The 269,347-nt window shown below is 44.5% G+C and overlaps 1 protein-coding gene across 1 annotated transcript; it reads right to left on the minus strand.

The window, feature by feature from the left end:
• Positions 1 to 111,734: 111,734 nt before the first annotated feature.
• Positions 111,735 to 239,026, minus strand: LOC120980869 (solute carrier family 22 member 6-B-like). The gene is made up of 10 exons (XM_040410221.1): positions 238,584 to 239,026; positions 188,586 to 188,689; positions 179,403 to 179,557; positions 178,466 to 178,634; positions 175,349 to 175,472; positions 141,745 to 141,863; positions 141,239 to 141,453; positions 127,664 to 127,772; positions 127,382 to 127,582; positions 111,735 to 112,032 (listed from the first exon to the last, which is right to left on the minus strand). Exons 1-10 carry the CDS (start codon positions 238,956 to 238,958, stop codon positions 111,969 to 111,971), a joined length of 1,635 nt encoding a protein of 544 aa, XP_040266155.1. The 5' UTR covers positions 238,959 to 239,026; the 3' UTR covers positions 111,735 to 111,968.
• Positions 239,027 to 269,347: the final 30,321 nt, after the last annotated feature.

The following is a 269,347-nucleotide window of genomic DNA, read 5'->3' on the forward strand; positions in this document are numbered from 1 at the left end:
GGCAATTCTCTCTGCAAAAGTCACTCCAACCATTTATTTGCCTTGCTTGCCAATCAATGGTGGGGTTATGTTTAGTGAGCCAGGGTAGCCCCAACACTAGAGGAGTAGGTAATCCGCTTAGGATGAAACATGACATATACTCAACATGAGCATCACCACAGTCAAACGGATATTGTGAACTATGCCCTTTAACGATCTTTGAGAAAGTGGAGCGGAATTCATAGCTGCTGGCGGAGACCCCGATGGACGTAGGGCCTGCAATCCTGGGTGTGGGTAACATCTGTGCCATCCCAGGGAACGGCTCACTCCCGGCCTCCACAACATTCACCCAGTGTGCGGTCAGGGAAATGTAACGTCCCTGGCCACCAGCACTTGTCCATGTGTCCGTGGTTAAGTGGACCTTCCCAGTAACTGCGTTGGTCAGGGCACAGGTGATGTTCTAGGACACATGCTGGTGTAAGGCGGGCACGGCACACCGTGAAAAATAGTGGCGGCTGGGGACTGCGTACCGAGGGACGGCCTGTGGAAGGCCTCAGTGTCCACAGGCCTAAATGGCAACATTTTAAGGGCCAGTAATTTTGAAATTTGCGGATTTAGTGCTGTGGCCTGTGGGTGGCTGGGTATTTGCGCTTGCATTCAAATGAGTATGTAATGTACATTTGGACGCTGCGCTGGGACAGCGAAGTGGATGTTGTTGCTGATGGTTCATGCAAAGGTCCAGATGCAGGGCGAGGGCATCCGGGCCTGCGCATTCGACAGGGGATTGGCCAGCAGTGCGTAACACAGGGGAAGAGGAGGCAGACTCTTGGCTACAGATACTGGACTTTAATAAATAATTATGATACTGCGCTCTGGGACTATGGACGTATTTATATTAAATGCGGGAATATTGTGTGTTAATTACATCCAGCACATGAGAATACACCAATCTACAAGTATCTTTCTGGCTCAAACAGTGTACCTGTAATGTAGACTCCTGCTTGTGCTCTGGAGCATCTACATTACAGGTACACTGTTTGAGCCAGAAAGATACTTGTAGATTGGTGTATACTCATGTGCTGGATGTAATTAACACACAATATTCCCGCATTTAATATAAATACGTCCATAGTCCCAAATCGCAGTATCATAATTATTTATTACAGTGCCTCCCTTTATGCGGCAGACTTTGCGGTTCTGCTGCGATACCGCTGCCACAATATAGCGCACTCACGGAGCACCTTTGAAGCAACTTTAAAACAAGATACTGGACTTGGTGGAAGAGAGGGTGGTGCTTAACCGACTGGAAGCATTATCTTCAGCAATCCAACCGACCAACTGTTCGCACTGGTCCGACTTGGACAGTGTTGTACCCAGCTAAGTTGGACTCGAAGCTGGGTACGGTGGATGTTATTTTTTTTTCTGGTGCACTGGCAGCAGGCACAGTTTTATTGCGCCCAGGGCCACGGCCTCTGCGTGCACCATCAGCATCACGCCCACTTCCCGTCCCTTAGTGCTCGCCTTCTTCATATTAATGATTTTGTCACTAGATGTGGTGCAGATTGTTTTCCAGTCCGCTAAAGACGCAGTTTTCGGTTGCAGGACAGTATATGTCACAGAAACATACAGAATATGGACACTAGATTAGGCCCAAATTATTGGAATTTGCCCTAAATAAACAATTTTTGGATGGAGTACTGTATATCTCACAGAAAACAACACCCTATGGACACTAGATTAGGCCCAGATTTTTGCAATTTGCAATACAAACTCAGTTTTCAGATGCAGGACAGTATATGTCACAGAAACACACAGAATATGGACACTATATTAGGCCCAGATTAGTTAAATTTGCCCTAAAGAAACAGTTTAAGGCAAATTTAACTAATCTCCAGCTTGTTCCACTGAAGGAAAAAGCACCCAAGCCCCTTCCACTGTGGTGCGTAGAAAACATCTCAGGTGGGATAATAATGTGAACAAAAATATCACATGATGAAAATTGTGTAAGAGAAACAAAGGGAAAAAAGGGAAAAAAATTAACCCCTTCCTGATGCGACAATTTTCCGTTCCAGAGCAATAACTTTTTTATTTTTCTGTTTACATAGCCGTATAAGAGTTTGTTTTTGCGGGGCAACTTGCACTTTCTAATGTCACCATTTTATATTTCATAGGATATAGTGGGAAGCAGGAATTTTTTTTTAAATGGGGTGGAATTGGAAAAAACACAATTTCACCACAGTTATACGTTTATTTTTTTTTTAGAGGTTTCCTATGCAGTAAAACAGACTTGTGCTCTTCATTCTCCAGGTCAGTACAAATCCGGCAATACCACATATGTACAGTTTTTCTTGCATTTTAATTTCATCACCATATTCTGACCCCCACATAATTTATCAATATAGAAACTTCAGCAGTCCAGTGAATATGGTGATATAGAGATTAGAGATGAGCGAATTTCTCAAAAATTAGATTCGGCCGGTTTGCCACATTTTTTTAAGAAAAAAATTCGGTTCGATACGGATTTATTTGCGCCGAATCGCATTAAAAAACGGCTATTTCCTGGCTGCAGAGAGCCTTTATAGTGGTGTAGAACACTGTGTCTTGCAGTAACACGCATAGGGAGTCTGCTGTGGTAGTGAAACTATACTGTGAGTCAGTATGACATACAGATGACAGGCGTCGCTCTTAGAGTTACTGCACACTTCACTTATTTGGGCAGTTAAGGGGCCAAAACTGACCAAATAACTCAAGTGTGAACTCAACCTTACAGGTCAATGTTAGCGTCAAGAAGAAGCTCACTCCTTTTACACCGTTGACAGCTGATTCCACATAGATGTCTACAGAACCTGTTCTATTAAACGCGTATACAAGTAGAGCCCCCCTACAGAGTGGAGAGGTTGTCAGCAGTAAGTTTGTGATGATGTCACTGATTATTTTGCCCTTCCTCTGATCTGTCAGAACAATAACCCCCAAAAAACTTATCCTGTCTGTGGATCATCCGCCTTCACTCGGTCAGCATTTGGTCAGTAACCCATCAGTATTGCTAAATCCCAAAAAAACAGGAGTGGACCCAAAACAGAGATGACACGTGAATAGAATATTTGCATGTCTTCTGTGTTTTGTACCCACTCCTGCTTTTGGCTACCAAATCATAAGCCAATTCTGATGCAAAATATCATGCAGGCCTTACAGCTGTTACATAGAAAGGATCCGTTGTGCGTCTCATTTTTTCCTTCCTTCTGACAGATCAGAAAAAGGGTCAAATAAATGATGATGTCAGCCAGGCCCAAAGGCAAAATATTGGCCCTGTCATGAAGTGGGGAGGGTGGGAACAGCATGAGAAGTCCACAGAGTGGCCCTATGACATAGTGGTGAGGTGGAAGCAGCATTAGGAGGCCACAGAGTGGCACAATGACAGAGCGTGGAGGTGGTGGCAGCAGCAGCCTCAGGAGGAGGCCACAGGGTGGCACAATGACAATGTGGAGGTGGCGGCAGCATCAGGAGGCCACAGAGTGGCACAATGACAGAGTGTGGAGGTGGCGGCAGCAGCATCAGGAGGAGGCCACAGGGTGGCACAATGACAGTGTGGAGGTGGCAGCAGCAGCATGAAGAGACCACAGAGTGGCACAATGACAGAGCGTGAAGGTGGCGGCAGCAGCAGCATCAGGAGGAGGTCACAGGGTGGCACAATGACAATGTGGAGGTGGCGGCAGCATCAGGAGGCCACAGAGTGGCACAATGACACAGTGTGGAGGTGGCGGCAGCAGAAGCATCAGGAGGAGGCCACAGGGTGGCACAATGACAGTGTGGAGGTGGCAGCAGCAGCATGAAGAGACCACAGAGTGGCACAATGACAGAGTGTGGAGGTGGCAGAACATAAGGAGACCACAAAGTGGCAAGGTGACATAGTAGTAGTACTGTACATGTCACAGAAAGCCACACACTATGGACACTAGATTAGGCCCAGATTATTGGAATATGCAATACAAACTCAGTTTTCGGATGCAGGTCAGTATATGTCACAGAAACACACAGAATAAGGACACTATATTAGGCCTAGATTAGTTAAATTTGCCCTAAAGAAACAGAAACTCAAAAAATGTACTTTGAACTGTGTGGAGATAAAACAACACGGATTTCTTCCTACTATGTCACGTTATCACTCACAGATGTTACCCTCCACTACCCTGCATATTGTAAGACACATATATGTGGGTTTTAAAAACAAACAATAATAAATAAATTAATTAACTACTGTATATGGAAATGCCCTGACATGGTGTTCGGACTAGTATTTCAGGTGTTTTTGCTGTGATTTCAGATGCTACATCGATCCTCTGGATGGTGACGTTTGACTGTCCCTAAGACTGTTTTTCTGTCAGACACTGCAAGACCCATCCACCCTCCTTCAAAGCCCAACACAGAATAACATTCTGCCCATTCTGTTAGGGTACCTCCCAGCCTTCTGCAGCACTGATTGGCTCAACCAGGCTGTCTGTTGCTTTCTCCACTTTCGCTCAGGGTCATGTGAGCATTCTTCTTCTTCCTTCCTAGTGCTTTTTACCACCAACATGTGCAGTAAAATAGCCCTGCGCATCATTTTACTGGATTCATCTGAAACTAACCTTAATTAGTTCTAACAAACCCAGTTTGCTTATCCTTTATATACAGTCCTGATCAAAAGTTTAAGACCACTTGAAAAATGGCAAAAAAATCATATTTAGCATGGCTGGATCTTAACAAGGTTCCAAGTAGAGCTTCAACATGCAACAAGAAGAAATGGGAGTGAGACAAAACATTTTTTGAGCATTCAATTTAATAAAAATAACGATTAAACTGAAACAGGCTGTTATTCAGCTTATCCAAATTTTAGGACCACATGCCTTCAAAAGGCCAAATCTGTGCAAAGATGTGGATTCATTGTCATTTTCTGTCACGTTGTGATGGCAAAGGCAAAAAAAACTCCCTTTTTGAACATGGTCGGGTTGTTGAGCTGCATAAGCAGGGTCTCTCACAGCGCGCCATCGCTGCTGAGGTGGGACGCAGTAAGACATTTGGAATTTCTTAAATGATCCTGAGGGTTATGGAACAAAAAAGTCAAGTGGAAGACCCAAAAAAATTTCATCAGCACTGAGCCGGAGGATCCAATTGGCTGTCCATCAAGACACTGGACGATCCTCGACCCAAATTATGCCATTACTGGTGCTGACTGCAGCCTCATAACCATCAGACGGCATCTGAGACTGAAGGGCTTTAAAAATGAAAAACGTCTTCAAAGACCTTGTCTCCTTGAACGCCACAGAACTGCTCGTTTGGACTTTGCAAGAGAGCACCAAACATGGGACATTCAAAGGTGGAAGAAAGTTTTATTCTGTGATGAGAAAAAATTTAACCTTGATGGTCCTGATGGTTTCCAAAGTTACTGGCATGACAAGCAGATCCCACCTGAGATGTTTTCTACGCGCCACAGTGGAGGGGGCGCCATAATGGTCTGGGGTGCTTTTTCCTTCAGTGGAACAATGGAGCTTCATGAAGTGCAGGGGCGTCAAACGGCCGCTGGCTATGTCCAGATGTTGCAGAGAGCATTCCTCATGACTGAAGGCCCTCGTCTGTGTGGTAACCACTGGGTTTTTCAACAGGATAATGCTACAGTACACAATGCCCGCAGGACAAGGGACTTCTTCCAGGATAATAACATCACTCTTTTGGCCCATCCTGCGTGTTCCCCTGATCTAAATCCAATTGAGAACCTTTGGGGATGGAAGGCAAGGGAAGTTTACAAAAATGGACAACAGTTCCAGACAGTAGATGGCCTTCGTGCGGCCGTCTTCACCACTTGGAGAAATGTTCCCACTCACCTCATGGAAACGCTTGCATCAAGCATGCCGAAACAAATTTTGGAAGTGATAAACAATAACGGAGGAGCTACTCATTACTGACTTCATGTTTGGAAGTTGGATTTCTGTTTTGGGGGGGTTTCGTTTTTTTTTGGAGGTGTGGTCCTAAACTTTTGATTAGCTGAAAAACAGCCTGTTTCAGTTTATTCGTTGTTTTCATTAAATTGAATGCTCAAAAAATGTTTAGTCTCACTCCCATTTCTTCTTGTTGCATGTTGAAGCTCTACTTGGAACCTTGTTAAGATCCAGCCATGCTAAATATGATTTTTTGCCATTTTTCAAAAAAAATTTAAACTTTTGATCAGGACTGTATATTGCTCTCATCCGTCAGGGGGTGACATCACCATGAGACCATCAATTTATACCCCTTAATATCCTCTCCCATTATTCAATAATCACCTCCATATGTCACCTGAATGATAAGCAGCCGCTGTGCTTAGTCGTACCATTAGGCAGTGTGGCCCATGTGATGCATCACATGCACATCCCGTGACCTAATCTGCTTGTAACAAGGCCCATATTACTGACTGCTATGTATGTCACATAGAGCAGCCTATGTGATGTGTCATATGTTCACATCACATAACCAGTCATATGACCACATGTGTACACCTGTTCATGAAGTTGCATGTACCAAAATACAGAGGAATACTGCCATCTAGTGACCATTATATAAAATAACATTTAAAAAGACAAAATTATAAATAAATTTATTTACTAGTAGTTTTATTCCAGCTGCCTCTCGCAGGAACTCCGGCCCACCTTCATTATAGACAATGGGGCCGGAGAGGACCTCCGGAAGCACGCATGCACTAGCGGCAGCACGGATCCGGCAGGCTGTTCACCGCCGGAACAGCCTTCCGGAGAAGGCTGCAGCTAGTGTGAAAGTAGCCTTACATTCATTGTGCACAATGAACTCATGATACTAAATATAATTACCATCGTCATTTAGTGAATCAATACAGTACATACTTTTACAACCAATTCATAATATGCACCCATAAGAATGATAATAATGTGAACAAAAATATCACATGATGAAAATTGACGATTTTCAGTTTTTGTGTCTTCGTTTTTCGCTCCCCGCCTTTCCAGAGCAATAACTTTTTTATTTTTCTGTTTACATAGCCGTATAAGGGTTTGTTTTTGCGGGGCAACTTGCACTTTCTAATGCCACCATTTTATATTTCATAGGATATAGTGGGAAGCAGGAATTTTTTTTAAAATGGGGTGGAATTGGAAAAAACACAATTTCACCACAGTTCTAATTTTTTTTTTTTTGCGGGTTTCCTATGCAGTAAAACAGACTTGTGCTCTTCATTCTCCAGGTCAGTACAAATCTGGCAATACCACATATGTACAGTTTTTTTTGCATTTTAATTTCATCACCATATTCTGACCCCCACATAATTTATCAATATAGAAACTTCAGCAGTCCAGTGAATATGGTGATATAGAGATTAGAGATGAGCGAATTTCTCAAAAATTTGATTCGGCCGGTTTGCCCCATTTTTAAAAGAAAAAAATTCGGTTCGATATGGATTTATTTGCGCCGAATCACGCTAAAAAACGGCTATTTAATTTCTGCAGGGAGCCTTTATAGTGGTGTAGAACACTGTGTCTTGCAGTAACACGCATAGGGAGTCTGCTGTGGTAGTGAAACTATACTGTGAGTCAGTATGACACACAGATGACAGGCGTCGCTCTTAGAGTTACTGCACACTTCACTTATTTGGGCAGTTAAGGGGCTAAAACTGACCAAATAACTCAAGTGTGAACTCAGCCTTACAGGTCAATGTTAGCGTTAAGAAGAAGCTCACTCCTTTTACACCGTTGACAGCTGATTCCACATAGATGTCTACAGAACCTGTTCTATTAAACGCGTATACAAGTAGAGCCCCCCTACAGAGTGGAGAGGGTGTCAGCAGTAAGTTTGTGATGATGTCACTGATTATTTTGCCCTTCCTCTGATCTGTCAGAACAATAACCCCCAAAAAACGTATCCTGTCTGTGGATCATCTGCCTTCACTCGGTCAGCATTTGGTCAGTAACCCATCAGTATTGCAAAATCCCCAAAAAACAGGAGTGGATCCAAAACAGAGATGACACGTGAATAGAATATTTGCATGTCTTCTGTGTTTTGTACCCACTCCTGCTTTTGGCTACCAAATCATAAGCCAATTCTGATGCAAAATATCATGCAGGCCTTACAGCTGTTACATAGAAAGGATCCGTTGTGCTTCTCATTTTTCCTTTCTTCTGACAGATCAGAAAAAGGGTCAAATAAATGATGATGTTAGCCAGGCCCAAAGGCAAAATATTGGCCCTATCATGAAGTGGGGAGGGTGGGAACAGCATGAGTGGCCCTATGACATAGTGGTGAGGTGGAAGCAGCATTAGGAGGCCACAGAGTGGCACAATGACAAAGCGTGGAGGTGGCGGCAGCAGCAGCATTAGGAGGAGACCACAGGGTGGCACAATGACAGTGCGGAGGTGGCGGCGGCAGCATCAGGAGGAGGCCACAGGGTGGCACAATGACAGTGTGAAGGTGGCAGTAGCAGCATGAAGAGAGCACAGAGTGGCACAATGACAGGGTGTGGAGGTGGCAGAACATAAGGAGACCACAAAGTGGCAAGGTGACATAGTGTGGAGGTGGCAGCAGCAACAGGAGATCACAGAGTGGCAAGTTGACATAGTGAGGAGGTGGCAGAAACATCAAGAGACCACAGAGTGGCAAGGAGATATAGTGTGGAGGTGGCCGCTGCATCAGGAGACTACAGAGTGGCAAGGTGACATAGTGTGGAGGTGGCAGCAGCATCAGGAGACTACAGAGTGGCAAGGTGACATAGTGTGGAGGTGGAAGCAGCATCAAGAGACCACAGAGTGACCTGGTGACAGAGTGGGGAGGTGGGTGGCAATACCAGTACCAGCTGAAGATGCTGGGTGAAAGAAGGAGCACTTGGCATCAGATGTGTGGCATCAGGGGGCCCCGCATCAGAATAGTAGCTGAGTCAGGTAGTCAGAAGAAACCGGTCTCTTTTGTCAAAGTGTTGGTGTAACACCATGGATGATCTAATCTGATGCATCAGGCATTGGTGGGTGGAAATCCTGGCTGATCCACGCCTGATTCATCTTGACAAAGGTCAGTCTCTCCACATCTCTCCCCCGCCGCTCTAAACACCAGCTTTGATGCCAGAGGTTGATCCGGATGTGCCTTATCTGCAAAAGCACACCTGAACATAAGCTGGTGGAAGCAGTGTATGTCCCATATGGAGGTGCCTGTACCATACCTCTGCAACAGGAGAAGATGATACGGATGTCTGTCGGAAGCTGGCAGAAACTGAATGGGATAGGGATGCTGATAGAGCCTCTAGGCATGTTGGAAGCCGGACGGAGCCCAGTGGTCGCCACGACCATTGTGACAGTAATGGACGGCCATGTGTTAGTCCGGTGTGTCAACATACACGACCATGAAGTTACCTTCCATGCTGGGGAAAAAGTGGCTGAGTAAGGCTACTTTCACACCTGTGTTAGGTGCGGATCCGTCTGGTATCTGCACAGACGGATCCGCACCTATAATGCAAACGCTTAGATCCGTTCAGAACGGATCCGTCTGCATTATAACTTTGAAAATTTTCTAAGTCAGAAAGTAGCCTGAGCAGATCCGTTCAGACTTTACATTGAAAGTCAATGGGGGACGGATCCGTTTGAAAATTGAGCCATATTGTGTCAACTTCAAACGGATCCGTCCCCATTGACTTACATTGTAAGTCTGGACGGATCCGTTTGCCTCCGCACGGCCAGGCGGACACCCGAACGCTGCAAGCTGCGTTCAGGGGTCCGCCTGCTGAGCGGAGGACAAACGGTGCCAAACTGATGCATTCTGAGCGGATCCGCATCCACTCAGAATGCATTAGGGCTGGACGGATGCGTTCGGGGCCGCTTGTGAGAGCCTTCAAACGGAACTCACAAGCGGAGCCCCGAACGCTAGTGTGAAAGTAGCCTTATATGTGCTGCAAGGAGAACCAATTGCAAGTAGCCAATTTGCCCTACGGACTGTTGAAAATGACGCCTGGACCCTGGCAGTGGACCAGAACTCAGTGGAGGGACTTACCCCGGAGTGGAATGGCCAGCGGATTACTAGGAACACTAGAGTTTTGGCTTTCTGTTTGAGAACCGTTCAGGGATCTCACAAGCGGTCCAAAACGGATCAGTTTTGCCCTAATGCATTCTGAATGGATAAGGATCCGCTCAGAATGCCTCAGTTTGCCTCCGTTCAGTCACCATTCCGCTCTGGAGGCGGAAACCAAAACACTGCCTGCAGCATTTTGCTGTCCGCTTGATGAAATTGAGCCAAACGGATATGTCCTGGCACACAATGTAAGTCAATGGGGATGGATTTCTGACACAATCTGTCACAATAGAAAACAGATCCATCTTCCATTGACTTTCAATAGAGTTCATGACGGATCCGTCTTGGCTATGTTACAGATAACACCACGCAACAAAAACAAAACTTTTCATCTGCTACTGGGCAAAAACCATTTGTCCTATACTAAATCGAGTGTGCGGATTACAAATCCGAAGTTAGAATTGTTGTAACACGTCACAAAATTTTGCTATGCATAAGTATGCCTAAATGAATTAAGCACTTGGAAAGCATTGGATAATTTTTAACAGAACGAGTTTTAATCCAACAATTACCTGATCTACATCAAAGTTTGCGTAGTAAATAGTGTATGAAAATGTAATGGAATAACAACATTTCAAAAAGTCTTGTTTTACAGTTTAAAAGTCATACTTGAGCAAGGCCCAGTACTGTAAGGCCCCTTTCACACGGGCGAGTATTCCGTGCGGATGCAATGCGTGAGTTGAATGCATTGAACCCGCACTGAATCCTGACCCATTTATTTCTATGGGGCTGTGCACACGAGCGGTGATTTTCACACATTACTTGTGCGTTGCGTGAAAATCACAGCATGCTCCTCTTTTTCACGTAACGCAGGCCCCATAGAAATGAATGGGGTTGCGTGAAAATCGCAAGCATCCGCAAGCAAGTGCGGATGCGGTGTGATTTTCACGCACGGTTGCTAGGTGACGATCGGGATGGAGACCCGATCATTATTATTTCCCCTTATAACATGGTTATAAGGGAAAATAATAGCATTCTGAATACAGAATGCATAGTACAATAGGGCTGGAGGGGTTAAAAGAAATAAAAAAATAATTTAACTCACCTTAATCCGCGCAGCCGGCATCTCTTCTGTCTTTATCTGTGAGCAATAGGACCTTTGATGATGTCACTACGCTCATCACATGATCCATCACCATGGTGATGGATCATGTGATGGACCATGTGATGAACGCAGTGACGTCATCAAAGGTCCTATTGCTCACAGATGAAGACAGAAGAGATGCCGGCTGCGCGAACAAGTGGATTAAGGTGAGTTAAATTTTAATTTTTATTTTTTTAACTCCTCCAGCCCTATTGTACTATGCATTCTGTATTCAGAATGCTATTATTTTCCCTTATAACCATGTTATAAGGGGAAATAATACAATCTACACTACAACTAACCCAAACCTGAACTTCTGTAAAGAAGTTCGGGTCTGGGTACCACAGTTGGTTTTTTATCACGTGCGTGCAAAACACATTGCACCCGCGCGATAAAAACTGAAAATCGGAACGCAATCGCAGTCAAAACTGACTGCAATTGCGTTCCTACTCGCACGGGTTTGCCGCAATGCATCGGGACGCTTCCGGACCTAATCAGGACACGCCCGTGTGAAAGAGGCCTTAAAAGTGCTTCAGGCATCTGCTTTTGTGTTTTGTGAACGGTCATATTTTCTCGTTGCAAAAACCAGCAGTAGTCCCCCATCATGTTGGGATTCCAGCGGCCTTGATACCTGTTCTCCATTGTAGACATATCTTTATGGAACCGCTCTCCATGTTCGTCACTTACTTGTCCAAAATTGGGTGGGAAAAAGGTCAAGAAAAAGGGAATGTAAGAAATGCACTTTTAATGACATTCGGCAGGCAAGTTGTTCATATGCTGTAAGCATGTTGTCTACTAATTCAGCATAGTTTGCAGCTCGTCTGTTCCCAAGGAAAGTTCTGCATTACTAGCACAAATGCATCCCAAACTGCAAGACACACTTGCTTTGTCAGATTTTTGTGCTGATCATAAGTAGCGTATTTGCCACATATGTAGCAGAAATTGTCTGGATTGTTAACACATTTGCGTTTATCCATCTTAAGTTTCAAAACTGATAGCACTACAACAGATCACTTTATCAAAATCTGTCCAGTTTGCCTTATATACTTATTGCTGAGTGAGTCCGAACAGGTCTGGACATGCCCAGTGGAATATCTCCAATATAATGCATTAATATTATAACTGAATAGGCTTTGCATGTACTTAACCCTTTAAGGTCCCCAAACATGGCGCCCGCTCACACGTGCAGCGGGCGCCATAGCCGTCGGGTTTCTGCTATTTTAAATAGCAGAGACCTGCGTGGGCACATGTATGCGATCAGCCAAAAGTCTGATCGCATACTTTTTTCATTTCAGATGCCGTGGTCAAATGTAATGTGCGGATCGGATGTGGACCACAATTGCGAACATGTGAATAGAGCCTAATAGGCTGAAGCCACAAGAAGGATTAGATGAATATACCAATACAGGCCACTAGGTGGCAGCATTGTATTGGTATAGTGCAAATGAAGTGTTCAATGGTGTCTATATACACTCACCTAAAGAATTATTAGGAACACCATACTAATACGGTGTTGGACCCCCTTTTGCCTTCAGAACTGCCTTAATTCTACGTGGCATTGATTCAACAAGGTGCTGATAGCATTCTTTAGAAATGTTGGCCCATATTGATAGGATAGCATCTTGCAGTTGATGGAGATTTGAGGGATGCACATCCAGGGCACGAAGCTCCCGTTCCACCACATCCCAAAGATGCTCTATTGGGTTGAGATCGGGTGACTGTGGGGGCCATTTTAGTACAGTGAACTCATTGTCATGTTCAAGAAACCAATTTGAAATGATTCGAGCTTTGTGACATGGTGCATTATCCTGCTGGAAGTAGCCATCAGAGGATGGATACATGTTTTCATTCTGTTTACGCCAAATTCGGACTCTACCATTTGAATGTCTCAACATAAATCGAGACTCATCAGACCAGGCAACATTTTTCCAGTTTTCAACAGTCCAATTTTGGTGAGCTCGTGCAAATTGTAGCCTCTTTTTCCTATTTGTAGTGGAGATGAGTGGTACCCGGTGGGGTCTTCTGCTGTTGTAGCCCATCCGCCTCAAGGTTGTGCGTGTTGTGGCTTCACAAATGCTTTGCTGCATACCTCGGTTGTAATGAGTGGTTATTTCAGTCAATGTTGCTCTTCTATCAGCTTGAATCAGTCGGCCCATTCTTCTCTGACCTCTAGCATCCACAAGGCATTTTTGCCCACAGGACTGCCGCATACTGGATGTTTTTCCCTTTTCACACTATTCTTTGTAAACCCTAGAAATGATTGTGCGTGAAAATCCCAGTAACTGAGCAGATTGTGAAATACTCAGACCGGCCCGTCTGGCACCAACAACCATGCCACAATCAAAATTGCTTAAATCACCTTTCTTTTCCATTCTGACATTCAGTTTGGAGTTCAGGAGATTGTCTTGACCAGGACCACCCCCTAAATGCATTGAAGCAACTGCCATGTGATTGGTTGACTAGATAATTGCATTAATGAGAAATAGAACAGGTGTTCCTAATAATTCTTTAGGTGAGTGTAGACATTAGTGAACACAATAGGCAGTCTAATGATTGCCAGTTATTGTCACCCAAGGTGACTTAAAAAGAGTAAAAAAAAAAAACTTAAACAATAAAAAAATAAACATCATGGGCATCGCCGTGTGCAAAAATGCCAATACTAATAAAATATAACAATATTAATGGCATACGGAAAATAGCGTAACGGGGAAAAAAATAAAAACAGCCAATTTGACATTTTTTGTCACTTCAACTACCCAATCATTTTTTTATAAAAAGTGATCAAAAAGTCAAACACACTTCAAATTGGTATCACTGAAAAGAACAGATCGTCCCGCAAAAAATGAGCCCTCACACAGCCTCGTATACATAACTACAATAAAGTTATAGGGGTCAGAGTATGGTTATAAAAAAAAATATTTTTTTCCTCAAAGGTTTAAAAAAAAAAATCAGTATTAAAACGCAAGAAAAATCATGCAAGTTTGGTATTGTTGGAACCGTACTGACCTGGAGAATGAAGATAACAGGTCAATTTTACCGCATAGTGTACAGTGTAAAATAAATAAATAAATAAAAACCTTTATCAGAATAGCATTTTTTCCCAATTTTACCCCATTTGGAATTTTTTTCCAGCTTCCTACTACATGGTATGCAACTGTAAATGGTGCCATTAGAAAGTGAAACTTGTCCCGCAAAAAATAAGCCCTCATAAGGCTATGTGAATGGAAAAATTAGGATTATGTGAAGGCGGGGAGTGAAAAACAAAAACGCAAAAATGGAAAATCCCAGGGTCCTTAAAGGGTTAAAATCCGTGTCAGGCAAATGCCGAGTTCATATTTGGAATCAGCGTGCTCATTTTAGTATAAATCAAATTTTCTTCTCTCAGTAGCAAAATCATTGTTACAAACGTTCATGACGGATGCATGCGGTTGTATTATTGTAACGGATCCATTTTTGCAGATCCATGACAGATCCGCCCAAAACGCGAGTGTGAAAGTAGCCTAAGGAAGGAGATGGAATAGACTGAGAGATCTACACAGACAGAAGTGTGCCCTGCTTCTATGCTAGGGTTGCCACCTTTCCCAACAAAAAAAACTGGCCAAGTTAAGCAACACTCAAAGGGGGAGTGGTTGTGGGGCGTGGTTTAACACGGAGCATTAAGTTGCTATACTGTGGCTCCCAATAATATTAATGCCCCCATTAGTGCCGCCCAGAATTAATAATGCCTCCATTAGTGCCCCCAGTAATAGTAATGTCCTATTAGTGCCCCCAGTAATAGTAATGCCCCCATTAGTGCCCAGAGTAAGAATAATGCCCCCATTAGTGCACCCCAGAATTAATGCCACCATTAGTGCCCAGAGTAAGAATAATGCCCCCATTAGTGCACCCCAGAATTAATGCCACCATTAGTGCCGCCAGTTAGAATAATGACCCCATTAGTGACCCCAGTTAGAATAATGACCCCCTTAGTGACCCCAGTTAGAATTATGCCCCCCATTAGTGCCCCCCGTTAGAATAATGCCCCCATTAGTGCCCCCAGTTAGAATAATGCCCCCATTAGTGCGCCTTTCTATGCTTCTGCAAAAAATAAGCACTCACCTCCTCCATTTGCTTGTGCCGCTGTGAACACTCACTGCTGATTGGAAGCTCAGGACAGGACCTGTGCTCCAGCATGATGACGTCTCACAGGTCCTGCTGCTTCCAGTGAGCAGCATGAGAAAATAGAGGAGGTGTGTGTTTTTTTTTTTATTAACTTGGGAGGGGATAGGTAGGGGGAGGCAAAGGCTGCATTAATGAGCACTGCACAGTGAAAGCGCTCATTAGTAGCAGTCCTTGTAGAAAAAAATTACCGGCATCGGCAGGGCCACTACAATACCAGCCTGTGAGATGCAGGCTGGGTGGCAACCCTATTCTTTCTATGCAGACATTACAGCACAGTCCTGACAGGTCCTGTGTTTCCAGTGTGAGAAGAGAACGCTCAGCTGCTGCACTAACCCTACAGCACAGCCCAGACAGCTCCTGTATCTCCAGTGTAAGAAGGGAAAGCTCAGCTACTGCATTAACACTACAGCCAAGCCTGCATCCCAGTAGGATCTTGCCCTCGACTCCATTGCTATACAAGCTTTTGAATGCTGCAGCTGGTTCCTGGGCAGGACAGTCGTAAGAGCACCAATATTAGAGAACCAACATTTTCTGCACCCGGGCCCCAATGTTTGGAGTGGGTTAATTGCTGGAGAGTAGGGGATAGTAAGCTAAGTGCTAGGAGTAGTTAGCTGGGAAGTACATACTGTCTTTATCTTTCAAAGGAGAGTGTGTGTGACCACCATCGCTGTTTACCGTTATAGATAGCCACCTCTTCACCAGGAGTTCTCCTTAGACAGAATTGCAATCTGCAATCTGTGCTTTGTTCCTTTTTTTTGCATTATATTTATGTTCTCCATCATTGTTCACCCTTTCCCAAATAAATCTGTTGATCAGTTAACTCCTTCCTGGGGTGAGTGTGTACTGAGCTGGGCAGGGATTTCCCAAGTTGGCCCCTGGCAGAAGACCCGCTTAAGTAGGTGACATTGTAGATCCATTGGGGTCCATGTTCCTTTATGCTTGAACACGTCTCTGTATCTTTACCGGTCACTTATGCGCACACTGAGACAACACTAGTGCACCCATAGGTTTTACATCGGCCATATATTGTGCCGTACATGTCTACCTTTCATTTATGTACAACCCAAAGAAACTTTTATATATTATTTTAATTTTTTACTCTAAATATTTTTATTATTATTATTTCTCATATATTTTATACATTATATCATGCTTCTATCTAATACTGCACTACATGTAATTACAAACATATAGACATCTATGGACGCTAGCGTGTGTATATATACAGTACAGACCAAAAGTTTGGACACACCTTCTCATTCAAAGAGTTTTCTTTATTTTCATGACTATGAAGGCATCAAAACTATGAATTAACACATGTGGAATTATATACATAACAAACAAGTGTGAAACAACTGAAAATATGTCATATTCTAGGTTCTTCAAAGTAGCCACCTTTTGCTTTGATTACTGCTTTGCACACTGTTGGCATTCTCTTGATGAGCTTCAAGAGGTAGTCCCCTGAAATGGTCTTCCAACAGTCTTGAAGGAGTTCCCAGAGATGCTTAGCACTTGTTGGCCCTTTTGCCTTCACTCTGCGGTCCAGCTCACCCCAAACCATCTCGATTGGGTTCAGGTCCGGTGACTGTGGAGGCTAGGTCATCTGGCGCAGCACCCCATCACTCTCCTTCATGGTCAAATAGCCCTTACTTTCAAAGTTTTCCCAATTTTTCGGCTGACTGACTGACCTTTATTTCTTAAAGTAATGATGGCCACTCGTTTTTCTTTACTTAGCTGCTTTTTTCTTGCCATAATACAAATTCTAACAGTCTATTCAGTAGGACTATCAGCTGTGTATCCACCTGACTTCTCCTCAACGCAACTGATGGTCCCAACCCCATTTATAAGGCAAGAAATCCAACTTATTAAACCTGACAGGGCACACCTGTGAAGTGAAAACCATTTCAGGGGACTACCTCTTGAAGCTCATCAAGAGAATGCCAAGAGTGTGCAAAGCAGTAATCAAAGCAAAAGGTGGTTACTTTGAAGAACCTAGAATATGACATATTTTTAGTTGTTTCACACTTGTTTGTTATGTATATAATTCCACATGTGTTAATTCATAGTTTTGATGCCTTCAGTGTGAATCTGCAATTTTCATAGTCATGAAAATAAAGAAAACTCTTTGAATGAGAAGGTGTGTCCAAACTTTTGGTCTGTACTGTATGTGCATAGACGTCCACATATTTATTGAATTGTTGTAAATTGCCTATACCTGTCTTTTATAAATTTTAGATATACTGTCTTACCACATATTATGATATATTATCTTACTATTATTATCTTACTGTTATGAGAACTATAATCTTTGCATACTATATATTAAGGGCATAGAGGTATGCATATATACTTGTATATGTTTCTTTTTGCCTTATTTGTCCCCAGATACTGTATCTTTCCATTTAAGTATATTTTAGCTGCCATACAAACCATCTAGTCCATATATGGCCAATCCATGACACACTCCCCGTAATACCCCTCCCAACTATCAATCGGATTCTCCTTCGTCCACTCCCCCTAATATGTTGTCCTCTGCCCTGGTTGCGTTTCAGCCTAGAGCGCATATCCTGTTCTATGTGCATCATCATGGAGGACATTTCCGGCGGCGATCGGTGCACCTTGTTGTGTTCCAGGGTGACACGCATCCCAAGTCCGGTCTGTCAATTCTGGTTCTGGCGCCCACGGGCGCGCTATGAATCCAATTACAGTCGGCATCTCCCTATATAAGTGGTATGTTGCTCTATATACTTCTGTATGCATATTTTTAATTAGCACCTTCTCCTGAAGAAGGGGAGGATTGTTCCCTGAAACACGTTGAGCCTTGATACCTATGGAATAAAATTATTGATCAGAAGCTTGCCTGTCTATGATGCCATCAATCTCTGTCTACTCTACATGCGATCCTGGCCGGGGGGTTTAAAGTCACAGGTGTCATGAGTTTATCCTGGTGACTACCCCCCAGCGAAGTGAGTGCTCACTATTTTATGTTGATTATCTGCATGCTTTTAATACTTCTCATATGCATTTTATCATATGCTGTCTCCTTGGCACTAATACCTTATATTGCGCTGGGGGTATGTGATCCGTTCACATGCACCCGCCCCCTTGATCTACCCATTGTACAATTATTTTTATATCTATTTTTTTTTCTCCACCACCTAGTATCTCTTTTTTTGCCTGTGGTTTTAGGGAGTGGTGCTTAGTACTTTGCACCATTTTATGGATTTTAGCCGCCATTGTGGATGAGACCTTTCACCACATGGTGACCAATACCATATGTCTTTCTAGAAGACTCTCCTGCCATCCTATAGAGCTCCAAGCAAGATTTGGGTGGAGGCACTGCTTTATAGTGAGTTGAGAACCACCATACACCCTGCCTATTGAGGGCTACCCAAAGGGTTGTTACAATTAGAACAGGGTACTTTCCCCAATCTCTGACAGGGAAAAGCATGCCTGACCCGGAAGGGCATGCATCTGGGTTTTAGCCTTCTCAGACGCCGTTGTCTCATTTGACCACGGCATCTGAGGGGTTAAATGTTCGCAGTGGGCATTACCTCCGATCACGGACATTATCCGTAGTATGAAACAGCAGGCACTCGGCGGCTATGGTGCTCGCTCCACTATGGAGCAGGTGCCATCTTTAAAGCCCCGACATCTGCTGTACATGTATGGCAGATATTGGGAAGGGGTTAATACGTGAAAGTAAAAAATAATGCAAGGTAAGGTCTCAAAATGTAGGCTTTTATTTGGCAAGGGCATCACAGAGCTTTTCAGCTTTAGAGTCGGGACTTTAGCACTGATGAATCACTATTTCAGGTACATGGACATGGTCTTTAGTGACTCCTAAACCAATGGATTTTCTGCATAATCAATTTTACAAGCCTATATTTCTGTAATCCCCAAAAAACAAAAGGAGGTATGGGATAGAGTGCATTGTCTATGCAACGACAGTCATACCGTATATACAACCTGTGTTGTTACATAAGGACTCAGTAAGGGGGGCTGCTGACACCCTAAAATCATCTTCCTACTGTTTATTACATTGCATGTAAGAAACTGAATTAATAAGTTTTAGCCCTCAAAGTCACTAGTGAATTTTTAGATATAGAGACATAATAAACTATGGGAGAGCAAAGGATTTTTGCACAAGGAGCCAATACTTTCCTGTCCATTCCTAATTCTAGCCAAGCCTTATCATTCTGAAGCTTACGGCAGATACAATAAACATACGATGACATTACAATATATAATAAAGAAGGATACCCTATCTGGGATATTGCGCCAGCACCAAACAAGGAATGGGTCATCCAAAAGTTACACAGTTACTAGTTCTAATAGTGCATAGCCTGTCATGGCCAACCCATCAAAGAGAGAATGATCTAGCGAATCAAGTGTGGTGGTGTTTGGTAGTGGCTTTCTTCTCTTTTGGCTTAAAGGGATTATCCCATAATTAATGTAAAAAATGAGAATATGGTATCATATAGTACACAACAAACTTAGAACCCTGTACTTCACATGGTTTCAGAGATCTCTCCATTGATTGCTCCAAATGCACTGCAAGATTTATTTGAAGCTGGCAGTTTAGGTGACATGTACTTGCTCAGGGGATGTGTCCTTTCTGCTGCAGCTGGCAGCAGTTGAAGGATGGAACAACCATGTGCTTCCATCTCAGAGATTAGAAAAAGAGAAAATAGCAGGTAGAGCTATACACATAGATTTTTCAGTGAATAACTTAACTTAGTGGCTATACTAAATTTTTAGTTAAACGCAATTGCAAAAAGGTCAGTCAGTCAGCCGAAAAATTGGGAAAACTTTGAAAGTAAGGGCTATTTGACCATGAAGGAGAGTGATGGGGTGCTGTGCCAGATGACCTGGCCTTCACAGTCACCGGACCTGAACCCAATCGAGATGGTTTGGGGTGAGCTGGACCGCAGAGTGAAGGCAAAAGAGCCAACAAGTGCTAAGCATCTCTGAAAAATCCTTCAAGACTGTTGGAAGACCATTTCAGGGGACTACCTCTTGAAGCTCATCAAGAGAATGCCAAGAGTGTGCAAAGCAGTAATCAAAGCAAAAGGTGGCTACTTTGAAGAACCTAGAATATGACATATTTTCAGTTGTTTCACACTTGTTTGTTATGTACAGTCAGGTCCATAAATATTGGGACATCAACACAATTCTAACATTTTTGGCTCTATACAGCACCACAATGGATTTGAAATTAAACGAACAAGATGAGCTTTACCTGCAGACTGTCAGCTTTAATTTCAGGGGATTTACATCCAAATCAGGTGAACGGTGCAGGAATTACAACAGTTTGCATATGTGCCTCCCACTTGTTAAGAAACCAAAAGTAATGGGACAGAATAATAATCATAAATCAAACTTTCACTTTTTAATACTTGGTTGCAAATCCTTTGCAGTCAATTGCAGCCTGAAGTCTAGAACACATAGACATCACCAGACGCTGGGTCTCATCCCTGGTCATGCTCTGCCAGGCCTCTACTGCAACTGTCTTCAGTTCCTGCTTGTTCTTGGGGCATTTTCCTTTCAGTTTTGTCTTCAGCAAGTGAAATGCATGCTCATTCGGATTCAGGTCTGGTGATTGACTTGGCCGTTGCATAACATTCCACTTCTTTCCCTTAAAAAACTCTTTGGTTGATTTTGCAGTATGCTTTGGGTCATTGTCCATCTGCACTGTGAAGCGCCGTCGAATGAGTTCTGAAGCATTTGGCTGAATATGAGCAGATAATATTGCCCGAAACACTTCTGAATTCATCCTGCTGCTTTTGTCAGCAGTCACATCATCAATAAATACAAGAGAACCAGTTCCATTGGCAGCCATACATGCCCACGCCATGACACTACCACCACCATGCTTCACTGATGAGGTGGTATGCTTAGGATCATGAGCAGTTCCTTTCCTCCTCCATACTCTTCTCTTCCCATCACTCTGGTACAAGTTGATCTTGGTCTCATCTGTCCATAGGATGTTGTTCCACAACTGTGAAGGCTTTTTTAGATCTCATTTGGCAAACTCTAATCTGGCCTTCCTGTTTTTGAGGCTCACCAATGGTTTACATCTTGTGGTGAACCCTCTCTATTCACTCTGGTGAAGTCTTCTCTTGATTGTTGACTTTGACACACATACACCTACCTCCTGGAGAGTGTTCTTGATCTGGCCAACTGTTGTGAAGGGTGTTTTCTTCACCAGGGAAAGAATTCTTCGGTCATCCACCACAGTTGTTTTCCGTGGTCTTCCAGGTCTTTTGGTGTTGATGAGCTCACCGGTGCGTTCCTTCTTTTTAAGAATGTTCCAAACAGTTGTTTTGGCCACGCCTAATGTTTTTGCTATCTTTCTGATGGGTTTATTTTGTTTTTTTAGCCTAATAATGGCTTGCTTCACTGATAGTGACAGTTCTTTGGATCTCATCTTGAGAGTTGACAGCAACAGATTCCAAATGCAAATAGCACACTTGAAATTAACTCTGGACCTATTATCTGCTCATTGTAATTGGGATAATGAGGGAATAACACACACCTGGCCATGGAACGGCTGAGAGGCCAATTGTCCCATTACTTTTGGTCCCTTAACCCCTTAAGGACTCAGCCCTATTTCACCTTAAGGACTTGGCCATTTTTTGCAAATCTGACCAGTGTCACTTTAAGTGCTCATAACTTTAAAACGCTTTGACTTATCCAGGCCGTTCTGAGATTATTTTTTCGTCACATATTGTACTTCATGACACTGCTAAAATTGGGTCAAAAAAGTTAATTTTTTTGCATAAAAAAATACCATATTTACCAAAAAATTTGAAAAATTTGCAAATTTCAAAGTTTCAGTTTCTCTACTTCTGTAATACATAGTAATACCCCCAAAAATTTTGATGACTTTACATTCCCCATATGTCTACTTCATGTTTGTAGCATTTTGGGAATGATATTTTATTTTTTGGGGATGTTATAAGGCTTAGAAGTTTAGAAGCAAATCTTGAAATTTTTCAGAAATTTACAAAAACCAAATTTTTAGGGGCCGCTACAGGTCTGAAGTCACTTTGCGAGGCTTACATAATAGAAACCGCCCAAAAATGACCCCATTCTATAAACTACACTCCTCAAGGTATTCAAAACTGATTTTACAAGCTTTGTTAACCCTTTAGGTATTGCACAAGAGTTATTGGCAAATGGGGATGAAATTTGAGAATTTCATTTTTTTGCCTAATTTTCCATTTTAACCCATTTTTTCCACTAACAAAGCAAGGGTTAACAGCTAAACAAGACTGTATCTTTATTGCCCTGACTCTTCCGTTTACAGAAACACCCCATATGTGGCCGTAAACTACTGTACGGGCACACAGTAGGGCGTAGAGGGAAAGGTGCGCCGTTTGGTTTCTGGAAGGCTGATTTTGCTGGACTGTTTTTTTGACACCATGTCCCATTTGAAGCCCCCTGATGCACCCCTAGAGTAGAAACTCCATAAAAGTGACCCCATCTAAGAAACTACACCCCTCAAGGTATTCAAAACTGATTTTACAAACTTTGTTAACCCTTTAGGTGTTGCACAAGAGTTATTGGCAAATGGGGATGAAATTTGAGAATTTCATTTTTTTGCCTAATTTTCCATTTTAACCCATTTTTTCCACTAACAAAGCAAGGGTTAACAGCTAAACAAGACTGTATCTTTATTGCCCTGACTCTTCCGTTTACAGAAACACCCCATATGTGGCCGTAAACTACTGTACGGGCACACAGTAGGGCGTAGAGGGAAAGGTGCGCCGTTTGGTTTCTGGAAGGCTGATTTTGCTGGACTGTTTTTTTGACACCATGTCCCATTTGAAGCCCCCTGATGCACCCCTAGAGTAGAAACTCCATAAAAGTGACCCCATCTAAGAAACTACACCCCTCAAGGTATTCAAAACTGATTTTACAAACTTTGTTAACCCTTTAGGTGTTGCACAAGAGTTATTGGCAAATGGGGATGAAATTTGAGAATTTCATTTTTTTGCCTAATTTTCCATTTTAACCCATTTTTTCCACTAACAAAGCAAGGGTTAACAGCCAAACAAGACTGTATCTTTATTGCCCTGACTCTGCCGTTTACAGAAACACCCCATATGTGGCCGTAAACTACTGTACGGGCACACAGTAGGGCGTAGAGGAAAGGTGTGCCGTTTGGTTTCTGGAAGGCTGATTTTGCTGGACTGTTTTTTTGACACTATGTCCCATTTGAAGCCCCCTGATGCACCCCTAGAGTAGAAACTCCATAAAAGTGACCCCATCTAAGAAACTACACCCCTCAAGGTATTCAAAACTGATTTTACAAACTTTGTTAACCCTTTAGGTGTTGCACAAGAGTTATTGGCAAATGGGGATGAAATTTGAGAATTTCATTTTTTTGCCTAATTTTCCATTTTAACCCATTTTTTCCACTAACAAAGCAAGGGTTAACAGCCAAACAAGACTGTATCTTTATTGCCCTGACTCTGCCGTTTACAGAAACACCCCATATGTGGCCGTAAACTACTGTATGGCCACACAGCGGGGCGTAGAGTGAAAGGTGCGCCGTATGGTTTTTGGAAGCCAGATTTTGCTGGACAGTTTTTTTGACACCATGTCCCATTTGAAGCCCCCCTGATGCACCCCTAGAGTAGAAACTCCATAAAAGTGACCCCATCTAAGAAACTACACCCCTCAAGGTATTCAAAACTGATTTTACAAACTTTGTTAACCCTTTAGGTGTTGCACAAGATTTAATGGAAAATAGAGATACAATTTCAAAATTTCACTTTTTTGGCAGATTTTCCATTTTAATATTTTTTTTCCAGTAACAAAGCAAGGGTTAACAGCCAAACAAAACTCATTATTTATGGCCCTGATTCTGTAGTTTACAGAAACACCTAATATGTGTTCGTAAACCGCTGTACGGGCACGCGGCAGGGCGCAGAAGGAAAGGAATGCCATACGGTTTTTGGAAGGCAGGTTTTGCTGGACTGGTTTTTTTGACACCATGTCCCATTTGAAGCCCCCCTGATGCACCCCTAGAGTAGAAACTCCAAAAAAGTGACCCCATTTTAGAAAGTACGGAATAAGGTGGCAGCTTTGTTGGTACTAGTTTAGGGTACATATGATTTTTGGTTGCTCTATATTGCACTTTTTGTGCGGCAAGGTAACAAGAAATAGCTTTTTTGGCACGTTTTATTTTTTTTTGTTATTTACAACATTCATCTGACAGGTTAGATCATGTGGTAATTTTATAGAGCAGGTTGTCACGGACGCGGCGATACCTAATATGTATACCTTTTTTTTATTTATGTAAGTTTTATACAATAACTTCATTTTTAAAACCCAAAAAAGTTTTAGTGTCTCCATAGTCTAAGAGCCATAGTTTTTTCAGTTTTTGGGAGATTATCTTGAGTAGGGTCTCATTTTTTGCGGGATGAGATGACGGTTTAATTGGCACTATTTTGGGGTGCATATGACTTTTTGATCGCTTGTTATTACACTTTTCGTGACGTAAGATGACAAAAAATGGCTTTTTTTACACAGTTTTTATTTTTTATTTTTTACGGTGGTCACCTGAGGGGTTAGATCATGTGATATTCTTATAGAGCCGGTCGATACGGACGCGGCGATATCTAATATGTATACTTTATTTTTATTTATGTAAGTTTTACACAATGATTTCATTTTTGAAACAAAAAAAAATCATGTTTTAGTGTTTCTTTAGTCTGAGAGCCATAGTTTTTTCAGTTTTTGGGCGATTATCTTGGGTAAGGTATGATTTTTGCGGGATGAGATGACGGTTTTATTGGTACTATTTTGGCGTACATGTGACTTTTTTGATCACTTTTATTACCTTTTTTGGGAAGTAAGGTGGGCAAAATTTCAATTTTCTCATAGTTTTTATTTTTTTATTTTTATGGTGTTCACCGTGCGGGGAAAGTAACATGACCGTTTTATAGATCAGGTCGTTACGGACGCGGCGATACCTAATATGTGTAGTGTATTTTATTTTTTTTATTTTTATTTAGTGATGAATGTTTTTTTTTTATCTTAACTTTTTTCACTTTTTTTAACTTTTTTTTTGACCCAGACCCACTTGGTTCTGGAAGATCCAGTGGGTCTGATGTCTGCATAATACAGTACAATATATATTGCACTGTACTGTATTTTACTTACACTGAACAGATCTATGCTTTCAGCATAGATCTGTTCAGCACCATGGACAGCAGGACGCCTGAGCAGGCGTCCTGTTGCCATGGGAACCCTCCCCGTCTGCTCAGAACTTCGCAGACGGGGAAGGGTAAGCACAGGGCTGAGGGGGGCTCTCTGGGGGCTCTCTCCCTCTCCATCGGGGGGCTGCAAAGGCACAGCAGCCCCCCGATGGAGAGGGAGGGAGCTCCCTGACCGACGACAGTTAACTTTTTCCATACAGCGGTCCGTGCGGACCGCGGTATGGAAAGGGTTAAACGGCTGACATCTGCACAGATGTCAGCCGTTTATACCAGGGTGCCAGCAATGTGCTGGCACCCTGGTATACCCACTAGAAGCCAACGATCGTTCATGGGGAGGCGGGCGGGGGATCGCGATCCCGCCTGCCGCACCGCCCGCCTCCCGCACCGCCCCCACCGCCTGCGACACCCCCCCCCGCACCACCCGCCGGCATAAAATCGTGCAGGGGTGCAGGGGGGGGGGGTGAAAAATATTGATTATAGGCACTCAAAAGTTTCTGATCCCCGCGGTCAGGGACCGCAGGCATCAGAAACTGCAAAAAGCGCAGCAAACCGCAGGTCTGAATTGACCTGCGGTTTGCTGCGATCGCCGACACGGGGGGGTCACATGACCCCCCCTGGCGTTGTCACAGGATGCCGGCTGAAGGATTTCAGCCGAAATCCCGTTCCGTTTAACCCCTCGGGCGCCGGAATACTGATTTCAAGTTAGGACGTACCGGTACGCCCTGAGTCCTTAAGGACTCGGGAAATAGGGCGTACCGATACGCCCTGCGTCCTTAAGGGGTTAACGAGTGGGAGGCACATATGCAAACTGTTGTAATTCCTGCACCGTTCACCTGATTTGGATGTAAATACCCTCAAATTAAAGCTGACAGTCTGCAGGTAAAGCACATCTTGTTTGTTTCATTTCAAATCCATTGTGGTGGTGTATAGAGCCAAAAATGTTAGAATTGTGTTGATGTCCCAATAATTATGGACCTGACTGTATATAATTCCACATGTGTTAATTCATAGTTTTGATGCCTTCATAGTCATGAAAATAAAGAAAACTCTTTGAATGAGGTGTGTCCAAACTTTTGGTCTGTACTGTATATATTTTTCTTTTTGTAATGAAATACGCCTCTAAACGCTTTCACTACAAATAACTGCAACAGTGAAATGCGTATATATTTTTTGTACAGAAATAGGCCACTAAACGCTTTCATTACAAATAACTGCAACAGGGAAATGCGTATATTTTTTTCTTTTTGTGCTGAAATAGGCCACTAAATGCTTTCACCACAAACAAATGCAACAGTGAAATGTGTATATATATTTTTTTGTACTGAAATAGGCCACTAAACACTTTCACCACAAATAACTGCAACAGTGAAATGCGAATATATTTTTCTTTTTGTATTGAAATAGGCCACTAAACGCTTTTACCACATATAACTGCAGAAGTGAACTGAGAATTTATTTTTCTTTTTGTACTGAAATAGGCCACTAAACGCTTTTAAAGCAAATAACTGCAACAGTGAACTGCGTATATATTTTTATTTTAGTACTGAAATACGTCACTAAATGCTTTTACCGCAAATAACTACAATAGTGAACTGCCTATATATTTTTCTTTTTGTACTGAAATAAGTCACTAAACGCTTTCTCCACAAATAACTGCAGAAGTAAACTATGCATATATTTTTCTTTTTGTAATGAAATACGCCTCTAAACGCTTTCACTACAAATAACTGCAACAGTGAAATGTGTATATATTTTTTGTTTTTGCACAGAAATAGGCCACTAAACGCTTTCATTACAAATAACTGCAACAGGGAAATGCGTATATATTTTTCTTTTTGTACTGAAATAGGCCACTAAATGCTTTCACCACAAACAAATGCAACAGTGAAATGCGTATATATATATTTTTGTACTGAAATAGGCCACTAAACGCTTTCACTGTCACTAGTGGAGTACCTCAGGGGTCAGTATTGGGCCCTATTCTCTTTAATATATTTATTAATGATCTTGTAGAAGGCTTGCATAGTAAAGTATCAATTTTCGCAGATGACACCAAACTGTGTAAAGTAATTTACACTGAAGAGGACAGTATACTACTACAGAGGGATCTGGATAGATTGGAGGCTTGGGCAGATAAGTGGCAGATGAGGTTTAACACTGATAAATGTAAAGTTATGCACATGGGAAGGAAAAATGCAAGTCACCCGTACATACTAAATGGTAAAACACTCGGTAACACTGACATGGAAAAGGATCTAGGAATTTTAATAAACAGCAAACTAAGCAGCAAAAACCAGTGTCAGGCAGCTGCTGCCAAGGCCAACAAGATAATGGGTTGCATCAGAAGGGGCATAGATTCCCGTGATATGAACATAGTCCTACCACTTTACAAATCATTAGTCAGACCACACATGGAGTACTGTGTACAGTTCTGGGCTCCTGTAAACAAGGCAGACATAGCAGAGCTGGAGAAGGTCCAGAGGAGGGCAACTAAAGTAATAACTGGAATGGGGCAACTACAGTACCCTGAAAGATTATCAAAATTAGGGTTATTCACTTTAGAAAAAAGACGAGATCTAATTAATATGTATAAATATATCAGGGGTCAGTACAGAGATCTATCCCATCAGCTATTTATCCCCAGGACTGTAACTGTGACGAGGGGACATCCTCTGCGTCTGGAGGAAAGAAGGTTTGTACACAAACATAGAAAAGGATTCTTTACGGTAAGAGCAGTGAGACTATGGAACTCTCTGCCTGAGGAGGTGGTGATGGTGAGTACAATAAAGGAATTCAAGAGGGGCCTGGATATATTTCTGGAGCGTAATAATATTACAGGCTATAGCTACTAGAGAGGGGTCGTTGATCCAGGGAGTTATTCTGACTGCATGATTGGAGTCGGGAAGGAATTTTTTATTCCCCTAAAGTTGAGAAAATTGGCTTCTACCTCACAGGGTTTTTGCCTTCCCATGGATCAACTAGCTGGATAACAGGCTGAACTGGATGGACAAATGTCTTTTTTCGGCCTTATGTACTATGTTACTATGTTACTATGTTACTAAATAACTGCAACAGTGAAATGAGTATATATTTTTCTTTTTGTACTGAAATAAGCCACTAAACGCTTTCACCACATATAGCTGCAGAAGTGAACTGAGAATATATTTTTCATTTTTTTGTGAAATACACCACTAAACTCTTTCAACACATATAGCTACAGAAGTAAACTGCGTATATATTTTTCTTTTTGTACTGAAATAGGCCACTAAACGTTTTCACCACAAACAAATGCAACAGTGAAATGCGTATATATTTTTCTTTTTGTACTGAAATAGGCCACTAAACGCTTTTACCACAAATAACTGCAAAAGTGAAGTGCTTATATATTTTTTTCTGTACTGAAATAGGCCATTAAACGCTTTCACCACAAATAACTGCAAGTGAAGTGCTTATATATATATTTTTTTCTGTACTGAAATAGGACACTAAACGGTTATACCACAAATAACTGCAGAAGTGAACTGGGTATATATTTTTATTTTTGTAATGAAATACACCACTAAACGCTTTCACAACATATATCTGCAGAAGTGAACTGCGTATACAGTATATTTTTCTTTTTCTACTAAAATACGCCACTAAAAGCTTTCAGCACATATACAGTGCTGCCCATAATTATTCATACCCCTGGCAAATTTTGACTTAGTTACTTTTATTAAACCAGCAAGTAATTTTATGACGGGAAATTACATAGGTGTCTCCCAAAAGATAATAAGACGATGTACAAGAGGCATTATTGTGGAAAAAAACATTTCTCAGCTTTTATTTACATTTGAGCAAAAAATACAAGATGTTCCGCACTGTGGAAAATCTCAGAGGACGTGGTCGGAAGCCAAAAGTGACACCTGTGCTGGCCAGGAGGATAGTTAGAGAGGTGAAAAAAAATCCAAGGATCACCACCAAGGCCATCCTGGTGAATCTGGGCTCTGCTGGTGGCAATGTCTCAAGGCAGACATTCCAACGGACACTGCACACTGCTGGGTTCCACTTCTCCAGATAAGGCATACAAAAGCTCGCTTGACAATTATGTTTCCTTCATTTGGCGTAAAAAAGGAGAAGCCTTCAACCCAAAGAACACCATCCCCACTGTCAAACATGGTGGTGGAAACCTAATGCTTTGGGGGGGTTTCAGCCAATGGACCAGGGAACCTAATCACAGTAAACGGCACCATGAAAAAAGAGCAATACATGAGGATTCTCAACGACAACATCAGGCAGTCTGCAGAGAAACTTGGCATTGGGCACCAGTGGACATTTCAGCATGACAATGACCCAAAACACACTGCAAAAGTGGTGAAGAAATGGTTAGCAGACAGCAACATTAACGTTTTGGAGGGGCCCAGCCAGAGTCCAGACTTGAATCCAATTGAGAATCTGTGGAGGGAGCTAAAGATCAGGGTGATGGCAAGAAGACCCTCCAACCTGAAAGATTTGGAGCTCATTGCTAAAGATGAATGGGCAAATATACCTGTGGAGACATGCAAAAAGCTGGTCTGCAATTATGGGAAGCAATAAAGGCTTTTCTATTGATTATTGAGAAGGGTATGCATAATTTTGGACTGGACACTTTTTGCTCAAATGTAAATAAAAGCTGAGAATTCCCCCCCCCCCCCCCCCCACAATAATGCCTCTTGTACATCGTCTTATTATCTTTTGGGAGATACCTATGTCATTTCTCGTCATAAAATTACTTGCTGGTTGAATAAAAGTAACTTTAAGTCAAAATTTGCCAGGGGTATGAATAATTATGGCAAGCACTGTAGCTGCAGAAGTGACCTGAGAATGTATTTTTCTTTTTGTAATGAAATACACCACTAAATGCTTTCACCACATATAACTGCAGAAGTAAACTGCGTATATATATATATTTTTTTTCCCCGAGGCGTAGCTAGAAATGCATGGGCCCCATAGCAAAAAAAATTATGGGCGCCCCCCCATGCCATCCACAGATCCCCCTCCCCTAAACAGTGCCATCCACAGATCTCCCCCCTAAACAGTGCCATCCACAGATCCCCCTAAACAGTGCCATCCACAGATCCCCCCTAAACAGTGCCATCCACAGATCCCCCCTAAACAGTGCCATCCACAGATCCCCCCTAAACAGTGCCATCCACAGATCCCCCCTAAACAGTGCCATCCACAGATCCCCCTCTAAACAGTGCCATCCACAGATCCCCCTAAACAGTGCCATCCACAGATTCCCCCTAAACAGTGCCATCCACAGATCCCCCCTAAACAGTGCCATCCACAGATCCCCCCTAAACAGTGCCACCCACAGATCCCCCTCCCCTAAACAGTGCCATGATGGCACTGTTTAGGGGAGGGGGGATCTGTGGATGGCACTGTTTAGGGGGGATCTGTGGATGGCACTGTTTAGGGGGGATCTGTGGATGGCACTGTTTAGGGGGGGAGATCTGTGGATGGCACTGTTTAGGGCAGGGGGGATCTGTGGATGGCACTGTTTAGGGGGGATCTGTGGATGGCACTGTTTAGGGGGGATCTGTGGATGGCACTGTTTAGGGGGGGAGATCTGTGGATGGCACTGTTTAGGGGAGGGGGGATCTGTGGATGGCACTGTAGGGGGATCTGTGGATGGCACTGCCATCCACAGATCCCCTTACAGTGCCATCCACAGATCCCCCTCCCCGACGCTCACAGCAGTATATTTATAAACTAATCAATAACTACTTTAACTTTAATCATTGCTCATTGCTGAGCTCTTTACTTGGATTATTTGGATATCTTACTTTGTCTTAGCTCCGGTAATAGCAGGCAGTGCGGGGGGCGGCGCTCACTCACTGACGTCACGCGCCTGCTCCTCCCACTAGGCGGCGCAGGCGCGTGACGTCAGTGAGTGAGCGCCGCCCCCCGCACTGCCTGCTATTACCGGAGCTAAGACAAAGTAAGATATCCAAATAATCCAAGTAAAGAGCTCAGCAATGAGCAATGATTAAAGTTAAAGTAGTTACTGATTAGTTTATAAATATACTGCTGTGAGCGGCGTGGCCCTGTATATTCTAACCCCCAGGCAAGCGTCCCTGTCACCATGGGAACGCCTGGGGGTTAGAATATACCATCGGATTTGAGTTTTTATGATCTCACTGAGTTCGTAAAATTCAGATCCGATGGTATATTCTAACCCCCAGGCAAGCGTCCCCGTCACCATGGGAACGCCTGGGGGTTAGAATATAACATCGGATCTTCTGAGTTACTCAGTGGCCTGGCTGGAAGTTGGCCCCGGGCCAGCTCGGGGCCCCAAGCAATTGCTTGTTTTGCCTGTCTGTTAGCGACGGGCCTGCCTGCACCTACATACACTGCTCTGCCTCCGCCCCTCTGAACTTAGCCGCCGGCGCCGCATGCAGCGCACAAGTATTGTAAACTACCCGGGCCAGGGCTTCACTCATTATCTCCTGGGGGGCCCCGTGGGCCCCCCTGACTTAGGGGCCCGGTCGCAATTGCGACCGCTGCGACCCCTATAGCTACGCCACTGATTTTTCCACAGATATTAGCCACTAAAGGCTTTTCAACATGGCACTTGCACCCCGAGAACAAATTTCTGAAATGACAGAGCTGTATAATGGCCATTTGGATCCCCAAATAATCTTTCCCTGTACTTGTAGATCGCTTTTCTAGCACTGCCCCTAGCGCCTTCTGACGTCTCTCCCTGCACTAAGATGCTGTGAAATGATTCCTCCCTATCATTTCCTTGCACTTATAAATCTTTTTTTCAGGTTTTTCCTTTTGTTGTCTTTAGCGCCTTCTCACATCTGTCACTGTACTCCGTACGCTGGAAAATGTCTGAATCCAAGATGGCCGCCGTATTTATTGGGCTGTGACAACACAGGGATGGCAGGCTCTTGATTGGCTGCATGCATGGCATTATGGGTCATCCCTCCTTACCAGAGTTCCTTGCCCCATGTCCTCACACGTGTATCTGCCATTTTGGCCACCATTTTAGGAAAAATTGCGATTCGTTACCGCGAAGCGCGAGGCAATTCCACTTCGTCAGCTTCGATTCGCTTATTTATAACTATAAATACAGTCCTGGTAAGATTAATTTCACCACAGATTACATCATGTACGGATGTAGCAGGGTTTACACACATGCTTTATGAGACATGTTATCTAAACTAAATGCAACTAAATGCGTTAAGCAATTGCTTTTCAATGGCTTTTGTTTCAAGATAACGTGATGAGTTAAGAAATTTGAGTTAAGAGTGTGTGTGTTACCCCTGCTACATCTTGTACCTTTTAAGGCCTCATGCAGACGACCGTTGTTGTGTACCGTTCCGCAAAATGGGGTTCCGTTGATCCGTGATCCATTTCCGTTTTTGTTTCCGTGTGTCTTCCTTTATTTTTGGAGGACCACGAGACATAAAGGAATGCAAAAAAAAAGTCTAAGACAGGTTTGCCATGCAAATGATAGGAAAAAAACGGACGTGGACGCGCGGATGACAATCTTGTGTGCCTCCGCATTTTTTAGCGGTCCCATTGACTTGAATGGGTCCGCGAACCATTTTCCGCGAAAATAATAGGACAGGTTATATTTTTTTGACGGACTGGAACCATGGATCACGGACGCGGATGGCAAATGGTGGATTAGCCGAGTTTTCAACAGACCCATTGAAAGTCAATGGGTCCGCAGAAAATCACAAAAAACGGCACAACGGACACGGAATAAAACAACGGTCGTGTGCATGAGGCCTAAGAATGTCAGAGAAACATTTTTGTAGTAGTCCTTCTTTAAAAAAATGTTTTGCTTGGTCCAAACTTTGATAAATGTATTCAATTGCAAGGATAGGCGCAAATGTTATGCATTCACAATGTTTTTCCTTGTCAAGGCACATAGATCACAGATGTCCTGTCACCATTGTTTTTGGCACTGACAATCGTGCAATTGACAGCTGCTGTAAGCAGGGTTGGCCTGGCCCACCAGTGTACTAGAGGATCCTCTGGTGGGCCCAACATCTGACCCAAAAATGGGCCTTTTATAAAATCGGGCTTCTTATAAAAACAGGACCCCTAAGGTCTACCAGGGAACCATTTGGAGTTGACCTTGGAACCAATAACCACCAAGATATCATATTCAACCATATTAATGATAAGTCCTAAATGTGCAATAATACAATGTATCTAAATGTAAACATGTATATGTCCCGTATACACAGAGGGTGGCCTCTCTGAATAATGTCCTCTGGTGAGCCCAAGAAAATTCTGTCTGATGCTGTAAATCAGGAAGCAAATATCAGTATTAGCTAAGGTAATAGAGAAGAAAAAGTTTAGTTATACAAGGATGATCTTCTAATTCACCAGGATAATTTTGTTAAGGCCAAAGGTCTCTTCTTATTCCATTGAACAATAATCTGGAAAATCTGGGATACACCAATATCCCCTGGAAGCTCATTTAAAGGGGTTTTCCAGCTCTTTGAACTTTTTAAAATTTGAAGCTTAGCCACCTTTAGGCCCCTTTCACACGAGCGAGTATTATGCGCGGGTGCAATGTGTGATGTGAACGCATTGCGCCCGCATGGAATCCGGACCCATTCATTTAAATGGGGCTGTGTACATGAGCAATATTTTTCACGCATCACTTTTGTGTTGTGTGAAAATCGCAGCATATTCTATATTCTGCAATTTTCACGCAACGCTAGCCCCATAGAAGTGAATGGGGCTGCGTGAAAATCGCATCGTATCCACAAACAAGTGTTTTCATGGATGGTTGCTAAGAGATGTTGTTTGTAAACATTCCGTTTTTATCACGCGCGTAAAATGCATTAAATCGCATTGCACCCGCGAGAAAAAAACTGAACAACTGAAAACGATCGCAAACAAAACTGAATGAACTTGTTTGCGAAATAGCGCAGTTTTCACTGAACGCATCCGCAACGCATCCGGACCTAATCCGGACACGTTCGTCTGCAAGGGGCCTTACTGTTGGAGAAAAAAACATACTCAACCCAGTCTGTGCTTCTCAATTCCAGCTCACACCAGGAATAATTATTTCCTAAAATTATGGACTCCATATGGACATTTTTGAGATCTGCCTGGAATGGTAATGATTTAAATGAGTGTTGAACCCATTTATGATTTTTTTTTAATCGTTTCTATTACTTTAGTCTCCTAAGTTAAATATGTGAATTATTCATTCTTTTTTTCTTTATATCTCTAAGGCAGGGGTACTCAACTAGTTTTATTAAAGGTCCACATACCTGGGTCTGCAGTCAGGTGAAGGTCCGAGCTGAACGCCAACAGTAGAGATGCCATGCGATCATGTGATACATGCGCGTGGGGCGCTCTGACGGTATAGTGGAGTGCCCCGGGTAAGTCCCAGAATTAGTAATGGCCACATTAGTGCCCCAGTAAGAATAATTCCCCCAGTAAGAATAATGTCCCCATTAGTGCCCCCAGTAATAGTAATGCCCCCATTAGTGCCCCCCTTCTCTGCTTTTGCAAAAAAATAAAAAATAATTAGCATTCACCTGGCTGCGGTGAACATTCGCTGCTGACTGCAAGCTCAGGACCGGTGCTCCAACGTGATGATGTCTTGTAGGTCCTGTCCTGAGCTTCTAGTCAGCAGGGAGTGTTCTCCACAGCGTGAGCAAATGGAGGTGGAGGTACCGTAATTTTTTATTTTTTTTTACTAGCACAAGTAGCGGTGGAGGTAAAGGCTGTACTAATGGGCGTTCCATGATGGAAGCGCTCATTAGTAAGGGTACTTTCACACTTGCAGCAGGACGGATCCGACAGGCTGCTCACCCCGTCAGATCCATCTTGCCACTACTTCGCCGTGCCGCTGCTCTGTGCCCATCGACTATAATAGGGATGGGGGCAGAGCTACGGCGCAGCACGATGAGAGGCCGCCAGACTAAAAGTACTACATGTCCGACTTTTTCGTCTGGCGGCCTCACACCGTGCACTGCCATGCTGCGCCGTAGCTCCACTCCCGCTATAGTCAATAGGGAGTGGCAGTCCTGCGAAATAGTGGCAGGACGGATCTGACAGGGTGAACAGCCTGTCGGATCCGTCCTGCCGCAAGTGTGAAAGTACCCTAACAGTCCTTACAGGAAAATTCTGGCACCGACAAGGGAACTAAAATACCAGCCTTCCTGGTGAACTACTGGCCGGGTGGCAACCCAAGCCACGGAACAGACATATGATAGTTTTGTTCGCATCCAATTCCCATTATTGGGGATTGGATGCGGCCCCTTAATTACAATGGGGCCACAAGAGATGCAGACAGCACACTGTGTGCTGTCTGCATCTTTTTCCGCTCCATTGAAACTAAGGGGTCCGCATCCAATGCCCCAGGTTACCTTTAATTTTAAAGAAGATGGCCCAGGAGAAATGGGAACACGACACTGACTGGAGTCCTTTCCTGCAGTCAGTGACGTGTTCCCGCCTCTCTGTAGTCCTCTCCACGCCCCCCTTCCTTCCCAAATGTGACATTTATTTCATTGGTGGCAGTGGTGATGTCCCTCCCCTCTCCAGCAGCACGTAACTGTCCTTTGGAGCTTGAAGCTCCCTTACGTGCTGCCGCTGCTGCAGGGGAGGAGGGACCTGTGAGCGCACTGAGGGAGAAAGCTCCCTCCACGTGCAGGTGCCGGATGAAAGCGCTGGTGTCACGACTGTGACTGATCAAGACAGGTCTGGGAGGAGAAGGTCGCAGCGACTTGCTACTCGCGATAGCTTGTGAGTTTGCTCCGTGGTTCAGGGTATGTCATCTGGGTTTTGCCTTGTGAACCTTTTTGTCCTGACTGGGAGTTTGTAGGCATCCTCCTCAGGTGAGTCCTGTCTGCCACTCCCAGCTACTATATTAGTTTCACTTTCACTTGCAGTCATTGCCAGATATAGTCCTTACTTCCAGTGCTACTCTGACCTTGGAAGGAGATCGTTTGATGGTGTTGCTGTGGAGCTCTTGTCCGGCGTGGACTGTCGTGTTTGGGATCGCCTTCTCTGCTCGTGACTGGATAAGTCTATCTTTGCTATAGTTTGTTTGTTGCTGTCTTCCCCTGTTGTTTTCCTAGACGTGAGTGATGGTGACTAGCGCTCCCATCGGCCTTTCCCCAGTCCAGTCTTGTTAGGGCGACTGAGGGTTTAGGCATCCTGCTCAACGTATGGGTTCACACCCCGTCTAGGGTATCAGGGCAGCCAGGTGCCAGCTTAGGGTTAGTCATGGGTGGCCATTCTATTTCCCATCCGTAGATAAGGGTCCCCCTTCCCCTCCGTCTGGTGCGACACGACTGCTGCTGGGATAGCGGTCGTGACAGCTGGTGCCTGCATGTGGAGGGAGCCGTCTCTCACTGCGCCCCTGGGGCTGGAGGAAGTGCGCCGGTAAGTTCCTCCTCCTGCACATACCAGAGTGTGCAGGAGAGGAGGAGCGCTCTGAAGGATGGCCGGGGTCCGGACAACTGGCGGCCGCGGTCCGTATTTGGACCGCGGTCCACCAGTTGAGTACCCCTGGTCTAAGGCCTCTTGCACACTTTTCCGTTTACGTTCCGTTTTTTGAGTTCCATATACGGAATCATTTATTTCAATAGATCCGCAAAAAAAAAAAACTGAAGGTACTCCGTATGCCTTCCTTTTCCGTATTTCTGTTTTTCCGTTCAGTTCAAAGATAGAACATGTCCTATTATTGTCCGCGAAACGGACAAGGATAGTACTGTTCTATCAGGGGCCAGCTGCGTTCCGTATATGGAACCATTCATTTCAATAGATCCGCAAAAAAAAAACAGAAGGTACTCCGTATGCCTTCCTTTTCCGTATTTCTGTTTTTCCGTTCCGTTCAAATATAGAACATGTCCTATTATTGTCCGCGAAACAGACAAGGATAGTAGTGTTCTAACAGGGGCCAGCTGTTCCGTTCCGCAAAAAACGGAATGCACATGGACGTCATCCGTATTTTTTGCGGATCCGTTTTTTGCGTACCACAGAATACTGAAAAAGTCATACAGTCATGTGCAAGAGGCCTAAAACTGAGTACAAAATAGTGGAAAAGCTATGTAATGCTCTGCATGAAAAGAGGAAATTCTACATAGTCAGGGACGAGAAGGAGCTGCTGTATGTAATGCTCTGCATGACTGTGATGAGAGGTTACCAGGCGCTGTTTTGGTTTCACACGCAGCCCTTCCTTTTCCTACTTCTGTTAACACCTTAACAATTAACCAGCCTCTAAGGACTCACCGTGAATCAGCACTGAAGGGTCAAAAGTCTCTGCACCTCTCACGTTCTGCTTCTTGATTTTTCACTTTAATTTAACTTTTCTGATGATTCAGCTGTTTACAAGGTTTTTAAGCACTCAAACATGGTTAATTTCAAATTTCCAAGGCAGGTCTGGCAACGTTCAAAGTGTACAACTCATATCACTGGACAAAACAATAAAACAGAACATCAGGGAAATTATATCTCACTTATTAAGCTCTACCAACGTCATATGATTTCAACTTTTGCCTACCTTTAGCTGCGTCTGTTATGTACAAGAATCCAATGCAACAGAGATTCAATAAAATGTTTAAAATGTTAAAAACTAGGTTTTGGCCCTATTTAACCCCTTAAGGACCAGCGTCGTACATGTACGGCGGGCTGATCGGGTGGGTGCAGCAGCTGCGCTCGCCCGATCAGCGGCAGGGGTCCGGCAGTCACTGATAGCCGAACCCCTGTTGTATGCGCCGGAATTGGTGAAAACACCGATGCCAGCGCATTAACCCTTGCACTGCCACGGTCAGCGCTGATCTCACAGGCAGAAAGCTGTAAGTGTATTACAGTGTTTAATACACTTACAGCCAATGCATGACAATACAGAAGTATTATAATGCATTGCAAAGGGAAGCAGACCCCCAAAAGTTGAAGTCCCAGAGTGGGAAAAAAATTGTGAAAAAAGAAGTTAAAAAAATAAAGTTTTACAATTTGTTTTAAAGTTTCAAGTAAAAAAAAGGTTACTTTTCCCAAAATAAAGTAAATTTTTTTTTTTAAAGTAGGGAAAAAAGAAAAGTAGACATATTAGGTATCGCCGAATCCGTATCGACCGGCGCTATAAAAATATCACATGATCTAACCTTTAGGTGAACAGAGTCAAAAAAATAAATGTGCTAAAAAAACATTTTTTGCCACTTTACATCACTAAAAGTGCAACACCAAGCGATCAAAAAGGTGTATGCCCCCCAAAATAGTACCAATATAACCATCACCTCAGCCTGCAAAGAATTTGCCCCTAGCTAAGACCCCATACCCAAACTGTCATCTCATACCGAAAAAAATTAGCCCCTACATAAGACAGTCGCCCCAAAAAAAACTATGGCTTTCAGAATTTGGAGACATAAAAAAATTATTCTTTTTCAAAATGATTTATTATATAAAACTGAAACAAACAGCCCAAAAAAGTAGTCATATTTGATATTGTGTCCATAACAGCCTGCTCTATAAAAATACCACATTATCTAACCTGTCAGATGAACATTGTAAATACCCAAAATTTTAAACTTTGCCAAAACAGCTATTTTTGGTTAACTTGCCTCACAAAAAGTGTAATATAGAGCTACCAAAAATCATATATACCCTAAAAATGTAACAAAAAAACTGTTTCTAAAACGGGGTGATTTTTTTTTGGAGTTTCTACTCTAGGGGTGCATCAGGGGGTCTTCAAATATGACATGGCAACTTAAAATTATCCCAGTGAAATCTGGCCTCCAAAAACAAAAAACCATAAGGGCTAACAAAGTTTGTAAAATTAGTTTTGAATACCTTGAGGGGTGTAGTTTCTAAAATGGGGGCATTTTTAGGTGGTTTCTATTATGTAAGCCTCACAAAGTTACTTCAGACCTGAACTGGTCCTTGAAAAGTGGGCTTTGGAAATTTTCAGAACAATTTCAAGATTTGCTTCTAAACTTCTAAGCCTTCTAACGTCCCAAAAAAAGAAAATGTCATTTACAAAATGATCCAGACATGAAGTAGACATATGGGAAATGTAAAGTAATAACTATTTTAGGAGGTATCACTATCTGTTTTAAAAGCAGAGAAATTTTAATTTTGAAAATTGCTCATTTTTCAAAATTTTGGGTACATTTAGTATTTTTTTATAAATAAAAATGAAATATTTTGACTCAAATTTACCACTGCCATGAAGTACAATATGTTTAACGAGAAAACAATCTCAGATTGGCTTGGATAAGTAAAGTGTTTAAAGTTATCACCACAAAAAGTGACACATATCAGATTTGCAAAAAATGGCCTGTCCTTAAGGTGAAAAATGGCAGGGTCCTGAAGGGGTTAAGCCAAGACATGTTGTCATGTGTTTCCATTGTATGCTATTTGCCAGATAATGGTGGATATGTACCTAGGGACTGTGTAGCAGTGCATATTTATTTATTTTACGCACTCATATAGCGCTGCTATACTCCACAGCTCTTTACAAACATTAGACATCAAGCTATCCCCAATGGGGCTCACAATCTAAAGTTCCTACCAATATTTGAAGTGCGGGAGTAAACCCACACAAACACAGGGAGAACATATAAACTCCATGCAGATGTTGTCCTTAGTCGGATTCGAACCTAGGACCCCAGCAGTGCAAGGCACTAGTGCTAACCACTGAGCCATCGTGCTGCCCGTATTTGCCTCCGTGTTGTGCGTACTGGCGGTGGATTCTTTGTGGTGTGAACATGACCATTGTTATGTCTCTCGTCTCTGTTATCTTCAGCAAGGCAGGGGTTAATTGCCTTTGCTGGCTGTCTGTTCTGTGTTTCATGTATAGTTTAGTATGACCGCATAGTTGCACACAGTCTCAAATTTGTAGGGACTATTTTTAATTTGCAGAAACAGCTCATAAATGGGTGGTCCTGTTTGGGGCGTTCCCGAGCCGAGGCCTTTTTGTCCCTAATTTACCAACTGGAAAATTGGTAAGTATGGAACACATTCTGATTCGGTATCTTTCATTTTGCTAATGGTTCATCATATGCCATTAACGCCTTAATTACCAGGTCTGAAAAGGCCTAAATGACTGGAAAACTTTTTTTTTTTGCTCTTGTCTTGGTGCATTCCAGCAGCCATAAGTTTTTATTTTTACATTGACATGGCTGTGTGAGGCCTTGTTTTATGCTAGAGAAATTATATTTTTTTGCATTGTTTGGGAGTACAGATGTAGTAGAGTTAACACTCATGATTTATGAGACGTGTTATCTAAACTAAATGCGTTAGGCCTAGTTCACACTTCAGTGTTTGGTCAGTGATTTCCATCAGTGATTTTTAAACTAAAACCAGGAATGGAGCCTACATTGATAAGGTAGAATGGAAAGATCTGCACTCGCTCTGTGTTTCTGAGCTGCACCTTGTTTTGGCTAAAATTCACTGATGGAATTCACTGACCAAACACTGAAGTGTGAACTAGGCCTTAAGCAAACACCTTCAATTGCTTTTCAATGGCTTTTGTGCATCTACAGTAAATTACAGTGTAACTTATATAACTTTTCTTTCAATTACATTTTTTTTAATAATGTTCGTGTTTCACACTAAATAATCTGATAAATTAATTCTTCAGGTTATTATGGTCATTTGCATACTAATTTGTGTATTTTTTTTTAACTCAATGTGTGCACAATAAAATCCTTTAAATTAATTTGTGCATAATAAAATCCTTTATTTAATGTGTGCACAATAAAAACAGCATTGTTCTGACCCTGTGTAGCCCTGCCAGTCAGCTGTTTTGAGGTAGCTCCAGCCACAGAGGTTGGCGCTGGAACTACATGACTTCATCTATTATGTAATGGATAGAGCTGGTTACTACAGCGTTGTCACTATCGAAGTGAAGGATCCCCTGCTGATCAGATATTGATAGCCTATCCTAAGGATAGGACATCAATAGCAAAATCCTGGAAATCTTTTTAAAGTTTGAGGTTACTTTTTTCCACCCAAGTTGGACCTGCTGTTAAAGGGGGTGGCCACCTTTACTTAACTATTTCAAATGTTCTGTAAACAGCATAAGAGGCCAGTAACTGATATATATTATATGCAGTGTGGGGTTTCGCTGTGGTAGATAGGGTAAGCGGGTGCAGTACAGAGGCAAAATATAAGTTCTTAACTCAAAATGTCAGTGTTTATTCACACTTGAGGCAATTGCACAAAACATAACATAACTTTGCAGTCTTGGTGTTAATTCACACACAATAGAAAGTTCATATAACACAAGTCACCTTGCATGCAGTTCTGCCTCCAGTAGTCCACAGCAGGCTTTAGGGGGCATGTTTGACCAGCATACAGCTCTCAGCCCTCCAGCACGGCACAAAGCCTCAGATCCCAAAAATCTCTGCTGAGCCCAGCTGCCTATTTAAGGACAGCCAGGTGCTGCCAAAACCCGGGCCGACACTAAAACTCCTGTCCAGTATTTGACTTCACCTGGCTGGAAACCAGCCCAGCCACACATGCTGGGAGGAAAATACCTGCCTTGCCAGACAACCCCTCACTGTGTCACAGCAGAAAAATATGGAAACACAGATTTTAACCCCTTCCTGACATGTACATGTACGGCAGATGTCAGGTCTTTAAAGATGGCACCAGCTCCAGAGTGGAGTGCACGCCATAGCTGCTGGGTATATGTTTCAGCAGACACTCGTGGTTAATGTGTGTGATCGGCAGTAATACCAACCGCAGACAATTAACCCCTCAGATGCTGTGGTTAAGTGTGACTACTGCGTCAGAGAGGGCTAAAACCCAGAAGCATGCACTTGTAAGGCAGGAACGTTTTATCCTGACAGAGATTGGATAATGCTTTCTATGCTTGTAATGAGCTTGAGTCTGTACTAGGCTTCCAGGCATATTACTTGTATACTACAGTTCAGGCCAGCAGGTGGCAACACTGAACTGTAATATACCTATTTCTATATATAGGGTGGGCCATTTATATGGATACACCTTAATAAAATGGGAATGGTTGGTGATATTAACTTCCTGTTTGTGGCACATTAGTATATGTGAGGGGGGAAACTTTTCAAGATGAGTGGTGACCATGGCGGCCATTTTGAAGTTAGCCATTTTGAATCCAACTTTTGTTTTTTCAATAGGAAGAGGGTCATGTGACACATCAAACTTATTGCTTGGTTTTAATGTAACTTTATTCTTTCATGAGTTATTTACAAGTTTCTGACCACTAAAATGTGTTCAATGTGCTGCCCATTGTGTTGGATTGTCAATGCAACCCTCTCCTGACACTCTTCACACACTGATAGCAACACCACAGGAGAAATGCTAGCACAGGCTTCCAGTATCTGTAGTTTCAGGTGCTGCACATCTCGTATCTTCACAGCATAGACAATTGCCTTCAGATGAACCCAAAGATAAAAGTCTAAAGGGGTCACTGGATATGCGAAATTGCTACATGATGATTTTTTTCCCTCTTTATGCACTGAAGCTGGCACGTTCCCTGAGTTTTTCCAGCAAGATGGTGCACCCACCACCACATTATGGGTGTCAGGTCCGAGCATTCCTAGATGAACAGTTTGCTGGAAAGTGGATTGGTCGTCGTGGGCCAGTTGAATGGCCCCCAAGGTCTCCCGATCTGACCCCCTTAGACTTTTATCTTTGGGGTCATCTGAAGGCAATTGTCTATGCTGTGAAGATACGAGATGTGCAGCACCTGAAACTACGGATACTGGAAGCCTGTGCTAGCATTTCTCCTGCGGTGTTGCTATCAGTGTGTGAAGAGTGGGAGAAGAGGGTTGCATTGACAATCCAACACAATGGGCAGCACATTGAACACATTTTATAAGTGCACAAGAAAGGTTTGAGAGACGCACAGGACCAAGGAAAAATAGGGAGGAGGTGCTGCCAGTAAAGAGGATCCGCACTTCCTCAAAGGTGAATAAATAATGGAAAAAAGTATACTGGGCACACTCGCTTATGCAGAATCATACAGTTTATTAATAGACATATAAAATATAATAAAATACAATCAATTATTCTAAAAGCGCATATACAAATGTAATCACACAATATATATACTAATACAATAAAACCCTTGTGGAATAAATAGCTATTAAGTTACTGGTAATAAATACAATGGATTAAATAATTGTAGCCAGCCTTGGTGAGGCTGAGGATGGAAATATGATCAGTCCGTATAATGAAAAAACAGAAATATCCCAACTGATGGTTTGCGTTAGTTGGATGACTAGCCTCACAAAGTCATATATCGTTCACAGTCCTGACTCGTTGGAGGAGAGTAGTCTTACTGTAATTAAAGCAATTCACTTAGGTGAGTATACTCGCGGCGTCCCGCTTATACTCACTGTGCAGTGCGGTTCTTTGTGCGGGTAAACTTGGAGATCAATACCGTTCTCGGCTACTCCTGCAGCAGCTGGGTCATGCTGTACCTTTTTGCGTGTCTTTGCGGTCCTCTGACTACCGCTCCGTAATGGCAAGGAGCCGGTCAGCACTGGGACTTACAATTGCTCTTTCCCCACGTCGGCTAATATACGACACACTCCTGTATAACCTCGTGTGTTTGCGCTTGTAGCCGCCGGCGTGTCAGGGTCTGGTAAGACACGGAAATTCTCAAGGAGTTTGAATTACCGCACGACTTTGAATAGTTCCAGCACGTATTTCTTAGGGTTGCTCCGGGGGTCTCTTCACCAAACGCGTTTCGGGGTCCTTGCCCCTTCCTATATTTTATATGTCTATTAATAAACTGTATGATTCTGCATAAGCGAGTGTGCCCAGTATACTTTTTTCCACATTTTATAAGAGGTCAGAAACTTGTAAATAACTCATGAAAGAATAAAGTTACGTTAAAACCAAGCATACCATTGTTTTTCTTGTGAAATACCCAATAATTTTGATGTGTCACATGACCCTCTTTCTATTGAAAAAACAAAAGTTGGATTCAAAATGTCCGACTTCAAAATGGCCACCATGGTCACCAACCATCTTGAAAAGTTTCCCCCCTCACATATACTAATGTGCACAAACAGGAAGTTATTATCACCAACCATTCCCATTTTATTAAGGTGTATCCATATAAATGGCCCACCCTGTAGAATAATGGAGCAAATTCCAGTATTTTATACAAATTGCAATCTACTTGGGACAAAAAAAAAAAGTTTTGAAAAATATAATAAAAAAATATAAAAATTCAAATCATCTCCCTTTCCCCAAAATCAAAATAAATAAACAATTAAAAAAAGAATAACCTCATGGGCATCGCCGTGTATGAAAACACTTGTACTATTAAAATATAAAAAAATGGCTTCACAAAAAATGGCCGATTCACCATTTTTTCATCACTTTACTTCCCAAAAAATGTAATAAAAAGTGATCAAAAAGTAATACCATACATACCCCAAAATGGTATTAGCAGATTTAACGCATAGTGAAGACCGTAAAAGCGAAACCCATAAAACGTTGCGTTTCTTTCCAATTCCTTGCTATTGGGAATTTTTTTTTCCAGTTTCCCTCTACATTGTATGCCATATTAAATGGTGGCATTAGAAAGTACAAACAAGCAAAAATCAAGCCCTCATACAGCTATGTGAATGGAAAAATAAAAAAGTTATAGCGTCGGGAAGGCAGGAAGCGAAAAGCGAAAACACAAAAATGGAAAATCACTGTGTTGGGAAGGGGTTAATCATTTAATTCAGGTGTTTCCTTCAGTCGCATTGCCACAGATATATAAAATCAGGCACGTTGCCATGCTTACTGCCATTACAAACAGCTCAATAATTCTCACATGGTACTATAATAGAATGACAGTACTGCAACAAGTCATTTTGTGAAACTTCTACCCTCCTAGATGTTCCTACAATAACTATGAATAGTATTATTGCAAACTGGAAGCTTTGAGGAACCAGAGAAGCTCAGCCACAAACTGTCAAACCATGTAAAATCACAGAGCAGGGTTGTCGAATGCTGAGATGCATAGTGCATAAAAGTCACCAACGCTCTGCTGACTCCATAACTGGAGTCCACCTCCTCTGGCATTAACATCAGTCCAAAAACTGGGCACCAAGAGTTTCATAGCATAGGCTTTCATGGCCAAGAAGCTGCGTGCAAACCTTACTCGCACACTGACAGTGTCAGATGGAATGGTGTTCAGCGCACCACCACTGGACTCCGGAGCAAAGGTGCAAATAACTATTTGTTTTCTGAGCCAACCTACATGAATTTGATATTATTTTTCACAGGACACCTTAGACCTTTCTTTTATGCAATTAAAAGACAGATACAATTTTGTTTTATTTTTTAAGGAAAACTAGAAATTATGAAAAAAAATTATATTTTTTTAGAAATATTTTTGCAATAATTTTTAACTGTTGCAAAATATTTCAAGAAAAAAACATGTCTAAAACCATTACCGTATGTGTGTACTATGAAAATTGATGCTATTTGTGAAGTTTGCTTAATGGCTGGGCTCACCACAAGACCTGAAATGAATGCATGATAGATTTTAGAGGCCTATTTTTCTATTGCTGGGTGGTTTTATGGCACCTTACCATAAGTGAGAACTTTTTATTATGTTGACCCCCCTACGGAATTCATCTTGGGGAAATGTGGACATTTTGCGCTTTAGTCTTTTTTTAGGAAAATTTAATGAATTTATGTGGACAAAATGAAAAATTGTTTTCACCATACTGCCACAACAGATTTTATCAACTGCCGAAACATAAAAATCACCTTCTATATGATAACCCCCCATTCACCCACTCTTCTTTGTGAAAGAGTGAGATTTTTATTTTGTTTGTGTTTAGGCACAGTAAGAAATATACGTTCTGGGGGCGTGGCTTGGCCGTCCGGCAACATGGAGGTGTAAGAGAAGAGCTCTGCCACCCTAACATACAAAAGGAGCCTCATTAGCCCGATGTCCGTGTCCCATGGGGAAATTGCTGCCCTCTAAAAGATCTAGAGGCAGCCCGGCACCCAATTTGAGGATCCAAACTATCGTGGCTTACCTGGAACGCCGCATTGAAGATCCGACTGCTTCCTGGGGCCTGAGGCGCGGGACTCTCACAGGCGCCATTACGAGAGGAGAGAAGAGCGATCCTCCCCTGCTGCAGCACCCTGGTCATAGTGCTATACAACAGGTAACCAGCTCTCCTCTCTCACCGCTGGCCAAGGAGTTTATTTACAGCCCCGCTGCTCAATCAGGGACATTCCACTGGGCAGCCTCTGGTGCCAGATTTTGAAGCAGGCATGCCGCCAAAGATGGCGCCCAAACACACTAAGCCTCCGGCCACACCATGCCAACGTAGAAGGGACTGGGCTAGATCACCCACAAGCCAAGGGGAGACAGAATGGGGATGATACCCCATGGGACTTGCAGTCTGATATGAATGATGATAATGATGATGGCACTATACAATTATCATAGTCTTCAGCTTCTCTACAAAAATCTTTACAGCACCTTCCCACTAATAAGGAAGACTTCAGGAATCTCATAAAAGAAGTGAGAAATACTTGTAAAACCGAAATCTCGTCTCTACGCCAGGACTTTAAACCGACTACGGCCCGTGTGGATTCTCGGAAACAGAGCATGACGTAACCCGCAAATATATTGCTCACCTCCAATCTACTATATCAAGATGCTCCCAATCCGTCAGGGACAATACTAGACATCTGGAAGACCTTGACAATTGTCACGGCTGAGGATGGGGAAAACCCTCAGCCGTGCGATGATCGAAGATAGTGGTCGCTGCTCGACCAGGAGGACAGATTTAGGGAGCAGGTCACCTCCTAATCGCATCCCTAATCTGTCCCTGACTCCTAGCTGCATGAGCCGACCTTGATGGTAGGAGGGCTCATGGGTTTGCGTTAGTTGGATGACTACCCTCACAAAGTCATATATCGTTCACAGTCCTGACTCGTTGGAGGAGAGTAGTCTTACTGTAATTAAAGCAATTCACTTAGGTGAGTATACTCGCGGCGTCCCGCTTATACTCACTGTGCAGTGCGGTTCTTTGTGCGGGTAAACTTGGAGATCAATACCGTTCTCGGCTACTCCTGCAGCAGCTGGGTCATGCTGTACCTTTTTGCGTGTCTTTGCGGTCCTCTGACTACCGCTCCGTAATGGCAAGGAGCCGGTCAGCACTGGGACTTACAATTGCTCTTTCCCCACGTCGGCTAATATACGACACACTCCTGTATAACCTCGTGTGTTTGCGCTTGTAGCCGGCGGCGTGTCAGAGTCTGGTAAGACACGGAAATTCTCAAGGAGTTTGAATTACCGCACGACTTTGAATAGTTCCAGCACGTATTTCTTAGGGTTGCTCCGGGGGTCTCTTCACCAAACGCGTTTCGGGGTCCTTGCCCCTTCCTATATTTTATATGTCTATTAATAAACTGTATGATTCTGCATAAGCGAGTGTGCCCAGTATACTTTTTTCCACATTTTATAAGTGGTCAGAAACTTGTAAATAACTCATGAAAGAATAAAGTTACGTTAAAACCAAGCACACCATTGTTTTTCTTGTGAAATACCCAATAATTTTGATGTGTCACATGACCCTCTTTCTATTGAAAAAACAAAAGTTGGATTCAAAATGTCCGACTTCAAAATGGCCACCATGGTCACCAACCATCTTGAAAAGTTTCGCCCCTCACATATACTAATGTGCACAAACAGGAAGTTATTATCACCAACCATTCCCATTTTATTAAGGTGTATCCATATAAATGGCCCACCCTGTAGAATAATGGAGCAAAATCCAGTATTTTATACAAATTGCAATCTACTTGGGACAAAAAAAAAAAGTTTTGAAAAATATAATAAAAAAATATAAAAATTCAAATCATCCCCCTTTCCCCAAAATCAAAATAAATAAACAATTAAAAAAAGAATAACCTCATGGGCATCGCCGTTTATGAAAACACTTGTACTATTAAAATATAAAAAAATGGCTTCACAAAAAATGGCCGATTCACCATTTTTTCATCACTTTACTTCCCAAAAAATGTAATAAAAAGTGATCAAAAAGTAATACCATACATACCCCAAAATGGTATTAGCAGATTTAACGCATAGTGAAGACCGTAAAAGCGAAACCCATAAAACGTTGCGTTTCTTTCCAATTCCTTGCTATTGGGAATTTTTTTTTCCAGTTTCCCTCTACATTGTATGCCATATTAAATGGTGGCATTAGAAAGTACAAACAAGCAAAAATCAAGCCCTCATACAGCTATGTGAATGGAAAAATAAAAAAGTTATAGCGTCGGGAAGGCAGGAAGCGAAAAGCGAAAACACAAAAATGGAAAATCACTGTGTTGGGAAGGGGTTAATCATTTAATTCAGGTGTTTCCTTCAGTCGCATTGCCACAGATATATAAAATCAGGCACGTTGCCATGCTTACTGCCATTACAAACAGCTCAATAATTCTCACATGGTACTATAATAGGATGACAGTACTGCAACAAGTCATTTTGTGAAACTTCTACCCTCCTAGATGTTCCTACAATAACTATGAATAGTATTATTGCAAACTGGAAGCTTTGAGGAACCAGAGTAGCTCAGCCACAAACTGTCAAACCATGTAAAATCACAGAGCAGGGTTGTCGAATGCTGAGATGCATAGTGCATAAAAGTCACCAACGCTCTGCTGACTCCATAACTGGAGTCCACCTCCTCTGGCATTAACATCAGTCCAAAAACTGGGCACCAAGAGTTTCATAGCATAGGCTTTCATGGCCAAGAAGCTGCGTGCAAACCTTACTCGCACACTGACAGTGTCAGATGGAATGGTGTTCAGCGCACCACCACTGGACTCCGGAGCAAAGGTGCAAATAACTATTTGTTTTCTGAGCCAACCTACATGAATTTGATATTATTTTTCACAGGACACCTTAGACCTTTCTTTTATGCAATTAAAAGACAGATACAATTTTGTTTTATTTTTTAAGGAAAACTAGAAATTATGAAAAAAAATTATATTTTTTTAGAAATATTTTAGCAATAATTTTTAACTGTTGCAAAATATTTCAAGAAAAAAACATGTCTAAAACCATTACCGTATGTGTGTACTATGAAAATTGATGCTATTTGTGAAGTTTGCTTAATGGCTGGGCTCACCACAAGACCTGAAATGAATGCATTATAGATTTTAGAGGCCTATTTTTCTATTGCTGGGTGGTTTTATGGCACCTTACCATAAGTGACAACTTTTTAATATGTTGACCCCCCTACGGAATTCATCTTGGGGAAATGTGGACATTTTGCGCTTTAGTCTTTTTTTAGGAAAATTTAATGAATTTATGTGGACAAAATGAAAAATTGTTTTCACCATACTGCCACAACAGATTTTATCAACTGCCGAAACATAAAAATTACCTTCTATATGATGACCCCCCATCCACCCACTCTTCTTTGTGAAAGAGTGAGATTTTTATTTTGTTTGTGTTTAGGCACAGTAAGAAATATACGTTCTGGGGGGCGTGGCTTGGCCGTCCGGCAACATGGAGGTGTAAGAGAAGAGCTCTGCCGCCCTAACATACAAAAGGAGCCTCATTAGCCCGATGTCCGTGTCCCATGGGGAAATTGCTGCCCTCTAAAAGATCTAGAGGCAGCCCGGCACCCAATTTGAGGATCCAAACTATCGCGGCTTACCTGGAACGCCGCATTGAAGATCCGACTGCTTCCTGGGGCCTGAGGCGCGGGACTCTCACAGGCGCCATTACGAGAGGAGAGAAGAGCGATCCTCCCCTGCTGCAGCACCCTGGTCATAGTGCGATACAACAGGTAACCAGCTCTCCTCTCTCACCGCTGGCCAAGGAGTTTATTTACAGCCCCGCTGCTCAATCAGGGACATTCCACTGGGCAGCCTCTGGTGCCAGATTTTGAAGCAGGCATGCCGCCAAAGATGGCGCCCAAACACACTAACCCTCCGGCCACACCATGCCAACGTAGAAGGGACTGGGCTAGATCACCCACAAGCCAAGGGGAGACAGAATGGGGATGATACCCCATGGGACTTGCAGTCTGATATGAATGATGATAATGATGATGGCACCATACAATTATCATAGTCTTCTGCTTCTCTACAAAAATCTTTACAGCACCTTCCCACTAATAAGGAAGACTTCAGGAATCTCATAAAAGAAGTGAGAAATACTTGTAAAACCGAAATCTCGTCCCTACGCCAGGACTTTAAACCGATTACGGCCCGTGTGGATTCTCGGAAACAGAGCATGACGTAACCCGCAAATATATTGCTCACCTCCAATCTACTATATCCAGATGCTCCCAATCCGTCAGGGACAATACTAGACATCTGGAAGACCTTGACAATTGTCACGGCTGAGGATGGGGAAAACCCTCAGCCGTGCGATGATCGAAGATAGTGGTCGCTGCTCGACCAGGAGGACAGATTTAGGGAGCAGGTCACCTCCTAATCGCATCCCTAATCTGTCCCTGACTCCTAGCTGCATGAGCCGACCTTGATGGTAGGATGGCTCATGCCTCGGAACCTTGTAGTCCCTGCTAGCCCTCAGGACGGCTCTAAACTAGGAGCAGGGTAAGACGACCTGTTCCTTCTGAACACGGAGGAACAGGAGTCTCACTGGCCAAGCTGCAGGGAAAAGGGGAACACAAACAGTCCTATGGATATTATAAAGAGTATGGTGGCTCTCTATCGCCTTTCACTATGGATGGGTGCTACTAAGCCTGATGACTCACCCAGTCAAATAAATTAGCAATGTATATAGAAAGGCTGAGCACTCTCCCAATGGACCACACACAGACTATTCAAAAATTATTATATTTATTACACAGATATATAGATTCAAAGGTTAAAACAAAATAAGCATATAACAAATTACACAATAAAAATACACCTTAAAAAATATAATATGGGAATTAATTGGATAAAAAGCGTTCAAATAAAAAACATTAATATTTCATTTGCGGTGGTGTACAAAAGGTTAATATATGCAACTTGAGTGAAAAAGGGTATGCTGATTGGAAGAAAAAGAATCGATATCAGTTCAATATATTCGACACTGTAAATTTTCGACCATAAAAAGATAAATGTTCGAATAAATATAAGAACAAATTTTTCAAATAAATGTCCAGACTGAAATTCGATATAGACTTGCAGTAATTATATCGATTAAATATTATTCAGTCAATGTTCCCTGTATGGCAATGCGAAAAGAAGGAACACTCACTCTTGCAAAATGCCGTCTGACTATAGCACACGGTGGCGTCCCACGTGGCTGATGGAGTCAGATTCGGCAGTACCTGTTAGTAGCAATTCAGCAGGAGCAGTGTGAACGGTGTAGCCCTCCGTGTAGAGATTCTTTAGTAGAGAAGTTTTGAATACAGCTCTATCACTTCAAGGGTTTGAATATTCGCTATATGCCACAAAAGTCCATCAGGGTAAGAGGAAGTCGATTCCAGTTATTAAAGTCAGAACGTCCATTCCATATCAAAATAAAAATAATTATGTTTTAAGATTAATTCAACGCTCTCTGCTATGAAATCAATTTGTTCCTCATGAAAGCTCCTACTGTTTTTAAGTTGATTAATCATTGCTGATATTCCCTGTGCATGATCGATGGATGTATATAATGTCTGAACATCTAGGGTGCCCAAGGTCCATTCAGAATCATACCTTAACCTTTCTATAATGTCCACTATTTGAGTCGTGTCCTTAATATAGGACCTAGTATTTTTAACGACTGGTTGTAGCAGATTATCTATATATTGGGAAAGGTTCGCTGTAAGGGAGCCTATCCCTGAAATAATAGGGCGGCCTGGAGGTTTCAATGGATTTTTTATGGACCTTAGGCAAACAGTAAAAGGCTGGGAGTCTGCATTAAGTGTTTTAAATAAATTTCGCTTCAGATTCTAAGCGGTGTGGTCCATTGGGAGAGTGCTCAGCCTTTCTATATACATTGCTAATTTATTTGACTGGGTGAGTCATCAGGCTTAGTAGCACCCATCCATAGTGAAAGGCGATAGAGAGCCACCATACTCTTTATATTATCTTTACCTTTTTCACCCTTATTGGTGAGCTCCATTGCCTTCACACTATGGACATTTGGAACCACATGGAGACTAAACGTCAAAAAGTAGAGATGTTTAAATTTGATCACAGAGAAGTAAATATCAATATTGACCAAACTATGACTGAAGCATTTAGAGAACTCGAAATCTCCCTACATAAACAACTTAAACAAAGATGGGAGATTAGATCACTCTTGCAATATATTGAGAATGGCTATATCCCTAAAGGTCTATTATTATCTAAAACCCCAGCACAGGATCTTGTTAATACCGATTTCATCAAGGAATGGGAGAAACTTCTATTTGATCAGTCAATATCACTGATCCAATTAATTATCAAAAGAAGGACCCAAATCTTAGATGAAACTACGGTTAAAATTTCTAAGATGAAAGAAATTATAGAAAAATTTCCAAAAGATGAGGAATTTAATTCCTGGCAGGAAAAACTCTGTAGGAGTATAGATAAATTGGAGAATGACATCATTGAAAGGAAATATAAAAAATTCAATCATTATGAAAAAAGGCATCAAAATATTCCATACATTCAAAGTGTGGATCATTTACAATTAGAAGACACACATAGTAAAGAACTCACAAAGTTTAATGACACTATTTTTCCACAAGACACAATACAGATTAGGTCCACTATCCCAACCTCCAATAGATATGAAGCACTCACGAATGATCATTTTTTAGATCAGACACCGCCACACCACAGAGCACGCACAAGACAACACCACAATCACACGAAACACTCACCGAACAGCCCACGTTATTCACCTTCACCCATCTCACACCCATACAATTTGAGGAACAGGGATTGGGACTACAGAGCCCCCCGAGAAACATCACCTCAGAGACACCACCAATATCAGGAACACGAATGGCCACAAGAGAAAATACAGAAAAATTACAAAAAACACACTCACCAAACAGGAAGAGAAAAACACGGAGGAGTAAACGAAAGGCACCACAACCATCACAGGAAATAAATTCACACCAAGATGCCATTATCAATTTAAGTGATGTTAATTTAACTGAATCCCAAATTAAACTCCTCAATAAAGGACTAAAATTTGCTCCAACTGTTAAAGCAAATAAATTTGATATATATATAGGGATTGAAAAGTACATTCGCAAACTTTGTCTTAAAAAATATTTTCTCAAAAATCCAGTCATTTCTTGTCAGGAGAGGAATTTAAAATATATACATACTGAATTGAAATCTAAATCAGTAAAATTCCCCAGACAAGAAATTAGTTCGGAAATGAATACATTCCGTAAAAATGTGGAACAAGATTTAAGATCTTTAAATATTAAATTTACAAAAAATAACCTCTCCAATCTAGAAATCCAAGCTATAAAATCTTTACAATCAAAGGAAAATATTACAATACGCCCCACCGACAAAGGCGGCGCTATTGTAATCATGAATACTTTGGATTATAATGAAGAATGTAAAAGACAATTAGCGGATAAAAACACTTACACCAAATCAAATGTAGATCCAATAGAAAGTTTTAAAATGGTTTTAAATAATTATTGTATCAAAGGCACACAAAATAATATTTTATTAGAATCTGAAGCGAAATTTATTTTAAACAATGCAGACTCCCAGCCTTTTACTGTTTGCCTAAGGTCCATAAAAATCCATTGAAACCTCCAGGCCGCCCTATTATTTCAGGGATAGGCTCCCTTACAGCGAACCTTTCCCAATATATAGATAATCTGCTACAACCAGTCGTTAAAAATACTAGGTCCTATATTAAGGACACGACTCAAATAGTGGACATTATAGAAAGGTTAAGGTATGATTCTGAATGGACCTTGGGCACCCTAGATGTTCAGACATTTTATACATCCATCGATCATGCACTGGGAATATCAGCAATGATTAATCAACTTAAAAACAGTAGGCGCTTTCATGAGGAACAAATTGATTTCATAGCAGAGGGCGTTGAATTAATCTTAAAACATAATTATTTTTATTTTGATATGGAATGGTTTCAAAAGACCCGCACATCAGCTGATGGACGTTCTGACTTTAATAACTGGAATCGACTTCTTCTTACCCTGATGGACTTTTGTGGCATATAGAGAATATTCAAACCCTTGAAGTGATAGAGCTGTATTCAAAACTTCTCTACTAAAGAATCTCTACACGGAGGGCTACACCGTTCACACTGCTCCTGCTGAATTGCTACTAACAGGTACCGCCGAATCTGACTCCATCAGCCACGTGGGACGCCACCGTGTGCTATAGTCAGACGGCATTTTGCAAGAGTGAGTGTTCCTTCTTTTCGCATTGCCATACAGGGAACATTGACTGAATAATATTTAATCAATATAATTACTGCAAGTCTATATCAAATTTCAGTCTGGACATTTATTCGAAAAATTTGTTCTTATATTTATTCGAACATTTATCTTTTTATGGTCGAAAATTTATTTTCACAGTGTCGAATATATTGAACTGATATCGATTCTTTTTCTTCCAATCAGCATACCCTTTTTCACTCAAGTTGCATATATTAACCTTTTGTACACCACCGCAAATGAAATATTAATGTTTTTTATTTGAACGCTTTTTATCCAATTAATTCCCATATTATATTTTTTAAGGTGTATTTTTATTGTGTAATTTGTTATATGCTTATTTTGTTTTAACCTTTGAATCTATATATCGGTGTAATAAATATAATAATTTTTGAATAGTCTGTGTGTGGTCCATTGGGAGAGTGTTCAGCCTTTCTATATACAGTCCTATGGATATGACAGGTGAACTGAACTAGTTCCACCTACCTGCCACAGCCTTGCTGACTGGATCCCTGTGCTGGCAAGCTGATGTCCACACAACATTAAATGAACCCAGCAAACACACATCCACACACAGGAACCCAGAACCATAGCTGCACCAAATAACAAAAGGAAAATATCAACTGAACATCACATAGACATAAACTTATGACCACAAGGGTGGCCCTCACTGGCAGGTGGTATAAGGGACCAGGAGGGTGCCTCCAGCTTACAAACAAGGCTGGAGTACCCCTCAGACATGAGGTCTCAACTGAGGCTAAATAGCCCATGTAGCCACACCCACACAGACACACCAAGTGCTCACATACTAGGAAGGGAATTAACCCTTCTCACACCAGGGAAGGGAAGACAGCCACTTAAAGGGGACGTGCACATATAAATAACCTCGTGCACAACAAGCAGACAAAGTGCATACACAAAACTACACGTTGCCAAAGACAACCACATGCATGGACAGCGAGCCGCCCAGCAACCAGCTCAGGCTGCTCCACTGCCCACAACCACAAGTTGCCAGTGGCAACCACACGCGAGACAAGATACTAGCCCTCACCTGTGGTTGACAACAATACCAGACCGCGGGCAAATGCATGCGGCTCCCAAGGAGTCACGACCATGACCATGGTCGTGACAACAATAGAGGCCGCAGACATAACATCAGAGTGAGGGGCTTGCCTGAACCGGAATCTTAAGAGAGCCTGTATGAAGTCCTAAATGATCTATTTAATACTATACTGGGATCCCCACCTTCACATATTATGAAATTGGACTGTGCTCATAGGGCTCTACGCCCCAAAAATACATCTGCGCAACCCCGAGATGTCATATGCTGTGTTACGGACTTCCAGCTTAAAGAATCTATAATGACCAAAGCCCGTTCACTGCGAGTCATTGATTTCCACGGTGTCCATGTACAACTATACCAAGATTCATCCTGGCTAACACTGCAAAAACGACGAATATTACAACCTCTCTTAACTTCCATGAGACACCAGAAAATTCCCTATCGTTGGGGGTACCCGTTTGCACTTGTTGCTAATAAAAATGGAAAGGCCGTATCTTTCAAGACTCACGCGGACTTGTCTTCTTTTTGCGCTGCACTGGGGGTTCCAGTCCCTCCTATTGACGACTGGGAGGTCCCCGATCCACTGATGGCACCCCCCCCCCAGTTTGGAGCCAGGTGCGAAACAAGAACCGTCGATCTCCACCAAGAGAAGAATCAATGGGATCCGCATCGAGAGACAAACTAACCTGATCTGCTAATCTCTGAGTAGTATCTTAATGCTTGTCTCCTAAAATTTATGCCGTTTTGATTGGCGGATGATGTTCTTCCTATGTTTTATTTACCTTACTGTTTTAGTGAAACAACTTGTTGGGCTTTTGCGAGGCTCAGTGTCTATGCATACCTCCGAAACTTTGTTTTGTTCTTGTTGCCGGGTATGTTCAACCATACCTCCATATGGGGGACTGACCTCTTTGCCCTCTTCCTCTCCTTTGTTCCCACGGGAATCAAGGAAATGAGACAGGGCCATGTCACATATTTGGATGTTTTTTGAATGCCCCCACCTGGACGTTGAAGTCCAATATACGGATTATTCCTGTCAGTTTCTTTTTTATGATGTTGTCTTGTATCCCCCTTCACCCTCCTGTGTCATACATCCTGCTATCTGTTCGGTGCACTTACTGATATTGATCGTGTTCTCTTTCAGATTTTTAACTGGAATGTCTGGAGTGAGCTTTCCTGGAGGACTACATTCTGCTCTTGTAATAGCAAGTATATGGATCCACCATTCTTCCCCCCATGATTAAATGTATGTCATTGAACGTTAAAAGCCTGAGCTCCAATGTTAAGCGGAGACTGGCCTTAACGGAGTGTTGTTCTCAAAAAGTCGATGTAGTCTTCCTCCAGGAAACACACTTTGACGCCATGGAACATTTAAATTTGCAGCTGGACTGTTCCCGAGAACATACTCGGCATTTAACGATAAGGCTGGAGTAGCTATTCTTCTATCTACCAATTGTTCACTCCAGGTAACATCACAGACTTCTGACCCTCAGGGTCGTTATATTATCCTACAGGCAACCCTACATGGCACCCCCCTTGTCCTCTGTAATTTATATGCCCCAAACTCCAATCCAATCTCCTTCCTCACTAAGGTGTTCACAAAGGTATCTCATCTACTTCCAGCAGCACTTATTGTAGGAGGCGATTTTAATGCTTTTTTCTCTGAAACATTAGACAGACAGACGATAGCAGGAAAACCCCCTTCCAATGAACAGATTAGACTTTCACGCCTTTTTAGACGTTTGGTAAGAAGGTTTGCGTTATACGACTTGTGGCGAGTGAATTATCCTTACGTTCTATTCACATCCTCACAGTACTCACACCCGCATTGATTACTTCTTAGGAAACACCCCCACCCTGCTCTTAATGATAGACGCTGATATAGCGTCTATCACGTGGTCAGACCACGCACCGATTTTTTGACCCTAAATACTAAACATCCGCTCACCAAGGTTTGCCATTGGCGCCTAAATGAAAGTCTTCTCTCCAACCCCATACCTAGGCAGGCCTTACAGGAGAGCTTATCAGAATATTTTCGTATTAATCAACAGTCAGTTTCTTCTGTGTCTACACTATGGGAGGCACACAAAGCTGTTTTTAGGGGCAATTGTATAGCCATTGGTTCTAAAATGAAAAAGGATAGAAATCTGCAATATAGTACTACCAAGAGCGATCTGGGGCGCTTAGAGAGCCAGTTAGGATCCCGCAGCTGTCGTCACCTTTTAAGACGCGTAATTTTGTTAAGAGCTAAGCTGAGAGATCTGGCATTGGTGAAAAACGATAAATTACTCTTATATTCTCGGCAACGCTACTATGCCTGGGGAAATAAATCACATACGCTCTTGGCGAAACAGTTGCGGGATTCTAATCTGACGAGTACCCCAACTGCCTTGAGACAGGCCGATGGCACTATTACCTACGACCCCAAAAGAATTATGACCATTTTCCAGAAGTACTACGAAAATCTTTACTCCCTCCCTCAGCAAATTCCTAAAGATCCTTTGAAGCAACAAGAGCAGTTTTCCTCTTTCCTTAAACAGTGTCAGCTACCTAAATTAACCCCGTGACCTATCAGCCACTCTTAATACTCAGATCACAGCTGAAGAAATATTAGAAGTGATAAAGAACCTCCCTAATCGCAAGTCACCTGGTCCTGATGGTCTGCCATACCTTTACTACAAGACATACGTAGACATCCTCCTCCCGTACATGGTCAAGATATTTAATACTTTCCTGGAGGGCTCTCTTATACCAGAGACAATGCTTCAATCCTTCATCACCCTTATTCCAAAACCTGAGAAGGATCATATGGATTGCTCCAACTATCGTCCTATAGCCCTCCTCAATTCAGACTTAAAGGTATTTACAAAACTTCTGGCGAACAGACTTGCCAGCCTGCTTCCGAGCTTGATCCATAAAGATCAAGTCGGCTTTGTATTAAATTGCCAAGGGGGCGATAACACGAGAAGAACTATAGATTTGATAGACATCATTAACAGACGGAAGCAGCAGGCATTAATATTGGGCCTGGATGCAGAAAAGGCCTTTGACCGCCTAAGCTGGCCTTTTATGTTTTCTACATTGCAGTGTTTTGGTATAGGGGGGCCCTTTATGAATGCCATTCAAGCTCTTTATACCCGCCCAACAGCCTTTGTAAGAATGACACATGCCCAATCCAACATGATAACTATTCGTAACAGAACCCGCCAGGGTTGCCCGCTACCCCCCCTACTCTTCGTACTCTGCATAGAGCCCTTAGCAGCATTAATAAGGGCCCACCCTAATATTCAGGGAGTAGAGGTCAATAAGGTGACTTTCAAATTATCACTCTTCGCTTACGATATACTTCTTACGTTGACAAATCTACATACTTCGTTACCAAACCTATTCCAGATGTTAAGGGACTATGGCAGACTATCTGGCTATAAGATTAATACATCTAAAACAGAGGATTTATCTATTAATATCCCACCAGATATATTGAGTACTCTGCAAAGTAATTTTCATTTCAAGTGGAATGACACCACCCTTAAATATCTGGGAGTGAAATTAACAAAAACATATACTACCCTCTATGCCCATAATTTTTGACCCCTTTTTCGGCAACTTATCTTGCTCATGACTAAGTGGATGCCCCTGCCGATTTCTCTGCTAGGACGCATTGCAGCGGTCAAAATGACCATATTACCCAAATTATTATATGTGATGGAAACTATTCCAGTCCCCATACCTAAAAAAGATTTGAGATCCATGCAGTCTTCCATCCTCAAGTTTGTCTGGAATGGCAAGAGACACAGAATTTCTTGCAGCACTCTTACCGCTCTTAAGTCGCAAGGGGTCTTGGGCTCCCTGATGTAACTACATACTATTGGGCGACACATATACATTGCATCCCTGCATGGTCTTCCCTCCCAGCATTCTCTAGATAGATGGAAATTGAGAAGCTATGGTTGGCCCCTACTCACCCTAATGCCCTCTTGTGGTCACCGTTACCGGCCAATTGTATTGCCCACTTGCTGGGTCCTATGTCCCTAACATATAATATCTGGAAAAGTTGCAAACAGAAATTTCCTTTAGTATCCGATAAATCTTCCATGACCTCGTTTATATTCAATCCCTTATTCCCATTAGGGTTACAGCACACCATTTTTAAGCCATGGTTTTCCAACAAATTATTTTGATTTGCTGATATAGTGGAGTAAAGGACCCTTGAGATTATACCATTTGAATCGCTTAGGGAAAAATACAATCTACCTGAATCCTCTAGATGGCAGCATCTACAAATTCAACACCTGCTTAAAACCTTATTTAATGACACAAAGGTATCTACTCCGACAATGTTTGAGCGATTATGCAAACTCTCGACCTCCACTAAGGGTCTTATATCAGACATACATTTTCTGGGACTGCCATGTTATATTCCCACTATGGAGGGAAACACAACACCTTATTCTACAACTAACTAATATAAAATTCTCACTAGACCCGTATATGTTTTTATTGAACATGCCTCCAACAGTACTAAAGAAACATGTACTCTACTTAGTGCTTCATATATTGACGGCAACTAGACGCCTTATAGCTAAATACTGTAAAAGGCAGGACATACCGACTCGATCTGACCTAATTTCCAGTGTTATGGATGTCAGACGAATGGAACACCTAACTGCGCTTATCAATAACACTATTGATAAATTTCATAAAGTATGGCAGCCTTGGGACACATTCACAGAGATCACAGTGTAGCATTCCTTTTCCCCTCCTCCTACCCTCTTGTGTCTTGTCGCGTCTTTTGACCTTAGTAACCCACCTATTATATATTGCATATGTCTACATGAGGACTGTTCTTGTCCAGTTATATTATTATTGGATTCAGCCTATTTGTTTGTAGACTAGCTTGCTCAATTCTACCTCTCTATTGATTGTGGTGTATACTGTACCAATATGTGTTGACAGAAATGGAATTGCTTGGTATGCATTTATAATAATTATTTGCAATGTCCAAACTTTTGTGCATGCTGGTCGCTTGGATGTTAACAGATTTCACAAAGAAATGTTTGTTTCTTGTATACCTATACTTTATTCAATAAAAAGACAATTATTTAAAAAAAAAGAAATACCGGTATACGTTCCATCACAACCTATTTATGACAGAACAGAATGTTTTTGGCCAAATCCACAGAATTATTTATTTAGCGTTTTATGGCAATATATGGTATGAAAATTTGAGGCGAATATGATACGTTTTGGCTACTAATATAATGACGTGTGATATTCCTTGAAGCAATTTTTTAAACAGAGGCCAGGGTTTGATGGACACTGGGGACAATAATATCTGGCATCTCTTTAAATTCCATTCTTTGTAGAAACTCTGCAGCTCTTCTGTGGTTTATAGTTTTACTTCCGGTATGAGGAATGGTGTCAGGGAAATGCCTTTCACTCAGTCTGCTGACAGACTTGGACCCAGAGCTTAAAGGCATAGCATCCTTTGGGTATGGTAATGATTAGAGATGAGCGAATCGAAGCTGACGAAGTGGAATTCGTTTAGAATTTTAAGAAAAAATTTCAACAAATGCGGATTTCCTCACGCTTCGTGGTTACGAATAACACTTTTCCTAAAATGGCAGCTACACGTGTGAGGACTGAGGACATGGGCCAAGGCGGGATCACCCAGATTGACATGCCTGCATGCAGCCAATCAGCAGCCAGCCAGCCCTGTGATGTCACAGCTCTATAAATACATCGGCCATCTTACAGTCAGACATTTTCCAGCGTTCAGAGTTCAGGGACAGACGTGTGAAGGTGCTAGTGATAGCAATTGGAAAAACGATTGTGGAAAAAAAGACAGAAAAAACGATTTATAAGTGCAGGGAAATGATAGGGAGGAATCATTTCACAGCATCTTAGTGCAGGGAGAGACGTCAGAAGGTGCTAGGGACATTGATAGGAAAGTGATTTACAAGTGCAGGGAATGATTTGGGGATCCAAATAGTCATTAGACAGCTCTGTCATTCCAGCTTTTTGTTATTGGGCTGCAAGTGTTATGTTGAAAAGCCTTTAGTGGCTTATATCTTAGTATCTTATTCAGTACCACAAGAAAAATGTAAGCGCATTTCAATTCTGCAGTTATTTCTGTTGAAAGCGTATAGGGGGGTATTTCAGTAAAAAAAAAAATATATAAATATATACGCACTGCACTGTTGCAGTTATTTCTGATGAAACTTAAATTTTATATTGGTTATTTTCTAAAATAAGTCCCACAAAATTATTGTAGATGACTGCATTTGATTTATCTGGCATACAAGCGAGTGTTTAAAGGTACAAGACACCACATTCAACATACAATAATGCTTTTTTTTTTTTAAAACACAGAATTTTTATCACCACTCACGGTTTTATGTATATTTCATTCAGGCTGATGTGGAGGCTTTAAGTCCTAGGCAGGTGGGCATATTCGATGAGAGAAATCCTTTTGGATCCCTGGACCTTGTTTGCTACTTCGTCCGCTGTAAATAAGGTCCAAGAAGGTTTGTTAATATTCCTGCCCCTCTTTGTAAAAACGAAATAGGGTATTGGGAAATATATCCCTAATAATCTATTAGGCCCTGCCTAAAAGCAGAGAGGTCTCCCGCCTATATGCGGAAGAATCACCCCCTAAGGAGCAACCCCACTTATCGATGGCTGACCCTGGTAATCTCACCCTATATTGGTACCTCCCAATGCCTGTATAGCCAGATATTCTGTTTATTCCCGACACGTTTCCTCTGTCAAGATATGCTGTCAGATTCATCAGGGGATGAAAAGGATATAGATACAGCTCAATAGCCGTTAGCCAAATCGCTATATTTTGATGCTCCAACTGATTAGATGCAGTCCAGAACAATGTCTGAAACTTGCTCCCTAATATACCCAATAAAATTAAGCAAATTTGGTACACATGTGTCACTTACATTTTCCATGGCGTGCGTTCCATCTTGCCAAAGCGGAACCGGAAGCTTATCGCTCGGCGCATGCGCCGGTATCCACTGTGAAACGCATTGACGTCACTAAGGTGCGTCCGAAAGAGCGACCAGCGGAAATACGTATGCGGAATTATCCACGGTGGAACGCATACTAGTGAGCAGGCGACTAAGGATATATTCGGCGATTGCGTACACAATATAAATAAGGATATATTCAGCGATTGCATACACAATATAAATAAGGTCATATATAACTCCCCCGCGCTTGTGCTCAGGGAGTATTTGTTCTGCCAATAGTTATGATTTAATGCAAGTTAGAATAAGAGTATTAGGCAGGATATTCAATGTCTCCTTACATATTTATATTACTACTATATAGGGTATAATCTATAGATTTTTCCAAAAGTAATCTACTATATAATATAATCTATAGTTTCCCCACAATGTAATTAATATAAATAAGTATATATCTGAGAGACTTCCAACTAAAAATAATGCCAGGGTCAATTATACAAAATTTGGCTATATTAGATTAGGGCTATTTTATTTTTTTACACAAAATTCATGATATGCCCTATCAAGATAAATTTTTTCACCTACTTCTTAATACTTAATTGTTCGACCTTACTCGGTCTGATACATTTGTTTTCTGACATGTCCATATATTTCCTGTATACTATCAATTGGTCAAAAGTAAATGGATACAGCAAGATTTATATAAAAAATCCAAAGGACAGTACCTCATTAAGGCCTAATAGGCTCACCGTTTTTAGTCTGTGAGTCCACTCTGCCTCTTTTTGTAATATTTTTCTATTTAGATCACCTCCTTTTGGTGAGGGACGTACAACTTCAATTACACAAAACCTTAATGATTTTTCATTTCCTTCATGGAAGTTTTGTACAGTCGTGGCCAAAAGTTTTGAGAATGACAGAAATATTAGTTTTCACAAAGTTTGCTGCTAAACTGCTTTTAGATCTTTGTTTCAGTTGTTTCTGTGATGTAGTGAAATATAATTACACACACTTCATACGTTTCAAAGGCTTTTATCGACAATTACATGACATTTATGCAAAGAGTCAGTATTTGCAGTGTTGGCCCTTCTTTTTCAGGACCTCTGCAATTCGACTGGGCATGCTCTCAATCAACTTCTGGGCCAATTCCTGACTGATAGCAACCCATTCTTTCATAATCACTTTTTGGAGTTTATCAGAATTAGTGGGTTTTTGTTTGTCCACCCGCCTCTTGAGGATTGACCACAAGTTCTCAATGGGATTAAGATCTGTGGAGTTTCCAGGCCATGGACCCAAAATGTCAACGTTATGGTCCCCGAACCACTTAGTTATCACTTTTGCCTTATGGCACGGTGCTCCATCGTGCTGGAAAATGCATTGTTCTTCACCAAACTGTTGTTGGATTGTTGGAAGAAGTTGCTGTTGGAGGGTGTTTTGGTACCATTCTTTATTCATGGCTGTGTTTTTGGGCAAAATTGTGAGTGAGCCCACTCCCTTGGATGAGAAGCAACCCCACACATGAATGGTCTCAGGATTCTTTACTGTTGGCATGACACAGGACTGATGGTAGCGCTCACCTTTTCTTTTCTGGACAAGCCTTTTTCCAGATGCCCCAAACAATCGGAAAGAGGTTTCATCAGAGAATATGACTTTGCCCCAGTCCTCAGCAGTTCATTCACCATACTTTCTGCAGAAGATCAATCTGTCCCTGATGTTTTTTTTGGAGAGAAGTGGCTTCTTTGCTGCCCTTATTGACACGAGGCCATCTTCCAAAAGTCTTCGCCTCACTGTGCGTACCTCTGCCTGCTGCCATTCCTGAGCAAGCTCTGCACTGGTGGCACTCCGATCCCGCAGCTGAATCCTCTTTAGGAGACGATCCTGGCGCTTGCTGGACTTTCTTGGACGCCCTGAAGCCTTCTTAACAAGAATTGAACCTCTTTCCTTGAAGTTCTTGATGATCCTATAAATTGTTGATTGAGGTGCAATCTTAGTAGCCACAATATCCTTGCTTGTGAAGCCATTTTTATGCAACGCAATGATGGCTGCACGCGTTTCGTTGCAGATCACCATGGTTAACAATGGAAGAACAATGATTTCAAGCATCACCCTCCTTTTAACATGTCAAGTCTGCCATTTTAACCCAATCAGCCTGACATAATGATCTCCAGCCGTGTGCTCGTCAATATTCTCACCTGAGTTAACAAGACGAATACTGAAATGATCTCAGCAGGTCCTTTAATGACAGCAATGAAATGCAGTGGAAAGGATTTTTTGGGATTAAGTTAATTTTCATGGCAAAGAAGGACTATGCAATTCATCTGATCACTCTTCATAACATTCTGGAGTATATGCAAATTGCTATTATAAAACTTAAGCAGCAACTTTTCCAATTTCCAATATTTATGTAATTCTCAAAACTTTTGGCCACGACTGTATATGTCTAGAAATAGTTGTATCTCTTTTGTGTCTAATATCTCCTAAGTGGTCCCCAATCCTTCTCCTAAATTCCCTTTTCGTCTTGCCCACATACTGGAGTTTGCACACACATGTACACAGATACATGACTCCTGCTGTTTTGCAATTTGTAAAATCTCTGATGGTGTATGTTTTATTTGTCGTGTTGCTGGTAAAAGTTTTGGTTTGACATATATGCGGGCAAGCTATACAAGATCCACATCTGAAGATGCCAAGGGTACTGTCCCTTCAGAATACCGCATTTAAGATTAAAAGGGTGATGACTTTCCCATCTTAGTAGATTATTGGTGCTGTAGGTTTTCTATAGGTCTTGGTGTTAATAATGCCATTAGTCGAGGTGATATAAAAATCCAAAAAGGCCAGACCTTGGTCACTTATCTCAGATGTAAAATGCATACCTATCTGATTGTTATTTAGGTCACTCAAAAAGTCAGAGATTAGTTTTCTGGAGCCGCCCCAAAATATCAGTATATCATTGATATAGCGGCCCCAGAAAACTATTCTCGACGCCCAGACACTCTCCTCAGTGAATACCACTGTGTTCTCCCACCAGCCCAGGAACAAATTAGCATAAGTGGGGGCGCAGGCGCTCCCCATTGCTGTGCCCCTGAGCTGGTGGAAGAATTTAGAGTCAAATAGGAAGTAATTGTGTCTCAAGACCAAATCCATGAGTTTGAGGACAAATAATGATCTAGAGGAGAGTATTAAACTAGGCATTCCTTTGGATGAACTTCCCTTAGTTAAAATAATGGCAGATCTCCTCTTAGAAAGGGGAAAGGAAAATTGCGGAGGATCCCGTTAGTAATTTAAAACCCAAAAGTATCAAATCTCCGCCTCAAATGGAAACAAACACTATAGATCTCTTTTTAAACATAGTCACTAAGGAATTGGAAAGATTGGAACAAAGACAAATAAAGGGTAGAAAGAAATCTAATCTGGAAAAAAGTGAAATAGAAGCCATGATTAGGATGGAGGCGGATCATGATATTATAATAAAACCTTCAGACAAAGGAGGAAATTTAGTGGTCATGGATCACCATGACTACAAACAAATGTGTAATGCTATCCTTAATGATAAAAAAATTTATAATATACTTAGGATGGACCCCACACCTAATTTCTATAGTGATCTAGAGGCCCTACTCCTGGAAGCCTTTTAAAAACAAATTAGTGTCCAGTAACGAAATTAGATTTATGTTAAGAAGACCTCATCCAGAGATCGCAACATTCTACACTATACCTAAAATCCACAAGGGGTTTACCCCACTAAAGGGCCGCCCAATAGTGGCAGGGATTAATTCCATAACACAGAATGTAGGTGTATACATTGACAGTATTTTGAGAACTTTTGTTATGGCACTTCCATCATATATTAGAGATACCTCTGATCTACTAACTAAAATTGATAGATTACATCTTGAAGAGGGTATCCTACTGGCTTCTATACTGTAGACGTAGAGGCGCTCTATAGTAATATTCCCCTTGACTTGGGTTTATGTGCGGTGAACCATTTTCTGAAAAGTAGGGGAATTCAATTTACAGCCCACAATCGATTTGTCCTCAAACTCATGGATTTCGTCTTGAGACACAATTACTTCCTATTTGACTCTAAATTCTTCCACTAGCTCGAGGGCACAGCAATGGGGAGCGCCTGTGCCCCCACTTATGCTAATTTGTTCCTGGGCTGGTTGGAGGACACATAGTGTCTGGACGTCGAGAATAGTTTTCTGGGGCCACTATATCGATGATATACTGATATTTTGGGGCGGCTCTAGAAAACTATTCTCTGACTTTTTGAGTGACCTAAATAACAATCAGATAGGTATGCATTTCACATCTGAGATAAGTGATCAAGGTCTGGCCTTTTTGGATTTGTATATCACCTTGACTAATGGCATTATTAAGACCTATAGAAAACCTACAGCAACCAATAATCTACTAAAATGGGAAAGTCATCACCCTTTTTATCTTAAATGCGGTATTCCGAAGGGACAGTACCTTCGAATCCGCAGAAACTGTACCACCAAAAATGATTTTTATGATCAAGCCAGAGACTTGAAGATCAGATTTAATCAAAGAGGGTATCCGGACCGCCCGCTGCAAACAGCTTTTAGATCAGCCCTTAATGCGGAAAGGACAGATTTATTGTCCTCCAAAAAAGTGAGGAAACAGGAAATGGATCCAATCTTTCGAATAGTGGGAACTTTTGATAACTGTAACAGAGAAGTCAGAGACATTTTACAAAAATATTGGGAAATGTTGCTCATAGATCCTGAGGTTAAGGATATTCTCCCCTCATATCCGGCTATAACGTACATAGGAGGTAGGTCTTTAGGGGACAGGTTCGTCCATAGCCATTATACACCTAATAAAAAATCAGGAACTTGGCTGGATAGAAAACCTCTTGGCACCTTCAAATGTGGATCTTGTATAGCTTGCCCGCATATATGTCAAACCAAAACTTTTACCAGCAACACGACTAATAAAACATACACCATCAGAGATTTTGCAAATTGCAAAACAGCAGGAGTCGTGTATCTGTGTACATGTGTGTGCAAACTCCAATATGTGGGCAAGACGAAAAGGGAATTTAGGAGAAGGATTGGGGGCCACTTAGGAGATATTACACACAAAAGAGATTATTTCTAGACATATTTCAAAACCTCCATGAAGGAAATGAAAAATCATTAAGGTTTTGTGTAATTGAAGTTGTACGTCCCTCACCAAGAGGAGGTGATCTAAATAGAAAAATATTACAAAAAGAGGCAGAGTGGACTCAAAACGGTGAGCCCATTAGGCCTTAATGAGGTACTGTCCTTTGGATTTTTTATATAAATCTTGCTGTATCCATTTACTTTTGACCAATTGATAATATACAGAAAATATATGGAAACAAATGTATCAGACCGAGTAAGGTTGAACAATGAAATATTAAGAAGTAGGTGAAAAAATTTATCTTGATGGGGCATATCATGAATTTTGTGTAAAATAATAGAATAGACTTATTTTTCTTCTTTTTTCACCTGGTCCCCATTAATCAAACCACTGAAGCCCTAATCTAATATACCCAAATTTTGTATAATTGACCCTGGCATTATTTTTAGTTGTAAGTCTCTCACATATATACATATTTATATTAATTACATTGTGGGGAAACTATAGATTATATTATATAGTAGATTACTTTTGGAAAAATCTATAGATTATACCCTATATAGTAGTAATATATGTAAGGAGACATTGAATATCCTGCCTAATACATTTATCTAACTTGCATTAAATCATAACTATTGGCAGAACAAATACTCCCTGAGCACAAGTGCGGGGGAGTTATATATGACCTTATTTATATTGTGTACGCAATCGCCGAATATATCCTTAGGCGCCTGCGCACTAGTATGCGTTCCACCGTGGATAATTCTGCATAAGTATTTCCGCTGGTCGCTCTTTCGGACGCACCTTAGTGACGTCAATGCGTTCCACAGTGGATACCGGCGCATGCGCCGAACGATAAGCTTCCGGTTCCACTTTGCAAGATGGAAAGCACGCCATGGAAAATGTAAGCGACACATGTGTACCAAATTTGTTTAATTTTATTGGGTATATTAGGGAGCAAGTTTCAGACATTGCTCTGGACTGCATCTAATCAGTTGGAGCATCAAAATATAGCGATTTGGCTAACGGCTATTGAGCTGTATCTATATCTTTTTCATCCCCTGATGAATCTGACAGCATATCTTGACAGAGGAAACGCGTCGGGAATAAACGGAATATCTGGCTATACAGGCATTGGGAGGTACCAATATAGGGTGAGATTACCAGGGTCAGCCATCGATAAGTGGGGTCGCTCCTTAGGGGGTGATTCTTCCGCATATAGGCGGGAGACCTCTCTGCTTTTAGGCAGGGCCTAATAGATTATTAGGGATATATCTCCCAATACCCTATTTCGTTATTACAAAGAGGGGCAAGAATATTAACAAACCTTCGTGGACCCTATTTACAGCGGACGAAGTAGCAAACATGGTCCAGGGATCCAAAAGGATTTCTCTCATCGAATATGCCCACCTGCCTAGGACTTAAAGCCTCCACATCAGCCTGAATGAAATATACATAAAACCGTGAGTGGTGATAAAAATTCTGTGTTTTTTTTTTTTTAAAAACATCATTGTATGTTGAATGTGGTGTCTTGAACCTTTGAATACTTGCTTGTATGCCAGATAAATCAAATGCAGTCATCTACAATAATTTTGTGGGACTTATTTTAGAAAATAACCAATATAAAAGTTACGTTTTAAGTAGGTTAATTATTCAGTGATATACAGTTAATATATACCTACAATACACGTATTCAATTACCCCTGTGAATTATTTCTGGTGAAAGCGTATAGGGGCGTAGTTCAGTGCAACAAGAAAAATATATTCTCAGTTCACTTTTGCAGTTATTTCTGTTGAAAGCGTATAGGAGTGTATTTCAGTAAAAAATGAAAAATATATACGCACTGCACTGTTGCAGTTATTTCGGGTGAAAGCATATAGGGGTGTACTTCAGTACTACAAGAAAAATATATACGCACTTTACTCTTTAATTGTTTTCTGGTGAAAGTGTGAAGTGGCCTATTTCAGTCCCACAGGAAAAATATATTCTCAGGTCACTTCTGCAGTTATTTCTGTTGAAAGCCTATAAGAGTGTATTTCAGTACTACAAGAAAAATATATTCTCAATTCACTTCTGCAGTTATTTCTGTTGAAAGCGTATAGGGGGGTATTTCAGTAATAAAAGAAAAATATATAGGCACTGCACTGTTGCAGTTATTTATGTTGAAAGCGCATAGGGGTGTACTTCAGTACTACAAGAAAAATATATACAAACTTTACTCTTTAATTGTTTTCTGGTGAAAGTGTATAGTGGCCTATTTCAGTCCCACAGGAAAAATATTTTCTCAAGTCACTTCTGCAGTTATTTTGGGTAAAAGCTTGTAGGGGCGTATTTCAGTACTACAAGAAAAATATATTCTCAGTTAATTTCTGCAGTTATTTCTGTTGAAAGCGTATAGGGGCGTATTTCAGTAACAAAAGATAAATATATACGCACTTCACTCTTTAATTTTGTTTGGGTAAAAGCGTATAGTGGCCTATTTCAGTCCAACAAGAAATATATATTCTCAGTTCACTGCGGCAGTTATTTCTAGTGAAAGCGTATAGAGTCGTATTTCAGGACTACTCAAAAAATACAATGCCTGTCCAAAAAAAAAGTCGCCACCAAAAAATAAAGTTCAGACACTCTAATATTTTGTTGGACCGCCTTTAGCTTTGATTACGACACGCATTCGCTGTGGCATTTTTCGATAAGCTTCTGCAATGTCGCAAGATTTATTTCCATTCAGTGTTGCATTAATTATTCACCAAGATCTTGCATTGATAATGGTAGAGTCTGACTGCTGCGCAAAGCCTTCTCCAGCACATCCCAAAGATTCTCAATGGGGTTAAGGTCTCGACTCTGTGGTGGCCAATCCATGTGTGAAAATAATGTCTCAAGCTCCCTGAACCACTCTTTCACAATTTAAGCCCGATGAATCCTGGCATTGTCATCTTGGAATATGCCTGTGCCATCAGGGAAGAAAAAATCCATTGATGGAATAACCTGGTCATTCAGTATGTTCAGGTAGTCAGCTGACCTCATTCTTGGAGCACATACTGTTGCTGAACCTAGACCTGACCAACTGCAGCAACCCCAGATCATAGCACTGTCCTCACAGGCTTGTATAGTAGGCACTAGGCATAATGGGTGCATCATTTCATCTGCCTCTCTTCTTACCCCGATGCGCCCATCACTCTGGAACAGGGTAAATCTGGACTCATCAGACCACATGACCTTCTTCCATTGCTCCAGAGTCCAATCTTTATGCTCCCTAGCAAATTGAAGCCTTTTTTTCTGGTTTAGCTCACTGATTGGTGGTTTTCTTATGGCTACATAACTGTTCAGTCCCAATCCCTTGAGTTCCCTTCGCATTGCTCTTACTTTTACTATTGAAAATAGCTCTGAGTTCTACTGTTGTTTTTCTTCGATTTGATTTCAAACGTTTAAGTGATTGCCGATCACAATCATTCAGGCTTTTTTTCCCGCCACATTTCTTCCTCGAATACGATGGGTCCCCACTATCCTTCCAGTTTTTAATAATGCGTTGGACAGTTCTTAACCCAATTTTAGTAGTTTCTGCAATCTCCTTAGATGTTTTCTCTGCTTGATGCATGCCAAACAACCATGTCGAAAGACACGTCTCGTGGTCGTGGAAAAGATGTCAGTATGTTTGAGAAGATACAAAAATCTTTTCCACGACCACGAGACGTGTTTTTCGACATGGTTGTTTAAGAAATGAGAAGCAACTCATTGTGCCAGATGAAAGATAATTGCCCATGCAATAATTATCCAATAGGAGGCTCATAACTATTTGCTTAGTTAAATCCAGGTGGCGACTTTTTTTGGGGACAGGCAGTGTACGTGTGTATATGTGTGTTTTTTTTATAAAAAAGAACACCTATCTGTATATATCACACACCAAACATACCGCTATTCTTATTATTAGTAAAAGTAATAAAACCTTTGCTCTTTTTTTTTTTCTTTCTAAAGAAGAAATATATGCAGATAAATTATGCTCTGAAAAGAACATTGCGTATACTTTTTTTTATGAAAAAAGAAATGAAAAGACGTGTGCATAAACAATAAACGTATAGACAGTTTTAGAATTTTAGTAGGTCCGATATACAGTAACGATACCAAGAAAATACCTTTCACTCACAAAAAAAGTATACTATACGTTTATACTAACTGCGCTAAAACTAATACCTATAACTATGCGCCATGACAAAAATATGTCCACGATTTTTATATTATTTATATTTTTATGAAAGAAAAAAGGGGATGTGTTTTTTTAAGTGACAAAATTGTGTGTACATTTGAATATTTTACACGCACACACAAAGACCGCCTACACGCACTATAGCTAAAAAAATACTAACTTTTAAAAATATTTATATTTATATATATATATATATATATATATCTTTTTTATTATTATTTTTTTTTCTGGGAAAAAAAAGAGGAATGTGGGTTTTTTACAGTCAGTGCAGGAAGGGGTTAAATGGCTGTTACAGCAGGAACCCTGTATCAGCTGTCTCCTGAGGTAACTTTGTAAGTCAGCAGGCTGTCTCTCTCCAAGCACCAAAACGAAACCCAGCAGAGACTCTGCTGACTTTTATAAACTTTTTTTATTTATACTTTTTAAAAATTTTGATCTCGCTGACAGGTTCTCAGAGAGATGAAAAGCCCGGGAACCACTTTCATTAGTCCCTAGGATCTTCACTGAGGCCGCTGCTGTATGTTAACAACGCGGCCACAACGATCTGCACCACTAGGTGGCGCCACCACTTGATTCTCGTCAGGTTACAGATATGAGCCTGCTGCCTTGACCTGTAAAGTAGTGCAGCGATAGGCAAGTGGTTAAAATGGCCAACCCTTTTTAAGCTAATAGGAGATCCTTAAAGGGGTTTTGCCATTAAGACAACTTATCCTCTATTCACGAGAATGGAGGTCTGCACTCCCCCAATTGAATGGAGCTGCGCAATAGTGGCCCTATGACAGAGTGGGGACGGTAGCAGCAGTGGCAGTAACAGTGACAATAGTGGCCCCATGACAGAGTGGAGAGGGTTGCAAAAGCAGTGGCAGGAACAGTGACAATAATGACCCCATAACAGAGTGTGGAGGGTGGCAGCAGCAGCAATGGCAATAACAGTGACAATAGTGGCGCCATTACAGTGTGGGGAGGGTGGCAGCAGCAGTGGCAGTAGCAATGACAATAGTGGCCCCATGATAGAGTGGGGAGGGGGGCCGTAGCAGTGACAGTAGTGGCCCCATGACAGAGTGGGGAGGGTGGCCGCAGCAGTGGCAGTAACAGTGACAATATTGGCCCCATGACAGAGTGGGGAGGGGGGCAGTAGCAGCGACAGTAGTGGCCACATGACAGAGTGAGGAAGGTGACAGCAGAAGTGGCAGTAACAGTGACAATAGTCCCTCCATGACAGGGGGGGGAGTAGAAGTGGCATACAGCACAAGACACTCCTCTTCCTCCTCCCTCCCTCTCCTTCTCTCTGCTAGTGAGTAGAGGAAGTGACATCCGAGAGGGAGGGAGCGTGGGAGAGGAGAAATTATTCTCCGGCAACCTGCTGCTCCACTCCAGGCCAGCAGTACTTTCTTCTTGTTTTTGTCTGGGAGGGAGTCAGTAAAAAAGGTATTTAAAACATTTGAAGACAGTGTTTAATAAAAAAATATTAATTGGAAAGGGGGGGAGCCGGCACGGCACTTGTTAGTATTGCACATAAAACATGCCCCCCATAAAAAAATGCCACAGGTAACCAGTGACATGTTTTGTGGGGGCATCTTTTATGTGCAATAATACATATCATCCAAATACAGACATCCAAATTTCATGTTAGTGCAAAATCCATTTTATTGATAGTTGTCGTCCAATCGACAAGTGCTTTTGGGGCCGTGCAGGGTCCCCTTCATCAGGCCCAGAAATGCGCTTGTCGCTTCAATGACAACTATCAATAAAATGGATTTGCACTATAGATGTACCGCCGAACTACCGATGCCGATACTAATATCGCTGCCAATACAGAGTATTTGGGTGAGTACCTGTACTCACCCAAATGCTCCGATACCTTCCCCAATATTGTAACTTCCGGTCGGAGGGAGATGTCTCTCTGACTGGCAGCGCCAAGGGAGCATACAGCCGACTTCCTTTCCAATCAGGAAGCTGGGAGGTGGGTTATCATCCGCCTCCTGGCTTCCTGATTGGCTAGGAAGCCTGCTTTACTTGTTGCTAGGCAGCCTGGCTTCCTAACCAATCAGCAAGCTGGGCAGTATGTCATGACCCGCATCCCGGCCTCCTGATTGGTCAGGAAGGTACGCTGCCTGCAAAAAAGTGAATTTACCCAAAAATTGCCGTGAGGTGCTAAAGTGTTCAGGTTTGGCTTGAAGAAAAGGTGGCAACCCTATGGCAGCAGCACATGTCCAGACGTAACAGCACATTTTGCAGAATATTCCAATGTGCCAGCACACTACACTATGATCATTAGTGGCAGAATCATCTATTCTGTTGTATAAGGCACCGGTGTCTGGGAATCCTGTTTGATCCAGGCCTGATTTATCTTTATGAAGGTTAGTCTCTCAACATTTTGGGAGGAAAGGCGAGTTCTTTTGGGGGTAACTATGCCCCCCGCCGCACTGAACACCTGCTCTGATGCCAGATTTCTGGCCGGGCAGGAAAGCACACCCAGTAGACCAGGGTATCTTGGATCATGGGTGACAGGATGCAGTCCAAGTATGCCACCATCTGTTGGTTGAGGTTCCAGCTGCATGTCCCACTGCTGCTGCTGGGCAGGTCCGGCATTAGGGGGGGGGGGTGCAAAAGAGGCCCCCTACTTGTTTGATACTTAAGTGGGCTGATGGTGGGAGCCTTTTTTTTACATTCAATTGCTTTATTTTCCTCCTCCACATGATCCCCAACTGCATTTCTAACATGCTGCAGCGGTCCCTTTAAACACAATCACCTATGCTGTCCACCCATAATGTCTCCCAGTCTCACCAGACCTCAGTGACACACAGTATTATCTACAATCATGATGCCACACACCTGCCTTAGGACGTTCTATGTAGGTGGAGCTAACATAGCTCCGCCCCCATCCTTTGCCTGCACTTGCTCCAGGCTGCAAGGACCCAACTTCAGACTGTGTGTGCTGCCTGTGTTCACTGTGTTTTCTCTATGTGCCCACTCTATGTGCTCTCTGTGCCCCGTCTGTGTGCTCCCTGTGCCTCCTGTATGTGCTCCATATGTGCGCTCCCTGTGCCCCCTGTTTGTACTCCTTGTGCTCCCAGTGCCTGCTGTGTGTGCTCCATGTGCTTGCTCCCTATGCCAACTCTATGTGCTTCCTGTGCCTCCTCTGTGTGCTCCCTGTGCCTCCTGTGTGTGCCCTCTGTGTGTGTTCCCTGTTCCCTCCCTTTGTGCGCTCCTGGTACCCCCTGTGCTCCCAGTGTGTGCTCTCTGTGCTCAATGTGTGCACCCTGTGTGCCCTGTGCCCCATGTGTGCTTAGTGTGTGCTCCCTATGTGAGCTCCCTGTGCCCCCTGTGCTCCCAGTGTGTGCCCCCTGAGCTCCCAGTATGTGCCCCCTGAGCTCACAGGGTGTCCACTTTTAGCACACAACCAAATGGCGTGCTGATGTGGTGGCCATACTGCGTTTAATTACCGCATGGCTGTATGGGCCATAGAGGGCTCTAGTTAAACTAATGAAGATGGCATTGCTTAGGTGGTCTGCATTGTTAATTGGGAAGGGGGGGGGGGGTGCGTTGGCATATAGATTACGAATCTGAGGTCCAAATCTGAGTCCAAATTAGCAGTGTCTTTTTTTCAATATTTGGGTATGCAGACCAGGGCTGCTAATAAAGGCATCTGTAAAGCTATGTCAGACTTTGTCAGATCCCCATAACAGTGTTATCCACAGATTCCCCCATAACAGTGTGCCGTCCAGAGTTCATCCATAACAGTGTGCATGCACAGCGTTAATTTGCATGCTTCTTTACCAATTTGACGGTTCATAAAATACATACATACATTTAGCATTTAATACAATACATAATAAAAAATTAACCTAAGTGGTACAAAATGCAGTTATTGATATGTTGATTAGATCTTATGACCAAATTGTGTCAGATTTTTTAAATAAAACAGATGGAGTTCTCCATGGAGGATAAATTGGGAGCACGTTGTTATTTTTAATACACTGTATTTACCAGCTTACTTCAATTCTGTTGCTGGGTAGTTTTTAACACATGAGTAAATTGCCTGATGTTGCACTATTTTAGCTTCAATTGTACTGCTGGTTAGGACTTTGGATGTTAGTGGAACACTTGTTCAGTCCACTTTCTATTGCAACAGTTTCAGTTATGCTGTTAATTAGTGGTTAATGTGTGAGTAACACGTTGGCTTCGGTCACATATATCAACGGTAGTTCATTCAACCACATATGTCAAAGCGTATCTGAGTGATCAAGGTATTCATGCAGTACTTGATATGTCAATGTGGCAGGCTTAGATGTCAGAATATGTCTATGTTACTTAGTTATGTTGAATCAGTTTCGTTTGACTCACTCCCAGCTTGGCACCATAACTCCTCGTTATGGAGCTCCTCGCTGGATCTGCACACTTGCCGACTGTGATGTTCCCCATTGAGCTTTCCTTTGGAGCATGCACTCTAGAGACTCTAGAACGCCGGCATTTAGTGAAGAATTATATTCTCAATAGTGCTTCTAAACCTCCGTCCACACTGTCTTCATGCGAACCGACACTGTACAACCCACCAGCAGACGCATTTTGGATCGAAATCCTTCCTCAGTGGTGCACAATTCAAAATCAAATAGAATACTGGGACCTGATTTTTAAGCTTTTAAATAGCATCAAGTGGGATCAAATATCCGGACCAGATCACCCTTAAATGTAATGATAATACTATCATTATTTCATTCATATCCTTCACATTGCGCATTATTTTTTTTTTTCTTCCTTATATTGTATCACAAAAAACATACATAAATTACCCTTCTATCAATTGTCTTGACATAATAAGTGACAAAATCGTTGAAAAAAATAAAAATAAATGCAAAAAATAAATAAAAATAAGAAATAAAATAAAAATATACAATATAATGAAAGTAGACTGAATAACAAAAAACTGAATAAAAATATAAATAAAAGAATATATGGAGAGGTACATTTGTTGTATAGGGGGAAAGTCACAGAAGGCGCCAATGTACTGATAACCAGCTAAGCATCGACGTCTAATGTGTTCTGTCACCCATATAGAGGAACCCGAAAATCTAAAGTTCTGCATTGAGACCTTTTGGCATCAAAAGATCCAAAATCATATATTTTCTTTGCTTCACACCTTGACATTGGGGAAATGAAATCACCTCCCTCCAGTTTTCACTAACTGACTCAATTGCTAAAATTTTTAAATCCATTGGATTGCTGGCATGGTGTGTTTTAAAGTGATTAGACAATGTGTGTTTTTCATATCCTTTTTTGATGTTACCAATATGTTCTGCAATTCTGACTTTTAGGGCCCTTTTTGTTCATCCAATGTATTGTTTTTTGCACGTGCATTCTATTAGATAAATAACTGATTTGCTGTTCTACGTGAGTAGTTCTTTTATTTCCCTTGTGTAGTTGTTTGTGGTTGATTTATTTGTACTTATTTTTCTCAAAAAATTAGTCTGTTTGCAGTTTTGGCAACAGCCACATCTGTAAAAGCCATTTAAAGTCATCCAATTTTTTAAGGTTGCCTGCTTGTTTGGATTCCTGACAGTTGGCGCTATTTGTAAACCCAAATTTGGTACACTATTGGGGGTTGGATGGGAATTATAGGTCCCACCACTTTATCTTTGAACAAATGCCAATGATTTGGAATAATCTTTGAGACCTTTTTATAATCTACATTGAATGGTAGTACTATCTTACAGGGGTCTGTTGTAGGTTTTTATTCCTCTATTTGTTTGGGATTAAAGAACAAAGTTCTATCCATGTTTTTTACTTCTCTAAGGAACCTATCAAATGTCTATACTGGGTATTGTTTCTCTAATAACTGGATTTTTAACTGTTGTGCCTCTTTTTAAAACTGTTCAGTGTATGTACAGTTTCTTTTAAGCTGCCTGAATTGGCTTTTCGGTACGTTGAGTAGCTATCTTGGAAGATGTATAAAGCCATTTTTGGTGCTGCAAATGAATGCTCTATCTTTAAATAAAAATTTAATTAAATTAGAAGTAATGTTGGGGTGAACTTTAGATTAAATTGGTTGCTATTAATTGAATCTATAAATTGCAAGAGTGCTTGTTGTGTCCCTCCCCATATCAGCAAAATGTCGTCAATATATCTTTGCCAGAGCACCAGGTCCGTCCCCAACTTGGGATTGATGGTCTCCTGTTCCCAGGCCACCATAAATGGATTGGTGTAGCTGGGGGCGAACCTGGTGCCCATAGCGGTTGATTGTTAAATATGAGGAACAGGTTCTGTCAGATCTGCGGGATGATATAAAAAAAATGTAAGACAGCCAGTTGCCTCATGTGAACAAGCCTCTATTTGAGGAGCTTGATAGCAAGTTGAAGGAGAATCTAACAAAATTGGAAAAGAATCTTGAACAGTTTAAACAAGATAAATACAACAGAAAACTCCTGGACTAAAAATCAAATGTGGTTTATTCCTGGTCAGAAGCTAAATTCTAAGAAAAACAGCCCACTTTAGGAGAAAGCGTTCAGCTAAGGTTTCCTTTAGCTCAACTGAGATTGAGTCATCTTAATCAGCACCAGAAATGAACAATTCTCCTACTAATGTTAGTGTGAATACGGCATATATGCAAACAGAAAGAAGTGCAACGGGGAAAAAACGACGCGCGGGGAGGAAACATCGCAGGAGGACGGCAATATCCCTCTATCCACAAGCAGGAATAAATTATCCCCAAGTGATAAATTTATCATCCACCATTTTGTCACAGACACAAGAGGATTTATTAAAAAGAGGACTGTTGTTCGCTCAAAAATGTCATTTTGATCCACGGGTATATCGAACAATTATAGATGTGAACAGACTAGGACGAATTTTTACTTAAAAAAAATTTGCAGACAATGAATGATTCTTTTGATAATGTTTTGGATGTCAGTACACAGTATATTTCAAATACATCTATTTTTTCCTTAGATTTCAGGGAATTAGTACAAATAGCTTCTCTCAAGGAAATGCGCCAAGAGCAGGATGACACTCACAAACAAAATACATCAAAATGTTTTAAAACATCAAATAGTGATTTTTATCCATTACAATCGAGATCTCTTGCTCTGGATCGTTTCCAGGATCTAGTGGAAAAAGATTTATGTGCTTTACATGAATAAATATTACTGAGAAAGGAAAGGGTGGGGTGTACAATTCCACATAAGGGCTCTTTCACACCTGCGTTCTTTTCTTCCGGCATAGAGTTCCGTCGTCGGGGCTCTATGCCGGAAGAATCCTGATCAGTTTTATCCTAATGCATTCTGAATGGAGAGAAATCCGTTCAGGATGCATCAGGATGTCTTCAGTTCCGGAACGGAACGTTTTTTGGCCGGAGAAAATACCGCAGCATGCTGCGCTTTTTGCTCCGGCCTAAAATCCGGAACACTTGCCGCAAGGCCGGATCCGGAATTAATGCCTATTGAAAGACATTGATCCGGATCCGGCCTTAAGCTAAACGTCATTTCGGCGCATTGCCGGATCCGACGTTTAGCTTTTTCAGAGTGGTTACCATGGCTGCCGGGACGCTAAAGTCCTGGCAGCCATGGTAAAGTGTAGTGGGGAGCGGGGGAGCAGTATACTTACCGTCCGTGCGGCTCCCCGGGCGCTCCAGAGTGACGTCATGGCGCCCCAAGCGCATGGATCACGTGATCACATGGATCACGTCATCCATGCGCATGGGGCGCTCTGACGTCATTCTGGAGCGCCCCGGGAGCCGCCCGGACTGTAAGTATACCGCTCTCCCGCTCCCCGCTCCTACTATGGCAACCAGGACTTTAATAGCGTCCTGGGTGCCATCTTAACACTGAACGCATTTTAAAGACGGCTCCGTCTTCAAATTTTCAGTTCACTTGCGTTTTTCCGAATCCGGCGGGCACCTCCGGCAACGGAAGTGCACGCCGGATCCCAACAACGCAAGTGTGAAAGAGGCCTAAGAATGGTTTCAACATATCCATGGATGAACACAATGCACTAAATGAATTAATAAAGAGATCGGATATAGTAATTAAAGAAGCTGATAAGGGTGGAGAAGTTGTTCTAATGGATAGTTATGTGTATAAATCACACATTTTGAAAATGCTGGGAGGTTCAGCAACTAACTCCCTTACTGAAGAGCAATCCTCTCTCCCTCTATCACAAATAATTGCAAGATTTGGTGCAGTGTGGTTTCACCATGGGTATTTTGAGCCAAAAAGAAATGGAATATATATATATGTGGAACATCCCATCGTTTCTATTTTTCATGCTTTACCTAAGATACATAAAGGAGAGTTTTCACCCCCTATGAGACCAATAGTTGCTGGTATTGGTTCTTACTCTGAGAAATTATCAGAGTGGGTGGATTCTCTGCTGCAACCTTTGGTACCGCTAATTCCCGGATATTTGAAAGATTCACGTACTGTATTGCAAGCTTGCAAGTTTAGAGTGGAATGCTAATTATGAATGGATAACAGCAGATGTGGTATCGCTATATACCAATATTCCCCATCAATTAGCGATACAAGCTTTAGAGTGGTTTTTGGTCTCTTATAGTGATTATACCACACAGCTCCAAGATTATATTTGCAAGGTTACGCAATTTTTACTCAAGCATAATTTTTTCATGTTTAACCCCTTAAGGACACAGCCTTTTTACACCTTAGGACCAGGCCATTTTTTGAAAATCTGACCAGAGTCACTTTAAGTGCTGATAACTTTAAAACGCTTTGACTTATCCAGGCCGTTCTGAGATTGTTTTTTCGTCACATATTGTACTTCATGACACTGGTAAAATGGAGTCCAAAAAAAAATTTTTTTTGCACCAAAAAATACCTAATTTAACAAAAATTTGGAAAAATTAGCAAATTTCAAAGTTTCAGTTTCTCTACTTCTGTAATACATAGTAATACCCCCAAAAATTGTGATGACTTTACATTCCCCATATGTCTACTTCATGTTTAAATTGTTTTGGGAATGATATTTTATTTTTTGGGGATGTTATAAGGCTTAGAAGTTTATAAGCAAATCTTGAAATTTTTCAGAAATTTACAAAAACTCAATTTTTAGGGACCAGTTCAGGTCTCAAGTCACTTTGCGAGGCTTACATTATAGAAACCACCCAAAAATGACCCCATCTAAGAAACTACACCCCTCAAGGTATTCAAAACTGATTTTGCATACGTTGTTAACCCTTTAGGTGTTGCACAAGAGTTATTGGCAAATAGGGAGGAAATTTGAGAATTTAATTTTTTTGTCTAATTTTTCATTTTAACCCATTTTTTCCACTAACAAACCAAGGGTTAAAAGCCAAACAAGACTGTATCTTTATTGCCCTGACTCTGCCGTTTACAGAAACACCCAATATGTGGCCGTAAACTACTGTACGGCCACACAGCGGGGCGTAGAGTGAAAGGTGCGCCGTTTGGTTTTTGGAAGGCTGATTTTTATGGACTGGTTTATTTACACCATGTCCCATTTGAAGCCCCCTGATGCACCCCTAGAGGAGAAACTCCCTAAAAGTGACTCCATCCAAGAAACTACACCCCTCAAGGTATTCAAAACTGATTTTACATACGTCGTTAACCCTTTAGGTGTTGCACAAGAGTTATTGGCAAATGGCGATGAAATTTGAGAATTTCATTTTTTTGCCTAATTTTCATTTTAACCCATTTTTTCCACTAACAAAGCAAGGGTTAACAGCCAAACAAGACTGTATCTTTATTGCCCTGACTCTGCTGTTTACAGAAACACCCCATATGTGGCCGTAAACTACAGCGGGGCACACAGCGGGGCGTAGAGTGAATGGTGCGCCGTTTGGTTTTTGGAGGGCTGATTTTGCTGGACTGTTTTTTTGGCACCATGTCCCATTTTAAGCCCCCCCTGATGCACCACTAGATTATAAACTCCATAAAAGTAACCACATCTAAGAAACTACACCCCTCAAGGTATTCAAAACTGATTTTACAAACTTTGTTAACCATTTAGGTGTTGCACAAGATTTAATGGAAAATAGAGATACAATTTCAAAATTTCACTTTTTTGGCAGATTTTCCATTTTAATATTTTTTTTCCAGTTACAAAGCAAGGGTTAACAGCCAAACAAAACTCATTATTTATGGCCCTAATTCTTTAGTTTACAGAAACACCCCATATGTGGCCGTAAACTACTGTACGGGCACACGGCAGGGCGCAGAAGGAAAGGAATGCCATACGGTTTTTGGAAGGCAGGTTTTGCTGGACAGTTTTTTTTTACACCATGTCCCATTTGAAGCCCCCCTGATGCACCCCTAGAGTAGAAACTCCAAAAAAGTGACCCCATTTTAGAAACTACGGGATAGGTTGGCAGTTTTGTTGGTACTAGTTTAGGGTACATATGATTTTTGGTTGCTCTATATTACACTTTTTGTGCGGCAAGGTAACAAGAAATAGCTTTTTTGGCACCGTTTTTTTTTTTGTTATTTACAACATTCATCTGACAGGTTAGATCATGTGGTAATTTTATAGAGCAGGTTGTCACGGACGCGGCGATACCTAATATGTATACAATTTTTTTTATTTATGTAAGTTTTACACAATGATTTCATTTTTAAAACAAAAAAAATGTTTTAGTGTCTCCATAGTCTAAGAGCCATAGTTTTTTCAGTTTTTGGGCGATTATCTTAAGTAGGGTCTCATTTTTTGCGGGATGAGATGACGGTTTGATTGGCATCTATTTTGGGGTGCGTATGACTTTTTGATTGCTTGCTATTACACTTTTTGTGACGTAAGATGACAAAAAATTGCTTTTTTTACACCGTTTTTATTTTTATTTTTTTACGGTGGTCATTTGAAGGGTTAGATCATGTGATATTTTTATAGAGCCGGGCGATACGGACGCGGCGATACCTAATATGTATACTTTTTTTTTATTTATGTAAGTTTTACACAATGATTTCATTTTTGAAACAAAAAAAATCATGTTTTAGTGTTTCCATAGTCTAAGAGCCATAGTTTTTTCAGTTTTTGGGCGATTATCTTGGGTAGGGTATAATTTTTGCGGGATGAGATGACGGTTTGATTGTTACAATTTTGGCGTACATGCGACTTTTTTGATCACTTTTATTACCTTTTTTTGGAAGTAAGGTGGGCAAAATTTCAATTTCATCATAGTTTTTTATTTTTTATTTTTATGGCGTTCACCGTTCGGGTAAAGTAACATTACCGTTTTATAGATCAGGTCGTTACGGACGCGGCGATACCAAACATGTGTAGGGAATTATTTTTTTTCCATTTTTTATCAGTGATAAATGTGTTTTTTGATTTTTACTTTTTTTTCACTTTTATTCACTTTTTTTTGACCCAGACCCACTTGGTTCTTGAAGATCCAGTGGGTCTGATGTCTGTATAATACAGTACAGTACAATATATATTGTACTGCACTGTATTTTACTTACACTGAACAGATCTATGCCTTCAGCACAGATCTGTTCAGCACCATGGACAGCAGGACGCCTGAGAGGCTTCCTGTTGCCATGGGAACCTTCCCCGTCTGCTCAGTTCTGGTCAGAACTTCGCAGACGGGGAAGGGTAAGGAGGGGATCTGTTGGGGGGCTGTCTGGGGGCTCTCTCCCTCCCCAAAGGCACAGCAGCCCCCCGATGGGAGAGGGAGGGAGCTCCCTGCGCTGTTAGGGACCGCGGGGACCAGAAACTGCAGAAATCGCAGCAAACCGCAGGTCTGAATTGACCTGCGGTTTGCCGCGATCGCCGACATGGGGGGGTCACGGGACCCCCCCGCGCATTTAGCCTAGGTGCCTGCTCAATGATTTGAGCAGGCACCGGGTTCCGATCACTGCCAGCCGCACGGCAGTGATCGAAAATACACAGGGCGTACATGTACGCCCTGTGTCCTTAAGTACCAGGGCACAAGGGCGTACCTGTACGCCCTATGTCCTTAAGAGGTTAATGGGGAATATTATTTGCAGCTGGCAGGAGTCTCTATGGGGGTGAAATTTTCACCTTCCATAGCTAATATTTTCATTGCTTGGTGGAAAAGACAGTTTTTATTTACGGAAGCTAACCCTTTTTTAGATAATATCAAGTAGTATGGACGCTACATAGATGATCTGTTAATTATATGGGTTGGCGATGTGGCGGACATTCCAGCTTTAGGTGAATACTTCAATGAGGGGATAGATACAATCAAATTTAGCATCCATCATGATCCAAAATCTATATTATTTTTGGACCTGCATTTATATGGTGATGCCGCCAATTCAGTAATTTCAACATCAACCCATAGAAAAGAGACAGATGGCAATACTTCCCTTTTAGCGACTTCATGTCACCCAACTCATGTGACAAGGAACATACCAAGGGGTGAAATTTTGCGAGCAAGACTCAACTGTTCGGATAGTACTGCATTTATGAGGGAAGCAGATAATATCGGTAGCAGATTGCTTGCGAGAAATTATGCTACATGATGTACAGAGGAGGCCAAAAATGGGCTCTCTCTTTAGACAGAAAAAAGTTAATATTTTCCCAAAAGGCAGTTTCGGTTAGGAAAATAACAAAATAAAAGATAAAAAAAGGGGAAGCCAGCAACTTTTGTGGCTATAGTAAGGAATACACAGAGATTTGTAACATCATACAGCGACACCTCCCTGTATTAAACTTTGACCAGGAATGGAAAGGGATAGTCAATGAGGGGGTTAAATGTGTGACCCGCAGAGCCACAACAATAGGACAGAAAATCAGCCCCAGTCTTTTCCAGGAACGATCAGCAACTACACCTATGTGGCTCACCTATAAAGGGAGTTACAAATGTGGTAGTAACAGATGTATCTGTTGTAAATACATGTCAGTGTGTCAAAATGTGACATGTACTGTGAATGGCAAGAATTGCACCATAAAACAATATTTGAACTGTAACACGAACTTTACGGTGTTCGGTACCCGAACCCGAACATTTCAGTAAAAGCTCGGGTTCGGTGTTCGGGTAATATTAATATACCATCGGATCGTAGTTTTCTCCAATCCGATGGTATATTTTAAGTTGAAGCGTCCCCATCACCATGGGAACGCCTCTATGTTAGAATATACCATTGGATTTGAGTTAGATTGTGAAAACTCAGATCCGACAGTATATTCTAACACAGAGGCGTTCCCATAGTGATGGGGACACTTCAAGTTAGAATATACTGAGATCTGTGGACATAACGGCCCCCTGCTGCCTGGCAGCACCTGAGGGGTTAATTGCATGGATCACAGCCCCCTGTAAAAGATCAGGTGCTGCCAGGCAGCAGGGGGCCAGACCCCCCTCCATCCTCAGTATTAAAATCATTGGTGGCCAGTGCGGCCCCCCTCCGTCCCCCTATTAAAATCATCGGTGGCTAGTGCGGCCCCCCCACCCCCACCCACCCCCTATTAAAATCATTGGTGTCCAGTGCCCCCCCCTCCCTCCCCCTAATTAAAATCATTGGTTGTTAGTGGAGCGGCAGTTCCGATCGGAGTCTTAGTTTAATCGCTGGGGCTCCGATCGGTTACCATGGCAGCCAGGAAGCTACTGCAGTCCTGGCTGCCATGGTTACTTAGCACTTTTAGCAGCATTATAGTCTTCAATAATTTTTTATTGAATACTTTGCATAATACAGTAAATACATGCCCATCACGACATAATATCACAGTGTGAAGCATATCAAAGTACATTTTTCAGAAAGAAAACATACATAAAGTACATAACAAAAAACAAATAAGGTCCCATCAAAGCTCACATTAATCTTGCCCATGCTGAGGTAAGTGTTGTAACATTATATATAGATCCCCACCTTTGACCCAAAACTCGCCCTCCCCAAACCTGCCCCGAAACCTCCAAATGTACCCGAGTCACCTTTAGCAGCATTATAAAGTAAAACTTTTTGGTATGCACACCTTCTGCTGGTCTTGCATCTAAGTTTATTTAAAAAATAGCACTGTGAGATAACATACTCCTAATGATTAAAAATAAAAAAAAGAAATAAGCATAGAAAGATAGCCAAATCGCCTAATTAAAAAAAAAAATACATACAGTACAAATATATATTACTGTATATGGTGTTACTTTACACCCTACCCCCCACTCTCAGTATGGCTACAATAGGATCTAAGGCCCCTTTCACACGGGAGAGGAGAGGCTGGAGGGGTTAAAAATAGGGCTGGAGGGATTAAAAATGAATAAAAAATAATTTAACTCACCTTAATCCACTTGTTCGCGCAGCCCGGCTTCTCTTCTGTCTACTTCTTTGAGTAATAGGACCTTTGACGTCACTGCGCTCATCACATGGTCCATCACATGATCTGTTACCATGGTGATGGATCATGTGATGGGCCATGTGATGAGCGTAGTGACGTCACCACAGCCCTACTGTACTATGCATTCTGTATTAAGAATGCTATTATTTTCCCTTATAACCATGTTATAAGGGAAAATAATAATGATCGGGTCTCCATCCCGATCGTCTCCTAGCAACCGTGCGTGAAAATCGCACCACATCCGCACTTGCTTGTGGATGCTTGCGATTTTCACGCAACCCCATTCACTTCTATGGGGCCTGCGTTGCTTGGAAAACGCACAAAGAGGAGCATGCTGCGATTTTCACGCAACGCACAAGTGATGCGTGAAAATCACTGCTTATCTGCACAGCCCCATAGAAATGAATGGGTCCGGATTAATATCCCATAAATATCATAGTTTATGTAGCAGCACCTGAGTTAGATAGTGTTCCAATTCACAGAGGGGAATAAGACAAGTTCAGTTCACGTCCATATTCTAATATAATTGTAGCAGCATAGAATAGGAGAATAGAGAATATATATATATATATATGTATCCAAGTTCACAGCAATTTGTTGCAGTATAGACAAGGTGGCAGTAGTTGGTAAGTAACTATCAATGTCAGCGCTTCGATCTTTTAATGGAATTTGCCATATAACAGAAACAGCAGGCAGTTAGTGAAGGACCTATTTATGGGATATTAATTTATTTGTTTGTGTATAATCCTGGATCTATCACTATTTTATATGTATTGCTATTTTTTATTCATTGCTATTTTTTATTGCTGGTCATTATTTTAGCTATTGTCTTGATTTTAGTTAATAAACGTAATTAACGATCTGTGTAGAGCCGATTCACACCATCATTCAGTCTATCCTCCATCTCTCTCCCCGGCTCGGTCTTTTCCGCTGCTGTTCTGAGCCTGCCCAATTCTAAACTATTACAGTACTTTCCCCTATATTTATTTTAAAGGAAGAGGGGTGAAAGGGTCAATGTGCAGTCGGACTGGAGGTCAGGGGGACGCTCCAGAACATAAAGGGCCAATAAAAGAAGAAAAAAGGACAGTATCTGGGCTTTAAACATAATGGGGACTGCGATTTTCTTTTCTGACCGGTCCTTATATACCCCACAGGGTGTGTTTTCATTGGTTGAAGGAGTCACATGCCCTCCCCTGGCCAATCACATTACTGAAACTAGGTTTCATTCAAAGCATACTGAATCGGCAGCAAATGGGATACATTTTCCCACTGTCATGAGAGCGAATCAGGGGCAATCCCCAGGTAATTAAGGTTAATTGCTGATGACAGGTTGTCAAAACACTGGTTTCATATTTGCTAACAAGGCAATTAACCTTAATTACCTGGGGATTGCCCCTGATTCGCTCTCATGGCCGTGGGAAAATGTATCCCATTTGCTGCCGATTCAGTATTCTTTGAATGAAACCTAGTTTCAGTAATGTGATTGGCCAGGGGAGGGCATGTGACTCCTTCAACCAATGAAAACACACCCTGTGTGGAGATGGCAGCAGCATGAGAAGGTTACTGAGTGGCAAGGTGACATAGTGTGGAGGTGGGTGGCAATACGAGTACCAGCTGAAGATGTTGGGTGAAAGAAGGAGCTCTTGGCATCAGATGACAGTTATTGAGAAAACAGTATGAGTGGCACTACTATCTTTCCCCTTTCAATTCCAGTTAAGTGTTACTATTAATGCACGGGGTGTACAGATGTGCTACCCGATGGTGCTCTGACTTCAGTAATATCGTACCAACAAGTGAAAAGAAAATATTCAGGCGGCACTCACCAATCAGTGCAACAAGCTTTTTTTAATCCTTAGATGGATCGCTGGGTACATCAGGGCCAGATGAAGCGCTGACGCACGAAACAGCCATCGCCGAATTCTTACCACTGCATGCCTGTATGTAAGTCCGTCCCATGCCACACTTATTTGTATTCAGCTATTTATGTACTCAGCTATATACATGTACCCAGCTTTCTGATGTGTTCTGACATGGATGCATTCAGCTCCTGATGTATTCAGCTACAACTGCGCATGTATTCAGCCTTTTGATGTACCCAGAGATCCATCTAAGGATTATAAAAGCTTGTTGCACTGATTGGTAAGTGCCGCCTGAATATTTTCGTTTCACCACTTGGCATTAGATGTGTGGCATCAAGACCGGTGGCAGCATCAGAATAGTAGCTGAGGCAGGTAGCCAGAAGAAACTGGTCTCTTTTGTCAAAGTGTTGGTGTGGCACCATGGATGAGCTACCTTTGAGATTTGCACATGTTGTTAGCAGCTTAGGGAGAGAATCAGGGATTGCTAGGAGGTTTGGGGCCTAGTCTGTTGTTGTTTTGTTGTGGTTCCCTTTGGATTTCTTTCCTTCGCCGTACTACCCGTGACAATAAGTCACAGGAATCTGCAGTTTCTGAGTGTATTACAGATAACCTCATCAATACAATGCACAGGAATGTGCAGTGTGTGAGTATATCATAGCCAACCCACTGCTTTCCCATAGGGAAGCATTGGGAGACTATTGCGCATGCGTGGCTTCATAGAGATGCTTTGAATCAATGCATGGACTAGGAAGCACCTCTAGTGGCTGTCTGATGAGTAGCCACAAGAGGTGTTCCTTGGCAGTAATGTAAATACTGCCTTTTTTCCTGAAAAGGCAGTGTTCACATTAAAAAGCTTGCAGAGACATGCTATAGCCACCAGAACTACTACGTTTAGCTGTTGTGGTTCTGGTGACTATAGTGTCCCTTTAACCACTTCAGCCCCCAGTGCTTAAACACCCTGAAAGACCAGGCCACTTTTTACACTTCTGACCTACACTACTTTCACCATTTATTGCTCGGTCATGCAACTTACCACCCAAATGAATTTTACCTCCTTTTCTTCTCACTAATAGAGCTTTCATTTGGTGGTATTTCTTTGCTGCTGACATTTTTACTTTTTTTGTTATTAATCGAAATTTAACGATTTTTTTGCAAAAAAATGACATTTTTCACTTTCAGTTGTCAAATTTTGCAAAAAAAACTACATCCATATATAAATTTTGCTCTAAATTTATTGTTCTACATGTCTTTGATAAAAAAAAAATGTTTGGGTAAAAAAAAAATGGTTTGGGTAAAAGTTATAGCGTTTACAAACTATGGTACAAAAATGTGAATTTCCGCTTTTTGAAGCAGCTCTGACTTTCTGAGCACCTGTCATGTTTCCTGAGGTTCTACAATGCCCAGACAGTACAAACACCCCACAAATGACCCCATTTCGGAAAGTACACACCCTAAGGTATTCGCTGATGGGCATAGTGAGTTCATAAGAACTTTTTATTTTTTGTCACAAGTTAGCGGAAAATGATGATTTTTTTTTTTTTTTTTTCTTACAAAGTCTCATATTCCACTAACTTGTGACAAAAAATAAGAAACTTCCATGAACTCACTATGCCCATCAGCGAATACCTTGGGGTCTCTTCTTTCCAAAATGGGGTCACTTGTGGGGTAGTTATACTGCCCTGGCATTCTAGGGGCCCAAATGTGTGGTAAGGAGTTTGAAATCAAATTCAGTAAAAAATGACCTGTGAAATCCGAAAGGTGCTCTTTGGAATGTGGGCCCCTTTGCCCACCTAGGCTGCAAAAAAGTGTCACACATCTGGTATCCCCGTACTCAGGAGAAGTTGAGGAATGTGTTTTGGGGTGTCTTTTTACATATACCCATGCTGGGTGAGAGAAATATCTTGGTCAAATGCCAACTTTGTATAAAAAAATTGGAAAAGTTGTCTTTTGCCAAGATATTTCTCTCACCCAGTATGGGTATATATAAAATGACACCCCAAAACACATTCCCCACCTTCTCCTGAGTACGGAGATACCAGATGTGTGACACTTTTTTGCAGCCTAGGTGGGCAAAGGGGCCCATATTCCAAAGAGCACCTTTCGGATTTCACAGGTCATTTTTTACAGAATTTGATTTCAAACTCCTTACCACACATTTGGGCCCCTAGAATGCCAGGGCAGTATAACTACCCCACAAGTGACCCCATTTTGGAAAGAAGACACCCCAAGGTATTCCGTGAGGGGCATGGCGAGTTCCTCGAATTTTTTATTTTTTGTCACAAGTTAGTGGAAAATGATGATTTTTTTTTTTTTTTTTCATACAAAGTCTCATCTTCCACTAACTTGTGACAAAAAATAAAAACTTCCATGAACTCACTATGCCCATCAGCGAATACCTTGGGGTCTCTTCTTTCCAAAATGGGGTCACTTGTGGGGTAGTTATACTGCCCTGGCATTCTAGGGGCCCAAATGTGTGGTAAGGAGTTTGAAATCAAATTCAGTAAAAAATGACCTGTGAAATCCGAAAGGTGCTCTTTGGAATGTGGGCCCCTTTGCCCACCTAGGCTGCAAAAAAGTGTCACACATCTGGTATCCCCGTACTCAGGAGAAGTTGAGGAATGTGTTTTGGGGTTTGATTTCAAACTCCTTACCACACATTTGGGCCCCTAGAATGCCAGGGCAGTATAACTACCCCACAAGTGACCCCATTTTGGAAAGAAGAGACCCCAAGGTATTCGCTGATGGGCATAGTGAGTTCATGGAAGTTTTTATTTTTTGTCACAAGTTAGTGGAATATGAGACTTTGTAAGAAAAAAAAAAAAAGATATTTCTCTCACCCAGCATGGGTATATGTAAAATGACACCCCAAAACACATTCCCCACCTTCTCCTGAGTACGGAGATACCCGATGTGTGACACTTTTTTGCAGCCTAGGTGGGCAAAGGGGCCCATATTCCAAAGAGCACCTTTCGGATTTCACAGGTCATTTTTTACAGAATTTGATTTCAAACTCCTTACCACACATTTGGGCCCCTAGAATGCCAGGGCAGTATAACTACCCCACAAGTGACCCCATTTTGGAAAGAAGAGACCCCAAGGTATTCGCTGATGGGCATAGTGAGTTCATGGAAATTTTTATTTTTTGTCACAAGTTAGTGGAATATGAGACTTTGTATGAAAAAAAAATAAAAATAAAAAAAATCATCATTTTCCACTAACTTGTGACAAAAAATAAAAAATTCAAGGAACTCGCCATGCCCCTCACGGAATACCTTGGGGTGTCTTCTTTCCAAAATGGGGTCACTTGTGGGGTAGTTATACTGCCCTGGCATTTTCCAGGGGCCCTAATGTGTGGTAAGTAGGTAAATGACCTGTGAAATCCGAAAGGTGCTCTTTGGAATGTGGGCCCCTTTGCCCACCTAGGCTGCAAAAAAGTGTCACACATCTGGTATCTCCGTACTCAGGAGAAGGTGGGGAATGTGTTTTGGGGTATCATTTTACATATACCCATGCTGGGTGAGAGAAATATCTTGGCAAAAGACAACTTTTCCCATTTTTTTTATACTAAGTTGGCATTTGACCAAGATATTTATCTCACCCAGCATGGGTATATGTAAAATGACACCCCAAAACATATTCCCCAACTTCTGCTGAATACGGAGATACCACATGTGTGACACTTTTTTGCAGCCTAGGTGGGCAAAGGTGCCCAAATTCCTTTTAGGAGGGCATTTTTAGACATTTGGATACCAGACTTCTTCTCACGCTTTGGGGCCCCTAAAATGCCAGGGCAGTATAAATACCCCACATGTGACCCCATTTTGGAAAGAAGACACCCCAAGGTATTCAATGAGGGGCATGGCGAGTTCATTGAAAAAAAAAATTTTTGGCACAAGTTAGCAGAAATTGATTTTTTTGATTTTTTTCTCACAAAGTCCCCCTTTCCGCTAACTTGGGACAAAAATTTCAATCTTTCATGGACTCAATAAGCCCCTCAGCGAATACCTTGGGGTGTCTTCTTTCCAAAATGGTGTTATTTGTGGGGTGTTTGTACTGCCCTGGCATTTGAGGGTCTCCGCAATCATTACATGTATGCCCAGCATTAGGAGTTTCTGCTATTCTCCTTATATTGAGCATACGGGTAATGAGATTTTTTTTTTCCGTTCAGCCTCTGGGCTGAAAGAAAAAAATGAACCGCACAGATTTCTTCATTCGCATCGATCAATGTGGATGAAAAAATCTCTGCCAAAAAAAGAAAAAGGAGGGGAAAGGCGTCTGCCAGGACATAGGAGCTCCGCCCAACATCCATACCCACTTCAGCTCGTATGCCCTGGCAAACCAGATTTCTCCATTCACATCAATCGATGTGGATGAATAAATCATTGCCGGGATTTTTTTTTTTATATATACAAAGTGTTTGCCAAAGTATATGAACACCGCCACCTCCTCAGCTCATATGCCTCGGCAAACGTATCTTTTACTGCAGAGGAGAAATCTCGTCTTGCAGCGCCGCATACACCGACTTGCGTGTAATCTGACAGCAGCGCAATGCTTCTGTCCGAATGCACATCAGTGCTGCAGCTGGTCGATCGGTTGGTCCACCTGAAAGGTAAAAAAAACAAAACAAAAAAGAAAAAACCAGGCCGCAAAGCAATAACTTTATTAACTGTTGAACAGAACATAGAAACTTTTTTTAAACTTTTTTAACTGAACGTTTAACTTTTTTACTTACCGGTATATTTTTTTTTGTTTAGTTTTTTTTACCTTTATAGAACAAACCTCTCCTTCCCCATGGGACAATGTGCAAAGCGCAAATCGCCCAAAGATGTGGCGAAGTACGTTATGCACTTTATCCCAGGTGAAAGGAGAGGTTTGCAGCAGCTGTGAGTGAATGGGCCCTAATAGCCCTGTGTGCCTGTCCTGGTGAGATGTGATCCCTATGCTAGGTGTACCTGTGTGTGGTACTTCCGGAAACACTCTCCATAGCATAGGGCAGGGTGGTCAGCACAGTCAGGACAGAAATAGCGGGTGTCACGCCTTATTCCACTCCTGCTACATACACGACATCTTTTTCGGGGTGACGGTTGGGTTGAGGTACCAGGAATGACACTGGGGAAATGTCGCTCGTGTAGACGGCTAACTACACTGGTGGATGGGGCCACGGAACCTCCTGGGTAAAGGAGGTTCTCGATGATCTCTTCCTGGAATTTGAGGAAGGATCCTGTTCTCCCAGCCTTACTGTAGAGAGCAAAACTATTGTAGAGCGCCAATTGAATTAAATATACAGACACCTTCTTATACCAGCGTCTGGTTCTGCGGGAAACTAAATACGGAGACAACATCTGGTCATTGAAGTCCACCCCTCCCATGAGCGCATTATAGTCGTGGACACAGAGGGGCTTTTCAATGACACGGGTTGCTCGCTCAATTTGGATTGTCGTGTCTGCGTGAATGGAGGAGAGCATGTAAACGTCACGCTTGTCTCTCCATTTCACCGCGAGCAGTTCTTCGTTACACAAGGCAGCCCTCTGCCCCCTTGCAAGACGGGTGGTTACAAGCCGTTGAGGGAAGCCCACGCGACTAGTTCGCGCGGTGCCACAGGCGCAAATCCGTTCTAGAAACAAATGCCTAAAGAGGGCCACACTTGTGTAGAAATTGTCCACATAAAGATGGTACCCCTTGCCGAATAAGGGTGACACCAAGTCCCAGACTGTCTTCCCACTGCTCCCCAGGTAGTAAGGGGCAACCGACCGGCTCCAGGGTCTGATCTTTTCCCTCATAGATCCGAAATTTGTGGGTATAGCCTGTGGCCCTTTCACAGAGCTTATACAATTTTACCCCATACCGGCACGCTTGCTTGGGATGTATTGTTTGAAGCCAAGGCGCCCGGTAAAATGTATTAGGGACTCGTCTACGCAGATGTTTTGCTCAGGGGTATACAAATCTGCAAATTTCAGGTTGAAATGGTCTATGAGGGGCCGAATTTTGTGGAGCCGGTCAAAAGCAGGGTGGCCTCTGGGACAGGAGGTGGTGTTGTCGCTAAAGTGCAGGAAACGCAGGATGGTCTCAAATCGTGTCCTGGACATAGCAGCAGAGAACATGGGCATGTGATGAATTGGGTGCGTTGACCAATATGACCGCAATTCATGCTTTTTTGTCAGGCCCATGTTGAGGAGAAGGCCCAAAAAAATTTTAAGTTCGGAAACTTGGACTGGTTTCCACCGGAAAGGCTGGGCATAATAGCTTCCCGGGTTAGCGGTTATAAATTGTGTGGCATACTGGTTGGTCTCTGCCACGACTAAGTCCAAGAGCTCCGCAGTCAAGAACAGCTCAAAAAATCCCAGGGCCGAACCGATTTGAGCCGTCTCAACCCGAACTCCAGACTGGGCGGTGAAAGGGGGAACTACTGGTGCGGCTGAAGTTGGTGACTGCCAATCAGGATTTGCCAGCACCTCAGGGACTCTAGGGGCTCTACGGGCCTGTCTGTGCGGTGGCTGCGACGGGGTAACTATTGCACGTGCCACCGTACCAGCTTCAACTGCCCTTCTGGTGCTCGCTACTTCACCAGGTTGTACGGCAGTGCTGGTACTAGGTCCAGGAAGGGCTGCGCTGCTGGTGTATGCCTCACCACGTGATCCGGCAGCGACAGCCCCACTCTGCTGCTCTTGAAGCGGATCCTGCGTAACCTGTGGTCTAGCGACATGGGGCCGGGTACGCCTGGTGCTGCCAGGGACCTCCACCTCCTCGTCCGAACTTTGGGTCAGAGAGCCACTGCTTTCCACAGGTTCATATTCTGACCCGCTAGATTCGTCAGATGAGGGTTCCCACTCCTCATCCGACTGGGTCAGAATCCTGTAGGCCTCCTCAGAAGAATACCCCCTGTTTGACATTTTGGACTACTAAATTTAGGGGTATTCCCTGAGACTACCCAAGAAAAAAAGCAAACCTGTCTTACAAAGGGGAGGCTAGCGAAGTACCGGAGGCCGCTGCGGTTGATAAAAAATATCAAAACTGATTTTTTTATCGCCGCAGTGCGTGTAAAATGAATGTGCAGTGATCAAAAAATATATATTTTTTGTCACTGCGGTGGGGCGGGCGTGGGTGAACGCACGTGTGGGCGACCGATCAGGCCTGATCGGGCAAACACTGCGTTTTGGGTGGAGGGCGAACTAAAGTGACACTAATACTATTATAGATCTGACCGTGATCAGTTTTGATCACTTACAGATACTATAAAAGTACAAATGCTGATTAGCGATACGCTAAACAGCGAATAAAAGTGACTGCGGTGCGGTGGGGTGGGCGCTAACTGACGCTAACTACCTAACCAAGGGGCCTAAACTATCCCTAAAACCTAACAGCCAATACCAGTGAAAAAAAAAAGTGACAGTTTACACTGATCACTTTTTTTCCTTTCACTAGTGATTGACAGGGGCGATCAAAGGGGTGATCAAAGGGTTAATTGGGGTGCAGGTGGGTGATCTGGGGCTAAGGTGTAGTGTTGGTGCTACTCACAGTTCAGTCTGCTCCTGTGCTGGATCCAACCGACGAAAAGGACCAGCACAGGAGCAGACAAGCCATATAACAGATCATATTTACTAATATGATCTGTTATATGACTTTGGATTGGATTTTTTGAAAATCGCCAGCCTGCCAGCCAATGATCGTTGCTGGCAGGCTGGTGACGAAATACTTCTTTTAATTTTGCCGGCCCGCGATGCGCATGCGCGGGCCGGCTTTGAGCGAAATCTCGCGTCTCGCGAGATGACGCGTATATGCGTGACTCTGCGCAGCGCTGCCACCTCCGGAACGCAATCCTGCGTTAGGCGGTCCGGAGCTGGTTAATATAGAGGGGAAAAAAAGAATCAGCACAAAAGTATCACATAAAATGGCTGTATCATTATTCTAAAAGTTAAAAAAGCACAACTTCTGACACAAATATATAGTATTTTGCAGATTACTTTTTTTTTTTTTTACAATATGCAGATAGTACTGTACCCCTCCATCCACCCCTCCATTCCCCTTCTCTATCCCCCTCACCCCCTTCTCCAACCACCCAGCACCTTTATTCACATAAAACAAGTTATATATATATAGCTTACAGTGAATTACTGTAAATACTGTTCTGAAGACTCCAGCAGGCTCAGGATCAGTGCTCTGGGCAGTGGGCAGCTGGGCTCAGGGCTGGAAGTGGGCACCGCTCTGAAGTTCAGGAAGGAGACCAATAAGACGTATCTAGGTTTTAGAGGGGGACAATAAGAAAAAAAATATGTCATTACTAGAGTTGAGCGAACACCTGGATGTTCGGGTTCAAGAAGTTCGGCCGAACTTCCCGGAAATGTTCGGGTTCGGGATCCGAACTCGACCCGAACTTCGCCCTGAACCCGAACCCCATTGAAGTCAATGGGGACCCGAACTTTTCGGCACTAAAAAGGCTGTAAAATAGCCCAGGAAAGGGCTAGAGGGCTGCAAAAGGCAGCAAAATGTAGGTAAATCCCCTGCAAACAAATGTGGATAGGGAAATGAATTAAAATAAAAATAAAATAAATTAAAATTAACCAATATCAATTGGAGAGAGGTCTCATGGCAGAGAATCAGGCTTCATGTCATAGCAGAGAATCAGCCTTCAAGTCACCCACCACTGGAACAGGCCATTGTCAGATATTTAGGCCCCGGCACCCAGACAGAGGAGAGAGGTCCCATAGCAGAGAATCAGGCTTCAAGTCATAGCAGAGAATCAGGCTTCACGTCACCCACAACTGGAACAGGCCATTGTCAGATATTTAGGCCCCGGCACCCAGACAGAGGAGAGAGGTCCCATAGCAGAGAATCAGGCTTCATGTCATAGCAGAGAATCAGGCTTCAAGTCATAGCAGAGAATAAGGCTTCATGTCATAGCAGAGAATCAGGCTTCACGTCACCCACCACTGGAACAGGCCATTGTCAGATATTTAGGCCCCGGCACCCAGACAGAGGAGAGAGGTCCCATAGCAGAGAATCAGGCTTCATGTCATAGCAGAGAATCAGGCTTCAAGTCATAGCAGAGAATCAGGCTTCATGTCATAGCAGAGAATCAGGCTTCACGTCACCCACCACTGGAACAGGCCATTGTCAGATATTTAGGCCCCGGCATCCAGACAGAGGAGAGAGGTCCCATAGCAGAGAATCAGGCTTCATGTCACCCACCACTGGAACAGGCCATTGTCAGATATTTTTAGGCCCCGGCACCCAGACAGAGGAGAGAGGTCCCATAGCAGAGAATCAGGCTTCATGTCATAGCAGAGAATCAGGCTTCATGTCATAGCAGAGAATCAGGATTCACGTCACCCACCACTGGAACAGGCCATTGTCAGATATTTAGGCCCCGGCACCCAGACAGAGGAGAGAGGTCCCATAGCAGAGAATCAGGCTTCATGTCATAGCAGAGAATCATGCTTCATGTCACCCAACACTGGAACAGGCCACTGTCAGATATTTTTAGGCCCCGGCACCCAGACAGAGGAGAGAGGTCTCATAGCAGAGATTCAGACTTCATGTCATAGCAGAGAATAAGGCTTCATGTCACCCAACACTGGAACAGGCCACTGTCAGATATTTTTAGGCCCCGGCACCCAGACAGAGGAGAGGTTCATTCAACTTTGGGTTGCTCCGCAATATAATGGTAAAATGAAAATAAAAAAAGGATTGAATGAGGAAGTGTCCTAGAGTACAATAATATATGGTTAAGGGGAGGTAGTTATAAATGTCTAATCTGCACACGGGATAGACAGGTCCTGTGGGATCCATGCTTGGTTCATTTTTATGAACATCAGCTTGTCCACATTTGCTGTAGACAGGCGGCTGCGTTTGTCTGTAATGAAGCCCCCTGCCGTGCTGAATACACGTTCAGACAAAACGCTGGCCGCCGGGCAGGCCAGCACCTCCAAGGCATAAAAGGCTAGCTCTGGCCACGTGGACAATTTGGAGACCCAGAAGTTGAATGGGGCCGAACCGTCAGTCAGTACGTGGAGGGGTGTGCACACGTACTGTTCCACCATGTTAGTGAAATGTTGCCTCCTGCTAACACGTTTCGTATCAGGTGGTGGTGCAGTTAGCTGTGGTGTGGTGACAAAACTTTTCCACATCTCTGCCATGCTAACCCTGCCCTCAGAGGAGCTGGCCGTGACACAGCTGCGTTGGCGACCTCTTGCTCCTCCTCTGCCTTCGCCTTGGGCATCCACTTGTTCCCCTGTGACATTTGGGAATGCTCTCAGTAGCGCGTCTACCAACGTGCGCTTGTACTCGCGCATCTTCCTATCACGCTCCAGTGCAGGAAGTAAGGTGGGCACATTGTCTTTGTACCGAGGATCCAGCAGAGTGGCAACCCAGTAGTCCGCACACGTTAAAATGTGGGCAACTCTGCTGTCGTTGCGCAGGCACTGCAGCATGTAGTCGCTCATGTGTGCCAGGCTGCCCAGAGGTAAGGACAAGCTGTCCTCTGTGGGAGGCGTATCGTCATCGTCCTGCGTTTCCCCCCAGCCACGCACCAGTGATGGGCCCGAGCTGCGTTGGGTGCCACCCCGCTGTGAACATGCTTCATCCTCATCCTCCTCCACCTCCTCCTCATCCTCGTCCTCCTCGTCCTCCAGTAGTGGGCCCTGGCTGGCCACATTTGTACCTGGCCTCTGCTGTTGCAAAAAACCTCCCTCTGAGTCACTTCTAAGAGACTGGCCTAAAAGTGCTAAAAATGACCCCTCTTCCTCCTCCTCCTCCTCCTCCTCCTGGGCCACCTCCTCTTCCATCATCGCCCTAAGTGTTTTCTCAAGGAGACATAGAATTGGTATTGTAACGCTGATAACGGCGTCATCGCCACTGGCCATGTTGGTGGAGTACTCGAAACAGCGCAACAGGGCACACAGGTCTCGCATGGAGTCCCAGTCATTGGTGGTGCTGTTCCGCAGTGCGACTGACCCGTGCGTGCTGCAGCTGAAACTCCACTATGGCCTGCTGCTGCTCGCACAGTCTGTCCAGCATGTGGAAGGTGGAGTTCCACCTGGTGGGCACGTCGCATATGAGGCGGTGAGCGGGAAGGCCGAAGTTACGCTGTAGCGCAGACAGGCGAGCAGCGGCAGGATGTGAACGCCGGAAGCGCGCACAGACGGCCCTCACTTTATGCAGCAGCTCTGACATGTCGGGGTAGTTGTGAATGAACTTCTGCACCACAAAATTCAGCACATGCGCCAGGCAAGGGATGTGCGGCAAACCGGCTAGTCCCAGAGCTGCAACGAGATTTCGCCCATTATCGTCAGCACATTGTTTGAAGAACTGCCACGCCAGGGAACTCCTTGAAGCTGCCTTTGGGGTGCTCGGTCCCAGATGGCGGTGGCCAGTAGCAGACGGACTCTCTTGGTGGCGGGTGTTCTGCTTTTGCCCACTGCTCCCTCTTTTGCTACGCTGTTTGCTCGGTCTCACCACTGCCTCTTCCTCCGAATTCTGAAAGTCAGTGGCACGACCTTTATTCCATGTGGGGTCTAGGACCTCATCGTCCCCTGCATCGTCTTCCACCCAGTCTTCCTCCCTGACCTCCTATTCAGTCACACTGCAGAAAGACGCAGCAGTTGGCACCTGTGTTTCGTCATCATCAGAGACGTGCTGAGGTGGTATTCCCATGTCCTCATCAGGAAACATAAGTGGTTGTGCGTTAGTGCATTCTATCTCTTCCACCCCTGGGGAAGGGCTAGGTGGATGCCCTTGGGAAACCCTGCCAGCAGAGTCTTCAAACAGCATAAGAGACTGCTGCATAACTTGAGGCTCAGACAGTTTCCCTGATATGCATGGGGGTGATGTGACAGACTGATGGGCTTGGTTTTCATGCGCCATCTGTGCGCTTTCTGCAGAAGACTGGGTGGGAGATAATGTGAACGTGCTGGATCCACTGTCGGCCACCCAATTGACTAATGCCTGTACCTGCTCAGGCCTTACCATCCTTAGAACGGCATTGGGCCCCACCAAATATCGCTGTAAATTCTGGTGGCTACTGGGACCTGAGGTAGTTGGTTCACTAGGACGTGTGGCTGTGGCAGAACGGCCACGTCCTCTCCCAGCACCAGAGGGTCCACTAACACCACCACGACCATGTCCACATCCGCGTCCCTTACTAGATGTTTTCCTCATTGTTACCGTTCACCACAATAAGAAAAAAAATATTTGGCCCAATGTATTGAATTCAAATTCAGGCCTTTTTTTACAGGCACCTAACACTATCTGGCTATCTATTTAGGTACCGTATTACACTAATACAGGCACAGCAGTAACGACAGATTTAGCTGAATATAAATTGTAGGCCTAGTATTTAGGCGCTGGATGACAGGTATCCCTTTTATAGACAGAATTAGACTTGGAAATAGACGGTAGCGTCTGAAGTTATTGAGGATGACCCTATCCGCACCTTCAATCTAATATACCCTTTTATGGATAGATTTAACCTTGGCCTGATAGAGCAGAAACCACTAATTTAGGGAATAGCTAAGTTGGGAATTGTATTTCAACCCAGAACAAAAACTGTGCTTTGGCAGACACTAAATAGATTGACCAGCCACAGCAGTAACAACAGATTTAGCTGAATATAAATTGTAGGCCTAGTATTTAGGCGCTGGATGACAGGTATCCCTTTTACGGACAGAATTAGACTTGGAAATGCACGGTAGCGTGTGAAGTTATTGAGGATGACCCTATCCGCACCTTTAATCTAATATACCCTTTTATGGATAGATTTAACCTTGGCCTGATAGAGCAGAAACCACTAATTTAGGGAATTGCTAAGTTGGGAATTGTATTTCAACCCAGAACAAAAACTGTGCTTTGGCAGACACTAAATAGATTGACCAGCCACAGCAGTAACAACAGATTTAGCTGAATATAAATTGTAGGCCTAGTATTTAGGCGCTGGATGACAGGTATCCCTTTTACGGACAGAATTAGACTTGGAAATGCACGGTAGCGTGTGAAGTTATTGAGGATGACCCTATCCGCACCTTCAATCTAATATACCCTTTTATGGATAGATTTAACCTTGGCCTGATAGAGCAGAAACCACTAATTTAGGGAATTGCTAAATTGGGAATTGTATTCAACCCAAAACAAAAACTGTGCTTCGGCAGACAGCAGACAGTATTACAATTGGCTAGCCACAGCTGAAACACCAGATTTAGGGTACTGCTATTTTGGCAATTGTATTGTACCCCTCAATAAAATAGCAAGCACAGCCAAGCCCCTGATGTAGGATATAGCAAAAAAACAACAACACACTATTGATGGTTAAAAATGGACTTGGTGGCAGCTTGTGCTGGCGCACCACAAGACACAAAATGGCCGCCGATCACCCCAGAAAAACGTGACTGAAAAACGCTCTGGGCAGCCTTAAAACAGTGAGCAATTGAATAGCAGAGGTTGTATGATACACGGCTGTATATCGATCACTTCAGTAAATAAATCCCTGCCTAATCTCGCCCTAACAGCAGCAGCTGCATCCTCTCCCTACACTGATCAGAGCAGAGTGACGTGCGGCGCTACATGACTCCAGCTTAAATAGAGGCTGGGTCACATGCTGCACTGGCCAATCACAGCCATGCCAATAGTAGGCATGGCTGTGATGGCCTCTTGGGGCAAGTAGTATGACGCTTGTTGATTGGCCGCTAAACGTTGACCGACCTTACTAAGAAAGGGGCGGATTTGGAGAATTGGTCTACTGAGGCCATTTCTTCATTTGAAAAATTAAAAAAGGCATTCAGTAGCGCTCCCATTCTAATCCAGCCTGATCAGGAGAGACCTTTTATTGTGGAGGTGGATGCGTCCGAGGACGGCGCAGGAGCAGTCCTTTCACAAAGTCCTGCTAGCCTCACTAACCTGAGACCATGTGCCTTCTTCTCCAGGAAATTCTCTCCCACAGAGAGAAACTACGACATAGGGAAAAGGGAGCTGCTGGCCATTAAATGGGCATTTGAGGAGTGGAGGCATTTTATGGAGGGGGCAAGGCATTGTGTAACTATTGTCACTGATCAAAAAAACCTTATGTTTCTCGAGTCTGCTAAGAGGTTGAATCCCCATCAAGCCAGATGGGCTCTGTTTTTTACTCGTTTAGATTTTTCCATTACGTTCAGGCCAGGAAGTTCCGCCTGGCCGTGCTGAGGCAAACGGATCCGTCCAGACTTACAATGTAAGTCAATGGGGACGGATCCATTTGAAGTTGACACAATATGGCTCAATTTTCAAACTGATCCGTCCCCCATTGACTTTCAATGTAAAGTCTGGACGGATCCGTCTGAAAAACTTTCACACTTCGAATTTCTAAACTATAATGCAGAACGGATTCTGAACGGATCCAAGCGTCTGCATTATAGGAGCGGATCCGTCTGTGCAGACACCAGACGGATCCGCTCTGAACGCAAGTGTGAAAGTAGCCTTATCTCAGAGCTTCCATGCTTTTCAACCTACTGAGGTACCACCTGAATCCATCCTACCAGCAAAAATTTTCATAGCAGCTCTAACCCAGGATATCTCGGCTCGCATTAGGTCTGAACAACATCTGGCACCGGTATCCACCCCAACAGATAAGTTGTTTGTTCCCGTACAATTTAGTCTCCAGCTGTTGGGTGAGTGTCACGATTCTGCCTTTTGTGGACATCCGGGTGTTGAGGGCACTAAGGATCTGGTTTCTTGATCTTATTGGTGGCCCACTCTAACTAGGGATGTCAAGTCCTACGTGTCAGCCTGTGAGGTTTGTGCCAGGTCCAAGACACCTAGGACTCGCCCTGATGGTAACCTACGACCCCTACCCATTCCCAGTAGACCCTGGTCCCATATCTCGATGGACTTTATAACTGACCTACCGTAAGATTGTAGTTTGGGTAGTGGTCGATAGGTTTAGCAAGATGGTCCATTTCATTCCCCTGTCTAAACTCCCGAATGCCAAAACCCTGGCGTCTATTTTGGTGAAAGAAATTGTTCGATTGCATGGTATCCCGGAAAATATTGTTTCTGACAGGGGTGTGCAGTTTGTGTCTAAATTCTGGAGGGCCTTCTGTCAAAAATTTCAAATTTCATTGTCTTTTCCTCTGCCTACCACCCTGAGAGTAATTGGCAGACTGAACGCCTTAATCAGTCTGTGGAACAATTCTTGAGGTTGTATGTTGCTGATGACCAGCAATTATGGGTGAAATTTCTTCCATTGGCTGAATTTGCTTTGCATAACCATGTCAATTCTTCTGCTGGGGTTTCACCTTTCTTTTGTAACCATGGTTTCCATCCCTGTTTTCATTCTGGGTCATCCGTCTCCTCCTCTAACCCTGAGGCGGATAGGCTCTCCGCTGAACTGTGCACAGTTTGGGCCCAGGTTCAATCGAACTTAGAAAAGGCTCAAAGTTCTCAGAAACTCAAGGCCGATAGGAGACGTTCAAGGGGGGTGAATTTTCAGGTTGGGGATAAGGTATGGTTGTCCTCCAAGAATCTCTCTCTTAAAGTAGATTCTAAAAAGTTTGCTCCTCGTTTTATTGGACCATATAAGATCACGGAGGTGATTAACCCGGTATCATTTAGGTTGGAGCTGCCCGAGTCATTCCACATTCATAATGTGTTCAATAAATCTCTACTTAAAAAATATTTTGAACCGGTAGTACCATCGAAAGCCTCGCCTCTGCCGGTTCTTGTTAATGATGCTGTCGAGTATGTGGTGTCCAAAATAGTGGATGTCAGGAAGGTGCGTAATTCCTTGCAGTACCTGATTGACTGGAAGGGGTATGGACCTGAAGAGAGATCTTGGGTACCTGCCAGGGAGGTTCATGCTCCTAGACTTGTTCGAAAATTTCATTTAGAACACCCTGAAAGGCCATCGCCTGAAGTCTTGGGTCCGGTGGCCCCTCGTAAAAGGGGGGGTACGGTAACGGGGTGCCGAAGGCACACTCGGTCTCCCTTCAGCCGCAGACCTGCTGCTTAGCTTCGGGAGCGAGGATCTGTGTTTGACCTCGTTCCCAGGGCGGCTTTACTAGCTGGGAGGCTCCCTGCTCCTAGGTCTGCCTTGAGCCCCGAGCTGATCACTCGGTGCTCGACTGGTCGGTCTGTCGGTCATGTGACGCTGGCCACGTCACATGACCCTTACCCCCTACTATAAATACAGGCAGCCTGCTGGCCACAGGTTGCCTGTTAATTTAGGTTCCTGGCAGTTGTTGGATAACTGTGTACTTACCTGATCCTGTTCCCTGACGATCCTTTGCCTGCTCCTCCTGTACTGCTTATCTATCCTGGTATATTGACCTCGGCTTCCACCTGACTATTCTTTGCGGACTCCTTTGGTACTTCTCGACTCTCTTGGTATTTATGACCCCGGCTTCTCCTGACCTTTCTTTGCTTATCCCTCTGTACTGCGTTGTCCTCTTGGTTTTGACCCGGTCCGTTCACTATTCGTTATTTGTCTTGTCTGTCCTTCCCGCACGTATACTAAGTTAGGGACTGCCGTCCAGTTGTCCCCTGTCATCAGGACTCGTGAGGCAAGTAGGCAGGGCCAGGGGTGAGGGTAGCGTGCAGTGGTCACTATCCTCCCCCCTGTGTGTGTGTGTACAGGACCGTTACAACCTGCAGTAAGCAATTTTTGCTGCAATGCTCACTCCGCTCCAATATCTCCCTGGCCTGCCAATCCACCACTGGATTGTGCGCTACCAACCAGGGAAGACCCAATACCATAAGAGTGGGAAGACCCTCCAGAACATAACATGATAGACACTCGTTATGGTGGTCCCCTATTCGAAGGTGTAAGTTATGGACAATATGAGTAAGGTTTCTCTGAGACAGAGGAGCAGAGTCGATAGCGAAAATGGGAATAGGTCTCTGTAGCGTACAGAAAGACAAATCCATAGTCTGGGCAAACTGGGCATCTATCAAATTTACTCCTGCTCCACTGTCTAGAAAGAAAGAAATAGTCTCTGTCTTAACACCAACAACAACAACTGCTGGCAACACAAATTGAGATGTTCGTATGGAGGAAATGTATACCCCCCGGCTGACATCTTCCACACAGCCTAGGGTTAGTAGTTTTCCGACAGTCTTTTGTTTTTGAGTATGGAAGGACAGACATTAATGAAATGACCACTCCCCCCACAGAAAAAACAAACCCCACGCCTACGGCGAGCCACAGGAGGACGGACCTGACGAGTAGTTCCTCCTAGCTGCATAGGTCCGTACAGACTAGCTGCTGCTTGGGAGGGGTTAATAATTGCTCAGGATCTTTCAATCTGTCCCTAAGACGTCTATCTATTCTGTTTGAAAGGGACATAACCGCATCAAGGGAACTACGGAACTCTGAGCAATACTCCTCTGCTGGCCGCTCTCCCTGTAGGAGTCTCCGTAATTTAGACTCAGCCAGGGCGACTCGGTCAGGGTCATCATATATGAGACCCAAAGCCCCAAAAAATTCCTCCACAGACCGGAGAGCCGGAGAATCAGTGGGTAAAGAGAACGCCCAGGATTGCGGGTTCCCCTGAAGCAGGGAAATAACAATCCCCACCCGCTGTTCTTAATTACTAGAGGAGTAGGGGCACAGCCTAAAATATAACTTACAGGCCTCACGGAACATTACAAATTTGTCCCTTCCCCCAGAAAATCTGTCAGGAAGAACAACCTTGGGTTCCGGAGCAACCTGGTTACCCATAACAACTGCAGGACTTGCGGTCTGCTGCAATTGCTGCTGTTGCTAGAGGACCGACGCCTTCAATCCTGCCACCTCCAAAGACAGGCCTTGAAGTTACTTTGTCAAAGCGGCAATAGGATCCATGCTGGATTCTAAATAGGCAGAAGAGAAAAGAATTTATTTTTATTTTTTTTAAACAAAATAAGGGCCAGATATAATATGACGACCGGCGTGCTGATCACATACGTGACGCAAAGGGACGGAAAAGGAAGGCCCTGTCCAAGGGAGAGGGAAAGATGGTGACCCCTAACTCACCTTGAGGCTGGCACCTGACTGCCCTGACGTCCCTAGACGGATTTCTCACCCGTACGCCGATCATGTTCCTAAACCCTGGCTTTTTCTAAGATGAGCCCTACGTAGTGAATAGGGCGGTGGGAACACTAGTCCGCACCACTAACACTAAAGGGAAACACTAGGGAGAAGACAGACAATACTGACAAAACATATAGTCCCAGGTGGGCGACAACAAGCAACCAACAGGGATCCGGAGGGTAATGCTCTGGTACGACAACCAGGGATAAAAGCAACTCAGCTCCAGTTGGTCAGTATAGAAGTCCAGGCAGGAAGCTCTATATCTGGCAACCAGAGAAGTGGGAGAGGGGAATATAAGGAGGTTGGGAGTGCTGGACAAGAAACTGCTGAGGAGAAGAAGCTATGGATCCCTGAGTGAGACAAAAAGGATTGCAAGGCAAACCCAGAAAGCTAGCATTAAGTAACAGCACTATCTTTAGACATAGAGCGCGCAGCCACCCGCTGCGACTTCCTGACCCCGGGTATAACGGAGTCAGACGTGGCTCTTGACACCCTCGCGACACCGGCGTTCCCCGTTCCCATGGTAATGGTCAAGGGGCTGAGTGCTGAGCTGGACACTTGGCGCTCGGCTACAGACAAGGTGGGAGGTCATGTGGTGCTGGCCATGTCACATGACCCCTGCCCTTCAGTATATAAACAGGCAACCTGCTGGCCACAGGTTGCCTGTGATTAATTGTCCTAGGCTATTTGCTATTGTGTTCCCTGCACTATCTGGATTTTGACCCGTGCCTGTTTTTGACCTTCTACTGCTTGCTCCTAGTTCCTGATGTGACCTCTTGGCTTGACCTTTGGCTTGTGACCTGACCTGTTCTTGTTCATTCCTGTGTACTGACACGACCTCCCTGTTTTTGACCCTTTGGCTTGTATTCGGACTCGTCTTGTTGCTCCTCCGTGTTGACTCGACCTCAGTGTTGGAACCCCGGCCTGCCAGCCACCCGTACCCTCTTGGCCTAGCTTGGTCTATTACAGTGTCACCGCTCCGCCCGCTATTCTGTCTCTGTCCTCTCTGTCTCTACTGCACTTATTGAGGTCAGGGACCGCCGCCCAGTTGTGCTCCATACCTAGGACGGGAAAGTGCAAGTATGTAGGGACAGAGGTGTGGGTGGCAGACAGGGGGTGCACATACTCCCTTCATATACAGCGGTGTGACAGAAACTAGACATTTGGTAGAAAATGTAAAAGCTGTCAGCATGCCTACAATTTTTTCTACAGTTGTCTTTGAAGTAAAGTGTATGTGTGGTATATGAGGAAAATGAGTGCATGCTCTGCGTCTCCTTGAAAGAAATTCAGACTGGCAATATGGGTATGTGGGTTAGCTGTGCTCTGGGTCTGTCACTCTGTACAGGTCCTGTTCTCCTCCTGCTCTTCACTAATGGTGCCAGTAGGTGGGTACAAAACGTTATAGCTAGATTGTGTCATGAGGCACAACAAATTCTCCTGGTTAATGAAAATCAGAAATAGTTCAGCTATTTGTGTTCCAAGTGTCAATTCATGCAATTACCTAAAGAAGACTGGGTGGTAAAGTGGTTGTTTGCTTTGCACAAATCCATTAGTAGATCACAGAATACTATCTGGCCACCACTGCTGTATACTTTTGGAGCGAGGAACAGTGCTCCAGGATCAAATACTCCAAGAAACCACATTTTTTCTTTGAGAAAGTTTTGATATATACCTACATTCATACAACAGTGACAAACAACCCCACAACAGTAAATAGTGGCCATCAAAAAATACATGTTCTATTTTTGTCCATTTTCACAGCCAGGCAGAGACTATTCTAACTGGTTAACGACCATTAAAAATGGGTACACTGTAAAAAAAGGGCCATTTGAAGGGCTGGTTTTATTGGACATTTTTTCACCGTTGTGTGAATGTAGCATAAAAGATCTTTCGGAAGAGATTTGTTTGTTAACCTAATTACCAGTTTTCAGGTATAGGGTGGCCATAAACATTAGATAGAAGTTGGTTTATGGTGGAACAGCAGTTGAACAAGCAAACATCTGGTTAACATTCGTTTCACACACACGGGCATACACATTTCAGAACATAATGGTTACAGTTGTTCAATCTGCCCATACACATTCATGAAACTGGGCGAAGGACAAAAGTTCGTTCTAGGTTCAAATTAAAATCCTTTGTTCAAAAAGATCTTTCTTTGATTTCAAGATCTTTCGTCTAACTATCGGACAAAATGTTAAACATGGCAGACTCCTTTTCAGACAATAATGGTCTGTTATCTGTTGGCTAAAAAACGATTGTTTGTTGTTGAATTTCAACTGAAGAACTTTCATTTTGATTGAAGTAGTTTGTTTTGATCAACTGTAGCCTTAGGGTACTTTCACACTAGCGTTTTTCTTTTCCGGTATTGAGTTCCATCACAGGGGCTCAATACCGGAAAAAAAACTGATCAGTTTTATCCTAATGCATTCTGAATGGAGAGAATTCCGTTCAGTATGCATCAGGATGCATCAGTTCAGTCCCTCTTACGTTTTTTGGCTGGAGAAAATACCGCAGCATGCTGCAGTTTTCTCTCTGGCCAAAAATCATGAACACTTGACGGAATGCCGGATCCGGCATTAATTTTCATTGAAATGTATTAATGCCGGATCCGGTATTAAGTGTTCCGGAAAATCGGATCCGGTTTCCCGATCTGCGCAGACCTTTAAAAATGCAAAAAAAATATATACTGGATCAGTTTTTCCGGATGACAACCGGAAAGACGGTTCCAATATTGCAATACATTTGTCAGACGGATCCGCATCCGGATCCGTCTCACAAATGCGTCCGTTTGCGGCAGGCAGTTTTGTCGACGGAACTGCCTGCCGGAATCCTCTGCCATAAATGTGAAAGTACCCTAATGTGTATGCCCACCTCAAGGATCATTTACTGGTTAAGATGATTGGGCTAATTAACTGGACAGTAAAATGCCATTGATCAGAGTACAAATGAGCAACTGTTCATTTGCTGGGTGATGCTATGACTGCAGTATGTAAATGCAACTAACAAGCCAGCAGTGATAGGAAATGAATGTTCCAAATCATTGCCCATTTCACTATAACCCATATTCTATTGTCCATTTAAACTGAGTTGAAATAGACATATTTCAGGCACAGATGGCGGCACAACGGTTAGATGCCTCTGTGATTTCGTCCTGCTCATGCCAGGTGTAAAATTGTTGGCGGGGCGTTGGCGGGGATGGGCCGGTCTCATTCACCACTTTCTACACCTGTTTTAGGAGTAGAAAATAGTCTAAATTTAAGACAGCAAGGAAGCTGTCATACATTTAGAACTAGATGCGCCGAAGTTATGGAGAGGCCTGCGCCTCTTCATAACTCCAGCAGATTCACCACCAGCTATGGGCCTTTGTTTTAATCTTAATAAATGTGCCCCTTAATCTAATATATAAAGCTGAATGTATGTGTGTGTATGTGTGTATGTCCGCTAAAGGAATCCGCACCATCACATTTACAATCACGAAATTTGGCACACTGGTACATCAGGTGTCCGGGAAGGTTTTGGACCAGGTCTCAGCTCTCTAGGACGTACCGTTCCTGAGATATTCCCTAAAAATGCATTAGCCAATAGAAGCTTGGTCACATGACCCTTATCAGCCAATTGAAGCTCGCAGGCCAGTCTCCACACACACATAGCTTTACACCAGGTTTCCATAACAACCCAGACATTTTTCTTCACTGCTGTAGGTGAGCTTTAAAGGAAATTTGTCACCAGGATAATTGCTATTGAAGTAAAGCCATGGTCTAATAGCACTCAGTACCTTATTTCCAGATGTGCCTTTGTTCCAGCAATAGATGTTTTTATCCAGGGTGTTTCTGACGATTTCTTTGTTCCTGAATGCAGATGCTCTGAAAACATTCCTTTATCCCCTGCCGGCGCGCTTCTCTAGACATGCTTGAAGTCAAGGGGGCAGCGGCCTCCTTGCTTCAAGTCAAGGTAACCATGCCCCCTTACATGCCCCTTCGCTGTGACTGACAGCCGGCAGTTTGGCTGGCTTTGCGGAACTCTCTGCATAAGCGCTGTCAGTCACAGCAAAGAGGCAGGGAAGGGGGCGTGGTTACCTTGACTTGAAGCAAGGAGGCCGCTGCTCCCTTGACTTCAAGCATGTCTAGAGAAGCGCGCTGGCAGGGGATAAAGGAACGTTTTCAGAGCTTTTGCCGCATCTGCATTCAGGAACAAAACAATCATCAGAAACACACTGCTCGCTACTCTCAGGTACTGCTGGCAGCTTCAGATGGTTTTTGGAGGTGACAGGAGGTGGGGGGCTGTGGAGGTCACTGTTAAGGGGCAGGATGCTGTAGATGTCACTGTTATGGTGGATAGTGTTAGTATATTTTAATGACATACACAAACATTAAATGAAATAGATTAAATATACCCGAGCGAAGCCGGGTCCTTCAGCCAGTGTGTAATATAAAGCGTTTGTTGTGCCATATTTTTTGAGTTCCACTGCTGGCTATACATGCATAAACTGCAACTGTTATAGATTGCGTGATGAGTGCAGCTAACACTAAGTGAAGTAAACAACAGGTTAAAAAGACTAAATTTTATTTTTGATTATTTTACGGAGAAAAAAACTCTTGGTGCTGATAACCAGATCCAATGTAATGTGGTGGAGCATAACTTGCTTCCATTGTAAATTAATGACACAATTCACTGCTTCATACTCGCAAGAATTAAAAGAGTTTGTGTCACTTCAGTGACATTTATTATGTATTATTTATTACTTAGAGAAAGTTAATACAACGCACTTACTAATGTATAGGTATGATCCCGAAACTTTGCTGGCTGGATTTATTTTCCCATCACATTATACACTGTACATTTCCATGGTTTACGACCACCCTGCAATCCATCAGCAGTGGCCGTGTTTGCACACTATAGGAAAATGCACTGGCCTCTCTGGTGGCCAAGACCAAGGGAGCTCACACACGCTGGTGCTTTTTCCTGAAGTTTGCAAGCACGCCCACCGCTGATGAACTGCAGGGTGGTCGTAACCATTGCAGTGTAGAATGTAATGGAAAAATGAATCCAGCCAGCAAAGGAGCCAATGTGGACAATCACAATACATTAGTAAGTGCCTTGTATTAAAGTGACCCCTTTAACTGTAGCACATAAGTAGAGATGAGCGAATTTCATGTCATGAAATTCGTTCACGCTTCATTTGGTGGTAAAAGCAGAATTGCGTTATGGATTCCATCACCATGGGAGTCCTCTCCTGCATAACGGAAACGGGACGGTTTAGTTATGCAGGCCATAGACTTCTATTATGATGGAATAAATAATGGAATGCCTCTAAAGGCATTCTGTTATGCATACCGTCATAGAATTGCGTTATGTCCTTAGTAAAGGAATCCATATCTCAGTTCTGCTTTTACCAACAAACGAAGCGTGAACAAATTCAAAATATGAAATTCGCTCATCTCTACACATAAATAATGAGATCAGGCCTCTGAGTTAAGTTCCCAGTTTCTTCTATATTCTTTTTCGAAGTTGGGGAAGTGATGGAAAATGCAATAACATGAAGACTTTTGTTTTCTTGAGATTAAATTCCATCTTTTAAAGATATCTCTTCCTTGTACTTTGAAACCTTCTTCCTATATGTAGGGCTGTAAAGAAATAAAATATCAGCATGCAGTCACCAGAGCAAGGCACAGAAAACTGTCACAATACTGTTACACAATATGACACGAAAATTGTGTAATACAAAGGGTTTGTGCTGCAAATAACACTGCAATATCTTCAGTTATATTAATAATAACTAAAATTCAGTTTTATTAATTATTTATTAATATTTTATGTTCTAGTAAAGATTCTATCCCTTTTTGTGGTTCTTCATTAATCTCAACTTAACATGTGACAGCAAGACCAAAAATCTAAGTAAATATAGGTTTTTCTCCGATTGAGATATATATATATATATATATATATATATATATACAGTACAGACCAAAAGTTTGAACACACCTTCTCATTCAAAGAGTTTTCTTTATTTTCATGACTATGAAAATTGTAGATTCACACTGAAGGCATCAAAACTATGAATTAACACATGTGGAATTATATACATAACAAACAAGTGTGAAACAACTGAAAATATGTCATATTCTAGGTTCTTCAAAGTAGCCACCTTTTGCTTTGATCACTGCTTTGCACACTCTTGGCATTCTCTTGATGAGCTTCAAGAGGTAGTCCCCTGAAATGGATTTCACTTCACAGGTATGCCCTGTCAGGTTTAATAAGTGGGATTTCTTGCCTTATAATTGGGATTGGGACCATCAGTTGCGTTCAGGAGAAGTCAGGTGGATACACAGCTGATAGTCCTACTGAATAGACTGTTAGAATTTGTATTATGGCAAGAAAAAAGCAGCTAAGTAAACAAAAACGAGTGGCCATCATTACTTTAAGAAATGAAGGTCAGTCAGTCAGCCGAAAAATTGGGAAAACTTTGAAAGTAAGGGCTATTTGACCATGACGGAGAGTGATGGGGTGCTGCGCCAGATGACCTGGCCTCCACAGTCACCGGACCTGAACCCAATCGAGATGGTTTGGGGTGAGCTGGACCGGAGAGTGAAGGCAAAAGGGCCAACAAGTGCTAAGCATCTCTGGGAACTCCTTCAAGACTGTTGGAAGACCATTTAAGGGGACTACCTCTTGAAGCTCATCAAGAGAATGCCAAGAGTATGCAAAGCAGTAATCAAAGCAAAAGGTGGCTACATTGAAGAACCTAGAATATGACATATTTTCAGTTGTTTCACACTTGTTTGTTATGTATATAATTCCACATGTGTTAATTCATAGTTTTGATGCCTTCATAGTCATGAAAATAAAGAAAACTCTTTGAATGAGAAGGTATGTCCAAACTTTTGGTCTGTACTGTATATACACTCACCTAAAGAATTATTAGGAACACCATACTAATACGGTGTTGGACCCCCTTTTGCCTTCAGAACTGCCTTAATTCTACATGGCATTGATTCAACAAGGTGCTGATAGCATTCTTTAGAAATGTTGGCCCATATTGATAGGATAGCATCTTGCAGTTGATGGAGATTTGAGGGATGCACATCCAGGGCACAAAGCTCCCGTTCCACCACATCCCAAAGATGCTCTATTGGGTTGAGATCTGGTGACTGTGGGGGCCATTTTAGTACAGTGAACTCATTGTCATGTTCAAGAAACCAATTTGAAATGATTTGAGCTTTGTGACATGGTGCATTATCCTGCTGGAAGTAGCCATCAGAGGATGGATACATGTTCTCATTCTGTTTACGCCAAATTCGGACTCTACCATCCATTCGGACTCATCAGACCAGGCAACATTTTTCCAGTCTTCAACAGTCCAATTTTGGTGAGCTCGTGCAAATTGTAGCCTCTTTTTCCTATTTGTAGTGGAGATGAGTGGTACCCGGTGGGGTCTTCTGCTGTTGTAGCCTATCCGCCTCAAGGTTGTGCGTGATGTGGCTTCACAAATGCTTTGCTGCATACCTCGGTTGTAACGAGTGGTTATTTCAGTCAACGTTGCTCTTCTATCAGCTTGAATCAGTCGGCCCATTCTCCTCTGACCTCTAGCATCCACAAGGCATTTTTGCCCACAGGACTGCCGCATACTGGATGTTTTTCCCTTTTCACACCATTCTTTGTAAACCCTAGAAATGGTTGTGCGTGAAAATCCCAGTAACTGAGCAGATTGTGAAATACTCAGACCGGCCCATCTGGCACCAACAACCATGCCACGCTCAAAATGTCTTAAATCACCTTTCTTTCCCATTCTGACATTCAGTTTGGAGTTCAGGAGATTGTCTTGACCAGGACCACATCCCTAAATGCATTGAAGCAACTGCCATGTGATTGTTTGACTAGATAATTGCATTAATGAGAAATAGAACAGGTGTTCCTAATAATTCTTTAGGTGAGTGTATATATATATATATATATATTTGTGTATATTTTTGATGACTGTTTGTCCCCCCCCCCTTCCCACCCTCCAGAAAAAAAAGAGAGAAAAAATTCCTGAACCCCAAGTGATCAGTTGTTTAATAGAAAGGGCTTAGCAAAACACACACTGCAAACAGAAAGCAATATCAGTGAGTGAGGGTTCATTCACACAACTGTATCTGTTTTTGATGAACACAAATTGCAGATCTGAGAAACACGGATACCAGCCATGTGCCTTCCGCATTTTACAGAACAAAACATCCTCCTTCATGATAGAAATGATTATTTTTATCCGCAAATATGGGTAACAATAGGAAATGGTGGAGTCGGCATACTCCTGTCCCCACAAAACACTTTCCAGGTCATTCCCCCAGTTTCATCACTCTAATTCCTTTCTTTTGAGGTTCACACCCTCAGGCTCTTCCATCCCCTCTCCCTCGGAGTAGCAGTAGTATACCATCTCCCTGGCTCACCCACCCAGTTCCTGGATCACTTTGCTGCCTTGCGGTCACACTTCCTGCCCCATCTCCCCGTTTGCCTCCCAGCTTCTCTCTCTAACCTCTTCTCTTGGCCTTTCTCAACTTTCTAAATCTCTGACACACAAAGACGGTAACACACTTGACTTGGTTTTCTTCCGGCTCTGTTCAATCTCCAACTTTAATAACTCACTTCTCCCGGTTTCTGACTACAACATCCTCTCCTTCACTCTCACAAATCTGCACCCATCTCAGCACACCCCTACCTATTACATGCACAGAAATCTATAGGAAATTGACCCTCATACACTTACAGACACTCTACACGCATCACTGTCCCCAATGTATTCCCTCTTCTGCCATGATCTGGCCGTAAATCACTACAATGACACCCTCAGAAGCACCCTGGACAAAGTAGCATCCCCTACCATCAGAAACTCCAAACACAGACCAAAGCAGTCTTGGCTTACATCGCAAATTCGCTACCTCCAGAGTTGCTCCAGGAGTACTTAAGGCCTATGGAGAAAAACTCACACACCAGAGAATTTCCTCCATTACAAATTCATGCTACGGACCTATAACTCTGCCCTCCACCTCGCTAAACAGACTTACTTCACCCCCCTAATATCCTCACTGTCCAACAACCCCAAAAAACTCTTTGACACTTTCCACTCCCTCCTCAATCCTCAAGTTTACGCCCCCATCACAGACCTCTCTGCTCAAGACCGAGCCTCCTACTTCACAAAGAAAAGAGAACACATCCGGCATGAAATCATCTCCCAGTTACTAAGTGCTATTGATCCCCCCCCACCCCCCGCATCTCTTCTAGCTCATTGTGCACGTTTGACCTAGTCACAGAAGAAGAAGTCTCCAGGCTCCTCGCTTCTTCTCGTCCTACCACATGTACCTCTGACCCCATTCCCTCACACCTACTCCAGTCTCCCTCTCTAGCCGTCACCACTTCCCTAACAAAAATCATCAACCTCTCTCTCTCTCTTCTGGTATCTTCCCCTCCTCTTTCAAACACTTTATCATTACTCAATTATTTTAAAAAAATGTCTCTCGACCCATCCTGCACAACTAACTGCAGACCAGTCTCCAATCTTCCCTTCATCTCACTAGACTCATCCGCTATCTCTCTGTTCACTCTCTCCTTGATCCATTACAATCTGGTTTCCGCAACCTACCTTCGACAGAATCTGCCTTCACCAAAGTGACAGATGACCCAAAATGCAATGGTAACTACTCTCTGCTCATTCTCCTTGACACTGATCTTTCCTTCACCCCCTACATCTAATCTCTCTCCCACTCATGTTGCCTGCACCTCAAAAACAACTGTAGAATCTGCCCTTTTCTCATTATGGAAACAACAAAAACTCTCATTGTTGCCCTGATCCATTCCTGCCTCAATTACTGTACCTTCGACAGAATCTGCCTTCACCAAAGTGACAGATGACCCAAAATGCAATGGTAACAACAAAAACTCTCATTCTTGCCCTGATCCATTCCCGCCTCGATTACTGTACGGGTACCTCACTATTAATTGGTCCCCCCTTCACCAGACTTTCCCCTATCCAATCTATTCTTAATGCAGCAGCCAGGGTCACCTATCTGTCCAACCGCTACTCCGACGCCTCCACTCTGTGTCAGTCATTGCACTGGTTGCCCGTACACTATAGAATCCAATATAAACTGCTTGTCCTCACCCACAAAGCTCTCAACAGTGCTGAACCCCCTACATCTCTTCCCTCATCTCTGTTTATTACCCTACCCGTGCTCTTCATTCAGCCAATGACTTACGACTGACTTCCACCGTAATTTGAACCTCTCACTCTCGGCTCCAAGACTTCTCCCGAGCTGCACCAGAAATGCCCTACCCCAAGAAATCAGGTTAAAACACAACATACACAGTTTTAAGAGCTCCCTAATAACACCTTTTTTTAGGGTGGCCTATCACATTCCCTGATCTAGCTCCTTTTCATATAGCCCATTTATCATTTATTGAACCTGATCCTCCACCAAACTCTCCACTGCACCCATGCACCCAGAAGCACTTCATATATTGACTGCTGACAGGCTCATACAGCTTTATATCTGCTCCCCTATTCTCCCAAGATAGCTGGACCATTGTACAAAACAAGCACTTTTACCTTTTGTGTCACTCCTATCTCCTCATAGATTTTAAGCTCTTGCAAGCAGGGTCCTCATTCCTCTTGTTGTAATTATTGATTTGTCTGTTGCTATTGTAACACAGTGAGGGGTTATGTCTGGCAAGGCAGGTATTTTTCCTCCCAGCATGTGCGGCTGGGCTGGTTTCCAGCTAGGTGAGGTCAAATACCGGACCGGAGTTTAAGTGCCGGTCCGGGTTTTAGCAGCACCTGGCTGTCCTTAAATAGGCAGCTGGGCTCAGCAGAGATGTCTCTGTTTTTGGGATCTGAGGCTTTGTGCCGTGCTGGAGGGCTGAGAGCTGCATGCTGGGGAAACAGGCCCCCTAAAGCCTGCTGTGAACTACTTTCTACAGTCCCTCAGGTGACTGATATCAGGAGATCAAGGATATTGTCTGAGCGTGGAGGAATCTAACAGCCTTCTTTATTTCTCTTGATTCAGTGTTGATAGGGTTAATGACCACTTCCCTTTTCTCAGCTGTTGCTCAGTGGTCATCACTTCTAACCTTTATAGTCTGACCCCACCCTTCTAACTATGCAGTAGATAGCTTCATTTGGGTTTGGCTGAGCTGGCCTGAGTTTGTCTCTGGTGTTCCTGCTCGTCCGTCTCTACAGAAGTTAAGTGTCGCGTTTGTTTGTGTTTGTTATATTCCCTGTCGTTTGTATCTGGGCCTGAGACAGATACTTCCATTCATCCATCTGGGGAGAAATGGGTTGTCCCTGGTAACTAACCTTTTCCAGGGCCTAATAGGGATATAAAGGCCTAAGTATCCTGCATATGAATATTCCTACCTTCAGGGTCTATTCATATTGATAGATAGTTAGGGCCCAGATTAGGGTTGTCTAGGAGGTGACCTGTTTCTTCCCTAGTTTCCAGGCCCAGTTACTGCTCCCCTTCCCTCCTGTGTTGTGTGGAGACTCTGCCCCCACACTGATCGTGACATTATCTACCGCCATATAAACTGCTCTTTCGTTCAGGTCAGTGCAGCTATGGATCCTATGTCTGTACTGTTCGAACAACTGCAGGGACTGTCTTTGGAGGTAGCTGACCTCCGCGCGACAGTGTTACGGATTCAGAGACCACAGGCAGCTGGTTTCGATGGTGGGTACCAGGCCTGCCCTGAACCTAAGGTTGCCCTCCCGGGCAAATAATGACAATTTCATTCGGTTCATGGAATTGTGTAAGTTGTACTTTAAGCTGCATCCATACTCTTCTGGGGATGAGTGTCAACATGTGGGTATGATCATTTCTTTGCTTAAGGATCGCCATCCCTCCAGTCGGTAGATGAATGTTTTAGAGCCTTGGGTATTATTTATGATGATCTCTCAGGCTGAGACCAAGTTACGTGGTTTACGGCAGGGAGAACGCTCCGCGAAATCTATTGCTCTGAATTTAGGAGATGGGCTACGGATACGGAGAGGAATGATCCTGCTCTCCGTAGCCAGTTCTGTCAGGGTCTATCTGAGAGGCTGCAGGACGCGTTGGCCCTTCATGAAAAACCTGAGTCATTGGAAGCAGCTATGTTCCTTGCTATACGTCTGGACAGACGCTTGAGGTGGAGATCTAAGGGTCCTCGCCCTCAGGACGTACTGTCAAATAAGCTGCTTTGACACTTATGGTAAAGAGACATCTGTGGTTACGCCTTGTGAGGAGCCTTTGCAGTTGGTGGGAGCTACTCCTGGGACTGATGGTAAGAGCTATGGTCATATGAAGGGAGTCTGTTTTTATTGTGGAAAGAAGGGACATTTGTGAATATTTGTCCGTACATTCAGCGTCAAGGTGTAAACAAAAAAAAAAAGGCTTAATCCCCAAAATACTATTGGCGGTGTGGGTGGGGAGCAAGAAAACGTACTTTTGTCATTTACTGGTAGTACCCGATTTCTCCTGTCTGCCGAGGTGGCGCTAAAGTCCAAAATCGAGGTATTTATCGACAGTGGGGCTGGGGTTAACCTGATTGATGGACAGTATGTTCATATTCATGGGTTGACTACTAGTGCACTAGAGAAAAGCATTTCTGTCTTTGCAATTGATTCTGCACCTCTTACCCAAAAATGCCTGTCGCAGGTGGTAAATGACATCCATTGAAGAGTGGGGGATTTCCATCAGGAATGTGTCTCGTGTTATGTGTTGGAGGGTCTGCCTGCTCCAATGGTTTTGGGCTTACCATGGTTAAGCAAACATAACCCTACCATCGACTGGCAAGCGAGACAGATTCTAGATTGGAGTGATTTTTGCATGGACAACTGTCTTAATGCATCTTTCTCTGTGGTCACCACTAAAACTGTACCCTTGTTCATTTACAATTTTTTTAATGTGTTTTCTGAGAGTGGTAACCAGGATTTACCCCTGCATCGGGAGTATGATTGTCCCGTCAATCTTATTCCTGGAGCTACAGTAAACTGCCCAAATCTCGGTTGTATAATCTTTCGGAGCCCGAAAGAAAGGCTATGCAAGAGTATATCACCAAGAGCTTGGCGAAGGGTCATATCAGACCATCCAAATCCCCAGTGGCTGCTGAGTTGTTCTTTGTAAAAAAAAAAAAGATGGTACCATCAGACCATGTCTGGAATTCCGTGAGCTCAACTGTATTTCCGTCCGTGATCCTTACCCCCCTTCTTTTGATTCCGGATTTGTTTAATCAGATTGTCGGTGCCAAGGTGTTCTCTAAATTGGATCTGAGGGGGGCATATAATCTGGTAAGGATCGGGATGGGGGGGATGAGTGGACGGCTGCATTTAATACACCTGAGGGTCATTTTGAAAACCTGGTCATGCCCTTTGGGCTAAACAACGCTCCAGCGGTTTTCAACACATTATCAATGACATCTTTCATCATCTGGTGGGGAGATTTGTTGTTGTATATCTGGATGACATACTAATTTATTGTCCAGACATGGAGAATCATGTGAGACAGGTGTTACAGATCCTAACAGAGAATAAATTGTATGCGAAGATGGAAAAAATTGTTTTTGCTGTTCAGGAAGTGCAATTCCTGGGTTACCTGCTCTCACCCTGAGGTTTTCGTATGGATCCCAAGAAAGTCCGTGCGGTGTTGGACTGGGATCGGCCTGAAATCTGAAAATGCTTATGCGGTTTTTGGGATTCACCAACTACTACCGTAAATTCATCTTGAACTATTCAACTGTGGTTAAACCTTTAACAGACATGACTAGGAAGGGGTTCGATTTCTCTGTTTGGTCTGAGGCGGCATTACAAGCCTTTTCTGCTGTGAAGGAATGTTTTGCTTCAGCCCCTATTCTGGTGCAACCGGACGTGTCTCAGCCATTCATTGTAGAGGTTGACGCATCCGAGGTAGGGGTGGGAACAGTTTTGTCGCAAGGTCCTTTACCTAGTAAATGGCGCCCATGTGCTTTTTTCGATAAAAAAACGCGACTGCTGAAAGAAATTATGACGTGGGTAATAGGGAATTGCTGGCCATTAAGTTGGCTTTTGAAGAATGGCGCCATTGTTTGGAAGGAGCAATTCATCCTATTGCGGTAATTACTGATCCCAGAAATCTGGCTTACCTTGAGTCGGCTAAATGACTGAATCCAAGGCAGGCCAGATGGTCGCTGTTTTTCACCAGATTTAACTTCATTGTCACCAACCGCCCTGTGGTTAATAATGTCAAGGCCGATGCTTTGTCACGCAGCTTTCCTGGGGGGGTGATTCTAAAGATCCTAGTCCTATTTTGTCTGAAGGGGTAGTCATATCTGCCCTATATCCTGATCTTGAGGCTAAGGTGTTGGAGGCCCAAGAGGATGCACCAGACTTTTCTCCTCCAGGGAAATTGTTTGTTCCTTCAGACTTACGTCAAAAGGTATATGAGGAACATCACTGTACTGTCTTGGCTGGACACCCTGTGAGTAGATCCATTGTTGATCTCATCTCTTGCAGATTTTGGTGGCCGGGGCTGCATAAGTGTGTTGAGGACTATGTGTGAGCCTGTTGTACCTGTGCTTGTGCTAAGGTGACACATACTCGGCCTTCTGGATCTCTTCTTCCATTACCCACCCCGTCCAGACCTTGGACGCATTTGTCCATGGACTTTATCATGGATTTACTGAATTCTTCGGGATAAAACATGATCCTGGTGGTAGTTGATCGGTTTAGCAAAATGGCGCATTTTATAGCATTGCCGACTCTACCTAATGCCAAGACTCTTGCACAGCGGTTTGTCGATAACATCATGAAACTACATGACATTCCCTCTAATGTGGTGTCTGATTGGGGGACTCAGTTTGTTTCCAGATTCTGGAAAGAGTTCTGTACTCGACTGGGGGTACAATTGTTCTTTTTCTTCGGCTTTTCATTCTCAGTCGAACGCACCAATCAAAATCTGGAGACTTAATTGAACCAGGAGGAGTGGTCTTCATTCTTGTCGTTAGCCAAGTTTGCCATTAATAACCGTAGGCAGGAGTTCACTGATAAGTCACAGTTTTTTGGGGAATATGGATTCCATACGCAGTTTGGCACATTTTCTGGTTCTCAAACTTGATTTTTGAATGATTTTCCTCTTCTTTGTCTTCGATCTGGCGGAAAATTCTAAATAACCTGAAAAAGATGGGCAACAGGTATAAGCGTGTGGCCGATGGGAGACGTATGAATGGTCCGGACCTGAGAGTGGGTGATTCTGTGTGGCTGTCCACAAGAAACATTAAGCTTAAGGTACCTTCTTGGAAGTTGGGCCCAAGATGTATTGGTCCATATAAGATCACTGCCATTGTTAACCCTGTAGCCTTCCGTCTTGAACTTCCTCAGGCTTTGAAAATTCAGAACGTATTTCATAAGTCGTTGAAGAAATGTGTTGAACCTGTTGAGCCGTCCTCCTTGCCTCCCGCTCCTGTCATGGTGGACGGTACAGTAATTTAGAATTTCAAATCAGCAGGATTGTGGACTCCCGAGTTCTACATAGATCCCTGCAGTATCTCGTCCACTGGAAGGGTTACGGACCAGAGGAGAGGATGTGGGTTCCAGCGGCCGATGTAAATGCGAATCGTCTGGTGAAGGCCTTTCACACAGCCCATCCTGATAAGGTCGGTCCTGGGTGCCCGGAGGTCACCCATAGCAGGGGGGTACTGTTACGGTCCCTCAGGTGACTGATGTCAGGAGATCAAGGAGATTGGCTGAGCGCGGAGGAATCTAACAGCCTCCTTGATTTCTCTTGATTCAGTGTTGATAGGGTCAATGACTACTTCCCTTTTCTCAGCTGTTACGCAGTGGTCATCACATCTACCCTTTATAGTCTGACCCCACCCTTCTGACTATGTGGTAGATAGCTTAATTTGGGTTTGGCTGAGCTGGTGTGAGTTTGTCTCTGGTGTTCCTGCTCGTCCGTCTCTATAGAAGTTAAGTGTTGCGTTTGTGTTTGTTATATTCCCTATTGTTTGTATCTGGGCCTGAGACAGATACTTCCATTCATCCATCTGGGGAGGATTTGTTTGTCTCTGGTCCTAACCTTTTCCAGGGCCTAATAGAGATATAAAGGCCTAGGTATCCTGCATATGAATATTCCTACCTTCAGGGTCTATTCATATTGATAGATAGTTAAGGCCCGGATTAGGGTTGTCTAGGAGGTGACCTGTTTCTTCCCTAGTTTCCAGACCCAGTTACTGTTCCCCTTCCCTCCTGTGTTTAGTGTGGAGTTTTCCCCCCACACTGATCACTGATCGTGACACTACTGGAGGCAGAACTGCCAGCCAGGTGACTTGTGTTATATGAACTTTCCATTGTGTGTGAACTAACACCAAGACTGCAAAAGTACACGCTGTTTTGTCCAGTTGCCTCAAGTGTGAATAAACACTGACTTTTTGAGTTAAGAACTTGTATTTTGCCTCTGTACGTCGCCCGCTTACCCTATCTACCAGAGTGAAACCCCACAGTATGTTATTTATGACTGTTTGTACATGAACCGCTGAACTGTACAGTGCTGTGAAATATCTTGGCGCTATATAAAGAAAGATCATTATTATTATTGAAATGTCCTATCTTTTTTGCGGAGTCACGGAACAGACATACGTGTGCCCCCATTGAAATGAATGGATCGGCATGCAATACACAAAATTATGGAATTAACATGGTAAGAAAAATATGGTCGTGTAAATAGGCCCTTATTCATATGGGAAGGATGACTTGTTTGTGAGGGTTGAAATGACGTACACTACCACAGACAAGAAATGTGTATCCTTTTAATTTAGCACTGTTGCCGTAGGTTATGATTTGATCATGTTGCACTGATCACTCCACCTAGTTGATGTGTTGGACTAATGTATGGCTGAAGACTGCAATGGTCATATACCTCAGACAGGATGCAATGGACATTGTAAGTGAGCTGCACTGGGGGCATTGAAAATGCACTTTGCATATACTACACTGCAATATGTATTGCAGTGTAAATGTGTATGATGTTAACAACACCTAGTAATCAACTGTAATATTGCTGTTGGATAATAATTTGTGTGGATGTACAAGGACTTTTTGGCCATATTACTTTATTATTCAGGACCTCAAGCTGTATTGAGGACTCATGATGACTGGGAGAGGCTAAACAGACATGCAGACAAGCCTCAGGAGCAAAGACACAGGAGTCCCTGAAACTGAGTGTGAGCTGAGAAATGCTGTAGAGTCCTGGGTGCAGCTAGCTAGCACTGGAGGTAACACTAGCCATTAATGCATCATTTCTGGGCCTAAATACACACTACGGTGGAGTTGAGGCCAGAGCAGAGGCTAGAGAGAAGTTGTCTAGAATGCATGCTGAGAGCAACAAAGTCCTGTATAATAGTCAGGCCTGTGAGCAAGACCAGCTAGCCTGCTGCCTATAAGCAACCCTGTATAAAAGACTGTGTGAAATACTGCATGTTGAGAAATGGAGCATACAGTGAATGATTGGGACTATGCAGTGGTACTGCTCCCTGTATGGAAGCGGTGGTGATAACTCCAGATACAACCATCTTTATTGCTGCCACTCTGAGGTGAGCAGAGCCAGAGTATCATTGCCCAGAAGTTGGGCACGATGCAGAGGAAGAATGAAATGTTACTTCATAAAGGCATTGAGTTATATTTTCCTGTTGCCACTTAAAGTCTGTTGCCTCTAAGTAAGCCTATGCCCTCATCGAGACTCTGTAATCACCAATTTTGTTACCTGAACTGAGGAGTTTGTCTTGCCTAAATTACAACTCTGCCCCATCCTTTCACCATCCTAAGTGAAGAGCCATGCATACCACTCAGGGCCAAAATATTCTGCCTAAGGCCTAACCTACTTGCATGTTATCTATTTAAAAGCTATTTAAAGGGAACCTGTCACCTGGATTTTGGGTATAGAGCTGAGGACATGGGTTGCTAGATTTCCGCTAGCACATCCACAATATCCAATCCCTATAACTCTCTGTGCTTTTATTGTGTGATAAAAACGATTTTATATATATGTAAATGAACCTTAGATGAGTTCTGTCTCCTCCATGCTTCAGAGATGAATCCAGCATTCTCTGACTCTGAGCCCACCCACGCCCACTGTGAAGGAGCTCAGCACCGCCCACAACCTCCGAATCTCCTCCTGCTCCCTGACATCACAAAGCTAAAGCGCCGTAATCTCACGATGCGTGAGCTAGCGCATGCACAGTGTCGGCATAGTGCTCCTTCCCTGTGCTGGCATCAGCCTCAGGGAACGAACTGCGCATGCGCTAGCTCGCGCATCGCGAGCATACGGAGCTCTAGCTTTGTGACGTCGGGGAGCAAGGAGGAGATACGGAGAATGTGAGGCGGTGCTGTTCTCCTTCACAGTGGGCGTGGGTGGGCTCAGAGTCAGAGAACGCTGGATTCATCTCTGAAGCATGGAGGAGACAGGACTCATCTAAGGTTCATTTAAATATACACTGCTCAAAAAAATAAAGGGAACACTTAAACAACACAATGTAACTCCAAGTCAATCACACTTCTGTGAAATCAAACTGTCCACTTAGGAAGCAACACTGAGTGACAATCAATTTCACATGCTGTTGTGCAAATGGGATAGACAACAGGTGGAAATTATAGGCAATTAGCAAGACACCCCCAATAAAGGAGTGGTTCTGCAGGTGGTGACCACAGATCACTTCTCAGTTCCTATGCTTCCTGGCTGATGTTTTGGTCACTTTTGAATGCTGGCGGTGCTTTCACTCTAGTGGTAGCATGAGACGGAGTCTACAACCCACACAAGTGGCTCAGGTAGTGCAGCTTATCCAGGATGGCACATCAATGCGAGCTGTGGCAAGAAGGTTTGCTGTGTCTGTGAACGTAGTGTCCAGAGCATGGAGGCGCTACCAGGAGACAGGCCAGTACATTAGGAGATGTGGAGGAGGCCGTAGGAGGGCAACAACCCAGCAGCAGGACCGCTACCTCCGCCTTTGTGCAAGGATGAACAGGAGGAGCACTGCCAGAGCCCTGCAAAATGACCTCCAGCAGGCCACAAATGTGCATGTGTCTGCTCAAACGGTCAGAAACAGACTCCATGAGGGTGATATGAGGGCCCGACGTCCACAGGTGGGGGTTGTGCTTACAGCCCAACACCGTGCAGGACGTTTGGCATTTTCCAGAGAACACCAATATTGGCAAATTCGCCACTGGCACCCTGTGCTCTTCACAGATGAAAGCAGGTTCACACTGAGCACATGTGACAGACGTGACAGAGTCTTGAGACGCCGTGGAGAACGTTCTGCTGCCTGCAACATCCTTCAGCATGACCGGTTTGGCATTGGGTCAGTAATGGTGTGGGGTGGCATTTCTTTGGAGGGCCGCACAGCCCTCCATGTGCTCGTCAGAGGTAGCCTGACTGCCATTAGGTACCGAGATGAGATCCTCAGACCCCTTGTGAGACCATATGCTGGTGCGGTTGGCCCTGGGTTCCTCCTAATGCAAGACAATGCTAGACCTCATGTGGCTGGAGTGTGTCAGCAGTTCCTGCAAGACGAAGGCATTGATGCTATGGACTGGCCCGCCCGTTCCCCAGACCTGAATCCAATTGAGCACATCTGGGACATCATGTCTCGCTCTATCCACCAACGTCACGTTGCACCACAGACTGTCCAGGAGTTGGCAGATGCTTCCAGTCCAGGTCTGGGAAGAGATCCCTCAGGAGACCGTCCGCCACCTCATCAGGAGCATGCACAGGCGTTGTAGGGAGGTCATACAGGCACGTGGAGGCCACACACACTACTGAGCCTCATTTTGACTTGTTTTAAGGACATTACATCAAAATAGGATCAGCCTGTAGTGTGTTTTTCCACTTTAATTTTGAGTGTGACTCCAAATCCAGACCTCCATGGGTTGAAAAATTTGATTTCCATTTTTTAATTTTTGTGTGATTTTGTTGTCAGCACATTCAACTATGTAAAGAACAAAGTATTTCAGAAGAATATTTAATTAATTCAGATCTAGGATGTGTTATTTTTGTGTTCCCTTTATTTTTTTGAGCAGTGTATATAAAATAATTTTTTTGACACAATAAAAGCACACAGAGCTATGGGGACTGGGTATTGCGGATGTGCTAGCGGCAATCTAGCAGCCTATGTCCTCAGCTCTATACCCAAAATCCAGGTGACAGGTTCCCTTTAAAGGTCTCTTTAGAATAGTTCTTGTTTCTGAGACCATATGGACAGGTTAGCTTTTAAGAATTGTTCATATGATGTGGTGCTGAATGTGGCTGTTGCTGCTGAGGTGATGTGACTGTGGGTGTGTGGGATCCAGTGCCAAGAGGTCTTAGGGCCATTGCACATGACCGTATGCCCTCTTAGACATACGGTCCGTGAGCGGGCCATATGTCCCGAAGTGGCATTGATCGTGTGCACGGGAGCACACAGCATCATAGGTTACTGTAATACTGTGCACATCAGGCCTGGACATATGGCCCGCTAACAGACCGTATGTCTCGGAGGGCATACAGTCGTGTGCAAGGGCTCTTAACCTGATAAGCAGGGGTGTTGTTGGGCTGCTGGGTATAGCTCCCTGCAGGTGCTGTGCTGCGGTCATGGTAGTCACCATGTGATGCTACACCAAATTAGAGTAGGAATCCATTCAAAAGAGTCCACCTTGAAGAGGTGAGTAGGCCTATGGATTTTGTATAAAATGTATACTATGTGCTTTGTGTACATGTTTACGAATTATGCTGAGAAGCAATAGATCAATGCATAGCATGTGGTTGTGAGATACATGTCATTTTTCTACAGACTGGCATAACTTGGAATTAAGGAATTTTAAAGAATTTTAAAAAGATAAATGTTATATATGTTATACAATAAGGACCCATCTTCATTTAAAGCAACAAAATATATAAAGCTATATAATAAAGATTGGTATGATAATAAAAGAAAATGCTTTATAAGATAAAACAGTAATAGTGTACAAACCTTTCTACTTCTTGTATGGTCTCTGGCAGAGGCACACCTAGTGTCTCAGGAAGAAAGCATGAAATAATGCCAGAAAGAATAGGACAAAGGCTATAAATGATGAGTGGTAGATGAATATAAAAATCAGCCGTCATCTGAACCAGTGGAGCAACTATTCCTCCAAGACGAGCCATCATGGTGCCTAGCCCCATACCAGACTGCCTGCAAAAAATATTATAGGTAATGAACATTCAGATGGGATCTCTAGATTTTACACTTTCTCTACCTCACATGGATGCTCACCTGATAACAGTTGGGTACAATTCACCAGTGTATAGATACACACAGTTAAAAGCTGCTGCTAGACATCCTTTCCCAAAAACAGCCATTGAGGTTCTCACTGTCTGAAACTCTGAAAAAAGACAATACCTTTGAAGATACTCGGAACAGAATGCCACATAAGGTACAAGTAGTTATCCAAATAAATCTTTTGTGCAGACAAAAAGATGAAAGCAATGAGAACCACTTGCAGAGGATATTTAGTTTTGATTCAAAGCAATCATGCTCAACGACAATAGATAAAGCACAGCTTTTATGAAATATACAAAATGAATATTTTGTAACATACCCCCCTGTCCATGCTCCTGCTGCCGTTGTGTGTCTGGCAGGGATTTAGGGAGGCAGATACACATGGGACATCAAATTGAGGTGTGGTGTATTTAAGATGATGATAAAGTGGTGCCAGTTATGGGTGTTTCGTAGCTTAGTTTGGCTTGTGGTATAGTACGTAAACTAGAAACCTGATCTATAACCTGTGTATCTTGACTATTCTTTGGGATTTTCACTGTACCAAAACCTGATTCTGCTTGACTACCATCACATAATCCTTGGTTCACCTACAGTACATTCATGTCTCCTCTACGGCACCACAGACCTGATCTTTCTTGACCACTGCTACTGACAACTGGAACCCCTGTCTCTTTCGTGCATTTCCTGGACATTTCTAGTTACTTTCCCTGTTGTCTTTGCTCATAGAAACTGCAATGAATTTACTTATATTGTTTCTGGTTACTCTCCAGGGAATCAATCAATAAACCAACTTGGCAACCAGCCCAGTATCTCAACCTAACCAAAGTAGTGGGAAGACGGAGTTCTAGAGGCAAATTATGCCATCCGGTTGATTTGTTCACTTGTAATCACATGGATCTGATTGATACATATTTGCAAATTGAAGCTGTACCCCTAAATTGGCCAATGGTTCTTTCCTGTCCCTAGACGCTTTCTCAAAGTCTGTTGATTGTGTAGTCAGAAGACATAAAACAAACGTTGGCTGGTGAGTTGTTGGTTGTTCTCCTTAGTGCCATTATGACTGCTGCTCATGTTATGCTGAAAAAAAAACCTAATTTTACTGTTCAGTGCTGACATTTTTTAATTTTTTTTTATTTTGTTCATGTAAATAATAATAAAATACTATTAGGAGTTTATTATAAGCCTACAAGCCACCAAATATACAAGAGTCCACAGAAAATCTACTTCTAAAAAAAATAGACGATGCGGCAAATTATAATTAGGTCGCTATCATGGGGGACTTCAACTACCCAGATAGACTGGGAAACTGAAACCTGTACTTCTCATAAAGGAAACAGGTTCTTGGCAATAACAAAAGACAATTAACCTTTCCCAACTGGTTCAGGACCCGACTAGAGGGACGGCCACACTGGACTTAGTATTAACCAATAGACCTGACAGAACAACAGATGTGCAGGTTGGGGGACACCTGGGAAATAGTGACCATAAAGTAATAACCTTCCAATTGTCATTCAAAAAAGTGTTTCTTCAGGGAGGAAAAAAAATACCAAACTTCAAAAAAGCAAAATTTAGCCAACTAAGAGAGGCCATAGGCTTAACTAACTGGGACAAAGTCCTCAAAAATAAAAGTACAACCACAAAATGGAATGGGAAATTTATCTTATGGAAATAAAAGGCTAAGGAACAAGAAAAAAACAATGTGAATAAATAGAAATGTTAAGAAAGCAATAAATGACAAAAAGAAAGTATTTAAATCACTAAAACAGGAGGGTCGCGAGGAAGCATTGAAAAACTATATGGAAAAAAATAGAATATGTAAAAGACAAATAAAGGCAGCCAAACTAGAGACAGAGAGATTGATTGCCAAAGAGAGTAAAACTATCCCTAAAATGTTCTTCAATTATATAAATGGTAAAAAGTATAAATCTGAAGATGTCGGCCCTTTACAGAGTGATGAGGGGGGAGTTGCAGAGAGCGATGAGGAGAAAGCAAAGCTATTAAATTTTTTTCTCTCCACTGTATTCACTGAAGAAAATAAACTGTCAGATGATATTCAGAATATAAAAGTAAATTCCCCATTAAAAGTGCCCTGTCTGACTCAGGAAGAAGTACAGCGGCATCTTAAAAAGATTAAAATAGACAAATCGCAGGGACCAGATGGCATACACCCCCGTATCCTAAGAGAATTTGCGTATTTTTCGCTTTATAAGATTCACTTTTTCCACCCAAAATGGGGAGAAATGGCAGTGCGTCTTATAAAACAAATGGTGCAATTTTTACATTGCTGACACTGATACATCACCAGCCGCTATGCTGCACAGCGCGCCCTGCGATGTATCAGTTACAGTTTACCTCTATCACACGGAGTGGGAGGAGGGGCTGGAGGCCGGCAACTGCTGTTGCACTCGCAGCGTGGCCCGATGCAGTCACTGTACTCCATTACACTGGGCCACGCTCACAGCTCATAGCAGAAATAAGAACAGTAGAGCCCCTGTCAGGGCTGTCAGTGTGTTTTGATGTTATCACACTGTTATCTGTATGTAAACAGATTTCAGTGTGCACAAAGCAGCGGAGTGCAGAGGTGAAGCTGATACAAGGTGCGGGCTATAGCCGGGGGAAGAGAGCCTTTGACATCCAGCTCTCTACACTGGATTTCTACTTCAGTGCTCACCAGGCAGCTGACATAGTAGTGTACAGCTGCTGTGTTATGTACCTGGACATAAGTAAGCAGTGTTAGGCAGCAGGCAAAGGATGAGCTGGAGAGAATGAGAGCTCAGAAAGTATAGGGTGATATGGATGTGAAAGATGCCCTGTTGTTCAGAAGTGTAAGGTATGAATACAGCCTATATACTAGATATACTCAGCAAATCACTCAGTTTCTCCCTGTACACTTTACTGTATGGCAGCATTGGGAACACCCATATAGAGCTCTTCCTATAATCTGTGATAATATAGCTCCGCCCACATAACAAGCACAGCAGGGGAAGCAAGAGCACAAAGGCAGTTGAAGATAATGCTAAAGTGGGTGATGGGAATACCCCTTTTAATAAACATATTTTACATGTAAAGACTGCTGTGAGCCGGGCCTGGTGTAATGGGGTCAATGAGAAGACACAGAGGGGACCAGAATAAGATGCTATATATGTGTCATCCACAGATCCCCCCATAACAGTGTCACCCACAGATCCCCCCATAACAGTGTCATCCACAGATATCCCAATAGCAGTGTATAATCCACAGCTCCCCCATAAGTGTCATACACAGATCCCCCATCCACAGATGCCCCCATAACAGAGCATCATCCACAGATCCCCTCCATAACAGTGTTATCCACAGATCCCCCATAATAGTGTCATCCACAGACCACCATTAGTTCAAAACCCACCAAAAGCACACCTTTTTGGTTCAAAATATTATTTTTCTTATTTTCCTCCTCAAAAACCTAGGTTATCATTAGGTGTGTCTTATAAAGCGAAAAATACAGTAAGTAATGTTATAGCCAGACCCTTATTTCTGATATTTAAGGACTCTATAATGACAGGGAGTGTTCTACAGGATTGGCGCATAGCCAATGTGGTGCCAATATTCAAAAAGGGTCCAAAAACAGAGCCCGGAAACTATAGGCCGGTAAGTAACATCTGTCGTGGGTAAGAGATGCTATCTTGCAGTCCTCAATGAAAATAAGCAAATAACGCCATATCAGCATGGCTTCATGAGGGATCGGTCATGTCAAACTAGATGAATCAGTTTCTATGAAGAGGTAAATTCTAGACTCGACTGCGGCGAAACAATGGATGTCGTATATCTGTACTTCTCCAAAGTATTTGACACTGTACCACATAAAAGGTTAGTATATAAAATGAGAATGCTTAGACTGGGGGAAAATGTCTGTATGTGGTGTGAGATAGTGACAGATCTCACAGAGGTGAGAGGCAAGGAAGGGGTGGATAGTGCGGTCCACACCCCTATTCCACCACAGGTGAGACCAGCTGGAGGTGCTCGGGCTGGCAATAAAGCACCTCCCAGGGTGTCAGTCTAGGGGAAGGAGATTCGTTGTGCAACAGGGTCCCACTGGAGGCTCTGTATTAGTGGTCTCAGTTGGCCTGGCTGTGGGACCACGGGGCTAGGTGCTAGCCGGAGCATTTGGGGACGTCGTGACCCCTGGGCACAAGGGTCACAAGGCCGGAGTTGGAGGGACTACTGGGCCACACTTCCCCATAAAGGTACTGTAAGTGAGACCGTGTGAACAGGGCTCGGTACAGACAGGCGGCTGTGGGACACTGGGTTGGGAAAGCCGCTTGTAATTACAGTGTGCGAACGGTACTTTAAGTAAGGTAGGAAGATACCTTGTTTAGTTAGAGCCCAGCCGGGCAGGTGTTTATTTTGTATGATTTATGTTTGTTTTGCTGAGGTGCCAAATAAAAGCGATGTTTGGACCTTAAACTTGGTGTCTGGCTAAGATACTTATGTGAATGACCCCGGAGAAGAGCTAACCCCCCACAATTGGTGGAGGATGCGGGCAAGAGTCCCGGCTGAAAAGAGGCAAAGTGTTTGCTGAGAGCAACGACTGCACACAGGAGCCTGCTGGTGATAATCTGTACTTTTCTTTTTTTTTCCTGTGGTGCAAATGGTGCAGGATTTAAAGGGCCAGTAGCCGAGTAAAAGAGAGTGACCTGTGCTCAAAATGGTGACCGGGATGAAAGCTGGCCCGGTTTGGCAACAACCAAGGCCACAAAGGAAGTAATAGCGCAGCTGGTGCGGGAAACAAATTACTTGTTGAGGAAGCCGAGTGCGGTACTTGGAGAGGCTGCTCTGAACTGGGCTGAGAGTGGAGTGTTGGAGGAAAAGTGGATATATGCTGTGGCCAAGGGCAACCGTCAGGAAGATAAAGAGGTGGAGAGCGGGTCCTAAAGGGTGTGCCTGGAGTGACCATCTAGGAGAGGTCTGGACTCCAGGCCATGTGTTTTCCGGTAGCAACGATTGCAGTAAGGAGTCTGCCGGTGGTCGTGGTACCAGGAACCCAGAGGAGGCTGGAGATCTCGGTAGAGGTGATCTTGGAATATCTTCATCTCCAGAGAATGCCGAATCCGCGACGTCATGCAGTAAGAACATTCCTGTATTTATTGAGCTCGCAGACCCCGGGAAAATACTCCGACGACAGTTGTTAACTGCTGGGCCGGCAGGTGGTAAGTCCCAGAGGCAAGGAACTGTCACAAGTGGATGTGTCTCTGTGGAAACCGCAGCATCTGAACAGGCGGGTAAGCCTGTTGCGGTTGCTCCCTCATGGGAATCCACAGGGCAGAAGGGTATTGTGTGGCCCAAAATGTCCGTGACCAAGGCTAGGCTTGGGGTCGTGAACGTTAGAGACCCTATGCTAGTCCGGGTAAGGGGTAGCACGATGCTGAAAACTAAGACTGGTATAATGGTAAATATGCTGGACAGACATGTGATTAAAAAGGACTGTCAGATAGTTCCCACCGGACGTGAGACTATGGTGACACCTAGAACCAATGGTGCCAAGTTATCTGCATTGCCTAATGAAAATGTGAAGTTATGTAACCTAGGTGATAAGGATGACACCCCTTTTCCTTTGCAGGCTGTAATGAGGAAAAAAAACTACCCCTGCTGGCTTAATTGTATATGTGGTAGAGATGTTGATTGATGGTGAAGGCCCACAGCTAAAGGAACCCCCTGTGATAAATGTACAGGAAAATGAGGCAACGCTAGAAGGGGTACCACGTGTACTAGGTACATGTACTAGGTACAGATGTGCACATGTACTAGGTACAGTCTCCACAGGGTTCTATGGTTAGTGAGCTCGGGTGCAAGATAGATGAAAGTGGTGTGACCTATAATGTGAACCAGCCACCTGAAAGAGAGCCTGAGCAAGTGCAGGTGGTTCTCACTGAGGGGGAGTCTACAGTGAGAACTGGGTCTTGTGGACCTGATCTTACAAATATGTTCATATATGATGTGATGTTTGGCTGTGATATTGTTTCGTAGGTTGTGGGATAAGGTTGACACTTCTGCAGATAGTGACGAAACTCCTGCAGAACCTGTACTTGCCCATTTAAATGAAGGTCTAAGGGAGCTACACATTGACCACCATGGGGAAAGAATACAGTGATACCTCGGTTCACGAACTTAATTCGTGAACTGACTCTGGTCGCGAACCGAATTGGTTGTGAACCGAGGCACATTTTCCCATAGGGTTCAATGTAAATCCGGTTAATCCGTGCTGACCTTTTTTGGGGGTTTTTTGAAGCACAAAAATATGAAACAAATTACAATACACATTAGTACAGTATAGTATAGCTCAATGGTTATTTTCTTCACAACCTTGCTGTCACCTTTACTACTGCTCTGCACTTTCTTTTTGCCACCATGCTTGCGCTGCACATTCTTGTCACCTGCATTTCCACTTTGCACATTGTCACTTGCATTTCCACTTTGCACATTGTCACTTGCATTTCCACTTTGCACATTGTCACCTGCATTGCTGTTCTTGTCACCTTCATTGCTGCTCCGCACTTTCTTCTTTCCACTATGCTTCTTGGGAGCCATATTGGGTGTCCAGTGAACTGTACAGTACTGTATGTGCTAAAAAGCACACCAAAAATCAAAAAATCACTTAAAATGTTTGCAGAGTACTCACAGTACTTCTTTCTGTGTCTCTTCTTCTCTCCACGGTCTTCCTACAGGAAGTCACGACCATGTGACAGCCTGGAAATAGCATTAAAAAGGCTGCGGCTCCTGTTCGTGAACCGAGGCGGAGTTCGTGAACCGGAGCATATTTTTCTGAACTTTTCTGTTCGTGAACCGAGTTGTTCGTGAACAGAAGCGTTCGTGAACCGAGGTATCACTGTATTGCCTATTTAAAACAATGGTGCTGATAAGGTGCAAATCGATTGTGCCAAGTTTTCAGAAAGGCATAAGGAAAAGGTGATGACAGGTGAAATATGTGATGATGACATGCCTTTTCCATTGCAGGATGTAGCCAGGGGAATAGCGCCCCCGGGTTGAAAACATGCGAAGGATGCAGAAGTGCAGATAAATGTTGTGAGCACTGAGTGGAGCAATCCTACTCTGGTGAACGTGCAAGAAAGGGTAGCAGTCCTAGAGGGTGTATAACATGTACCAGAGGTGGACATGCAGTCTCCAATAGTGTTTTATGGTCAATAAAGTAATGTCCGCTGTAGGGATTAACTCGGCAGTGCCCCTAGAGGTCAGCGTTAATAATGACACGAGAGACATAGGCGACGTATGTGCTGTGACCATTAGCAACTCCGAGAGGGAAGCTACCAGGTCAAGCTATTGCTAAATTCAGGCAGTCACTAGTAGCGACCAGACGACAGTTATACCTGACGTGATGAGAGCTGAATGGGGAGAGTCTGAGAGTCTGAGACCCATACCCAGGCAGGGGTAGATGACCTGACACGTCAGTACAGCTGCAATCCTGAAGATTTTTCTCTCTCCATACGGTCCCTAGATATGATAGAGAAGGGACTAGCGTCTTCGCAGAGTCACTGAAGAAGACTGCAGTAGACACAAACAAAGTGCTTAAAGCGACCCTGGGTGGAACCCCCACAGGGTGGCCAAAAGATAATGGTGGTACTCCTACATCGGCTGCAGCAGAGCCGAGTGAAGAGCATCTGGAACAGGAGGCCCTCTCCTTGGATCGATCCCTTAAAGAAGCGCTCGAGGAGCGAGATGAATGTAAGGCTGAACAAGCAACTCAGAGCAAGGATGGAAGATCTCATGAGCTCAAAAGATGATGTCGGGAAGAACGTCTATGAGTTGAAGAAGTCTAAGCCAGAGCCTGTTAAGAATGGGTCTGGAGATGGTGGCGCCGTGGTGCTGACCGAGGCAGAGAAGATGGAAGATCTTTATGCTGAGCTCGCTGATGGGGCTGATGTGAATGCAGAGGCCAAGAGACTTGTGGCAATGAGTAGCCAGGATCTGGTCATGAAAGATGTTCCCTCTGCTGTCAGTACCTTACAGAAAGCTAGCGGTCTGCTGGAGAAGAAATACCAAGAGACAGACGACCAGCATGCAGATGGTGTCTACTACTGTGAGATAAGAAAATGGATCAGCCAGCACTCACCCTGTGCACGCTGCACGGGATAGGAGCAATCTCCACTAATGGTATAGAAGAAATCCCAGCAGTCGTGTCTTGATAGTATGATTTTTTTTTGTTTTTATTGCATCAAATCAAATCGATATGTCCTACACCAAGGACGCGTTTCGGCAAGCGTGCCTTCATCAACAGGTAAGAATATATTCCAAGGATACAGGTATATATAAGGAAAAATATAAGGTACCGCCTCTCATGATGTCACGCCCACAAGGGTGGAAACTAATTAAACAATCACTTCATACAATTAACTCAGCAATATATACACTCGCCTAAAGAATTATTAGGAACACCTGTTCTATTTCTCATTAATGCAATTATCTAGTCAACCAATCACATGGCAGTTGCTTCAATGCATTTAGGGGTGTGGTCCTGGTCAAGACAATCTCCTGAACTCCAAACTGAATGTCAGAATGGGAAAGAAAGGTGATTTAAGACATTTTGAGCGGGGCATGGTTGTTGGTGCCAGACGGGCCGGTCTGAGTATTTCACAATCTGCTCAGTTACTGGGATTTTCACGCACAACCATTTCTAGGGTTTACAAAGAATGGTGTGAAAAGGGAAAAACATCCAGTATGCGGCAGTCCTGTGGGCGAAAATGCCTTGTGGATGCTAGAGGTCAGAGGAGAATGGGCCGACTGATTCAAGCTGATAGAAGAGCAACGTTGACTGAAATAACCACTCGTTACAACCGAGGTATGCAGCAAAGCAATTGTGAAGCCACAACACGCACAACCTTGAGGCGGATGGGCTACAACAGCAGAAGACCCCACCGGGTACCACTCATCTCCACTACAAATAGGAAAAAGAGGCTACAATTTGCACGAGCTAACAAAAATTGGACTGTTGAAGACTGGAAAAATGTTTCCTGGTCTGATGAGTCTCGATTTCTGTTGATTTCATTGTTTCTGACCATTTCCATCCCTTTGTGACCACCATGTACCCATCCTCTGATGGCTACTTCCAGCAGGATAATGCACCATGTCACAAAGCTCGAATCATTTTAAATTGGTTTCTTGAACATGACAATGAGTTCACTGTACTAAAATGGCTCCCACAGTCACCAGATCTCAACCCAATAGAGCATCTTTGGGATGTGGTGGAACGGGAGCTTCGTGCCCTGGATGTGCATCCCTCAAATCTCCATCAACTGCAAGATGCTATCCTATCAATATGGGCCAACATTTCTAAAGAATGCTATCAGCACCTTGTTGAATCAATGCCACGTAGAATTAAGGCAGTTCTGAAGGCAAAAGGGGGTCCAACACCGTATTAGTATGGTGTTCCTAATAATTCTTTAGGTGAGTGTATATGTATGTCTATGGATGTATTGTAAGTGGATTATACACGTGGATCTTTTTATCTTTTGTAATTATGACACAACAGATGGTTAAAAACTTTTTGGGATTGAAATGATCATGTGACAGTTTTTTTTAATGATGTGGGTGTATATATTTGATTCACTGAGTCTTTTGTATTGCTTGAGAATGGCTTAATTGTAGAGCCGAAACGTCGCCACACTATGGGTGAATGAATCTTTTGGATTTTGTTTTATCCTGCACTGAAGTGCTGCTCTTTTTTGCATATATATATATATATATATATATATATATATATATATATAGATAAAATCATACTACTGATATATATAGGAATGCATAATATGTGGGAAACTACTACTGATGTTTTCAGCCATAATATATTTACATATATTATAATATATTATATATTCTAAATATATAATAATATATGTAAATATATTATGACAAAAAAATTATATATATATATATATACAGTACAGACCAAAAGTTTGGACACACCTTCTCATTAAAAGAGTTTTCTTTATTTTCATGACTATGAAGGCATCAAAACTATGAATTAACACATGTGGAATTATATACATAACAAACAAGTGTGAAACAACTGAAAATATGTCATATTCTAGGTTCTTCAAAGTAGCCACCTTTTGCTTTGATTACTGCTTTGCACACTCTTGGCATTCTCTTGATGAGCTTCAAGAGGTAGTCCCCTGAAATGATCTTCCAACAGTCTTGAAGGAGTTCACAGAGATGCATAGCACTTGTTGGCCCTTTTGCCTTCACTCTGCGGTCCAGCTCACCCCAAACCATCTCGATTGGGTTCAGGTCCGGTGACTGTGGAGGCCAGGTCATCTGGCGCAGCACCCCATCACTCTCCTTCATGGTCAAATAGCCCTTTCTTTCAAAGTTTTCCTAATTTTTCAGCTGACTGACTGACCTTCATTTCTTAAAGTAATGATGGCGACTCGTTTTTCTTTACTTAGCAGTTTTTTTCTTGCCATAATACAAATTCTAACAGTCTATTCAGTAGGACTATCAGCTGTGTATCCACCTGACTTCTCCTCAACGCCACTGATGGTCCCAACCCCATTTATAAGGCAAGAAATCCCACTTATTAAACCTGACAGGGCACACCTGTGAAAACCATTTCAGGGGACTACCTCTTGAAGCTCATCAAGAGAATGCCAAGAGTGTGCAAAGCAGTAATCAAAGCAAAAGGTGGCTACTTTGAAGAACCTAGAATATGACATATTTTCAGTTGTTTCATACTTGTTTGTTATGTATATAATTCCACATGTGTTAATTCATAGTTTTGATGCCTTCAGTGTGAATCTACAATTTTCATAGTCCTGAAAATAAAGAAAACTCTTTGAATGAGAAGGTGTGTCCAAACTTTTGGTCTGTACTGTATATATATATATATATATATATATAAAAATATTTCTGCCAGGATTCTAACTCCCTACCTTGTACATTAGAGGCAAGGATGTTAACCACTACACTATACAGCTACATGTTAACATGCACAGAAATATAAAATAAGTCTTCTGCTGAATAGGAATTCTCACTACATCAGAAACTACTATGAGGTTTTTCTGACACCGTTTAGCATTCAGCTTTATAGCTGAGTGGATAAGGTCCTTGCCTCTAATGTACAATGTTGGAGTTTAAATCCCGGCAGAAACTTTTCGGAAATTAGATTTAAATACACCCAAGCACTAACTCCATATATGGATATAGCTATATATGGAGTCAGAGCAGGGACTCCTAAGCTGAACTAGAGTCCCGACACTCTCCCCTCTTCAAAGTAGGGGGTGCCTGGGGTTCTTCCATTGTGCTTGGGTGCTCGGTAGAACACCCGAGCATTGCAAAGTGTTCTACACAAGCACCTTGGTGCTCGATCAACACTAGCAGACAGAGCAGAGCTGGAGAGGGTTCAGAGGAGGGCAGCTAAAGTAATAACTGGAATGGGTGGACTACAGTACCCTGAAAAATTATCAAAATTAGGGTTATTCACTTTAGAAAAAAGACGACTAAGGGGCGATATAATAACTATATATATAAATATATCAGGGGTCAGTACAGAGATCTCTCCCATCATCTATTTATCTCCAGGACTGTGCTGAGGGGACATCCTCTGCGTCTGGAGGAAAGAAGGTTTGTACACAAACATAGAAGAGGATTCTTCACTGTAAGAGCAGTGAGACTATGGCCCCTTTCACACGGGCGAGTATTCCGCACAGATGCGATGCGTGAGTTGAACGCATTGCACCCGCACTGAATCATGACCCATTCATTTCTATGAGGCTGTGCACACGAGCAGTGATTTTCACGCATCACTTGTGCGTTGAGTGAAAATCGCAGCATGCTCCTCTTTGTGCGTTTTTCATGTAAAGCAGGCCCCATAGAAATGAATGGGGTTGCGTGAAAATCGCAAGCATCCGCAAACAAGTGCGGATGCGGTGCGATTTTCACGCACGGTTGCTAGGAGACGATCGGGATGGAGACCCGATCATTATTATTTTCCCTTATAACATGGTTATAAGGAAAAATAATAGCATACAGAATGCTTAGTAAAATAGGGTTGGAGGGGTTAAAAAAATAAATAAATAATTAAACTCACCTTAGTCCACTTGATCGTGCAGCCCGGCTTCTCTTCTGTCTCCTTCTTTGCTGATTGCAGGAAAAGGACCTGTGGTGACGTCACTCCGGTCATCACATGATCCATCACATGATCTTTTACACAGACAGAAGAGAAGCCGGGCTGCGCGATCAAGTGGACTAAGGTGAGTTAAATTTTTTCTGTATTCAGAATGCTATTATTTTCCCTTATAACCATGTTATAAGGGAAAATAATACAATCTACAGAACACCGATCCCAAGCCCGAACTTCTGTGAAGAAGTTCGGGTTTGGGTACCAAACATGCGCGATTTTTCTCAGGCGAGTGCAAAACGCATTACAATGTTTTGCACTCGCGCGGAAAAATCACGCATGTTCCCGCAACGCACCTACACCTTTTCCCGCAATGCCCGTGTGAAAGAGGCCTATGGAACTCTCTGCCTGAGGAGGTGGTAATAGTGAGTTCACTAAAAGAGTATAACAGGGGCCTGGATATATTTCTGGAGTGTAATAATAGTACATGTTATAGCTACTAGAGATGGGTCGTTGATCCAGGGAGTTATTCTGATTGATTGGAGTTGGGAAGGAATTTTCTCCCCCTAAAGTGAGGAAAATTGGCTACCTCACAGGCTTTTTTTGCCTTCTTCTGGAACAACTTGCAGGATAACAGGAGAACTGGATGGACAGATGTCTTTTTTCAGCCGTATAAATTATGTAAATAAAGTTAATACTACCCATTCATGGCTCAATACTGCAGAATCATCTGATTATTTGGTCAAGACATGTTTTATGCTGGGAGCCAGTAACTAATTGTTCCAATAAATAGAACCACTCTGTAGAACACAAACAAGGTACTGGAAAAAATATGACACTTCCCACTCACAGAAAAAGAACAGTTTTCTCCATAACACAATCTAATCTGGGATCTAATGAATGTGGATTATTGGTGAGACATCTTCCTTTCTACAGTCAACTTAAAGGGGATCTATCACCAGCGACCTCCCTATTAAACGGTTTGCATAGACACATACAGTAGCTGTGGTTCACCTGATTAAGACATAGTTTTTCTTTTGTTGATGTGAGGCTCTGTTCCAGAGCAGAGTTATGATACGTTTTTCTTAACATACAAATGGCCTTTGGTGCAACAAGGGCATCGTCATTGCTGTTGTTGCACCCAAGCTCTGTTCATTTCTATGGCCAGCTCCTGCCTTGCTGCTTTGATTGACATGGCCAGTAGCAAAGCAGTGACAAAAAGGCTGGCCACAGAAAGGAGCAAAGATTGAGTGCAAAATGAGCAAGATGATGACCTCATTGGACCAAAGGCTAATTTGCATATTAAGTCAAAATATCATAACTCAGGAACAGAGCCTCAGATCCACAAAAGAAAAACAAGTGAACTACAGTTATGTATATATGCAAACAGTGTGACAGGTAGGTCGCTAAATACTGATTCCCTATAATGAAACAAAAAATCACAATAATAAAAAATGGATTACCTTCAGGAACAAAGACATTCACTAAAATTGCAATCCCTGCTAAAATCAAACTAGCAGCTTGTAGAACACGACGTCCCATGTGTGTCATCACAAAATAGGAAAAAAACTTGGCTGGGATATCAACTGTTCCAAAGATAATCTGAACAATATAGATGCTCAGTCCAAATTTCTGAAGGTCCATTGCTAGACCATAATAGGCAAAGCTGGTGGAGAACCTAAGAGCAGAGAACAAGACCATTACATGTGAAAGACTGGTGGATCTTAAAGAAGTTGTGCCAAGTTCCATTCAAAAGGATAAAGTATATGTCTAAATGGTGGGCATCCACCCATGAGTCATATGTTTCCCTGTGTGAATGAAGTGGTGGTCATTGAAAAGAAACAAGCGCATGTTTGTTTGACCCCTACTCCATTCATATAGATATGGGATAAGTTTTGAAACTTTGCACAACCAAATTAAGAATCACACAATATGTATTTAAAAGTATCCAATTGATCTTCATACTTACCAAGTACAACATATACAAAAAGATATCCGACGCACCACAGGTGTTCTTATCAGATCCAACACAGAATAACTATTTCCTCGAGAAGCATTTATTTCCCTTTGCATGTCATATTTAATTGTCTAAGAGGAGGAAATGGAGTAACTGATCAAATATTACTATACAACTGTCCTTTAAGCATGGAAGGCATGAGCGGTCTGAGCAAAAAACTGGAAGGACAATTTATAGTTTCACATTAATTTCAATAAACCACTACAAGTACAATGGTAAAGTGAGCATTGAAAAAATATTCAGTGCTTAGCGCTGAAAGGGAACGTGGTCCCGTTCCACAAAAAAATTGATTTTATAACACAGCAGCATATAAGAAAAGTAAAGAAAATACATGAATTTATTTCTCCCATCCAGCTCTCAAGAATTCGATTAAAGCTGTGAGAAAATAGAGTTAATTTTTGTTATACAGTTAGAGATGAGCAAATTTCTTGAAATTCATTTAAGTTTAGATTTTTCTGATTTGATTCTAACGAATCAAAAGTTTGATTTGGGTCAGAATCCATTTTACCCACATCAAAAGGGTATCCAAGTGGCTTAAATATTGGTGTCTGGTCTTTTTTCTCTTTTGCAATTCTGTATTTTAGGCTGGGTTCACACGAGCGTGTCCGGATTAGTTCCGGATGCGTCCCGGTGTGTTGCGGCAAACCCGCGCGAGTAGGAATGCAATTGCAGTCAGTTTTGACTGCGATTGCGTTCCGATGTTCAGTTTTTATCGTGCGTGTGCAATGTGTTTTGCACGCGCGTGATAAAAAACCGACTGTGGTACCCAGACCCGAACTTCTTCACAGAAGTTCAGGTTTGGGTTCGGTGTTGTGTAGATGTTATTATTTTTCCTTATAACATGGTTATAAGGGAAAATAATAGCATTCTGAAAACAGAATGCATAGTAAGTGATCAGTTGAGGGTTAAAAAAAATAAAAAAAATTAACTCACCTTCTCCGTTTGTTCGCGTAAGTCCCGGTCTCTTCTTTACTTCTCAAAAGATGAACTATGGGCTAAAGGACCTTTGGTGACGTCAGATCACATGCTCCAATCACATGGTCCATCACCGCGGTGATGGACCCTGTGATTGGAGCATGTGATCTGACGTCACCAAAGGTCCTTTAGCCCATAGTTCATCTTTTTAAAGAACTAAAGACCGGGAGAACTACGCGAACAAGCGGACAAGGTGAGTTAATTTTTTTTATTTTTTAACCCTCAATTGATCACCTACTAAGCATTCTGTATTCAGAATGCTATTATTTTCCCTTATAACCATGTTATAAGGGAAAATAATACAGTGTATAGACAGTCACCTAGCAACCGTGCGTGAAAATCGCACCGCATCCGCACTTGCTTGCGGATGCATGCGATTTTCACGCAACCCCATTCACTTCTATGGGGACTGCGTTGCGTGAAAAACGCAGAATATAGAGCATGCTGCGATTTTCACGCAACGCATAAGTGATGCGTGAAAATCATCGTTCATCTGAACAGCCCCATTGAAATGAATGGGTCCAGATTCAGTGCGGGTGCAATGCGTTCACCTACCGCATTGCACCCGCGCGGAAATCTCGCCCGTGTGAACGCAGCCTTATTCTTTCAATATTTTTTTATCCCGCTTCCACTCATTTTAAGCTCTTTGATGCAATGACAGCAATAGCAAACAATGTCTGAGTGATACTGACATATACAGCTATGGCTATACACATGTTTCAGCATACATCAGTTTAACAGAAAAATACAGTGGCTTGTTTTGAATAAGCATTCAAAAATTATACTTTTTTGGGAGCAGCATCATTACAGTGTGGATGTGGAAAGGGTCAGCTGTGTAGTGGCAGCAATAACAGTGGAAGCAGTAGAAGCACAGCATGGATCCTAATAGATAATACAGTAGCTATGCTGCTGTGTAAAAGGGTAGTAGTAGTGGAAAGGCAGTAGATGTCTAGCTGTGTTAAGGTAATGGTAGTGGCAGTAGGGGCAGTAGTAGCAGTAGTGGTGATGGTATGGAACACTATGGCAGGCAGACAGCAGGAGTGGCATGATCGGGCTTGCAATAAATAGCCACCATCAGCAATGGCAGTTCCATTCATTGGTCTCAGCCAGAGGTGTGTTAAAATCCTTATGGATCCATGCCTCATTCATTTTGATAATTATGATGTTTCGTACACTTGAGGAGGAAAAGTTTGACTGTTTTGGTGTCACAATGTCACCTGCCACTCTGAAAACCCTCTCTGAGATGACACTGGAGGCTGGGCAAGACAGTACAGTGAGAGAAAACTAGGCAGAAAGAAAAAATGTAGGCGTGCTCAAACCCCGCCACACCGAGCACGGACCAAGCCAGGAACCATGGCGTTAGCAAAGCAAAAAGGAAGAAGGGGTCCAGCTCGATTAAAATGTTACCTTTATTTTTCAGTGCGGGTAAAAGCCAGTTACACTCCAGTTACATGTTTCGGATCAGGAACAATAGCGATCCTTGTCATGAGGAAGGATCGCTATTGTTCCTGATCCGAAACATGTAACTGGAGTGTAACTGGCTTTTACCCGCACTGAAAAATAAAGGTAACATTTTAATCGAGCTGGACCCCTTCTTCCTTTTTGCAGTGAGAGCAAACTAGGCTAGTTCTGGCCACTGTTTCAATCAGCCTGCCCTGAAGTCCATGGGATCAGGAAAAAAGGTACATGCTGGAGAAAGCATAGCTATCCAGTAATCAGTTTGATTCTAACGATACGCCTGTTGCTAGCATGCCCGAGGGCCAAGTTTATTCTGGCTTTGCCTTCCACGGCAATAATTGGTCACCATAACCAATGTCATCATCATCATCATCAGCTTCATTCTTCCCCACCACCAACTCCTCCCCCCCCTGCTTCTCCTCCTCCAGTGGTATCTCCTCATTCTCCTCCACTTCCTTCTCCATGGAACTTTGTCCACATGGGTCTTCAACAGCTACGACGCTGTGCGCTTTGTGCCACCGCCGGAGTACAGTAATACACTCTTATGATCTATACAAGTATATTACTGTACTGCGGCGGCACAAAGCGCACGGTGTCATAGCAACCAATGACGCCGTGCGCTCCTGCACTAAGCAGGATACCAGTCCGGTATCTCACGGACTATGTTCCACGGCTGTGTGAATGAAGCCTAATGCTGCTCATACAGATGCTCCAGCATACTCAAGGTGGAATTCCAATGAGTTGGAACATCGCAAATCAAGAGGTGCAATTGTAGACCATTCTGTTGCTGCAAGTCCAGAAAGGCGTTCTTATCCACAAGCATCTTCTGCAAGCCACAATACTTTTTCAAAAAAGTTTGCACCACTAAATTTATCACATGCTTCATGCAGTTAGCATGTGTTATTTTCCCCAAAGGTAGAGCAGCCACAAAGTTCCTGCCATTGTCGCTAACCACCTTGCCCAGCTGTAGTTAGGGAAACAGCCAGTAGAATATTTTCTGCTTGAAGCAGATTAGCAACTAATCTGCTGAGTGGTTTCTCTTGCGCAGACTCATCAGTAGTGTTGATCGAGCGCCAAAGTGCTCGGGTGCTCGAGTAGAACACCTCGGGAGCTCTACCGAGCACCACCCGAGCACAATGGAAATCACTGGGAGAACCCAAGCATTAAACCAGGCACCCCCTGCTCTGAAGAGGGGAGGGTGTCTGGTTCACATGAAAAGGTCAGAAATTGATGAAAACACCACTGAAATGGTTCGGGAACTGCATGGGGAGGATGTCTGGATGCATCTTGGACTCCCAGGTCGCTGCTGGGAATAATGTTGTCCGAATAGTACGCCAATTTTACAGACTGACAATAATACGCACCAAACCGAAGGTAAAATCGATTTTAGAGGAAAAATAGTTTGGAAACATTCTTTCCTGTATATTTACTTGTATATAAAGTGCAAGTGCTGGCAAAAATTACAAGGAAGAGGCACTCCGATACAACCTGTATATCACATAAAGGAGGGCCTCATTAACATTGTGGTACAATTGTTCAGGTAGTGGGACTCCTACACTAATAAAGCCTATGCACTAAGTGAAAGGGCTGCCAAAAATTACAAGGAACCAGCACTCCAATTCACCCTTTATTACACATAAAGGAGGGCATCATACACACCCTTGAAAAATTATGATTGATGGCCTGCTGGTGACCCTCAAAAACATTAGGAGCAAGGGCCTGCTGGTGACCATCTAAAACATTAAGGATGAGGGTCTGCTGCTGAGCTGACCATCTAAAACATTAGGGGTGAGGGTCTGCTGCTGAGCTGACCATCTAAAACATTAGGGGTGAGGGTCTGCTGCTGAGCTGACTATCTAAAACATTAGGGGCAAGTCCCTGCTGCTGATCTGATCATCTAAAACATTATGGGCGAGGGCCTGCTGTAGGGCTGACCATCTAAAACATTAGGGGTGAGTGCCTGCTATTGAGCTGACTATCTAAAACATTAGGGGCGAGGGCCTGCTACTGATCTGACCATGGAAAAAAATTATGGGCAAGGGCCTGCTGCTGGGCTGACCATCTAAAACATTAGGGGTGAGGGTCTGCTGCTGATCTGACCATCTAAAACATTATGGGCAAGGGCCTGCTGCAGAGCTGACCATCTAAAACATTATGGGTAAGGGCCTGCTGCTGAACTGACCATCTAAAACATTATGGGCGAGGGCCTGCTGCTGAGCTGACCATCTAAAACATTATGTGTGAGGGCCTGCTGGTGAGCTGACCATCTAAAACATTAGGAGCGAGGGCAGCCTAATAAGCATGTTGATAAGATGGAGGAGGAGGAAGACGAGAAAATGAAGATTGAACCATATAGCCTTTTTTGTGGTGGAAGGGTTGCATGGGAATACAGTGTATTCAATACACCATAAAAGCCACATTTAAAGTGCATTTATGTTCATCCTCTTTTCTCTGGTGGAGTAGAGTAGTAAGGGGAAATCCAGGCCTTGTTTATTTTGATAAGAGTCAACCGGTCAGCATTTTCAGTTGACAGTCAGATGCGCTTATCAGTTATTATGCCCCCAGCAGCACTAAATAACTGCTTTGAGAAAACGCTGGCTGCAGGGCAGGCCAGCACCTCCAAGGTGTAGAGCGCCAGTTCATGCCACGTGTTCGGCTTGGACACCCAATAATTGTAAGGCACAGAGGGATCATTGAGGACGCAGACACAGTCTGCTACGTACTCCTTCACCATCTTCCAAAATGTTTCCCTCCTTGTGACAGTAGGCCGCACATCAGGGTGAGGGTGCTGGCGGGGTGTCATGAAACCTTCCCAGGCCTTGGACCCTGCCTCTGTTGGAACTGCTGTGTGTTCCTGTCATGGCGGAGAGTGAGGGAAACCCCCCGCCGTGCGATGTTAGAGGGATATTTGGAAGCCGCTTGGTCAGAACATGAATCAGGGAGCAGGTCACCTCCTAATGCGTCCCTAAGTCTGACCCTGACTCCTAACCGTATGAGCCAACCCAGATGGTAGGAGGGCTCATACTCCGTAACTTCGGGTCCCTACTAGCCCTCAGGAAATCCCTGGACTAGGAGCAGGGTAAGACGACCTGTTCCTCCTAGACACGGACAAACAGGAGTCTCACTGGCCAAGCTGCAAGGAAAGGGGAACAAATACAGCATATGGCAATGGCAGGTAAGTGAAACCAGTACCACACCTACCTGCCACAGACACACAGCTTGGAACCCGTGCACAAGTGCTGATGTCCTACACCAACATAAATGGACACAGCACACAACATACATCACACAGGAAACCAGGAAACCATAGCTGCAAAGATGAGACACCACAAGAACATAAAGTTAACATCTTAACATATTCTTAACATCTTAACGTCTATGACCACAAGGGTGGCCCTCACTGGATAGATGGCATAAGAAGGCCAGGAGGATGACTCCAGCATACAGCATGGCTGGAGTACCCCTCTGCTTCAGGCATCCAGCAGAAGATAAATAGCCCAAGTAGCCACACCCACACAGACACACACTAGGAAGGGAGTTCAACCCTTCCAACACCAGACAAGGTAAGGTAGCCACTTAAAGGGGAAGTGCACATACAACTTAATCCCGTGCATACCAAACAAAGAAAGTGCACACATACAAACCCACGTTGCCAGAAGCAACCGTATGCATAGACAGCGGGCCGCCTAGCAACCAGCTCAGGCTGCTCCACTGCCAACAACTTCATGTTGCCAACGGCAACCACACGTGAGGCAACAAACTAACAGCCCTCACCTGTGGTTGACAACAAGAGCAGACCGCGGGCAACTGCATGCGGCTCAAGGAGTCGCGACCATGACCATGGTCGTGACAGTTCCCCTCGTCTCCCCTCCTCGGTTGCCTAAAGAACTACATACTCTGCCGCCAGCATTGTCAGCAAGAAATTTTTGGAGTGATTTTTCCACAAGGACTTTCTGGCATTGCACCATTTTGCTAGTCCTCACCACCCCAAGAATAAGAGATAAGTTCTCTTTGTAGCGGGGGTCGAGAAGGGTGAACAACCAGTAATCGGTGTTGGCGAAAATGCGTATAACGCGATATTCACGGGAAAGGCAGTATAACATAAAGTCAGCCGTGTGTGCCATAGTCCCAACAGACAGGACTTCACTGTCTTCATCAGGAGGATGACTCTCAATCTCCTCATCCTCTTCGGCCCATCCACACTGAACAGATGGAATAAACCTGCTATGAGTACTACCCACTGTAGCGGAGGCAACTGTCTCCAGCTCCTCCTCATCATCATCCAATTCGAGCTGAGAAGACGAACTGAGGGTGGTCTGGATATCACCCTGTGTACTGTCTTCTGTCATTTCCACCTCTTCCACATGCAAAGCGTCCGCCTTCATTGTGAGCAGCGAGCGTTTCAGTAGACACAGAAGTGGGATGGTTACGCTGATAATTGCGGCATCGCTGCTCACCATCTGTGTTGATTCCTCAAAGGCAGGAGGCATCCGGGCCTGCGTCTTGCACAGGGGATTGGCCAGCAAGTAACACAGGGGAAGAAGAGGCAGGGGTGTGACCCACAGACACTGATTGTGGACTCAGGCGTTCGGGCCACCTATTAGGGTGATTTGATGTCATGTGGCAGATCATGCTGGTGGTGGTGAGGTTGCTAGTGTTCACGCCCCTGCTCATTTTGGCACGGCACAGGTTGCAAATAACAATTATTTTATCGTCCGCACTTTCCTCAAAAAAGCGCCAGACTGCGGAACACCTACCCCTTGGCAAGGGAGATTGCCACAAGGGGGTGCTCCGGGAAACAGTTGCGGGCCTGTTTGGTGTGGCCCGCTTTCTCCATTTTGCCACCCCACTGCCTCTTCCAGCCTGTTTTGGTGCTGCGGATCCCTCCCCCTCTGTACTGCTGTCCTCGCTCGGCTCTCAACCTTCCCAGGATGGGTCAGTGATTTCATCGTTCGCCACCTCCTCTTCCACTTCCTCACTCTGGTCATCCTCCTGACTTGTTGACCTAACAAGAACCTCACTTATCGACAACTGTGTCTCATCCTCATCATGAACATCTTGAGACACTAATTGCGGGAGACTTATTGGCAACTGTGTCTCATCATCATCATCCACCTTGTGAAACACTAATTGCCGTTCCCCACCGTCATCTTTTTCTGACTGTGGATGCTCAAGAGTTTGGGAATCAGGGCACAGGATCTCCTTATGTCCCTCTTTAAGTGGCCTTGGCGAGAGAGCCAAATCAAGGAATGGCGCTGAAAGCAGCTCCTCTGAATATCCGAGTGTGGGATCACTTGTTTGCCAAGACTCTCCATGGTGGGAGGAAGGAGAATCAGGGTGAGGATTCTGTTGACGAGACTCTTGGCTACTGAGACTGTACTTTGTGGAAGACAGGGTGGTGCTTAACCGACTGGAAGCATTATCTGCTGCAATCCAACCGACCACCTGGTCGCACTGGTGTGACATAGAGAGTGGTGTTCTGCGCTGGGACACTAAGCTAGGTATCGTGGATGAGTGTGTTTCTTGTGCTTTGGCAGCAGGCACAGTTAGACCGCACTCAGGGCCATGGCCTCTGCGTGCACCATCAGCAGCATGGCTACTTCCCCGTCCCTTACTGCTCTCCTTGTGCATATTAAATGGTATATATGCTTGCAAGTATGTCACACGTACAGTAGCGCAAATAAATTACACTGAATGTCACTGATATTTCGGATGCGCTAACGTTATACTGGAGATATAGCGCAGGTAATGTCACGGTGGTAAGGCAGCAGCCAAACAACTGCATGCAATTTAGCGCAGGTTGCGCTGAAAATATATATTGCTGCCAGATACAACAATAGTCCTTTGGGTCTCTAACACCAACCCTGCCTAACAAAATGTTTTAATTGAATCAATGCCCTACACTATCTGTCCCTTCTACAGCACAGCTCTCCCTGACTAACACTGAGCCGAACCACGTGTCATCGGATGCTTTATAGCACCCGATGACGCGTTCCGGCCAGCCAATCACTGTAATGGCAGTAACCAACATGGCTACAGCATTACAGTGAGTGGCAGTACTCACCTGCTCATTTATTGGCTGCGTAGCAGCCAACAAACGTGCGGAGAGGAGACTCGAGCATCGCGCTCGAGCACACGCGGTATTCGGCCGAACACCGCGATGTGCCGAGCATTGCGATGCTCGAGCCGAACTGGTGTTCGGCCGAGCATACTCGATCAACACTACTCATCAGTTTTAACAATGCATTGCAACACTTCAGTTTACAAATTTGATAGGAGGGAGGAGGAGTGTAAGTAATGCTGTGACCCTGTTGGGGATATCCATTGAGGACGTGGATGAGCACCTGGTGTAGAAACCAGACTTAAGCAAATGGTGAGGTGTCAATAGGACCTGGCCTTCTTGCTGTGCTGCTCTGTTGCCACTGCTGTGCAAGACATTAACCCACTAGGCTTTAAAAAACATGTACTATCCCTGTCCAGAACAGCTGCCCTAGCTGTCCATGGTGGCATGTACTTTTCTACACAGCAACAATTGCAAGTAGCGGCCCACGTTCTCCATCATGTGAGAGTACAGGACGAGGATAGCTTTCTTGGAGAAATAATGGTGGCTAGGTGTCTTCCATTAATACTGAGTGCACGCTATTAGTTCCCCAAAGGCAGCTGAATCCACTAAGTGGTATGGCAGGAGGGAATTAAGCGTGCAAACCATCAATCTGGATGGGTGTAAATGTTTCCTGGCTACACATTTCATTATCAATAACTGACAAAGGAGCAGAGGTGTATGACGTCATCGCGTCGCCTAAGCCGTATAGCGAGGGACACAGGCTGGAAGAGGCGGCCTGCATCGCCTCACATCGCTGGAGGTAAGTATAAGTGTTTTCTTTTTTTTTTTTATATAGGTACAATACTGGGCAGGCACATGATAAGGGGGGCTACTGGGCTGGCACATGATAAGGGGGGACTACTGGGCTGAGCTGGCACATGATAAGGGGGGCTTCTGGGCTGGCACATGATAAGGGGGGACTACTGGGCTGGCACATGATAAGGGGGGCTACTGGGCTGGAACATGATAAGGGGGGACTACTAGGCTGGCACATGATAAGGGGGGCTACTGGGCTGGCACATGATAAGGGGGGACTACTGGGCTGGGCTGGCACATGATAAGGGGGGCTACTGGGCTGGCACATGATAAGGGGGGACTACTGGGCTGGCACATGATAAGGGGGGACTACTGGGCTGGCACATGATAAGGGGGACTACTGGGCTGGCACATGATAAAGGGGGACTACTGGGCTGGCACATGATAAGGGGGGACTACTGGGCTGGCACATGATAAGGGGGGCTACTGGCACATGATAAGGGGGGCTACTGGCCCATAAGGGGGGCTACTGGCACATGATAAGGGGGGCTACTGGCACATGATAAGGGGGCTACTGGCACATGATAAGGGGGCTACTGGCACATAAGGGGGACTACTGGCACATAAGGGGGCTATTGGCACATAAGGGGGGCTACTGGCACATGATATGGGGGGCTACTGGCACATGATATGGGGGGCTACTGGCACATGATATGGGGGCACTCTGGCTACTGGCACATGATATGGGGGCACTCTGGCTACTGGCACATGATATGGGGGGGGGGCTCTGGCTACTGGCACATGATATGAGGGGGCTCTGGCTACTGGCACATGATGGTGGGGGGGCTCTGGCTACTGGCACATAATTGGGGGCACTCTGGCTACTGGCACATGATATGGGGGGGCTCTGGCTACTGGCACATGATATGGGGGGGCTCTGGCTACTGGCACATGGTTGTGGGGGGGCTCTTATTACTGGCACATGATTGGGGGCATCTATGGGGGCACATCTTACTGCAGATTATTGGGGGGCACTAAAGGGGCATCTACTGAGGCTAAAAAAAAGGGGTATTTTATATGGGGGCTCTGTATAGGGGCATTTTATACTGGGACACATTATGGTGGGTACTATGGGGAAGGGGGGGAGCACTATGGGGGTCATCTACGGGGCACTGAGAAGGGGTATTTTATATTGGCACATTATGGGAACATTAGCTTAACTGGGGGCATTACAAAGGGGTATGTTTTGCATATTATAAGGAGAATTATTACTACTGGGGGGGCATTATGGTGGGCTTTATTACTCCCCATGGTATGACCCCCTAGTAGCAGCACCAGCCTCTCCCTGCTCTGCTATCTCTCTGCCCCTTCTCCAAATCCTTATTATGAAATATTTCTCATTAGGATAAAATATTCACAGCTAAGACGATATCCCGTCAGAGGGAGTGATAACCACAGGTGGTGTATATGTAATAAATGTAATCACAGGAAGCAACCTGTTTAAAACGTAGCCTTTAATCTAATATCAACATAAAATAAGGATAAAACACAACATCAGCTCCGCCGAGCCCCCCAGCCAGGGCCGTCTTTGCCGCAGGGCAAAAGGGGCAGCTGCCCCGGGCCCAGTTGCTCCTGGGGGCCCAAGGGAGCTCCGTTTCCCGACTCCCATTCACTAGTGACTGCATCACTAGATTAAAACATTCGGGGCCTGGTCCCAGGCCCCGAATGTCCTGCCTGCCTGCTAGATACAACTGTATTGCCGTACACAGAACGGCAATACAATTGAATCTAATACACTGGGTGTAGAGGTGAAGGACCTGTGGTGACATCACAGGTCATGTGATCAGCAAAACAGGCTGTGATAGGATGACCTGGATGATGTCACCATCATGTGACCAGTGCAGGATTGGACCGGAGTGAAGAGGGGAAGGAGCCTAATGCTGATGTCTGTATATGAGGACTGGAGAGGTAAGTGAAGGGACAGGGAGAGGCAGAGCAATGCTGGGATTTGTAGTTATTTAACTGGGATGTATGTTAGGGCTGAAGGGAGGGATGTTATTGACATGGAACTGTGTGCTTGAGGTGGCTGGGGGAGGGAGTGATGTTATTTACATGGGACTGTATGTTGAAAGTGGATGGTAGGGGGGAATGATGTTTATGTACATGGGACTTAATGTTTAGGCTACGTTCACACTTGCGTTTGGGGATCCGCTTGTGAGATCCGTTTCAAGGCTCTCACAAGCAGCCCCAAATGGATCAGTTTAACCCCAATGCATTCTGAATGGATGCAGATCCATTCTGAATGCATTAGTTCGGCTCCGTACAGCCCCCCATTCCATTTTGGAGGCGGACCCCAAAATGCTGCAAGCAGCGTTTTTGTGTCCACATGGCCGTGCGGAGCCAAACGGATCCGTCCTGACTTACAATGTAAGTAAATGGGGATGGATCCCTTTGCATTGACACAAAATGGTGCAATTGTAAACGGATCCGTCCCCCATTGACTTTCAATGTAAGTCAGGATGGATCCGTATTGGGACTTAGAAATTCAAATCTAATACAAACGAATCGGTCCTGAACTGATGCATTTGGTTTCTTTTCACCGCGCCAGTGACTGCTCATGCGTAATGCATGCAGACTTCTGCGGCCATTTGATGAGATCACCAAACTGGTCAGTCACAGCAAGGGCACCATCAGTGACATCGTACCTGGAACCTTCTTTCTGGAGCGTGCATTGCTTCGTGTCATTGATCAAGCCGTCGAGGAGCAGGAGCTGGAAGATCAGGAAGTCGCAATGCTGAATGAATTCCGAGGGGGGGCTACTCCATATGAGACAAGTCAGCAGGAGTCTGAAGATGAATCAGAGGAGGGTGGTGACTGGGGGGATGAGGAGGAGCAAGAAGAGCAGGCTTTGAAGGGGACTTTAAACTTTTCGGGGTTCCCTGGTGTTGTCCGTGGCTGGGGGAAGAGACCGAGGATGACATTCTCCTGGCGATGAGCAGGAGCAAGGGAGCTCCCCCGCTTCCAATTTAGTGCAAATGGGGGCCTTCATGCTCCAGTGTTTTAAGAGGGACCCCCGTATAAAAAGAATGAAGGGCAAGGACCAGTACTGGGTGGCAACTTACTTAGACCCCCGATACAAACACAAAATGGCGGACATGTTACCAGCATCACAAGGGGCTGTCAGAATGCAGCATTAACAGGCCTTTCTGCGAGAGATGCTGCATTCTGCTGTTGTAGGCGCTGGCAGAGGAATTTCCACCCACAGCGAAACAGGTGCGGGTACCAATTCTACCGCGCCTGCAAGAAGAGGGTGGTTTGAAGAGTTGTTGGCCACTTCGGATATGAGATCATTCTTCCAGCCAACCCATCGACAGCTGCCCTACGGATCCAGCCTCAGGGAATGCCTAGAGGTGTCCGACTATATCGGGTTAACGGCCGATGTGGACGCTCTGAGAAGCAAGGAACCCCTGGACTACTGGGTGTGCAGGCTTGACCTGTGGCCAAAGCTGGCACAATTTGCCATGGAACTTTTGGCTTGCCCCTCGTCGAGCGTCCTGTCCGAAAGTATGTTCAGCGCAGCAGGAGGGATCGTGACCGATAAGCGCACTCGCCTAGCTCACGACAGTGTGGACTACCTCCTATTTCAAAAAATGAATGAGGCATGGATCTCGGAGGAATTCAAGACCTGTGACGACCACGTGTAATTGAATTTCCTCATGTCAGCCCACACATATCCACCACCACTCAGAACAATAAAGTCCTTGTCTTATGTATAGTGTTGAGCGAACAGTTCGAGCATAGTTCGGGTCCGTACCGAATTTTGGGGTGTTCGTGACACGGACCCGAACCCGAACTTTTTCGTAAAAGTTCGGGTTCGGGTTCGTCGTTCGGCATGTATTTTGGCGCATTTTGAAAGGCTGCAAAGCAGCCAATCAACATGCATCATACTACTTGCCCTAAGATGCCATCGCAGCCATGCCTACTATTGGCAAGGCTGTGATTGGCCAAGTGCAGCATGTGACTCAGCCTCTTTATAAGCTTGTGCGCACGTCGGGACGTGCTCACTCCCGATGTGAATAGAACAGGGATAGACGCAGCTGATGCTAGTGCGAGAATAGGCAGGGATAATTGAATAACTGGAAGCAAATTTCTCTCCTCCACCTGTGATTCATCTGAACAACTGCAGCTGAGCTGCTTTTTTGATAGGGATTGGCTATTTTTAGAGTGGCCAGAGTGATTTTTCCATCCACATGTACCTGGGCTGACCGCCGGCCGCCATTTTGCGACTTGTAGTGCTGCAGCAGAAGCTGCCACAGTGTGCATTCCAAAGCTCCAAACAAGTCAGACATCTACACCTGGGATTCAGACCAATAGCGATTTAGCAGCACAGTCCAAGGCTATTTTTTTTAAAGGTTGTGCAGACCATTTTGTGGCACATGTTACTGGGCTGATAGGCGGCGGCCATCTTGGGACTAGTGCTGCAGCACAATCTCTCCCAACGTCCATTAATCACTTGTAATAGTGGTCTGTGCCATAGAAATCCTACATCAGGGACTTGGGTGTGCTTGTGTCACCCCTACTAATACCAGTCCACCTGTAATCCATACAGTGAAAAGCCATAAAGTATTCCAGTGAGGGAATTTTTTTTTTATTTAAAAAAGGCCAAGTTAGTTTATCTGGCGTTCAATATACTAGATACAGTTAGGCCTGCGTTTCATACATCTGGAATTAGCAAACTAATGTGCTGGGGTTGGGAAAACATATATGTACCCATACTTGAATCTGTCAAAGAAAGCGGTACTCACATATAACAGTCATTCCATCTGTAATCCATACAGTGAAAAGCCATAAAGTATTCCAGTGAGGGAATTTTTTTTTTTTTTAAAAAAGGCCAAGTTAGTTTATCTGGCGTTCAATATACTAGATACAGTTAGGCCTGCGTTTCATACATCTGGAATTAGCAAACTAATGTGCTGGGGTTGGGAAAACATATATGTACCCATACTAGAATCTGTCAAAGAAAGCGGTACTCACATATAACAGTCATTCCATCTGTAATCCATACAGTGAAAAGCCATAAAGTATTCCAGTGAGGGAATTTTTTTTTTATTTAAAAAAGGCCAAGTTAGTTTATCTGGCGTTCAATATACTAGATACAGTTAGGCCTGCGTTTCATACATCTGGAATTAGCAAACTAATGTGCTGGGGTTGGGAAAACATATATGTACCCATACTAGAATCTGTCAAAGAAAGCGGTACTCACATATAACAGTCATTCCATCTGTAATCCATACAGTGAAAAGCCATAAAGTATTCCAGTGAGGGAATCTTTTTTTTATTTAAAAAAGGCCAAGTTAGTTTATCTGGCGTTCAATATACTAGATACAGTTAGGCCTGCGTTTCATACATCTGGAATTAGCAAACTAATGTGCTGGGGTTGGGAAAACATATATGTACCCATACTAGAATCTGTCAAAGAAAGCGGTACTCACATATAACAGTCATTCCATCTGTAATCCATACAGTCAAAAGACTGAAAGTATTCCAGTGAGGGAATTTTTTTTATTTAAAAAAGGCCAAGTTAGTTTATCTGGCGTTCAATATACTAGATACAGTTAGGCCTGCGTTTCATACATCTGGAATTAGCAAACTAATGTGCTGGGGTTGGGAAAACATATATGTACCCATACTAGAATCTGTCAAAGAAAGCGGTACTCACATATAACAGTCATTCCATCTGTAATCCATACAGTCAAAAGACTGAAAGTATTCCAGTGAGGGGATTTTTTTTATTTAAAAAAGGCCAAGTTAGTTTATCTGGCGTTCAATATACTAGATACAGTTAGGCCTGCGTTTCATACATCTGGAATTAGCAAACTAATGTGCTGGGGTTGGGAAAACATATATGTACCCATACTAGAATCTGTCAAAGAAAGCGGTACTCACATATAACAGTCATTCCATCTGTAATCCATACAGTCAAAAGACTGAAAGTATTCCAGTGAGGGAATTTTTTTTATTTAAAAAAGGCCAAGTTAGTTTATCTGGCGTTCAATATACTAGATACAGTTAGGCCTGCGTTTCATACATCTGGAATTAGCAAACTAATGTGCTGGGGTTGGGAAAACATATATGTACCCATACTAGAATCTGTCAAAGAAAGCGGTACTCACATATAACAGTCATTCCATCTGTAATCCATACAGTCAAAAGACTGAAAGTATTCCAGTGAGGGGATTTTTTTTATTTAAAAAAGGCCAAGTTAGTTTATCTGGCGTTCAATATACTAGATACAGTTAGGCCTGCGTTTCATACATCTGGAATTAGCAAACTAATGTGCTGGGGTTGGGAAAACATATATGTACCCATACTAGAATCTGTCAAAGAAAGCGGTACTCACATATAACAGTCATTCCATCTGTAATCCATACAGTCAAAAGACTGAAAGTATTCCAGTGAGGGAATTTTTTTTATTTAAAAAAGGCCAAGTTAGTTTATCTGGCGTTCAATATACTAGATACAGTTAGGCCTGCGTTTCATACATCTGGAATTAGCAAACTAATGTGCTGGGGTTGGGAAAACATATATGTACCCATACTAGAATCTGTCAAAGAAAGCGGTACTCACATATAACAGTCATTCCATCTGTAATCCATACAGTGAAAAGCCATAAAGTATTCCAGTGAGGGAATTTTTTTTTTATTTAAAAAAGGCCAAGTTAGTTTATCTGGCGTTCAATATACTAGATACAGTTAGGCCTGCGTTTCATATATCTGGAATTAGCAAACTAATGTGCTGGGGTTGGGAAAACATATATGTACCCATACTAGAATCTGTCAAAGAAAGCGGTACTCACATATAACAGTCATTCCATCTGTAATCCATACAGTGAAAAGCCATAAAGTATTCCAGTGAGGGAATTTTTTTTTTATTTAAAAAAGGCCAAGTTAGTTTATCTGGCGTTCAATATACTAGATACAGTTAGGCCTGCGTTTCATACATCTGGAATTAGCAAACTAATGTGCTGGGGTTGGGAAAACATATATGTACCCATACTAGAATCTGTCAAAGAAAGCGGTACTCACATATAACAGTCATTCCATCTGTAATCCATACAGTGAAAAGACTGAAAGTATTCCAGTGAGGGGATTTTTTTTTTATTTAAAAAAGGCCAAGTTAGTTTATCTGGCGTTCAATATACTAGATACAGTTAGGCCTGCGTTTCATACATCTGGAATTAGCAAACTAATGTGCTGGGGTTGGGAAAACATATATGTACCCATACTAGAATCTGTCAAAGAAAGCGGTACTCACATATAACAGTCATTCCATCTGTAATCCATACAGTCAAAAGACTGAAAGTATTCCAGTGAGGGGATTTTTTTTATTTAAAAAAGGCCAAGTTAGTTTATCTGGCGTTCAATATACTAGATACAGTTAGGCCTGCGTTTCATACATCTGGAATTAGCAAACTAATGTGCTGGGGTTGGGAAAACATATATGTACCCATACTAGAATCTGTCAAAGAAAGCGGTACTCACATATAACAGTCATTCCATCTGTAATCCATACAGTCAAAAGACTGAAAGTATTCCAGTGAGGGAATTTTTTTTATTTAAAAAAGGCCAAGTTAGTTTATCTGGCGTTCAATATACTAGATACAGTTAGGCCTGCGTTTCATACATCTGGAATTAGCAAACTAATGTGCTGGGGTTGGGAAAACATATATGTACCCATACTAGAATCTGTCAAAGAAAGCGGTACTCACATATAACAGTCATTCCATCTGTAATCCATACAGTCAAAAGACTGAAAGTATTCCAGTGAGGGGATTTTTTTTATTTAAAAAAGGCCAAGTTAGTTTATCTGGCGTTCAATATACTAGATACAGTTAGGCCTGCGTTTCATACATCTGGAATTAGCAAACTAATGTGCTGGGGTTGGGAAAACATATATGTACCCATACTAGAATCTGTCAAAGAAAGCGGTACTCACATATAACAGTCATTCCATCTGTAATCCATACAGTGAAAAGCCATAAAGTATTCCAGTGAGGGAATTTTTTATTTATTTAAAAAAGGCCAAGTTAGTTTATCTGGCGTTCAATATACTAGATACAGTTAGGCCTGCGTTTCATACATCTGGAATTAGCAAACTAATGTGCTGGGGTTGGGAAAACATATATGTACCCATACTAGAATCTGTCAAAGAAAGCGGTACTCACATATAACAGTCATTCCATCTGTAATCCATACAGTGAAAAGCCATAAAGTATTCCAGTGAGGGAATTTTTTTTTTATTTAAAAAAGGCCAAGTTAGTTTATCTGGCGTTCAATATACTAGATACAGTTAGGCCTGCGTTTCATACATCTGGAATTAGCAAACTAATGTGCTGGGGTTGGGAAAACATATATGTACCCATACTAGAATCTGTCAAAGAAAGCGGTACTCACATATAACAGTCATTCCATCTGTAATCCATACAGTGAAAAGCCATAAAGTATTCCAGTGAGGGAATTTTTTTTTTATTTAAAAAAGGCCAAGTTAGTTTATCTGGCGTTCAATATACTAGATACAGTTAGGCCTGTGTTTCATACATCTGGAATTAGCAAACTAATGTGCTGGGGTTGGGAAAACATATATGTACCCATACTAGAATCTGTCAAAGAAAGCGGTACTCACATATAACAGTCATTCCATCTGTAATCCATACAGTCAAAAGACTGAAAGTATTCCAGTGAGGGAATTTTTTTTATTTAAAAAAGGCCAAGTTAGTTTATCTGGCGTTCAATATACTAGATACAGTTAGGCCTGCGTTTCATACATCTGGAATTAGCAAACTAATGTGCTGGGGTTGGGAAAACATATATGTACCCATACTAGAATCTGTCAAAGAAAGCGGTACTCACATATAACAGTCATTCCATCTGTAATCCATACAGTCAAAAGACTGAAAGTATTCCAGTGAGGGGATTTTTTTTATTTAAAAAAGGCCAAGTTAGTTTATCTGGCGTTCAATATACTAGATACAGTTAGGCCTGCGTTTCATACATCTGGAATTAGCAAACTAATGTGCTGGGGTTGGGAAAACATATATGTACCCATACTAGAATCTGTCAAAGAAAGCGGTACTCACATATAACAGTCATTCCATCTGTAATCCATACAGTGAAAAGCCATAAAGTATTCCAGTGAGGGAATTTTTTTTTTATTTAAAAAAGGCCAAGTTAGTTTATCTGGCGTTCAATATACTAGATACAGTTAGGCCTGCGTTTCATACATCTGGAATTAGCAAACTAATGTGCTGGGGTTGGGAAAACATATATGTACCCATACTAGAATCTGTCAAAGAAAGCGGTACTCACATATAACAGTCATTCCATCTGTAATCCATACAGTCAAAAGACTGAAAGTATTCCAGTGAGGGAATTTTTTTTATTTAAAAAAGGCCAAGTTAGTTTATCTGGCGTTCAATATACTAGATACAGTTAGGCCTGCGTTTCATACATCTGGAATTAGCAAACTAATGTGCTGGGGTTGGGAAAACATATATGTACCCATACTAGAATCTGTCAAAGAAAGCGGTACTCACATATAACAGTCATTCCATCTGTAATCCATACAGTCAAAAGACTGAAAGTATTCCAGTGAGGGGATTTTTTTTATTTAAAAAAGGCCAAGTTAGTTTATCTGGCGTTCAATATACTAGATACAGTTAGGCCTGCGTTTCATACATCTGGAATTAGCAAACTAATGTGCTGGGGTTGGGAAAACATATATGTACCCATACTAGAATCTGTCAAAGAAAGCGGTACTCACATATAACAGTCATTCCATCTGTAATCCATACAGTGAAAAGCCATAAAGTATTCCAGTGAGGGAATTTTTTTTTTATTTAAAAAAGGCCAAGTTAGTTTATCTGGCGTTCAATATACTAGATACAGTTAGGCCTGCGTTTCATACATCTGGAATTAGCAAACTAATGTGCTGGGGTTGGGAAAACATATATGTACCCATACTAGAATCTGTCAAAGAAAGCGGTACTCACATATAACAGTCATTCCATCTGTAATCCATACAGTGAAAAGCCATAAAGTATTCCAGTGAGGGAATTTTTTATTTATTTAAAAAAGGCCAAGTTAGTTTATCTGGCGTTCAATATACTAGATACAGTTAGGCCTGCGTTTTATACATCTGGAATTAGCAAACTAATGTGCTGGGGTTGGGAAAACATATATGTACCCATACTAGAATCTGTCAAAGAAAGCGGTACTCACATATAACAGTCATTCCATCTGTAATCCATACAGTCAAAAGACTGAAAGTATTCCAGTGAGGGGATTTTTTTTATTTAAAAAAGGCCAAGTTAGTTTATCTGGCGTTCAATATACTAGATACAGTTAGGCCTGCGTTTCATACATCTGGAATTAGCAAACTAATGTGCTGGGGTTGGGAAAACATATATGTACCCATACTAGAATCTGTCAAAGAAAGCGGTACTCACATATAACAGTCATTCCATCTGTAATCCATACAGTGAAAAGCCATAAAGTATTCCAGTGAGGGAATTTTTTTTTTATTTAAAAAAGGCCAAGTTAGTTTATCTGGCGTTCAATATACTAGATACAGTTAGGCCTGCGTTTCATACATCTGGAATTAGCAAACTAATGTGCTGGGGTTGGGAAAACATATATGTACCCATACTAGAATCTGTCAAAGAAAGCGGTACTCACATATAACAGTCATTCCATCTGTAATCCATACAGTGAAAAGCCATAAAGTATTCCAGTGAGGGAATTTTTTATTTATTTAAAAAAGGCCAAGTTAGTTTATCTGGCGTTCAATATACTAGATACAGTTAGGCCTGCGTTTCATACATCTGGAATTAGCAAACTAATGTGCTGGGGTTGGGAAAACATATATGTACCCATACTAGAATCTGTCAAAGAAAGCGGTACTCACATATAACAGTCATTCCATCTGTAATCCATACAGTCAAAAGACTGAAAGTATTCCAGTGAGGGAATTTTTTTTATTTAAAAAAGGCCAAGTTAGTTTATCTGGCGTTCAATATACTAGATACAGTTAGGCCTGCGTTTCATACATCTGGAATTAGCAAACTAATGTGCTGGGGTTGGGAAAACATATATGTACCCATACTAGAATCTGTCAAAGAAAGCGGTACTCACATATAACAGTCATTCCATCTGTAATCCATACAGTGAAAAGCCATAAAGTATTCCAGTGAGGGAATTTTTTTTTTATTTAAAAAAGGCCAAGTTAGTTTATCTGGCGTTCAATATACTAGATACAGTTAGGCCTGCGTTTCATACATCTGGAATTAGCAAACTAATGTGCTGGGGTTGGGAAAACATATATGTACCCATACTAGAATCTGTCAAAGAAAGCGGTACTCACATATAACAGTCATTCCATCTGTAATCCATACAGTGAAAAGCCATAAAGTATTCCAGTGAGGGAATTTTTTTTTTATTTAAAAAAGGCCAAGTTAGTTTATCTGGCGTTCAATATACTAGATACAGTTAGGCCTGCGTTTCATACATCTGGAATTAGCAAACTAATGTGCTGGGGTTGGGAAAACATATATGTACCCATACTAGAATCTGTCAAAGAAAGCGGTACTCACTTATAACAGTCATTCCATCTGTAATCCATACAGTGAAAAGCCATAAAGTATTCCAGTGAGGGAATTTTTTTTTTATTTAAAAAAGGCCAAGTTAGTTTATCTGGCGTTCAATATACTAGATACAGTTAGGCCTGCGTTTCATACATCTGGAATTAGCAAACTAATGTGCTGGGGTTGGGAAAACATATATGTACCCATACTAGAATCTGTCAAAGAAAGCGGTACTCACATATAACAGTCATTCCATCTGTAATCCATACAGTCAAAAGACTGAAAGTATTCCAGTGAGGGAATTTTTTTTATTTAAAAAAGGCCAAGTTAGTTTATCTGGCGTTCAATATACTAGATACAGTTAGGCCTGCGTTTCATACATCTGGAATTAGCAAACTAATGTGCTGGGGTTGGGAAAACATATATGTACCCATACTAGAATCTGTCAAAGAAAGCGGTACTCACATATAACAGTCATTCCATCTGTAATCCATACAGTCAAAAGACTGAAAGTATTCCAGTGAGGGGATTTTTTTTATTTAAAAAAGGCCAAGTTAGTTTATCTGGCGTTCAATATACTAGATACAGTTAGGCCTGCGTTTCATACATCTGGAATTAGCAAACTAATGTGCTGGGGTTGGGAAAACATATGTACCCATACTAGAATCTGTCAAAGAAAGCGGTACTCACATATAACAGTCATTCCATCTGTAATCCATACAGTCAAAAGCCATAAAGTATTCCAGTGAGGGAATTTTTTTTTTATTTAAAAAAGGCCAAGTTAGTTTATCTGGCGTTCAATATACTAGATACAGTTAGGCCTGCGTTTCATACATCTGGAATTAGCAAACTAATGTGCTGGGGTTGGGAAAACATATATGTACCCATACTAGAATCTGTCAAAGAAAGCGGTACTCACATATAACAGTCATTCCATCTGTAATCCATACAGTGAAAAGCCATAAAGTATTCCAGTGAGGGAATTTTTTTTTTATTTAAAAAAGGCCAAGTTAGTTTATCTGGCGTTCAATATACTAGATACAGTTAGGCCTGCGTTTCATACATCTGGAATTAGCAAACTAATGTGCTGGGGTTGGGAAAACATATATGTACCCATACTAGAATCTGTCAAAGAAAGCGGTACTCACATATAACAGTCATTCCATCTGTAATCCATACAGTCAAAAGACTGAAAGTATTCCAGTGAGGGGATTTTGCTTATAAAAAATAATATATTTCATTGTGGTGCGAGTTGAATCGCAACAATGAAGAAAAATACTATTAAGGGACGAGGACGCGGTCGTGGTGGTGTCCGTGGAGCCTCTGTTGCTGGTAGAGGACGTGGCCGTTCGGCCCCAGGCGCACACAGTAGGGAACGAACTCCCTCAACTAGCCGGCAGAATGTACCGCAATATCTCGTGGGGCCCAATGCCGCTCTTAGGATGTTAAGGCCTGAGCAGGTACAGGCATTAATCGATTGGGTGGCCGACAGTGCTTCCAGCACGTTCACCACATGGTCTTCCACCCAGTCTTCTGCGGAAAGCGCACAGGTGGCACCTGAAAACCAAGCCCATCAGTCTGTCACATCACCCCCAAGCATATCAGGGAAACGGTCTGAGCCACAAGTTATGCAGCAGTCTCTTCTTCTGTTTAAAGACTCTGCTTCCAGGGTTTCCCAGGGGCGTCCACCTAGCCCTTCCCCAGTGGAGGAAGACATACCATGCACTGACGCACAACCACTTATGTCTCCAGATGAAGAGGACATGGGAATACCACCACAGCAGAGTCACCGACTCTCTGATGATGACGAAACACAGGTGCCCACTGCCGCGTCTTTTTGCAGTGTGCAGACTGAACAGGAGGAGGTCAGGGAGGGAGACTGGGTGGAAGACGATGCAGAGGACGATGAGGTCTTAGACCCCACATGGACTGAAGGTCGTGGCGATGACTTTCACAGTTCAGAGGAAGAGGTAGTGGTGAGACCGAGACAACAGCGAAGCCAAAGAGGGAGCAGGGGGCCAAAGCAGACGAGCCGCCGCCCCCAGAGTTCGCCTGCTACTGGACATCGCCAACAGGGACCCAGCCCCACAAAGGCAGCTTCAAAGAGTTCCCTGGCATGGCACTTCTTTAAACAATGTCCTACCGACAAGACCCGAGTGACTTGCACGCTCTGCCATCAGAGCCTGAGGCGAGGCATTAACGTTCTGAACCTCAGCACAACCTGCATGACCAGGCATCTACATGCAAAGCATGAACTGCAGTGGGGTACACACCTTAAAAACCAGGCACTCGCTGAGGCTCCCCCTGCTCCCTCTACCGCTGCTGCCTCGGCTTCCGCCTCGAGAGGAATGTTGCCACCTGCCGAGCAGCAAACAGAGGATGTGCCACCGACACCACCACCACCGCCACCGTCAACTAGCGTCTCCACTATATCACACAGCAGCGTTCAGCTCTCAATATCTCAAACCTTAGAGAGGAAGCGCAAATTCCCCCCGAGTCACCCTCGAGCCCTTGGCCTGAACGCCAGCATTTCTAAACTGCTGGCCTTTGAAATGCTGTCATTCCGGCTGGTGGACACAGACAGCTTCAAACAGCTGATGGCCATGGCTGTCCCGCAGTATGTGGTTCCCAGCCGCCACTACTTCTCCAAGACAGCCGTGCCTTCCCTGCACATGCAAGTGTCCGATAAAATCAAGTGTGCACTGCGCAACGCCATTTGTGGCAAGGTCCACCTAACCACAGATACGTGGACCAGTAAGCACGGCCAGGGACGCTATATCTCACTAACTGCACACTGGATGAATGTAGTGGCGGCTGGGCCCCCGGCGGACAGTTCCTTGGCGCACGTCCTTCCGCCCCCTAGGATCGCAGGGCATCATTCTCTGCCTCCTGTAGCCTCCTCCTCCTACTCGGCTTCCTCCTCCACTGCTTCCACCAGCTCATCCGGTCAGCCACACACCTTCACCACCAACTTCAGCACAGCCCGGGGTAAACGTCAGCAGGCCATTCTGAAACTCATATGTTTGGGGGACAGGCCCCACAGCGCAAAGGAGTTGTGGCGGGGTATTGAACAACAGACCGACGAGTGGTTTCTGCCGGTGGGCCTCAAGCCAGGCCTGGTGGTATGCGATAATGGGCGAAATCTCGTGGCAGCTCTGGGACTAGCCGGTTTGACGCACATCCCTTGCCTGGCGCATGTGCTGAACTTGGTGGTGCAGAGGTTCATTCACCACTACCCCAACATGTCAGAGCTGCTGCATAAAGTGCGGGCCGTCTGTGCGTGCTTCCGCCGTTCACATCCTGCCGCTGCTCGCCTGTCTGCGCTACAGCGGAACTTCGGCCTTCCCGCTCACCGCCTCATATGCGACGTGCCCACCCGGTGGAACTCCACCTTGCACATGCTGGAGAGACTGTGCGAGCAGCAGCAGGCCATAGTGGAGTTTCAGCTGCAGCACGCTCGCGTCAGTCGTACTGCCGAACAGCACCACTTCACCACCAATGATTGGGCCTCCATGCGAGACCTGTGTGCCCTGCTGCGCTGTTTCGAGTACTCCACCAACATGGCCAGTGGCGATGACACTGTTATCAGCGTTACAATACCACTTCTATGTCTCCTTGAGAAAACACTTAGGGCAATGATGTTAGAGGAGGTGGCCCAGGTGGAGGAGGAGGAGGAGGAGGATGAGGGCTCGTTTCTAACACTTTCGGGCCAGTCTGTTCGAAGTGGCTCAGAGGGAGGTTTGTTTAAGCAGCAGAGGACAGGTTCACAAGTCGCCAGCCAAGGCACTGTACTGGAGGACGAGGAGGATGAGGAGGAGGAGGTGGAGGGGGACGAGGATGACGCAAGTTCACAGCGGGGTGGCAGCCCAGGCCCATCACTGGTGCGTGGCTGGGGGGATACGGTGGACGATGACGATACGCCTCCCACAGAGGACAGCTTGTCCTTACCCATGGGTAGCCTGGCCCACATGAGCGAATATATGCTCCAATGCCTGCGCAACGACAGCAGAGTTGCCCACGTTTTAACGTGTGCAGACTACTGGGTGGCCACCCTGCTGGATCCCCGGTATAAAGACAATGTGCCCACTTTAATTCCTGAACTGGAGCGCGACCGTAAGATGCGCGAGTACAAGCGCACGCTGATAGAGGCGCTCTTGAGAGCATTCCCACATGTCACAGGGGAACAGGTGGAAGGTGAAGGCAGAGGAGTGGCAAGAGGTCGCCAACGCAGCTGTGTCACGGCCAGCTCATCTGAGGGCAGGGTTAGCATGGCAGAAATGTGGAAAAGTTTTGTCTCCACGCCACAGCTATCTGCACCGACACCTGATACGGAACGTGTTAGCAGGAGGCAGCATTTCACTAACATGGTTGAACAGTATGTCTGCACACCCCTCCACATCCTGACGGATGGTTCGGCCCCATTCAACTACTGGGTTTCGAAATTGTCCACGTGGCCAGAGTTAGCATGTTATGCCTTGGAGGTGCTTTCCTGCCCGGCGGCCAGCGTTTTATCTGAACGCGTATTCAGCACGGCAGGGGGCGTCATTACTGACAAGCGCAGCCGCCTGTCCACAGCCAACGTGGACAAGCTGACCTTCATAAAGATGAACCAGGCATGGATCCCACAGGACCTGTCCCTCCCTTGTGCAGAGTAGTCCTTATTAACTGCCTAAAACATGTCTTGTTGTGCTACGGGCCACTTCTTTATTTGATACAAATTTTATGAAACCCACAGTTGAATGAAACTCTTCTCTGTCTGGGCGCCGGGGCCTAACCAGATGAAAGTGGCCGGTTAAACTAACGGGTGACATGAAGCCATAACCTCTGCCATGCTACCTCTGTCTTCTGTCTGGGTGCTGAGGCCTAAGTCAAATAAAGCGGTCTTCTGCTGTGCTGGGGGATATGAAGCTAATCTCTGACCTCTCTCCTCTGTCTGGGTCCAAAGGCCTAAATCACTGAAAGAGGCCTTCTCCTGTGGTGTGTGATATGATGCCAGAATATGTGCTGTGGGGCCTCTCTCCTCTTCCTGGGTGCAGGGGTCAAATAAACTAAATTGTGGCCTACTCCTGTGGTGGTTGATATGATGCCTGATTCTCTGATGTGGAACCTCTCTCCTCTGTTTGGGTGAAGGGGTCAAAGTAACTAAATGGTGGCTTCTCCTGTGGTGGCTGATATGATGCCAGAATATGTGCTGTGGTGCCTCTCTCCTCTTCCTGGGTGCAGGGGTCAAAGTAACTAAATGGTGGCTTCTCCTGTGGTGGCTGATATGATGCCAGAATATGTGCTGTGGGGCCTCTCTCCTCTTCCTGGGTGCAGGGGTCAAAGTAACTCAATGGTGGCTTCTCCTGTGGTGGCTGATATGATGCCAGAATATGTGCTGTGGTGCCTCTCTCCTCTGTCTGGGTCCAAAGGCCTAAATCACTGAAAGAGGCCTTCTCCTGTGGTGTGTGATATGATGCCTGAATATGTGCTGTGGTGCCTCTCTCCTCTTCCTGGGTGCGGGGGTCAAAGTAACTCAATGGTGGCTTCTCCTGTGGTGGCTGATATGATGCCAGAATATGTGCTGTGGTGCCTCTCTCCTCTTCCTGGGTGCGGGGGTCAAAGTAACTCAATGGTGGCTTCTCCTGTGGTGGCTGATATGATGCCAGAATATGTGCTGTGGGGCCTCTCTCCTCTTCCTGGGTGCAGGGGTCAAAGTAACTCAATGGTGGCTTCTCCTGTGGTGGTTAGTATGATGCCAGAATATGTACTGTGGGGCCTCTCTCCTCTTCCTGGGTGCAGGGGTCAAAGTAACTCAATGGTGGCTTCTCCTGTGGTGGCTGATATGATGCCAGAATATGTGCTGTGGTGCCTCTCTCCTCTTCCTGGGTGCGGGGGTCAAAGTAACTCAATGGTGGCTTCTCCTGTGCTGATTGATATAAAGCTGATGGTTGTGCCATCTGACATGGTTGCCAGGGTCTGATTCAATGGGGGCCTACTCCTGTGGTGGGTGATCTAAATGCCTGATTCTCTGCTGTGAAACCTCTCTCCTCCGTCTGGGTCTAGGGGTCAAAGTCTTTCAAAGTCGCCTTCTCCTGTGCTGATTGATATGAAGCTGATGGTTGTGCCATCTGACATGGTTGCCGGGGTCCCATTAAATTGTGGCCTACTCCTGTGGTGGTTGATATGATGCCTGATTCTCTGATGTGGAACCTCTCTCCTCTGTTTGGGTGAAGGGGTCAAAGTAACTAAATGGTGGCTTCTCCTGTGGTGGCTGATATGATGCCAGAATATGTGCTGTGGTGCCTCTCTCCTCTTCCTGGGTGCAGGGGTCAAAGTAACTAAATGGTGGCTTCTCCTGTGGTGGCTGATATGATGCCAGAATATGTGCTGTGGGGCCTCTCTCCTCTTCCTGGGTGCAGGGGTCAAAGTAACTCAATGGTGGCTTCTCCTGTGGTGGCTGATATGATGCCAGAATATGTGCTGTGGTGCCTCTCTCCTCTGTCTGGGTCCAAAGGCCTAAATCACTGAAAGAGGCCTTCTCCTGTGGTGTGTGATATGATGCCTGAATATGTGCTGTGGTGCCTCTCTCCTCTTCCTGGGTGCGGGGGTCAAAGTAACTCAATGGTGGCTTCTCCTGTGGTGGCTGATATGATGCCAGAATATGTGCTGTGGTGCCTCTCTCCTCTTCCTGGGTGCGGGGGTCAAAGTAACTCAATGGTGGCTTCTCCTGTGGTGGCTGATATGATGCCAGAATATGTGCTGTGGGGCCTCTCTCCTCTTCCTGGGTGCAGGGGTCAAAGTAACTCAATGGTGGCTTCTCCTGTGGTGGTTAGTATGATGCCAGAATATGTGCTGTGGGGCCTCTCTCCTCTTCCTGGGTGCAGGGGTCAAAGTAACTCAATGGTGGCTTCTCCTGTGGTGGCTGATATGATGCCAGAATATGTGCTGTGGTGCCTCTCTCCTCTTCCTGGGTGCGGGGGTCAAAGTAACTCAATGGTGGCTTCTCCTGTGCTGATTGATATAAAGCTGATGGTTGTGCCATCTTACATGGTTGCCAGGGTCTGATTCAATGGGGGCCTACTCCTGTGGTGGGTGATCTAAATGCCTGATTCTCTGCTGTGAAACCTCTCTCCTCCGTCTGGGTGTAGGGGTCAAAGTCTTTCAAAGTCGCCTTCTCCTGTGCTGATTGATATGAAGCTGATGGTTGTGCCATCTGACATGGTTGCCGGGGTCCCATTAAATTGTGGCCTACTCCTGTGGTGGTTGATATGATGCCTGATTCTCTGATGTGGAACCTCTCTCCTCTTCCTGGGTGCAGGGGTCAAAGTAACTCAATGGTGGCTTCTCCTGTGGTGGCTGATATGATGCCAGAATATGTGCTGTGGTGCCTCTCTCCTCTTCCTGGGTGCGGGGGTCAAAGTAACTCAATGGTGGCTTCTCCTGTGCTGATTGATATAAAGCTGATGGTTGTGCCATCTGACATGGTTGCCAGGGTCTGATTCAATGGGGGCCTACTCCTGTGGTGGGTGATCTAAATGCCTGATTCTCTGCTGTGAAACCTCTCTCCTCCGTCTGGGTGTAGGGGTCAAAGTCTTTCAAAGTCGCCTTCTCCTGTGCTGATTGATATGAAGCTGATGGTTGTGCCATCTGACATGGTTGCCGGGGTCCCATTAAATTGTGGCCTACTCCTGTGGTGGTTGATATGATGCCTGATTCTCTGATGTGGAACCTCTCTCCTCTGTTTGGGTGAAGGGGTCAAAGTAACTAAATGGTGGCTTCTCCTGTGGTGGCTGATATGATGCCAGAATATGTGCTGTGGGGCCTCTCTCCTCTTCCTGGGTGCAGGGGTCAAAGTAACTCAATGGTGGCTTCTCCTGTGGTGGCTGATATGATGCCAGAATATGTGCTGTGGTGCCTCTCTCCTCTTCCTGGGTGCGGGGGTCAAAGTAACTCAATGGTGGCTTCTCCTATGGTGGCTGATATGATGCCAGAATATGTGCTGTGGTGCCTCTCTCCTCTTCCTGGGTGCGGGGGTCAAAGTAACTCAATGGTGGCTTCTCCTGTGGTGGCTGATATGATGCCAGAATATGTGCTGTGGTGCCTCTCTCCTCTTCCTGGGTGCAGGGGTCAAAGTAACTAAATGGTGGCTTCTCCTGTGGTGGTTGATATGATGCCTGATTCTCTGCTGTGAAACCTCTCTCCTCCATCTGGGTGTAGGGGTCAAAGTCTTTCAAAGTCGCCTTCTCCTGTGCTGATTGATATAAAGCTGATGGTTGTGCCATCTGACATGGTTGCCAGGGTCTGATTCAATGGGGGCCTACTCCTGTGGTGGGTGATCTAAATGCCTGATTCTCTGCTGTGAAACCTCTCTCCTCCGTCTGGGTGTAGGGGTCAAAGTCTTTCAAAGTCGCCTTCTCCTGTGCTGATTGATATGAAGCTGATGGTTGTGCCATCTGACATGGTTGCCGGGGTCCCATTAAATTGGGGCCTACTCCTGTGGTGGGTGATCTAAATGCCTGATTCTCTGCTTTGAAACCTCTCTCCTCCGTCCGGGTGTAGGGGTCAAAGTCTGTCAAAGTCGCCTTCTCCTGTGCTGATTGATATAAAGCTTATGCTTGTGCCATCTGACATGGTTGCCGGGGTCTGATTCAATGGTGGCCTACTCCTGTGGTGGGTGATCTAAATGCCTGATTCTCTGCTGTGTAACCTCTCTCCTCCGTCTGGGTGTAGGGGTCAAAGTAACTAAATGGTGGCCTACTCCTGTGGTGGGTGATATGATGCCTGGTTCTCTGCTGTGGGACCTCTCTCCTTTGTCTGGGTGCTGTGGTCAAAATAATAGTAAGTGACCTTCTCCATTGGTGGGTGACTTGAAGCCTGATTCTGTGCTATGGGACCTCACTCCAATTAATATTGTTTAATTTTTATTTATTTTATGTTAACTCATCATTTCCCTATCTACATTTGTTTGCAGGGGATTTAACTACATTTTGCTGCCTTTTGCAGCCCTCTAGCCCTTTCCGGGTGTGTTTTCCAGCCTTTTTAGTGCCCAAAAGTTCGGGTCCCCATTGACTTCTATGGGGTTCGGGTTCGGGATGAAGTTCGGGTCGAGTTCGGATCCCGAACCCGAACATTTTTCGAAAGTTCGGCCGAACTCGTCGAACCCGAACATCCAGGTGTTCGCTCAACTCTACTTATGTATATACAGTGGCATAAAAAGCCTTTTTGGGACCTGTACTCCACTGGCCTACAGTAAAATTGTTATCCAGTGACCGCCTAATGTACCTCCAGCCACATAATCACTTGTTATTTTCTGTCAGGTGAATGCCTAGTTTTTGGGGCCTGTATTTTCCTACAGTAAAATTGTTATCCAGTGACCGCCTAATGTACCTGCAGCCACATAATTACTTGTTCTTTTCTGTCAGGTGAATGCCTAATTTTTGGGGCCTGTACTCCACTGGCCTACAGTAAAATTGTTATTCAGTGATCACCTAATATACCTGCAGCCACATATTCACTTGTTCTTTTCTTTCAGGTGAATGCCTAATTTTTGGGGCCTGTACTGGCCTACAGTAAAATTGTTATCCAGTGACCGCCTAATGTACCTCCATCCACATAATCACTTGTTATTTTCTGTCAGGTGTATGCCTAATTTTTGCGGCCTGTACTTCTGTGGCCTAAAATAACATCTTTCTAGGCTCCAGCAGGGCACAAGTTTCCCTTTAAGATGCATAAAAATGGCCCTGATTAAAAAACATATTTTTTTGTGGGAATTCTTGCCATTGATCCCCCTCTAGTATGTCATTGTCCATGTAGTGGGACTATTTGTGCACTTCTAGTAAGTATTGGTGGCTGAAAATATGACCTGAAGGTTTTTCAGGTTCGCCTGCCATTAAATTCAATAGGGTCTGCCACGAATACGTGGTCCGCGAAAATTTGAACAGCTCCGAGGCTTCTGAAATTGACAGGAGCTGTTCAACACAGTACATAGGAGGTGGCCAGGGCAGGAGGGAGCTAGTGCCCATGTGCAGGTATGAGAGCTCGCTCCCCTGATCCCGGCCACCATATAAGCCAGCGCTGTACTTTCTAATGAGCAGACGTGGCCACGGCTGCTACAATTCAGTGGTAGCCGTAACCCCTGACAATGGGCATGCTCTAAAGGACTACAAGATGAGGATTATCTAGGAGAGGAGCCAGCTTTGAAACATCAAGATAAGCTCATAATAACCATTGTGCCAAGTGAGACAACCTCTTTAAGTTTAGCACATTTTGAGCCCATGTCCACAGTAGCAGTGTCATCATCAGTTCCCAAGCTGACCACAGTAGAAGCATATCTGGCTCTGACAGGTTTGGAGGTTTTTGGCCATATGTTGCCTCTGCTCTTTATTGTCGCTGCAGCCACCTCTCTTCTCTCATGTCACCTCCTTCTCAGCACCCCGATCTGGCTCCCATGTCCTGTCCAACACACAAGCAGCATTATAGTACTCACAGTCCCTGCAATTTTCCATTTTTATCAGACTGTGATATGTCTTCATGGGGTCCTTGGCCTCCCTTGTGATTTCCCACCAAGAGCCACACTCACTGCTGCCCCTACTGCCACCACTCTGGCTACAAGTGCCACTACTACTTGTACTACCACCACCAACACAGCCTCCGCCTGAGCCTGTTCTCACACAACTCATGAAACACAGGAAACACATGAAAACTATCTTGAGTATTTTCACAGTACATGGATTGTTGTTTCTTCTTAGGAAAAATAAGGCTCCCCACTAGGAGAGGAGGAGCAGGAGGAATCCGCAGACCCCCGGCTCCAAAACACAGTGTCAGACTCAAAGGTGACATGAACATAATTGTGCTGTGACTGAGAGGATGAGTGAACTATCCAGTCCACAATGTCATCTTCTTTGTACTCATTAATACTCTGGTGCCTACCAGAAGCGAGGAAGAACTGTGGCCTGCTGCTACTACTACTGGCCATATGTGTGGTGCTGGCTGTGCACTACTACAGCCATAGATGACGAGGCATGGGTCTTTTGTTTTCCTTGTATCGTTTACAAAACAATTTAGTATGATGCTTTATTTAAACAATGACATGTCAGACTTTAGGTACACTGATTATTAAATGGTAGCAAAATTGCCAATGTTGTGTTTTTGTAATTAACAGAGGTGCAATGTAAACTTGCCATGCTAGGAAAACACTGGTATTGACACCAAAATGCTCTGAACTGTGCAAATATAGAAAGCAAAGGGGGGGGGGGGATTAACAAAGATACAATAAAAGTTCCCTGCTATGAACTAAAATGTGCTGAATTGCGCAATTATAAACTGTGGAAAAATTCCAACTCTTTTATTGGAAATTAACAGAGGCACACTTAATTTGCCCTGCTATGAACACACTGGAATTGAGGAACCAAAATGCTTTAATTTGCGCAATTACATTTGGTGGCAAAATTGCAACTGGTGTTTGGAAAACTTGATTCAGTTTTCCTTCGCATTATACACTGCTCGTTTCCAGGGGTTATGGCCACTTTTGCAGTGCTGATACTAGAGAACGGGAGCTGCTGTGCATGCATGCCTATGCACACTTCCATAGTCCTGGACACCAGAGAGGCCAGCTCTTTTTCCTATAGTGTGCAAGCACAGGTGGCTGGATTGCAGAGGTGGCCATAATCGCTGGAAACCAACAGCGTATAATGTAATGGAAAAATGAATCAAGCCAGCAAAGGAAGCAATATGGTCAATAACAATACATAAATAAGTGTTTTGTATTAACTTTCTCTACATGAGACAACCCCTTTAACAGTATTTTGACAGGTTCTCATACCTTCAGACTCATAGCATTGAGCTGCCTTCTCACCATGTTTCAGAGCTGGATTATTTCAGGTCCAAAAGATAAAATGAGCTCTATTTGCTGTTATATCTCAAAGATAAAATCATAAAGGGCTTATTCAAATAGAACAAACCCTGTATATATATATATATATATATATATATATATCCTATTAGGAGATATGAACATCGTAAATGGGGTCCTATGCTTGGGACGCATCTATGTGCCAGAAAGCCATTCTGCAAGAATATTTTGTCTAATTCTGTTATAAATATTTACTTCATAATTTTACGAAACTTAAAAATGAATGACTTAATGGCCATTTTGACTGGGGATGTCTATGATTTTTGCTCAATGCTATATTAATCACAGAGATTCAGCATATTAGATATTGGTTAAATACATTCCACTGGTGCAGTAGCACTTAGATTGGTACTGTCAATTTGTATAGACAAAAATCTTTGTAGGTATAAGGTACCACATCTTGTCCACAAGCTCCAAACACAGGAAAATAGCTTGGACTGACCACTCAGCCAATCACTAGCTAAGGCAGGTCACCGCTGCAGCCAGTGATAAGCTGAGTGGGCTGTCCAAGTTATTGTTGTGACTGGCAGCAGAAACTGATGAACAGCGGGCAATGGAGCAGCATCAGAATAGCAGTGGTGGGGTATTGGTGAGGTGAATAATGATTCTTCTATATTTATACACATTTTGTTACTTTTTTAAATTAGATTATTAGATTATTTCCTTGGAAACCTCTTTAAATTGTGAAAGCTGATCGTTTTTTACTGATGTGAAATCATTGTGTATCATTTACCTCCACTGTAAGTTTCTCCCCTTCTTCCATCCTCCCATTAATTCTGGCCACTTTCTTTAAGTCTTTGATAGCGTGTTCATATTTCCCACCTAGAACAAGCCAGCGGCTGGACTCAGGGAGCCACCTGTGGTTCACAAACAGTTATAACATCAATTATAATCTCTAACACCACCATGAAAAGTTATTAAATGCTAGCCTGGTAAACAATCCACATGAATACATAGAGAGAACATAAAACAAATTGCAAATTAGATCAACGTGATTGAATTTAGAGTCAAGAACATGGATCACCTTCAGATTTATAGTTATTCTCTAGGAATGCTACATCAGATACAGTAGGAACAAACAAGAAGTTTTCAGGAGTTCAGTTAGGTATGTCATATCAAGATCATAAATGCTCAAAGTTTATAAATCAGGACATACCCAGTCTATGGTCTCCAGACCCTCAGGATTTTGATGTGAATGTCTTTGAGCATGCTGGTTTGTGTCTCCTTAACCATTAAAGGTACAGTGCTAAGATATTTATGATCTATATTCTGGACAGGTCATCAATATCGGATTGGTGGGGTTCCAACTTCTGGCGTCTCCGACGATCAGCTGTTTAAAATGGTAACGGGGCTTGCTAAAGTGCGGCTTCCGCTTCAAAATCACCTGTGCTTTGGAGCAGTGTAATTACAACTGCTTATCCCATTCAAGTGAATGGAACGAGCAGTTGTTATTACTGCTGAAAAGGAGATTCTGAGCATGAGCGCCACTACCCATTCGAACAGCTGATCGTCAGGGTTCCACAAATCGGACCCCCGTTGACCTGATATTGATGACCTATCCAATATCTTAGCACTGCACAACCCCTTTGAAGAGGTTTTGGTGAATTTAAATATTGAGAGACTATTCTCAGGATAAGTCATCAATATCTGATTGGTGGGGGTCCTACTGCGGGCACCCCACCGATCAGCTGTTTTAAAAGCACCACAGCACTTGGATGAGCGCTGGGGCCTCTTCATACTCTTCATACTATATCAACCACTGGTACATTATATAACAGCTGTTTTTTGGGGGGATTACAACTCAATCCCATTCACTTAAATTGGACTGAGCTGCACAAAGCCCGAGAAGATGTGACATCACAGGCCTAAGAAGAAACCTTGGATGAGTGCCTCTTCAAACAGCTGATCAGCATGGGTGTAAGGTATTGGATACCTGCTGATCTAATGTTGAAAACCTAGATTTAGGGCAGGTCATCAATAATTAAATCTTTATATTATAAAGATAGACAATACCTAAGAGAGTGGGACAAATTACTGTCATACCAGGGAGACCTTCTAAAGCTGGCCCTACACATTGGGCCCACACTAATGTAATTTTCATCTGGGTGCTATTAGTGTGCACAATGGGATGCACAGGTACATCACACAGTCCCATACAGATGTGGATATTCACATCTCACACCTCCAATACTCAGAATCTCATCTATAGCCTTCTTCCAAGGGGGGAGTCATGTAGGTATGTGTTTGCAGGGTCTGGTAGCAAACAAGAGTATTATTATTCACTGACACAATGCAGTGACTTGGACCACAGGGGGAGGCATGATGGAGACATTAGAGAGGGGGAGAGTGGTGGTGGCGGAAATAAGGGTGGTGGCAGTTACTCACATTGACGTGTCCTTCTCGAGGTTGCCCCCCAAGTCAAGGGTGCAGTTGTTGGAGGGGCACAACCCTTCTTCCCCTCTGGCATACACTGAGCTAGGCTAGAGGAAGATGGTGTAGGCAATGGCCTGGCCCATTTTGGTTATAATAAACAGGTTCTCTTTTTATTAAATAGATTTTGGGAGTTGCAGTACATATTTCAGCAAAGGGCACAGTTATGAGTTATATTACAGAGTAGGCTTATTCCAAAAAGGGTTTATAGGTAGCAGCAATGCTGGTAGTAATGTTCCCGGACTTTCACTGTAAGTACACGTTGAAATATTTCCAAATAACTGTGCAATACTGTTCACATCTTACTCTTTCTGCAGTTCCCTGTCTGCGAGGTGCAGATCCTAAATCCGGATGGCCAGTCTATTTCCAAATTGTGGTGGGCACCAAAGCAATATATCCTTTCCACAAGCAGTAAAGTATTTTAACATAAACAAATACCATACTATCTTTACAACAAGGTCTTGGAGGTTCTCTACCTTCATTGAAGGCTGTTCTCTTCCTATCTTTTCCTGATCTTTTGCAACTTTCAGTCTCAGGGATGAAGATTCCCTGGACTAAGCTTCTGTTTAGATATACTTTTCAGGAGCTCACAGTTACATGTCTTTCCTCTAGGCCTGCTTAGCAAAGACTCATTAACCAGGGGTTGGAACCAGTTAATCACCCAGGCAACTGGGCTAAACCTGGCAGTTTTAACTAACTACATAGGGCACAAGTATAGCAAGAACACATTGCCATTAAAATGCTTAGGCAACAAATCACAACATTTCATTTTTTAGCATTAATCCTCTGGGTCACTGCTACAGCAAACTGATATCTTCAAAATGATGAGTAATTAAAGCATAAGGGATATTTTTAAAAAAAATATTTTAAAAAGTTTAGAATGTATGTGATATACAAGGCTGGTCCTAGCTTTATTAGGGAGACTTTCAAGTACTATATAATGTCTATACAAATCACACTCTAAATAGAATTATGAGCGGCACACTCCACGTCTCTCCTTTAACTTTAACCCGAAATTGCAGATCCCACACGGTTCTCCTCTGATACCACGATCTCAGCGGTGCATGAGCCCAAACAACAATTAGTCCAGGACAATATTCTTCTTTGTAGAAAGAAAGCGGGCGTCAGTCACCACTTGGGAGGCCCCACCGCCCCACCCTCGCAGCGCGGCTGCACGGGATGCCGCCGGTGAAATACCACTACTCTTATCGTTTTGCTGCATTCAGTGTACAGGGAAGTGACTCCTAGCTCCGGTGCCGCGTGTGTTTTGCTTGATGCAGCAATACGGGAATATCTTATATCTTCACGATGGTGACTGATGCCCGCTTTCTTTCTACAAAGAAGACTATATAATGTCTGTTTTTAATTTCTTACTTAATTCCTGGCCTAACTTCTTTAACTGAAAAAATGTATACATTACCATGCATATAAAAAGTAGACGAAGAAGGGAAGGGATGCAGCCAGCTGCAGCATACGCCAGTTTTCAATTAGATATGCAAGGCCCACCAACACCAGCTGGCCAATTGTGTAACAGTACCCAGTGACTGTACTGGTAAAGGCCCGATACTCTGTGGGAATCCATTCCACAACTATACAGAGAGAGCACAGTTAATCAAAGATAATTTAAGATAAAATGTATAAAACCCAATTAATATTTGGAAATTCTTATAATTTTCATCACCATTAAAAAGTTTTATATTATGTCATTATTGGAATCATTAAGGGGAATTTATCATAGACAGATTTTTTACACCGCTCTATGACATCCTCTGTGCTGCCTAAGGATGCGACTAATTTATGATGAGGCACACGCCTTGTCATAAATTAAGGTGCATCCTCAGAAGTCTATGGAAGATCTGAATTGCTGTAGATTTCAGAAAAAGTGGCATAAAAGATGATATGTTTATCAGGCTCACTTGCCTGTCCCCACCTTTATGCACCCCCTTAACAAAACAGTGGCGAGGGTGGCGTAAAAGGATCACTTGCATCTAAATTTAGGCGCAATGGAAATTTAAAAGTTGCAAACACAAGGTTTGCAACTTTTTTACACCAAACATTGGAGGGGGAATGATAAATTCCACCCACAGTCTCTAGATGCAGGAATCCTCCAATTATAAAGCTTCAGGGCAGCACTTTGTCACAGCATCTACAGTACATCATGTCCAAGGCTATTGTCCCTTTAAATCTCTCTTAATTAAGGTGATTACTTATAACTTCTTTAAGTGTAAAAACAAATATTATATGCGAGGAATTGGAAGCAAATACACTGTATGTTTCATTTATTCATTCACCTGCCAAATAATAATTCCTTCATTATTTAATACAATAAATCTTGGAGTGTTGGATTTTATACTTGCTTAGAGAGTAGGAATTGAGAACAATCCCAGAGAGAGCAGTTCCAGTCAGGAAACGAAAGACACAATACACAATGTAGTTAGGAGCAAAAGCTGCGCATATTCCAGTCACAAACATCTGAAGGTTTGACCAAATGTACAGTGGTCTGCGCCCAAACCTTTGAATAATAAAGATATAGAGATAATATTTTAGAAAACGTACATTTCAAATTGATCAAATTTTGCTCTGTATGAGGCTGCAGACTATTTTATTATCTAGATATATAATATAGACAGTGTTTCACAAATAGCTATTGATTAGTGCAAGGCTTCATTCACATTGGCATTGCTTATTTCCATTGTTTTGCTCTGCCGTTGGAGCAGAACAACGAATATAAAGGCAATGCCAGATCTGTCATATCACAGACACCGATGACACCTGATGTACCCCATTGACTAATGTGGTTTGCCGGGTTTCCAACATAATGTTGGTGATTTTCGCAGACAAAATATTATAGCATTCTGTGCAATTCTGTCTACAGTTTTTGATAGCATCTGCTACTGAGGCTCCAAACTGAGCTCTTCAAAGGACTTCTCCAGCTTTAAGATCCATGTAAAATATGGCCAGGACAGTGTTGTCTAAAGAAAAAACACATACACCTGCTCCCCGGAGAGCTCCATCCAGACCCCGGGGGTTTAAACTACTGGACGTGGTCACAGTTACCATTGCAACTGTTCACTGGCCTCACTAATGATGTGGCATGACATTGCTGGGTCATGTGCCGTTTGGCAGCACATCAAAAGTGAGGCCAGTGAGTAGAAGTTCTGGAAATGGAAGGAGTGCTGAATGAGCCCTTGGCACAGGAACATAGCACCAGGGAGAAGGGGAGTGTTTTTTTCCTTTAGGTACAAAACTGTCCTAGACACATTTGCAATTGACAATAAAAAAAACTTTAACCCCTTAAGGACATGGCCATATTTCTCCTTAAGGACCAGGCTATTTTTTGCAAATCTGACCAGTGTCACTTTATGTATGAATAACTTTAAAACGTTTTTACTTATCCAGGCCATTCTGAGAATGTTTTTTCCTCACATATTGCACTTCATGACATGACAAAATGCAAAAAAAATAAATAATCATTTTTATTTTAAAAAAATACCAAATTTACCAAAATTTTTTAAAAATTAGCAAATTTCCAAGTTTCAATTTCTCTACTTCTATAATAGATAGTAATACCTCCAAAAATAGTTATTACTTTACATTCCCCATATGTCTACTTCATGTTTGGATCATTTTGGGAATTACATTTTTTGGGGATGTTTCAAAGCTTAGAAGTTTAGAAGCAAATCTTAAAATTTTTCAGAAATTTTCAAAAACCCACTTTTTAAGGACCAGTTCAGGTCTAAAGTCACTTTGTGAGGCTTACATAATACCACTCAAAAATGACCCCATTCTCTCAAGGTATTCAAAACTTATTTTACAAACGTCGTTAACCCTTTAGGTGTTCCACAAGAGTTAATGGCAAATGGAGATAAAATTTCAGAATTTAAATTTTTAGGCAAATTTTCCATTATAATCCATTTATTCCAGTAACAAACAGAGGGTTAACAGCCAAACTAAACTTAATATTTATTGCCCTGATTCTGTAGTTTGCAGAAACACCCTATATGTGGTCGTAAACTACTGTACGGGCACACAGTAGGGCATAGAGGGAAAGGAGCGCCGTGTGGTTTTTGGAAGGCAGATTTTGCTGGACTGGTTTATTTACACCATGTTCCATTTGAAGCCCCCCTGATGCGCCCCTAGAGTAGAAACTCCATAAAAGTGACCCCATCTAAGAAACTACAACCCTCAAGGTATTCAAAACAGATTTTACAAACTTTGTTAACCCTTTAGGTGTTCCACAAGAGTTATTTGCAAATGGAGATGAAATTTAAGAATTTAAATTTTTGGGCAAATTTTCCATTTTAATCCATTTTTTCCAGTAACAAAGCAAGAGTTAACAGCCAAACAGAAATAAAAGTTTATGGCCCTGAATCTGTAGTTTGCAGAAACACCTCATATGTGGTTGTAAACTACTGTACGGGCACACAGTAGGGCGTAGAGGGAAAGGAGTGCCCTGTGGTTTCTGGAAGGCAGATTTTGCTGGACTGGTTTATTTACACCATGTCCCATTTGAAGCCCCCCTGATTGCACCCCTAGAGTAGAAACTCCATAAAAGTGACCCCATCTAAGAAACAACACCCCTCAAGGTATTCAAAACAGATTTTACAAACTTAGTTAACGCTTTAGGTGTTCTACAAGAGTTATTGGCAAATGGAGATGAAGTTTCAGAATTTAAATTTTTGGGCAAATTTTCCATTTTAATCCATTTTTTCCAGTAACAAAGCAAGGGTTAACAGCCAAACAAAACTCAAAATTTACTGCCCTGATTCTGTAGTTTGCAGAAACACTGCATATGTGGTCTTAAACTACTGTACGGGCACATAGTAGGGCGTAGAGGGAAAGGAGCGCCGTGTGGTTTTTGGAAGGCAGATTTTGCTGGACTGGTTTATTTACACCATGTCCCATTTGAAGCCCCCCTGATGCACCCCTAGAGTAGAAACTCCATAAAAGTGACCCCATTTTGGAAACAACGGGATAAGGTGGCAGTTTTGTTCGGACTATTTTTAGGGTACATATGATTTTTGGTTGCACTATATTACATTTGTCTGAGGCAAGGTTACCAAAAATAGAAATTCTGAAAGTTCATCTCCATTTGCCATAAACTGTTGAGGAACACCTAAAGGGTTAATAAATTTTGTAAAATCAGTTTTGAATACCTTGAGGGGTTTGGTTTCTTAGATGGGGTCACTTTTATTGAGTTTCTACTCTAGGGGTGCATCAGGGGTTCCTCAAATAGGACATGGTGCCAAAAGAAAACACCATCAAAATCTGCCTTCCAGAAGCCATATGGTGTTAATTTTCTTCTGCGCCCTGCCGTTTGGTCATACAGCAGTTTACGACCACATATCGGGTGTTTCTGTAAACTGCAGAATCAGGGTAATAAATATTAAATTTTGTTTGGCTGTTAACCCTTGCTTTGTTACTGGAAAAAATGGATTAAAATAGCTGTTTTTGCACCGTTTTTTTTTTTATTTTTTTGACCGTGTTCATCTGAGGGGTTAGGTCATGGGATATTTTTATAGATAAGATTCTTACGGACGCGGCGATACCTAATATGTCAATTTTTTACATTTATTTAGGTTTTTCACTGTATTATCCTTTTATAAACAAAAAAAAACATTTTAGTATCTCCATAGTCTAAGAGTCATTTTTTTTTTAGTTTTTAGCCGATTTTCTTAAGTAGGGAATCATTTTTTGCGGGATGAGAGGACGGTTTTATTGGCACTATTTTGCGGGGCATATGGCTTTTTGATCGCTTGCTATTACACTTTTTGGGATTTAAGGTGACAAAAAAAATACAATTTTGTGCACGTTTTTTTTTTCTTTTTTTTTTGACCGTGTTCATCTGAGGGGTTAGGTCATGGGGTACTTTTATAGAGCAGATTATTACGGATGCGGCGATACCTAATATGTCTACTTTTTTAAAAATAAAAATGTTTTTGTTTTAGTGTCTCAAGTCTGAGAACCATAGTTTTTTTTCGATTGTCAGTGGCTAAATGGAATTAAAACTGGGGAAGGGAATTATAAATTTAGTACGCATTGGATGTGTGGTACTCCCTGAAGCAACCAATAATGCAGAGGCCCGGATGATCGGGGCACGTGTCACACTGAGTGGTGGTGTCCTTTCGTATCCCCCTCGTGTGACACACTCTGCACCTTTTTTGGGTCCGTCCCTTCTTTCCAGTATGGGGGAACCACACCTGGAAAGTGTTGGCCAGGGACGATACGGGCGCCTCCAGTTCCCGAGGTACTCCTGCCTGCTCTTTCCTGGTCAGAAAAGATCAGGGCCTTGAGGACTGCCTCAGAGAACTGGAAGAATTTCCCTGTATTTCCAGCGCTCCGGGACAGCACAAAAGAGTTGTACAAGGCAACCTGTACCAAGTAGACCGCAACTTTTTTGTATCATGCCCGGGTTTTGCACATGGCATTATATGGCTTGAGGACTTGATCAGAGAGATCAACTCCTCCCATATACCGATTGTAGTCGATGATACAATCGGGCTTGAGGACTATTGCCGCGGTACCTCGCACAGGGACAGGGGTGATGCCGTTACCGTGAATTGTGGACAGTACAAGAAACATCCTTCTTGTCTTTATATCTGACCAGCAACAGGTTTCCACTGGTAAGGGCACGGGTCTCAAACCTGTGGATAGGTACCTGGAGGGGGTGGGTAGGGAGGCTGCATTGATTTTTCTGCACGGTCCCACAAGCGGACGTGGATCTGGCGGTGAGGTATTGGAACAAGAGGATACTAGTATAAAGGTTATCCACGTACAGGTGGTAACCCTTATCTAGCAGTGGGTGCATAAGGTCCCACACAAGTTTCCCGCTAACACCCAGAGTGGGGGGATATTCTGGGGATTGAATACGGGAATCTCGCCCCTCGTACACACGAAACTTGTAAGTGTACCCTGAGGTACTCTCACAAAGTTTGTATAGCATCACACCATACCTCGCCTGCTTAGAGGTAACATACTGGCGGAAAATGAGTCTCCCCTTGAAAGCAATGAGAGACTCATCAACCGCGACCTCCCTTCCAGGTACATAGGCCTCCAAAAATTTGGCCCCAAAGTGATCGATGACCTGATTTTGTACAGTCGGTCATAGGCAGGATCACCTTGGGGGGGACATGCTGCATTATCTGCATAATGCAGGCATTTCCGGGTTGCCTCAAACCAGGTATGTGTCATGGCCGTACTGTAAAGTGGGGTCTGGTAGAGGACGTCCCAACTCCAGTAATGCCTGACACAGATATTCTTTACTAGGCCCATGTGCAGCACAAGGCCCCAAAACGTCCTCATTTCGGCTGCACTGACCGGAGTCCAGCCACCGGCCCTAGCAAAAAAGGAGCCCGGGTGTTGAGCAATGAACTGTTGGGCGAACACGTTCGTTTGCTCCACCATCAGATTCACAAAGTGGTCACTGAAAAAAAGACTAAAATAGTCTGGAATCTGGATTCCTGGTTGACCAACAAAATCAGGAATCACAGGCTCAAAATGCTCTAGGGTACACTATGCAAGTTCACCGGTAGGGGGCTTCGGTGGACTTATCTGGTGGGCCGGAAAACTAGTACGAGCCCCAGAGCTGCTCGCACTAGTGTGGGCCACAGAGTCCCTGACATGGCGGTACCCTTGCTCCGCTTAGCGGCGTCTCCGCCGCCTTGGCGGCTCATCATCATCGCTAGATGATGAGGAGGATGCGGATGACAAAAGGAAAGTGGGGTTATCCTTGTCCTCACTAGGGCTCTCAGAGTCGGAGGCAAGCTGGGCGTACGCCTCCTCGGGTGAGAACATCTGGCGGGCCATAGGGGAGTGTGTGTGTGTGTGCGTGTGTGGAAATCTTTATTTAGTGTGCGTGTGTGTGGGGGACGGGTCTTTGCGTACTTATCCCTAAACCGAACAGAAAAAAAAAATATATATTTTTTTTAAAAAGCACAAAAAATGTGAAAAAAAAAATGATTCAAACTCGCTGATCAGCAGTCCGAAGCTGATCAGCGGTGAGGTATGCGATGCGCTAACAGTGGCCGGATGCTATGAGTGCCGACCACAGTCAGCGTACGCAGAAAAAAATTAAATAAATGCTTGCGCCCAAAAAAATGTGTGTGTGTGGGGCGGGCAAGGGGGCAAGCTGCAGCACCCCTGGGGGGTCTAGGGTCACACAGCTGTGCTGTGGACCCCAGACACCCGATCAGGGTGATGCAACAATCAAACTTTTTTTTTTTTTTTTTACTAAACTTTCCCTGAATATCCCTGCCTAACCTAACCTTTCCCTAAGTACCTTTTAGTGCCAGTTGACACTGTGGAGGGTCAGAAGGGGGTGCTGGGCACAGATGGGGGTGCTGGTTCAGGAGATCCGATTGCAGGCTCCTCTCTCCTCGCTCCCGGACACAGAAAGGAGGAGGAGAGGAGAGCTGCAATAACTTGAACCTCCCGCCCGCCCTGCAGCCAATCAGAAGCGATCCTGAGAGGTGATGTCACCATCACCTCTCAGGATCGCAGGATGGTGATTGGTGGTGTATTATCACACCACCAATCACCATCCTGTTCTGGGTTATCGGGTAACCAGAGACCCAAATAACCAGGAAATGCAGCAAACCGCAGGTCTGAATTGACCTGCGGTTTGCCTCGATCGCCGAGACGGGGGGTCCCAGGACCCCCCCCCCCCCCCGCATTGTCCCAGGGTGCCTGCTGATTGATTTCAGCAGGCACCCAGTTCTGATCACCGCCCGCCACACAGCGGTGATCTGAAATACACATGACGTACCGGTACGTCATGTGTCCTTAAGTACCGGGATATCATGACGTACCAGTACATCATGTGTCCCCAACAGGTTAAAGTGGTTGTACATAATTAGAAAACATGTCTGCTTACTTCAGAAAACAGTAGTACACCTGTCCATAGGTTGTGTGAGGTATCATAGCTCACTAGTATTCAAGTCAATAGGGCTGTGCTGTAAATACATATAAATGTATGATAACTGGGGGTGAAGCTACTGAAAGCCCACCATTCACAAGAACGGGGGTCCCCTACCCTATGTGAATAGAGAGGTGGTCCATATGCAAGATCACATCTCTATTCATTTCTATGGGACAGCCAACTACTGTCTATTGCTTTCTAGGTCACTCTCATAGAAAGGAATGGAGTGGTGATTACAAATGTGTAGCACAGCTCCATTCACACAAGGCCCGGAAAGAACTGCAATTAAGATCAACAGCTGATTCAATAACAGATCAAGCTGTACGGATCAGGCGGATCAATGGCAGAAGTAATCACTGTGCAAAGTGACCGGTTTGACTTTGGGCCAAACCCTAAGGGCTTTATTCCAGTGCCCCCTGGTTTTCACCTTTTACCCCTATATAAAGATCTGGTCTTAGCCGCAGGGGGGAGACCGGACTGCTACTTCCTGGGATGGTCCCGGTACACTTGGCAGCTGACCTGCAAGGAAACAGACTCTGGTGCAAGGCACCAGCAATCTTTGCAAACAATATAGAACATTGTTCAGACACACAAACAGGATACAGGATCAGGGACAGAGCCACATAGCCAGGAACCCATGCACATCAGGATACAAGGAATAAGAACATAATCAGACAACAATAATACATTGCTTAGAACCCATGCGGAACCAATGCATGGAACACACAGACAGATCTGGAAAAACAAAGACATAGTAATATAGAAACGTTGTACATAGCCTGGAACCCATGCAGAATGGGGAACATGGCATTCCCAGACAGGGACATTAGGACAGGAAGACATTGAAGAATAACCAGGCTGACCACACAAGTCAGGGACATACATCAAACAGGTTTAAATAGCCAGACACAGGAAACACACAATTCACAGGGTACATACAGTTCACACTATAGAAGACAGTAGCCAGCACGCACCACACAAGCAACCAGCATACACTGGAAGGTAAACCACAGCCGGTATGCAACACACAAGCAACTCGCATACACGGGAATCGCAACCGCCGCCAGTATGCACGTGCACAGGCAGGCAGTCTACACAGCAACAGAGTGTCACAGTAAACTGCACATCATTACATACACAAGGAGCACAATATTCACAGGAAAGAGTTCACACACTAAGAAAGGCCACAGCCAACACGCACCACCCAAGCAACCAGTATACATGGGTAACAGCCTACAGCCAGTACGCAGGTCAGCAGCCAGTCAGCCTACATGCCAACACAGTGTCACAGTGAATCGCACTGTGACATCCAGCGTGCAAAAAAAATTTCCACTAAAAAATGTTCTCTCAAATAGAAACCTAAGGCCTCTTTCACACGGGCGTCATGTTTTTTTGCCCAGATAAGATGCGGGTGTGTTGTGGGAAAATGCGCGATTTTTCCGCGCGAGTGCAAAACATTGTAATGCGTTTTGCACGCGCGTGAGAAAAATTGCCATGTTTGGTACCCAGACCCGAACCCGGACTTCTTCACAGAAGTTCGGGTTTGGGTTAGGTGTTGTGTAGATTGTATTATTTTCCCTTATAACATGGTTAGAAGGGAAAATAATAGCATTCTTAATACAGAATGCATAATACAATAGGGCTGGAGGGGTTAAAAAAAATATATATATATTTAACTCATATATATATATTTAATAGCATTCTTAATACAGAGTGCATAGTACAATAGGGCTGGAGGGGTTAAAAAAAAAAATATATATATTTAACTCACCTTAATCCACTTGATCGCGCAGCCGGCATCTCTTCTGTCTTCTTCTTTGCTGTGCACAGGAATAGGACCTTTGATGACGTCACTGTGCTCATCACATGGTTCAATCACATGGTTCATCACCATGGTGAGGGACCATGTGATTGGATCATGTGATGTGACGTCACCACAGGTCCTTAGCCGGCATCTCAACATTACAGAAGAAGACAGAGATCCAACTACGCGATCAAGTGGACTCGGTGAGTTAATTTTTATTTTTATTTTTAACCCCTCCATCACTATTGTACTATGCATTCTGTATTCAGAATGCTATTATTTTCCCTTATAACTATGTTATAAGGGAAAATAATACAGATCGGGTCCCCAGCCCGTCACCTAGCAACCATGCGTGAAAATCGCACCGCATCCGCACTTGCTTGCGGATGCTTGCGATTTTCACGCGGCCCCATTCACTTCTATGGGGCCTGCGTTGCGTGGAAAACGCAGAATATAGAGCTTGCTGCGATTTTCACTCAACGCACAAGTGATGCGTGAAAATCACTGCTCATGTGCACAGCCCCATAGAAGTGAATGGGTCCGGATTCAGTGTGGGTGCAATGTGTTCAACTCACGCATTGTACCCGTGCGGAATACTCGCCCGTGTAAAAGGGGCCTAATGGATACTCAATGGGATCTGTTAGGCTCCATTTCTGTCAATTATGTGCCAGATCCGGCACCTCCGTTATTTTCATTCTTATGCTCCTATAATGGTGCAGAAGAATAGAAATAGATACGAAAGCAGCCTTACAGAAAGTTATCTCCATTTAAAAATACATTGATAATCAAAAGATTTATTTTCAGCGCAGTAAATCTTACTTGTCTGATAGCCCACCAAATATTATGGATCCAACCAGCACTCCTGCCATGAAAATGGATTGAGCGAGCTGCCTCATTTTCTTCTGATTACAGACCAAATCCCACTGTAAAAAATAGAAGAATGTAAATAAGATAACATGTTGCCATTTTTCCTCACGAATCACACTCAGTTACTTTCAGTCACCCTCATCACTTCCAGTGTCTTTTTATTCTCTGGTTGACTGGTAGACCTCAAACACTATATTTTACAGAACCATTAATAAGGTAGAATATCACTAAAGCTAAATAATTTGAAGGGTCTAATGGGTTGATTAGACATCCCAAACACATGCATTCATCGACTGTATCCTATTAGTGGTCAAACCATGTATTACAATAGTCCCAGTCTAAGGCTACTTTGACACTCGCGTTTGGTGGGGATCCGTCATGGATCTGCACAGACGGATCCGTTCATATAATACAACCGTCTGCATCCGTTCAGATTATCTTTAACATAGCCAAGACCATCTTGAACACTATTGAAAGTCAATGGATGACGGATCCGTTTTCTATTGTGCCAGATTGTGTCAACCAGGCCAAAAAGGCAAAATAGTCGCCCAGTCATGGAGTGGGGAGGGTGGGAACAACATGAGAAGTCCACAGAGTGGCCCAATGACAGAGTGTTGAGGGGGCAGCAGCATGAGGAGACCACAGAGTGGCTCAGTGACATAGTGTTGAGGTGGCAGCAGCATGAGGAGACCACAGAGTGGCCCAGTGACAGAGTGGTGAGGTGGCAGCAGCATGAGGAGACCACAGAGTGGACCAGTGACAGAGTAGTGAGGTGGCAGCAGCACGAATAGACCACAGAGTGGCTCAGTGACAGAGTGGTGAGGTGGAAGTAGCATGAGGAGACCACAGAGTGGTGAGGTGGCAGCAGCATAAGGAGACCACAGAGTGGCCCAGTGACAGATTGTTGAGTTGTCAGAAGCATGAGGAGACCACAGAGTTGCCCAGTGACAGGTTGTTGAGGTAGCTGCAGCATGAGGAGACCATAGAGCTGTGAAGTGGCAGCAGCATGAGGAGACCACAGAGTGGTAAGGTGGCAGCAGCATGAGAAGACCATAGATAGGCTGAGTGACAGAGTGGGGAAGTGGAAGCAGCATGAGGAGACTGCAGAGTGGCTCAGTGACATAGTGGGGAGGTGTGGGGGGGCAATACCAGCACCAGCTGAAGATGGTGGGTGGCAGTAAGAGTACCTGGCAGCAGGTGTGGCATCAGGCGGATGGCAGCATCAGAATACTGAAAACTGTGTTTGAAAATCCTGTCTGATCCTCGCCTGATTCATCTTCTCAAACATCAGTTTCTCCACATTTTGGGTGGACAGGCGAGTTTTCCTTGGGGTAACTATTGCCCCCGCTGCACTAAACATCTGCTCTGATGCCACACTGCTGGCTGGGCAGAAACTGCTCATCAGCAACTCTAGACTTAAGTTGCTGCTGATGGTACTGCTCCTGCCCCCCAACCCTCCCAGCAGCCATGGCAGTGGAACATGAGCACAGAGGGCCCCCCCGGTCAGACCTGCATGAGGATGGGCGATGGCGCATGTAGACAGCGGCCAACTGAGTACCTATAAGACGCACTTTTTTCCCCCCAAAAGTGGGGGGAAAATAGCAGTGCATCTTATGGGGCGAATGCTGCTGATTTTGCTGTATTTTCAGCTGTGAGGGAGGAGGGGCTGGGGGCCGGCATCTGCTTTTATAATGACAGCGGGGCATGTGCAGTGACTGTATTCTACTACACCCTCTCACGGGTGTAAAAAAGGCTCCCATTTTCGACCGGTAGCGAGGGTCTAACATGGCGGAGAGCCAGTAATCATCCCTCTGCCAAATGGTGACAATTCGGCTGTCACTACGCAAGCAACTGAGCAAGCATCGGGCCATTTGCGTAAGTGACTCGGAGGGACTCCCTGCCTCCATCTCCACGGCATACTGTCATGGTGTGTCTGGGTGATCTGCCTCTTCTTCCTCATTGCCCTTTAGCTCCTCTGGCTGCTCCAGCTTCTCCTCTCCTGTCACCTGTATAGAAAAACCAGCCATTTCTCTATGCATTGCTTGAGCTCGAATGTCATCCTACTCCTCTTGTTCAGCCCCCACAGGGCTCATGTGGCCATGAGATATAGTCACCACGTCTCCTGTCCCCTGACCTGCCACATTTAGCAGCATCTGTTCCAGGACATGAATCAGTGGAATGATGTTGTTCATCCCGTAGTCCTGTTGACTGACAAATAAAGTGGCCTACTCAAAGGGCCCGAGCAAACGGCAGGTGTCACGCATGAGCTGCCACTGGCTAACATCGAAGTTACACAGGGGAGTACCTCTGTTGGCCTGTATCATCAAGAAATCATTTATGGCCTTTCTCTGTTCATATAATCGGTCCAACATATGGAGGGTGGAATTCTAAAGGGTGGAAACATTGCATATCAGCCTATGTTGGGGGAAGCCGTTCTGCCACTGCAGCTCAAGGAGGGTGTGCTTAGCAGTGCACGAGTAGCTGAAGTGCATGCAAAGTTTTCTGGCCATTTTCAGGGTGTCTTGCAGATGCGTGGTAGACTTCAGAAACCACTTTACAACCAGATTGAACAGGGCGCATGGCTCAGCCCTCCTTGACACAGCGCTGACACCATGTTCTTCCCATTGTTGGTCACCATGGTTCCGATTTTGAGTTGTCGAGGAGAAAGCCAGGATTTGATTTCTTGATGAACGACGTGGAGCAATTCCTCCCCTGTGTGACTCTGTTTGCCCAGGCAAACTAGTTGCAGAACAGCCTGACACTGCCGTGCCCTGCACATGTGGTATGCTGGAGGAGCACCATGAATTGTCCCTGCAGTCAAGGCTGAGGACATGGTGGAGAATTTGGAGGCGGATATTGTCGCAGTACCAATGGCGTGAGAATGTGGAGGCGGAAGCAGCGTCACCTGGCCAAGTTGGTGGTGTGGCTGGGCAGGAACCACATTTACACAGTGGGCAATAAAGAACATATATTGCCCTTGACCGTAGTTACAGCTCAACACCTCGGAGCTGACATGCACTTTGGCAGACACTAACAGGCTCAAGGACTGGCCCACCTTCTGTTCTACATATGTATGCAGGGCTATTACTGCCTTTTTCGCAAAGAAATGATGGCTTTGAACTCTCGACCTCGGCTCCGCAAAAGCCATCAGTCTGAAAATACAGAGTTCACCACTTGGAAAGGGAGGGACTGCAGCACCAGCAACTTGGCCAAGAGCACGTTCAGCTTCTGAGCCGTTGGATGAGTGCACGCATACTGTTGTATCTTGGCAATCGCTTCAGTGATCGATTGCTGATGGAATGACTGACGAGGAGTGCAAGGATGAGGAGCAGGAGCATCAGGACCAGCAGATGATGGAAAGGTTAGAAAGCTCCCTTCGGCTGAGGTGGTGGAGCCTTGACTGCAGGAAATTGGGTGCGTGCCACTGGGTGATGCAGCTGTTCCTACAGCAGGCTGGACCACCTCCTCAGAGCCACGGTTCTCCCAGGCCACTTTATGCTGCATATGTTGACGCAGGGCAGTGGTGCCAACATTGACACCCTGGCCACGCTTCACCTTCTGACCACAAATTTGGCAAATGGCCATGTTCACCTGCTCTGGCGGCTTAACAAAAATTGCCACACCTCATAGTATGGCAGTTTCCTTCCAACACTTCCTGCTGACTGCCTTCTACCGCTGCCTCTGTGAACCCCTGTACCGCTACTTTCCGGGCAGGTAGGCTCCTGCGAAGTGGGTGGTCTACCCCAGGCACATTTGGCTCCCAACCTCCCACTACTGACTCACGGCCACATTACCACCTTGCTGGCTCAGCCGGTGCCTCCTGCGTAAGCTGCCATCTTCTTCTCTTGATGATGATGATGAAGCCCCTTCTTCACACGACTCCCAAGAGCGATCAGCTACATAATCATCATCCGCTACTGTCTGCACATCACTGATGTCCCCATCAGCTGTCTCAGTGCCAGGAGCCTGACCGCTTACAACACCTTCTCCTATGCGACTTTCATCACCACTACTTGTCCATCTACCGGAGGAAGTGGCGGATGTCTCCTCCAGATCTTGGTTGGGCAGTAGCTGCTGACTGCCCTCTAGTAGCTCGTCCACGCTAGTGTTGGTCGAGCACCAAAGTGCTCGGGTGCTCGAGTAGAACACCTCGGGATGCTCGGGTGCTCTACCGAGCACCCGAACACAATGGAAATCAATGGGAGAACCCGAGCATTAAACCAGGCACCCCCTTCTCTGAAGAGGAGAGGGTGTCTGGTTCACATGAAAAGGTCAGAAATTGATAGAAACATCACTGAAATGGTTCGGGAACAGCATGGGGAGGATGTCTGGATGCATCTTGGACTCCCAGGTCGCTGCTGGGAACGATGTTGTTCGAGTAGTACGCCAATTTTACAGACTGACAATAATACGCACCAAACCGAAGATAAAATCGATTTTAGAGGAAAAATTGTTATGAAAACATTATTACTTGTATATAAAGTGCAAGTGCTGCCAAAAATTAAAAGGAAGAGGCACACCAATACAACCTGTATATCACATAAAGAAGGGGCTCATTCACATTGTGGTACAATTGTTCAGGTAGTGGGACTCCTACACTCATAAAGCCTATGCACTAAGTGAAAGAGCTGCCGAAAATTACAAGGAATCGGCACAACAATACACCCTTTATTACACATAAAGGAGGGTATCATACACACCCTTAAAAAATTATGATTGATGGCCTGCTGGTGACCCTCAAAAACGATTGGAGCAAGGGCCTGCTGATCTGACCATCTAAAACATTATAGGCGAAGGCCTGCTGCTGAGCTGACCATCTAAAACATTAGGGGCGAGTGCCTGCTGCTGATCTGACCATCTAAAACATTAGGGGTGAGGGCCTGCTGCTGATGTGACCATCTAAAACATTAGGGGTGAGGGTCTGCTGTTGAGCTGACCCTCTAAAACATTAGGGGTGAGGGCCTGCTGCTGAGCTGACCCTCAAAAACATTAGGGGGCGGGTGCTTGCTGCTGATCTGACCATCAAAAACATTAGGGGCGAGTGCCTGCGGCTGATCTGACCTTCTAAAACATTAGGGGTGAGGGTCTACTGCTGAACTGACCCTCTAAAGCATTAGGGGCGAGTGCCTGCTGGTGATCTGACCATCTAAAACATTAGGGGAGAGTGCCTGCTGGTGATCTGACCATCTAAAACATTACGGATGAGGGCCTGCTGCTGAGCTGACCCTCTAAAACATTAGGAGTAAGGGCAGCCTTATAGGCATGTTGATATGATGGAGGAGGAAGACGAGAAAAGAGAGATTGAACCAAATACCCTTTTTAGTGGTGGAAGGGGTGCATGGCAATACAGTGTATTCAATACACCATAAAAGCCACATTTAAAGTGCCTTTATTTTCAGCCGCTTTCCTCTTGTGGGGTAGAGAAGTCAGGGGCAATCCAGGCCTTGTTCAGTCAACCGGTCAGCATTTTCAGTTGACAGGCGGATGCGATTATCAGTTATTATGCCCCCAGCAGCACTAAATAAACGCTCTGACAAAACGGGCCAGCACCTCCAGTTCGTGCCAGCTTAAACACCCAATAGTTGTAAGATAACTGAGGACGCTGACATGGTCTGCTATGTACTCCTTCACCATCTTCCAAAAATGTTCCCTCCTTGTGACACTAGGCCCCACATCAGGTTGAGGGTGCTGGCGGGGTGTCATAAAACTGTCCAAGGCCTTGGACAGTGATGCCCTGCCTCTGTTGGAACTGCTGTGTGTTCCTCTTGTCTCCCCTCCCTGGTTGGCCAAGGAATTACGTACTGTGCAGCCAGCGTTGTCAGCTGGAAATTTTTGGAGCAATTTTTCCACAAGGACCTTCTGGTATTGGACCATTTTGCTTGTCTTCTCCACCACAGAAATGAGAGATGAGAAGTTCTCTTTGTAGCTGGGGTCGAGAAGGGTGAACAATCAGTAATCGGTGTTGGCCAAAATGCGTACAACGCGAGGGTCACGGGAAAGGCAGCCTAACATAAAGTCAGCCATGTGTGCCAGAGTCCCAACAGACAAGACTTCGCTGTCCTCATCAGGAGGATGACTCTCAATCTCTTTATCCTCTTCCTCCTCTTCTACTCATCCATGCTGAACAGATGGAATAAAACTTCCATGGGTACTACCCTCTGTAGCAGAGGCAACCATCTCCTGCTCCTCCTCCTTCTCCTCCTCCTCATCATCCAATTTGCACTGAGAAGACGAACTGAGGGTGGTCTGGCTATCACCCTGTGTACTGTCTTCCTCCATTTCCACCTCTTCCACATACAAAGCATCCACCTTAATTGTGAGCAGCGAGCGTTTGAGTAGACACAGAAGTGGGATGGTTACGCTGATAATAGCGTTATCGCCACTCATCATCTGTGTTGATTCCTCAAAGTTGCATGCCCACTCGTGGCTTGTGAATAGCGAAAGCTGACTGGAAAGGCAACAGCTATTTTGCAGCTGGTATTCCACTACTGCCCTCTGCAGCTCACAAAGCCGGGCCAACATGTGGAATGTAGAGTTCCAGCGTGTGCTCACGTCGCACAACAGTCAGTGAGCTGGCAACTCCAAGCACTGCTGCAGCGTTGCCAGACCGGCAGAATCTGTCGATGACTTTTGGAAATGGGCACACACGCGGCGCACCTTCACCAGTAGCTCAGGCAAATTGGGGTAGGTTTTGAGAAACCGCTGAACCACTAGGTTGAACACGTGGGCTAGGCATGGTATGTGTGTGAGCTTGCCGAGCTCCAAAGCCGCCACCAAGTTACAACCATTATTAGACACAACCATGCCTGTAAGTTGAGTGGCGAGAGCCACAGCTCAGTCTGGTCCCTGATACTCTTCCCCACTGTAGTGCTACATTGCTTCCAGCTACTGATTGATGTCTGACTGGTGCTGCAAAATGATAATTCAGAGGTGGAAGTGGAGGAGGAGGCAGAGGAGGAGAAGGGGGGGTTGCAGCCACTAACGTAGGTGGTGGCGGAAACCCTGATGGAAGTAGGACCCACAATCCTTAGCGTCAGTAGCACCTTTGCCATCCCAGGGTACGACTTGCTACCGGCTTACACAACATTCACCCAGTATGCCGTCAGGGAAATGTAGCATCCATGGCCAAAAGCACTTGTCCATGTGTCAGTCATTAAGTGGACCTTCCCAATACCTGCATTGGTCAGGGCACAGCGGATGTTACGGGACACATGCTGGTTTAAGGCTGGGACTGCACACCGTGAAAAATATTGTCGGCTGGAGACAGAGTACTGCGGGACAGCTGCTGCCATCAGGCTGTGGAAAGCCTCAGTGTCCACAATCCTAAATGGCAACATTTCCAGGGCCAGCAATTTGGAAAGGTGCGCATTTAGTGCTATGGTCTGTGGGTGGGTGGCTGTGTATTTGCGCTTTCGTTCAAAGGCCTGGGATAAAGACATTTGTATCCTGCGTTGGGAATCAAAAGTGGATGTGCAAGCTGATGGTGCTTGTGAAGGTCCAGTTGCATAGCGGGAGGCATTTGGGCCTGCGTCTTGGACAGTGGATTGGCCAGCACGTAACACAGGGGAAGAGGAGGCAGTGGTGTGACCCCCAGACTCTAGTTGTGAACCCAGGCATTCAGCCCACCTATTAGGGTGCTTTGATGCCATGTGGCGGATCATGCTGGTGGTGGTGAGGTTGCTAGTGTTCACACCCCTGCTCAGTTTGGTACAACACAGGTTGAAAATGACAATTCTTTTATCGTCCGCACTTTCCTCAAAAAAGCGCCAGACTGCAGAGCACCTACCACTTGGCAAGGGAGATTGCCACAAGGGGGTGCTCCGGGGAACAGTTGCGGGCCTTTTTGGTGTGACCCGCCTTCTTCCTTTTGCCACCCTACTGCCTCTTCCAGCCTGGTGCGGTGCTGCAGATCCCTCCCCCTCTGTACTGCTGTCCTCGCTCGTCTTGCCACCTTCACAGGTTGGGTCAGTGACTTCTTCTTCCAGCACCTACTCTTCCATTTCCTCACTCTTGTCATCCTCCTGACTTTTTGACCTAACAACCTCAGTCATTGACAACTGTGTCTCATCCTCATCATAAACCTCTTGAGACACTAATTGCGGTTGAATTATTGGCAACTGTGTCTCATCATCATCATCCACCTCGTGAAACACTAATAGTCATTCCCCACCGTCATCTTCACCTGACTGTGGATGCTCCAGAGTTCGGGAATCAGGGCACAAGATCTCCTCATGTCCCTCTTCAAGCGGGGTTGGCGAGAGGTGCAAATTAAGGAATGGTGATGAAAACAGCTCCTCGGAATATCCGAGTGTGGGATCACTTGTTTGCCAAGATTCTCCATGGTGGGTGCAAGGAGTATCAGGGTGAGGATTCTGTTGACCAGACTCTTGGCTACTGAGACTGGACTTTGTGGAAGACAGGGTGTTGCTTAACCCACTGTAAGCATTATCTGCTGAAATCCAACTAACCACCTGGTCGCACTGGTGTGACTTCGAGTGGTGTCCTGCACCACCCTGCAAACTGGGACATGAAGCTAGGTATCGTGGATGAGTGTGTTTCTTGTGCTCTGGCAGCAGGCACAGTTTCACCGCGCCCAGGGCCACGGCCTCTGTGAGCACCATCAGCAGCACGGCCACTTCTCTGTCCCTTACTGCTCGCCTTGCTCATAATAAATGGTATATATGCTTGCAAGTATGTCACACGTACAGCAGCGCAGGTTTTGTAAGTGTATGTGCAAATAAAGTACACAGAATGTCACAGATATTTTAGGATGCGCACATGTTAAACAGGGGGTATAGTGCAAGTAAGGTCCATGTCACCACCACCTAATAAAAAATTACACTGAATGAATATCACTGATTTTTAGTATGCGCACACGTTATAAATGACAGGGGTACGGGTTACCTCCTGCTCGACCCCCAATCCCCCCGACCCAAATTTGCTACGCTAAACCTCACTCCCCACCTGGACCCAAGTAACTTACCCCCACCCTTCTCTTCCGGACTTTCACCTTAAGAACCACACAGACACCAGGCTGGAATTGATTGGCCACAGCAGCCGTTTATTAAACAATACAACATGTAAGATATACTGTATATAACAGTATATCACAATATATTTAACAATAATTATATATATATATATATATATAACCGATTTATTGTAATGGGGAGGTCCTTGAAGCCCCAAAATCCCAAAAATTTCCCCGCTGGGGTGCCACCTTGCTCCCAGGCGTTCCCACCAGCTCCGAAGCACCACTGAATGGTCCCCCAACACTTCGGCCCAAACTGGGAGTCCAGCCCCACCGAGGAGCCCTCCCATCCTCATTACCATAGAACAACAAGGACCTCCCCCCGCAGCAGCTGCCGTGACAATTGTACCCTCGAACCAACTTAACCCCGTACTTTACCACCCACCTCACCTGACTGCACCCATGACTATAATAAAGATAAATTTGCCTCGTACCAATAACGGGCGGTCGGGACAAAATGGCCCCTTTCTCCCCCCAATGCTACCTATTTAACCCCTTAACCCCACCCCCCACATTCAACCTAACCAATCCCTGATCCCCCCCCAACTCCAGCCTCCCCCCCACCAACTCCCAGCCGAGTGGGAAAGAAGCGGAAAGGGGAGGAGAGGAGACACGGCCACGGAAACAAGGGGTCTTCCTGAACCCGACCCCCCGCCATGTCGGCCTCCCCCTAAGGCTCCACCTCTAGTCCGGCTGCATCTTGACGAGGGTACGGGTTACCTCCTGCTCGACCCCCAATCCCCCCAACCCAAATTTCCTATGCTAAACCTCACTCCCCACCTGGACCCAAGTAACTTCCCCCCACCCTACTCTTCTGTACTTTCACCTTAAGAACCACACAGAGACCAGGCTGGAATTGATTGGCCACAGCAGCCGTTTATTAAACAATACAACATGTAAGATATATATAACAGTATATCACAATATATATAGCACCACTGAATGGCCCCCCAACACTTCAGCCCAAACTGGGAGCCCTCCCATCCTCATCATCATAGAACAACACCGACTTCAAGGACCTCCCCCGTCACAGACCCGCAGACTTGACCCCTCAAGACTGCGCGTCCCTCCACACACCAAGCACAATCTCAATGCCGTCTTGCAGCGCCAAGCTCCACATGTCGATTCCTACTCCATTCAGATGCACACCATCTGCCCTCCAGAAGGCACCCACTCTGTTCTCCAGCTATCTATGTCTCACCACCACTGCCCCATTCTTAGCCATAAACTGACCCATCGCTCAGTTCAACTTCACCCTTGCTCTATTCACTCCCTCAACCGAACGGGCCTTCCTCCAAACCTTCCTCAGAACAATATCCGACCACACTGTTATCAACTAAGGAAACAGGGCCCATAATCTCAACAAATCAAATTTCATATCACCCAAGATCTCCCGCAATGGCCATGCTGCCAAGTCGTTGCCGCCCACATGCAGCACCAAGATATCCAGCGCCCTATCCAATCTGACAAATAGGTGTATATCCGGCAGCACCCCACTCCATACCATGCCCCTTCGCCCTAACCACCTTACCACCGCCTCTGACCGCGGGAAACCAAGTTGCTCACCGTCCGGCCGAACTGCTGCCCGGGCGGCTCTCCAGAAAACATACGAATGCCCCAGTATCCATACCAGTGCAGGCACCGCACCTGAAACGAGAAAATCAAACTAAACAATACAACCTCACCTAACTCGTGCTAACCTTACAATACCCACAACACCTTACCCCACGGCCCTTGTAGTTACAAACGATTGACCTGGACATACGACCTAAAACGGACCGACTCCCAGCGACCTATACTTTTTATTACATCGTCCCCTAAACCCCACCGAGCCGCCTCGGTGGCTGCTCCGATCCAAAATGAGTGGCTGGAATACCCCACCCCTTTTAAACTCAACCTAACCAGACATCTGTCAAAAACAGCAGTAAATTGGAACCGTGACAAAATGGAGCCACCTGCATGCACTAAAAATGGACGACCCCTTAACTCAACTGACCCATAATCCCGCATACAACAAACCGGGCACATTGAGCAGCCCGGTACACTGAACAACACCACTCTCTTCCCTCTTCCTTACACATCTGTTTTCGATCGCCGAATAACAAATTCCACCCGATCTTGACACAGCTCTACGTCCGATCTAAGCAAAACTCCCACCTGCCGGGTTGTCAGACAAACCAATTGCCCCAACCGCAATGCCCCAAAAAACGCCAACAAAAAGGCCAACTTAAACAACCACCTCTCCCCTTTTGAACTACAAACCCGCCGTAACTGTTCCTCCAGCTTTAACAGCAACTCAAATGATACTGGATGCCTACCATCCACCCACACCCCCAACCGCCACCAACCCTTCAAAGCTCTGGTGACTAAAAAAGATTTGGTAACGTCCCCCATCTTCCGCAACTTAAAACCAAATGCCAACTCTGCCATGTACCGGTTAATCTTCGCCACCGACCAGCCTTCATCCTTGCAATGCCCCAAAAAAACGACAGTAACGACACCTCCCCATCTTCAATCCCGCCTCCCAAACTACTACACTACTCCTCCCAACATTTCCATGCTGGTAGATATGTTGCCCACGTACTGGGCGCCAAGGAAGCCTGTACGAGCCTTGCTATCGTTCCTCCAGAACCTCCCACCACCCGCTCGGACACTCCTTCCCTACCTATTCTACTTGCGGGGCCAGCTGCCGGAAACGATCCCACTGTGAACGAGAAAGAGCTTCAGCGATTTTGTTATTCACACCTGGTACATGCACCGCCACCACCCAAGCATTCAGTGCCAAACACTCTAACACCAATCACTGAAGCAATTGTACTACCAACGGCGATGACACCGATAGCCCATTTATCGCCTGCACCACACCTAAGTTGTCACAGTGGAACCGCACCTTCTTATCCCGAAAAGCCTCCCCCCACAGCAAAACAGCCAAGACAATGGAAAAAGTTCTAGCAAAGCCAGGTTCCGCAACCAACCTTTCTCAGCCCAACCTTTCGGCCAACTCCCTGCACACCACTGGCCTCCCCAGTAAGCCCCAAATCCCCCACTCCCTGCAGCATCCATAAACAATTCACAATCAAATGCATTCACCACCTCATCCATAAACAGCGAGCGACCGTTGAACCGCTCCAAAAATTAACTCCAAACCTGCAAGTCCGCTCGCAACTCCCTCCCCAAACGAATGTAATGATGTGGTGAAGTCACGCCCGCCGTTGCCCCAACTAACCGTCTGCTAAACACCCTCCCCATAGGCATGATGCGGCATGCAAAGCTGAGCTTCCCCAAAAGGGACTGCAACTCCCGCAACTTAATTTTTCGCAACCGAGCTGCCCTCCCCACTTCTCCTTTCAAATCGTCCAACTTGTCCCGCGGCAGCCTACATTCCATTTTTTTGCGTGTCGATAACAATCCCCAGGAAGCTCAGCCCCACCGCCGGACCCACCGTCTTTTCTGTCGCCAACGGAACTCCAAACGCTGCAAATACCTGAAACAACAAATGTAACAACATAGTGCAAACGTTTGACTCCAGGGGGAAATCGTCTAGGTAATGCAAAGGAAATCGTCTAGGTAATGAATGATGGAATCACACCCAGTCGAATCAGCCACCACCCACTCCAAAAACGAACTAAACGTTTAGAAGTACGCGCATGACAGCGAACACCCCATTGGTAAACAACGCTCAACAAAAAAATACCCGTCCCAAAAACAGCCCAACAAGTGTAAACAGTCCAGATGTACCGGCAGCAACCCAAACGCCGCCTCAATGTCTGTCTTCGCCATTAACGCCCCCCTACCCAACTTCTCCACCCATGCCACCGCTGTGTCAAATGATGTATATACCACCGAACACAGGGCCGGATCAATACCATCATTGACAGACAAAACATTTGGGAAGGACAGATGATGATTAAGCCGAAACTTATTCGCCTCCTTTTTGGGAACCACCCTCAGCGGAGACACGCGTAAATTCTCAAACGGCGGAACAGCGAACGGACCCGCCATCCTGCCCAGCCCTACCTCCTTCCTAAGTTTCTCCGCCACCAAATCCAGATGTTCCCTGGCCGACCCTAAGTTCCTTTTTAACAAAACCGCCTCCCCTGGTATAAATGGGATTTGAAAACCCTGGGAAAAACCCTCCCGTAACAAAACCTCCGCCGTCCTGTTCGGATATCTACTTAGAAAGGGCTCCATCCTTTCCAAATTGACTGGCGTCTCCACCTTTGGAATTACCATCCCCCCCCTTTTTGCCTACGGCCTTTGAAACACCGCGATGCTCCATGGGATCCCCCGCAATTGGAACACTCTCTCTTAAATTTGCACTTGGCACCAAATCTGCAGTTCCGGTCGTTGAAGGAAAAACAAAAACCCTTCGCCGATGCGACTGATCCCGAAGATTGAGTCCCGCCCACGAATTCCCCACGATAGGACTGCGCCGGTCGCACAGGCGCCGTCACCTTCAACCACAGGGCTATGTCCTTGTGGTCCCACCTTATTTCCGGGCGTACCGCTTTCTGTTGATATTTCCACATACTACCCTTTCCATATGCGGTCCTTAATGTCCTGTTTCAAATGGGCCCCCAGCGGGCCCTCGAAACACATGTATACCTCCCCTTTTGCCCGGTCATCTAACCGTACCGCATTGACCTCCGCTGCTCCCCCTGCCTGCGTCTGCACTGATACCCCCGGACTAGCCGGCCCCTGGTCACCCCCTCGTGCCATATTGGGCCCCCTTGGGTCTCCCGCCACCCCCCAAGCCGGTAACAGGGATGCGCCCCCATACCCAAAGCCGCTAACAAACCCGCTAAACCCCCCAACAACTGCCCTACGCCTCTACCTAAATCCCTCTGGGATCCCTCTCCTCCTCCGTTACCCGCCCCTAACTGTGCTAAGGGTCCCCATGTGCACTCACCTGGCTGCCTGGGTGCTGTGACCCTTTCAGTCGAAGGTCCTGAATCCCGAAGTCCGGTCCTCAGCGTTGACGCCCCATGTGCCGTCCAGGACTGTGCTGTACTCTGCTCCCTGGTGCACTCCAGCCAGGAATGTTATGCTCTCCACCACAAGGTCTTTAGAGGGAGCGGAGCTTCTCCCAGACTGCCGTCCTGATGCTGGTGATGGAGGCCTGCTGCCTGGCTCCCCTTGGTTGGCAGCAGCCCCGTTCATCTCGATCATCTGACCGCGCTGGGGGGCCCCCCTTCCCCTGGACAACGGAAGGTGCCCGCCGTACCTGGTCCGGATCCAGTGCCTCGCGGGCTCTGCCTATCTGCTGGATTCCTCCCACGCCAGGGACCACAGTAAGGAGTTTTCTTGGCCTATCCCTTGCATGGAGGGTCCTCTGAGGACCGCCGGGGCGTCGGGGGCTGAGGCAAAGCTGTAGCCTGAGCCGCCCCCCCTAACAACTGCTGCAATTGCTCCTGGATGCAGCCTGGCCCCCGCACCTCCACCTCTGCTTTCAAGCGCTTGATGGCTTCCTCCAGCTCCATATCGCGCTGTACACTTTCCCGATTTTTTCCCAAAATGGCCCCTTTCTCTCCCCAATGCTACCTATTTAACCCCTTAACCCCACCCCCTACATTCAACCTAACCAATCCCTGATCCCCCCACCAACTCCAGCTCCCCCCCCACCAACTCCCAGCCGAGGGGGAAAGAAGAGGAAAGGGGAGGAGAGACGGCCACGGAAACAAGGGGTCTTCCTGAACCCGACCCCCCGTCATGTCGGCCTCCCCCTAAGGCTCCACCTCTAGTCCGGCCGCATCTGGAGGTATAGCGCAAGTAATGTCGCTGTCACCACCGCCTAATAAAACATTACACTGAATGAATGTCACTGATATTTAGAATGCGCACACGCTAAACAGGAGGTATAGCGCAAGTAATTTCGCTGTCATCACTGCCTAATAAAAAATTACACTGAATTCATGTCACTGATATTTAGGTTGCACAAATGTTATACAGGAGGTATAGCGCAAGTAATATCACTGTCACCACTGCCTAATAAAAAATTACACTGAATGATTGTGACTGATATTTAGGATGCGCAAACGTTATACAGGAGGTTTAGCGCAAGTAATGTCACTGTCACCAGCGGCTAATAAAAAATTAGACTGAATTAATGTCACTGATATTTAGGATGGGCAAATGTTATGTAGGAGATGTAGCGCAGGTAATGTCGCTGCCACCAGCAGCAAAAAAATTAGACTGAATGTCACTGATATTTCGGATACGCAAACGTTATACAGAAGATGTAGCGCAGGTAATATAACTGTCCACAGCAGACACCGTCTACAGAAAAAGTACACTGGATGTCACAGATATTTTTAGGCTGCGCACACGTTACACGTGAGATTTAGCGCATATAATGTCGCTGTCACCAGCGGCGAAAAAAATTACACTGAATGTCACTGATATTTCGGATGCGCTAATGTTATACTGGAGATGTAGCGCAGGTAACGTCGCTGCCACCAACAGCAAAAAAATTCGACTGAATGTAACTGATGTTTCGGATACGCAAACGTTATACAGGAGATGTAGCCCAGGTAATATAACTGTCCGCAGCGGACACCGTCTATAGAAAAAGTACATTGGATGTCACAGAAATTTTTAGGCTGCGCACATGTTACACAGGACATGTAGCGCAGATAATGTCGCTGTCTGCAGCAGCCAAACAATTGCAAGCTATTTAGCGCAGGTTGCGCTAAAAATATATATTGCTGCCAGATACAACTATAGTCCTTAAAAGGACTTTTGGGTCTATAACAAGTATAAAAGCTAAAAAAAATCCTATTTCAATTTCACTCCCTACACTATCTCTCCTTTCTGCTCTCCAGCTCTCCCTGACTAAGACTGAGCCGAACACGTGTCATTGGGTGCTATATAGAACTCGATGACGCGTTCTAGCCAGCCAATCACTGTATTGCCAGTAGCCAACATGGCTACATCATTACAGTGAATGGCAGTACTTACTTGCACGTTTATTGGTAGCGTAGCAGCCAACAAACTTGCGGAAAGGAGGCTGGAGCACACGCGGTATTCAGCGCTATGTGACTAGCATTGCATGTGCTCGAGTAAAATAAGTGTTCGGCTGAGCATGCTCGCCCAACACTATTCCTTGCTGAAAAGTAGAGTCAAGCCTACGGCATATAATACTTCTTTCACTGAGGGAACAGAAAATGACAGAGGCAGGTTCAGGATAGGTGGGGGCATAGGATCTGCTCCCGGATCATGCCCACTAAGCTTCGTGTCAGAGTAACACACCGACTCTTGGCTAGGGGTGTCTTATGTCTAGGGATGAGCGAACCCGAACTGTATAGTTCGGGTTCGTACCGAATTTTGGGGTGTCCGTGACACGGACCCGAACCCGAACATTTTCGTAAAAGTCCGGGTTCGGGTTCGGTGTTCGGCTCTTTCTTGGCGCTTTTTGAAAGGCTGCAAAGCAGCCAATCAACAAGCGTCATACTACTTGCCCCAAGAGGCCATCACAGCCATGCCTACTATTGGCATGGCTGTGATTGGCCAGTGCAGCATGTGACCCAGCCTCTATTTAAACTGGAGTCACGTAGCGCCGCACGTCACTCTGCTATGATCAGTATAGGGAGAGGTTGCAGCTGCGACGTTAGGGCGAGATTAGGCAGATTAACTCCTCCAAAAGACTTGATTCTGTGATCGATCTGCAGCTGTGGATCATTGAAGTGCTATTATTGACTTGCTCACTTTTTTGAGGCTGCCCAGAGCGTTTTTAGATCACTTTTTTTCAGGGGTGATCGGCGGCCATTTTGTGACTTGTGGTGCGCCAGCACAAGCTATCACCAAGTGTATTTAACCATCGATAGTGTGGTTATTTTGTGCTATATCCTACATCAGCTGCAGGCTGAGCCTGTGTCACCGAAGTGCATTTAACCATCAACAGTCTGGTTATTTTTTGGCCATATACTACATCAGCTGCAGGCTGAGCCTGTGTCACCGAAGTGCATTTAACCATCGACAGTCTGATTATTTTTTGGCCATATACTACATCTGGTGCAGGCTGAACCTGTGTCACCCAAGTGCATTTAACCATCAACAGTGTGGTTATTTTTTGGCCATATATTACATCAGGGGCAAGTTGAGCCTGTCACCCAACGCCTAAAAAATAGACCTGACATTTCTATTCAACCAAATCTGTACTGTTTTAGCTGGTCAAGTTATTTGAAGTGACCGTAAAAGCACACTTTTTTTCTGGGTTGAAAAACCATTCCCAAATTTGCCATTCTCAAAATAACTAGTTTCTGGTATTTGAGGCCTACTTGAAATCTATCCCAAAAAGAATATCTTACATTGAAGCTAGTGATAGTGTCATTCAGAAAAACCCAAGACACACGCTAGCGTGCTGATAGAAATCTGATTCTGTGATTAAACCTATACCTGTCACACAGCGCAAAAAAAAACAGGCCTCACATCTCTATTTAACCAAATCTCTACTGTTTTAGCTGGTCAAGTTATTTGTAGTGACCGTAAAAGCACACTTTTTTTTCTGGGTTGAAAAACCAATCCCAAATTTGCCATTCTCAAAATAACTAGTTTCTGGTATTTGAGGCCTACTTGAAATCTATCCCAAAAAGAATATCTTACATTGAAGCTAGTGATAGTGTCATTCAGAAAAACCTAAGACACACGCTAGTGTGCTGATAGAAATCTGATTCTGTGATTAAACCTATACCTGTCACACAGCGCAAAAAAAAACAGGCCTCACATCTCTATTTAACCAAATCTCTACTGTTTTAGCTGGTCAAGTTATTTGTAGTGACCGTAAAAGCACACTTTTTTTTCTGGGTTGAAAAACCATTCCCAAATTTGCCATTCTCAAAATAACTAGTTTCTGGTATTTGAGGCCTATTTGAAATCTATCCCAAAAAGAATATCTTACATTGAAGCTAGTGATAGTGTCATTCAGAAAAACCTAAGACACACGCTAGCGTGCTGATAGAAATCTGATTCTGTGATTAAACCTATACCTGTCACACAGCGCAAAAAAAAACAGGCCTCACATCTCTATTTAACCAAATCTCTACTGTTTTAGCTGGTCAAGTTATTTGTAGTGACCGTAAAAGCACACTTTTTTTTCTGGGTTGAAAAAACATTCCCAAATTTGCCATTCTCAAAATTGTGGTGAACGGGAACAATGAGGAAAACATCTAATAAGGGACGCGGACGTGGACATGGTCGTGGTGGTGTTAGTGGACCCTCTGGTGCTGGGAGAGGACGTGGCCGTTCTGCCACAGCCACACGTCCTAGTGAACCAACTACCTCAGGTCCCAGTAGCCAGCAGAATTTACAGCAATATTTGGTGGGGCCCAATGCCGTTCTAAGGATGGTAAGGCCTGAGCAGGTGCAGGCATTAGTCAATTGGGTGGCCGACAGTGGATCCAGCACGTTCACATTATCTCCCACCCAGTCTTCTGCAGAAAGCGCACAGATGGCGCATGAAAACCAAGCCCATCGGTCTGTCACATCACCCCCATGCATATCAGGGAAACTGTCTGAGCCTCAAGTTATGCAGCAGTCTCTTATGCTGTTTGAAGACTCTGCTGGCAGGGTTTCCCAAGGGCATCCACCTAGCCCTTCCCCAGGGGTGGAAGAGATAAAATGCACTAACGCACAACCACTTATTTTTCCTGATGATGAGGACATGGGAATACCACCTCAGCACATCTCTGATGATGACGAAACACAGGTGCCAACTGCTGCGTCTTTCTGCAGTGTGCAGACTGAACAGGAGGTCAGGGATCAAGACTGGGTGGAAGACGATGCAGGGGACGATGAGGTCCTAGACCCCACATGGAATGAAGGTCGTGCCACTGACTTTCACAGTTCGGAGGAAGAGGCAGTGGTGAGACCGAGCCAACAGCGTAGCAAAAGAGGGAGCAGTGGGCAAAATCAGAACACCCGCCACCAAGAGACTCCGCCTGCTACTGACCGCCGCCATCTGGGACCGAGCACCCCAAAGGCAGCTTCAAGGAGTTCCCTGGCATGGCACTTCTTCAAACAATGTGCTGACGACAAGACCCGAGTGGTTTGAGCCTGAAGCGAGGCATTAACGTTCTGAACCTTAGCACAACCTGCATGACCAGGCACCTGCATGCAAAGCATGAACTGCAGTGGAGTAAACACCTTAAAAACAAAGAAGTCACTCAGGCTCCCCCTGCTACCTCTTCTGCTGCTGCTGCCTCGGCCTCTTCTGCTGCTGCCGCCGCCTCGGCCTCTTCCTCCGCCTCTGGAGGAACGTTGGCACCTGCCGCCCAGCAAACATGGGATGTACCACCAACACCACCACCTGCGTCACCAAGCATCTCAACCATGTCACACGGCAGCGTTCAGCTCTCCATCTCACAAACATTTGAGAGAAAGCGTAAATTCCCACCTAGCCACCCTCGATCCCTGGCCCTGAATGCCAGCATTTCTAAACTACTGGCCTATGAAATGCTGTCATTTAGGCTGGTGGACACACACAGCTTCAAACAGCTCATGTCACTTGCTGTCCCACAGTATGTTGTTCCCAGCCGCCACTACTTCTCCAAGAGAGCCGTGCCTTCCCTGCACAAACAAGTGTCCGATAAAATCAAGTGTGCACTGCGCAACGCCATCTGTGGCAAGGTCCACCTAACCACAGATACGTGGACCAGTAAGCACGGCCAGGGACGCTATATCTCCCTAACTGCACACTGGGTAAATGTAGTGGCGGCTGGGCCCCAGGCGGAGAGCTGTTTGGCGCACGTCCTTCCGCCGCCAAGGATCGCAGGGCAACATTCTTTGCCTCCTGTCTCCTCCTCCTCCTACTCAGCTTCCTCCTCCTCTTCTTCAACCTGCTCATCCAGTTAGCCACACACCTTCACCACCAACTTCAGCACAGCCCGGGGTAAATGTCAGCAGGCCATTCTGAAACTCATATGTTTGGGGGACAGGCCCCACACCGCACAGGAGTTGTGGCGGGGTATAGAACAACAGACCGACGAGTGGTTGCTGCCGGTGAGCCTCAAGCCCGGCCTGGTGGTGTGCGATAATGGGCGAAATCTCGTTGCAGCTCTGGGACTAGCCGGTTTGACGCACATCCCTTGCCTGGCGCAAGTGCTGAATTTGGTGGTGCAGAAGTTCATTCGCAACTACCCCGACATGTCAGAGCTGCTGCATAAAGTGCGGGCCGTCTGTTCGCGCTTCCGGCGTTCACACCCTGCCGCTGCTCGCCTGTCTCCGCTACAGCGTAACTTCGGCCTTCCCGCTCACCGCCTCATATGCGACGTACCCACCAGGCGGAACTCCACCTTGCATATGCTGGACAGACTGTGCGAGCAGCAGCAGGCCATAGTGGAGTTTCAGCTGCAGCACGCACGGGTCAGTCGCACTGCGGAACAGCCCCACTTCACCACCAATGACTGGGCCTCCATGTGAGACCTGTGTGCCCTGTTGCGCTGTTTCGAGTACTCCACCAACATGGCCAGTGGCGATGACGCCGTTATCAGCGTTACAATACCACTTCTATGTCTCCTTGAGAAAACACTGGCCCAGGAGGAAGAGGAGGAAGAGGTGTCATTTTTAGCACTTTCAGGCCAGTCTCTTCAAAGTGACTCAGAGGGAGGTTTTTTGCAACACCAGAGGCCAGGTACAAATGTGGCCAGACAGGGCCCACTACTGGAGGACAAGGAGGACGAGGATGAGGAGGAGGTGGAGGAGGATGAGGATGAAGCATGTTCACAGCGGGGTGGCACCCAAAGCAGCTCGGGCCCATCACTGGTGCGTGGCTGGGGGGAAACGCAGGACGATGACGATACGCTTAACTCAGAGGACAGCTTGTCCTTATCTCTGGGCAGCCTGGCACACATGAGCGACTACATGCTGCAGTGCCTGCGCAACGACAGCAGAGTTGCCCACATTTTAACGTGTGCGGAATACTGGGTTGCCACCCTGCTAGATCCCCGGTACAAAGACAATGTGCCCACCTTACTTCCTACACTGGAGCGTGATAGGAAGATGCGCGAGTACAAGCGCACGTTGGTAGACGCGCTACTGAGAGCATTCCCAAATGTCACAGGGGAACCAGTGGAAGCCCAAGGCGAAGGCAGAGGAGGAGCAAGAGGTCGCCAACGCAGCTGTGTCACGGCCAGCTCCTCTGAGGGCAGGGTTAGCATGGCAGAGATGTGGAAAAGTTTTGTCACCACGCCACAGCTAACTGCACCACCACCTGATACGGAACGTGTTAGCAAGAGGCAACATTTCACTAACATGGTGGAACAGTACCTGTGCACACCCCTCCACGTACTGACTGATGGTTCGGCCCCATTCAACTTCTGGGTCTCCAAATTGTCCACGTGGCCAGAGCTAGCCTTTTATGCCTTGGAGGTGCTGGCCTACCCGGCGGCCAGCGTTTTGTCTGAACGTGTATTCAGCACGGCAGGGGGCGTCATTACAGACAAACGCAGCCGCCTGTCTACAGCCAATGTGGACAAGCTGACGTTCATAAAAATGAACCAGGCATGGATCCCACAGGACCTGTCCATCCCTTGTGCAGATTAGATATTAACTACCTCCCCTTAACAATATATTATTCTACTCCAGGGCACTTCCTCATTCAATACTATTTTTAATTTCATTTTACCATTATATTGCGGGGCAACCCAAAGTTGAATGAACCTCTCCTCTGTCTGGGTGCCGGGGCCTAAATGTGTGACAGTGGCCTGTTCCAGTGGTGGGTGACGTGAAGCCTGATTCTCTGCTATGACATGAAGACAGATTCTGCGCTGACATAAGGCCAGATTCTCTGTTACTGGACCGCTCTCCTCTGTCTGGGTGCCGGGGCCTAAATGTGTGACAGTGGCCTGTTCCAGTGGTGGGTGATGTGAAGCCTGATTCTCTGCTATGACATGAAGACAGATTCTGCGCTGAGATAAGGCCAGATTCTCTGTTACGGGACCTCTCTCCTCTGCCTGGGTGCCTGGGCCTAAATGTGTGACAGTGGCCTGTTCCAGTGGTGGGTGACGTGAAGCCTGATTCTCTGCTATGACATGAAGACAGATTCTGCGCTGACATAAGGCCAGATTCTCTGTTACGGGACCTCTCTCCTCTGCCTGGGTGCCTGGGCCTAAATGTGTGACAGTGGCCTGTTCCAGTGGTGGGTGACGTGAAGCCTGATTCTCTGCTATGACATGAAGACAGATTCTGCGCTGACATAAGGCCAGATTCTCTGTTACGGGACCGCTCTCCTCTGTCTGGGTGCCGGGGCCTAAATGTGTGACAGTGGCCTGTTCCAGTGGTGGGTGACGTGAAGCCTGATTCTCTGCTATGACATGAATACAGATTCTGCGCTGACATAAGGCCAGATTCTCTGTTACGGGACCGCTCTCCTCTGTCTGGGTGCCGGGGCCTAAATGTGTGACAGTGGCCTGTTCCAGTGGTGGGTGACGTGAAGCCTGATTCTCTGCTATGACATGAATACAGATTCTGCGCTGACATAAGGCCAGATTCTCTGTTACGGGACCTCTCTCCTCTGCCTGGGTGCCTGGGCCTAAATGTGTGACAGTGGCCTGTTCCAGTGGTGGGTGACGTGAAGCCTGATTCTCTGCTATGACATGAAGACAGATTCTGCGCTGACATAAGGCCAGATTCTCTGTTACGGGACCGCTCTCCTCTGTCTGGGTGCCGGGGCCTAAATGTGTGACAGTGGCCTGTTCCAGTGGTGGGTGACGTGAAGCCTGATTCTCTGCTATGACATGAAGACAGATTCTGTGCTGACATCAGGCCAGATTCTCTGTTACGGGACCTCTCTCCTCTGCCTGGGTGCCGGGGCCTAAATGTGTGACAGTGGCCTGTTCCAGTGGTGGGTGACGTGAAGCCTGATTCTCTGCTATGACATGAAGACTGATTCTGCGCTGACATGAAGCCAGATTCTCTGCTATGGCATGAAGAGACTGATTCTCTGCTGACATGAAGCCAGATTCTTTGCTATGGCATGAAGAGACTGATTCTCTGCTGACGTGAAGCCAGATTCTCTGCTATGGGACCTCTGTCCAATTGATATTGGTTCATTTTTATTTTTTTAATTTTTATTTTAATTCATTTCCCTATCCACATTTGTTTGCAGGGGATTTACCTACATATTGCTGCCTTTTGCAGCCCTCTAGCTCTTTCTTGGGCTGTTTTACAGCCTTTTTAGTGCCCAAAAGTTCGGGTCCCCATTGACTTCAATGGGGTTCGGGTTCGGGACGAAGTTCGGATCGGGTTCGGATCCCGAACCCGAACATTTCCGGGAAGTTCGGCCGAACTTCTCGAACCCGAACATCCAGGTGTTCGCTCAACTCTTCTTATGTCACTTGCGACAAAGTCGAAGACTGAGTCAACCATTCAAGCACTGCTGGGTTGCTGGTCAAGACACATCCGCTAGATGACACTGGGAACTCAGGCCTCTCGCTGCGACTCCTGCTGCCACCCCCTTCTTCTGCTGCTACTTCTGCCTGCGACAGAAACATTTTGGCCACTGCTCATTCCCGTTGAAGGGCCTGTCACCTGTCTGTCTGACATACTGTATAATAAAAGAATTAAATAAAAATAGAATAATACACCCCAAAAAAGGAAGGTACAATGTAACTTCACTGCAGAACGGCAATTAAGACGTATTCTTTTTCCTATTAATACACCCCCCCAAAAAAAATAACAATAAAAATTTACCGCAGAACGTCTAATAGCACGTACGTATATTTCCTTTTAATACACCCCGTAAATGGCTGGGCTGTAGTACAATGTAACTTCACCGCAGAATGGAAATTAAGACATATTTCTTCCTAATAATAAGCCCCCCCAAAAAATATAACAATCACAATTCACCGCAGAGCGGCTAATAGGACATACGTATATTTCCTTTTAATACACCCCGCAAATGGCTGTAGTACAATGTAACTTTACAGCTGAACGGCAATTATGACACATTTTTTCTCCTAATAATAACCCCCCCCCCTAAAAAAAAATATAACAATCACACTTCACTGCAGAATGGCTAATAGGACGTACGTATATTTCCTATTAATACACCCACGTAAATGGCTGTAGTACAATGTAACTTCGCTGGCAATCATGACATATTTTTTATTACTTTTTTTTCTTTTTTTAATGCACCCTCTAAAATTTTTTTATAGAATGTAAAATCAAGGCAGAACAGCTAATAGGACGCATGTATATTTCCCATTAATACACCCTGTGAATGGCTGTAGTACAATGTAACTTCCCCACTGAACGGCAATTATGACATATTTTTTCCTTTTTTTCCTATTAATATACCCCCCTCAAAAAAAATAACTATCAAAATTTACAGCAGAATGGCTACTACGACAGAGTTATATTTCCTATTAATACACCCTGTAAATGGCTGTAGTACAATGTAACTTCACTGCAGAATGGCAATTAAGATGTATTCTTTTTCCTATTAATACACCCCCCAAAAAGTGCTAAACAATTTAAAAATCAACGCAGAACGGCTAATAGGACGTACGTATATATTTCCTATTAATACACTCTGTAAATAGCTGTATCACACAGAACTTGCACCCCAATAACAAGCAAGGTTTGCTAGAATTACTGATGTATCATATAGTGCAATCAACATAAAAGCAGCAGTATAACTGCAATTTGAATCTCCAATTAGTGCAGCAAGGTGTAATAGAATCGCTCCTATTACCCAGGCTGTACACTCTCCTATTGGACCCTGTTCTCCTTTTATATGTGGATGATGCCCCCCTATCCTTTCCCTACACCTTGAATAATCCCTGAACATCTAAATAAATTTTTCAGCACAATAAAGTATTTCCCAGCACTGTCCCTAGCGCCTGCAGCAGTCTCTCTCTGCACTAAGCACAATGGAAAATGGCAGAATCCAAGATGGCTGAGGCTATTTATAGGGCTGTGACATCACAGGGGCTGTTTGGCTGCTGATTGGCTGCATGCATGGCACTGTTGGTGATCCCTTGTTCCTAGAGTTATTTGCTCCATGTTCTAACATGTGCGGCAGCCATTTTATGAAAAAATTTGAATCGTTACCACGAAGCGTGAGGAAATTCGGCTTCGGTGCGAATTCAATTTACCCTGTCATTCGGATTGAATTCCACTTCGTCAACTTTGATTCACTCAGCTCTTGTAATCGTATCAACAAGCAGGAGAAAATTAACATCTCATTTATATTGCACAGTGAACCACATAAAAAAATTAAAAAAACAAGGACAGAATTGCTATCATTTCACCATGTACCCCAAAATAAAGTCCATTCTTTAAAAAAACGTGCTCTCATAGAGCTCAGTCAACAGAAAATAAAAAAGTTATTGCTTCTAGAATTTTGGTAAAGACCTAGAACTCAGATTATTTTCATCCATTTTTGGAGGACAAATTTGAAATTTTAAAGACAATTTTGAACAACTGGTTAACAATTGGAAGTTGAAGACAATTTTCATAAATTTTTAGAGGGCAGGAAAAAAAATTTAACTGGTAAGGAACTGGAATTGAAAGACAATTTTATCAATTTTTAGAGGGCAAGAAAGACAATTCTAAACATTTTTTACAAACAAAAGTCCATTAGTTTTTGTCAATTTTGATTAATATTTTAGAAAAGGAATTTTACTTGGACAGAGTCCAATATATGGTTGGGCAATCAATCAAATTAATTCAATTAAAATAATTGGCCCTTTTAGAGCATGACAATGTTGATTTTTTTTAAAACTATTATATTCATTTATTTTCTTATGGAGCACTGTATCATTAATCCTGGAACGAGGCTGAATAAACCTGTACTTGTTGTGATGATACAGATACAGCCCAGCACTGGCGTCATTTAACAGTTTGTGAGAAGCCACTAAAAGCTCTTCGCTCTTGATTGTTTGATGAGAGCTGCCTGCCATTGGTGGAATGCACCGATCACTGTTACTGGTTGTGACCAGAAAAGTGCAATGTAAATAACACATGAGGCCAATTCCAGTATAGAAGGCGTATGTGAGGGGCCAGCTTCTGAGTGAGAGCTATGGCAGTGAACATTGTGTGACCATTCGCTATTACATGGTTGGGGATCGTGCTTGCCTGCTGCTGGCTGGTATAAAAGCTGTGAGTTACATAGGGTGCCCTTGTGTCTCATGGTTGATGATCGGTATAATTTTTGTGGTTAGATTTCTGTGGTCAGTGTGATATCAGATAGATAAATCAATACTATACATTAAATTGAGGTGGTGCTGGCCGTACAGAGGATTGTGGACCAGTAAATGATAATCAAGACTGCTTATGTGGACGGTTAACCATCAGATGCCAGTACTACAGAGGGGTGTCACCAACTACAGACTATAGAGATACCATTGGGGAGGGCTATCTAAAGTATGGTAATACCACCAAACTGTGCCAAAGTAGTGCCTCTATACATGGACATGGATGTCCCCTGGGTGTGACCAAACTATATACTACCGACCTAAAATATGCTTACAGTTGCAAGAAAAAGTATGTGAACCCTTTGGAATTATATGGATTTCTGCACAAATTGGTCATAAAATGTGATCTGATCTTCATCTAAGTCACAACAATAGACAATAACAGTCCGCTTAAACTAATAACACACAAAGAATTAAATGTTACCATGTTTTTATTGAAAACACCATGTAAACATTCACAGTGCAGGTAGAAAAAGTATGTGAACCCTTGAATTTAATAACTGGTTGAACCTCCTTTGGCAGCAATAACTTCAACCAAACGTTTCCTGTAGTTGCAGATCAGACATGCACAACGGTCAGGAGTAATTGTTGACCATTCCTCTTTACAGAACTGTTTCAGTTCAGCAATATTCTTGGGATGTCTGGTGTGAATCGCTTTCTTGAGGTCATGCCACAGCATCTCAATCGGGTTCAGGTCAGGACTCTGACTGGGCCACTCCAGAAGGTGTATTTTCTTCTGTTTGAGCCATTCTGTTGTTGATTTACTTCTATGCTTTGGAATGTTGTCCTGTTGAAACACCCATCTTCTGTTGAGCTTCAGCTGGTGGACAGATGGCCTTAAGTTCTCCTGCAAATTGTCTTGATAAACTTGGGAATTAATTTTCCCTTCGATGATAGCAATCCATCCAGGCCCTGACTCCGCAAAGCAGCCCCAAACCATGATGCCCCCACCACCATACTTCATAGTTGGGATGAGGTTTTGATGTTGGTGTGCTGTGCCTCTTTTTCTCCACACATAGTGTTGTGTGTTTCTTCCAAACAACTCAACTTTGGTTTTATCTTTCCACAGAATATTTTGCCAGTACTGCTGTGGAACATCCAGGTGCTCTTGTGCAAATTGTAAACGTGCAGCAATGTTTTTTTTGGACAGCAGTGGCTTCCTCTGTGGTATCCTCCCATGAAATCCATTCTTGTTTAGTGTTTTAAGTATCGTAGATTCGCTAACAGGGAAGTTAGCATATGCCAGAGACTTTTGTAAGTCTTTAGCTGGCAGTCTAGGATTCTTCTTCAACTCATTGAGCAGTCTGCGCTGTGCTCTTGCAGTCATATTTACAGGACAGCCACTCCTACGGAGAATAGCAGCAGTGCTGAACTTTCTCCATTTATAGACAATTTGTTTTACAGTGGACTGATGAACAGCAAGGCTTTTGGAGATACTTTTAGAACCCTTTCCAGCTTTATGCAAGTCAACAATTCTTAATCGTAAGTCTTCTGAGAGCTCTTTTGTGCGAGGCTTCATTCACATCAGGCAATGCTTCTTGTAAAAAGCAAACCCAGAACTGGTGTGTATTTTTTATAGGGCAGGGCAGCTGTAACCAACACCTCCAATCTCATCTCATTGAGATGTCATTAGTCTAGGGGTTCACATACTTTTTAATAAAAAATTCTAGGAACTCACTATGCCCATCAGCGAATACCTTAGGGTGTCTACTTTCCGAAATGGGGTTATTTGTGGGGTTTTTCTACTGTCTGGCCATTGTAGAGCCTCAGGAAACATGACAGGTGCTCAGAAAGTCAGAGCTGCTTCAAAAAGCGGAAATTCACATTTTTGTACCATAGTTTGTAAACGCTATAACTTTTACCCAAACCATTTTTTTTTTACCCAAACATTTTTTTTTATCAAAGACATGTAGAACAATAAATTTAGAGAAAAATTTATATATGGATGTCGTTTTTTTTGCAAAATTTTACAACTGAAAGTGAAAAATGTCATTTTTTTGCAAAAAAATCGGTAAATTTCGATTAATAACAAAAAAAGTAAAAATGTCAGCAGCAATGAAATACCACCAAATGAAAGCTCTATTAGTGAGAAGAAAAGGAGGTAAAATTCATTTGGGTGGTAAGTTGCATGACTGAGCAATAAACCGCTAAAGTTGTGGAGTGCCGATTTGTAAAAAAGGGCCTGGTCTTTAGGGGGGTATAAACCTGTGGTCCTTAAGTGGTTAAATGGTCCAGAAGTCTGCCCCACATATTGCAAGTTGCATGACATGTAGGTTGCCAGGCAAATCATATGTGTAGTATAGCAAATTATGTACAACCCAATTTGAAACTCCTACATAGCGGTACAGGCTTGAAAATAATTATTAACCCTAGCATTCCTGCATGCCTTACACTTCCGACGTCCATACTTGTAAAAACCTGAAAAAAACAACCAAGTCCTTTCATGTTATAACACCCCTTTGGGCAGCAGTCAGTAGATGGAGTCTATGGCGCAGTGCCTCCACCCAAATCTTGCTTGGAGTTCTATAGGATAGCATAAGGGTCTTCCTCTTCTGCCAGTAGTCAACTTGTGAAACCCCTGCCCAGCTCAGTACACACTTACCCCAGGAAGGAGTTAACTGATCAACAGGATTATTTTGGAAAAGGTGAACGGTGAAGAACATAAAGATAACGTAATAAAAAGAACAGAGCACAGGTGAAGGGGTGGGCTGTAACAGTAAGCAGTGATGGTGATCCACACACACTCTCCTTTAACAGACAAAGACAGTATGGCTTCCCAGCTATCAACTCCTAGCACTCAGCTTGCTATTAAGTCCAGTCTGAACAATGGGGCCCAGGTGCAGAAACGTTGGCGTGCTAATGTGGGTGCACTTACAATTTCCTGTCTGGGAACCAGCTTGCACCCACAAAATAATTGCTATAGGTCACCCACAGAATTAACAGCTAGATTAATTATTATATTTCTGTGTCAGGGGTACAAAGCTGGTGTATTGCACCCACAAAAAAATCACTATAGGTCAGCCACAGAATCAATAGCCAGATGAAATTCCTAACGCTCTTCGTCAGCTCAGCTGCCTGCGTCCTGTCCCTGAACTGCTCAGAGCTGATGGGCGGCGCTACACGGGACCCAGCTTGTATACATTACTAGTAGAACAGGAGATGTTTATCTATGAAAAACAAAATAGGCGCACCATAGGGTAATAAAGTAAAATGTACATGAATCACTCCAAAAGGAGGCTCACCTTATCATGTTGTGCATATAGTAGGCACAACGCTACTGTGGGCTTGAAGAAGGGTATTGCAAACCCCAGAGATGGGTGGTCATGCAGCCAGGGATATGAGCACTTACACGTAGGGATGCCTGGAGTCCCCAAGAAGGCAAATGGATTCAAAGGAAAAAAAGAGATAATCCCACGGCGCAAAGAACCAGCTTTTGATGTCAACAGGAACTCGGTTTATTATTTTAGCAGATAGTACAAAGCATTTCGGGGGACAAGAAACCCCTTCATCAGGTACAGACTGCTGTACCTGATGAAGGTGTTCTTGTCCCCCATAACGCGTTGTACTATCTGCTAAATTAATAAACCGAGTTTCTGTTGACATCAAAGGCTGGTTCTTTGCGCCGTGGGATTATCTATTTTTTTTTCCTTTGTATACATTACTAAGCATGGCTGTGAAGTGCCTACAGTTTAAAAGCTTGTTGATTGGCTGCTCTGCAGCCTTTCAACAAGTTTTATTAAATGCCAGAACACCAAATCTGAACTTTTGCGGCAAAGTTCAGGTTCAGGTCCGGGTACCTGAACTCGCAAAATTCAGTACGGACCGAACTTTGCAGTTCAGGTATGCTTAACACTACCCTTGAGCTGCTAGCTTGATATAAACTTTGCAGAGCATTGAATGGGGGAATCTGTGGACCCATGTGAGGTACAGGGCTGGTTCTAGTTTTGTTAGAAAGAGATTGTCATGTACTAAATTATGTCTGATAAAAAAATTTCCATCGGTCATAGGATAACCCCTTTAAGGTGCGCATATGACGCCATATTTCTGATGAGACTAATAACAAGCTAAATGTTTCTTACCTCACTAAACATTTTAGAGAAGTGCATGAGGGGTATTTTCAAGTTATACGTTTCAGGGAATAGAATGTGTCTTTTGTCCGTTGAGAGGTGGTAATTATACTAGGAAAATTATTAACTTCACAGACAAGGTGCCCAAAGGGTCTGGACAAGCACCTAGACATTAAGCTGCAAGTACAACAATATTTCTTATCCGAGTATTGTTTGCTATATAGGGTATGAATCCGTTCCACATTTTTGTTCTTTCCTAGCTGTGATCATGTGATGCCCCTAATAGTGAGGCTGGTATGTGCTATTCAGTTTTGTACGTCATTAGAGTTGAGCGAACCCGAACTTTATTTTTTTTGGCACCCAGACCCGAACCCGAACATTTACGTAGTTCGGGTTCGGTGTTCGGCGATTTTTATGGAACTTTTTGAAAGGCTGCAAAGCAGCCAATCAACAAAGCAGCCAATCAACAAGCGTCATACTACTTGCCCCAAAAGGCCATCACAGCCATGCCTACTATTGGCATGACTGTGATTGGCCAACTGCAGCATGTGACCCAGCCTCTATTTAAGCTGGAATCACGTAGCGCCGCCCGTCACTCTGCTCGGATTAGTGTAGGGAGAGGCTGCAGCTGCTGTGAGGGAGAGATCAGGGAGCGATCTTATCAAAAACTGGTTTATGTACTCAGCGATCTACAGAAAAAGTGTTTTGTGGGTGCAGTCCACAATTTTTTTAAAGGGATTCTGTCACCAAGTTTTGGGCTATAGAGATGCGGACATGCACGGCTAGATCGCCGCTAGCATGTCCTCAATATACCAGTCCTATAGGGCTGTGTGCTTTTATTTTCTTTAAAAAAGCATTTTAGGATATGTAAATTAGTCTTGTAGCTGCCCAAAGGGTTGTACGAACCTTCTTGGTGCCCAGCCACGCCCGCCTGTGAACGAGCCCAGCACCGCCTATGTCCTCCGAATCTCCTCCTTTCATCACCGATAGACTGCCGTAATCTCGCGATGCGCGAGCTCGCGCATGTGCAGTGCCGGTATAGTGTTCCTTCCCTGTGCTGGCATCAGCCTCAGGGAAAGAACTCCGCATGCGCGAGCTTAAGTGATTGTCACATTAAGGCCAGAAATACGCCTTTTTTGTTACTGGGGTGAAAAAAAGCCTCTGCTATATTGCACATCTAAGATTACACGTGCATAAGTGAGTATCACATTTAGGCCACAAATACCGCTGTCATATAGAGTTTTAAAAAAAAACTTGAGTGCAATACCCTACATCAGGGTCTTTATTGGCGGTTAATTTTTTTTAACAGACTTAACCACTTTTTACTTTGCTTTGTAAACGCTAACTATGAGGCAAACATCTAATAAGGGACGCGGTCATGGTCGTGGTGTTGGTGGAGCCTCTGGTGCAGGGAGAGGACGTGGGCATTCTGCCACAGCTACACGTCCTACTAAACCTACTACCTCAGGTCCCAGTAGCTGCCAGAATCTACAGCGATATTTGGTCGGGCCTAATGCTGTTCTAAGGATGGTAAGGCCTGAGCAAGTACAGGTGCTAGTCAATTGGGTGGCCGACAGTGGATCCAGCACGTTCACATTATCTCCCACCAAGTCTTCTGCAGAAAGCGCACAAGTGTCGCCTGAAACCCATGCCCATCAGTCTGTCACATCACCCCCGTGCATATCGGGGAACCTGTCTGAGCCTCAAGTCATGCAGCAGTCTCTTATGCTGTTTGAAGACTCTGCTGGCAGGGTTTCTGAAGGGCATCCACCTAGCCCTTCCCCAGGGGTGGAAGACATAGAATGCACTGACGCACAACCACTTATGTTTCCTGATGAGGACATAGGAATGCCACCTCATCACGTCTCTGATGATGACGAAACACAGGTGCCAACTGCTGCGTCTTTCTGCAGTGTGCAGACCGAAAAGGAGGTCAGGGAGGAAGACTGGGTGGAAGACGATGCAGGGGACGATGAGGTCCTAGACCCCACATGGAATGAAGGTCGTGCCACTGACTTTCACAGTTCGGAGGAAGAGGCAGTGGTGAGACCAAGCCAACAGTGTAGCAAAAGCGGGAGCAGGGTGCAAAAGCAGAGCAGCCGTCGCCAAAACAGTTCGCCTGCTACTGGCCACCGTCACCAGGGACCAAGCACACCAAAGGCAGCTTCAAGGAGTTCCCTGGCATGGCACTTCTTCACACAATGTGCTGACGAAAAGACCCAAGTGGTTTGCACGCTGTGCCATCAGAGCCTGAAGCGAGGCATTAACGTTCTGAACCTTAGCACAACCTGCATGACCAGGCATCTACATGCAAGACACGGGCTGCAGTGGAGTAAGCACCTTCAAAACCAAGAAAGGGCTCAGGCCCCTCCTGCTCCCTCTTCTGTTGCTGCCTCTGCCTCTTCCTCCGCCTCTGGAGGAACTTATGGCACCTGCCACCCAGCAAACAGAGGATGTGCCACCAACAACACCACCACTGTCACCAAGCATCTCCACCATGTCACACGGAAGCGTTCAGCTCTCCATCTCACAAACCTTTGAGAGAAAGCGTAAATTCCCACCTAGCCACCCTCGATCCCTGGCCCTGAATGCCAGCATTTCTAAACTGCTGGCCTTTGAAATGCTGTCATTCAGGCTGGTGGAGACAGACATCTTCAAACAGCTCATGTCACTTGCTGTCCCACAGTACGTCGTTCCCAGCCGCCACTACTTCTCCAGGAGAGCTGTGCCCTCCCTGCACAACCAAGTATCGGATAAAATCAAGTGTGCACTGCGCAACGCTATCTGTGGCAAGGTCCACCTAACCACAGATACGTGGACCAGTAAGCACGGCCAGGGACGCTATATCTCCCTAACTGCACACTGGGTAAATGGGTAAATGTAGTTGCGGCTGGGCCACAGGCGGAGAGCTGTTTGGCGCACGTCCTTCCGCCGCCAAGGATCGCAGGGCATCATTCTTTGCCTCCTGTTGCCTCCTCTTCCAACTCGGCTTCCTCCTCCTCTTCTACCACCTCCTCATCTGGTCAGCGACAGACCTTCACCACCAACTTCAGCACAGCCAGGGGTAAACGTCAGCAGGCCATTCTGAAACTGATGTGTTTGGGGGACAGGCCCCACACCGCGCAGGAGTTGTGGCGGGGTATAGAACAACAGACCGACGAGTGGTTGCTGCCAGTGAGCCTCAAGCCCGGCCTGGTGGTGTGCGATAATGGTCGAAATCTCGTTGCAGCTCTGGGACTAGCCGGTTTGACGCACATCCCTTACCTGGCGCATGTGCTGAATTTGGTGGTGCAGAAATTCATTCACAACTACCCCGACATGTCTGAGCTGCTGCATAAAGTGTGGGCCGTCTGTGCGCGCTTTCGGCATTCTCACCATGCTGCTGCTCGCCTGTCAGCGCTGCAGCGTAACTTCGGCCTTCCCGCCCACCGCCTCATATGCGACGTGCCCACCAGGTGGAACTCCACCTTGAACATGCTGGAGAGACTTTGCGAGCAGCAGCAGGCCATAGTGGAGTTTCAGCTGCAGCACGCACGGGTGAGTCGCACTGCGGAACAGCACCACTTCCCCACCAATGACTGGGCCTCCATGCGAGACCGGTGTGTCCTGTTGCGCTGTTTCGAGTACTCCACCAACATGGCCAGTGGCGATGACGCTGTTATCAGCGTTACAATACCACTTCTATGTCTCCTTGAGAAAACACTTAGGGCGATGATGGAAGAGGATGTGGCCCAGGACGAGGAGGAGGAAGAGGGGTCATCTCTAACACTTTCAGGCCAGTCTTTTAGAAGTGGCTCAGAAAGAGGATTTTTGTAACAGCAGAGGCCAGGTACAAATTTGGCCAGCCAGGGCCCACTACTGGAGGATGAGGAGGATGAGGAGGAGGTGGAGGAGGATGAGGATGAAGCATGTTCACAGCGGGGTGGCACCCAACGCAGCTCGGGCCCATCACTGGTGCGTGGCTGGGGGCAACCGCAGGACGATGACGATACGCCTCCCACAGAGGACAGCTTGTCCTTACCTCTGGTTAGCCTGGCACACATGAGCGACTACATGCTGCAGTCCCTGCGCTACGACTGCAGAGTTGCCCACATTTTAACGTGTGCTGACTACTGGGTGGCCACCCTGCTGGATCCCCGTTACAAAGACAATGTGCCGTCCTTAATTCCCTCACTGGAGCATGATCGGAAGATGCGCGACTACAGGCGCACGCTGGTAGACGCGCTTCTGAGAGCATTCCCGACTGACGCCGGGGGACAAGTGGAAGCAAAAGGCGAAGGCAGGGGAGGAGGAAGAGGTCGCCAACGCAGCTGTGTCAGCGCCAGCACCTCAGAAGGCAGGGTTAGCATGGCCGACATGTGGAAAAGCTTTGTCACCTCGCCGCAACAACCGGCCCCAACTGCTGATATGGAGCGTGTTAGCAGGAGGCAGCATTTGAACAACATGGTGGAATAGTACCTGTGCACACGCCTACACGTACTGACTGATGGTTCTGCCCTATTCAACTTTTGGGTCTCCAAATTGTTCACATGGCCAGAGCTTGCCCTGTATGCCTTGGAGGTGCTGGCCTGCCCTGCAGCCAGTGTACTTTCTGAACGTGCATTTAGCACAGCAGGAGGCGCCATTACAGACAGACGCAGCCACCTGTCCATAGCCAACGTGGACAAGCTCACGTTCATTAAAATGAACCAGGCTTGGATCCCACAAGACTTGTCTGTACCTTGTGCAGAATAGACATTTATACCACCATCAAACATACATTCTTGTACTCAATTCAAGTGCAATGATTCTTTGTTTTCTTTTTTTTATTTGTCCCAATATTTTAGGGGCTAACTATCCAATAAAAAAAATAAAAAAACATTGTTGGCTACCTGTTCCTCCTCCATTGCTCCCTCCACCTACAACACCACATTCACCGCCTCCTCAACCTCCGACTCCATATCCACTTCCTTCTCTGAGTTGCAGGTTACTAATTTGTAATTTTTTGTAATTTTATTTCATTTTAAGTTATTTCCCTATCCACATTTGTTTGCAGAGCAGTTGCCATGCTCTTAAGCACATTTTACTGCCTTTTACATCCCTCTAGCCTTTTCAAGGACTATTTTAGAGCCATTTTAATTTAAAAAAAGTGCCAATTTTAGTGCCCTAAATTGAAAAATTTCTTATTTTCAATTGTCGGGTGACATTTTACCATTTTTAGCGTATACAAACCCCTGTTGTACCTGGGTGACAGGGGCCTAAATCTCTCAAAATCCTCTGTTCTATTGCTGGGTGACATGAACCCCCTTTTGCCGTGAATGAACCCCTGCTCTGCATTGCTGACAGGGGCCTAAATCTCTCCAAATCCTCTGTTGTATTGCTGGGTGACATGAACCCCCTTTTGACATAAATGAACCCCTGCTGTGCCTGGGTGACAGGGGCCTAAATCTCTCAAAATCCTCTGTTGTATTGCTGGGTGACATGAACCCCATTTTGCCGTGAATGAACCCCTGCTCTGAATTGCTGACAGGGAACTAAGTTTAGTGAAAACATCTGTAACTGATCGGAAGATGCGTGACTACAAGCGCACGCTGATGATAGCATTCCCACCTGACAGCGGGGCACAGTGGAAGCACAAGGCGAAGGAGGAGGAAGAGGTCGCCAACGCAGCTGGGGCACCGCCAGCACCTGAGAAGGCAGGGTTAGTATGGCCCAAATGTGGAAAAGCTTTGTCAGCCTTGGAGGTGCTGACCTGCCCTGCAGCCAGTGTATAGTGTGAACGTGTGTTTAGCACCGCAGAGAGCATTATCACAGGCCGCAGCCAATGTGGACAAGCTTACGTTTATTAAAATGAACCAAGCATGGATCCCACAGGACTTGTCCGTACCTTGTGCAGAATAGACACTTATACCAGCCTCAACCATCTATTCTTCTACTCAAGTGCACTTATTCTTAGTTTTATTTTGTTATATGTCCCAATATTTTGGTGGATACGCCAATTTAAAAATAAAAAATAGCACAAATCAGTGTTGGCTACCTATTCCTCCTTCACCGCCGCTTCCACCTACACCGCCATATAAACCTACACCACCACATACACCCATCCACCGCCTCCTCAACCTCCTACTCCTAGATCCAGATTTTTATTTGAAAATTTTCTGTATTTTATGTTATTTTAAGTCATTTCCCTATCCACATTTGTTTGCCATGCTCTTAAGCACATTTTGATGCCTTTTGCAGCCCTCTAGCCCTTTCCAGGACTATTTTAGAGCCATTTTAGTGCCCAAAAGTTCGGTTCCCCATTGACTTATATGGGGTTCGGGTTCGGGGTCAAGTTCGGGTCCCGAATAGAGATGTCCCGAACTATTCGCCGGCGAACATCGCTTGTTTGCGTTCGCCGCGGCGGGCGAATATATGCGATGTTCGGTCCGCCCCCTATACGTCATCATTGAGCAAACTTTGACCCTGTACCTCAGCAGCATACCCTCCCTCCCAGACCCTCCCACCTCCTATCAAAAAGCAAGGACAGCATCCATCTTAGATTCATTCTGAAGCTGCAGTGTTAGTGAGAGCAAGGACAGTGCAGCTGCTGCTGTTTTAATAGGGAAATAGTTAGCTAGGCCACTGTTCTGTGTCCACTCCAGTCCTCAAAGACTCATCTGATCTGCTGTAAGAACAGCGTCCTGACAGCACCCCAAAAAGCCCTTTTTAGGGCTAGTACTTCAGTCTGCTTTTTTCTTTCTTCTCTGTAATATAATTGCAGTTGCCTGCCAGCGTGTGTCAGGCCCACAGAGTGTACTGTGCCCACTGCCAGTGCCCATCACTCATATCTGGTGGCACAGTAGCTTGCATTTAAAACAGTAAAACAATTTTTTTTCTGTAATATAATTGCAGTTGCCTGCCAGCATGTGTCAGGCCCACAGAGTGTACTGTGCCCACTGCCAGTGCCCACCACTCATATCTGGTGGCACAGTAGTTTGCATTTAAAACAGTAAAAAAATAATTCTCTGTAATATAATTGCAGTTGCCTGCCTGCGTGTGTGTCAGGCCCACACACAGAGTGTACTGTGCCCACTGCCAGTGCCCACCACTCATATCTGGTGGCACAGTAGCTTGCATTTAAAACAGTGTTGTGGAAATTTTATTATGCGGACATTTTACTTTAGGATGTGTGTGTGTTTTTATAGTTTGTCATCTGTCTCCCTGTGTCTTGGAGAAATGTCTGCTTTTAAGACATGCATATCTGCCTTGTCGGTATACTAGTACCGTATACTGACAATAGCTGTAGCAATGTCTCGCAGATAATTTCAAACCTATGGGAACCAGTAGAATGATCTTTATTAGACACTGATCACCTTTGAGCAGTGTTGAATGCTGACAGGGATGGGGCGTGTGCATTGTCTGCCTGGCCACATTGATTGCCCCACCCTGTCCTTTGACATCACTTCCTGCATGTTATCACTTCCTGTATCCTTGTCTTGGGCCAGCCCCTTTTACACCTTTTGTTAGTAAATAAAAGGTGAGCAGACTGAGAAGCGCGGGGGAGTCTCTCAGGATTTTCAAGGAAGATGGTAACAGATGTGTGGCTCTCTGACTGGGGCTGAGGGGGAAGGGTTTCACCATTTTCCTTACACAAACTTTGATGCGAGCTAATTACAACTATTAATATTTACCACAACAGTTGGCGACCACGAATTAGAAAGCTAATTTTTTTCCCCGTTATCAGCAGACCTTAACCACTTAAGGACCACAGGTTTATACCCCCCTAAAGACCAGGCCCTTTTTTACAAATCGGCACTACACTACTTTCACCGTTTATTGCTCGGTCATGCAACTTACCACCCAAATGAATTTTACCTCCTTTTCTTCTCACTAATAGAGCTTTCATTTGGTGGTATTTCATTGCTGCTGACATTTTTACTTTTTTTGTTATTAATCGAAATTTAACGATTTTTTTGCAAAAAAATGACATTTTTCACTTTCAGTTGTAAAATTTTTCAAAAAAAACGAGATCCATATAGAAATTTTGCTCTAAATTTATAGTTCTACATGTCTTTGATAAAAAAAAAATGTTTGGGTAAAAAAAAAATGGTTTGGGTAAAAGTTATAGCGTTTACAAACTATGGTACAAAAATGTGAATTTCCGCTTTTTGAAGCAGCTCTGACTTTCTGAGCACCTGTCATGTTTCCTGAGGTTCTACAATGCCCAGACAGTACAAACACCCCACAAATGACCCCATTTCGGAAAGTACACACCCTAAGGTATTCGCTGATGGGCAAAGTGAGTTCATAGAACTTTTTATTTTTTGTCACAAGTTAGCGGAAAATGATGATTTTTTTTTATTTTTTTTTTTTCTTACAAAGTCTCATATTCCACTAACTTGTGACAAAAAATAAAAACTTCTATGAACTCACTATGCCCATCACGAAATACCTTGGGGTCTCTTCTTTCCAAAATGGGGTCACTTGTGGGGTAGTTATACTGCCCTGGCATTCTAGGGGCCCAAATGTGTGGTAAGGAGTTTGAAATCAAATTCTGTAAAAAATGACCAGTGAAATCCGAAAGGTGCTCTTTGGAATATGGGCCCCTTTGCCCACCTAGGCTGCAAAAAAGTGTCACACATCTGGTATCTCCGTACTCAGGAGAAGTTGAGGAATGTGTTTTGGGGTGTCTTTTTACATATACCCATGCTGGGTGAGATAAATATCTTGGTCAAATGCCAACTTTGTATAAAAAAATGGGAAAAGTTGTCTTTTGCCAAGATATTTCTCTCACCCAGCAGGGGTATATGTAAAATGACACCCCAAAACACATTCCCCACCTTCTCCTGAGTACGGGGATACGAGATGTGTGACACTTTTTTGCAGCCTAGGTGGGCAAAGGGGCCCATATTCCAAAGAGCACCTTTCGGATTTCACAGGTCATTTTTTACAGAATTTGATTTCAAACTCCTTACCACACATTTGGGCCCCTAGAATGCCAGGGCAGTATAACTACCCCACAAGTGACCCCATTTTGGAAAGAAGAGACCCCAAGGTATTCGCTGATGGGCATAGTGAGTTCATGGAAGTTTTTATTTTTTGTCACAAGTTGGTGGAATATGAGACTTTGTATGAAAAAAAAAAAAAAAAAAAAATCAGCATTTTCCACTAACTTGTGACAAAAAATAAAAAATTCTAGGAACTTGCCATGCCCCTCACGGAATACCTTGGGGTGTCTTCTTTCCAAAATGGGGTCACTTGTGGGGTAGTTATACTGCCCTGGCATTTTCCAGGGGCCCTAATGTGTGGTAAGTAGGTAAATGACCTGTGAAATCCTAAAGGTGCTCTTTGGAACATGGGCCCCTTTGCCCACCTAGGCTGCAAAAAAGTGTCACACATGTGGTATCGCCGTATTCAGGAGAAGTTGGGGAATGTGTTTTGGGGTGTCATTTTACATATACCCATGCTGGGTGAGAGAAATATCTTGGCAAAAGACAACTTTTCCCATTTTTTTATACAAAGTTGGCATTTGACCAAGATATTTCTCTCACCCAGCATGGGTATATGTAAAATGACACCCCAAAACACATTCCCCACCTTCTCCTGAGTACGGCGATACCAGATGTGTGACACTTTTTTGCAGCCTAGATGCGCAAAGGTGCCCAAATTCCTTTTATGAGGGCATTTTTAGACATTTGGATACCAGACTTCTTCTCACGCTTTGGGGCCCCTAGAATGCCAGGGCAGTATAAATACCCCACATGTGACCCCATTTTGGAAAGAAGACACCCCAAGGTATTCAATGAGGGGCATGGCGAGTTCATAGAAAATTTTTTTTTTTGGCACAAGTTAGCGGAAATTGATATTTTTTATTTTTTTCTCACAAAGTCTCCCGTTCCGCTAACTTGGGACAAAAATTTCAATCTTTCATGGACTCAATATGCCCCTCACGGAATACCTGGGGGTGTCTTCTTTCCAAAATGGGGTCACATGTGGGGTATTTATACTGCCCTGGCATTCTAGGGGCCCTAAAGCGTGAGAAGAAGTCTGGAATATAAATGTCTAAAAAATTTTACGCATTTGGTTTCCGTGAGGGGTATGGTGAGTTCATGTGAGATTTTATTTTTTGACACAAGTTAGTGGAATATGAGACTTTGTAAGAAAAATAATAATAATAATTCCGCTAACTTGGGCCAAAAAAATGTCTGAATGGAGCCTTACAGAGGGGTGATCAATGACAGGGGGGGTGATCAATGACAGGGGGGTTGATCAATGACAGGGGGGTGATCAATGACAGGGGGGTGATCAGGGAGTCTATATGGGGTGATCACCACAGTCATTGATCACGCCCCTGTAAGGCTTCATTCAGACGTCCGGATGCGTTTTGCGGATCCGATCCATCTATCAGTGCATCCGTAAAAATCATGCGGACATCTGAATGGAGCTTTACAGGGGGGTAATCAATGACAGGGGGGTGATCAGGGAGTCTATATGGGGTGATCACCACAGTCATTGATCATGCCCCTGTAAGGCTTCATTCAGACGTCCGGATGCGTTTTGCGGATCCGATCCATCTATCAGTGGATCCGTAAAAATAATGCGGACATCTGAATGGAGCTTTACAGGGGGGTAATCAATGACAGGGGGGTAATCAATGACAGGGGGGTGATCAGGGAGTCTATATGGGGTGATCACCACAGTCATTGATCACGCCCCTGTAAGGCTTCATTCAGACGTCCGGATGCGTTTTGCGGATCCGATCCATCTATCAGTGGATCCGTAAAAATCATGCAGACATCTGAATGGAGCTTTACAGGGGGGTGATCAATGACAGGGGTGTAATCAATGACAGGGGGGTGATCAGGGAGTCTATATGGGGTGATCACCACAGTCATTGATCATGCCCCTGTAAGGCTTCATTCAGACGTCCGGATGCGTTTTGCGGATCCGATCCATCTATCAGTGCATCCGTAAAAATCATGCGGACATCTGAATGGAGCTTTACAGGGGGGTAATCAATGACAGGGGGGTGATCACCACAGTCATTGATCATGCCCCTGTAAGGCTTCATTCAGACGTCCGGATGCGTTTTGCGGATCCGATCCATCTATCAGTGCATCCGTAAAAATCATGCGGACATCTGAATGGAGCTTTACAGGGGGGTGATCAATGACAGGGGGGTAATCAATGACAGGGGGGTGATCAGGGAGTCTATATGGGGTGATCACCACAGTCATTGATCACCCCCCTGTAAGGCTTCATTCAGACGTCCGGATGCGTTTTGCGGATCCGATCCATCTATCAGTGGATCCGTAAAAATCATGCGGACGTCTGAATGGAGCTTTACAGGGGGGTAATCAATGACAGGGGGGTAATCAATGACAGGGGGGTGATCAGGGAGTCTATATGGGGTGATCAGGGGCTAATAAGGGGTTAATAAGTGACGGGGGGGGTGTAGTGTAGTGTAGTGGTGCTTGGTGGGACTTTACTGAGCTACCTGTGTCCTCTGGTGGTCGATCCAAACAAAGGGGACCACCAGAGGACCAGGTAGCAGGTATATTAGACGCTGTTATCAAAACAGCGTCTAATATACCTGTTAGGGGTTAAAAAAAACACATCTCCAGCCTGCCAGCGAACGATCGCCGCTGGCAGGCTGGAGATCAACTCTCTTACCTTCCGTTCCTGTGAGCGCGCGCGCCTGTGTGCGCGCGTTCACAGGAAATCTCGGCTCACGCGAGATGACGCCTATTGGCGTTAGCGTAGCCTGGGGGAGCCGCCGCGATGACGCCTTTCGGCGTTAGCGTGGCGGCAAGAGGTTAAAGGAGACACAGCTTAATTTTCAAAAAGCAAAAAAGGCCGGCATAAGGTAATATCCTTTTTCCTTACTCTCATTGTTGAGAAAGTTTTGCTCTTTGTGAATTTAAATCTGTGTACTCCAATCTGCTGATATCGGGAAAGAAATCTACTTAAAAAGAACCTATTGTGTATATGGTTGTTATCTGCTGCATCAGGGGGTGTGTAAGTGTTTTTCCCTTGTAAGTTGATTGTACAGAGGTTGTATGATGAGATTGTATGATCATTGATGAGTAGTACAGGGTATTGTGTTTTTTGTAACTTTTAACTTTTATGTTACTTTGATTTTGTAAGAGGCAATTTTATAGAGGTTTATAGAGGCAGCAATTGGTTTTAGTGTTTGTACATTAGAGACAGCGTTTAGAGAGTGTTTTTTATATTGTTAACCTGTAAATCACCCACAGAGTGGAGGATTTTCTCTGGTTTCAAGGGGAAGGGAACAGGGAATATAGAAACTGTTTTTATTGTTGGATATTGTAGACACCATCTTGATTTCCTTTGTGTGATGACCATGTGCTTGGCGGCCATCTTTACCATGTGCTTGGAGGCCATTTTAGTCAGTTGACTATGCAAAGCGATCTGATTGTTTTTGCCTGAAATGTTAGTTTTGTCCAGAATAGTTATCTTGTCTTTTTGTAACCTTTCTATGTACATTTTGATTTTGTTTTGATAAGTTTTGTGCTGGATATCGGTTGAATGTTCGGTTATGGTATAGCTCAGTGACCAGTCTGATACAGGAATCATTGTGTGAGCATTAGTGGCAGTTTAGTGGTGAAATCGTCCTATAGTTGATGATTCTGCTTAATGTTTGTATATCTGTGGCTGTTACACTGAATTGTAGACTTGTTTGGCATAATTAATACGGGTACTACAGTGTAGAAAGGTTCTGTGCCAAAAGTATTGGGACAACTCCTAGAAATTGGTACTAGTGTTTTGTTTTTTGTAGCAACCATTGTGGAGTTTGTTTTTGTGCAATGGAAAGTATTTTTAAAGAAGTTGCAAAGTTGAAGGACACGGCGGCCATTCTTCAGGCTATGCAGGGATCTACTGATCCATGGCTGCAGGCCCAGAATTGTGTAGCAAACCTGATCGGTACCAAAAAATGGCGCAAAAGGAAAGGAAAGTATGCTCTGATTTTTGCTGCTGGGTGGATAGCGGATAAATATCAGGAGTCTTGTAGGCTGAAGCTGAGTTTGGAAGGAGAAGTGGAAGATTTAAAAGTGGAAATTGTTAAATTGAGAACTCTTGTCCAGCAGGCAGCTGAAGCTAGCGCTAATTATGAATGTACTGTGAGGTGTAATACTGAGCTGCGCAAGGAGAATGAATGTTTATCTGAACGCCTGATGCAAGCACAGGGTGCTGTAAGGGAATTGCCAGAGTTATTGAAACAACCGTTGGAGAGTAATGTGTCTGGGATTGGAGGCAATGTATGCACTGTAAGCATGGATAAGTCTGAGGATTGTGGTTCAGATAGTGGAACCGACTCAGGGATGGAGATGGACAATGTGTCTGACCCTGGAGTTGGGCGTATTAACACAAGGCCAGAAGATTCCTCAGATGAGTCCGTGGTAAGTGGACTCAATATGGTTAATGTTGTGCGCCAAATCAAATCGCCATGTGCCCAGACAAGGTATTATGCAGGGAGGCGAGCTATCCTTTGTTTTGCATGCAGGGAATACGGGCACATTGCACGATATTGTAACGTTGCTAATGGCAACAGACACAGGTTTGTTAAGTACCCCAGAACCACACCTAGAAGTAAAGTGGTTTATTCAGCACGATGGGCTAATGGTCCCAGACATGCTTCTTTGCAAAGGCAGAGAACCCAGGAGCGGCCGAGGTCATTTATCAGTGAAGCGGATTTTAAATCACAATATGAACGGTTAAAATGTGAAAGAAACCGGTTTTGGGACCTTGTGATGTTGAATCCTGCTTCTCTGGTAAAATGAATCTGAAGCTGTTTGGGGCTGGGCAAATTAACATTTCAATTACTGGGTGGGTAGAATTTCTCCTGTACGGTTTCAGGGGAACCCCCCAGGACATTGATTTGTTAATTCAGTCCTATACAATTGTATGTGTTCCTGAGGTTTTAGTTTTTGTATGCGTTTTGGGTTAAGGTAAAATTAACTTTTTACTGAATCTCAATGTATATAGCAGGACTGTCTGTAACTGAAGTTTGTTATATTTGTTTTTCTCTCCTGTTTACAGGTCTTCTTATTTTACTAATCCATTTATTTATTTATTTTAGGTTTTTATTGAAGTCTCTTTCAGTTTTTCCTTATTTACCAACCCATTTTTATTTTTTAGCCTATTATTAATTTTTTTCCTTTTTATAAATTTTTTAGGCTTTTCATATTTTGGCGCTTTTCTCTTTTTCTTTCTTCTCTTTCTTTCCCTCCCTTTTCTCTGCAGATTTGGTTAGGAGTACTGGGGGTCTCATGATATTGTGTGGGAACTACTGTCTGAATTCAAGGGTTGCTGCTGAGTGAGAGGTTTCTGATCAGTCACTGCAAAAAGGGCTTCGTGTGCTGTTCAGCTTGACTATATAGAATCATATCGGCAAAGGAAAGTGAGTTGATGAGCATTTTTTTAAGGAGACAAGGTGATATATATCACCCGGGCTTACCAATAGCTGTGTGAGTAACCCCATTCCCCACAGGAGTACTGTGTGTTTGTTTCCTGTGCACCCCCCGTCCCCACAGAAGGCACTGTGTGTTCTCTGTGTGTACCCCGTCCCCACAGAAGGTACTGTGTGTTCTCTGTGCACCCCTTTTTCCACTACAGGTCAATTGGAAGCCCTATCCTGTGGTCAGGTCACTATTCAGAGCCAAAACCGAGGCTGGTATATCTCATTAGGAGACTCAGAGGGCCGCCGTGTGTCGGCGAGAGCCCTTTTCCTCACACTGATTACTCCTTTTCCTGAGGTCTAACTAGGGTGAACGGAGTCCGTGTTTCGGTGCCAGAAACCCTGGGGGCACCTCAGAGGCAAACGAAGGGGAGTAACAGCCGCCCAGCGTGTGTCGCAGGGCAGTCCTTGCGTAGGTCGCGGGACAATTCCTTGCGTAGGTCGCGGGAAAATTCCTTGCGTAGGTCGCGGGAAACTGGAGATGGACGCATCTACTTTTAGAAGGCTCGAGCATGAGTTTAGGGTAATTTAGGGAACAGAAGGGTACCACTTCTGACTATAGGATAGCCAAGCAGTACATGAAATCCATCTATGGAGGAGGAGTTGTTAAGCCCCTCAAAGATTGGCACCAATGGACTGTAGGTTCAGAGTGGACCATCCCCAAAGAGGGGACCTTTGAGGTCTGGATTTGGGAAAAGTTTGTCCGTGAATTCCCCACTAGACTCCAATGCCATGGTTCCCTCCAGAAGGCAGAACTGTGGCTGCACGAATCCATCGAGCTCCAGCAACAGGGCATTCAAAAGTCCCAGACAGTGCGAACTAACACTGTCATGTAATCCCGTCCCGCTAGGACTGCAGAGTCCAAGAGAAGCGCTTTTCTCTTTCTCTATCTCTCTGTCATCTCTCCATCTAACCTTGAGACGATGCACCATGTTTAATCCAGCTTCTCTTCGTCCTGGTTTTAAGGACGATGAGAAGGGGGGAAAGTGGTGCAGAAAACAACGATCTTCAAACTTTCTAACCTCTCAAATGTCAATCCTTTTCTTTGCTGGTACTTGGGTCTGATTTTTGCAAAGAAGGTAAAAATCACGGCCGATCCATGGCCTGAATGTTCCACTGTAACCCTTTTATTCCATCAGGTATGCCCCCAGGCAGCCCCACGGGTTATCACCCGATGTCCACCACCGGGTTCGGGAGTTCTCTTCCGGACCCAGACTCAATAACCAGTGTTCATTCTAGTCAACCAGGTGATTGGGTCGTGCTAAAGAAACATCCGAGGACGGGACTAGAGCCGAGATATCTTGGGCCATTCCAGGTGCTGCTGATGACGCCAACCTCTCTGAAGTTCGAAGGACGAGACAACTGGATCCACACCGGTCACTGCAAGAAGCTGCTCAACTAAGTCAAAGAATGCAGAGTATCACTTTTGTTTATTTGTTACAAGGAGGCATTTGTTGATAGACGATACATTATTATTATTAGCTCTGGCTCCTGCTCCTTGCTTATTAATCCTGTATGGGTGTCCGGGCAGCTAGGCGACCCGTAGATGTGGGATCCTCCGGTTGTGAGGAAGGTTATGCCTGGCTAGCAGACACAATTGACAAGGGTCAGGCCCATACTGACAGGAGCAGGACAGAGGCGGAGCTATGACTAGTGACGGTTAGAATCCTTTTTAAAGCTTTGGGAGGTCTTGGGGCTCACTGGTTTTCCATTGGATCTGGGTGAAAGGAAATGGGACATGTACTTATGTTTTTTGTTTCCATTCCTTCTATACGCCGGAGTGAGATGTTCCTGATGTCTAATCGACTGAGTTACCGAAGACCGAACAGACAAGACGCCCTGAAGACCAAACCATGGACCAGATGCAGAGGATCCCAAAAAAGGCCGGCGACCAATGCGAAACGTCACCTCCCGAAGAAAAGAAGACGTGTCAAGATTGACTTTAGAAAGACTGGTTTTTATTTCAAAGAAGAAGATAGAGATCCGTCGAGGGACATTGGCGAGCATATGACAAAGAGGAGGGACTGTTGTGGAAATTTTATTATGCGGACATTTTACTTTAGGATGTGTGTGTGTTTTTATAGTTTGTCATCTGTCTCCCTGTGTCTTGGAGAAATGTCTGCTTTTAAGACATGCATATCTGCCTTGTCGGTATACTAGTACCGTATACTGACAATAGCTGTAGCAATGTCTCGCAGATAATTTCAAACCTATGGGAACCAGTAGAATGATCTTTATTAGACACTGATCACCTTTGAGCAGTGTTGAATGCTGACAGGGATGGGGCGTGTGCATTGTCCTAGCCACATTGATTGCCCCACCCTGTCCTTTGACATCACTTCCTGCATGTTATCACTTCCTGTATCCTTGTCTTGGGCCAGCCCCTTTTACACCTTTTGTTAGTAAATAAAAGGTGAGCAGACTGAGAAGCGCGGGGGAGTCTCTCAGGATTTTCAAGGAAGATAGTAACACGTGTGTTTGTCTCTGACTGGGGCTGAGGGAAGGGGGACTCACCTTTTTCCTTACACAAACTTTGATGCGAGATGATTACAACTATTAATGTTTACCACAACAAACAGTAAAATACATTTTCTCTGTAATATAATTGCAGTTGCCTGCCTGCGTGTGTGTCAGGCCCACAGAGTGTACTGTGCCCACTGCTAGTGCCCACCACTCATATCTGGTGGCACAGTAGCTTGCATTTAAAACAGTAAAAAAAAAATCTCAGTAATATAATTGCAGTTGCCTGCTAGCGTGTGTCAGGCCCACAGAGTGTACTGTGCCCACTGCCAGTGCCCACCACTCATATCTGGTGGCACAGTAGCTTGCATTTAAAACAGTAAAACAATTTTTTCTCTGTAATATAATTGCAGTTGCCTGCCTGCGTGTGTGTCAGGCCCACAGAGTGTACTGTGCCCACTGCCATTGCCCACCACTCATATCTGGTGGCACAGTAGCTTGCATTTAAAACAGTAAAACAATTTTTTCTCTGTAATATAATTGCAGTTGCCTGCCAGCGTGTGTCAGGCCCACAGAGTGTACTGTGCCCACTGCCAGTGCCCACAACTCATATCTGGTGGCACAGTAGCTTGCATTTAAAACAGTAAATAAAAAAATTCTCTGTAATATAATTGCAGTTGCCTGCCAGCGTGTGTGTCAGGCCCACAGAGTGTACTGTGCCCACTGCCAGTGCACACCACTCATATCTGGTGGCACAGTAGCTTGCATTTAAAATAGTAAAACAATTTTTTCTCTGTAATATAATTGCAGTTGCCTTCCAGCATGTGTCAGGCCCACAGAGTGTACTGTGCCAAAAGAAACAGAGTCGTGGGAAGTCCAACACCCACCTAGGTACAACTGCTTTGCGAAGGCACATGATCTCACATCACAAACGCCTATGGGATCAACACATGATGATTACAAGCAGCACACAAACTCAAAGCCACCATCCTCCTCCTGGTCCAGCATCTTCAGCCACGTCAACCACTGCTGTCCTCCTTGCCCCCTCTCAACCACCCACCACTCCGCCTCTACCAGGCCGTAGATGAGCATGAAGAGGAAGAGTTGTGGTCACCATCACCACCAGAAGCAGCCTTGTTGTCGTCGATTGCTGGACCTGCGGCAATGCAGAGAGAGGAGTCTGAAGAAGAGGAGTCAGGGGAGGAAGTTGGCTTTGAGGAGGCCAACCATAGCAGGTGTCCCAGGGGGCTTGTCACCTTTCGGGGACCCTTGGTGTTGTGCGTGGCTGGGTGGAGGAAGAGACCTTCAATGACGTCAGTGAGGACAAGGAACGGGACATGGCTAGCTTGGTATCCAACCTTGTGCAAATGGGGAGTTTGCGGTTGTGCAAATGGACTGTTTGTGGTTGTTTGCGGTGCGTTAAACGGGGAGTTTGGTCTGTCAGAGTTTGGTCTGTCACTGTGAAGCGGGCGTAACCCTTACACTACATGATCGATACAACATCATACCTGATCGTATACACACACTGGATGTTTTAAAGCACGTTATTCCAAACAATTTAGGAATGTTAGGTGATTTATGCGCTTTATGGATTAAAACCCGACTCTGCGTCAACTACGTATTTTTCCATGGGAGTTTTGCCATGGATCCCCCTCCGGCATGCCACAGTTCAGGTGTTAGTCCCCTTGAAACAACTTTTCCATCACTATTGTGGCCAGAAATAGTCCCTGTGGGATTTAAAATTCGCCTGCCTATTGAAGTCTGAGGCGGTTTGCCCGTTCGTGAACATTTGCGAAAATTCGCGTTCGCCGTTCGCGAACGAAAATTTTTATGTTCGCGACATCTCTAGTCCTGAACCCAAAGTTTTTTTTCAAGTTCGGCCGAACCTGCCGAACCCGAACATCCAGGTGTCCGCTTAACTCTATACATCATGAGTAAGAACTAAGTCTAGTCCGAAATGTGTTGGTTGTTCCATGAGGGCAAATTTGACTATGGAGTATTTTATGGATTTTTCAACAAAAGAAGCTTTTATGAAATGGAGTCCCCTCAGATTCTGGATTTCCTTTCTTTGTTGTCTGCTGGACCTGCTTAGTTTAGATCCGTGCACATGGGAACACTCGGGAGTGGTGAGCTGATCATCATTTATAACTTGTTATTTTGCTCTGCTGGTGTGGTATAATGTGTCGCAATGTTATTGTTGGCCCTGCCTTCTTGTGTTGCCCTGACTTTTATCAGTTTGGACTAGACTACACAGTGGGGACACTTATAGTTTTTTTTTCAATGGTCACTTTAAATTCCCATTATACAAGTTCTCCTGCCTCTTCCCTGATTGTAGTCATTCATGGTAAAAAGGATCTGGCATGTTGGATTTCAGTATCCTTTGTTCACAAGGTCTATAAATCTGCAAGAGCTATCAGCCACCTGCTTTTTTTCCATCTCCTTATTAAAAAACATGCATGTTCAACTAAGCCAGGAAGTTACAACAGGCTATAATGTAATATGTGCTCCTCCAATGTGATAAGTGCCCCTCAGTTTCATGGCTATAGTGTTAAGTAAGGGGCCTATAACTTATTATCTGAGGGGGGCAGATTAGTCTCATTCCATCTCTACTTATGTTTCACTAAACAGTTCAAAAAGTAAATCACAAGTAGGTATTTTTCTAAGGTAAAACTGATAAATACAACCTGTTCTTTTTTTGAAAAAATGGAAGGTTGGAAGGAAGAATTGACAGGACAATAAATAAAGAATTAAAGTTCTCACCTGGTTTATAATAGTTGAAGAAAATTCGCTGTCATCATACATGTAGCCATCAGCACATATCTCAGTCTGTAAGTCACTAGTATTGCTTGTAAGACTATAATTAAGTAAATTGAGTTGGAGGTTTGTATATCTTGAGCAGCTAGAGAGTTTCCCATTTGACTGCAACGGAATATGAGCATGTAACCAAGGTCCAGTAAAATTACCTTCTTCCCAGGATTCATTAAGTTTACATCGATGTTTTGGAATAGCAGCAGTGAAGTTCTGCAAGAGATTGTGGCTAGCCAACATGAAAACTGGCAAGCACAGAAGAATGACATGAATGATCTGATATCGTCCCATGCCACCTGTTCTCTCCAAGATCTCCTGAAAAGCCATGGCTGATCACACAGTTTACAATCTCCACATAAAATACCAGGAACATTGAAGCTTTGATGCAAAAAGCATGACTTTTTACATAGTCAGTGGATGGCACAATGACAAGATATAAGAGCGCAGTGCATTTGTAGGCGTGAAGACACCTGACCAATGGGTTAAACTTTTACCAGGTAATAAAATTAACCTTTAACCTTTGGAGAAAATAAGTATTTTCTACTGAATTAGGGATAAAGGGCAATATGTAGGGTGACTGCTGGAATCCAACTTGATACATAGTTACATAGTTACTAGGGTTGAAAAAAGACCATCAAGTTCAACCTTTCTCAGATTAATTATAAGACACTGTTTGATTAATTATGCCACAATATAAGTCCTTTTTAAAAAGAATATTAATTATTATTAATCATTATTTCCTCTTGGGGCAGGCATTCTATTGTTTGACTACTTTAACTGTGAAGAATCCTTTCCTGTATTGATGTCTAAATTGATATGCCTCCACACCTAAACAATGTCTCCTGGTCTTTTGTAAAGTCCTTAACCTGTAGACGACCAGCGCTGTACAGCGAAGAGGGACGAGACTTAAGCCCCAGCGCCGTAAATGTACATTTGAGGAGGGTATTGGCACCTTCTTCATCCCCATTTCAGGATAAATTTAATTTGCCACGAAGCAGAAGTTCCTTGTGCTTCGTGGTAGCGAATCAATTTAACCTGAAATACTGTAAAGAAAAAAAAATCATACTTACCTGATCCATTTGCTCACAATGGGCCAGGAGATTTCACACCAGATCTTCCAGAAAGATGGCGACTGGCCCGTAGTGAGCAAGTGGATCAGGTAAGTATGTTTTCTTTATTTTTTTTTGTTACACCCGATTATTTCTATTAGATGCTGCGATCAGCTATGAACGCGGCATCTGAGGGGTACAATGATGCAATCGCGGCTCCCTGTCATTGTACCCACTACTTACAAAGAAATGTGCTTTGTGACAAAGTAATTTGTGACACAGCGAATCTTTTTGTAAAATTCAGTGAAGCAGCCAAATCGAATTTTTTAATATTCTCTCATCTCTATGACCACATCTGGGTTGTTACCATATTCAGAAGAAAATGGGTAACAAATTATGAGGTGCTTTTTTCCTGTTACCACTTGTGAAAATGAAAAATTTGGGGCTAAAGCAACATTTTATTGGAAAAATTGAAATTTTTCATTTTCACAACTGAGTGTTTCTAGCTCCATAAAAAACCTGTGGGGTCAAAGTGCTCAGTACACCCCTTACTAAATTCATTGAAGGGTGTAGTTTCCAAATGTCTAAAATTCTAAGCCTTCTAACATCCTAAAAAAAATAAAATTACATTAACAAAATGATGCCAACATAAAGTAGACATATTGGGAATGTTGACTGATAACCATTTTATGAGGTATTACTATCTGTATTAAAAGTAAATCAATTCAAATTTAGAAAATTGCGAATTTTTCCAAATTTGCTGTAAATTGTAACATTTTTTACTAAATAAAAGAAAAAATATATTGACCCAAATGTACAGCTAACATGCAATAATAATAACAGTGTGTCACCAGAAAACAATCTCAGAATTGGTTAGATAAGTAAAACCATTCCAAAGTTATTACACATAAAGTGACACATGTCAGATTTGCAAAAATAGGCCTGGACAGGAAGGTGAAAACTGGCCTTGAGTAGAAGGAGTTAAAATGAATAAATCATGTACCAGTTCATTGTATTCACCAGAAATGTATTTGTACATATAAATAAGATCACCTCTAAGGGTACTTTCACACTTGCGTTAAAGTTTTCCGGTATTGAGTTCCGTCACAGGGTCTCAATACCGGAAAAAAATGTTTCAGTGTTATCCTAATGCATTCTGAATGGAAAGCATTCCATTTAGTATGCAACAGGATTTCTTCAGTTCAGTCACTCTCACAGTATTTGGCCAGAGAAAATACCGCAGCATGCTGCGGTATTTTCTCCGGTCAAAATTCGGGAACACTTGCTGGATCCAGCATTTATTTCTATTGAAATATATTAATGCCGGATTCGGTAATAAGTGTTCCGGAAAACTGGATCCGGCTTCCCGATCTGCACATGCGCAGACCTTTAAAAATGAGAAAAAAATAAATACCGGATCTGTTTTTCCAGATGACACCGAAGCAACGGATCCGGAGTTTCAATGCATTTCAAATGCTATCCGTTTGCATACGGATTTCCGGATCCGGCAGGCAGTTCCGGCAACGGAATCCTACAACACAAGTGTGAAAGTACCCTTAGGCATCCTTTTTACATCCCAAACAATCCCAATGTTTTAAAGGAGTTTTCCGAGATTTTGATACTGATGACCTATCCTCTGAATAGGTCATCAGTATGTGATTGGGGGGGTCCTACACCTGGGACTCCCCCAATCAGCCATTTGACAAGGTAACGACGCTCCTGTGAGCGCCACAGCCTTCCCGTAGCTAAGCAAGTACAGTGCTGTACATTGTGCTGATCGGCTATGTGAGAAGGCGCTCGCAGTAGCGCCGCTGCCTTCCCTCAGCCTTCCCTAGGCCATGTGTGCTCAGCCCTATTGAAGGGAATGGGCCTGAGCTACAATACCAAGCACAGCCGCTATGCAATGTAAGGTGATGTGCTTGGTGAGCAGAGAGAAGGCAGTGGTGCTTCTGCGAAAACCAGTGCTTTCTCAAACAGCTGATCGGCTGGGGTCCTGGGTGTCAGACCCCCACCGATCAGATACTGATGACCTAGCCAGAGGATATGTCTGTGAAGGTTCTCATTTATCCAGGTCATGGTATATCTGTAAAGAATAAATCAAGGCAACTGGACTTACTGTAGATTTCTTGAAAATGTTTCACTCGTTCTTCCAACGAACTTTCTCATTTCTGAGTGACTATACAAGAATTCTCTGGGAATAAATATGTAACTGAATCAACATCTGGTAATTATACCCAGCATGGGGTCAGAGGTCATTATACCCAGCATCGGGTGAATAGTGTTGATGCCATTATCCTAATTCGAGTCAGTAGGTGATAATGAGCTCCCAGAAAAAGGTGTCAAGACAGAATTGTATGTGACAATACTGCGTATCTCATTAAGAGATAGAGCAATCAATCAAAGGGGTTTATGAAAAATAGAAGTGATCCAAACTTCCCATCTAGATTGACATTGACGTGATGCGTTGAAAGCCGAGGCGGACATCCTTTTGTGCCAGCATTGTTCATTAATGGACTGTAGAATGTTTGAGACCTGTATGGGCGTTCTTGTTTTCCAGTTTGCCGCAATGTTTTGTCACATAGCTATGCATGCATGTAATCCTGTTTGCTAAAGATTTATTAGCTCTGTTTCCGCAATAGTAATACATGGATTTGGATTTGCGGAGGTAGAATTTAAATCTGGATTGCATTAACACATTTAGCTCATATCTTAAATGTTTCAATTGGGTTGCGAAGGTAATTTTGGGAGATTTTTGGTTGTCACGCACTACTTGTCTAATCTGGCCTATGAGTAGTTCGATCTTTTGATTTCTTTTTCTCTTTTCCAAAGCAGAGTATTTTAGAAAGATACCCCTCATGACCGCTTTGTGAGCGCACCAGATCGTGCACAACGAGACCTCAGATGAGTTATTAAGAGTAAAATATTCCTATGGAGCAGGTAAGTATTCAGGGTTATTACAAATGGAATTATTCAGTCTCCAAGGGGCTTGTGAGGGAGAGCATTGTAGGTTAATGAGTATAGAGGTAGGGGCAATAGAGGTTGGACCAAGTTATGGTACCGATATCTGATGAAATTATATTTTGTAGTAGTCTTTTATCCACTAATACCATATCTATGCGGGAGTATGAGTTATGGGGGTTTGAGAAAAAAGTTAAGTTTTTTTCAGACACATGGAATATTCACGATGGGTCAAAAATCTCCTCTTTGTGCAATAATTCTCTTAATGAGAAGTCTCTGTCCTTACTGTCCACGAGTGTCTTGTCAATTGTAGGGTCAATAATTTTATTATAGTCGCCGCAGAGTATTAAAAACCCCTGTCAGTTTGTTGAAGAAGCGGTGAAGGAAGTGAAGCTGTGATTTATTAGGTGCATATATGGATGCTATAGTATAAAGCTGATTATTGATTAGACAGACAATGATAATATAGCGGCCTTGGCTGTCTGTAGTAGTACATATCAGCTTAAAAGAGACCGTATCTTTAATGGCTAGCATCACCCCTGCTTTTTTCTTTTCAGGGTGGGAGTGAAAAATATGAGGAAAGCGCCTATTTTGAATCCTGAAACTATCTTTAGGCAATAAAGGAGTTTCCTGGGCACCTATAATGTCACAATGTAAGTTACCGTATTTTTCGCCCCATAAGACGCACTTTTTCTCCCCCCAAAATGGGGGGAAAATGCCCCTGCGTCTTATGGGGCGAATGCTGCCAGTTTTACATCGCAAGCTGCGATGTACGAGCGAGCGGGGACTTGGGGAGGGACTGGGAGGAGGAGCTGGGGGCCAGCAATAGCGGCGGTGCAGTCAGTGTACTATAGCCCCGCCCCGCCGCTCCTGTATACTAATATAAGATGTCTTATTCAATTAATAGTTATTAAACATGCCCCCTCACTCCTAATAGTACCTTACATCCTAACCGCTTCAGTACAATGCCGGCAGGCAGGCCGGGCAGGCGGCAGCGTAACTCCCTGATGTCACGTGCCTGCGCCGCCTACTTTATGAATGAAGCAGGCGGCTCAGGCAAGTGACATCAGTGAGGGACGCGCCGGCCGCCCGGACTGCCTGCCGGCATTGTACAGAAGCTGTTAGGATGTAAGGTACTATTAGGAGTGAGGGGGCATGTTTAATAACTATTAATTGAATAAGACATCATATATTTGTATACTGGAGCGGCGGGGGGGGGGGATCTGTGGATGACATTTTTATGGGGGACATCGGTGGATGGCACAGTTATGGGCTGGGGGGGTCTGTGGATGGCACAGTTATGGGCTGGGGGGGTCTGTGGATGGCACTGTTATGGGCTGGGGGGGTCTGTGGCTGGCACTGTTAGGGGGTGGGGGGTCTGTGGATGGCACATATATAACAGTGCCATCCACAGATCCCCCCCTGTAACAGTGCCAGCCACAGATCCCCCTGTAACAGTGCAAGCCACAGATCCCCCCCAAAACAGTGTCCGTCATCCACAGATCCCCCCATAACAGTGTCCGTCATCCACAGTTCCCCTCATAACAGTGTCCGTCATCCACAGATCCCCTCATAACAGTGTCCGTCATCCACAGATCCCCCCATAACAGTGTCCGTCATCCACAGATCCCCCCCATAACAGTGTCCGTCATCCACAGATCCCCAGTAATAGTGCCATCCACAGACCACCATTAGTTCCAAACCCACCAAACACACAGCACACCTTTTGGTTAAAAATATTTTTTTTCTTATTTTCCTCCCCAAAAAGCTAGGTGCGTCTTATGGGCCGGTGCGTCTTATAGGGCGAAAAATACGGTAGATACTTCTTTCCAGAAGCATGCTCTTTTGAAAGGGCTGTTCAACTCTGACATTTAGCGATGAGATCTTTAATGCCATATCAGGTACCTAGGAACAAGCCTATAAACCCCTGTGATGCCATAGAAAATGTGCAGTGCTACATAGAACAATAGAGTGCAAAGATGCATCAGTAAATCAAAAGCTGGAAATGACATGTCACCCTCAAAAGAAAAAAAAACTGAATAAACAACAAGGAAAGTAAAACTTTTAAGAAACCATACAGTCTATAGTAAATCACCAAACCCAGTCACAATTGCCATATGTAGGGTTGGGGAGAGAGGGGGAGATCCAGTTCGCGATGTAAAAACAACTACATCAGATGAGAAAAAGAAGAACAAAAATAGCAAAAACAAAAAAAAAATATGTGGCGAAAAATCAGAATTTTATCTAACAGCGGACGTCCAACAGTCACCGCCAAGACATGACTTATTGAATGTCTAAACAGGCAACCAACAGCTCGTATATGGGGGAGTCTCTGAACTAGATGAGAAAGTCAAAGACTATAACATTTGTGTGTTTTGAGATATATAGATGGGTCAAAAGTGGAGGAAAGCAGACCCAATGTAGAATAGTGTAGGCAGGTGGGGTACCTTACATGGTTGGCACCCATGGAGGTTATCATGTCGTGGATTTAACCACAGTCCATTCTTTGGTCAGCGTGGGTGGCTTCTGTTTACCTGGAGATCTGGCTCCCTCTTGTGGCTGGAGTAAGAACCACCTCTCCAGAAGATTTGCAGCTTGAGATGGATATGGGATTCCATTCTCTCTCAGGATTGTGGTATATTTAGCAAACTCCCTCCTCCTGTCTAGAGTTGCTGGAGAGAGATCAGATTAGAAAGAAACTTGTTTAAAACACTCAGGAATTACTTTTTTTCTTCCTGCTTCCCTGAGAAGCTTGTTTTTAAAATGGAAGAAATGAAGGCGAGCTAGTACATCCTTTGGCGTGCTGGCCGGCATAGATTTGGGTTTAGGGACCCTGTGCACCCTATCTATATCCCCCTCTGGGGTGTCTGGCAGGATTGATGTAAAGAGATCAGATAATCCTGGAGAGAGTCCTCTTTAAAATCTTCAAGGATACTTCTGATTCTGATATTATTCCTTCTAGGCCTATCCTCAAGGTCTGCTAATTTCAGTTTCATGGCAGCAACCTCATCCTGTGTCTCATTATAGGAATCCACTAGGGAGTTGTGTGCTTCCTTAAATTCCTCCATCTTTTCCTCAAGGTTGACATTGCGATCCCCAATGGCCGTGATGTCTGCCCTTATAGTGTTTAAGGCTGACTGAATATCTGAGTGTATAGAACTTTTCAGGTCTGCCATTAAATCTTGCATTTCAAACAGGGTGATCCTATCATGTTCAGAGCTTGTATTGGGGCTCATGTTAAAGTCAGACTTTGCCCCTGCTGGAGAGCTTTGGGCAGACCCTTCACTCACTGCGCCTGCGCCGAATACAGAAGTACACGGCGCAGGCGCGAGAATTCGGCCGAGATGGAGAGAAGTAGGCTGTCAATCTACAGTAGAGGGGCGGGCTGGAGCGCACTGGGCGGCAGAAATGGTGAGTGGACGGAGCCTCTAGGTGCTGAAAAGACGCCCCCATAGCACCTAGAGGCTCATTTGCATACCAATAAAACTACGTTTTTTAGGGTAACCGCTGCAGAGAAAGGAATTACAATAGCATGGTTAGGTACAGCAGACACTAGCAGATCGCTAGTGTCTGACAGCTAATTAGGTCAAAATGTGGTGGTAGAAAACCTTTAAAGTCAGACTTTGCCCCTGCTGGAGAGCTTTGGGCAGACCCTTCACTCACATGACTAGTTTTACTTGCAGGAGATATATGTCCTACCAGCTCCTCATGGACCTTCTGCCTCGTGGTGTGCTTGTTGCTGGAGTTCATTGGTGTCTGTGCTGCCTTCTGCATATGCCGGGGGCCATCTTGGATTGGTGATGCTGTGAAGAAAGAGGTAAGTTTTGTGGGGAAACCAGGGTTTTTCTTCATCCTCGTCATCTCCAGTGTTTTCCTGGGGGCGAGTGGGTGGAGAGGGGTCTGAACCAATGCAGTTTGGGTGCCTCTGAGGCGCTTTATAATGCTGTATTCGGCTGTGGCTGCTGGAGCTCAGCAATGCTGCTTCTGCTTAGCTCTGCATCCATCTTCCCCCCTTCTAAACTAATCTGATTCATTAGGAATTTCACAAAAAAAATCTTCTTCAAAATGAATCTAAAGCTTTCGCTTTGGACAAAACACTCAAAACGGCACCCACAATTTTATTTTTTAAATTCAGTACACTAGCAAGGAAAACAAGGCATGGAGGAGGAAGACAGAGGATCACATGACACTGGGCAAGGCCATGGCTGGTGGGCTTGCCAGCAAATCTTTGCGGGCAGCCTGACAGACAACCAGGAGGGAGGATATTGGGTGGTTCATCAGGCTCTATTAGGCTTTGTGCTATCTCCAGAGGACAGATGCCATAGTGAGCATAGCCACTGATGTGAAAGGATAAGTCTGCCATCATGTACCTGACAGAAAAATTACAGACACAGGCCAGTAATCTTAAGCTCTTGCAGGTACAGTGTTGGGGTATATTTAGTTAAGTAGATTTAAAGGAAATTTGTCACCAAAATGTTATTGCCAGTTAACGATACATCTCCTTTTTTTAATAATCTGTTTTTATTTTCTGATTGTAGATTTATTTATTCTATTTCCTGAACATTATTATGGGAGCTGCCATCTTGCCTGAGCTGTTCTAAACATAATTTAGAAAATTGCTTTACGGCAGCCCAGGGGTGTATTGGCCATAGACCCTACAGGAAAATTTCCCGGTGGGCCGATGCCTAGGAGGGCCACCCAAGCCCTACTCATGGCCACCAGCCAGGTACATAATTATCTGATTCTCTCCTACGCACTTGGCCAGCAGCCGCAGGTGTCCTCCTGAATTGAACTGTATCTATGTCCTCAGGACAAAGATACAATTGAATACTGTGATGCAGGTGGGTGTAATTTGTGTTGCACTGTGGTATTTGGTTCAGCTGGGGTGGTATTGTTAAAGTAGCCCTAAATTAGAGCATTTGAGATACACTCTGGTGCTCCAAATCAATGTACCCCCAAGGGGTTAATATCCATGCGTGGTTGAGAGACTGGACACTGACACAGAAGCTGGTCAAATCAATCTCAAATTTTTATTACACAGAGTAAGTGGTATATGTATCTTCAGAAAAGGGCAGTACTTTCTGAGGCCCAGGCATTATTTCATTGGCTCAAAAGTAAGTAGAGATAAAAGAGAGAAGATAACACCCTGGCTTCTGCGCACTACTTTGGAATGTGAACTAATGTAAACATCTGGTTATCGTCGCCATTTTGTAATGGCGTTTATCCTAACACTAATACTGCATACGTCATATGTGACACTTCAAGGAGGAGCTTCTCTATAGGCAGTGAATAATAGGTATATATCATCAACCCATATGATTGACTTATGCATTCCTCCACAATCTATACACCTATACAAAGATGAGAAAACAGACACTTCTCACAGCACAGCTCTTTGCCCCCCCCTCTCTTCTCCAGTCTTGAGACAAAGAGGGGGGTGGGAGGCACTTGACCAGAAGAAAAAGTTAACTCATTACAGTCCTAGAGATACAAAATATAGAATAAAATTCACACATCTTTAACAGTATATTGCTCTGCTCTGCAGTATTGCTTGCCCTGCCTAATTATGTTGCCTTCTGTCAGTTTGGACCTACTGATAACATGGGGGTCACTATTATTTTTTCTTTTTTTTTCAGGGCCCTTTTAGTTCCCAATCTACTCAGTGGCAGTCACATGAGCCATAGACTCAATGGTCTGGAGGGGACCTCATTGACTTCTATGGGAGAGTTTTCTGGACATGCTCTGTGCCCTGCACAGAGGTCATTGTACAAGGAAAGAATAGATAAGCTTTGACAATCGCTTATTATGAATGGTGAGTCCTGTTCTATCTATACACAGAGGTGATCATTACAGGGCAGGGATCAGTATGTCACAGTACATGTTGGCATTCATGGTTTCCTCAATAAACTGTAGCTCGCCACAGCTGCCAGAACTCGTGCAGCCCAAAACCGCCATGCTTGACTATAGGCAAGACACACTTGTCTTTGTACTCCTCACCTGGTTGCCGCTGAACCAAGTTCATTTATTTTGGTCTCATAAGACCACAGGACATGGTTCCAGTAATCCATTTCCTTAATCTCCTTGTCTTCAGCAAACTGTTTGCTGACTTTCTTGTGCATCATCTTTAGAAGAGGCCTCTTTCATGCAGACCAATTTAATGCAATGTGTGGGGTATGGTTTGAGCACTGACAGTCTGACCCGCCACCCCTTTAACCTCGGCAGCAATGCTGGCAGCACTCATCTATCGTCTATTTTGAAAAGACAACCTCTAGATATGAAGCTGAGCACATGCACTCAACTTCTTTGGTTGACCATGGCGAGGCCTGTTCTGAGTGGAATCCGTCTTGTTAAACTGCGGTATGGTCTTGGCCACCGTTCTATAGCTCAGTTTCAGGGTGTTGGCAATATTCTTATAGCCTAGGACAGTGGCGGCGAACCTTTTAGAGGCTGAGTGCCCAAACTGCAACCCAATTTTTTATCAGCAATTTAACCTGAATGCAAATATAGTATATCTTCCATGTACTTTATTATTTAGCTATAATATCCTCCCTACATTCAATGCGCTGCCTGTGCCGTTCATAGTGCGTCCTGGGCTGAAGAATAGCAGGAAACTCTAAGGCATATTGGTACACCATAGACTTTTTCCTGGGTGCTGGTGCCCACAGAGAGGGCTCTGAGTGCCGCCTCTGGCATCCGTCCCATAGGTTCGCCACCACTGGCCTAGGATATCTTTCTGTAGAGCAACAATTTTTTTTTTCAGATCCTCAGAGAGTTCTTTGCCATGAGGCGCCATGTTGAACTTTCAGTGACCAGTATGAAAGAGTATGAGAGCGATAACACCAAATTTAACACACCTGCTCCTCATTCACACCTGAGACCTTGTAACACTAACAAGTCACATGACACCACGGAGGAAAAATGGCTAATTGAGCACAATTTTGCCATTTTCACTTAGGGGTGTACTTACTTTTGTTGTCAGCGGTTTAGACATTAATGGCTGTGTGCTAAGTAATTTTGAGGGTACACCAAATTTACACTGTTATACAAGCTGTACACTGACTACTTTTCATTTCATCAAAGGGTCATATCTTCAGTCTTGTAACATGAAACCACAAACAGGAATGCTACTGTAAAGGAAATCACAGAATGGGCTCAGGAATACTTCCAGAAACCATTGTCAGTGAACACAATCCACCGTGCCATCCGCCGTTGCCAGCTGAAACTCTACAGTGCAAAGAAGAAGCCATTTCTAAGCAAGATCCACAAGCTCAGGCGTTTTCACTGGGCCAGGGATCATTTAAAATGGAGTGTGGCAAAATGGAAGACTTTTCTGTGGTCAGACGAGTCACGATTCGAAGTTCTTTTTGGAAATCTGGGACGCCATGTCATCCGGACCAAAGAGGACAAGGACAACCCAAGTTGTTATCAACGCTCAGTTCAGAAGCCTGCATCTCTGATGGTATGGGGTTGCATGAGTGCGTGTGGCATGGGCAGCTTGCATGTCTAGAAAGGCACCATCAATTCAGAAAAATATATTCAGGTTCTAGAACAACATATGCTCCCATCCAGACGTCATCTCTTTCAGGGAAGACCCTGCATTTTTCAACAAGATAATGCCAGACCACATTCTGCATCAATCACAACCTCATGGCTGCGTAGGAGAAGGATCCGGGTACTGAAATGGCCAGTCTGCAGTCCAGATCTTTCACCTATAGAGAACATTTGGCGCATCATAAAGAGGAAGGTGCAACAAAGAAGGCCGAGGATGATTGGACAGTTAGAGGCCTGTATTAGACAAGAATGGGAGAGCATTCCTGTTTCTAAACTTGAGAAACTGGTCTCCTCGGTCCCCAGACGTCTGTTGAGTGTTTTAAGAAGAAGGGGAGATGCCACACAGTGGTGAAAATGGCCTTGTCCCAACTTTTTGGGGATTTGTTGACACCATGAAATTCTGATTCAACATATTTTTCCCTTAAAATGGTACATTTTCTCAGTTTAAACTTTTGTTCCGTGATTTAAGTTCTATTCTGAATAAAATATTAGATGTTGGCACCTCCAAATCATTGCATTCAGTTTTTATTCACAATTTGTATAGTGTCCCAACTTTTTTGGAATCCGGTTCGTATAAGACCGGGTGTAGGCCATTAGAATTAAGCATCCAGATAGGCAGTCCGTGTAAAGAGAACAGAGCTGTAAGGCAAGACACACAAAAGTAAGGTACTACTGCTCTGGCTAAAGGCAAAAGTTAGTACAGTTTCACAAACAGTGCATAAATTCACATTGCGGCATCTGTAAAAGAGTCCATACAATGGGCACAAATACTTGAACGTTGCTCAACCTGTAAACATGTAAGCAAAATTAGTGCAATATTTAAACAGTATAAGTCACAAAGAGCTCAGGTACACGTTTGAGTTCTTTCTTTGGGTTCAAGCTTGTAACGTTGCATAACTTGTATCAAGTAGGAAAAAACACAAAAATCAAAAATAATTTGTAATCCAACATGAAGTATGGCTTGGCTGATAGATGGAGTCCATTAAGTCCAGGCACAAAAAGGTAAGATCAAAAAGGCCAAAAATGTCAACAATAAATAGTAGGCAATGTTTCTTACCAGTCAAAATGTGTCCATGGCTTGGCTCCTATTGTCTCTGTAACTAAAGGTCCATCCCAAAGAATTCCCAATAACGGGCAGGTGGTTTACCTTTATTGGAACGTTGGGATCTCCGCAAGGACAGTTCTTCTGCTTCTCCAGGGGTAGAAGTAGAGTCTTGGACTTGTGCAGGAGGGTCAGCTGTCTGACTTGGTTCTGTAGACAAAGAAATCTCAGACACTGGCATTAGGACTCGAATTTGAGGTTGGAGAAACCACTGAAGGGGGTCAAGCATGGAAGGCAACTCTGTTTGAGTCTTACTTTCTGAAGACAATGGCAGCTCAGGTGATGTATCCTCTTCTCTTGGCTGCTCTTGAACAGGTTCTTGTAGGCATTTCTTGAGCCTGTTACGATGGACTTGCTGAGTACCTTTATCCTCTCTCTGGATTTCGTAGACCTCTGATGAGGGAATGGCCACTATTGTATATGGCTCACGCTCCCAGCGACTATCCAGTTTGCTTAGAGGGTGATTGTTTTTTAGCCAGACCTGGTCTCCAGGCTGTAAGGGCTCAGCATGGGCATGCATATCAAAGTCCTGTTTTTGTTGAGCCTTCTCTATTTTAGAGTCCACTATTTCTTTAGCATCCTCCAGACGCTTCTGATGCTTTTTGACCCACTCAGATTGGGGATTCAGTGGTTCAGCGTCCGGCACAGGGACGTCAAGGGCAAGATCTGCCGGTAGACGGCCATGTCTTCCGAACATGAGGTAGTATCGAGTGTACCCAGTGGAGCAATGGGTTGTATTATTGTACAGGTACACTTGTTCAGGGAGGAGTAACGGCCATTCGGCCCTCTGGTGAGGCGGCACAGCCTTGAGCATGTTGATCAGTGTCTGATTAATTTTTTCGCACAGTCCGTTTCCCTGAGGGTGGTATGCGGTAGTTCTCCGTTTTTTGCAGTTGTACAGGGCACAAAGTTCATAGAATAACTGACTCGAATGCAGATCCCTGATCAATGAGTATTTTGTCAGGACACCCATACGGCAGAATGAAGCTCTTCCACATAGCAGCAGCTGTAGTTTTTGCAGTTAAGTCCTTTACAGGTACAGCCACAACGAACTTGGTATAGTGGTCTATGATTGTCATAGCATAGACATACCCGGATCTGCTGGGTTCCAGTTTCACGTGGTCGATGGCCACGATTTCAAGAGGACCTTTACTCACTATTGGATGAAGGGGGGCTCGCTGATCATGTCTTTCCCCTTTCGCCACTGCACAGGTGGGACACTGTCGACACCAGGTTTCAATGTCACTTCTCATCCCAATCCAGTAGAAACATCATCTGATGGTGGCTTCCGTTTTTTGGATTCCAAAGTGACCAGACCGGTTATGGTACATGTCCATCACCATCTTGGCATCTCTTCGAGGCACCACTATTTGGTGGAGGCGCTCACAGGTGACTGGATCAAGTGTTCTCCTGAGGAGTAGGTCTCTTTGTAGGAAGAGTAGTTTCTGTTGTTGCCAGAGGTGAACTAGCTCTGAGTCAGCTCTCCGCCGTCGGATTCTCTCCGGTATGCGCCCGCTGTAAAAATAATCCAACAGTTCTCCAATGGCTCTGCTCTCTGATTGTAGTTTAATCCAGAGCTCTTTCTCAACTGGAGGTGAGGGGTCACAGGTCTGTGGAAAACAAGTGACTTTAGAGGTCGGGCGCCTAGTGTGTAGGGCCTCCTGTCGGGCAAATCGGGAGTAGAATATTGGCATCTCCACATCTTCCCACTGATCATCAGTAGAAATTGGTTCTTTCTGGGCAGGTAGCCTAGACAAAGCGTCGGCATTGTCATTAGATTTCCCAGTTCGGTACTTAATGGTAAAGTTGAAGTTCGCCAGTCTAGAGGCCCATCTTTGTTCTAGAGCTCCCAGATGTGCAGTGTTCAAGTGAGATAGTGGATTATTGTCGGTGTAGACCGTGAAAGGTGTAGCAGCTAGGTAGTTCTTGAGTTTCTCAGTTACAGCCCAGACCAAGGCTAAGAACTCCAGTTTGAACGAGCTGTAGTTATGGTCATTCCGCTCTGGCTCTCGTAAAGATTTGCTGGCATAGGCAATGACTCTTTCAGTTCCAGCTTGTGTCTGAGATAGTACAGCTCCCAAACCTTTCTTACTTGCATCAGTATAGAGGCAAAATGGTAGGTTATAGTCAAGATAATCCAGGACTGGAGGTTCTGTAAGTTTTTTTTTCAACAGTTGGAAAGCAGCTTCTCTCTCTTCATTCCACTCTACCGGTATCTTGGAATTCTGACATCCTTTAGGGTGACCTTTCACAAGCTCCTGGATAGGTTCCGCAATCTGAGCAAAGTGCGGGATAAATCTCTGATAGTGACTTGCAAATCCGAGGAAGCTCTTGACCTCTTTGACTGTTTTGGGTGTGGGACAGCTTTGTACTGCAGCTATCTTGTCAGGGTCCGGTCTCACGCCTTTCCGCACTCACAACATGTCCCAGATATTTCACTTGGGGCTTCAGTAAGTGACACTTTGAAGGTTTCATTTTCAGTCCATGTTGGGTCAAAGTCTGGAACACTTCCGCCAGGTGCTGTAAATGCTCCTCGTAGGTCTTAGAGTAGATGATGACATCATCCAGGTACAACAACACAGTCTCAAAGATTTTGTGTCCAAGACATCTTTCCATGAGTCTCTGAAATGTCCCAGGGGCATTGCATAGCCCGAATGGCATGTTGTGGAACTCAAACAGACCCATTGGGATGGCGAAAGCTGTTTTTTCTTTATCTTCTGGTGCCATGGGAACTTGCCAATAGCCACTGGTTAGATCCAGCGTTGAAAAGTAAGCAGCAGATCCCAGAGCTGCCAGGGATTCTTCAATTCGTGGCAGGGGGTACGCATCCTTGTGCGTAATGTTGTTGATCTTACGGTAGTCCACACAAAAACGAATGGTTCCATCCTTCTTCTTTACCAGGACTAAGGGGGCAGCCCAGGGACTGTGACTATCCTGGATGACATTAGCTGTCTTCATATCCTGAACCATCTTCTTCACTTGCTGGTACATGGCAGGAGGGATTGGTCGGTATCTCTCTTTGATTGGAGGATGAGTGCCGGTTGGAATGGTGTGCTGTATTAAGCGAGTCTGACCATAGTCCAGAGAATGTTTGCTGAAGACTTGATGGTGTTGTTTGACTAAGTCCAGCACACCGTTGATCTGCTCAGCAGAGGTTGTGGCATCCCCAATGTGTAGTTCGGCCCACCAGGGCTGTTCTGGCAGGTCTTTGGCTTCCTCCACTGTTTGGAGTGATTCTTGAGCCGCAGCAGTGGGATAATCCAGGATATCCTGCAGACGGATGTCGTATAGACAGGACACTGGATAGTGCTTTTTAAATTTCACAGCTTCATCACCCAGATTGACTAAGTTTATGGGTACCTTTCTTTGGGACACGGTGACCACGCTCCAAGCGGCTAAGATGAGGGGGTGATCTTGAAGATGTATTGGCTCCACAAGGGCCTGATAATCTTGACTTTGGATACCGATGCAAGCCTTGCACCATATCAGAGTCTCTGCTCCAGGCTGGAGTTTGATAGGGTGAGCATCCTTGATGCGGACACGGCAGATTTCGCCCCGTTGATTGCTGAATTTTTGTTGGGCGGATAGCATTCGAATGGTCTGGTGTATAACCCATTGAGTTTCATGAGTGTAGTCAGCAGGGTTTTCTTTAGGGCTTTCAGCACTTCAGGGTAACAGTTGCCGAGTACATTCATCCCCAGGACCACAGGGCAATTATCATCATCTGGGACCTGAATCACGACTACTCCTTGGCATGAGAGTTCAGTATCTTCAATCTGTAAGGTAGGTTCCCAATAACCTAGTATAGGCACTGGTTTGCCATTGGTAGCTATGATCTGGAGCCAAGATTCAGGAGGTTGTATCAGTTGGGCTCCGTTTCGGCATGTGTCAAATGCTGCTTGGCGGATGGTAGTCACTTGAGATCCGGTATCAATTAAAGCAGAAAACTTCACTCCATTGATGTCAACTTCCACCACGGGGCGGGCGCCCACATACCTCGGCATAAAGGCTGGATCCTTGGGACCTAGTATTCTTCCTCCCGAGGGACGGTCCTCGACCTCAGGGGATACCCGTTTAACTGACAGCAGTCCTTTGCAATGTGTCCATACCTCTGACAATGCAGGCATCGCTGTTTCCTGATGTTTTGATAACCGGGGTCTGGCAATCTACTGACTGGCTGACGCCGATATTCTTGTGGACCGGGCGTAGTGCGGTCTCTGTTTGCAGAAGTCCCTTTCCCCACCTTAGGTTATTGTTCTAGTCGCTCTAGCTCTTTCCTCATCCTCTCCATATTCTCAGCTAAGAGGGAGACTTGAGCAGTCAGAGCTGCTACAGTATCTGGAACGGGTGCCTGAGCCCCATGCTCAGCTATTTGGCTGTGAGTAGCAGGCCGTAGAGCGAGCCCTGCCTTCTTGTTTTCAGGAGGTTCAGCTTGGTGACTTTCCCCTAAGATGCCAATAGCAAGTTCCTTAAAGTCCAAGAAAGGGGTATCTGGGTGCTGAGCTGAAAGCATCTTCAGCTGACGTTTGAGGGATTCATCAAGGACACCTTCAATAAACTGTTCCCTGAGGGTTTGATCTTGTCCCTCAGCTTCACGGGGATCAATCTGGATAACAGCTCGCAGGGCTTCCTGCAGGGACAGGGCAAAGTCTCTCAAGGTCTCTTATGACTGCTGGCGCTTTCCAAAGAAGCGCATTTTAAGCTCAGAGACAGTCCTAGTCTCAAAGGTGGTACTGAGTCGGTCTAGGATCTGCTCAGCGGTTTTCCACTCTGACTGGGGCCAGGACTTGACCTCCCGAAGCGCAGCTTCCTGAAACTGGCCAATCAGGATTTCCACTTTCTGATCCTGTGATACAGGATATAGCTTAAATGTGGCTAGCATTTTATCACGGAATTCCCTGAGTGAATGCGGTTCTCCTGAGTAACTTGGGAGCCAGGGTGCCCCAAAATAGTATGGCATAGTGAGAGGCATAATGCAGGTGGCTGCCGCTGCTGCTGATGGATCGCTGCGGTCAAAGTGGGTGCTATCTTCGTTGTCAGACATGTCCCTTGATGCCCAGTACCAGATTAGAGGGATTAGTACTGGCTACAATGCAATTTTATGTGCAGGTTGCTATGGGTGACTGCAGCAGAATTGGTGCGTGGCTCCTTTAAGAGTCGCTGCAACTGCTCAATTTCGGGACGTATAGTGCTCTGGCAGACAGATAACAACTATTAACAGTCTTTAGCAAGGTTATTTGCACAATTGTACTCACTCAGGTTCAATAGCAGATGATTCTCCAACATTCAATGAAGACAATGCTGTATTTCCCTTTTTTAAATGGCCGCCGCTTTACTTCCTGCTTCCTGTATGGGCAGCGATCTCTTTGTCCTCCTGGGAACTTGTATTTAACACTTTTGTTCCTGCTGCTGTAGGAATGCTTTCTCTGTGGAGGCAGGCTGTTTGGTTCCCTCCCCTCTGCTGGGTGGAGATATCTGGGATAGTTGCTTAACCCCTGCGCTGCCACTGTGCTGCAGCTGATGCAAGCCCACACTCTTTAGCAATAAGTACATGCAGTAAGGCACAAAGGTAAATCCTGGTGGGGCACATAATTGGATCAGGTTATGCAGGGATGGGCACACAATTCAATCCGATCCTGTCATGGCACACAATTGAATTTGTATCCTGTTCCAGTGACGCCACTTATGCAATGAGCCGGACCCTGGGTGCAGTTACCCGGACACCAATTATGCAGTGGGTCAGGATATGTGTATAATAGTCTATGGTTTTTGTTTGTGACGCCAATTGCAGCGTGCGCATGGTACAGTCACAGGGCCCTTTTGGTGTTGCAACTCACGTACCAGGTTAGGAATGCCAGAGTGGTGTAATATCTCTGTTTGATAATGGCAATAGTGTCAACGGTGTCTCCTACCTTGGTACGGCTGGACTCCTGGATCCTGGCTCACTTGCAATAAATGAGTATGTTGCTAGTAGGAGTAATTGAGGAACTTGGTAGCAATGAATGAGATCCAGACTTGGAATATAATTCAAACTGATCTTTACTTGATGCAGCAGTAATCCATGTGAGATACAGCAATAGTCTTGGGTCCCAGCAGGTATTGGCAATATGTGGCAGGAATTACTATCTTCTGCTCTGTCTATCTTCTGCTGTGTTGGGGACTGACTAGCTGAGGAGGAATTTGGCTTCTCTTGGTCTCTGGACGGTACTCACAGTTATGCTCACAGGGTATGGTTCTTCCTGGAGTTCTGGAGGTGACTGCTTGCTTTCTACCAGCTGAGGCTGAAGGGCTCAGGCTGGGAATGATGATCTTTGGTCTCAGCCGAGACAAGATTCTGGCCTGGATCCCTAGAACTGGGGGCTCCTACACACGCAGCCTTCCCCATGCAGGGAGAGCTGGAACCCACTGGATCAAACAGTTTTTTCCCTCCCTTGCTGCAGGGTGTGGGAAACTCCACTTCCCTTAAGCAGGGGGGCAGAACAGAACTGGAACGTTCCATTCTGAATGGCCATAACATTAAAACTATTCCTACCAACGATGCCGCCACCTGCTGGTAGACCTGAAACATTACAAAGAAAATGTCACATTTAAAATGGTTTCATCTACACAGTGGTGAATGACATGAGGGAAATCACATCAAATGACCGTGTTGATGCCCTTAGCAGATAGTAGAGGGGTAAAAGCATTAGTAACCCCACTCTGGGATGTTACATTTGAACTCGCATGAGGAGGTTCAGGCGGAGATGGTGGACCCATAGCTGTGTTGGTGGTGGTAGCAGTAGTATTGGCACTTATAGCCATGGTGGTGATGATAGGAGCAGTGATACCAATGGTGACAGTGACACTTGGGGAAAATACAGAGGAGGGACTTGAGAGGAGGAGACCATGATGACATATCACAGTGTGATAAAAGTGGAGGGGAGGGTAAGGACTATGATGTGCTAAGCACAAATTCGGAGCATGACAGGGGATCCCAGAAGGAGGCTACTTCAGAGGAGGAGGATGGTGGCGATGGCATTAATAGGAGCAGAGGCAATGTATGGCCAGAATCTCCCAAAAAATTGGCAGGGCCAGATCTGCTTTTATTGTGGTCAGCTCAGAACTGGTCATGCTGCTGATACAATGGGCACAGGCTCAAAATATGCAAGATCTAGGCCAAGCTCGGATGCTACTAACTGTGTGCAAGTATCTCCTATATGGCAGTTTTTCTCCAGAGTGCTGGCAGATAAAAGCACTGCCGTGTGCAAAATTTGCAGGATGAAAATAAGCCGTTGGCATTCAAAAATAGACATAGGCACCATGGCTCTATTGCAGAATCAGGAGTTGGCACAACCAGATCCAGTGGGAAAATAAAACTGGACAGAAATCAGAACAAGACTGTCCTCCTTATCTCAGTCTTCGTTGTAGCACCAAGGCCACATTCACAAGCAGTACAATACCCTTGTCATCGTCATTAGTGTTGATCGCGATTATTCTAGTCGCAAATTTTTATAGCGAATATTGGCTCTTCGAGAATTCGCGAATATCTAGACTATAGTGCTATATCTTCGTAATCGCAAATATTCTAGATTTTTTTTCATCAGTACCCATGACCCCTCACTGCTTCTTGCTTGTGTGCCAATGAGAAGTCTGCAATATCATTGACTTTAGGAGTAGTGTTGATCGCAAATTATCGTATCACGAATTTTCATCGCAAAATTGCTGATTTTAGCAATCAGGAAAATAATGACTGGAGATCACGAATTCGAGAATATATGACGAATATTAGCCCAAATATTCGTGAAATATTGCAAATTCGAATATTGCCCCTGCCACTCATCACTGTAGATCAGTGTTCTGGACCAATATATATTCTTCCAGTGCCTCCTGATGGTCCCTCTGTTAAACCTAGTATTCCCCTTAGGCCTCATGCACACAACCATTGTGTGCATCCGTGGCCGTTGTTCCGTTTTCCGTGATTTTCTGCGGACCCATTGACTTTCAATGGGTCCGTTGAAAACTCGGAAAATGCACCGTTGTTCATCCGCGGACGTGATCCGTGTTTCCTGTCCGTCAAAAAAATATGACCTGTCCTATTTTTTTGATGGACAACGGTTCACGGACCCATTCAAGTCAATGGGTCCGTGAAAAAACACGGATGCACACAAGATTGGCATCCGCGTCCGTGATCCGTGGCCGTTGGCAACTTTCACACAGACGGATCACAGATCCGTCTGCATAAAAGCTTTTTCAGATATGAGTTTTCACTTCGTGAAAACCCATATCCGGCAGTATATTCTAACACAGAGGCGTTCCCATAGTGATGGGGACGCTTCAAGTTAGAATATACTGAGAACTGTGTACATGACTGCCCCCTGCTGCCTGTCAGCACCCGATCTTTTACAGGGGGCTGTGATCCGCACAATTAACCCCTCAGGTGCCGCACCTAAAGGGTTAATTGTGCGTATCATAGCCCCCTGTAAAAGATCAGGCGCTGCCAGGCAGGAGGGGGCAGACCCCCTCCCTCCCCAATATTATATTCATTGGTGGCCAGTGCGGCCTCCCCTCTCCCCCCCCAGTTAAAATCCTCTTCCGAATCCCCCATCATTGGTGGCCAGTGCGGCCTCACATCTCCCCCCCTTGTTAAAATTACTTTCCGAATCCCCCATCATTGGTGGCCAGTGCGGCCTCACATCTCCCCCCCCTTGTTAAAATCACGTTCCGAATCCCCCATCATTGGTGGCCAGTGCGGCCTCACATCTCCCCCCCCTAGTTAAAATCACGTTCCGAATCCCTCATCATTGGTGGCCAGTGCGGCCTCACCTCTCCCCCCCCCTAGTTAAAATCACGTTCCGAATCCCCCATCATTGGTGGCCAGTGCGGCCTCACATCTCCCCCCCCTAGTTAAAATCACGTTCCGAATCCCTCATCATTGGTGGCCAGTGCGGCCTCACCTCTCCCCCCCCCTAGTTAAAATCACGTTCCGAATCCCCCATCATTGGTGGCCAGTGCGGCCTCACCTCCCCCCCCCTAGTTAAAATCACGTTCCGAATCCCCCATCATTGGTGGCCAGTGCGGCCTCACATCTCCCCCCCCAGTTAAAATCACGTTCCGAATCCCCCATCATTGGTGGCCAGTGCGGCCTCACATCCCCCCCCCCCTAGTTAAAATCACGTTACGAATCCCCCATCATTGGTGGCCAGTGATTTTAACAAGGGGGGAGGGAGATGTGAGGCCGCACTGGCCACCAATGTTGGGGGATTCGGAACGTGATTTTAACTGGGGGGGGGGAGAGGGGAGGCCGCACTGGCCACCAATGAATATAATATTGGGGAGGGAGGGGGTCAGCCCCCTCCTGCCTGGCAGCGCCTGATCTTTTACAGGGGGCTATGATACGCACAATTAACCCTTTAGGTGCGGCATCTGAGGGGTTAATTGTGCGGATCACAGCCCCCTGTAAAAGATCGGGTGCTGCCAGGCAGCAGGGGGCAGTCATGTACACAGTTCTAAGTATATTCTAACTTGAAGCGTCCCCATCATTGTGTTAGAACGCCTCTGTGTTAGAATATACTGTCGGATATGAGTTTTCACGAAGTGAAAACTCATATTTGAAAAAGCTTTTATGCAGACAGATCTGTGATCCGTCTGTGTGAAAGTTGCCAACGGCCACTGATCATGGACGCGGATGCCAATCTTGTGTGCATCCGTGTTTTTTCCCACTTGACTTGAATGGGTCTTGAATGGGTCCGGGAACCGTTGTCCGTCAAAAAAATAGGACAGGTCATATTTTTTTGACGGACGGGAAACACGGATCACGGCCGCGAATGAACAACGGTGCATTTTCCGAGTTTTCAACGGACCCATTTAAAGTTAATGGGTCCGCAGAAAATCACGGAAAACGGAACAACGGCCACGGATGCACACAACGGTCGTGTGCATGAGGCCTGACTTGCATTGTAAGTCAGGACGGATCCGTTTGGCTCCGCACGGCCAGGCGGACACCAAAACGACTTTTTTTTTATGTCCGTGGATCCTCCAAAAATTAAGGAAGACCCACAGACTAAAAAACGGTCACGGATCACGGACCAACGGAACCCCGTTTTGCGGATCGTGAAAAAATACTGTCATGTGCATGAGGCCTTAGAAGTAGTGCGTCTATTGTAAAATACATCTGAAACATTGCATGTTCCATCACATACCTTATTATGGAAGAATACTTATACATTCCATTCTCTGAGATAAACAGAAATACGCCTAAATTAGGCGTATTTCTTGGGCAGATTGTGGCTGTAAAAGGAAATATTAATTAATGATATTTTGATTAATCTCAATGATTAATATTCATAAATAGGCGTGAGTCGTCTAGTGATTACACCGCCTATTTATACTTTAAAATAAACTACGTGCGAATTACTACTTCTACTACGGCGGCTACAACAAAAGACTATACACTGTATTTTATGAATAAATAAATATTTATTACACAATAGAAATACAGTCTATTAGGCTATATCTATATATATATTTATATATCAATGGTTATAAATATATATACATATAGACGCACACACCACAGTACAGTAATAGCACTACAATAAACACCTAGCTACACTACACACAGTACAATATAATACACAATTCCACACCACAAATCTACCTAAACATTACACTTACACGTATCAGCAACCCACCCAATCTATCTACACACTGTCCCTACGGGCAGCCGTGCAGCAGTAAAGGGGTTACTGCTGCAGGGGTGCAGGGAGCAGTGAAGGGGTAAATTCAATACCAGCAATGCAAGGGTTAATGCAGGGGCTGTTGGTAAGATAGGGAATGCTTGGATAATGGCAGGGGGCAGTGGGAATGCAGGGGTTAATGGCCTGCAGGACAGGGGATGCTCTGCAGGAACTGGTGGCAGTGGGAATGCAGGGTACAGGGATCACAGGGCAATGCAGAGGAGGATAGCAGGGGTTAATAGCGTTGGTGGTATAGCGTTACTTATTCCAGTCCAATACTCGTCTTCCAGGGGTGTGTCTGGGCTGCTGGGGACTGCATCCTGAGTGCTGCCTGCGCTCTCCTTTCTGATGCAGCCTGCACTCTCCTTTTCAGGGGGGTAGGGGATCTGAGTTTGAGCGCAGTGGCGCTGGGGTATTTAAACCCTGCGGCGCTCGCTCCCATTTCCCGCGCTGCAGGCATGCGCACACACGCCTGCAGCCAGGTCCACATGGGCTGGCGCAGCGATATGATGTCACTGCACCAGCCCGCGCGTCCTGGGGTGCGCTCCCAGGCGGGGGATCCTTTGATCCTTCAGCCTGTGGAGATATCGCATACCCCCAGCGCTGTAATTACAGCGTCGGAGGTACGCGGCACACAGGGGCAGGGAAGCTCTTTGTTCTCCTGTCCCTGTTATCTTTATTGATCCTCTGTCCTTTGAAGTGGCCGAAAAATTGACATAATTGTCCAGTTGTTGGCCTCTCCCCTCAGCTTGAGGGGGGGGGCACCCGGAACTGGGGGGGAATATGCTGGCCGCATTATAAATATATATATCTATATAGATGCTTGGGCCACATCCATATACATATATATACCCAATATAAACCTGGGGCATATTATATAAATATATATACAGATGTATGCAATAACTGGTGCATATATACATCTATATATGTGCAGCGTACTCAAGTTAGGTTTAGAAATGTTCCTGGGTGTTGTAGTGCAATAGACACTAACCTGAGACGGCTGACTCTCTGCAAGGGCAGGTGATGATGAGAAATGTTCGTGACGCCAGTGCCAATTAAACGGTGGCACGCCGTTTGCTGATAGCAGGAATAACTGAGGAACCACGTGATGTTAAAACAGAATTCAAACTTTAGTAGTCATCATATAGGGACATGAACGGAAGCGCAGTTCCTTTGAAGACAGTTGATTTTCAATACAGTTGATGCAGGCAATATATATATATATAGCAAGGTGACTTTAGAGTGTTAAACACAGGACTTGCAGTACAGGCAGCTTGCACTCTATTCCTGACTGATCCTGGAACATAGAAACTCTTCTCCAAGGTCCAATACCCTAGCTCTGGCGTATATCCTTGGTTTTATCTCTATCAAGTACCTCCTCTGTAGTCTTGAGTACCTCTTGCTTTTCTTGACTTGCCTCTGTCTCTCTCTCAGCTTCCTCAGGCTGGTTAGCTGTGGTGTTCCTGCTTCTGCATATATGAGCTCAGGAGGGGAACCTTCTCCTTGGATCTGGAACCCGGTTACAGGGACTGCAATACCCTCTCCTGGTCTACAGGCTTCAGGCCTGGACTTGACTCTGACATTGTCTAATCTCTGGTTAGACTAGACTATAAACCTTAGACTCCAACTCGCTCTTTAACTCCCACTTCAACTACTCTCCCTTTCCCTGACCGGGCCTTATATAAACTAGGGCTCCCTAGCTCCCTCTAGTGACTAAGAGCTGGAATGACACCCCTAGCAGGCCTGTACATGCACATTTTACAGCAACAGGGAAATGCATAGCATTACATCACATTACATTTTATAAAGATGACTTATACCAACTTCCCCATAAATAAGGGGGACGACAGCACACAAGTGACCCTTCTGTAGTGACGGGCATTACAGTCCCCGTACACTACATACCCCACTGCTTTAAGCTGAGTACGACCTCGTACTCCATCAGGGCCCGCCCAACTGGAATTTCTACCTGAAACAGAAAAAGAGACATGCAGGCATACATATATGTAATTCATCTGCATTTACATTCATATCAGGTCCAATTGGCAAAGGTGAAGGGTGGTGACAAGGGGCGTCGTTCTCTTCTCTCAGGATAGTGAATGGAACTGGGGCGCTGACCTGGGACAGCGTGACATTAATACCAGGATAGTCCATATGTGCAAATTGTCCTTAATAGAACAGCAAGAAACGGTAAAACAGTATAAAAGTTCTTGGAGGCTCAAAGAACAAATATGAGTCCGTACCCAGGTTACTTTCCTACAAATCACAGAGGCTCTCGTGCGGTGGAGTCCATCTCTGGGCACATTTCCTTTAAAAAGAGTAAGAATCTCAGAGGCTCAGGTTCTTTTGAGTCTATCTCCGGGCACGGTTCCTTAGTATCAAGTTGCACAATATAAAACAAGTGCTGTAATACCCCTGATCAACCTGAAAAGGGGGTTAAAGGTAAAAGGTGCAACAAAGGAACAGGCACAACTTGGCGTGGGATAGCAAAAGCAGGCAGGAGGTCCTGGAAACAAACTTGGCTTTGTTGACTTTAATACTTCAGTGGTTAACACCTACCACTGAGCCGTGGATAAACTAGCAGCAGCAACAAAGGACCAGAAACATAGGACTCCTGTCCTGGAAGGGTTAAGCTTTCAACATCATTCTTTAGCAAAATAAATCAAAGGCCTAGCAGGCTGATTCACAGTGGCATGTCATAATCACCTGGCTCTGCTGGCAAATACGGCCTGTAGTAGTCCTCTACAGGAGGATGTGCCAACATCACGGTGTCAGGGGGCAGCTGCAAAGTGAAGGGACCCCTAATAGGTATTGGCCCCATCGGCCTAGGGGTAAACACTCTTGTGGACCGTACCGGTCCCGGCATAACTACTGTAGGCTGTAGTGGACTTGGTACCGCCGCCGCAAGCGGTCCGGTGGGCTCTGTGCAGCAATTCCCAGCAATAGGGGGTCTTCTTTGGGACCTTGCCGGAGCAACATTAGTAGAAGGTGGTTTACGGGTGGTGACAGGCACCCTTACCTCGTCCTTCTTAGGCGGCGTCTGGATCCTGGCGGTGGCAATCTTGCACAGCTCCCGCAACTTTTCCTCCAGCCGGACAATCTGGTCACCGATGCTTTCTGTGTCGGAATCGCTGTCCTCTGCTGGCGTCGCCGGCGCAGGTACAGTCAACGATGCGTCGGACGCGGCCGCGTCAGGCTCCGGTGGCGCATCAGGTCTCCTTCCCTTACGGATATTCTCCAGGGTAAAACGGAGTCCCTTGAGATTTTCTAAGTCCTGGATTTTCTTCTCCCGTCGAGGCAGCTCGGGGGAAGGATAGGGGCTCACCCATTTTTCCAACACGGTTGGCTGCCAGAAGACATTAGGCCCAATGAAGGAGCTCTGCTCCTGGAAGGCGTGGTGGGCCTGTTCTGGAGAGCGTTCAGGTTCCCGCTCGCAGCCAGAGTAGTCTTCTTCTGCCTCCCAGTCCTCAGGTTCTCGCTTGGGACGGGTCACAGCAGTCGCATATGGGCCTCTCAGGCTCTCGGCAGGGGTGAACTCCACCTCCTCTCCCTCGCGGAGGCTATGCTGATACAAAGGGAGGTAGTCTCTCTTAACAGATCTCCTGTTGACGTATAAGTCTCTGCCAGTTAGGTAGTCTTGTATGAACCCGTAGCCACGGGTTTTGTCAAAGGACACCACCAACCCCTTTCTCCTTTCCAGGCGGGGTTGGGTGTTGGTGTGTCGTTCATGGATAGTCTTGGTCAGTTCCTCATAATATATTTTAGTCTTTGTATTCCGCTTTATAGCGGCCTCCCGGATCTCTGCCATTAAGGAGGACCACTTGAAAGAGGGCTGAAAGAAGTCTGTCCAAGAGCCATAGCAGGGCTCTGGTTCTTTCTCCCGTGGCGGGCAGGCGGGTTTCTCCGGTCCCGGAGAGTAGGCCGGTGGAGCGTCCTCAAGCTCTACACCAACATTATCCATTTTCGGTATTTCAGGCGCGGACGTGGCAGCAAAGCAGTGCTCACTCTCCAACATGCTCGATCCTTCTCTGGAGAGCGACAGGGTGGCGCCAATAAGATCAGCCAGATCCTCCCATTGCACTGGGAGGCCGCCCCCCAGGTATTCCAGTATGGGGAAGGCGGAGTCCATGCTGGCAGACATGCAAATGTCCAGATAAGCAGTGGCGCCTGACCTTGAACCTTTTCCCGCTTTTTCATCAAAAAGGCGCCAACTTTTCCCGCATTTTCGGGATGAAGATGACGCAGCAGTAAATTCAGCAAGCTCAGCGGCCATCTTTAGCAAAATCCGCTGTCTATTCACTGACAGCAAGCAGGATGATAAAAAGTCCATAAAACCACACTCCGGTGTGGCGATTTTCTTCCTCTTGATAGCGCAACACTGTACAGCGCTTTTTAGAGGTTTTAGGCACACTTTGGGTATGTTTTTCAGTCCACAAAGTCCACTTTAATAAAACAGGCAATTTGTCACTTTGGTCACAGGGCAACTGTATAAGGCACAAAGTTCACGCTTCTTGCACTATAAAGCGTGCGTATCCTGTTCGTGACGCCAAAAGAGAGGTGCAGCGTACTCAAGTTAGGTTTAGAAATGTTCCTGGGTGTTGTAGTGCAATAGACACTAACCTGAGATGGCTGACTCTCTGCAAGGGCAGGTGATGATGAGAAATGTTCGTGACGCCAGTGCCAATTAAACGGTGGCACGCCGTTTGCTGATAGCAGCAATAACTGAGGAACCACGTGATGTTAAAACAGAATTCAAACTTTAGTAGTCATCATATAGGGACATTGACGGAAGCGCAGTTCCTTTGAAGACAGTTGATTTTCAATAGAGTTGATGCAGGCAATATATATATATATAGCAAGGTGACTTTAGAGTGTTAAACACAGGACTTGCAGTACAGGCAGCTTGCACTCTATTCCTGACTGATCCTGGAACATAGAAACTCTTCTCCAAGGTCCAATACCCTAGCTCTGGCGTATATCCTTGGTTTTATCTCTATCAAGTACCTCCTCTGTAGTCTTGAGTACCTCTTGCTTTTCTTGACTTGCCTCTGTCTCTCTCTCAGCTTCCTCAGGCTGGTTAGCTGTGGTGTTCCTGCTTCTGCATATATGAGCTCAGGAGGGGAACCTTCTCCTTGGATCTGGAACCCGGTTACAGGGACTGCAATACCCTCTCCTGGTCTACAGGCTTCAGGCCTGGACTTGACTCTGACATTGTCTAATCTCTGGTTAGACTAGACTATAAACCTTAGACTCCAACTCGCTCTTTAACTCCCACTTCAACTACTCTCCCTTTCCCTGACCGGGCCTTATATAAACTAGGGCTCCCTAGCTCCCTCTAGTGACTAAGAGCTGGAATGACACCCCTAGCAGGCCTGTACATGCACATTTTACAGCAACAGGGAAATACATAGCATTACATCACATTACATTTTATAAAGATGACTTATACCAACTTCCCCATAAATAAGGGGGACGACAGCACACAAGTGACCCTTCTGTAGTGACGGGCATTACAGTCCCCGTACACTACATATGTATACCCAGATATACCTGTGGCAATGCATGGCCACAACCTGGGGGAATACAAATCTATCCCCACATATACTGGCCACACAGGGCCAACATATATATGTATATATTAAAGGACATAAAGCAGAAAGGAAAGAAGCAGCACACCAAAAAAAACGTACGGGTGCAAAAATATCCTCCTGAGAGACCTGAGACCAAGGTCCCAAGTATGGATAATTGAGCAAAAGAAGGCAGCACTCCAAATGACAGTGAACGGTTTATTCACTCATCAGCAACGTTTCAGCTCTCTCTATGGAGCTGGAAAAAGGCTCCATAGAGAGAGCTGAAACGTTGCTGATGAGTGAATAAACCGTCCACTTTTTCACTATCATCTGGAGTGCTGCCTTCTTTTGCTCAATTATATTAAAGGACATATATACATATATTTGCATAATACTCCTCTACAATCCCCCTGTTGTCGACAAACACGACAAAAAAGCTTGAGGGAAGGGTTGGGAAATATTTGTCTCCTCAAACCCACTCTTGGTGACAGTTCAGGAAGGACTGAAGTATAATCCCTTAGGTACCTAGACATCACCCATCGTGACCGACACATTGGACCTGCCCTTCACCGTAACCAGACATCTCCATCCACAGAATACACCGTCTTCTCTCTGGAATGGAACTTTCTTGGCATCTTTCATTACGATCTTCAGGTAACAACCACTCCCAATGTACTCTGGAATGGCTTCACCCTCGCAGTCTCTAGGTCAATCCACGCAGCAACCGTGAACTGGCCTTCTTTCTTTCTGTCAGTAATGATCTTCAGGTGTCAGCCACTCCCAATGACTCTGGAATGACCTCACCCTCACAGTCTCTAAGCTTTGTGTCAGTGACGATCTTCAGGTGTAAGCCGCTCCCAATGTAATCTGGAATGGCTTTACACTCACTGTCTCTTCCTGGGGTACATAGAAAACATAAAAACATAGAAAAATAGAATTTGTCGGCAGATAAGAACCATTTGGCCCATCTAGTCTGGCCAATATACTGAATACTATGAATAGCCCTTGGCCCTATCTTATATGAAGGATGGCCTTATGCCTATCCCATGCATGCTTAAACTCCTTTACTGTATTTGCAGCTACCACTTCTGCAGGAAGGCTATTCCATGTATCCACTACTCTCTCAGTAAAGTAATACTTCCTGATATTACTTTTAAACCTTTGCCCCTCTAAATTAAATCTATGTCCTCTTGTAGCAGTTTTTCTTCTGTTAAATATTCTCTCCTCTTTTACCTTGTTAATTCCCTTCATGTATTTAAAAGTTTCTATCATATCCCCTCTGTCTCGTCTTTTTTCCAAGCTATACATGTTAAAGGGCTTCTACCACCAGATTTGTTCCTATTTAGCTGAATGACACTAGCGATGTGCTAGTGTCAGCAGTCCATAACAGTGTTCTTACTTATCATCTGTCTGCTGCCGTTCACCTTAAAAACATACTTTTATAGATATGCTAATGAGCCTCTGCGTGCTATGTGGGCATCATTAGCACCTAGAGGGCTCCGTCCACTAACCATTTCAGCCACCCATCGCGTCCCTCCAGCCCGCCCCGCTCCTGTTGATTGATGTGAAACTTCTCAGTATCTCGTACCAATTCCCGCGCCTGCGCAGTGCGCTTCTGTATTCTCCCGGCGCCGGCTTCCTCACTGCGCCTGCGCCAACTACGTTACAGTGAGGAAGCCGGCACCAGGAGCGCAGCATTCACTCACTGCGCCTGCGCCGAATACAGAAGCGCACGCCGCAGGTGTGGGAATTGGTACGAGATACTGAG

This window comes from Bufo bufo, chromosome 10 (genome assembly GCF_905171765.1).
Source record: "Bufo bufo chromosome 10, aBufBuf1.1, whole genome shotgun sequence".
NCBI lineage: Eukaryota > Metazoa > Chordata > Amphibia > Anura > Bufonidae > Bufo > Bufo bufo.

Excerpts from the sequence above, each read along its gene's own strand:
- LOC120980869 (XM_040410221.1), bottom strand. The coding sequence starts at position 238,958 with ATGGCTTTTCAGGAGATCTTGGAGAGAACAGGTGGCATGGGACGATAT. Across the intron at positions 188,690-238,583 it reads CTTCAACTATTATAAACCAG|TGGGATTTGGTCTGTAATCA; the intron begins GTGAGAACTTTA and ends TATTTTTTACAG. Across the intron at positions 127,583-127,663 it reads TTGTACCCAACTGTTATCAG|GCAGTCTGGTATGGGGCTAG; the intron begins GTGAGCATCCAT and ends TATTTTTTGCAG.